Here is a 276,455-nt window from a genome sequence, read left to right on the forward strand (position 1 = left end):
ATCATCCCTTAACCCTTGCAAAGTTTGCTGAAGCAGGCAGATAAGGGGGACAGTCATGCTGACTAGTGCATCATCTGCACTTGCCATCCGCGTGGAATAATCAAAAGGACGCAAAACCTGGCAGATGTCCTTCATAGTGGCCCACTCTGTGGTTGTGAAGTCTGATCGGCGCTGACTGCGACTTCTTTGCGCCTGATGCAGCTGGTACTCCATAACTGCTTGCTGCTGCTCACACAACCGCTCCAACATATGTAACGTGGAATTCCACCGGGTAGGTAGGTCACATATGATGCGGTGTTCCGGAAGGCGGAATCGGCGCTGCAGAGCAGCAATGCGGGATCTGGCCAAGCTGGAACGCCGCAAGTGAGCACACTCTAGGCGGACCTTGTGCAGCAGTGCATCAAGATCCGGATAGTCCCTCAGAAAACTCTGCACAACCAAATTGAGCACATGTGCCAGACATGGGATGTGAGTGAGGTTGCCAAGGGCCAAAGCTGCCACCAGATTTCGGCCATTGTCACACACTACCATGCCTGGCTGGAGATTCGCTGGCAGTAACCACACATCGCTCTCCTGCTTTATGGCATTCCAGAGCTCCTGCGCTGTGTGGCTTCGATGCCCCAATGAAACTAGTTTCAAGACGGCCTGCTGACGTTTGGCCACGGCTGTGCTCATGTCGGTCATAGGTAAACGTTCACGGGTCCATGTGGGGGTGGACTGTGACGGATCCTGCAGAGAGGAATCAGAGGAACTGGTGTAAGAGGAGGAGTCGATGCGTACAGACTGGATTCCTGCAATCCTTGGAGTGGGCAGGACACGTCCTGCGCCACTCGCACGATCTGTACCTGGCTCAACAACATTAACCCAATGGGCAGTGAGGGAAACATATCGCCCCTGTCCATGCTGACTGGTCCACGCATCGGTGGTGAGGTGGACCTTGCTACTGACGGCGTTCAGTAGCGCATGTTTTATGTTTGCCTCAACATGCCTGTGCAGGGCAGGGACAGCCTGCCTGCTGAAGTAAAAGCGGCTGGGCACCTTGTACTGTGGGACTGCCAATGCCATCAAGTCACGGAAGCTGTCAGTCTCCACCAGCCTGAACGAGAGCATTTCCAGGGACAACAGTTTGGCAATGCCTGCATTCAGAGCCTGTGCTCGGGGGTGGTTGGCCGAGAATGCCCGCCTTTTCTCCCATGCCTGTACTACCGATGGCTGTAGAGTAGACTGGGAGTGTGAGGATGACTGGGAAGGTGGTGCTGTGGGTGGAATTACACAAGGTCTCTGGGAGGAAGCCAAACCAGCTGTGCGTGAGCTGGAGGAAGAGGCAACACGAGCTGAAGAGGTGGTAGCTGCCGCTGTTGGTTGGCCTACATCTTCAGTGTGTTTCTGTAACTCCACCGCGTGCCTGGTCCGCACATGTTTCCACATATTTGTGGTATTGAGGTTGCTGACATTTTTCCCTCTTTTTACTTTATGATGACACAGCTTGCATTTGACAAAACAAATGTCATCTGCAACTGTGTCAAAAAAGGACCAGGCACTGCAAGTCTTGGGAGCGCCCTTTTTGGCTTTGGAAAGAGACAGGCTCCTAACGGGTGCCAAAGTGGAGGCTACAGGCTCCGCAGTCTTCCCCCTCCCTCTCCCTCTTTGGCCCGTAAGAGGAAGCTCTTCCTCTGAGCTGCTCCCACCACCTTCCTGTTCCTCACGCCACGATGGGTCAAGGACCTCATCATCTCCACTACCCTCTGCCACCAACTGCTCCTCCTGGGTAGTCTCAGCAGCACAGTACGCACGAGAAAGCGGCACCTGAGTTTCATCATCAGATGCGTACTGCGCTGTGGTCACCGGAGGCACTGGCCCACCTGCCTCTTCAGAGTCAGAGAGAAAAAGGTGTTGGGCATCACTGCACACTGCCTCTTCTTCCATTTCTCCAATGCTGCTTGGCTGGCCCCCTGTTTCCAAGCCAAGAGATTCAGAGAACAGAAGTAGAAACGGCTCCTGTCCTGGGCTCTCTGACTGCCTGGCCAATTTGGCAGGTGGTGAAGAGACAGATGGCTGCTCTCCAGTGCTCTGTGCCTGAGAGGATGTGGCACTAACTGAAGTCGATGCCGAGGCGTTAGCTGCCATCCACCCGACAACGGCTTCAATTTGGTCTTCACGCAGCAGCGGTGCACGGCGCTCTCTGACAAAGCTGCGCATGAAGGACTGTTCCCTGCTGAAACTGAGTGACGACGAGTCACCGGCGCCCGCAGCAGGCACAGAATCACCACGTCCTCTCCCTGCTCCTCTCCCTGCTCCGCGCCCACGCCCACGTGCCTTACTCCCTGCCCTCTTCATCTTGGTTGACAGATAAAGATAAGCAGAAAAGTACTAAGGCCTTAGTGTGCTTATTCCTGTAATGCTCCTCCTAACAGGTGTAAGAAACACTAATGTTGTAAATTGTGGACTAAACTTTATTATTTTTCAAATGTGGCCTACACAAGTGTTAAGTTGTGTTTGGTGAACTTAACCTTTTTTTTGGTGCAGATTGGGCTACAGAGCTAGTTTAAATCACACGGAGACCGTGCAGACAGCCGTAAACGGCGCTGCAAGGCCAAAAAACCCTCCTCTAGGTTATCCTATATAGTGTTTTTCCATTATTTAGCTGGATACAAGTGGAAAGACACTAATAGGAATTTTTTTTTTCAAATTTTAAACTGGCTGCACTATTTGAAAAAAAGGAAATTGTTTTTCAAGGTATGAGGCAGTAACGCACCCTGAGCTGAATCCAACCGGCTATGGCTGCACACAGACTACAGGGCGAGCTGCGCTCACACAGAGACCGTGCAGACAGCCGTAAACGGCGCTGCAAGGCCCCAAAAAAACCCTCTAGGTTATCCTATGTAGTGTTTTTCCACAATTGAGCTGGAGACTGGTGGAAAGACACTAATAGGAATTTTTTTTTTTTTCAAATTTTAAACAGGCTGCACTATTTCAAAAAAAGGAAAATTTTTCTCAAGGTATGAGCCAGTAACGAACCCTGAGCTGAATCCAACCGGCTATGGCTGCACACAGACTACAGGGCGAGCTGGGCTCACACGGAGACCGTGCAGACAGCCGTAAACGGCGCTGCAAGGCCAAAAAACCCTCCTCTAGGTTATCCTATATAGTGTTTTTCCACTATTTAGCTGGATACGAGTGGAAAGACACTAATAGGAATTTTTTTTTCAAATTTTAAACAGGCTGCACTATTTGAAAAAAAAGGAAAATTTTTCGCAAGGTATGAGCCAGTAACGAACCCTGAGCTGAATCCAACCGGCTATGGCTGCACACAGACTACAGGGCGAGCTGGGCTCACACGGAGACCGTGCAGACAGCCGTAAACGGCGCTGCAAGGCCCAAAAACCCCCCTCTAGGTTATCCTATGTAGTGTTTTTCCACAATAGAGCTGGAGACTGGTGGAAAAACACTAATAGGAAATTTGAGAAAAAATGTGCAGCAGGCTGCACTAAGAGCAAAAAAGAACAACTGTGTGAGGCAGTGTGAACCCCCCCTGAGCTGAATACAACCGGGTATATGGCTGCACACAGACTACAGAGTGAGCTGCACACACACACACACACAGAGACCTTGCAGAACGCTGTTAAAACAGCGCTGCAAGGCAAGAGCAAGGTGAACAGTGAAGAACACACAGCGTTTTGCTAAATTAGCCTTTGGAAAGGAAAATAAAGCAATTAGCAAGCTCAACTGGCCCTCAGTTAGAACACAGCGTCCTGTCCCTAACTGAAATCACAGCAGAGTGAGCGCAAAATGGCGGCAGCGCTTTTTTATAGTGCAGAGTGACATCATTTCAGCAGCCAATCCAAGCCTTGCCAGTACTTACATGCCCACCATGCTAAACAGGATGTGCCCACACTTTCATTCATTCCTCATTGGCTGCTGCGTTCAATTTGAATTCTGGGAACTTCCGATTCCGGTATCCGATACGCGGGAAGTATCGGAATTCAGTATCGGAATTCCGATACCGCAAATATCGGCCGATACCCGATACTTGCGGTATCGGAATGCTCAACACTAATGATGAATAGAGTCAAATTGGAAATGTAAAAAAATCTGTCAAAATTGCATTTTTTTTCTACTCATTCACAAAGAGTTAATGAAAGTTATTAAACATGTACAACAAAATGGCAGGAGTTTCAAATAGAAATCATGCTGCAAAAACTAGTCAAAGCAAAAATAAAAATATACATTTTCAGGGGTTTCGCTTGACATTTGCCGAGTGTCAAACACTCCTAAAGTTGTTTGTGTTTGGCCGAAATAACTATCTACAGAAAATAAAATGTTGAAAAGATGAGAAATGGGAGCTTTTCCTTTAGAGCAAATTATTATTTTTTTTAATTTTTCCTCTATTTTGTTTATTTCCATTTCACTAAGCTGTAAGAGGATTTAATGGGAACCGGATAGCTGATACAGGCATCATGTATCAGACACTAGCTGAATGATTTCAGCCATGTATGTTTGACTATGAAATGCTGTGGTGTATATGGATTCATTGTGAGAAGTAATTTCTAAAATGGGGTCACTTTGGGGGGGGGGTTTTCTGCTGTTTTTGGTATGTTTGGTACTCTGAAAATTTTACCGCAAACTATTCTTGCAAAATCTGCATTCCAAAACCCGAATGGTGTTCTCTTTTTCAAAGCCCTGCTGTGTGGCCAAATGGTAGTTTCTGAAGAAATATGATGCATCACCGCATTTTGTGAGAAATCTAACATTTCTAACATCCTAACAAAATAAAAGGAGGTTTGAAAATTAATGCTGACAAAAAGTCCACACATGAAAAATGCTATTTATTAATGTTTTTGTGTGTTGCGACAAGTTGGTTAAGGTACAAAATCCACAAGAAGTCAGGATGGCCGAGCGGTCTCTCTTGGAGGCGTGGGTTCAAATCCCACTTCTGACATCACCTTTTCGTTTCATGAAACTATACAGATTCAATTCAGTTATTGATTAGATGGGGCTCAAACCAAACTTAGCAATGGGCCTTAAAAAACCTGATCCCAAAGTTATGACTACCTGGGAGTTTTTGGGGTGAATCTGAAATTGTCATCTATAAACGGAACTCTAGGATTGTGAAATAGATTTTATGTGCATATGTTAGCTGTCTTGGCACCATAAAAATACTATGGGCGGTGAATGGGGAGAATTATTTCACCTCTTTGTGTTCTCTTTCCCTATTAGGTCGAAGATTCCACATCCTATGGGGCTGTTCTGGGAGATTTCTATAAACTGAATTGCAGGTAAGTCTAATTTCATATTTGTTTACCTCATTCCTCAATAGACCATAACAGTACTTAATAAACAAAAGCTGAAAAAGTAGGTAATCATAGATTAAAAGTCTGAAATGCGCATGCGATACTGACATCTAAGTTTCAGCACATTTTGGGACAAACGTTTTCACATTGAAAGTTAACAATCATTAAAATATTTTCTCTAAATTTTTGTCTCCTTTTTTGCTCCAATTATTTGCATCTAATATCAAATAAAACTTGATGTAACATTATGCATGCACATTGTGTTTTATGTGCAACCATCACCTGTCTCATAAACACAGGGTTAGAATGAACATGATGAATAGAGTCAAATTGGAAATGTAAAAAAATCTGTCAAAATTGCATTTTTTTTCTACTCATTCACAAAGAGTTAATGAAAGTTATTAAACATGTACAACAAAATGGCAGGAGTTTCAAATAGAAATCATGCTGCAAAAACTAGTCAAAGCAAAAATAAAAATATACATTTTCAGGGGTTTCGCTTGACATTTGCCGAGTGTCAAACACTCCTAAAGTTGTTTGTGTTTGGCCGAAATAGCTCAGTTGGGAGAGCGTTAGACTGAAGATCTAAAGGTCCCTGGTTCGATCCCGGGTTTCGGCAACATAATTTTTCTTCACTGTTTACATTTTAAGGAGAAAATGAACAAAGCACATGGGCTGATGACTGAAAGAAAATGAAAAAAGGCCTAAAAATCTTAACTATCTACAGAAAATAAAATGTTGACAAGATGAGAAATGGGAGCTTTTCCTTTTGAGCAAATTATTATTTTTTTTAATTTTTCCTCTATTTTGTTTATTTCCATTTCACTAAGCTGTAAGAGGATTTAATGGGAACCGGATAGCTGATACAGGCATCATGTATCAGACACTAGCTGAATGATTTCAGCCATGTATGTTTGACTATGAAATGCTGTGGTGTATATGGATTCATTGTGAGAAGTAATTTCTAAAATGGGGTCACTTTGGGGGGGGGGTTTCTGCTGTTTTTGGTATGTTTGGTACTCTGAAAATTTTACCGCAAACTATTCTTGCAAAATCTGCATTCCAAAACCCGAATGGTGCTCTTATTTTCAAAGCCCTGCTGTGTGGCCAAATGGTAGTTTCTGAAGAAATATGATGCATCACCGCATTTTGTGAGAAATCTAACATTTCTAACATCCTAACAAAATAAAAGGAGGTTTGAAAATTAATGCTGACAAAAAGTACACACATGAAAAATGCTATTTATTAATGTTTTTGTGTGTTGCGACAAGTTGGTTAAGGTACAAAATCCACAAGAAGTCAGGATGGCCGAGCGGTCTAAGGCGCTGCGTTCAGGTCGCAGTCTCTCTTGGAGGCGTGGGTTCAAATCCCACTTCTGACATCACCTTTTCGTTTCAGGAAACTATACAGATTCCCTTCAGTTATTGATTAGATGGGGCTCAAACCAAACTTAGCAATGGGCCTTAAAAAACCTGATCCCAAAGTTATGACTACCTGGGAGTTTTTGGGGTGAATCTGAAATTGTCATCTATAAACGGAACTCTAGGATTGTGAAATAGGTTTTATGTGCATATGTTAGCTGTCTTGGCACCATAAAAATACTATGGGCGGTGAATGGGGAGGATTATTTCACCTCTTTGTGTTCTCTTTCCCTATTAGGTCGGAGATTCCACATCCTATGGGGCTGTTCTGGGAGATTTCTATAAACTGAATTGCAGGTAAGTCTAATTTCATATTTGTTTACCTCATTCCTCAATAGACCATAACAGTACTTAATAAACAAAAGCTGAAAAAGTAGGTAATCATAGATTAAAAGTCTGAAATGCGCATGCGATACTGACATCTAAGTTTCAGCACATTTTGGGACAAACGTTTTCACATTGAAAGTTAACAATCATTAAAATATTTTCTCTAAATTTTTGTCTCCTTTTTTGCTCCAATTATTTGCATCTAATGTCAAATAAAACTTGATGTAACATTATGCATGCACATTGTGTTTTATGTGCAACCATCACCTGTCTCATAAACACAGGGTTAGAATGAACATGATGAATAGAGTCAAATTGGAAATGTAAAAAAATCTGTCAAAATTGCATTTTTTTTCTACTCATTCACAAAGAGTTAATGAAAGTTATTAAACATGTACAACAAAATGGCAGGAGTTTCAAATAGAAATCATGCTGCAAAAACTAGTCAAAGCAAAAATAAAAATATACATTTTCAGGGGTTTCGCTTGACATTTGCCGAGTGTCAAACACTCCTAAAGTTGTTTGTGTTTGGCCAAAATAGGTCAGTTGGGAGAGCGTTAGACTGAAGATCTAAAGGTCCCTGGTTCGATCCCGGGTTTCGGCAACATAATTTTTCTTCACTGTTTACATTTTAAGGAGAAAATGAACAAAGCACATGGGCTGATGACTGAAAGAAAATGAAAAAAGGCCTAAAAATCTTAACTATCTACAGAAAATAAAATGTTGACAAGATGAGAAATGGGAGCTTTTCCTTTTGAGCAAATTATTATTTTTTTTAATTTTTCCTCTATTTTGTTTATTTCCATTTCACTAAGCTGTAAGAGGATTTAATGGGAACCGGATAGCTGATACAGGCATCATGTATCAGACACTAGCTGAATGATTTCAGCCATGTATGTTTGACTATGAAATGCTGTGGTGTATATGGATTCATTGTGAGAAGTAATTTCTAAAATGGGGTCACTTTGGGGGGGTTTCTGCTGTTTTTGGTATGTTTGGTACTCTGAAAATTTTACCGCAAACTATTCTTGCAAAATCTGCATTCCAAAACCCGAATGGTGCTCTTATTTTCAAAGCCCTGCTGTGTGGCCAAATGGTAGTTTCTGAAGAAATATGATGCATCACCGCATTTTGTGAGAAATCTAACATTTCTAACATCCTAACAAAATAAAAGGAGGTTTGAAAATTAATGCTGACAAAAAGTACACACATGAAAAATGCTATTTATTAATGTTTTTGTGTGTTGCGACAAGTTGGTTAAGGTACAAAATCCACAAGAAGTCAGGATGGCCGAGCGGTCTAAGGCGCTGCGTTCAGGTCGCAGTCTCTCTTGGAGGCGTGGGTTCAAATCCCACTTCTGACATCACCTTTTCGTTTCATGAAACTATACAGATTCCCTTCAGTTATTGATTAGATGGGGCTCAAACCAAACTTAGCAATGGGCCTTAAAAAACCTGATCCCAAAGTTATGACTACCTGGGAGTTTTTGGGGTGAATCTGAAATTGTCATCTATAAACGGAACTCTAGGATTGTGAAATAGGTTTTATGTGCATATGTTAGCTGTCTTGGCACCATAAAAATACTATGGGCGGTGAATGGGGAGGATTATTTCACCTCTTTGTGTTCTCTTTCCCTATTAGGTCGGAGATTCCACATCCTATGGGGCTGTTCTGGGAGATTTCTATAAACTGAATTGCAGGTAAGTCTAATTTCATATTTGTTTACCTCATTCCTCAATAGACCATAACAGTACTTAATAAACAAAAGCTGAAAAAGTAGGTAATCATAGATTAAAAAGTCTGAAATGCGCATGCGATACTGACATCTAAGTTTCAGCACATTTTGGGACAAACGTTTTCACATTGAAAGTTAACAATCATTAAAATATTTTCTCTAAATTTTTGTCTCCTTTTTTGCTCCAATTATTTGCATCTAATATCAAATAAAACTTGATGTAACATTATGCATGCACATTGTGTTTTATGTGCAACCATCACCTGTCTCATAAACACAGGGTTAGAATGAACATGATGAATAGAGTCAAATTGGAAATGTAAAAAAATCTGTCAAAATTGCATTTTTTTTCTACTCATTCACAAAGAGTTAATGAAAGTTATTAAACATGTACAACAAAATGGCAGGAGTTTCAAATAGAAATCATGCTGCAAAAACTAGTCAAAGCAAAAATAAAAATATACATTTTCAGGGGTTTCGCTTGACATTTGCCGAGTGTCAAACACTCTTAAAGTTGTTTGTGTTTGGCCGAAATAGCTCAGTTGGGAGAGCGTTAGACTGAAGATCTAAAGGTCCCTGGTTCGATCCCGGGTTTCGGCAACATAATTTTTCTTCACTGTTTACATTTTAAGGAGAAAATGAACAAAGCACATGGGCTGATGACTGAAAGAAAATGAAAAAAGGCCTAAAAATCTTAACTATCTACAGAAAATAAAATGTTGAAAAGATGAGAAATGGGAGCTTTTCCTTTTGAGCAAATTATTATTTTTTTTAATTTTTCCTCTATTTTGTTTATTTCCATTTCACTAAGCTGTAAGAGGATTTAATGGGAACCGGATAGCTGATACAGGCATCATGTATCAGACACTAGCTGAATGATTTCAGCCATGTATGTTTGACTATGAAATGCTGTGGTGTATATGGATTCATTGTGAGAAGTAATTTCTAAAATGGGGTCACTTTGGGGGGGGGTTTCTGCTGTTTTTGGTATGTTTGGTACTCTGAAAATTTTACCGCAAACTATTCTTGCAAAATCTGCATTCCAAAACCCGAATGGTGCTCTTATTTTCAAAGCCCTGCTGTGTGGCCAAATGGTAGTTTCTGAAGAAATATGATGCATCACCGCATTTTGTGAGAAATCTAACATTTCTAACATCCTAACAAAATAAAAGGAGGTTTGAAAATTAATGCTGACAAAAAGTACACACATGAAAAATGCTATTTATTAATGTTTTTGTGTGTTGCGACAAGTTGGTTAAGGTACAAAATCCACAAGAAGTCAGGATGGCCGAGCGGTCTAAGGCGCTGCGTTCAGGTCGCAGTCTCTCTTGGAGGCGTGGGTTCAAATCCCACTTCTGACATCACCTTTTCGTTTCAGGAAACTATACAGATTCCCTTCAGTTATTGATTAGATGGGGCTCAAACCAAACTTAGCAATGGGCCTTAAAAAACCTGATCCCAAAGTTATGACTACCTGGGAGTTTTTGGGGTGAATCTGAAATTGTCATCTATAAACGGAACTCTAGGATTGTGAAATAGGTTTTATGTGCATATGTTAGCTGTCTTGGCACCATAAAAATACTATGGGCGGTGAATGGGGAGGATTATTTCACCTCTTTGTGTTCTCTTTCCCTATTAGGTCGGAGATTCCACATCCTATGGGGCTGTTCTGGGAGATTTCTATAAACTGAATTGCAGGTAAGTCTAATTTCATATTTGTTTACCTCATTCCTCAATAGACCATAACAGTACTTAATAAACAAAAGCTGAAAAAGTAGGTAATCATAGATTAAAAGTCTGAAATGCGCATGCGATACTGACATCTAAGTTTCAGCACATTTTGGGACAAACGTTTTCACATTGAAAGTTAACAATCATTAAAATATTTTCTCTAAATTTTTGTCTCCTTTTTTGCTCCAATTATTTGCATCTAATGTCAAATAAAACTTGATGTAACATTATGCATGCACATTGTGTTTTATGTGCAACCATCACCTGTCTCATAAACACAGGGTTAGAATGAACATGATGAATAGAGTCAAATTGGAAATGTAAAAAAATCTGTCAAAATTGCATTTTTTTTCTACTCATTCACAAAGAGTTAATGAAAGTTATTAAACATGTACAACAAAATGGCAGGAGTTTCAAATAGAAATCATGCTGCAAAAACTAGTCAAAGCAAAAATAAAAATATACATTTTCAGGGGTTTCGCTTGACATTTGCCGAGTGTCAAACACTCCTAAAGTTGTTTGTGTTTGGCCAAAATAGGTCAGTTGGGAGAGCGTTAGACTGAAGATCTAAAGGTCCCTGGTTCGATCCCGGGTTTCGGCAACATAATTTTTCTTCACTGTTTACATTTTAAGGAGAAAATGAACAAAGCACATGGGCTGATGACTGAAAGAAAATGAAAAAAGGCCTAAAAATCTTAACTATCTACAGAAAATAAAATGTTGAAAAGATGAGAAATGGGAGCTTTTCCTTTTGAGCAAATTATTATTTTTTTTAATTTTTCCTCTATTTTGTTTATTTCCATTTCACTAAGCTGTAAGAGGATTTAATGGGAACCGGATAGCTGATACAGGCATCATGTATCAGACACTAGCTGAATGATTTCAGCCATGTATGTTTGACTATGAAATGCTGTGGTGTATATGGATTCATTGTGAGAAGTAATTTCTAAAATGGGGTCACTTTGGGGGGGTTTCTGCTGTTTTTGGTATGTTTGGTACTCTGAAAATTTTATCGCAAACTATTCTTGCAAAATCTGCATTCCAAAACCCGAATGGTGCTCTTATTTTCAAAGCCCTGCTGTGTGGCCAAATGGTAGTTTCTGAAGAAATATGATGCATCACCGCATTTTGTGAGAAATCTAACATTTCTAACATCCTAACAAAATAAAAGGAGGTTTGAAAATTAATGCTGACAAAAAGTACACACATGAAAAATGCTATTTATTAATGTTTTTGTGTGTTGCGACAAGTTGGTTAAGGTACAAAATCCACAAGAAGTCAGGATGACCGAGCGGTCTAAGGCGCTGCGTTCAGGTCGCAGTCTCTCTTGGAGGCGTGGGTTCAAATCCCACTTCTGACATCACCTTTTCGTTTCATGAAACTATACAGATTCCCTTCAGTTATTGATTAGATGGGGCTCAAACCAAACTTAGCAATGGGCCTTAAAAAACCTGATCCCAAAGTTATGACTACCTGGGAGTTTTTGGGGTGAATCTGAAATTGTCATCTATAAACGGAACTCTAGGATTGTGAAATAGGTTTTATGTGCATATGTTAGCTGTCTTGGCACCATAAAAATACTATGGGCGGTGAATGGGGAGGATTATTTCACCTCTTTGTGTTCTCTTTCCCTATTAGGTCGGAGATTCCACATCCTATGGGGCTGTTCTGGGAGATTTCTATAAACTGAATTGCAGGTAAGTCTAATTTCATATTTGTTTACCTCATTCCTCAATAGACCATAACAGTACTTAATAAACAAAAGCTGAAAAAGTAGGTAATCATAGATTAAAAAGTCTGAAATGCGCATGCGATACTGACATCTAAGTTTCAGCACATTTTGGGACAAACGTTTTCACATTGAAAGTTAACAATCATTAAAATATTTTCTCTAAATTTTTGTCTCCTTTTTTGCTCCAATTATTTGCATCTAATATCAAATAAAACTTGATGTAACATTATGCATGCACATTGTGTTTTATGTGCAACCATCACCTGTCTCATAAACACAGGGTTAGAATGAACATGATGAATAGAGTCAAATTGGAAATGTAAAAAAATCTGTGAAAATTGCATTTTTTTTCTACTCATTCACAAAGAGTTAATGAAAGTTATTAAACATGTACAACAAAATGGCAGGAGTTTCAAATAGAAATCATGCTGCAAAAACTAGTCAAAGCAAAAATAAAAATATACATTTTGAGGGGTTTCGCTTGACATTTGCCGAGTGTCAAACACTCTTAAAGTTGTTTGAGTTTGGCCGAAATAGCTCAGTTGGGAGAGCGTTAGACTGAAGATCTAAAGATCCCGGGTTTCGGCAACATAATTTTTCTTCACTGTTTACATTTTAAGGAGAAAATGAACAAAGCACATGGGCTGATGACTGAAAGAAAATGAAAAAAGGCCTAAAAATCTTAACTATCTACAGAAAATAAAATGTTGAAAAGATGAGAAATGGGAGCTTTTCCTTTTGAGCAAATTATTATTTTTTTTAATTTTTCCTCTATTTTGTTTATTTCCATTTCACTAAGCTGTAAGAGGATTTAATGGGAACCGGATAGCTGATACAGGCATCATGTATCAGACACTAGCTGAATGATTTCAGCCATGTATGTTTGACTATGAAATGCTGTGGTGTATATGGATTCATTGTGAGAAGTAATTTCTAAAATGGGGTCACTTTGGGGGGGGGGGGGTTTCTGCTGTTTTTGGTATGTTTGGTACTCTGAAAATTTTACCGCAAACTATTCTTGCAAAATCTGCATTCCAAAACCCGAATGGTGCTCTTATTTTCAAAGCCCTGCTGTGTGGCCAAATGGTAGTTTCTGAAGAAATATGATGCATCACCGCATTTTGTGAGAAATCTAACATTTCTAACATCCTAACAAAATAAAAGGACGTTTGAAAATTAATGCTGACAAAAAGTACACACATGAAAAATGCTATTTATTAATGTTTTTGTGTGTTGCGACAAGTTGGTTAAAGTACAAAATCCACAAGAAGTCAGGATGGCCGAGCGGTCTAAGGCGCTGCGTTCAGGTCGCAGTCTCTCTTGGAGACGTGGGTTCAAATCCCACTTCTGACATCACCTTTTCGTTTCATGAAACTATACAGATTCCCTTCAGTTATTGATTAGATGGGGCTCAAACCAAACTTAGCAATGGGCCTTAAAAAACCTGATCCCAAAGTTATGACTACCTGGGAGTTTTTGGGGTGAATCTGAAATTGTCATCTATAAACGGAACTCTAGGATTGTGAAATAGGTTTTATGTGCATATGTTAGCTGTCTTGGCACCATAAAAATACTATGGGCGGTGAATGGGGAGGATTATTTCACCTCTTTGTGTTCTCTTTCCCTATTAGGTCGGAGATTCCACATCCTATGGGGCTGTTCTGGGAGATTTCTATAAACTGAATTGCAGGTAAGTCTAATTTCATATTTGTTTACCTCATTCCTCAATAGACCATAACAGTACTTAATAAACAAAAGCTGAAAAAGTAGGTAATCATAGATTAAAAAGTCTGAAATGCGCATGCGATACTGACATCTAAGTTTCAGCACATTTTGGGACAAACGTTTTCACATTGAAAGTTAACAATCATTAAAATATTTTCTCTAAATTTTTGTCTCCTTTTTTGCTCCAATTATTTGCATCTAATATCAAATAAAACTTGATGTAACATTATGCATGCACATTGTGTTTTATGTGCAACCATCACCTGTCTCATAAACACAGGGTTAGAATGAACATGATGAATAGAGTCAAATTGGAAATGTAAAAAAATCTGTCAAAATTGCATTTTTTTTTTACTCATTCACAAAGAGTTAATGAAAGTTATTAAACATGTACAACAAAATGGCAGGAGTTTCAAATAGAAATCATGCTGCAAAAACTAGTCAAAGCAAAAATAAAAATATACATTTTCAGGGGTTTCGCTTGACATTTGCCGAGTGTCAAACACTCTTAAAGTTGTTTGAGTTTGGCCGAAATAGCTCAGTTGGGAGAGCGTTAGACTGAAGATCTAAAGATCCCGGGTTTCGGCAACATAATTTTTCTTCACTGTTTACATTTTAAGGAGAAAATGAACAAAGCACATGGGCTGATGACTGAAAGAAAATGAAAAAAGGCCTAAAAATCTTAACTATCTACAGAAAATAAAATGTTGAAAAGATGAGAAATGGGAGCTTTTCCTTTTGAGCAAATTATTATTTTTTTTAATTTTTCCTCTATTTTGTTTATTTCCATTTCACTAAGCTGTAAGAGGATTTAATGGGAACCGGATAGCTGATACAGGCATCATGTATCAGACACTAGCTGAATGATTTCAGCCATGTATGTTTGACTATGAAATGCTGTGGTGTATATGGATTCATTGTGAGAAGTAATTTCTAAAATGGGGTCACTTTGGGGGGGGGGGTTTCTGCTGTTTTTGGTATGTTTGGTACTCTGAAAATTTTACCGCAAACTATTCTTGCAAAATCTGCATTCCAAAACCCGAATGGTGCTCTTATTTTCAAAGCCCTGCTGTGTGGCCAAATGGTAGTTTCTGAAGAAATATGATGCATCACCGCATTTTGTGAGAAATCTAACATTTCTAACATCCTAACAAAATAAAAGGAGGTTTGAAAATTAATGCTGACAAAAAGTACACACATGAAAAATGCTATTTATTAATGTTTTTGTGTGTTGCGACAAGTTGGTTAAGGTACAAAATCCACAAGAAGTCAGGATGGCCGAGCGGTCTAAGGCGCTGCGTTCAGGTCGCAGTCTCTCTTGGAGGCGTGGGTTCAAATCCCACTTCTGACATCACCTTTTCGTTTCATGAAACTATACAGATTCCCTTCAGTTATTGATTAGATGGGGCTCAAACCAAACTTAGCAATGGGCCTTAAAAAACCTGATCCCAAAGTTATGACTACCTGGGAGTTTTTGGGGTGAATCTGAAATTGTCATCTATAAACGGAACTCTAGGATTGTGAAATAGGTTTTATGTGCATATGTTAGCTGTCTTGGCACCATAAAAATACTATGGGCGGTGAATGGGGAGGATTATTTCACCTCTTTGTGTTCTCTTTCCCTATTAGGTCGGAGATTCCACATCCTATGGGGCTGTTCTGGGAGATTTCTATAAACTGAATTGCAGGTAAGTCTAATTTCATATTTGTTTACCTCATTCCTCAATAGACCATAACAGTACTTAATAAACAAAAGCTGAAAAAGTAGGTAATCATAGATTAAAAAGTCTGAAATGCGCATGCGATACTGACATCTAAGTTTCAGCACATTTTGGGACAAACGTTTTCACATTGAAAGTTAACAATCATTAAAATATTTTCTCTAAATTTTTGTCTCCTTTTTTGCTCCAATTATTTGCATCTAATATCAAATAAAACTTGATGTAACATTATGCATGCACATTGTGTTTTATGTGCAACCATCACCTGTCTCATAAACACAGGGTTAGAATGAACATGATGAATAGAGTCAAATTGGAAATGTAAAAAAATCTGTGAAAATTGCATTTTTTTTCTACTCATTCACAAAGAGTTAATGAAAGTTATTAAACATGTACAACAAAATGGCAGGAGTTTCAAATAGAAATCATGCTGCAAAAACTAGTCAAAGCAAAAATAAAAATATACATTTTGAGGGGTTTCGCTTGACATTTGCCGAGTGTCAAACACTCTTAAAGTTGTTTGAGTTTGGCCGAAATAGCTCAGTTGGGAGAGCGTTAGACTGAAGATCTAAAGATCCCGGGTTTCGGCAACATAATTTTTCTTCACTGTTTACATTTTAAGGAGAAAATGAACAAAGCACATGGGCTGATGACTGAAAGAAAATGAAAAAAGGCCTAAAAGTCTTAACTATCTACAGAAAATAAAATGTTGAAAAGATGAGAAATGGGAGCTTTTCCTTTTGAGCAAATTATTATTTTTTTTAATTTTTCCTCTATTTTGTTTATTTCCATTTCACTAAGCTGTAAGAGGATTTAATGGGAACCGGATAGCTGATACAGGCATCATGTATCAGACACTAGCTGAATGATTTCAGCCATGTATGTTTGACTATGAAATGCTGTGGTGTATATGGATTCATTGTGAGAAGTAATTTCTAAAATGGGGTCACTTTGGGGGGGGGGTTTCTGCTGTTTTTGGTATGTTTGGTACTCTGAAAATTTTACCGCAAACTATTCTTGCAAAATCTGCATTCCAAAACCCGAATGGTGCTCTTATTTTCAAAGCCCTGCTGTGTGGCCAAATGGTAGTTTCTGAAGAAATATGATGCATCACCGCATTTTGTGAGAAATCTAACATTTCTAACATCCTAACAAAATAAAAGGAGGTTTGAAAATTAATGCTGACAAAAAGTACACACATGAAAAATGCTATTTATTAATGTTTTTGTGTGTTACGACAAGTTGGTTAAGGTACAAAATCCACAAGAAGTCAGGATGGCCGAGCGGTCTAAGGCGCTGCATTCAGGTCGCAGTCTCTCTTGGAGGCGTGGGTTCAAATCCCACTTCTGACATCACCTTTTCGTTTCATGAAACTATACAGATTCCCTTCAGTTATTGATTAGATGGGGCTCAAACCAAACTTAGCAATGGGCCTTAAAAAACCTGATCCCAAAGTTATGACTACCTGGGAGTTTTTGGGGTGAATCTGAAATTGTCATCTATAAACGGAACTCTAGGATTGTGAAATAGGTTTTATGTGCATATGTTAGCTGTCTTGGCACCATAAAAATACTATGGGCGGTGAATGGGGAGGATTATTTTACCTCTTTGTGTTCTCTTTCCCTATTAGGTCGGAGATTCCACATCCTATGGGGCTGTTCTGGGAGATTTCTATAAACTGAATTGCAGGTAAGTCTAATTTCATATTTGTTTACCTCATTCCTCAATAGACCATAACAGTACTTAATAAACAAAAGCTGAAAAAGTAGGTAATCATAGATTAAAAAGTCTGAAATGCGCATGCGATACTGACATCTAAGTTTCAGCACATTTTGGGACAAACGTTTTCACATTGAAAGTTAACAATCATTAAAATATTTTCTCTAAATTTTTGTCTCCTTTTTTGCTCCAATTATTTGCATCTAATATCAAATAAAACTTGATGTAACATTATGCATGCACATTGTGTTTTATGTGCAACCATCACCTGTCTCATAAACACAGGGTTAGAATGAACATGATGAATAGAGTCAAATTGGAAATGTAAAAAAATCTGTCAAAATTGCATTTTTTTTCTACTCATTCACAAAGAGTTAATGAAAGTTATTAAACATGTACAACAAAATGGCAGGAGTTTCAAATAGAAATCATGCTGCAAAAACTAGTCAAAGCAAAAATAAAAATATACATTTTGAGGGGTTTCGCTTGACATTTGCCGAGTGTCAAACACTCTTAAAGTTGTTTGAGTTTGGCCGAAATAGCTCAGTTGGGAGAGCGTTAGACTGAAGATCTAAAGATCCCGGGTTTCGGCAACATAATTTTTCTTCACTGTTTACATTTTAAGGAGAAAATGAACAAAGCACATGGGCTGATGACTGAAAGAAAATGAAAAAAGGCCTAAAAATCTTAACTATCTACAGAAAATAAAATGTTGAAAAGATGAGAAATGGGAGCTTTTCCTTTTGAGCAAATTATTATTTTTTTTAATTTTTCCTCTATTTTGTTTATTTCCATTTCACTAAGCTGTAAGAGGATTTAATGGGAACCGGATAGCTGATACAGGCATCATGTATCAGACACTAGCTGAATGATTTCAGCCATGTATGTTTGACTATGAAATGCTGTGGTGTATATGGATTCATTGTGAGAAGTAATTTCTAAAATGGGGTCACTTTGGGGGGGGGGGTTTCTGCTGTTTTTGGTATGTTTGGTACTCTGAAAATTTTACCGCAAACTATTCTTGCAAAATCTGCATTCCAAAACCCGAATGGTGCTCTTATTTTCAAAGCCCTGCTGTGTGGCCAAATGGTAGTTTCTGAAGAAATATGATGCATCACCGCATTTTGTGAGAAATCTAACATTTCTAACATCCTAACAAAATAAAAGGAGGTTTGAAAATTAATGCTGACAAAAAGTACACACATGAAAAATGCTATTTATTAATGTTTTTGTGTGTTGCGACAAGTTGGTTAAGGTACAAAATCCACAAGAAGTCAGGATGGCCGAGCGGTCTAAGGCGCTGCGTTCAGGTCGCAGTCTCTCTTGGAGGCGTGGGTTCAAATCCCACTTCTGACATCACCTTTTCGTTTCATGAAACTATACAGATTCCCTTCAGTTATTGATTAGATGGGGCTCAAACCAAACTTAGCAATGGGCCTTAAAAAACCTGATCCCAAAGTTATGACTACCTGGGAGTTTTTGGGGTGAATCTGAAATTGTCATCTATAAACGGAACTCTAGGATTGTGAAATAGGTTTTATGTGCATATGTTAGCTGTCTTGGCACCATAAAAATACTATGGGCGGTGAATGGGGAGGATTATTTCACCTCTTTGTGTTCTCTTTCCCTATTAGGTCGGAGATTCCACATCCTATGGGGCTGTTCTGGGAGATTTCTATAAACTGAATTGCAGGTAAGTCTAATTTCATATTTGTTTACCTCATTCCTCAATAGACCATAACAGTACTTAATAAACAAAAGCTGAAAAAGTAGGTAATCATAGATTAAAAAGTCTGAAATGCGCATGCGATACTGACATCTAAGTTTCAGCACATTTTGGGACAAACGTTTTCACATTGAAAGTTAACAATCATTAAAATATTTTCTCTAAATTTTTGTCTCCTTTTTTGCTCCAATTATTTGCATCTAATATCAAATAAAACTTGATGTAACATTATGCATGCACATTGTGTTTTATGTGCAACCATCACCTGTCTCATAAACACAGGGTTAGAATGAACATGATGAATAGAGTCAAATTGGAAATGTAAAAAAATCTGTCAAAATTGCATTTTTTTTCTACTCATTCACAAAGAGTTAATGAAAGTTATTAAACATGTACAACAAAATGGCAGGAGTTTCAAATAGAAATCATGCTGCAAAAACTAGTCAAAGCAAAAATAAAAATATACATTTTGAGGGGTTTCGCTTGACATTTGCCGAGTGTCAAACACTCTTAAAGTTGTTTGAGTTTGGCCGAAATAGCTCAGTTGGGAGAGCGTTAGACTGAAGATCTAAAGATCCCGGGTTTCGGCAACATAATTTTTCTTCACTGTTTACATTTTAAGGAGAAAATGAACAAAGCACATGGGCTGATGACTGAAAGAAAATGAAAAAAGGCCTAAAAATCTTAACTATCTACAGAAAATAAAATGTTGAAAAGATGAGAAATGGGAGCTTTTCCTTTTGAGCAAATTATTATTTTTTTTAATTTTTCCTCTATTTTGTTTATTTCCATTTCACTAAGCTGTAAGAGGATTTAATGGGAACCGGATAGCTGATACAGGCATCATGTATCAGACACTAGCTGAATGATTTCAGCCATGTATGTTTGACTATGAAATGCTGTGGTGTATATGGATTCATTGTGAGAAGTAATTTCTAAAATGGGGTCACTTTGGGGGGGGGGTTTCTGCTGTTTTTGGTATGTTTGGTACTCTGAAAATTTTACCGCAAACTATTCTTGCAAAATCTGCATTCCAAAACCCGAATGGTGCTCTTATTTTCAAAGCCCTGCTGTGTGGCCAAATGGTAGTTTCTGAAGAAATATGATGCATCACCGCATTTTGTGAGAAATCTAACATTTCTAACATCCTAACAAAATAAAAGGAGGTTTGAAAATTAATGCTGACAAAAAGTACACACATGAAAAATGCTATTTATTAATGTTTTTGTGTGTTACGACAAGTTGGTTAAGGTACAAAATCCACAAGAAGTCAGGATGGCCGAGCGGTCTAAGGCGCTGCGTTCAGGTCGCAGTCTCTCTTGGAGGCGTGGGTTCAAATCCCACTTCTGACATCACCTTTTCGTTTCATGAAACTATACAGATTCCCTTCAGTTATTGATTAGATGGGGCTCAAACCAAACTTAGCAATGGGCCTTAAAAAACCTGATCCCAAAGTTATGACTACCTGGGAGTTTTTGGGGTGAATCTGAAATTGTCATCTATAAACGGAACTCTAGGATTGTGAAATAGGTTTTATGTGCATATGTTAGCTGTTTTGGCACCATAAAAATACTATGGGCGGTGAATGGGGAGGATTATTTTACCTCTTTGTGTTCTCTTTCCCTATTAGGTCGGAGATTCCACATCCTATGGGGCTGTTCTGGGAGATTTCTATAAACTGAATTGCAGGTAAGTCTAATTTCATATTTGTTTACCTCATTCCTCAATAGACCATAACAGTACTTAATAAACAAAAGCTGAAAAAGTAGGTAATCATAGATTAAAAAGTCTGAAATGCGCATGCGATACTGACATCTAAGTTTCAGCACATTTTGGGACAAACGTTTTCACATTGAAAGTTAACAATCATTAAAATATTTTCTCTAAATTTTTGTCTCCTTTTTTGCTCCAATTATTTGCATCTAATATCAAATAAAACTTGATGTAACATTATGCATGCACATTGTGTTTTATGTGCAACCATCACCTGTCTCATAAACACAGGGTTAGAATGAACATGATGAATAGAGTCAAATTGGAAATGTAAAAAAATCTGTCAAAATTGCATTTTTTTTCTACTCATTCACAAAGAGTTAATGAAAGTTATTAAACATGTACAACAAAATGGCAGGAGTTTCAAATAGAAATCATGCTGCAAAAACTAGTCAAAGCAAAAATAAAAATATACATTTTGAGGGGTTTCGCTTGACATTTGCCGAGTGTCAAACACTCTTAAAGTTGTTTGAGTTTGGCCGAAATAGCTCAGTTGGGAGAGCGTTAGACTGAAGATCTAAAGATCCCGGGTTTCGGCAACATAATTTTTCTTCACTGTTTACATTTTAAGGAGAAAATGAACAAAGCACATGGGCTGATGACTGAAAGAAAATGAAAAAAGGCCTAAAAATCTTAACTATCTACAGAAAATAAAATGTTGAAAAGATGAGAAATGGGAGCTTTTCCTTTTGAGCAAATTATTATTTTTTTTAATTTTTCCTCTATTTTGTTTATTTCCATTTCACTAAGCTGTAAGAGGATTTAATGGGAACCGGATAGCTGATACAGGCATCATGTATCAGACACTAGCTGAATGATTTCAGCCATGTATGTTTGACTATGAAATGCTGTGGTGTATATGGATTCATTGTGAGAAGTAATTTCTAAAATGGGGTCACTTTGGGGGGGGGGTTTCTGCTGTTTTTGGTATGTTTGGTACTCTGAAAATTTTACCGCAAACTATTCTTGCAAAATCTGCATTCCAAAACCCGAATGGTGCTCTTATTTTCAAAGCCCTGCTGTGTGGCCAAATGGTAGTTTCTGAAGAAATATGATGCATCACCGCATTTTGTGAGAAATCTAACATTTCTAACATCCTAACAAAATAAAAGGAGGTTTGAAAATTAATGCTGACAAAAAGTACACACATGAAAAATGCTATTTATTAATGTTTTTGTGTGTTACGACAAGTTGGTTAAGGTACAAAATCCACAAGAAGTCAGGATGGCCGAGCGGTCTAAGGCGCTGCGTTCAGGTCGCAGTCTCTCTTGGAGGCGTGGGTTCAAATCCCACTTCTGACATCACCTTTTCGTTTCATGAAACTATACAGATTCCCTTCAGTTATTGATTAGATGGGGCTCAAACCAAACTTAGCAATGGGCCTTAAAAAACCTGATCCCAAAGTTATGACTACCTGGGAGTTTTTGGGGTGAATCTGAAATTGTCATCTATAAACGGAACTCTAGGATTGTGAAATAGGTTTTATGTGCATATGTTAGCTGTTTTGGCACCATAAAAATACTATGGGCGGTGAATGGGGAGGATTATTTTACCTCTTTGTGTTCTCTTTCCCTATTAGGTCGGAGATTCCACATCCTATGGGGCTGTTCTGGGAGATTTCTATAAACTGAATTGCAGGTAAGTCTAATTTCATATTTGTTTACCTCATTCCTCAATAGACCATAACAGTACTTAATAAACAAAAGCTGAAAAAGTAGGTAATCATAGATTAAAAAGTCTGAAATGCGCATGCGATACTGACATCTAAGTTTCAGCACATTTTGGGACAAACGTTTTCACATTGAAAGTTAACAATCATTAAAATATTTTCTCTAAATTTTTGTCTCCTTTTTTGCTCCAATTATTTGCATCTAATATCAAATAAAACTTGATGTAACATTATGCATGCACATTGTGTTTTATGTGCAACCATCACCTGTCTCATAAACACAGGGTTAGAATGAACATGATGAATAGAGTCAAATTGGAAATGTAAAAAAATCTGTCAAAATTGCATTTTTTTTCTACTCATTCACAAAGAGTTAATGAAAGTTATTAAACATGTACAACAAAATGGCAGGAGTTTCAAATAGAAATCATGCTGCAAAAACTAGTCAAAGCAAAAATAAAAATATACATTTTCAGGGGTTTCGCTTGACATTTGCCGAGTGTCAAACACTCTTAAAGTTGTTTGAGTTTGGCCGAAATAGCTCAGTTGGGAGAGCGTTAGACTGAAGATCTAAAGATCCCGGGTTTCGGCAACATAATTTTTCTTCACTGTTTACATTTTAAGGAGAAAATGAACAAAGCACATGGGCTGATGACTGAAAGAAAATGAAAAAAAGGCCTAAAAATCTTAACTATCTATAGAAAATAAAATGTTGAAAAGATGAGAAATGGGAGCTTTTCCTTTTGAGCAAATTATTATTTTTTTTAATTTTTCCTCTATTTTGTTTATTTCCATTTCACTAAGCTGTAAGAGGATTTAATGGGAACCGGATAGCTGATACAGGCATCATGTATCAGACACTAGCTGAATGATTTCAGCCATGTATGTTTGACTATGAAATGCTGTGGTGTATATGGATTCATTGTGAGAAGTAATTTCTAAAATGGGGTCACTTTGGGGGGGGGGGTTTCTGCTGTTTTTGGTATGTTTGGTACTCTGAAAATTTTACCGCAAACTATTCTTGCAAAATCTGCATTCCAAAACCCGAATGGTGTTCTCTTTTTCAAAGCCCTGCTGTGTGGCCAAATGGTAGTTTCTGAAGAAATATGATGCATCACCGCATTTTGTGAGAAATCTAACATTTCTAACATCCTAACAAAATAAAAGGAGGTTTGAAAATTAATGCTGACAAAAAGTCCACACATGAAAAATGCTATTTATTAATGTTTTTGTGTGTTGCGACAAGTTGGTTAAGGTACAAAATCCACAAGAAGTCAGGATGGCCGAGCGGTCTAAGGCGCTGTGTTCAGGTCGCAGTCTCTCTTGGAGGCGTGGGTTCAAATCCCACTTCTGACATCACCTTTTCGTTTCATGAAACTATACAGATTCCCTTCAGTTATTGATTAGATGGGGCTCAAACTAAACTTAGCAATGGGCCTTAAAAAACCTGATCCCAAAGTTATGACTACCTGGGAGTTTTTGGGGTGAATCTGAAATTGTCATCTATAAACGGAACTCTAGGATTGTGAAATAGGTTTTATGTGCATATGTTAGCTGTCTTGGCACCATAAAAATACTATGGGCGGTGAATGGGGAGGATTATTTCACCTCTTTGTGTTCTCTTTCCCTATTAGGTCGGAGATTCCACATCCTATGGGGCTGTTCTGGGAGATTTCTATAAACTGAATTGCAGGTAAGTCTAATTTCATATTTGTTTACCTCATTCCTCAATAGACCATAACAGTACTTAATAAACAAAAGCTGAAAAAGTAGGTAATCATAGATTAAAAAGTCTGAAATGCGCATGCGATACTGACATCTAAGTTTCAGCACATTTTGGGACAAACGTTTTCACATTGAAAGTTAACAATCATTAAAATATTTTCTCTAAATTTTTGTCTCCTTTTTTGCTCCAATTATTTGCATCTAATATCAAATAAAACTTGATGTAACATTGTGCATGCACATTGTGTTTTATGTGCAACCATCACCTGTCTCATAAACACAGGGTTAGAATGAACATGATGAATAGAGTCAAATTGGAAATGTAAAAAAATCTGTCAAAATTGCATTTTTTTTCTACTCATTCACAAAGAGTTAATGAAAGTTATTAAACATGTACAACAAAATGGCAGGAGTTTCAAATAGAAATCATGCTGCAAAAACTAGTCAAAGCAAAAATAAAAATATACATTTTCAGGGGTTTCGCTTGACATTTGCCGAGTGTCAAACACTCTTAAAGTTGTTTGTGTTTGGCCGAAATAGCTCGGTTGGGAGAGCGTTAGACTGAAGATCTAAAGGTCCCTGGTTCGATCCTGGGTTTCGGCAACATAATTTTTCTTCACTGTTTACATTTTAAGGAGAAAATGAACAAAGCACATGGGCTGATGACTGAAAGAAAATGAAAAAAGGCCTAAAAATCTTAACTATCTACAGAAAATAAAATGTTGAAAAGATGAGAAATGGGAGCTTTTCCTTTTGAGCAAATTATTATTTTTTTTAATTTTTCCTCTATTTTGTTTTTTTCCATTTCACTAAGCTGTAAGAGGATTTAATGGGAACCGGATAGCTGATACAGGCATCATGTATCAGACACTAGCTGAATGATTTCAGCCATGTATGTTTGACTATGAAATGCTGTGGTGTATATGGATTCATTGTGAGAAGTAATTTCTAAAATGGGGTCACTTTGGGGGGGGTTTCTGCTGTTTTTGGTATGTTTGGTACTCTGAAAATTTTACCGCAAACTATTCTTGCAAAATCTGCATTCCAAAACCCGAATGGTGCTCTTATTTTCAAAGCCCTGCTGTGTGGCCAAATGGTAGTTTCTGAAGAAATATGATGCATCACCGCATTTTGTGAGAAATCTAACATTTCTAACATCCTAACAAAATAAAAGGAGGTTTGAAAATTAATGCTGACAAAAAGTACACACATGAAAAATGCTATTTATTAATGTATTTGTGTGTTGCGACAAGTTGGTTAAGGTACAAAATCCACAAGAAGTCAGGATGGCCGAGCGGTCTCTCTTGGAGGCGTGGGTTCAAATCCCACTTCTGACATCACCTTTTCGTTTCATGAAACTATACAGATTCCCTTCAGTTATTGATTAGATGGGGCTCAAACCAAACTTAGCAATGGGCCTTAAAAAACCTGATCCCAAAGTTATGACTACCTGGGAGTTTTTGGGGTGAATCTGAAATTGTCATCTATAAACGGAACTCTAGGATTGTGAAATAGGTTTTATGTGCATATGTTAGCTGTCTTGGCACCATAAAAATACTATGGGCGGTGAATGGGGAGGATTATTTCACCTCTTTGTGTTCTCTTTCCCTATTAGGTCGGAGATTCCACATCCTATGGGGCTGTTCTGGGAGATTTCTATAAACTGAATTGCAGGTAAGTCTAATTTCATATTTGTTTACCTCATTCCTCAATAGACCATAACAGTACTTAATAAACAAAAGCTGAAAAAGTAGGTAATCATAGATTAAAAAGTCTGAAATGCGCATGCGATACTGACATCTAAGTTTCAGCACATTTTGGGACAAACGTTTTCACATTGAAAGTTAACAATCATTAAAATATTTTCTCTAAATTTTTGTCTCCTTTTTTGCTCCAATTATTTGCATCTAATATCAAATAAAACTTGATTTAACATTATGCATGCACATTGTGTTTTATGTGCAACCATCATCTGTCTCATAAACACAGGGTTAGAATGAACATGATGAATAGAGTCAAATTGGAAATGTAAAAAAATCTGTCAAAATTGCATTTTTTTTCTACTCATTCACAAAGAGTTAATGAAAGTTATTAAACATGTACAACAAAATGGCAGGAGTTTCAAATAGAAATCATGCTGCAAAAACTAGTCAAAGCAAAAATAAAAATATACATTTTCAGGGGTTTCGCTTGACATTTGCCGAGTGTCAAACACTCCTAAAGTTGTTTGTGTTTGGCCGAAATAGCTCAGTTGGGAGAGCATTAGATTGAAGATCTAAAGGTCCCTGGTTCGATCCCGGGTTTCGGCAATATAATTTTTCTTCACTGTTTACATTTTAAGGAGAAAATGAACAAAGCACATGGGCTGATGACTGAAAGAAAATGAAAAAAGGCCTAAAAATCTTAACTATCTACAGAAAATAAAATGTTGACAAGATGAGAAATGGGAGCTTTTCCTTTTGAGCAAATTATTATTTTTTTTAATTTTTCCTCTATTTTGTTTATTTCCATTTCACTAAGCTGTAAGAGGATTTAATGGGAACCGGATAGCTGATACAGGCATCATGTATCAGACACTAGCTGAATGATTTCAGCCATGTATGTTTGACTATGAAATGCTGTGGTGTATATGGATTCATTGTGAGAAGTAATTTCTAAAATGGGGTCACTTTGGGGGGGTTTCTGCTGTTTTTGGTATGTTTGGTACTCTGAAAATTTTACCGCAAACTATTCTTGCAAAATCTGCATTCCAAAACCCAAATGGTGCTCTTATTTTCAAAGCCCTGCTGTGTGGCCAAATGGTAGTTTCTGAAGAAATATGATGCATCACCGCATTTTGTGAGAAATCTAACATTTCTAACATCCTAACAAAATAAAAGGAGGTTTGAAAATTAATGCTGACAAAAAGTACACACATGAAAAATGCTATTTATTAATGTTTTTGTGTGTTGCGACAAGTTGGTTAAGGTACAAAATCCACAAGAAGTCAGGATGGCCGAGCGGTCTAAGGCGCTGCGTTCAGGTCGCAGTCTCTCTTGGAGGCGTGGGTTCAAATCCCACTTCTGACATCACCTTTTCGTTTCATGAAACTATACAGATTCCCTTCAGTTATTGATTAGATGGGGCTCAAACCAAACTTAGCAATGGGCCTTAAAAAACCTGATCCCAAAGTTATGACTACCTGGGAGTTTTTGGGGTGAATCTGAAATTGTCATCTATATAACGGAACTCTAGGATTGTGAAATAGGTTTTATGTGCATATGTTAGCTGTCTTGGCACCATAAAAATACTATGGGCGGTGAATGGGGAGGATTATTTCACCTCTTTGTGTTCTCTTTCCCTATTAGGTCGGAGATTCCACATCCTATGGGGCTGTTCTGGGAGATTTCTATAAACTGAATTGCAGGTAAGTCTAATTTCATATTTGTTTACCTCATTCCTCAATAGACCATAACAGTACTTAATAAACAAAAGCTGAAAAAGTAGGTAATCATAGATTAAAAAGTCTGAAATGCGCATGCGATACTGACATCTAAGTTTCAGCACATTTTGGGACAAACGTTTTCACATTGAAAGTTAACAATCATTAAAATATTTTCTCTAAATTTTTGTCTCCTTTTTTGCTCCAATTATTTGCATCTAATATCAAATAAAACTTGATGTAACATTATGCATGCACATTGTGTTTTATGTGCAACCATCACCTGTCTCATAAACACAGGGTTAGAATGAACATGATGAATAGAGTCAAATTGGAAATGTAAAAAAATCTGTCAAAATTGCATTTTTTTTCTACTCATTCACAAAGAGTTAATGAAAGTTATTAAACATGTACAACAAAATGGCAGGAGTTTCAAATAGAAATCATGCTGCAAAAACTAGTCAAAGCAAAAATAAAAATATACATTTTGAGGGGTTTCGCTTGACATTTGCCGAGTGTCAAACACTCTTAAAGTTGTTTGAGTTTGGCCGAAATAGCTCAGTTGGGAGAGCGTTAGACTGAAGATCTAAAGATCCCGGGTTTCGGCAACATAATTTTTCTTCACTGTTTACATTTTAAGGAGAAAATGAACAAAGCACATGGGCTGATGACTGAAAGAAAATGAAAAAAGGCCTAAAAATCTTAACTATCTACAGAAAATAAAATGTTGAAAAGATGAGAAATGGGAGCTTTTCCTTTTGAGCAAATTATTATTTTTTTTAATTTTTCCTCTATTTTGTTTATTTCCATTTCACTAAGCTGTAAGAGGATTTAATGGGAACCGGATAGCTGATACAGGCATCATGTATCAGACACTAGCTGAATGATTTCAGCCATGTATGTTTGACTATGAAATGCTGTGGTGTATATGGATTCATTGTGAGAAGTAATTTCTAAAATGGGGTCACTTTGGGGGGGGGGTTTCTGCTGTTTTTGGTATGTTTGGTACTCTGAAAATTTTACCGCAAACTATTCTTGCAAAATCTGCATTCCAAAACCCGAATGGTGCTCTTATTTTCAAAGCCCTGCTGTGTGGCCAAATGGTAGTTTCTGAAGAAATATGATGCATCACCGCATTTTGTGAGAAATCTAACATTTCTAACATCCTAACAAAATAAAAGGAGGTTTGAAAATTAATGCTGACAAAAAGTACACACATGAAAAATGCTATTTATTAATGTTTTTGTGTGTTGCGACAAGTTGGTTAAGGTACAAAATCTACAAGAAGTCAGGATGGCCGAGCGGTCTAAGGCGCTGCGTTCAGGTCGCAGTCTCTCTTGGAGGCGTGGGTTCAAATCCCACTTCTGACATCACCTTTTCGTTTCATGAAACTATACAGATTCCCTTCAGTTATTGATTAGATGGGGCTCAAACCAAACTTAGCAATGGGCCTTAAAAAACCTGATCCCAAAGTTATGACTACCTGGGAGTTTTTGGGGTGAATCTGAAATTGTCATCTATAAACGGAACTCTAGGATTGTGAAATAGGTTTTATGTGCATATGTTAGCTGTCTTGGCACCATAAAAATGCTATGGGCGGTGAATGGGGAGGATTATTTCACCTCTTTGTGTTCTCTTTCCCTATTAGGTAAGATTCCACATCCTATGGGGCTGTTCTGGGAGATTTCTATAAACTGAATTGCAGGTAAGTCTAATTTCATATTTGTTTACCTCATTCCTCAATAGACCATAACAGTACTTAATAAACAAAAGCTGAAAAAGTAGGTAATCATAGATTAAAAAGTCTGAAATGCGCATGCGATACTGACATCTAAGTTTCAGCACATTTTGGGACAAACGTTTTCACATTGAAAGTTAACAATCATTAAAATATTTTCTCTAAATTTTTGTCTCCTTTTTTGCTCCAATTATTTGCATCTAATATCAAATAAAACTTGATTTAACATTATGCATGCACATTGTGTTTTATGTGCAACCATCACCTGTCTCATAAACACAGGGTTAGAATGAACATGATGAATAGAGTCAAATTGGAAATGTAAAAAAATCTGTCAAAATTGCATTTTTTTTCTACTCATTCACAAAGAGTTAATGAAAGTTATTAAACATGTACAACAAAATGGCAGGAGTTTCAAATAGAAATCATGCTGCAAAAACTAGTCAAAGCAAAAATAAAAATATACATTTTCAGGGGTTTCGCTTGACATTTGCCGAGTGTCAAACACTCCTAAAGTTGTTTGTGTTTGGCCGAAATAGCTCAGTTGGGAGAGCATTAGATTGAAGATCTAAAGGTCCCTGGTTCGATCCCGGGTTTCGGCAATATAATTTTTCTTCACTGTTTACATTTTAAGGAGAAAATGAACAAAGCACATGGGCTGATGACTGAAAGAAAATGAAAAAAGGCCTAAAAATCTTAACTATCTACAGAAAATAAAATGTTGACAAGATGAGAAATGGGAGCTTTTCCTTTTGAGCAAATTATTATTTTTTTTAATTTTTCCTCTATTTTGTTTATTTCCATTTCACTAAGCTGTAAGAGGATTTAATGGGAACCGGATAGCTGATACAGGCATCATGTATCAGACACTAGCTGAATGATTTCAGCCATGTATGTTTGACTATGAAATGCTGTGGTGTATATGGATTCATTGTGAGAAGTAATTTCTAAAATGGGGTCACTTTGGGGGGGTTTCTGCTGTTTTTGGTATGTTTGGTACTCTGAAAATTTTACCGCAAACTATTCTTGCAAAATCTGCATTCCAAAACCCAAATGGTGCTCTTATTTTCAAAGCCCTGCTGTGTGGCCAAATGGTAGTTTCTGAAGAAATATGATGCATCACCGCATTTTGTGAGAAATCTAACATTTCTAACATCCTAACAAAATAAAAGGAGGTTTGAAAATTAATGCTGACAAAAAGTACACACATGAAAAATGCTATTTATTAATGTTTTTGTGTGTTGCGACAAGTTGGTTAAGGTACAAAATCCACAAGAAGTCAGGATGGCCGAGCGGTCTAAGGCGCTGCGTTCAGGTCGCAGTCTCTCTTGGAGGCGTGGGTTCAAATCCCACTTCTGACATCACCTTTTCGTTTCATGAAACTATACAGATTCCCTTCAGTTATTGATTAGATGGGGCTCAAACCAAACTTAGCAATGGGCCTTAAAAAACCTGATCCCAAAGTTATGACTACCTGGGAGTTTTTGGGGTGAATCTGAAATTGTCATCTATATAACGGAACTCTAGGATTGTGAAATAGGTTTTATGTGCATATGTTAGCTGTCTTGGCACCATAAAAATACTATGGGCGGTGAATGGGGAGGATTATTTCACCTCTTTGTGTTCTCTTTCCCTATTAGGTCGGAGATTCCACATCCTATGGGGCTGTTCTGGGAGATTTCTATAAACTGAATTGCAGGCAAGTCTAATTTCATATTTGTTTACCTCATTCCTCAATAGACCATAACAGTACTTAATAAACAAAAGCTGAAAAAGTAGGTAATCATAGATTAAAAAGTCTGAAATGCGCATGCGATACTGACATCTAAGTTTCAGCACATTTTGGGACAAACGTTTTCACATTGAAAGTTAACAATCATTAAAATATTTTCTCTAAATTTTTGTCTCCTTTTTTGCTCCAATTATTTGCATCTAATATCAAATAAAACTTGATGTAACATTATGCATGCACATTGTGTTTTATGTGCAACCATCACCTGTCTCATAAACACAGGGTTAGAATGAACATGATGAATAGAGTCAAATTGGAAATGTAAAAAAATCTGTCAAAATTGCATTTTTTTTCTACTCATTCACAAAGAGTTAATGAAAGTTATTAAACATGTACAACAAAATGGCAGGAGTTTCAAATAGAAATCATGCTGCAAAAACTAGTCAAAGCAAAAATAAAAATATACATTTTGAGGGGTTTCGCTTGACATTTGCCGAGTGTCAAACACTCTTAAAGTTGTTTGAGTTTGGCCGAAATAGCTCAGTTGGGAGAGCGTTAGACTGAAGATCTAAAGATCCCGGGTTTCGGCAACATAATTTTTCTTCACTGTTTACATTTTAAGGAGAAAATGAACAAAGCACATGGGCTGATGACTGAAAGAAAATGAAAAAAGGCCTAAAAATCTTAACTATCTACAGAAAATAAAATGTTGAAAAGATGAGAAATGGGAGCTTTTCCTTTTGAGCAAATTATTATTTTTTTTAATTTTTCCTCTATTTTGTTTATTTCCATTTCACTAAGCTGTAAGAGGATTTAATGGGAACCGGATAGCTGATACAGGCATCATGTATCAGACACTAGCTGAATGATTTCAGCCATGTATGTTTGACTATGAAATGCTGTGGTGTATATGGATTCATTGTGAGAAGTAATTTCTAAAATGGGGTCACTTTGGGGGGGGGTTTCTGCTGTTTTTGGTATGTTTGGTACTCTGAAAATTTTACCGCAAACTATTCTTGCAAAATCTGCATTCCAAAACCCGAATGGTGCTCTTATTTTCAAAGCCCTGCTGTGTGGCCAAATGGTAGTTTCTGAAGAAATATGATGCATCACCGCATTTTGTGAGAAATCTAACATTTCTAACATCCTAACAAAATAAAAGGAGGTTTGAAAATTAATGCTGACAAAAAGTACACACATGAAAAATGCTATTTATTAATGTTTTTGTGTGTTGCGACAAGTTGGTTAAGGTACAAAATCTACAAGAAGTCAGGATGGCCGAGCGGTCTAAGGCGCTGCGTTCAGGTCGCAGTCTCTCTTGGAGGCGTGGGTTCAAATCCCACTTCTGACATCACCTTTTCGTTTCATGAAACTATACAGATTCCCTTCAGTTATTGATTAGATGGGGCTCAAACCAAACTTAGCAATGGGCCTTAAAAAACCTGATCCCAAAGTTATGACTACCTGGGAGTTTTTGGGGTGAATCTGAAATTGTCATCTATAAACGGAACTCTAGGATTGTGAAATAGGTTTTATGTGCATATGTTAGCTGTCTTGGCACCATAAAAATACTATGGGCGGTGAATGGGGAGGATTATTTCACCTCTTTGTGTTCTCTTTCCCTATTAGGTCGGAGATTCCACATCCTATGGGGCTGTTCTGGGAGATTTCTATAAACTGAATTGCAGGTAAGTCTAATTTCATATTTGTTTACCTCATTCCTCAATAGACCATAACAGTACTTAATAAACAAAAGCTGAAAAAGTAGGTAATCATAGATTAAAAAGTCTGAAATGCGCATGCGATACTGACATCTAAGTTTCAGCACATTTTGGGACAAACGTTTTCACATTGAAAGTTAACAATCATTAAAATATTTTCTCTAAATTTTTGTCTCCTTTTTTGCTCCAATTATTTGCATCTAATATCAAATAAAACTTGATTTAACATTATGCATGCACATTGTGTTTTATGTGCAACCATCATCTGTCTCATAAACACAGGGTTAGAATGAACATGATGAATAGAGTCAAATTGGAAATGTAAAAAAATCTGTCAAAATTGCATTTTTTTTCTACTCATTCACAAAGAGTTAATGAAAGTTATTAAACATGTACAACAAAATGGCAGGAGTTTCAAATAGAAATCATGCTGCAAAAACTAGTCAAAGCAAAAATAAAAATATACATTTTCAGGGGTTTCGCTTGACATTTGCCGAGTGTCAAACACTCCTAAAGTTGTTTGTGTTTGGCCGAAATAGCTCAGTTGGGAGAGCATTAGATTGAAGATCTAAAGGTCCCTGGTTCGATCCCGGGTTTCGGCAATATAATTTTTCTTCACTGTTTACATTTTAAGGAGAAAATGAACAAAGCACATGGGCTGATGACTGAAAGAAAATGAAAAAAGGCCTAAAAATCTTAACTATCTACAGAAAATAAAATGTTGACAAGATGAGAAATGGGAGCTTTTCCTTTTGAGCAAATTATTATTTTTTTTAATTTTTCCTCTATTTTGTTTATTTCCATTTCACTAAGCTGTAAGAGGATTTAATGGGAACCGGATAGCTGATACAGGCATCATGTATCAGACACTAGCTGAATGATTTCAGCCATGTATGTTTGACTATGAAATGCTGTGGTGTATATGGATTCATTGTGAGAAGTAATTTCTAAAATGGGGTCACTTTGGGGGGGTTTCTGCTGTTTTTGGTATGTTTGGTACTCTGAAAATTTTACCGCAAACTATTCTTGCAAAATCTGCATTCCAAAACCCAAATGGTGCTCTTATTTTCAAAGCCCTGCTGTGTGGCCAAATGGTAGTTTCTGAAGAAATATGATGCATCACCGCATTTTGTGAGAAATCTAACATTTCTAACATCCTAACAAAATAAAAGGAGGTTTGAAAATTAATGCTGACAAAAAGTACACACATGAAAAATGCTATTTATTAATGTTTTTGTGTGTTGCGACAAGTTGGTTAAGGTACAAAATCCACAAGAAGTCAGGATGGCCGAGCGGTCTAAGGCGCTGCGTTCAGGTCGCAGTCTCTCTTGGAGGCGTGGGTTCAAATCCCACTTCTGACATCACCTTTTCGTTTCATGAAACTATACAGATTCCCTTCAGTTATTGATTAGATGGGGCTCAAACCAAACTTAGCAATGGGCCTTAAAAAACCTGATCCCAAAGTTATGACTACCTGGGAGTTTTTGGGGTGAATCTGAAATTGTCATCTATATAACGGAACTCTAGGATTGTGAAATAGGTTTTATGTGCATATGTTAGCTGTCTTGGCACCATAAAAATACTATGGGCGGTGAATGGGGAGGATTATTTCACCTCTTTGTGTTCTCTTTCCCTATTAGGTCGGAGATTCCACATCCTATGGGGCTGTTCTGGGAGATTTCTATAAACTGAATTGCAGGTAAGTCTAATTTCATATTTGTTTACCTCATTCCTCAATAGACCATAACAGTACTTAATAAACAAAAGCTGAAAAAGTAGGTAATCATAGATTAAAAAGTCTGAAATGCGCATGCGATACTGACATCTAAGTTTCAGCACATTTTGGGACAAACGTTTTCACATTGAAAGTTAACAATCATTAAAATATTTTCTCTAAATTTTTGTCTCCTTTTTTGCTCCAATTATTTGCATCTAATATCAAATAAAACTTGATGTAACATTATGCATGCACATTGTGTTTTATGTGCAACCATCACCTGTCTCATAAACACAGGGTTAGAATGAACATGATGAATAGAGTCAAATTGGAAATGTAAAAAAATCTGTCAAAATTGCATTTTTTTTCTACTCATTCACAAAGAGTTAATGAAAGTTATTAAACATGTACAACAAAATGGCAGGAGTTTCAAATAGAAATCATGCTGCAAAAACTAGTCAAAGCAAAAATAAAAATATACATTTTGAGGGGTTTCGCTTGACATTTGCCGAGTGTCAAACACTCTTAAAGTTGTTTGAGTTTGGCCGAAATAGCTCAGTTGGGAGAGCGTTAGACTGAAGATCTAAAGATCCCGGGTTTCGGCAACATAATTTTTCTTCACTGTTTACATTTTAAGGAGAAAATGAACAAAGCACATGGGCTGATGACTGAAAGAAAATGAAAAAAGGCCTAAAAATCTTAACTATCTACAGAAAATAAAATGTTGAAAAGATGAGAAATGGGAGCTTTTCCTTTTGAGCAAATTATTATTTTTTTTAATTTTTCCTCTATTTTGTTTATTTCCATTTCACTAAGCTGTAAGAGGATTTAATGGGAACCGGATAGCTGATACAGGCATCATGTATCAGACACTAGCTGAATGATTTCAGCCATGTATGTTTGACTATGAAATGCTGTGGTGTATATGGATTCATTGTGAGAAGTAATTTCTAAAATGGGGTCACTTTGGGGGGGGGGTTTCTGCTGTTTTTGGTATGTTTGGTACTCTGAAAATTTTACCGCAAACTATTCTTGCAAAATCTGCATTCCAAAACCCGAATGGTGCTCTTATTTTCAAAGCCCTGCTGTGTGGCCAAATGGTAGTTTCTGAAGAAATATGATGCATCACCGCATTTTGTGAGAAATCTAACATTTCTAACATCCTAACAAAATAAAAGGAGGTTTGAAAATTAATGCTGACAAAAAGTACACACATGAAAAATGCTATTTATTAATGTTTTTGTGTGTTGCGACAAGTTGGTTAAGGTACAAAATCTACAAGAAGTCAGGATGGCCGAGCGGTCTAAGGCGCTGCGTTCAGGTCGCAGTCTCTCTTGGAGGCGTGGGTTCAAATCCCACTTCTGACATCACCTTTTCGTTTCATGAAACTATACAGATTCCCTTCAGTTATTGATTAGATGGGGCTCAAACCAAACTTAGCAATGGGCCTTAAAAAACCTGATCCCAAAGTTATGACTACCTGGGAGTTTTTGGGGTGAATCTGAAATTGTCATCTATAAACGGAACTCTAGGATTGTGAAATAGGTTTTATGTGCATATGTTAGCTGTCTTGGCACCATAAAAATGCTATGGGCGGTGAATGGGGAGGATTATTTCACCTCTTTGTGTTCTCTTTCCCTATTAGGTAAGATTCCACATCCTATGGGGCTGTTCTGGGAGATTTCTATAAACTGAATTGCAGGTAAGTCTAATTTCATATTTGTTTACCTCATTCCTCAATAGACCATAACAGTACTTAATAAACAAAAGCTGAAAAAGTAGGTAATCATAGATTAAAAAGTCTGAAATGCGCATGCGATACTGACATCTAAGTTTCAGCACATTTTGGGACAAACGTTTTCACATTGAAAGTTAACAATCATTAAAATATTTTCTCTAAATTTTTGTCTCCTTTTTTGCTCCAATTATTTGCATCTAATATCAAATAAAACTTGATTTAACATTATGCATGCACATTGTGTTTTATGTGCAACCATCACCTGTCTCATAAACACAGGGTTAGAATGAACATGATGAATAGAGTCAAATTGGAAATGTAAAAAAATCTGTCAAAATTGCATTTTTTTTCTACTCATTCACAAAGAGTTAATGAAAGTTATTAAACATGTACAACAAAATGGCAGGAGTTTCAAATAGAAATCATGCTGCAAAAACTAGTCAAAGCAAAAATAAAAATATACATTTTCAGGGGTTTCGCTTGACATTTGCCGAGTGTCAAACACTCCTAAAGTTGTTTGTGTTTGGCCGAAATAGCTCAGTTGGGAGAGCATTAGATTGAAGATCTAAAGGTCCCTGGTTCGATCCCGGGTTTCGGCAATATAATTTTTCTTCACTGTTTACATTTTAAGGAGAAAATGAACAAAGCACATGGGCTGATGACTGAAAGAAAATGAAAAAAGGCCTAAAAATCTTAACTATCTACAGAAAATAAAATGTTGACAAGATGAGAAATGGGAGCTTTTCCTTTTGAGCAAATTATTATTTTTTTTAATTTTTCCTCTATTTTGTTTATTTCCATTTCACTAAGCTGTAAGAGGATTTAATGGGAACCGGATAGCTGATACAGGCATCATGTATCAGACACTAGCTGAATGATTTCAGCCATGTATGTTTGACTATGAAATGCTGTGGTGTATATGGATTCATTGTGAGAAGTAATTTCTAAAATGGGGTCACTTTGGGGGGGTTTCTGCTGTTTTTGGTATGTTTGGTACTCTGAAAATTTTACCGCAAACTATTCTTGCAAAATCTGCATTCCAAAACCCAAATGGTGCTCTTATTTTCAAAGCCCTGCTGTGTGGCCAAATGGTAGTTTCTGAAGAAATATGATGCATCACCGCATTTTGTGAGAAATCTAACATTTCTAACATCCTAACAAAATAAAAGGAGGTTTGAAAATTAATGCTGACAAAAAGTACACACATGAAAAATGCTATTTATTAATGTTTTTGTGTGTTGCGACAAGTTGGTTAAGGTACAAAATCCACAAGAAGTCAGGATGGCCGAGCGGTCTAAGGCGCTGCGTTCAGGTCGCAGTCTCTCTTGGAGGCGTGGGTTCAAATCCCACTTCTGACATCACCTTTTCGTTTCATGAAACTATACAGATTCCCTTCAGTTATTGATTAGATGGGGCTCAAACCAAACTTAGCAATGGGCCTTAAAAAACCTGATCCCAAAGTTATGACTACCTGGGAGTTTTTGGGGTGAATCTGAAATTGTCATCTATATAACGGAACTCTAGGATTGTGAAATAGGTTTTATGTGCATATGTTAGCTGTCTTGGCACCATAAAAATACTATGGGCGGTGAATGGGGAGGATTATTTCACCTCTTTGTGTTCTCTTTCCCTATTAGGTCGGAGATTCCACATCCTATGGGGCTGTTCTGGGAGATTTCTATAAACTGAATTGCAGGTAAGTCTAATTTCATATTTGTTTACCTCATTCCTCAATAGACCATAACAGTACTTAATAAACAAAAGCTGAAAAAGTAGGTAATCATAGATTAAAAAGTCTGAAATGCGCATGCGATACTGACATCTAAGTTTCAGCACATTTTGGGACAAACGTTTTCACATTGAAAGTTAACAATCATTAAAATATTTTCTCTAAATTTTTGTCTCCTTTTTTGCTCCAATTATTTGCATCTAATATCAAATAAAACTTGATGTAACATTATGCATGCACATTGTGTTTTATGTGCAACCATCACCTGTCTCATAAACACAGGGTTAGAATGAACATGATGAATAGAGTCAAATTGGAAATGTAAAAAAATCTGTCAAAATTGCATTTTTTTTCTACTCATTCACAAAGAGTTAATGAAAGTTATTAAACATGTACAACAAAATGGCAGGAGTTTCAAATAGAAATCATGCTGCAAAAACTAGTCAAAGCAAAAATAAAAATATACATTTTGAGGGGTTTCGCTTGACATTTGCCGAGTGTCAAACACTCTTAAAGTTGTTTGAGTTTGGCCGAAATAGCTCAGTTGGGAGAGCGTTAGACTGAAGATCTAAAGATCCCGGGTTTCGGCAACATAATTTTTCTTCACTGTTTACATTTTAAGGAGAAAATGAACAAAGCACATGGGCTGATGACTGAAAGAAAATGAAAAAAGGCCTAAAAATCTTAACTATCTACAGAAAATAAAATGTTGAAAAGATGAGAAATGGGAGCTTTTCCTTTTGAGCAAATTATTATTTTTTTTAATTTTTCCTCTATTTTGTTTATTTCCATTTCACTAAGCTGTAAGAGGATTTAATGGGAACCGGATAGCTGATACAGGCATCATGTATCAGACACTAGCTGAATGATTTCAGCCATGTATGTTTGACTATGAAATGCTGTGGTGTATATGGATTCATTGTGAGAAGTAATTTCTAAAATGGGGTCACTTTGGGGGGGGGTTTCTGCTGTTTTTGGTATGTTTGGTACTCTGAAAATTTTACCGCAAACTATTCTTGCAAAATCTGCATTCCAAAACCCGAATGGTGCTCTTATTTTCAAAGCCCTGCTGTGTGGCCAAATGGTAGTTTCTGAAGAAATATGATGCATCACCGCATTTTGTGAGAAATCTAACATTTCTAACATCCTAACAAAATAAAAGGAGGTTTGAAAATTAATGCTGACAAAAAGTACACACATGAAAAATGCTATTTATTAATGTTTTTGTGTGTTGCGACAAGTTGGTTAAGGTACAAAATCTACAAGAAGTCAGGATGGCCGAGCGGTCTAAGGCGCTGCGTTCAGGTCGCAGTCTCTCTTGGAGGCGTGGGTTCAAATCCCACTTCTGACATCACCTTTTCGTTTCATGAAACTATACAGATTCCCTTCAGTTATTGATTAGATGGGGCTCAAACCAAACTTAGCAATGGGCCTTAAAAAACCTGATCCCAAAGTTATGACTACCTGGGAGTTTTTGGGGTGAATCTGAAATTGTCATCTATAAACGGAACTCTAGGATTGTGAAATAGGTTTTATGTGCATATGTTAGCTGTCTTGGCACCATAAAAATGCTATGGGCGGTGAATGGGGAGGATTATTTCACCTCTTTGTGTTCTCTTTCCCTATTAGGTAAGATTCCACATCCTATGGGGCTGTTCTGGGAGATTTCTATAAACTGAATTGCAGGTAAGTCTAATTTCATATTTGTTTACCTCATTCCTCAATAGACCATAACAGTACTTAATAAACAAAAGCTGAAAAAGTAGGTAATCATAGATTAAAAAGTCTGAAATGCGCATGCGATACTGACATCTAAGTTTCAGCACATTTTGGGACAAACGTTTTCACATTGAAAGTTAACAATCATTAAAATATTTTCTCTAAATTTTTGTCTCCTTTTTTTCTCCAATTATTTGCATCTAATATCAAATAAAACTTGATGTAACATTATGCATGCACATTGTGTTTTATGTGCAACCATCACCTGTCTCATAAACACAGGGTTAGAATGAACATGATGAATAGAGTCAAATTGGAAATGTAAAAAAATCTGTCAAAATTGCATTTTTTTTCTACTCATTCACAAAGAGTTAATGAAAGTTATTAAACATGTACAACAAAATGGCAGGAGTTTCAAATAGAAATCATGCTGCAAAAACTAGTCAAAGCAAAAATAAAAATATACATTTTCAGGGGTTTCGCTTGACATTTGCCGAGTGTCAAACACTCCTAAAGTTGTTTGTGTTTGGCCGAAATAGCTCAGTTGGGAGAGCGTTAGACTGAAGATCTAAAGGTCCCTGGTTCGATCCCGGGTTTCGGCAACATAATTTTTCTTCACTGTTTACATTTTAAGGAGAAAATGAACAAAGCACATGGGCTGATTATTATTATTATTATTATACATTTTTATAGCGCCATTTATTCCATGGCGCTTTACATGTGAATACGGGGCAAATATACGGGGCTGATGACTGAAAGAAAATGAAAAAAAGGCCTAAAAATCTTAACTATCTACAGAAAATAAAATGTTGAAAAGATGAGAAATGGGAGCTTTTCCTTTTGAGCAAATTATTATTTTTTTTAATTTTTCCTCTATTTTGTTTATTTCCATTTCACTAAGCTGTAAGAGGATTTAATGGGAACCGGATAGCTGATACAGGCATCATGTATCAGACACTAGCTGAATGATTTCAGCCATGTATGTTTGACTATGAAATGCTGTGGTGTATATGGATTCATTGTGAGAAGTAATTTCTAAAATGGGGTCACTTTGGGGGGGGGGTTTCTGCTGTTTTTGGTACATTTGGTACTCTGAAAATTTTACCGCAAACTATTCTTGCAAAATCTGCATTCCAAAACCCGAATGGTGCTCTTATTTTCAAAGCCCTGCTGTGTGGCCAAATGGTAGTTTCTGAAGAAATATGATGCATCACCGCATTTTGTGAGAAATCTAACATTTCTAACATCCTAACAAAATAAAAGGAGGTTTGAAAATTAATGCTGACAAAAAGTACACACATGAAAAATGCTATTTATTAATGTTTTTGTGTGTTGCGACAAGTTGGTTTAAGGGTATAAGCAGTCAAAGAATAAAAATGACTAATATTTCAAAATTTTAAGCAAACTTTAGATATTTTCACAGAAAAAAACTAAAAGTTTATTGACCTAAATTTACAGTTAATGTAAAGTACAATGTGTCACAAAAAACACTTTCAGAATTACGGGGATATGTAGAAGCATTCCAGAGTTATTACTGCATAAGGTGATACATGTCATATTTTTTAACAAATGGGGCTTGGCCTTTTAGCTCAAAATAGGCTTTATAACTAATAGTTTAAACAAATGTATAGAAATAAAAACTGTAATATTAATTATTTTAAAATAATTTTCAATGACAATTGATGGTCATATTTCTGCTGACTAATTTGGAAAGAGTTAAGGTACAAAATCCACAAGAAGTCAGGATGGCCGAGCGGTCTAAGGCGCTGCGTTCAGGTCGCAGTCTCTCTTGGAGGCGTGGGTTCAAATCCCACTTCTGACATCACCTTTTCGTTTCATGAAACTATACAGATTCCCTTCAGTTATTGATTAGATGGGGCTCAAACCAAACTTAGCAATGGGCCTTAAAAAACCTGATCCCAAAGTTATGACTACCTGGGAGTTTTTGGGGTGAATCTGAAATTGTCATCTATAAACGGAACTCTAGGATTGTGAAATAGGTTTTATGTGCATATGTTAGCTGTCTTGGCACCATAAAAATACTATGGGCGGTGAATGGGGAGGATTATTTCACCTCTTTGTGTTCTCTTTCCCTATTAGGTCGGAGATTCCACATCCTATGGGGCTGTTCTGGGAGATTTCTATAAACTGAATTGCAGGTAAGTCTAATTTCATATTTGTTTACCTCATTCCTCAATAGACCATAACAGTACTTAATAAACAAAAGCTGAAAAAGTAGGTAATCATAGATTAAAAAGTCTGAAATGCGCATGCGATACTGACATCTAAGTTTCAGCACATTTTGGGACAAACGTTTTCACATTGAAAGTTAACAATCATTAAAATATTTTCTCTAAATTTTTGTCTCCTTTTTTGCTCCAATTATTTGCATCTAATATCAAATAAAACTTGATGTAACATTATGCATGCACATTGTGTTTTATGTGCAACCATCACCTGTCTCATAAACACAGGGTTAGAATGAACATGATGAATAGAGTCAAATTGGAAATGTAAAAAAATCTGTCAAAATTGCATTTTTTTTCTACTCATTCACAAAGAGTTAATGAAAGTTATTAAACATGTACAACAAAATGGCAGGAGTTTCAAATAGAAATCATGCTGCAAAAACTAGTCAAAGCAAAAATAAAAATATACATTTTCAGGGGTTTCGCTTGACATTTGCCGAGTGTCAAACACTCCTAAAGTTGTTTGTGTTTGGCCGAAATAGCTCAGTTGGGAGAGCGTTAGACTGAAGATCTAAAGGTCCCTGGTTCGATCCCGGGTTTCGGCAACATAATTTTTCTTCACTGTTTACATTTTAAGGAGAAAATGAACAAAGCACATGGGCTGATTATTATTATTATTATACATTTTTATAGCGCCATTTATTCCATGGCGCTTTACATGTGAATACGGGGCAAATATACGGGGCTGATGACTGAAAGAAAATGAAAAAAAGGCCTAAAAATCTTAACTATCTACAGAAAATAAAATGTTGAAAAGATGAGAAATGGGAGCTTTTCCTTTTGAGCAAATTATTATTTTTTTTAATTTTTCCTCTATTTTGTTTATTTCCATTTCACTAAGCTGTAAGAGGATTTAATGGGAACCGGATAGCTGATACAGGCATCATGTATCAGACACTAGCTGAATGATTTCAGCCATGTATGTTTGACTATGAAATGCTGTGGTGTATATGGATTCATTGTGAGAAGTAATTTCTAAAATGGGGTCACTTTGGGGGGGGTTTCTGCTGTTTTTGGTACATTTGGTACTCTGAAAATTTTACCGCAAACTATTCTTGCAAAATCTGCATTCCAAAACCCGAATGGTGCTCTTATTTTCAAAGCCCTGCTGTGTGGCCAAATGGTAGTTTCTGAAGAAATATGATGCATCACCGCATTTTGTGAGAAATCTAACATTTCTAACATCCTAACAAAATAAAAGGAGGTTTGAAAATTAATGCTGACAAAAAGTACACACATGAAAAATGCTATTTATTAACCCCTTTCTGCCATTGGACGTAATATTCCGTCCATGTGGGGTGGGCCTTAATTCCCAAGGACGGAATATTACGTCCAGCGCGATCGGCCGCGCTCACGGGGGGAGCGCGGCCGATCGCGGCCGGGTGTCAGCTGCTTATCGCAGCTGACATCCGGCACTATGTGCCAGGAGCGGTCACGGACCGCCCCCGGCACATTAACCCCCGGCACACCGCGATCAAAGATGATCGCGATGTGCCGGCGGTGCAGGGAAGCATCGCGCAGGGAGGGGGCTCCCTGCGGGCTTCCCTGAGACCCCCGCAGCAACGCGATGTGATCGCTTTGCTCCGGGGGTCTCCTACCTCCCTCCCTGCAGTAAGTCCCGGATCCAAAATGGCCGCGGATCCGGGTCCTGCAGGGAGGGAGGTGGCTTACCAAGTGCCTGCTCAGAGCAGGCACTTGGTAACGCTGCACTGCTCTCAGACAGATCGGTGATCTGTCAGAGTGCTGTGCAAACTGGCAGATCACCGATCTGTATTGTCCCCCCCTGGGGCAAAGTAAAAAAGTAAAAAAAAAAATTTCCAAGTGTGTAAAAAAAAAAAAAAAAAAAAATCCTAAATAATGAAAAAAAAAAAAAAAATATTATTCCCATAAATACATTTCTTTATCTAAATAAAAAAAACAAAACAATAAAAGTACACATATTTAGTATCTCCGCGTCCGTAACGACCCGACCTATAAAACTGGCCCACTAGTTAACCCCTTCAGTAAACACCGTAAGAAAAAAAAAAAAAAACGAGGCAAAAAACAATGCTTTATTATCATACCGCCAAACATAAAGTGGAATAACACGCGATCAAAAAGACGGATATAAATATCCATGGTACCGCTGAAAGCGTCATCTTGTCCCGCAAAAAACGAGCCACCATACAGTGACAACAGCAAAAAAATAAAAAAGTTATAGTCCTCAGAATAAAGCGATGCAAAAATAATTATTTTTTTCTATAAAATAGTTTTTATCGTATAAAAGCGCCAAAACATAAAAAAATGATATAAATGAGGTGTCGCTGTAATCGTATTGAACCGAAGATTAAAACTGCTTTATCAATTTTACCAAACGCGGAACGGTATAAACGCCTCCCCCAAAAGAAATTCATGAATAGCTGGTTTTTGGTCATTCTGCCTCACAAAAATCGGAATAAAAAGCGATCAAAAAATGTCACATGCCCGAAAATGTTACCAATAAAAACGTCAACTCGTCCCGCAAAAAACAAGACCTCACATGACTCTGTGGACTCAAATATGGAAAAATTATAGCTCTCAAAATGTGGTAACGCAAAAATTATTTTTTGCAATAAAAAGCGTCTTTCAGTGTGTGACGGCTGCCAATCATAAAAATCCGCTAAAAAAACCCGCTATAAAAGTAAATGAAAAAAATGTATTTATTTCCATTTTCCCATTAGGGTTAGGGCTAGGGTTAGGGTTAGGGCTAGGGCTAGGGTTAGGGTTAGGGTTAGGGCTAGGGCTAGGGTTAGGGCTAGGGTTAGGGCTAGGGTTAGGGCTAGGGTTAGGGTTAGGGCTAGGGCTAGGGCTAGGGTTAGGGCTAGGGCTAGGGTTAGGGCTAGGATTAGGGCTAGGGTTAGGGCTAGGGTTAGGGCTAGGGTTAGGGTTAGGGCTAGAGCTAGGGTTAGGGCTAGGGTTAGGGCTAGGGTTAGGGCTAGGGTTAGGGTTGGGACTAGGGTTAGGGTTAGGGTTAGGGCTAGGGCTAGGGTTAGGGTTAGGGTTGGGGCTAGGGTTAGGGCTAGGGTAAGGACTAGGGTTAGGGTTAAGGCTACAGTTAGGGTTGGGGCTAAAGTTAGGGTTAGGGTTTGGATTACATTTGCGATTGGGAATAGGATTAGGGGTGTGTCTGGGTTAGAGGTGTGGTTAGGGTTACCGTTGGGATTAGGGTTAGGGGTGTGTTTGGATTAGGGTTTCAGTTATAATTGGGGGGTTTCCACTATTTAGGCACATCAGGGGGATCTCCAAACGCGACATGGCGACCGATCTCAATTCCATCCAATTCTTCATTGAAAAAGTAAAACAGTGCTCCTTCCCTTCCGAGCTCTCCCGTGTGCCCAAACAGGGGTTTACCCCAACATATGGGGTATCAGCGTACTCAGGACAAATAGGACAACAACTTTTGGGGTCCAATTTCTCTTGTTACCCTTGGGAAAATACAAAACTGGGGGCTAAAAAATAATTTTTGTGGGAAAAAAAGAGATTTTTTATTTTCACGGCTCTGCGTTATAAACTGTAGTGAAACACTTGGGGGCTCAAAGTTCTCACAACACATCTAGATAAGTTCGTGGGGGGGTCTAGTTTCCAACATGGGGTCACTTGTGGGGGTTTCTACTGTTTAGGTATATTAGGGGCTCTGCAAACGCAATGTGACGCCTGCAGACCATTCCATTTAAGTCTGCATTCCAAATGGCGCTCCTTCCCTTCCGAGCCCTCCCATGCGCCCAAACGCTGGTTCACCCCACATATGGGGTATCAACGCACTCAGGACAAATTGGACAACAACTTTTGGGGTCCAATTTCTCCTTTTACCCTCGAGAAAATACAAAACTGGGGGCTAAAAAATAATTTTGAGGGGAAATTTTTTATTTTATTTTCACGGCTCTGCGTTATAAACTGTAGTGAAATACTTGGGGGCTCAAAGTTCTCACAACACATCTAAATAAGTTCCTTGGGGGGTCTAGTTTCCAATATGGGGTCACTTGTGGGGGGTTTCTACTGTTTAGGTACATTAGGGGCTCTGCAAACACAATGTGACGCCTGCAGACCATTCCATCTAAGTCTGTATTCCAAATGGCTCTCCTTCCCTTCCGAGCCCTCCCATGCGCCCAAACGCTGGTTCTCCCCCACATATAGGGTATCAGCGCACTCAGGACAAATTGCACAACAACTTTTGGGGTCCAATTTCTCCTGTTACCCTCAGGAAAATACAAAACTGGGGGCTAAAAAATTATTTTTGTGGGAAAAAAATTTTGTTTTATTTTTACGGCTCTGCATTATAAACTTCTGTGAAGCTCTTATTGGGTCAAAGTGCTCACCACACATCTAGATAAGTTCCTTAGGGGGTCTACTTTTCAAAATGGTGTCACTTGTGGGGGGTTTCAATGTTTAGGTACATCAGTGGCTCTCCAAACGCAACATGGCGTCCAATCTCAATTCCTGTCAATTTTGCATTGAAAGGTCAAACGGCGCTCCTTCCCTTCCGAGCTCTCCCATGCGCCCAAACAATGGTTTACCCCCACATATGGGGTATCAGAGTACTCAGGACAAATTGTGCCACAACTTTTGTGGTCCAATTTCTTCTCTTACCATTGGGAAAATAAAAAATTGGGGGCGAAAAGATAATTTTTGTGAAAAAAAAAATGATTTTTTATTTTTACGGTTCTGCATTATAAACTTCTGTGAAGCACTTGGTGGGTCAAAGTGCTCACCACACCTCTAGATAAGTTCCTTAGGGGGTCTACTTTCCAAAATGGTGTCACTTGTGGGGGGTTTCAATGTTTAGGCACATCAGTGGCTCTCCAAACGCAACATGGCGTCTCATCTCAATTCCTGTCAATTTTGCATTGAAAGGTCAAACGGCGCTCCTTCCCTTCCGAGCTCTCCCATGCGCCCAAACAATGGTTTACCCCCACATATGGGGTATCAGAGTACTCAGGACAAATTGTGCCACAACTTTTGTGGTCCAATTTCTTCTCTTACCATTGGGAAAATAAAAAATTTGGGGCGAAAAGATAATGTTTGTGAAAAAAAATGATTTTTTATTTTTACGGTTCTGCATTATTAACTTCTGTGAAGCACTTGGTGGGTCAAAGTGCTCACCACACCTCTAGATAAGTTCCTTAGGGGGTCTACTTTCCAAAATGGTGTCACTTGTGGGGGGTTTCAATGTTTAGGCACATCAGTGGCTCTCCAAACGCAACATGGCGTCCCATCTCAATTCCAGTCAACTTTGCATTGAAAAGTCAAATGGCGCTCCTTCCCTTCCGAGCTCTGCCATGCGCACAAACTGTGGTTAACCCCCACATATGGGGTATCAGCGTACTCAGGACAAATTGTACAACAACTTTTGGGGTCCATTTTCTCCTGTTACCCTTGGCAAAATAAAACAAATTGGAGCTGAAGTAAATTTTTTGTGAAAAAAAGTTAAATGTTAATTTTTATTTAAACATTCCAAAAATTCCTGTGAAGCACCTGAAGGGTTAATAAACTTCTTGAATGTGGTTTTGAGAACCTTGAGGGGTGCAGTTTTTAGAATGGTGTCACACTTGGGTATTTTCTATCATATAGACCCCTCAAAATGACTTCAAATGAGATGTGGTCCCTAAAATAAAATGGTGTTGTAAAAATGAGAAATTGCTGGTCAACTTTTAACCCTTATAACTCCCTAACAAAAAAAAATTTTTGGTTCCAAAATTGTGCTGATGTAAAGTAGACATGTGGGAAATGTTACTTATTAAGTATTTTGTGTGACATATCTCTGTGATTTAATTGCATAAAAATTCAAAGTTGGAAAATTGCGAAATTTTCAAAATTTTCGCCAAATTTCCGTTTTTTTCACAAATAAACGCAGGTAATATCAAAGAAATTTTACCACTATCATGAAGTACAATATGTCACGAGAAAACAATGTCAGAATCACCGGGATCCGTTGAAGCGTTCCAGAGTTATAACCTCATAAAGGGACAGTGGTCAGAATTGTAAAAATTGACCCGGTCCATAACGTGCAAACCACCCTTGGGGGTAAAGGGGTTAATGTTTTTGTGTGTTGCGACAAGTTGGTTTAAGGGTATAAGCAGTCAAAGAATAAAAATGACTAATATTTCAAAATTTTAAGCAAACTTTAGATATTTTCACAGAAAAAAACTAAAAGTTTATTGACCTAAATTTACAGTTAATGTAAAGTACAATGTGTCACAAAAAACACTTTCAGAATTACGGGGATATGTAGAAGCATTCCAGAGTTATTACTGCATAAGGTGATACATGTCATATTTTTTAACAAATGGGGCTTGGCCTTTTAGCTCAAAATAGGCTTTATAACTAATAGTTTAAACAAATGTATAGAAATAAAAACTGTAATATTAATTATTTTAAAATAATTTTCAATGACAATTGATGGTCATATTTCTGCTGACTAATTTGGAAAGAGTTAAGGTACAAAATCCACAAGAAGTCAGGATGGCCGAGCGGTCTAAGGCGCTGCGTTCAGGTCGCAGTCTCTCTTGGAGGCGTGGGTTCAAATCCCACTTCTGACATCACCTTTTCGTTTCAGGAAACTATACAGATTCCCTTCAGTTATTGATTAGATGGGGCTCAAACCAAACTTAGCAATGGGCCTTAAAAAACCTGATCCCAAAGTTATGACTACCTGGGAGTTTTTGGGGTGAATCTGAAATTGTCATCTATAAACGGAACTCTAGGATTGTGAAATAGGTTTTATGTGCATATGTTAGCTGTCTTGGCACCATAAAAATACTATGGGCGGTGAATGGGGAGGATTATTTCACCTCTTTGTGTTCTCTTTCCCTATTAGGTCGGAGATTCCACATCCTATGGGGCTGTTCTGGGAGATTTCTATAAACTGAATTGCAGGTAAGTCTAATTTCATATTTGTTTACCTCATTCCTCAATAGACCATAACAGTACTTAATAAACAAAAGCTGAAAAAGTAGGTAATCATAGATTAAAAAGTCTGAAATGCGCATGCGATACTGACATCTAAGTTTCAGCACATTTTGGGACAAACGTTTTCACATTGAAAGTTAACAATCATTAAAATATTTTCTCTAAATTTTTGTCTCCTTTTTTGCTCCAATTATTTGCATCTAATATCAAATAAAACTTGATGTAATATTATGCATGCACATTGTGTTTTATGTGCAACCATCACCTGTCTCATAAACACAGGGTTAGAATGAACATGATGAATAGAGTCAAATTGGAAATGTAAAAAAATCTGTCAAAATTGCATTTTTTTTCTACTCATTCACAAAGAGTTAATGAAAGTTATTAAACATGTACAACAAAATGGCAGGAGTTTCAAATAGAAATCATGCTGCAAAAACTAGTCAAAGCAAAAATAAAAATATACATTTTCAGGGGTTTCGCTTGACATTTGCCGAGTGTCAAACACTCCTAAAGTTGTTTGTGTTTGGCCGAAATAGCTCAGTTGGGAGAGCGTTAGACTGAAGATCTAAAGGTCCCTGGTTCGATCCCGGGTTTCGGCAACATAATTTTTCTTCACTGTTTACATTTTAAGGAGAAAATGAACAAAGCACATGGGCTGATTATTATTATTATTATTATACATTTTTATAGCGCCATTTATTCCATGGCGCTTTACATGTGAATACGGGGCAAATATACGGGGCTGATGACTGAAAGAAAATGAAAAAAAGGCCTAAAAATCTTAACTATCTACAGAAAATAAAATGTTGAAAAGATGAGAAATGGGAGCTTTTCCTTTTGAGCAAATTATTATTTTTTTTAATTTTTCCTCTATTTTGTTTATTTCCATTTCACTAAGCTGTAAGAGGATTTAATGGGAACCGGATAGCTGATACAGGCATCATGTATCAGACACTAGCTGAATGATTTCAGCCATGTATGTTTGACTATGAAATGCTGTGGTGTATATGGATTCATTGTGAGAAGTAATTTCTAAAATGGGGTCACTTTGGGGGGGGGGTTCTGCTGTTTTTGGTACATTTGGTACTCTGAAAATTTTACCGCAAACTATTCTTGCAAAATCTGCATTCCAAAACCCGAATGGTGCTCTTATTTTCAAAGCCCTGCTGTGTGGCCAAATGGTAGTTTCTGAAGAAATATGATGCATCACCGCATTATGTGAGAAATCTAACATTTCTAACATCCTAACAAAATAAAAGGAGGTTTGAAAATTAATGCTGACAAAAAGTACACACATGAAAAATGCTATTTATTAATGTTTTTGTGTGTTGCGACAAGTTGGTTTAAGGGTATAAGCAGTCAAAGAATAAAAATGACTAATATTTCAAAATTTTAAGCAAACTTTAGATATTTTCACAGAAAAAAACTAAAAGTTTATTGACCTAAATTTACAGTTAATGTAAAGTACAATGTGTCACAAAAAACACTTTCAGAATTACGGGGATATGTAGAAGCATTCCAGAGTTATTACTGCATAAGGTGATACATGTCATATTTTTTAACAAATGGGGCTTGGCCTTTTAGCTCAAAATAGGCTTTATAACTAATAGTTTAAACAAATGTATAGAAATAAAAACTGTAATATTAATTATTTTAAAATAATTTTCAATGACAATTGATGGTCATATTTCTGCTGACTAATTTGGAAAGAGTTAAGGTACAAAATCCACAAGAAGTCAGGATGGCCGAGCGGTCTAAGGCGCTGCGTTCAGGTCGCAGTCTCTCTTGGAGGCGTGGGTTCAAATCCCACTTCTGACATCACCTTTTCGTTTCATGAAACTATACAGATTCCCTTCAGTTATTGATTAGATGGGGCTCAAACCAAACTTAGCAATGGGCCTTAAAAAACCTGATCCCAAAGTTATGACTACCTGGGAGTTTTTGGGGTGAATCTGAAATTGTCATCTATAAACGGAACTCTAGGATTGTGAAATAGGTTTTATGTGCATATGTTAGCTGTCTTGGCACCATAAAAATACTATGGGCGGTGAATGGGGAGGATTATTTCACCTCTTTGTGTTCTCTTTCCCTATTAGGTAAGATTCCACATCCTATGGGGCTGTTCTGGGAGATTTCTATAAACTGAATTGCAGGTAAGTCTAATTTCATATTTGTTTACCTCATTCCTCAATAGACCATAACAGTACTTAATAAACAAAAGCTGAAAAAGTAGGTAATCATAGATTAAAAAGTCTGAAATGCGCATGCGATACTGACATCTAAGTTTCAGCACATTTTGGGACAAACGTTTTCACATTGAAAGTTAACAATCATTAAAATATTTTCTCTAAATTTTTGTCTCCTTTTTTGCTCCAATTATTTGCATCTAATATCAAATAAAACTTGATGTAACATTATGCATGCACATTGTGTTTTATGTGCAACCATCACCTGTCTCATAAACACAGGGTTAGAATGAACATGATGAATAGAGTCAAATTGGAAATGTAAAAAAATCTGTCAAAATTGCATTTTTTTCCTACTCATTCACAAAGAGTTAATGAAAGTTATTAAACATGTACAACAAAATGGCAGGAGTTTCAAATAGAAATCATGCTGCAAAAACTAGTCAAAGCAAAAATAAAAATATACATTTTCAGGGGTTTCGCTTGACATTTGCCGAGTGTCAAACACTCCTAAAGTTGTTTGTGTTTGGCCGAAATAGCTCAGTTGGGAGAGCGTTAGACTGAAGATCTAAAGGTCCCTGGTTCGATCCCGGGTTTCGGCAACATAATTTTTCTTCACTGTTTACATTTTAAGGAGAAAATGAACAAAGCACATGGGCTGATTATTATTATTATTATTATACATTTTTATAGCGCCATTTATTCCATGGCGCTTTACATGTGAATACGGGGCAAATATACGGGGCTGATGACTGAAAGAAAATGAAAAAAAGGCCTAAAAATCTTAACTATCTACAGAAAATAAAATGTTGAAAAGATGAGAAATGGGAGCTTTTCCTTTTGAGCAAATTATTATTTTTTTTAATTTTTCCTCTATTTTGTTTATTTCCATTTCACTAAGCTGTAAGAGGATTTAATGGGAACCGGATAGCTGATACAGGCATCATGTATCAGACACTAGCTGAATGATTTCAGCCATGTATGTTTGACTATGAAATGCTGTGGTGTATATGGATTCATTGTGAGAAGTAATTTCTAAAATGGGGTCACTTTGGGGGGGGTTTCTGCTGTTTTTGGTACATTTGGTACTCTGAAAATTTTACCGCAAACTATTCTTGCAAAATCTGCATTCCAAAACCCGAATGGTGCTCTTATTTTCAAAGCCCTGCTGTGTGGCCAAATGGTAGTTTCTGAAGAAATATGATGCATCACCGCATTTTGTGAGAAATCTAACATTTCTAACATCCTAACAAAATAAAAGGAGGTTTGAAAATTAATGCTGACAAAAAGTACACACATGAAAAATGCTATTTATTAATGTTTTTGTGTGTTGCGACAAGTTGGTTTAAGGGTATAAGCAGTCAAAGAATAAAAATGACTAATATTTCAAAATTTTAAGCAAACTTTAGATATTTTCACAGAAAAAAACTAAAAGTTTATTGACCTAAATTTACAGTTAATGTAAAGTACAATGTGTCACAAAAAACACTTTCAGAATTACGGGGATATGTAGAAGCATTCCAGAGTTATTACTGCATAAGGTGATACATGTCATATTTTTTAACAAATGGGGCTTGGCCTTTTAGCTCAAAATAGGCTTTATAACTAATAGTTTAAACAAATGTATAGAAATAAAAACTGTAATATTAATTATTTTAAAATAATTTTCAATGACAATTGATGGTCATATTTCTGCTGACTAATTTGGAAAGAGTTAAGGTACAAAATCCACAAGAAGTCAGGATGGCCGAGCGGTCTAAGGCGCTGCGTTCAGGTCGCAGTCTCTCTTGGAGGCGTGGGTTCAAATCCCACTTCTGACATCACCTTTTCGTTTCATGAAACTATACAGATTCCCTTCAGTTATTGATTAGATGGGGCTCAAACCAAACTTAGCAATGGGCCTTAAAAAACCTGATCCCAAAGTTATGACTACCTGGGAGTTTTTGGGGTGAATCTGAAATTGTCATCTATAAACGGAACTCTAGGATTGTGAAATAGGTTTTATGTGCATATGTTAGCTGTCTTGGCACCATAAAAATACTATGGGCGGTGAATGGGGAGGATTATTTCACCTCTTTGTGTTCTCTTTCCCTATTAGGTCGGAGATTCCACATCCTATGGGGCTGTTCTGGGAGATTTCTATAAACTGAATTGCAGGTAAGTCTAATTTCATATTTGTTTACCTCATTCCTCAATAGACCATAACAGTACTTAATAAACAAAAGCTGAAAAAGTAGGTAATCATAGATTAAAAAGTCTGAAATGCGCATGCGATACTGACATCTAAGTTTCAGCACATTTTGGGACAAACGTTTTCACATTGAAAGTTAACAATCATTAAAATATTTTCTCTAAATTTTTGTCTCCTTTTTTGCTCCAATTATTTGCATCTAATATCAAATAAAACTTGATGTAACATTATGCATGCACATTGTGTTTTATGTGCAACCATCACCTGTCTCATAAACACAGGGTTAGAATGAACATGATGAATAGAGTCAAATTGGAAATGTAAAAAAATCTGTCAAAATTGCATTTTTTTTCTACTCATTCACAAAGAGTTAATGAAAGTTATTAAACATGTACAACAAAATGGCAGGAGTTTCAAATAGAAATCATGCTGCAAAAACTAGTCAAAGCAAAAATAAAAATATACATTTTCAGGGGTTTCGCTTGACATTTGCCGAGTGTCAAACACTCCTAAAGTTGTTTGTGTTTGGCCGAAATAGCTCAGTTGGGAGAGCGTTAGACTGAAGATCTAAAGGTCCCTGGTTCGATCCCGGGTTTCGGCAACATAATTTTTCTTCACTGTTTACATTTTAAGGAGAAAATGAACAAAGCACATGGGCTGATTATTATTATTATTATTATACATTTTTATAGCGCCATTTATTCCATGGCGCTTTACATGTGAATACGGGGCAAATATACGGGGCTGATGACTGAAAGAAAATGAAAAAAAGGCCTAAAAATCTTAACTATCTACAGAAAATAAAATGTTGAAAAGATGAGAAATGGGAGCTTTTCCTTTTGAGCAAATTATTATTTTTTTTAATTTTTCCTCTATTTTGTTTATTTCCATTTCACTAAGCTGTAAGAGGATTTAATGGGAACCGGATAGCTGATACAGGCATCATGTATCAGACACTAGCTGAATGATTTCAGCCATGTATGTTTGACTATGAAATGCTGTGGTGTATATGGATTCATTGTGAGAAGTAATTTCTAAAATGGGGTCACTTTGGGGGGGGTTTCTGCTGTTTTTGGTACATTTGGTACTCTGAAAATTTTACCGCAAACTATTCTTGCAAAATCTGCATTCCAAAACCCGAATGGTGCTCTTATTTTCAAAGCCCTGCTGTGTGGCCAAATGGTAGTTTCTGAAGAAATATGATGCATCACCGCATTTTGTGAGAAATCTAACATTTCTAACATCCTAACAAAATAAAAGGAGGTTTGAAAATTAATGCTGACAAAAAGTACACACATGAAAAATGCTATTTATTAATGTTTTTGTGTGTTGCGACAAGTTGGTTTAAGGGTATAAGCAGTCAAAGAATAAAAATGACTAATATTTCAAAATTTTAAGCAAACTTTAGATATTTTCACAGAAAAAAACTAAAAGTTTATTGACCTAAATTTACAGTTAATGTAAAGTACAATGTGTCACAAAAAACACTTTCAGAATTACGGGGATATGTAGAAGCATTCCAGAGTTATTACTGCATAAGGTGATACATGTCATATTTTTTAACAAATGGGGCTTGGCCTTTTAGCTCAAAATAGGCTTTATAACTAATAGTTTAAACAAATGTATAGAAATAAAAACTGTAATATTAATTATTTTAAAATAATTTTCAATGACAATTGATGGTCATATTTCTGCTGACTAATTTGGAAAGAGTTAAGGTACAAAATCCACAAGAAGTCAGGATGGCCGAGCGGTCTAAGGCGCTGCGTTCAGGTCGCAGTCTCTCTTGGAGGCGTGGGTTCAAATCCCACTTCTGACATCACCTTTTCGTTTCATGAAACTATACAGATTCCCTTCAGTTATTGATTAGATGGGGCTCAAACCAAACTTAGCAATGGGCCTTAAAAAACCTGATCCCAAAGTTATGACTACCTGGGAGTTTTTGGGGTGAATCTGAAATTGTCATCTATAAACGGAACTCTAGGATTGTGAAATAGGTTTTATGTGCATATGTTAGCTGTCTTGGCACCATAAAAATGCTATGGGCGGTGAATGGGGAGGATTATTTCACCTCTTTGTGTTCTCTTTCCCTATTAGGTAAGATTCCACATCCTATGGGGCTGTTCTGGGAGATTTCTATAAACTGAATTGCAGGTAAGTCTAATTTCATATTTGTTTACCTCATTCCTCAATAGACCATAACAGTACTTAATAAACAAAAGCTGAAAAAGTAGGTAATCATAGATTAAAAAGTCTGAAATGCGCATGCGATACTGACATCTAAGTTTCAGCACATTTTGGGACAAACGTTTTCACATTGAAAGTTAACAATCATTAAAATATTTTCTCTAAATTTTTGTCTCCTTTTTTGCTCCAATTATTTGCATCTAATATCAAATAAAACTTGATGTAACATTATGCATGCACATTGTGTTTTATGTGCAACCATCACCTGTCTCATAAACACAGGGTTAGAATGAACATGATGAATAGAGTCAAATTGGAAATGTAAAAAAATCTGTCAAAATTGCATTTTTTTTCTACTCATTCACAAAGAGTTAATGAAAGTTATTAAACATGTACAACAAAATGGCAGGAGTTTCAAATAGAAATCATGCTGCAAAAACTAGTCAAAGCAAAAATAAAAATATACATTTTCAGGGGTTTCGCTTGACATTTGCCGAGTGTCAAACACTCCTAAAGTTGTTTGTGTTTGGCCGAAATAGCTCAGTTGGGAGAGCGTTAGACTGAAGATCTAAAGGTCCCTGGTTCGATACCGGGTTTCGGCAACATAATTTTTCTTCACTGTTTACATTTTAAGGAGAAAATGAACAAAGCACATGGGCTGATTATTATTATTATTATTATACATTTTTATAGCGCCATTTATTCCATGGCGCTTTACATGTGAATACGGGGCAAATATACGGGGCTGATGACTGAAAGAAAATGAAAAAAAGGCCTAAAAATCTTAACTATCTACAGAAAATAAAATGTTGAAAAGATGAGAAATGGGAGCTTTTCCTTTTGAGCAAATTATTATTTTTTTTAATTTTTCCTCTATTTTGTTTATTTCCATTTCACTAAGCTGTAAGAGGATTTAATGGGAACCGGATAGCTGATACAGGCATCATGTATCAGACACTAGCTGAATGATTTCAGCCATGTATGTTTGACTATGAAATGCTGTGGTGTATATGGATTCATTGTGAGAAGTAATTTCTAAAATGGGGTCACTTTGGGGGGGGTTTCTGCTGTTTTTGGTACATTTGGTACTCTGAAAATTTTACCGCAAACTATTCTTGCAAAATCTGCATTCCAAAACCCGAATGGTGCTCTTATTTTCAAAGCCCTGCTGTGTGGCCAAATGGTAGTTTCTGAAGAAATATGATGCATCACCGCATTTTGTGAGAAATCTAACATTTCTAACATCCTAACAAAATAAAAGGAGGTTTGAAAATTAATGCTGACAAAAAGTACACACATGAAAAATGCTATTTATTAATGTTTTTGTGTGTTGCGACAAGTTGGTTTAAGGGTATAAGCAGTCAAAGAATAAAAATGACTAATATTTCAAAATTTTAAGCAAACTTTAGATATTTTCACAGAAAAAAACTAAAAGTTTATTGACCTAAATTTACAGTTAATGTAAAGTACAATGTGTCACAAAAAACACTTTCAGAATTACGGGGATATGTAGAAGCATTCCAGAGTTATTACTGCATAAGGTGATACATGTCATATTTTTTAACAAATGGGGCTTGGCCTTTTAGCTCAAAATAGGCTTTATAACTAATAGTTTAAACAAATGTATAGAAATAAAAACTGTAATATTAATTATTTTAAAATAATTTTCAATGACAATTGATGGTCATATTTCTGCTGACTAATTTGGAAAGAGTTAAGGTACAAAATCCACAAGAAGTCAGGATGGCCGAGCGGTCTAAGGCGCTGCGTTCAGGTCGCAGTCTCTCTTGGAGGCGTGGGTTCAAATCCCACTTCTGACATCACCTTTTCGTTTCATGAAACTATACAGATTCCCTTCAGTTATTGATTAGATGGGGCTCAAACCAAACTTAGCAATGGGCCTTAAAAAACCTGATCCCAAAGTTATGACTACCTGGGAGTTTTTGGGGTGAATCTGAAATTGTCATCTATAAACGGAACTCTAGGATTGTGAAATAGGTTTTATGTGCATATGTTAGCTGTCTTGGCACCATAAAAATACTATGGGCGGTGAATGGGGAGGATTATTTCACCTCTTTGTGTTCTCTTTCCCTATTAGGTAAGATTCCACATCCTATGGGGCTGTTCTGGGAGATTTCTATAAACTGAATTGCAGGTAAGTCTAATTTCATATTTGTTTACCTCATTCCTCAATAGACCATAACAGTACTTAATAAACAAAAGCTGAAAAAGTAGGTAATCATAGATTAAAAAGTCTGAAATGCGCATGCGATACTGACATCTAAGTTTCAGCACATTTTGGGACAAACGTTTTCACATTGAAAGTTAACAATCATTAAAATATTTTCTCTAAATTTTTGTCTCCTTTTTTGCTCCAATTATTTGCATCTAATATCAAATAAAACTTGATGTAACATTATGCATGCACATTGTGTTTTATGTGCAACCATCACCTGTCTCATAAACACAGGGTTAGAATGAACATGATGAATAGAGTCAAATTGGAAATGTAAAAAAATCTGTCAAAATTGCATTTTTTTTCTACTCATTCACAAAGAGTTAATGAAAGTTATTAAACATGTACAACAAAATGGCAGGAGTTTCAAATAGAAATCATGCTGCAAAAACTAGTCAAAGCAAAAATAAAAATATACATTTTCAGGGGTTTCGCTTGACATTTGCCGAGTGTCAAACACTCCTAAAGTTGTTTGTGTTTGGCCGAAATAGCTCAGTTGGGAGAGCGTTAGACTGAAGATCTCAAGGTCCCTGGTTCGATCCCGGGTTTCGGCAACATAATTTTTCTTCACTGTTTACATTTTAAGGAGAAAATGAACAAAGCACATGGGCTGATTATTATTATTATTATTATACATTTTTATAGCGCCATTTATTCCATGGCGCTTTACATGTGAATACGGGGCAAATATACGGGGCTGATGACTGAAAGAAAATGAAAAAAAGGCCTAAAAATCTTAACTATCTACAGAAAATAAAATGTTGAAAAGATGAGAAATGGGAGCTTTTCCTTTTGAGCAAATTATTATTTTTTTTAATTTTTCCTCTATTTTGTTTATTTCCATTTCACTAAGCTGTAAGAGGATTTAATGGGAACCGGATAGCTGATACAGGCATCATGTATCAGACACTAGCTGAATGATTTCAGCCATGTATGTTTGACTATGAAATGCTGTGGTGTATATGGATTCATTGTGAGAAGTAATTTCTAAAATGGGGTCACTTTGGGGGGGGTTTCTGCTGTTTTTGGTACATTTGGTACTCTGAAAATTTTACCGCAAACTATTCTTGCAAAATCTGCATTCCAAAACCCGAATGGTGCTCTTATTTTCAAAGCCCTGCTGTGTGGCCAAATGGTAGTTTCTGAAGAAATATGATGCATCACCGCATTTTGTGAGAAATCTAACATTTCTAACATCCTAACAAAATAAAAGGAGGTTTGAAAATTAATGCTGACAAAAAGTACACACATGAAAAATGCTATTTATTAATGTTTTTGTGTGTTGCGACAAGTTGGTTTAAGGGTATAAGCAGTCAAAGAATAAAAATGACTAATATTTCAAAATTTTAAGCAAACTTTAGATATTTTCACAGAAAAAAACTAAAAGTTTATTGACCTAAATTTACAGTTAATGTAAAGTACAATGTGTCACAAAAAACACTTTCAGAATTACGGGGATATGTAGAAGCATTCCAGAGTTATTACTGCATAAGGTGATACATGTCATATTTTTTAACAAATGGGGCTTGGCCTTTTAGCTCAAAATAGGCTTTATAACTAATAGTTTAAACAAATGTATAGAAATAAAAACTGTAATATTAATTATTTTAAAATAATTTTCAATGACAATTGATGGTCATATTTCTGCTGACTAATTTGGAAAGAGTTAAGGTACAAAATCCACAAGAAGTCAGGATGGCCGAGCGGTCTAAGGCGCTGCGTTCAGGTCGCAGTCTCTCTTGGAGGCGTGGGTTCAAATCCCACTTCTGACATCACCTTTTCGTTTCATGAAACTATACAGATTCCCTTCAGTTATTGATTAGATGGGGCTCAAACCAAACTTAGCAATGGGCCTTAAAAAACCTGATCCCAAAGTTATGACTACCTGGGAGTTTTTGGGGTGAATCTGAAATTGTCATCTATAAACGGAACTCTAGGATTGTGAAATAGGTTTTATGTGCATATGTTAGCTGTCTTGGCACCATAAAAATACTATGGGCGGTGAATGGGGAGGATTATTTCACCTCTTTGTGTTCTCTTTCCCTATTAGGTAAGATTCCACATCCTATGGGGCTGTTCTGGGAGATTTCTATAAACTGAATTGCAGGTAAGTCTAATTTCATATTTGTTTACCTCATTCCTCAATAGACCATAACAGTACTTAATAAACAAAAGCTGAAAAAGTAGGTAATCATAGATTAAAAAGTCTGAAATGCGCATGCGATACTGACATCTAAGTTTCAGCACATTTTGGGACAAACGTTTTCACATTGAAAGTTAACAATCATTAAAATATTTTCTCTAAATTTTTGTCTCCTTTTTTGCTCCAATTATTTGCATCTAATATCAAATAAAACTTGATGTAACATTATGCATGCACATTGTGTTTTATGTGCAACCATCACCTGTCTCATAAACACAGGGTTAGAATGAACATGATGAATAGAGTCAAATTGGAAATGTAAAAAAATCTGTCAAAATTGCATTTTTTTTCTACTCATTCACAAAGAGTTAATGAAAGTTATTAAACATGTACAACAAAATGGCAGGAGTTTCAAATAGAAATCATGCTGCAAAAACTAGTCAAAGCAAAAATAAAAATATACATTTTCAGGGGTTTCGCTTGACATTTGCCGAGTGTCAAACACTCCTAAAGTTGTTTGTGTTTGGCCGAAATAGCTCAGTTGGGAGAGCGTTAGACTGAAGATCTAAAGGTCCCTGGTTCGATCCCGGGTTTCGGCAACATAATTTTTCTTCACTGTTTACATTTTAAGGAGAAAATGAACAAAGCACATGGGCTGATTATTATTATTATTATTATACATTTTTATAGCGCCATTTATTCCATGGCGCTTTACATGTGAATACGGGGCAAATATACGGGGCTGATGACTGAAAGAAAATGAAAAAAAGGCCTAAAAATCTTAACTATCTACAGAAAATAAAATGTTGAAAAGATGAGAAATGGGAGCTTTTCCTTTTGAGCAAATTATTATTTTTTTTAATTTTTCCTCTATTTTGTTTATTTCCATTTCACTAAGCTGTAAGAGGATTTAATGGGAACCGGATAGCTGATACAGGCATCATGTATCAGACACTAGCTGAATGATTTCAGCCATGTATGTTTGACTATGAAATGCTGTGGTGTATATGGATTCATTGTGAGAAGTAATTTCTAAAATGGGGTCACTTTGGGGGGGGTTTCTGCTGTTTTTGGTACATTTGGTACTCTGAAAATTTTACCGCAAACTATTCTTGCAAAATCTGCATTCCAAAACCCGAATGGTGCTCTTATTTTCAAAGCCCTGCTGTGTGGCCAAATGGTAGTTTCTGAAGAAATATGATGCATCACCGCATTTTGTGAGAAATCTAACATTTCTAACATCCTAACAAAATAAAAGGAGGTTTGAAAATTAATGCTGACAAAAAGTACACACATGAAAAATGCTATTTATTAATGTTTTTGTGTGTTGCGACAAGTTGGTTTAAGGGTATAAGCAGTCAAAGAATAAAAATGACTAATATTTCAAAATTTTAAGCAAACTTTAGATATTTTCACAGAAAAAAACTAAAAGTTTATTGACCTAAATTTACAGTTAATGTAAAGTACAATGTGTCACAAAAAACACTTTCAGAATTACGGGGATATGTAGAAGCATTCCAGAGTTATTACTGCATAAGGTGATACATGTCATATTTTTTAACAAATGGGGCTTGGCCTTTTAGCTCAAAATAGGCTTTATAACTAATAGTTTAAACAAATGTATAGAAATAAAAACTGTAATATTAATTATTTTAAAATAATTTTCAATGACAATTGATGGTCATATTTCTGCTGACTAATTTGGAAAGAGTTAAGGTACAAAATCCACAAGAAGTCAGGATGGCCGAGCGGTCTAAGGCGCTGCGTTCAGGTCGCAGTCTCTCTTGGAGGCGTGGGTTCAAATCCCACTTCTGACATCACCTTTTCGTTTCATGAAACTATACAGATTCCCTTCAGTTATTGATTAGATGGGGCTCAAACCAAACTTAGCAATGGGCCTTAAAAAACCTGATCCCAAAGTTATGACTACCTGGGAGTTTTTGGGGTGAATCTGAAATTGTCATCTATAAACGGAACTCTAGGATTGTGAAATAGGTTTTATGTGCATATGTTAGCTGTCTTGGCACCATAAAAATGCTATGGGCGGTGAATGGGGAGGATTATTTCACCTCTTTGTGTTCTCTTTCCCTATTAGGTAAGATTCCACATCCTATGGGGCTGTTCTGGGAGATTTCTATAAACTGAATTGCAGGTAAGTCTAATTTCATATTTGTTTACCTCATTCCTCAATAGACCATAACAGTACTTAATAAACAAAAGCTGAAAAAGTAGGTAATCATAGATTAAAAAGTCTGAAATGCGCATGCGATACTGACATCTAAGTTTCAGCACATTTTGGGACAAATGTTTTCACATTGAAAGTTAACAATCATTAAAATATTTTCTCTAAATTTTTGTCTCCTTTTTTGCTCCAATTATTTGCATCTAATATCAAATAAAACTTGATGTAACATTATGCATGCACATTGTGTTTTATGTGCAACCATCACCTGTCTCATAAACACAGGGTTAGAATGAACATGATGAATAGAGTCAAATTGGAAATGTAAAAAAATCTGTCAAAATTGCATTTTTTTTCTACTCATTCACAAAGAGTTAATGAAAGTTATTAAACATGTACAACAAAATGGCAGGAGTTTCAAATAGAAATCATGCTGCAAAAACTAGTCAAAGCAAAAATAAAAATATACATTTTCAGGGGTTTCGCTTGACATTTGCCGAGTGTCAAACACTCCTAAAGTTGTTTGTGTTTGGCCGAAATAGCTCAGTTGGGAGAGCGTTAGACTGAAGATCTAAAGGTCCCTGGTTCGATCCCGGGTTTCGGCAACATAATTTTTCTTCACTGTTTACATTTTAAGGAGAAAATGAACAAAGCACATGGGCTGATTATTATTATTATTATTATACATTTTTATAGCGCCATTTATTCCATGGCGCTTTACATGTGAATACGGGGCAAATATACGGGGCTGATGACTGAAAGAAAATGAAAAAAAGGCCTAAAAATCTTAACTATCTACAGAAAATAAAATGTTGAAAAGATGAGAAATGGGAGCTTTTCCTTTTGAGCAAATTATTATTTTTTTTAATTTTTCCTCTATTTTGTTTATTTCCATTTCACTAAGCTGTAAGAGGATTTAATGGGAACCGGATAGCTGATACAGGCATCATGTATCAGACACTAGCTGAATGATTTCAGCCATGTATGTTTGACTATGAAATGCTGTGGTGTATATGGATTCATTGTGAGAAGTAATTTCTAAAATGGGGTCACTTTGGGGGGGGTTTCTGCTGTTTTTGGTACATTTGGTACTCTGAAAATTTTACCGCAAACTATTCTTGCAAAATCTGCATTCCAAAACCCGAATGGTGCTCTTATTTTCAAAGCCCTGCTGTGTGGCCAAATGGTAGTTTCTGAAGAAATATGATGCATCACCGCATTTTGTGAGAAATCTAACATTTCTAACATCCTAACAAAATAAAAGGAGGTTTGAAAATTAATGCTGACAAAAAGTACACACATGAAAAATGCTATTTATTAATGTTTTTGTGTGTTGCGACAAGTTGGTTTAAGGGTATAAGCAGTCAAAGAATAAAAATGACTAATATTTCAAAATTTTAAGCAAACTTTAGATATTTTCACAGAAAAAAACTAAAAGTTTATTGACCTAAATTTACAGTTAATGTAAAGTACAATGTGTCACAAAAAACACTTTCAGAATTACGGGGATATGTAGAAGCATTCCAGAGTTATTACTGCATAAGGTGATACATGTCATATTTTTTAACAAATGGGGCTTGGCCTTTTAGCTCAAAATAGGCTTTATAACTAATAGTTTAAACAAATGTATAGAAATAAAAACTGTAATATTAATTATTTTAAAATAATTTTCAATGACAATTGATGGTCATATTTCTGCTGACTAATTTGGAAAGAGTTAAGGTACAAAATCCACAAGAAGTCAGGATGGCCGAGCGGTCTAAGGCGCTGCGTTCAGGTCGCAGTCTCTCTTGGAGGCGTGGGTTCAAATCCCACTTCTGACATCACCTTTTCGTTTCATGAAACTATACAGATTCCCTTCAGTTATTGATTAGATGGGGCTCAAACCAAACTTAGCAATGGGCCTTAAAAAACCTGATCCCAAAGTTATGACTACCTGGGAGTCTTTGGGGTGAATCTGAAATTGTCATCTATAAACGGAACTCTAGGATTGTGAAATAGGTTTTATGTGCATATGTTAGCTGTCTTGGCACCATAAAAATACTATGGGCGGTGAATGGGGAGGATTATTTCACCTCTTTGTGTTCTCTTTCCCTATTAGGTAAGATTCCACATCCTATGGGGCTGTTCTGGGAGATTTCTATAAACTGAATTGCAGGTAAGTCTAATTTCATATTTGTTTACCTCATTCCTCAATAGACCATAACAGTACTTAATAAACAAAAGCTGAAAAAGTAGGTAATCATAGATTAAAAAGTCTGAAATGCGCATGCGATACTGACATCTAAGTTTCAGCACATTTTGGGACAAACGTTTTCACATTGAAAGTTAACAATCATTAAAATATTTTCTCTAAATTTTTGTCTCCTTTTTTGCTCCAATTATTTGCATCTAATATCAAATAAAACTTGATGTAACATTATGCATGCACATTGTGTTTTATGTGCAACCATCACCTGTCTCATAAACACAGGGTTAGAATGAACATGATGAATAGAGTCAAATTGGAAATGTAAAAAAATCTGTCAAAATTGCATTTTTTTTCTACTCATTCACAAAGAGTTAATGAAAGTTATTAAACATGTACAACAAAATGGCAGGAGTTTCAAATAGAAATCATGCTGCAAAAACTAGTCAAAGCAAAAATAAAAATATACATTTTCAGGGGTTTCGCTTGACATTTGCCGAGTGTCAAACACTCCTAAAGTTGTTTGTGTTTGGCCGAAATAGCTCAGTTGGGAGAGCGTTAGACTGAAGATCTAAAGGTCCCTGGTTCGATCCCGGGTTTCGGCAACATAATTTTTCTTCACTGTTTACATTTTAAGGAGAAAATGAACAAAGCACATGGGCTGATTATTATTATTATTATTATACATTTTTATAGCGCCATTTATTCCATGGCGCTTTACATGTGAATACGGGGCAAATATACGGGGCTGATGACTGAAAGAAAATGAAAAAAAGGCCTAAAAATCTTAACTATCTACAGAAAATAAAATGTTGAAAAGATGAGAAATGGGAGCTTTTCCTTTTGAGCAAATTATTATTTTTTTTAATTTTTCCTCTATTTTGTTTATTTCCATTTCACTAAGCTGTAAGAGGATTTAATGGGAACCGGATAGCTGATACAGGCATCATGTATCAGACACTAGCTGAATGATTTCAGCCATGTATGTTTGACTATGAAATGCTGTGGTGTATATGGATTCATTGTGAGAAGTAATTTCTAAAATGGGGTCACTTTGGGGGGGGTTTCTGCTGTTTTTGGTACATTTGGTACTCTGAAAATTTTACCGCAAACTATTCTTGCAAAATCTGCATTCCAAAACCCGAATGGTGCTCTTATTTTCAAAGCCCTGCTGTGTGGCCAAATGGTAGTTTCTGAAGAAATATGATGCATCACCGCATTTTGTGAGAAATCTAACATTTCTAACATCCTAACAAAATAAAAGGAGGTTTGAAAATTAATGCTGACAAAAAGTACACACATGAAAAATGCTATTTATTAATGTTTTTGTGTGTTGCGACAAGTTGGTTTAAGGGTATAAGCAGTCAAAGAATAAAAATGACTAATATTTCAAAATTTTAAGCAAACTTTAGATATTTTCACAGAAAAAAACTAAAAGTTTATTGACCTAAATTTACAGTTAATGTAAAGTACAATGTGTCACAAAAAACACTTTCAGAATTACGGGGATATGTAGAAGCATTCCAGAGTTATTACTGCATAAGGTGATACATGTCATATTTTTTAACAAATGGGGCTTGGCCTTTTAGCTCAAAATAGGCTTTATAACTAATAGTTTAAACAAATGTATAGAAATAAAAACTGTAATATTAATTATTTTAAAATAATTTTCAATGACAATTGATGGTCATATTTCTGCTGACTAATTTGGAAAGAGTTAAGGTACAAAATCCACAAGAAGTCAGGATGGCCGAGCGGTCTAAGGCGCTGCGTTCAGGTCGCAGTCTCTCTTGGAGGCGTGGGTTCAAATCCCACTTCTGACATCACCTTTTCGTTTCATGAAACTATACAGATTCCCTTCAGTTATTGATTAGATGGGGCTCAAACCAAACTTAGCAATGGGCCTTAAAAAACCTGATCCCAAAGTTATGACTACCTGGGAGTTTTTGGGGTGAATCTGAAATTGTCATCTATAAACGGAACTCTAGGATTGTGAAATAGGTTTTATGTGCATATGTTAGCTGTCTTGGCACCATAAAAATGCTATGGGCGGTGAATGGGGAGGATTATTTCACCTCTTTGTGTTCTCTTTCCCTATTAGGTAAGATTCCACATCCTATGGGGCTGTTCTGGGAGATTTCTATAAACTGAATTGCAGGTAAGTCTAATTTCATATTTGTTTACCTCATTCCTCAATAGACCATAACAGTACTTAATAAACAAAAGCTGAAAAAGTAGGTAATCATAGATTAAAAAGTCTGAAATGCGCATGCGATACTGACATCTAAGTTTCAGCACATTTTGGGACAAATGTTTTCACATTGAAAGTTAACAATCATTAAAATATTTTCTCTAAATTTTTGTCTCCTTTTTTGCTCCAATTATTTGCATCTAATATCAAATAAAACTTGATGTAACATTATGCATGCACATTGTGTTTTATGTGCAACCATCACCTGTCTCATAAACACAGGGTTAGAATGAACATGATGAATAGAGTCAAATTGGAAATGTAAAAAAATCTGTCAAAATTGCATTTTTTTTCTACTCATTCACAAAGAGTTAATGAAAGTTATTAAACATGTACAACAAAATGGCAGGAGTTTCAAATAGAAATCATGCTGCAAAAACTAGTCAAAGCAAAAATAAAAATATACATTTTCAGGGGTTTCGCTTGACATTTGCCGAGTGTCAAACACTCCTAAAGTTGTTTGTGTTTGGCCGAAATAGCTCAGTTGGGAGAGCGTTAGACTGAAGATCTAAAGGTCCCTGGTTCGATCCCGGGTTTCGGCAACATAATTTTTCTTCACTGTTTACATTTTAAGGAGAAAATGAACAAAGCACATGGGCTGATTATTATTATTATTATTATACATTTTTATAGCGCCATTTATTCCATGGCGCTTTACATGTGAATACGGGGCAAATATACGGGGCTGATGACTGAAAGAAAATTAAAAAAAGGCCTAAAAATCTTAACTATCTACAGAAAATAAAATGTTGAAAAGATGAGAAATGGGAGCTTTTCCTTTTGAGCAAATTATTATTTTTTTTAATTTTTCCTCTATTTTGTTTATTTCCATTTCACTAAGCTGTAAGAGGATTTAATGGGAACCGGATAGCTGATACAGGCATCATGTATCAGACACTAGCTGAATGATTTCAGCCATGTATGTTTGACTATGAAATGCTGTGGTGTATATGGATTCATTGTGAGAAGTAATTTCTAAAATGGGGTCACTTTGGGGGGGGTTTCTGCTGTTTTTGGTACATTTGGTACTCTGAAAATTTTACCGCAAACTATTCTTGCAAAATCTGCATTCCAAAACCCGAATGGTGCTCTTATTTTCAAAGCCCTGCTGTGTGGCCAAATGGTAGTTTCTGAAGAAATATGATGCATCACCGCATTTTGTGAGAAATCTAACATTTCTAACATCCTAACAAAATAAAAGGAGGTTTGAAAATTAATGCTGACAAAAAGTACACACATGAAAAATGCTATTTATTAATGTTTTTGTGTGTTGCGACAAGTTGGTTTAAGGGTATAAGCAGTCAAAGAATAAAAATGACTAATATTTCAAAATTTTAAGCAAACTTTAGATATTTTCACAGAAAAAAACTAAAAGTTTATTGACCTAAATTTACAGTTAATGTAAAGTACAATGTGTCACAAAAAACACTTTCAGAATTACGGGGATATGTAGAAGCATTCCAGAGTTATTACTGCATAAGGTGATACATGTCATATTTTTTAACAAATGGGGCTTGGCCTTTTAGCTCAAAATAGGCTTTATAACTAATAGTTTAAACAAATGTATAGAAATAAAAACTGTAATATTAATTATTTTAAAATAATTTTCAATGACAATTGATGGTCATATTTCTGCTGACTAATTTGGAAAGAGTTAAGGTACAAAATCCACAAGAAGTCAGGATGGCCGAGCGGTCTAAGGCGCTGCGTTCAGGTCGCAGTCTCTCTTGGAGGCGTGGGTTCAAATCCCACTTCTGACATCACCTTTTCGTTTCATGAAACTATACAGATTCCCTTCAGTTATTGATTAGATGGGGCTCAAACCAAACTTAGCAATGGGCCTTAAAAAACCTGATCCCAAAGTTATGACTACCTGGGAGTCTTTGGGGTGAATCTGAAATTGTCATCTATAAACGGAACTCTAGGATTGTGAAATAGGTTTTATGTGCATATGTTAGCTGTCTTGGCACCATAAAAATACTATGGGCGGTGAATGGGGAGGATTATTTCACCTCTTTGTGTTCTCTTTCCCTATTAGGTAAGATTCCACATCCTATGGGGCTGTTCTGGGAGATTTCTATAAACTGAATTGCAGGTAAGTCTAATTTCATATTTGTTTACCTCATTCCTCAATAGACCATAACAGTACTTAATAAACAAAAGCTGAAAAAGTAGGTAATCATAGATTAAAAAGTCTGAAATGCGCATGCGATACTGACATCTAAGTTTCAGCACATTTTGGGACAAACGTTTTCACATTGAAAGTTAACAATCATTAAAATATTTTCTCTAAATTTTTGTCTCCTTTTTTGCTCCAATTATTTGCATCTAATATCAAATAAAACTTGATGTAACATTATGCATGCACATTGTGTTTTATGTGCAACCATCACCTGTCTCATAAACACAGGGTTAGAATGAACATGATGAATAGAGTCAAATTGGAAATGTAAAAAAATCTGTCAAAATTGCATTTTTTTTCTACTCATTCACAAAGAGTTAATGAAAGTTATTAAACATGTACAACAAAATGGCAGGAGTTTCAAATAGAAATCATGCTGCAAAAACTAGTCAAAGCAAAAATAAAAATATACATTTTCAGGGGTTTCGCTTGACATTTGCCGAGTGTCAAACACTCCTAAAGTTGTTTGTGTTTGGCCGAAATAGCTCAGTTGGGAGAGCGTTAGACTGAAGATCTAAAGGTCCCTGGTTCGATCCCGGGTTTCGGCAACATAATTTTTCTTCACTGTTTACATTTTAAGGAGAAAATGAACAAAGCACATGGGCTGATTATTATTATTATTATTATACATTTTTATAGCGCCATTTATTCCATGGCGCTTTACATGTGAATACGGGGCAAATATACGGGGCTGATGACTGAAAGAAAATGAAAAAAAGGCCTAAAAATCTTAACTATCTACAGAAAATAAAATGTTGAAAAGATGAGAAATGGGAGCTTTTCCTTTTGAGCAAATTATTATTTTTTTTAATTTTTCCTCTATTTTGTTTATTTCCATTTCACTAAGCTGTAAGAGGATTTAATGGGAACCGGATAGCTGATACAGGCATCATGTATCAGACACTAGCTGAATGATTTCAGCCATGTATGTTTGACTATGAAATGCTGTGGTGTATATGGATTCATTGTGAGAAGTAATTTCTAAAATGGGGTCACTTTGGGGGGGGGTTTCTGCTGTTTTTGGTACATTTGGTACTCTGAAAATTTTACCGCAAACTATTCTTGCAAAATCTGCATTCCAAAACCCGAATGGTGCTCTTATTTTCAAAGCCCTGCTGTGTGGCCAAATGGTAGTTTCTGAAGAAATATGATGCATCACCGCATTTTGTGAGAAATCTAACATTTCTAACATCCTAACAAAATAAAAGGAGGTTTGAAAATTAATGCTGACAAAAAGTACACACATGAAAAATGCTATTTATTAATGTTTTTGTGTGTTGCGACAAGTTGGTTTAAGGGTATAAGCAGTCAAAGAATAAAAATGACTAATATTTCAAAATTTTAAGCAAACTTTAGATATTTTCACAGAAAAAAACTAAAAGTTTATTGACCTAAATTTACAGTTAATGTAAAGTACAATGTGTCACAAAAAACACTTTCAGAATTACGGGGATATGTAGAAGCATTCCAGAGTTATTACTGCATAAGGTGATACATGTCATATTTTTTAACAAATGGGGCTTGGCCTTTTAGCTCAAAATAGGCTTTATAACTAATAGTTTAAACAAATGTATAGAAATAAAAACTGTAATATTAATTATTTTAAAATAATTTTCAATGACAATTGATGGTCATATTTCTGCTGACTAATTTGGAAAGAGTTAAGGTACAAAATCCACAAGAAGTCAGGATGGCCGAGCGGTCTAAGGCGCTGCGTTCAGGTCGCAGTCTCTCTTGGAGGCGTGGGTTCAAATCCCACTTCTGACATCACCTTTTCGTTTCATGAAACTATACAGATTCCCTTCAGTTATTGATTAGATGGGGCTCAAACCAAACTTAGCAATGGGCCTTAAAAAACCTGATCCCAAAGTTATGACTACCTGGGAGTCTTTGGGGTGAATCTGAAATTGTCATCTATAAACGGAACTCTAGGATTGTGAAATAGGTTTTATGTGCATATGTTAGCTGTCTTGGCACCATAAAAATACTATGGGCGGTGAATGGGGAGGATTATTTCACCTCTTTGTGTTCTCTTTCCCTATTAGGTAAGATTCCACATCCTATGGGGCTGTTCTGGGAGATTTCTATAAACTGAATTGCAGGTAAGTCTAATTTCATATTTGTTTACCTCATTCCTCAATAGACCATAACAGTACTTAATAAACAAAAGCTGAAAAAGTAGGTAATCATAGATTAAAAAGTCTGAAATGCGCATGCGATACTGACATCTAAGTTTCAGCACATTTTGGGACAAACGTTTTCACATTGAAAGTTAACAATCATTAAAATATTTTCTCTAAATTTTTGTCTCCTTTTTTGCTCCAATTATTTGCATCTAATATCAAATAAAACTTGATGTAACATTATGCATGCACATTGTGTTTTATGTGCAACCATCACCTGTCTCATAAACACAGGGTTAGAATGAACATGATGAATAGAGTCAAATTGGAAATGTAAAAAAATCTGTCAAAATTGCATTTTTTTTCTACTCATTCACAAAGAGTTAATGAAAGTTATTAAACATGTACAACAAAATGGCAGGAGTTTCAAATAGAAATCATGCTGCAAAAACTAGTCAAAGCAAAAATAAAAATATACATTTTCAGGGGTTTCGCTTGACATTTGCCGAGTGTCAAACACTCCTAAAGTTGTTTGTGTTTGGCCGAAATAGCTCAGTTGGGAGAGCGTTAGACTGAAGATCTAAAGGTCCCTGGTTCGATCCCGGGTTTCGGCAACATAATTTTTCTTCACTGTTTACATTTTAAGGAGAAAATGAACAAAGCACATGGGCTGATTATTATTATTATTATTATACATTTTTATAGCGCCATTTATTCCATGGCGCTTTACATGTGAATACGGGGCAAATATACGGGGCTGATGACTGAAAGAAAATGAAAAAAAGGCCTAAAAATCTTAACTATCTACAGAAAATAAAATGTTGAAAAGATGAGAAATGGGAGCTTTTCCTTTTGAGCAAATTATTATTTTTTTTAATTTTTCCTCTATTTTGTTTATTTCCATTTCACTAAGCTGTAAGAGGATTTAATGGGAACCGGATAGCTGATACAGGCATCATGTATCAGACACTAGCTGAATGATTTCAGCCATGTATGTTTGACTATGAAATGCTGTGGTGTATATGGATTCATTGTGAGAAGTAATTTCTAAAATGGGGTCACTTTGGGGGGGGGTTTCTGCTGTTTTTGGTACATTTGGTACTCTGAAAATTTTACCGCAAACTATTCTTGCAAAATCTGCATTCCAAAACCCGAATGGTGCTCTTATTTTCAAAGCCCTGCTGTGTGGCCAAATGGTAGTTTCTGAAGAAATATGATGCATCACCGCATTTTGTGAGAAATCTAACATTTCTAACATCCTAACAAAATAAAAGGAGGTTTGAAAATTAATGCTGACAAAAAGTACACACATGAAAAATGCTATTTATTAATGTTTTTGTGTGTTGCGACAAGTTGGTTTAAGGGTATAAGCAGTCAAAGAATAAAAATGACTAATATTTCAAAATTTTAAGCAAACTTTAGATATTTTCACAGAAAAAAACTAAAAGTTTATTGACCTAAATTTACAGTTAATGTAAAGTACAATGTGTCACAAAAAACACTTTCAGAATTACGGGGATATGTAGAAGCATTCCAGAGTTATTACTGCATAAGGTGATACATGTCATATTTTTTAACAAATGGGGCTTGGCCTTTTAGCTCAAAATAGGCTTTATAACTAATAGTTTAAACAAATGTATAGAAATAAAAACTGTAATATTAATTATTTTAAAATAATTTTCAATGACAATTGATGGTCATATTTCTGCTGACTAATTTGGAAAGAGTTAAGGTACAAAATCCACAAGAAGTCAGGATGGCCGAGCGGTCTAAGGCGCTGCGTTCAGGTCGCAGTCTCTCTTGGAGGCGTGGGTTCAAATCCCACTTCTGACATCACCTTTTCGTTTCATGAAACTATACAGATTCCCTTCAGTTATTGATTAGATGGGGCTCAAACCAAACTTAGCAATGGGCCTTAAAAAACCTGATCCCAAAGTTATGACTACCTGGGAGTTTTTGGGGTGAATCTGAAATTGTCATCTATAAACGGAACTCTAGGATTGTGAAATAGGTTTTATGTGCATATGTTAGCTGTCTTGGCACCATAAAAATACTATGGGCGGTGAATGGGGAGGATTATTTCACCTCTTTGTGTTCTCTTTCCCTATTAGGTAAGATTCCACATCCTATGGGGCTGTTCTGGGAGATTTCTATAAACTGAATTGCAGGTAAGTCTAATTTCATATTTGTTTACCTCATTCCTCAATAGACCATAACAGTACTTAATAAACAAAAGCTGAAAAAGTAGGTAATCATAGATTAAAAAGTCTGAAATGCGCATGCGATACTGACATCTAAGTTTCAGCACATTTTGGGACAAACGTTTTCACATTGAAAGTTAACAATCATTAAAATATTTTCTCTAAATTTTTGTCTCCTTTTTTGCTCCAATTATTTGCATCTAATATCAAATAAAACTTGATGTAACATTATGCATGCACATTGTGTTTTATGTGCAACCATCACCTGTCTCATAAACACAGGGTTAGAATGAACATGATGAATAGAGTCAAATTGGAAATGTAAAAAAATCTGTCAAAATTGCATTTTTTTTCTACTCATTCACAAAGAGTTAATGAAAGTTATTAAACATGTACAACAAAATGGCAGGAGTTTCAAATAGAAATCATGCTGCAAAAACTAGTCAAAGCAAAAATAAAAATATACATTTTCAGGGGTTTCGCTTGACATTTGCCGAGTGTCAAACACTCCTAAAGTTGTTTGTGTTTGGCCGAAATAGCTCAGTTGGGAGAGCGTTAGACTGAAGATCTAAAGGTCCCTGGTTCGATCCCGGGTTTCGGCAACATAATTTTTCTTCACTGTTTACATTTTAAGGAGAAAATGAACAAAGCACATGGGCTGATTATTATTATTATTATTATACATTTTTATAGCGCCATTTATTCCATGGCGCTTTACATGTGAATACGGGGCAAATATACGGGGCTGATGACTGAAAGAAAATGAAAAAAAGGCCTAAAAATCTTAACTATCTACAGAAAATAAAATGTTGAAAAGATGAGAAATGGGAGCTTTTCCTTTTGAGCAAATTATTATTTTTTTTAATTTTTCCTCTATTTTGTTTATTTCCATTTCACTAAGCTGTAAGAGGATTTAATGGGAACCGGATAGCTGATACAGGCATCATGTATCAGACACTAGCTGAATGATTTCAGCCATGTATGTTTGACTATGAAATGCTGTGGTGTATATGGATTCATTGTGAGAAGTAATTTCTAAAATGGGGTCACTTTGGGGGGGGTTTCTGCTGTTTTTGGTACATTTGGTACTCTGAAAATTTTACCGCAAACTATTCTTGCAAAATCTGCATTCCAAAACCCGAATGGTGCTCTTATTTTCAAAGCCCTGCTGTGTGGCCAAATGGTAGTTTCTGAAGAAATATGATGCATCACCGCATTTTGTGAGAAATCTAACATTTCTAACATCCTAACAAAATAAAAGGAGGTTTGAAAATTAATGCTGACAAAAAGTACACACATGAAAAATGCTATTTATTAATGTTTTTGTGTGTTGCGACAAGTTGGTTTAAGGGTATAAGCAGTCAAAGAATAAAAATGACTAATATTTCAAAATTTTAAGCAAACTTTAGATATTTTCACAGAAAAAAACTAAAAGTTTATTGACCTAAATTTACAGTTAATGTAAAGTACAATGTGTCACAAAAAACACTTTCAGAATTACGGGGATATGTAGAAGCATTCCAGAGTTATTACTGCATAAGGTGATACATGTCATATTTTTTAACAAATGGGGCTTGGCCTTTTAGCTCAAAATAGGCTTTATAACTAATAGTTTAAACAAATGTATAGAAATAAAAACTGTAATATTAATTATTTTAAAATAATTTTCAATGACAATTGATGGTCATATTTCTGCTGACTAATTTGGAAAGAGTTAAGGTACAAAATCCACAAGAAGTCAGGATGGCCGAGCGGTCTAAGGCGCTGCGTTCAGGTCGCAGTCTCTCTTGGAGGCGTGGGTTCAAATCCCACTTCTGACATCACCTTTTCGTTTCATGAAACTATACAGATTCCCTTCAGTTATTGATTAGATGGGGCTCAAACCAAACTTAGCAATGGGCCTTAAAAAACCTGATCCCAAAGTTATGACTACCTGGGAGTTTTTGGGGTGAATCTGAAATTGTCATCTATAAACGGAACTCTAGGATTGTGAAATAGGTTTTATGTGCATATGTTAGCTGTCTTGGCACCATAAAAATACTATGGGCGGTGAATGGGGAGGATTATTTCACCTCTTTGTGTTCTCTTTCCCTATTAGGTAAGATTCCACATCCTATGGGGCTGTTCTGGGAGATTTCTATAAACTGAATTGCAGGTAAGTCTAATTTCATATTTGTTTACCTCATTCCTCAATAGACCATAACAGTACTTAATAAACAAAAGCTGAAAAAGTAGGTAATCATAGATTAAAAAGTCTGAAATGCGCATGCGATACTGACATCTAAGTTTCAGCACATTTTGGGACAAACGTTTTCACATTGAAAGTTAACAATCATTAAAATATTTTCTCTAAATTTTTGTCTCCTTTTTTGCTCCAATTATTTGCATCTAATATCAAATAAAACTTGATGTAACATTATGCATGCACATTGTGTTTTATGTGCAACCATCACCTGTCTCATAAACACAGGGTTAGAATGAACATGATGAATAGAGTCAAATTGGAAATGTAAAAAAATCTGTCAAAATTGCATTTTTTTTCTACTCATTCACAAAGAGTTAATGAAAGTTATTAAACATGTACAACAAAATGGCAGGAGTTTCAAATAGAAATCATGCTGCAAAAACTAGTCAAAGCAAAAATAAAAATATACATTTTCAGGGGTTTCGCTTGACATTTGCCGAGTGTCAAACACTCCTAAAGTTGTTTGTGTTTGGCCGAAATAGCTCAGTTGGGAGAGCGTTAGACTGAAGATCTAAAGGTCCCTGGTTCGATCCCGGGTTTCGGCAACATAATTTTTCTTCACTGTTTACATTTTAAGGAGAAAATGAACAAAGCACATGGGCTGATTATTATTATTATTATTATACATTTTTATAGCGCCATTTATTCCATGGCGCTTTACATGTGAATACGGGGCAAATATACGGGGCTGATGACTGAAAGAAAATGAAAAAAAGGCCTAAAAATCTTAACTATCTACAGAAAATAAAATGTTGAAAAGATGAGAAATGGGAGCTTTTCCTTTTGAGCAAATTATTATTTTTTTTAATTTTTCCTCTATTTTGTTTATTTCCATTTCACTAAGCTGTAAGAGGATTTAATGGGAACCGGATAGCTGATACAGGCATCATGTATCAGACACTAGCTGAATGATTTCAGCCATGTATGTTTGACTATGAAATGCTGTGGTGTATATGGATTCATTGTGAGAAGTAATTTCTAAAATGGGGTCACTTTGGGGGGGGGTTTCTGCTGTTTTTGGTACATTTGGTACTCTGAAAATTTTACCGCAAACTATTCTTGCAAAATCTGCATTCCAAAACCCGAATGGTGCTCTTATTTTCAAAGCCCTGCTGTGTGGCCAAATGGTAGTTTCTGAAGAAATATGATGCATCACCGCATTTTGTGAGAAATCTAACATTTCTAACATCCTAACAAAATAAAAGGAGGTTTGAAAATTAATGCTGACAAAAAGTACACACATGAAAAATGCTATTTATTAATGTTTTTGTGTGTTGCGACAAGTTGGTTTAAGGGTATAAGCAGTCAAAGAATAAAAATGACTAATATTTCAAAATTTTAAGCAAACTTTAGATATTTTCACAGAAAAAAACTAAAAGTTTATTGACCTAAATTTACAGTTTATGTAAAGTACAATGTGTCACAAAAAACACTTTCAGAATTACGGGGATATGTAGAAGCATTCCAGAGTTATTACTGCATAAGGTGATACATGTCATATTTTTTAACAAATGGGGCTTGGCCTTTTAGCTCAAAATAGGCTTTATAACTAATAGTTTAAACAAATGTATAGAAATAAAAACTGTAATATTAATTATTTTAAAATAATTTTCAATGACAATTGATGGTCATATTTCTGCTGACTAATTTGGAAAGAGTTAAGGTACAAAATCCACAAGAAGTCAGGATGGCCGAGCGGTCTAAGGCGCTGCGTTCAGGTCGCAGTCTCTCTTGGAGGCGTGGGTTCAAATCCCACTTCTGACATCACCTTTTCGTTTCATGAAACTATACAGATTCCCTTCAGTTATTGATTAGATGGGGCTCAAACCAAACTTAGCAATGGGCCTTAAAAAACCTGATCCCAAAGTTATGACTACCTGGGAGTTTTTGGGGTGAATCTGAAATTGTCATCTATAAACGGAACTCTAGGATTGTGAAATAGGTTTTATGTGCATATGTTAGCTGTCTTGGCACCATAAAAATACTATGGGCGGTGAATGGGGAGGATTATTTCACCTCTTTGTGTTCTCTTTCCCTATTAGGCCGGAGATTCCACATCCTATGGGGCTGTTCTGGGAGATTTCTATAAACTGAATTGCAGGTAAGTCTAATTTCATATTTGTTTACCTCATTCCTCAATAGACCATAACAGTACTTAATAAACAAAAGCTGAAAAAGTAGGTAATCATAGATTAAAAAGTCTGAAATGCGCATGCGATACTGACATCTAAGTTTCAGCACATTTTGGGACAAACGTTTTCACATTGAAAGTTAACAATCATTAAAATATTTTCTCTAAATTTTTGTCTCCTTTTTTGCTCCAATTATTTGCATCTAATATCAAATAAAACTTGATGTAACATTATGCATGCACATTGTGTTTTATGTGCAACCATCACCTGTCTCATAAACACAGGGTTAGAATGAACATGATGAATAGAGTCAAATTGGAAATGTAAAAAAATCTGTCAAAATTGCATTTTTTTTCTACTCATTCACAAAGAGTTAATGAAAGTTATTAAACATGTACAACAAAATGGCAGGAGTTTCAAATAGAAATCATGCTGCAAAAACTAGTCAAAGCAAAAATAAAAATATACATTTTCAGGGGTTTCGCTTGACATTTGCCGAGTGTCAAACACTCCTAAAGTTGTTTGTGTTTGGCCGAAATAGCTCAGTTGGGAGAGCGTTAGACTGAAGATCTAAAGGTCCCTGGTTCGATCCCGGGTTTCGGCAACATAATTTTTCTTCACTGTTTACATTTTAAGGAGAAAATGAACAAAGCACATGGGCTGATTATTATTATTATTATTATACATTTTTATAGCGCCATTTATTCCATGGCGCTTTACATGTGAATACGGGGCAAATATACGGGGCTGATGACTGAAAGAAAATGAAAAAAAGGCCTAAAAATCTTAACTATCTACAGAAAATAAAATGTTGAAAAGATGAGAAATGGGAGCTTTTCCTTTTGAGCAAATTATTATTTTTTTTAATTTTTCCTCTATTTTGTTTATTTCCATTTCACTAAGCTGTAAGAGGATTTAATGGGAACCGGATAGCTGATACAGGCATCATGTATCAGACACTAGCTGAATGATTTCAGCCATGTATGTTTGACTATGAAATGCTGTGGTGTATATGGATTCATTGTGAGAAGTAATTTCTAAAATGGGGTCACTTTGGGGGGGGTTTCTGCTGTTTTTGGTACATTTGGTACTCTGAAAATTTTACCGCAAACTATTCTTGCAAAATCTGCATTCCAAAACCCGAATGGTGCTCTTATTTTCAAAGCCCTGCTGTGTGGCCAAATGGTAGTTTCTGAAGAAATATGATGCATCACCGCATTTTGTGAGAAATCTAACATTTCTAACATCCTAACAAAATAAAAGGAGGTTTGAAAATTAATGCTGACAAAAAGTACACACATGAAAAATGCTATTTATTAATGTTTTTGTGTGTTGCGACAAGTTGGTTTAAGGGTATAAGCAGTCAAAGAATAAAAATGACTAATATTTCAAAATTTTAAGCAAACTTTAGATATTTTCACAGAAAAAAACTAAAAGTTTATTGACCTAAATTTACAGTTAATGTAAAGTACAATGTGTCACAAAAAACACTTTCAGAATTACGGGGATATGTAGAAGCATTCCAGAGTTATTACTGCATAAGGTGATACATGTCATATTTTTTAACAAATGGGGCTTGGCCTTTTAGCTCAAAATAGGCTTTATAACTAATAGTTTAAACAAATGTATAGAAATAAAAACTGTAATATTAATTATTTTAAAATAATTTTCAATGACAATTGATGGTCATATTTCTGCTGACTAATTTGGAAAGAGTTAAGGTACAAAATCCACAAGAAGTCAGGATGGCCGAGCGGTCTAAGGCGCTGCGTTCAGGTCGCAGTCTCTCTTGGAGGCGTGGGTTCAAATCCCACTTCTGACATCACCTTTTCGTTTCATGAAACTATACAGATTCCCTTCAGTTATTGATTAGATGGGGCTCAAACCAAACTTAGCAATGGGCCTTAAAAAACCTGATCCCAAAGTTATGACTACCTGGGAGTTTTTGGGGTGAATCTGAAATTGTCATCTATAAACGGAACTCTAGGATTGTGAAATAGGTTTTATGTGCATATGTTAGCTGTCTTGGCACCATAAAAATACTATGGGCGGTGAATGGGGAGGATTATTTCACCTCTTTGTGTTCTCTTTCCCTATTAGGTAAGATTCCACATCCTATGGGGCTGTTCTGGGAGATTTCTATAAACTGAATTGCAGGTAAGTCTAATTTCATATTTGTTTACCTCATTCCTCAATAGACCATAACAGTACTTAATAAACAAAAGCTGAAAAAGTAGGTAATCATAGATTAAAAAGTCTGAAATGCGCATGCGATACTGACATCTAAGTTTCAGCACATTTTGGGACAAACGTTTTCACATTGAAAGTTAACAATCATTAAAATATTTTCTCTAAATTTTTGTCTCCTTTTTTGCTCCAATTATTTGCATCTAATATCAAATAAAACTTGATGTAACATTATGCATGCACATTGTGTTTTATGTGCAACCATCACCTGTCTCATAAACACAGGGTTAGAATGAACATGATGAATAGAGTCAAATTGGAAATGTAAAAAAATCTGTCAAAATTGCATTTTTTTTCTACTCATTCACAAAGAGTTAATGAAAGTTATTAAACATGTACAACAAAATGGCAGGAGTTTCAAATAGAAATCATGCTGCAAAAACTAGTCAAAGCAAAAATAAAAATATACATTTTCAGGGGTTTCGCTTGACATTTGCCGAGTGTCAAACACTCCTAAAGTTGTTTGTGTTTGGCCGAAATAGCTCAGTTGGGAGAGCGTTAGACTGAAGATCTAAAGGTCCCTGGTTCGATCCCGGGTTTCGGCAACATAATTTTTCTTCACTGTTTACATTTTAAGGAGAAAATGAACAAAGCACATGGGCTGATTATTATTATTATTATTATACATTTTTATAGCGCCATTTATTCCATGGCGCTTTACATGTGAATACGGGGCAAATATACGGGGCTGATGACTGAAAGAAAATGAAAAAAAGGCCTAAAAATCTTAACTATCTACAGAAAATAAAATGTTGAAAAGATGAGAAATGGGAGCTTTTCCTTTTGAGCAAATTATTATTTTTTTTAATTTTTCCTCTATTTTGTTTATTTCCATTTCACTAAGCTGTAAGAGGATTTAATGGGAACCGGATAGCTGATACAGGCATCATGTATCAGACACTAGCTGAATGATTTCAGCCATGTATGTTTGACTATGAAATGCTGTGGTGTATATGGATTCATTGTGAGAAGTAATTTCTAAAATGGGGTCACTTTGGGGGGGGGTTTCTGCTGTTTTTGGTACATTTGGTACTCTGAAAATTTTACCGCAAACTATTCTTGCAAAATCTGCATTCCAAAACCCGAATGGTGCTCTTATTTTCAAAGCCCTGCTGTGTGGCCAAATGGTAGTTTCTGAAGAAATATGATGCATCACCGCATTTTGTGAGAAATCTAACATTTCTAACATCCTAACAAAATAAAAGGAGGTTTGAAAATTAATGCTGACAAAAAGTACACACATGAAAAATGCTATTTATTAATGTTTTTGTGTGTTGCGACAAGTTGGTTTAAGGGTATAAGCAGTCAAAGAATAAAAATGACTAATATTTCAAAATTTTAAGCAAACTTTAGATATTTTCACAGAAAAAAACTAAAAGTTTATTGACCTAAATTTACAGTTTATGTAAAGTACAATGTGTCACAAAAAACACTTTCAGAATTACGGGGATATGTAGAAGCATTCCAGAGTTATTACTGCATAAGGTGATACATGTCATATTTTTTAACAAATGGGGCTTGGCCTTTTAGCTCAAAATAGGCTTTATAACTAATAGTTTAAACAAATGTATAGAAATAAAAACTGTAATATTAATTATTTTAAAATAATTTTCAATGACAATTGATGGTCATATTTCTGCTGACTAATTTGGAAAGAGTTAAGGTACAAAATCCACAAGAAGTCAGGATGGCCGAGCGGTCTAAGGCGCTGCGTTCAGGTCGCAGTCTCTCTTGGAGGCGTGGGTTCAAATCCCACTTCTGACATCACCTTTTCGTTTCATGAAACTATACAGATTCCCTTCAGTTATTGATTAGATGGGGCTCAAACCAAACTTAGCAATGGGCCTTAAAAAACCTGATCCCAAAGTTATGACTACCTGGGAGTTTTTGGGGTGAATCTGAAATTGTCATCTATAAACGGAACTCTAGGATTGTGAAATAGGTTTTATGTGCATATGTTAGCTGTCTTGGCACCATAAAAATACTATGGGCGGTGAATGGGGAGGATTATTTCACCTCTTTGTGTTCTCTTTCCCTATTAGGTAAGATTCCACATCCTATGGGGCTGTTCTGGGAGATTTCTATAAACTGAATTGCAGGTAAGTCTAATTTCATATTTGTTTACCTCATTCCTCAATAGACCATAACAGTACTTAATAAACAAAAGCTGAAAAAGTAGGTAATCATAGATTAAAAAGTCTGAAATGCGCATGCGATACTGACATCTAAGTTTCAGCACATTTTGGGACAAACGTTTTCACATTGAAAGTTAACAATCATTAAAATATTTTCTCTAAATTTTTGTCTCCTTTTTTGCTCCAATTATTTGCATCTAATATCAAATAAAACTTGATGTAACATTATGCATGCACATTGTGTTTTATGTGCAACCATCACCTGTCTCATAAACACAGGGTTAGAATGAACATGATGAATAGAGTCAAATTGGAAATGTAAAAAAATCTGTCAAAATTGCATTTTTTTTCTACTCATTCACAAAGAGTTAATGAAAGTTATTAAACATGTACAACAAAATGGCAGGAGTTTCAAATAGAAATCATGCTGCAAAAACTAGTCAAAGCAAAAATAAAAATATACATTTTCAGGGGTTTCGCTTGACATTTGCCGAGTGTCAAACACTCCTAAAGTTGTTTGTGTTTGGCCGAAATAGCTCAGTTGGGAGAGCGTTAGACTGAAGATCTAAAGGTCCCTGGTTCGATCCCGGGTTTCGGCAACATAATTTTTCTTCACTGTTTACATTTTAAGGAGAAAATGAACAAAGCACATGGGCTGATTATTATTATTATTATTATACATTTTTATAGCGCCATTTATTCCATGGCGCTTTACATGTGAATACGGGGCAAATATACGGGGCTGATGACTGAAAGAAAATGAAAAAAAGGCCTAAAAATCTTAACTATCTACAGAAAATAAAATGTTGAAAAGATGAGAAATGGGAGCTTTTCCTTTTGAGCAAATTATTATTTTTTTTAATTTTTCCTCTATTTTGTTTATTTCCATTTCACTAAGCTGTAAGAGGATTTAATGGGAACCGGATAGCTGATACAGGCATCATGTATCAGACACTAGCTGAATGATTTCAGCCATGTATGTTTGACTATGAAATGCTGTGGTGTATATGGATTCATTGTGAGAAGTAATTTCTAAAATGGGGTCACTTTGGGGGGGGTTTCTGCTGTTTTTGGTACATTTGGTACTCTGAAAATTTTACCGCAAACTATTCTTGCAAAATCTGCATTCCAAAACCCGAATGGTGCTCTTATTTTCAAAGCCCTGCTGTGTGGCCAAATGGTAGTTTCTGAAGAAATATGATGCATCACCGCATTTTGTGAGAAATCTAACATTTCTAACATCCTAACAAAATAAAAGGAGGTTTGAAAATTAATGCTGACAAAAAGTACACACATGAAAAATGCTATTTATTAATGTTTTTGTGTGTTGCGACAAGTTGGTTTAAGGGTATAAGCAGTCAAAGAATAAAAATGACTAATATTTCAAAATTTTAAGCAAACTTTAGATATTTTCACAGAAAAAAACTAAAAGTTTATTGACCTAAATTTACAGTTAATGTAAAGTACAATGTGTCACAAAAAACACTTTCAGAATTACGGGGATATGTAGAAGCATTCCAGAGTTATTACTGCATAAGGTGATACATGTCATATTTTTTAACAAATGGGGCTTGGCCTTTTAGCTCAAAATAGGCTTTATAACTAATAGTTTAAACAAATGTATAGAAATAAAAACTGTAATATTAATTATTTTAAAATAATTTTCAATGACAATTGATGGTCATATTTCTGCTGACTAATTTGGAAAGAGTTAAGGTACAAAATCCACAAGAAGTCAGGATGGCCGAGCGGTCTAAGGCGCTGCGTTCAGGTCGCAGTCTCTCTTGGAGGCGTGGGTTCAAATCCCACTTCTGACATCACCTTTTCGTTTCATGAAACTATACAGATTCCCTTCAGTTATTGATTAGATGGGGCTCAAACCAAACTTAGCAATGGGCCTTAAAAAACCTGATCCCAAAGTTATGACTACCTGGGAGTTTTTGGGGTGAATCTGAAATTGTCATCTATAAACGGAACTCTAGGATTGTGAAATAGGTTTTATGTGCATATGTTAGCTGTCTTGGCACCATAAAAATACTATGGGCGGTGAATGGGGAGGATTATTTCACCTCTTTGTGTTCTCTTTCCCTATTAGGTAAGATTCCACATCCTATGGGGCTGTTCTGGGAGATTTCTATAAACTGAATTGCAGGTAAGTCTAATTTCATATTTGTTTACCTCATTCCTCAATAGACCATAACAGTACTTAATAAACAAAAGCTGAAAAAGTAGGTAATCATAGATTAAAAAGTCTGAAATGCGCATGCGATACTGACATCTAAGTTTCAGCACATTTTGGGACAAACGTTTTCACATTGAAAGTTAACAATCATTAAAATATTTTCTCTAAATTTTTGTCTCCTTTTTTGCTCCAATTATTTGCATCTAATATCAAATAAAACTTGATGTAACATTATGCATGCACATTGTGTTTTATGTGCAACCATCACCTGTCTCATAAACACAGGGTTAGAATGAACATGATGAATAGAGTCAAATTGGAAATGTAAAAAAATCTGTCAAAATTGCATTTTTTTTCTACTCATTCACAAAGAGTTAATGAAAGTTATTAAACATGTACAACAAAATGGCAGGAGTTTCAAATAGAAATCATGCTGCAAAAACTAGTCAAAGCAAAAATAAAAATATACATTTTCAGGGGTTTCGCTTGACATTTGCCGAGTGTCAAACACTCCTAAAGTTGTTTGTGTTTGGCCGAAATAGCTCAGTTGGGAGAGCGTTAGACTGAAGATCTAAAGGTCCCTGGTTCGATCCCGGGTTTCGGCAACATAATTTTTCTTCACTGTTTACATTTTAAGGAGAAAATGAACAAAGCACATGGGCTGATTATTATTATTATTATTATACATTTTTATAGCGCCATTTATTCCATGGCGCTTTACATGTGAATACGGGGCAAATATACGGGGCTGATGACTGAAAGAAAATGAAAAAAAGGCCTAAAAATCTTAACTATCTACAGAAAATAAAATGTTGAAAAGATGAGAAATGGGAGCTTTTCCTTTTGAGCAAATTATTATTTTTTTTAATTTTTCCTCTATTTTGTTTATTTCCATTTCACTAAGCTGTAAGAGGATTTAATGGGAACCGGATAGCTGATACAGGCATCATGTATCAGACACTAGCTGAATGATTTCAGCCATGTATGTTTGACTATGAAATGCTGTGGTGTATATGGATTCATTGTGAGAAGTAATTTCTAAAATGGGGTCACTTTGGGGGGGGGTTTCTGCTGTTTTTGGTACATTTGGTACTCTGAAAATTTTACCGCAAACTATTCTTGCAAAATCTGCATTCCAAAACCCGAATGGTGCTCTTATTTTCAAAGCCCTGCTGTGTGGCCAAATGGTAGTTTCTGAAGAAATATGATGCATCACCGCATTTTGTGAGAAATCTAACATTTCTAACATCCTAACAAAATAAAAGGAGGTTTGAAAATTAATGCTGACAAAAAGTACACACATGAAAAATGCTATTTATTAATGTTTTTGTGTGTTGCGACAAGTTGGTTTAAGGGTATAAGCAGTCAAAGAATAAAAATGACTAATATTTCAAAATTTTAAGCAAACTTTAGATATTTTCACAGAAAAAAACTAAAAGTTTATTGACCTAAATTTACAGTTTATGTAAAGTACAATGTGTCACAAAAAACACTTTCAGAATTACGGGGATATGTAGAAGCATTCCAGAGTTATTACTGCATAAGGTGATACATGTCATATTTTTTAACAAATGGGGCTTGGCCTTTTAGCTCAAAATAGGCTTTATAACTAATAGTTTAAACAAATGTATAGAAATAAAAACTGTAATATTAATTATTTTAAAATAATTTTCAATGACAATTGATGGTCATATTTCTGCTGACTAATTTGGAAAGAGTTAAGGTACAAAATCCACAAGAAGTCAGGATGGCCGAGCGGTCTAAGGCGCTGCGTTCAGGTCGCAGTCTCTCTTGGAGGCGTGGGTTCAAATCCCACTTCTGACATCACCTTTTCGTTTCATGAAACTATACAGATTCCCTTCAGTTATTGATTAGATGGGGCTCAAACCAAACTTAGCAATGGGCCTTAAAAAACCTGATCCCAAAGTTATGACTACCTGGGAGTTTTTGGGGTGAATCTGAAATTGTCATCTATAAACGGAACTCTAGGATTGTGAAATAGGTTTTATGTGCATATGTTAGCTGTCTTGGCACCATAAAAATACTATGGGCGGTGAATGGGGAGGATTATTTCACCTCTTTGTGTTCTCTTTCCCTATTAGGTAAGATTCCACATCCTATGGGGCTGTTCTGGGAGATTTCTATAAACTGAATTGCAGGTAAGTCTAATTTCATATTTGTTTACCTCATTCCTCAATAGACCATAACAGTACTTAATAAACAAAAGCTGAAAAAGTAGGTAATCATAGATTAAAAAGTCTGAAATGCGCATGCGATACTGACATCTAAGTTTCAGCACATTTTGGGACAAACGTTTTCACATTGAAAGTTAACAATCATTAAAATATTTTCTCTAAATTTTTGTCTCCTTTTTTGCTCCAATTATTTGCATCTAATATCAAATAAAACTTGATGTAACATTATGCATGCACATTGTGTTTTATGTGCAACCATCACCTGTCTCATAAACACAGGGTTAGAATGAACATGATGAATAGAGTCAAATTGGAAATGTAAAAAAATCTGTCAAAATTGCATTTTTTTTCTACTCATTCACAAAGAGTTAATGAAAGTTATTAAACATGTACAACAAAATGGCAGGAGTTTCAAATAGAAATCATGCTGCAAAAACTAGTCAAAGCAAAAATAAAAATATACATTTTCAGGGGTTTCGCTTGACATTTGCCGAGTGTCAAACACTCCTAAAGTTGTTTGTGTTTGGCCGAAATAGCTCAGTTGGGAGAGCGTTAGACTGAAGATCTAAAGGTCCCTGGTTCGATCCCGGTTTTTGGCAACATAATTTTTCTTCACTGTTTACATTTTAAGGAGAAAATGAACAAAGCACATGGGCTGATTATTATTATTATTATTATACATTTTTATAGCGCCATTTATTCCATGGCGCTTTACATGTGAATACGGGGCAAATATACGGGGCTGATGACTGAAAGAAAATGAAAAAAAGGCCTAAAAATCTTAACTATCTACAGAAAATAAAATGTTGAAAAGATGAGAAATGGGAGCTTTTCCTTTTGAGCAAATTATTATTTTTTTTAATTTTTCCTCTATTTTGTTTATTTCCATTTCACTAAGCTGTAAGAGGATTTAATGGGAACCGGATAGCTGATACAGGCATCATGTATCAGACACTAGCTGAATGATTTCAGCCATGTATGTTTGACTATGAAATGCTGTGGTGTATATGGATTCATTGTGAGAAGTAATTTCTAAAATGGGGTCACTTTGGGGGGGGGGTTTCTGCTGTTTTTGGTACATTTGGTACTCTGAAAATTTTACCGCAAACTATTCTTGCAAAATCTGCATTCCAAAACCCGAATGGTGCTCTTATTTTCAAAGCCCTGCTGTGTGGCCAAATGGTAGTTTCTGAAGAAATATGATGCATCACCGCATTTTGTGAGAAATCTAACATTTCTAACATCCTAACAAAATAAAAGGAGGTTTGAAAATTAATGCTGACAAAAAGTACACACATGAAAAATGCTATTTATTAATGTTTTTGTGTGTTGCGACAAGTTGGTTTAAGGGTATAAGCAGTCAAAGAATAAAAATGACTAATATTTCAAAATTTTAAGCAAACTTTAGATATTTTCACAGAAAAAAACTAAAAGTTTATTGACCTAAATTTACAGTTAATGTAAAGTACAATGTGTCACAAAAAACACTTTCAGAATTACGGGGATATGTAGAAGCATTCCAGAGTTATTACTGCATAAGGTGATACATGTCATATTTTTTAACAAATGGGGCTTGGCCTTTTAGCTCAAAATAGGCTTTATAACTAATAGTTTAAACAAATGTATAGAAATAAAAACTGTAATATTAATTATTTTAAAATAATTTTCAATGACAATTGATGGTCATATTTCTGCTGACTAATTTGGAAAGAGTTAAGGTACAAAATCCACAAGAAGTCAGGATGGCCGAGCGGTCTAAGGCGCTGCGTTCAGGTCGCAGTCTCTCTTGGAGGCGTGGGTTCAAATCCCACTTCTGACATCACCTTTTCGTTTCATGAAACTATACAGATTCCCTTCAGTTATTGATTAGATGGGGCTCAAACCAAACTTAGCAATGGGCCTTAAAAAACCTGATCCCAAAGTTATGACTACCTGGGAGTTTTTGGGGTGAATCTGAAATTGTCATCTATAAACGGAACTCTAGGATTGTGAAATAGGTTTTATGTGCATATGTTAGCTGTCTTGGCACCATAAAAATACTATGGGCGGTGAATGGGGAGGATTATTTCACCTCTTTGTGTTCTCTTTCCCTATTAGGTAAGATTCCACATCCTATGGGGCTGTTCTGGGAGATTTCTATAAACTGAATTGCAGGTAAGTCTAATTTCATATTTGTTTACCTCATTCCTCAATAGACCATAACAGTACTTAATAAACAAAAGCTGAAAAAGTAGGTAATCATAGATTAAAAAGTCTGAAATGCGCATGCGATACTGACATCTAAGTTTCAGCACATTTTGGGACAAACGTTTTCACATTGAAAGTTAACAATCATTAAAATATTTTCTCTAAATTTTTGTCTCCTTTTTTGCTCCAATTATTTGCATCTAATATCAAATAAAACTTGATGTAACATTATGCATGCACATTGTGTTTTATGTGCAACCATCACCTGTCTCATAAACACAGGGTTAGAATGAACATGATGAATAGAGTCAAATTGGAAATGTAAAAAAATCTGTCAAAATTGCATTTTTTTTCTACTCATTCACAAAGAGTTAATGAAAGTTATTAAACATGTACAACAAAATGGCAGGAGTTTCAAATAGAAATCATGCTGCAAAAACTAGTCAAAGCAAAAATAAAAATATACATTTTCAGGGGTTTCGCTTGACATTTGCCGAGTGTCAAACACTCCTAAAGTTGTTTGTGTTTGGCCGAAATAGCTCAGTTGGGAGAGCGTTAGACAGAAGATCTAAAGGTCCCTGGTTCGATCCCGGGTTTCGGCAACATAATTTTTCTTCACTGTTTACATTTTAAGGAGAAAATGAACAAAGCACATGGGCTGATTATTATTATTATTATTATACATTTTTATAGCGCCATTTATTCCATGGCGCTTTACATGTGAATACGGGGCAAATATACGGGGCTGATGACTGAAAGAAAATGAAAAAAAGGCCTAAAAATCTTAACTATCTACAGAAAATAAAATGTTGAAAAGATGAGAAATGGGAGCTTTTCCTTTTGAGCAAATTATTATTTTTTTTAATTTTTCCTCTATTTTGTTTATTTCCATTTCACTAAGCTGTAAGAGGATTTAATGGGAACCGGATAGCTGATACAGGCATCATGTATCAGACACTAGCTGAATGATTTCAGCCATGTATGTTTGACTATGAAATGCTGTGGTGTATATGGATTCATTGTGAGAAGTAATTTCTAAAATGGGGTCACTTTGGGGGGGGTTTCTGCTGTTTTTGGTACATTTGGTACTCTGAAAATTTTACCGCAAACTATTCTTGCAAAATCTGCATTCCAAAACCCGAATGGTGCTCTTATTTTCAAAGCCCTGCTGTGTGGCCAAATGGTAGTTTCTGAAGAAATATGATGCATCACCGCATTTTGTGAGAAATCTAACATTTCTAACATCCTAACAAAATAAAAGGAGGTTTGAAAATTAATGCTGACAAAAAGTACACACATGAAAAATGCTATTTATTAATGTTTTTGTGTGTTGCGACAAGTTGGTTTAAGGGTATAAGCAGTCAAAGAATAAAAATGACTAATATTTCAAAATTTTAAGCAAACTTTAGATATTTTCACAGAAAAAAACTAAAAGTTTATTGACCTAAATTTACAGTTAATGTAAAGTACAATGTGTCACAAAAAACACTTTCAGAATTACGGGGATATGTAGAAGCATTCCAGAGTTATTACTGCATAAGGTGATACATGTCATATTTTTTAACAAATGGGGCTTGGCCTTTTAGCTCAAAATAGGCTTTATAACTAATAGTTTAAACAAATGTATAGAAATAAAAACTGTAATATTAATTATTTTAAAATAATTTTCAATGACAATTGATGGTCATATTTCTGCTGACTAATTTGGAAAGAGTTAAGGTACAAAATCCACAAGAAGTCAGGATGGCCGAGCGGTCTAAGGCGCTGCGTTCAGGTCGCAGTCTCTCTTGGAGGCGTGGGTTCAAATCCCACTTCTGACATCACCTTTTCGTTTCATGAAACTATACAGATTCCCTTCAGTTATTGATTAGATGGGGCTCAAACCAAACTTAGCAATGGGCCTTAAAAAACCTGATCCCAAAGTTATGACTACCTGGGAGTTTTTGGGGTGAATCTGAAATTGTCATCTATAAACGGAACTCTAGGATTGTGAAATAGGTTTTATGTGCATATGTTAGCTGTCTTGGCACCATAAAAATACTATGGGCGGTGAATGGGGAGGATTATTTCACCTCTTTGTGTTCTCTTTCCCTATTAGGTAAGATTCCACATCCTATGGGGCTGTTCTGGGAGATTTCTATAAACTGAATTGCAGGTAAGTCTAATTTCATATTTGTTTACCTCATTCCTCAATAGACCATAACAGTACTTAATAAACAAAAGCTGAAAAAGTAGGTAATCATAGATTAAAAAGTCTGAAATGCGCATGCGATACTGACATCTAAGTTTCAGCACATTTTGGGACAAACGTTTTCACATTGAAAGTTAACAATCATTAAAATATTTTCTCTAAATTTTTGTCTCCTTTTTTGCTCCAATTATTTGCATCTAATATCAAATAAAACTTGATGTAACATTATGCATGCACATTGTGTTTTATGTGCAACCATCACCTGTCTCATAAACACAGGGTTAGAATGAACATGATGAATAGAGTCAAATTGGAAATGTAAAAAAATCTGTCAAAATTGCATTTTTTTTCTACTCATTCACAAAGAGTTAATGAAAGTTATTAAACATGTACAACAAAATGGCAGGAGTTTCAAATAGAAATCATGCTGCAAAAACTAGTCAAAGCAAAAATAAAAATATACATTTTCAGGGGTTTCGCTTGACATTTGCCGAGTGTCAAACACTCCTAAAGTTGTTTGTGTTTGGCCGAAATAGCTCAGTTGGGAGAGCGTTAGACTGAAGATCTAAAGGTCCCTGGTTCGATCCCGGGTTTCGGCAACATAATTTTTCTTCACTGTTTACATTTTAAGGAGAAAATGAACAAAGCACATGGGCTGATTATTATTATTATTATTATACATTTTTATAGCGCCATTTATTCCATGGCGCTTTACATGTGAATACGGGGCAAATATACGGGGCTGATGACTGAAAGAAAATGAAAAAAAGGCCTAAAAATCTTAACTATCTACAGAAAATAAAATGTTGAAAAGATGAGAAATGGGAGCTTTTCCTTTTGAGCAAATTATTATTTTTTTTAATTTTTCCTCTATTTTGTTTATTTCCATTTCACTAAGCTGTAAGAGGATTTAATGGGAACCGGATAGCTGATACAGGCATCATGTATCAGACACTAGCTGAATGATTTCAGCCATGTATGTTTGACTATGAAATGCTGTGGTGTATATGGATTCATTGTGAGAAGTAATTTCTAAAATGGGGTCACTTTGGGGGGGGGTTTCTGCTGTTTTTGGTACATTTGGTACTCTGAAAATTTTACCGCAAACTATTCTTGCAAAATCTGCATTCCAAAACCCGAATGGTGCTCTTATTTTCAAAGCCCTGCTGTGTGGCCAAATGGTAGTTTCTGAAGAAATATGATGCATCACCGCATTTTGTGAGAAATCTAACATTTCTAACATCCTAACAAAATAAAAGGAGGTTTGAAAATTAATGCTGACAAAAAGTACACACATGAAAAATGCTATTTATTAATGTTTTTGTGTGTTGCGACAAGTTGGTTTAAGGGTATAAGCAGTCAAAGAATAAAAATGACTAATATTTCAAAATTTTAAGCAAACTTTAGATATTTTCACAGAAAAAAACTAAAAGTTTATTGACCTAAATTTACAGTTTATGTAAAGTACAATGTGTCACAAAAAACACTTTCAGAATTACGGGGATATGTAGAAGCATTCCAGAGTTATTACTGCATAAGGTGATACATGTCATATTTTTTAACAAATGGGGCTTGGCCTTTTAGCTCAAAATAGGCTTTATAACTAATAGTTTAAACAAATGTATAGAAATAAAAACTGTAATATTAATTATTTTAAAATAATTTTCAATGACAATTGATGGTCATATTTCTGCTGACTAATTTGGAAAGAGTTAAGGTACAAAATCCACAAGAAGTCAGGATGGCCGAGCGGTCTAAGGCGCTGCGTTCAGGTCGCAGTCTCTCTTGGAGGCGTGGGTTCAAATCCCACTTCTGACATCACCTTTTCGTTTCATGAAACTATACAGATTCCCTTCAGTTATTGATTAGATGGGGCTCAAACCAAACTTAGCAATGGGCCTTAAAAAACCTGATCCCAAAGTTATGACTACCTGGGAGTTTTTGGGGTGAATCTGAAATTGTCATCTATAAACGGAACTCTAGGATTGTGAAATAGGTTTTATGTGCATATGTTAGCTGTCTTGGCACCATAAAAATACTATGGGCGGTGAATGGGGAGGATTATTTCACCTCTTTGTGTTCTCTTTCCCTATTAGGTAAGATTCCACATCCTATGGGGCTGTTCTGGGAGATTTCTATAAACTGAATTGCAGGTAAGTCTAATTTCATATTTGTTTACCTCATTCCTCAATAGACCATAACAGTACTTAATAAACAAAAGCTGAAAAAGTAGGTAATCATAGATTAAAAAGTCTGAAATGCGCATGCGATACTGACATCTAAGTTTCAGCACATTTTGGGACAAACGTTTTCACATTGAAAGTTAACAATCATTAAAATATTTTCTCTAAATTTTTGTCTCCTTTTTTGCTCCAATTATTTGCATCTAATATCAAATAAAACTTGATGTAACATTATGCATGCACATTGTGTTTTATGTGCAACCATCACCTGTCTCATAAACACAGGGTTAGAATGAACATGATGAATAGAGTCAAATTGGAAATGTAAAAAAATCTGTCAAAATTGCATTTTTTTTCTACTCATTCACAAAGAGTTAATGAAAGTTATTAAACATGTACAACAAAATGGCAGGAGTTTCAAATAGAAATCATGCTGCAAAAACTAGTCAAAGCAAAAATAAAAATATACATTTTCAGGGGTTTCGCTTGACATTTGCCGAGTGTCAAACACTCCTAAAGTTGTTTGTGTTTGGCCGAAATAGCTCAGTTGGGAGAGCGTTAGACTGAAGATCTAAAGGTCCCTGGTTCGATCCCGGGTTTCGGCAACATAATTTTTCTTCACTGTTTACATTTTAAGGAGAAAATGAACAAAGCACATGGGCTGATTATTATTATTATTATTATACATTTTTATAGCGCCATTTATTCCATGGCGCTTTACATGTGAATACGGGGCAAATATACGGGGCTGATGACTGAAAGAAAATGAAAAAAAGGCCTAAAAATCTTAACTATCTACAGAAAATAAAATGTTGAAAAGATGAGAAATGGGAGCTTTTCCTTTTGAGCAAATTATTATTTTTTTTAATTTTTCCTCTATTTTGTTTATTTCCATTTCACTAAGCTGTAAGAGGATTTAATGGGAACCGGATAGCTGATACAGGCATCATGTATCAGACACTAGCTGAATGATTTCAGCCATGTATGTTTGACTATGAAATGCTGTGGTGTATATGGATTCATTGTGAGAAGTAATTTCTAAAATGGGGTCACTTTGGGGGGGGGTTTCTGCTGTTTTTGGTACATTTGGTACTCTGAAAATTTTACCGCAAACTATTCTTGCAAAATCTGCATTCCAAAACCCGAATGGTGCTCTTATTTTCAAAGCCCTGCTGTGTGGCCAAATGGTAGTTTCTGAAGAAATATGATGCATCACCGCATTTTGTGAGAAATCTAACATTTCTAACATCCTAACAAAATAAAAGGAGGTTTGAAAATTAATGCTGACAAAAAGTACACACATGAAAAATGCTATTTATTAATGTTTTTGTGTGTTGCGACAAGTTGGTTTAAGGGTATAAGCAGTCAAAGAATAAAAATGACTAATATTTCAAAATTTTAAGCAAACTTTAGATATTTTCACAGAAAAAAACTAAAAGTTTATTGACCTAAATTTACAGTTAATGTAAAGTACAATGTGTCACAAAAAACACTTTCAGAATTACGGGGATATGTAGAAGCATTCCAGAGTTATTACTGCATAAGGTGATACATGTCATATTTTTTAACAAATGGGGCTTGGCCTTTTAGCTCAAAATAGGCTTTATAACTAATAGTTTAAACAAATGTATAGAAATAAAAACTGTAATATTAATTATTTTAAAATAATTTTCAATGACAATTGATGGTCATATTTCTGCTGACTAATTTGGAAAGAGTTAAGGTACAAAATCCACAAGAAGTCAGGATGGCCGAGCGGTCTAAGGCGCTGCGTTCAGGTCGCAGTCTCTCTTGGAGGCGTGGGTTCAAATCCCACTTCTGACATCACCTTTTCGTTTCATGAAACTATACAGATTCCCTTCAGTTATTGATTAGATGGGGCTCAAACCAAACTTAGCAATGGGCCTTAAAAAACCTGATCCCAAAGTTATGACTACCTGGGAGTTTTTGGGGTGAATCTGAAATTGTCATCTATAAACGGAACTCTAGGATTGTGAAATAGGTTTTATGTGCATATGTTAGCTGTCTTGGCACCATAAAAATACTATGGGCGGTGAATGGGGAGGATTATTTCACCTCTTTGTGTTCTCTTTCCCTATTAGGTAAGATTCCACATCCTATGGGGCTGTTCTGGGAGATTTCTATAAACTGAATTGCAGGTAAGTCTAATTTCATATTTGTTTACCTCATTCCTCAATAGACCATAACAGTACTTAATAAACAAAAGCTGAAAAAGTAGGTAATCATAGATTAAAAAGTCTGAAATGCGCATGCGATACTGACATCTAAGTTTCAGCACATTTTGGGACAAACGTTTTCACATTGAAAGTTAACAATCATTAAAATATTTTCTCTAAATTTTTGTCTCCTTTTTTGCTCCAATTATTTGCATCTAATATCAAATAAAACTTGATGTAACATTATGCATGCACATTGTGTTTTATGTGCAACCATCACCTGTCTCATAAACACAGGGTTAGAATGAACATGATGAATAGAGTCAAATTGGAAATGTAAAAAAATCTGTCAAAATTGCATTTTTTTTCTACTCATTCACAAAGAGTTTATGAAAGTTATTAAACATGTACAACAAAATGGCAGGAGTTTCAAATAGAAATCATGCTGCAAAAACTAGTCAAAGCAAAAATAAAAATATACATTTTCAGGGGTTTCGCTTGACATTTGCCGAGTGTCAAACACTCCTAAAGTTGTTTGTGTTTGGCCGAAATAGCTCAGTTGGGAGAGCGTTAGACTGAAGATCTAAAGGTCCCTGGTTCGATCCCGGGTTTCGGCAACATAATTTTTCTTCACTGTTTACATTTTAAGGAGAAAATGAACAAAGCACATGGGCTGATTATTATTATTATACATTTTTATAGCGCCATTTATTCCATGGCGCTTTACATGTGAATAAGGGGCAAATATACGGGGCTGATGACTGAAAGAAAATGAAAAAAAGGCCTAAAAATCTTAACTATCTACAGAAAATAAAATGTTGAAAAGATGAGAAATGGGAGCTTTTCCTTTTGAGCAAATTATTATTTTTTTTAATTTTTCCTCTATTTTGTTTATTTCCATTTCACTAAGCTGTAAGAGGATTTAATGGGAACCGGATAGCTGATACAGGCATCATGTATCAGACACTAGCTGAATGATTTCAGCCATGTATGTTTGACTATGAAATGCTGTGGTGTATATGGATTCATTGTGAGAAGTAATTTCTAAAATGGGGTCACTTTGGGGGGGGGTTTCTGCTGTTTTTGGTACATTTGGTACTCTGAAAATTTTACCGCAAACTATTCTTGCAAAATCTGCATTCCAAAACCCGAATGGTGCTCTTATTTTCAAAGCCCTGCTGTGTGGCCAAATGGTAGTTTCTGAAGAAATATGATGCATCACCGCATTTTGTGAGAAATCTAACATTTCTAACATCCTAACAAAATAAAAGGAGGTTTGAAAATTAATGCTGACAAAAAGTACACACATGAAAAATGCTATTTATTAATGTTTTTGTGTGTTGCGACAAGTTGGTTTAAGGGTATAAGCAGTCAAAGAATAAAAATGACTAATATTTCAAAATTTTAAGCAAACTTTAGATATTTTCACAGAAAAAAACTAAAAGTTTATTGACCTAAATTTACAGTTAATGTAAAGTACAATGTGTCACAAAAAACACTTTCAGAATTACGGGGATATGTAGAAGCATTCCAGAGTTATTACTGCATAAGGTGATACATGTCATATTTTTTAACAAATGGGGCTTGGCCTTTTAGCTCAAAATAGGCTTTATAACTAATAGTTTAAACAAATGTATAGAAATAAAAACTGTAATATTAATTATTTTAAAATAATTTTCAATGACAATTGATGGTCATATTTCTGCTGACTAATTTGGAAAGAGTTAAGGTACAAAATCCACAAGAAGTCAGGATGGCCGAGCGGTCTAAGGCGCTGCGTTCAGGTCGCAGTCTCTCTTGGAGGCGTGGGTTCAAATCCCACTTCTGACATCACCTTTTCGTTTCATGAAACTATACAGATTCCCTTCAGTTATTGATTAGATGGGGCTCAAACCAAACTTAGCAATGGGCCTTAAAAAACCTGATCCCAAAGTTATGACTACCTGGGAGTTTTTGGGGTGAATCTGAAATTGTCATCTATAAACGGAACTCTAGGATTGTGAAATAGGTTTTATGTGCATATGTTAGCTGTCTTGGCACCATAAAAATACTATGGGCGGTGAATGGGGAGGATTATTTCACCTCTTTGTGTTCTCTTTCCCTATTAGGTAAGATTCCACATCCTATGGGGCTGTTCTGGGAGATTTCTATAAACTGAATTGCAGGTAAGTCTAATTTCATATTTGTTTACCTCATTCCTCAATAGACCATAACAGTACTTAATAAACAAAAGCTGAAAAAGTAGGTAATCATAGATTAAAAAGTCTGAAATGCGCATGCGATACTGACATCTAAGTTTCAGCACATTTTGGGACAAACGTTTTCACATTGAAAGTTAACAATCATTAAAATATTTTCTCTAAATTTTTGTCTCCTTTTTTGCTCCAATTATTTGCATCTAATATCAAATAAAACTTGATGTAACATTATGCATGCACAATGTGTTTTATGTGCAACCATCACCTGTCTCATAAACACAGGGTTAGAATGAACATGATGAATAGAGTCAAATTGGAAATGTAAAAAAATCTGTCAAAATTGCATTTTTTTTCTACTCATTCACAAAGAGTTAATGAAAGTTATTAAACATGTACAACAAAATGGCAGGAGTTTCAAATAGAAATCATGCTGCAAAAACTAGTCAAAGCAAAAATAAAAATATACATTTTCAGGGGTTTCGCTTGACATTTGCCGAGTGTCAAACACTCCTAAAGTTGTTTGTGTTTGGCCGAAATAGCTCAGTTGGGAGAGCGTTAGACTGAAGATCTAAAGGTCCCTGGTTCGATCCCGGGTTTCGGCAACATAATTTTTCTTCACTGTTTACATTTTAAGGAGAAAATGAACAAAGCACATGGGCTGATTATTATTATTATACATTTTTATAGCGCCATTTATTCCATGGCGCTTTACATGTGAATACGGGGCAAATATACGGGGCTGATGACTGAAAGAAAATGAAAAAAAGGCCTAAAAATCTTAACTATCTACAGAAAATAAAATGTTGAAAAGATGAGAAATGGGAGTTTTTCCTTTTGAGCAAATTATTATTTTTTTTAATTTTTCCTCTATTTTGTTTATTTCCATTTCACTAAGCTGTAAGAGGATTTAATGGGAACCGGATAGCTGATACAGGCATCATGTATCAGACACTAGCTGAATGATTTCAGCCATGTATGTTTGACTATGAAATGCTGTGGTGTATATGGATTCATTGTGAGAAGTAATTTCTAAAATGGGGTCACTTTGGGGGGGGGTTTCTGCTGTTTTTGGTACATTTGGTACTCTGAAAATTTTACCGCAAACTATTCTTGCAAAATCTGCATTCCAAAACCCGAATGGTGCTCTTATTTTCAAAGCCCTGCTGTGTGGCCAAATGGTAGTTTCTGAAGAAATATGATGCATCACCGCATTGTGTGAGAAATCTAACATTTCTAACATCCTAACAAAATAAAAGGAGGTTTGAAAATTAATGCTGACAAAAAGTACACACATGAAAAATGCTATTTATTAATGTTTTTGTGTGTTGCGACAAGTTGGTTTAAGGGTATAAGCAGTCAAAGAATAAAAATGACTAATATTTCAAAATTTTAAGCAAACTTTAGATATTTTCACAGAAAAAAACTAAAAGTTTATTGACCTAAATTTACAGTTAATGTAAAGTACAATGTGTCACAAAAAACACTTTCAGAATTACGGGGATATGTAGAAGCATTCCAGAGTTATTACTGCATAAGGTGATACATGTCATATTTTTTAACAAATGGGGCTTGGCCTTTTAGCTCAAAATAGGCTTTATAACTAATAGTTTAAACAAATGTATAGAAATAAAAACTGTAATATTAATTATTTTAAAATAATTTTCAATGACAATTGATGGTCATATTTCTGCTGACTAATTTGGAAAGAGTTAAGGTACCAAATCCACAAGAAGTCAGGATGGCCGAGCGGTCTAAGGCGCTGCGTTCAGGTCGCAGTCTCTCTTGGAGGCGTGGGTTCAAATCCTACTTCTGACATCACCTTTTCGTTTCATGAAACTATACAGATTCCCTTCAGTTATTGATTAGATGGGGCTCAAACCAAACTTAGCAATGGGCCTTAAAAAACCTGATCCCAAAGTTATGACTACCTGGGAGTTTTTGGGGTGAATCTGAAATTGTCATCTATAAACGGAACTCTAGGATTGTGAAATAGGTTTTATGTGCATATGTTAGCTGTCTTGGCACCATAAAAATACTATGGGCGGTGAATGGGGAGGATTATTTCACCTCTTTGTGTTCTCTTTCCCTATTAGGTAAGATTCCACATCCTATGGGGCTGTTCTGGGAGATTTCTATAAACTGAATTGCAGGTAAGTCTAATTTCATATTTGTTTACCTCATTCCTCAATAAACCATAACAGTACTTAATAAACAAAAGCTGAAAAAGTAGGTAATCATAGATTAAAAAGTCTGAAATGCGCATGCGATACTGACATCTAAGTTTCAGCACATTTTGGGACAAACGTTTTCACATTGAAAGTTAACAATCATTAAAATATTTTCTCTAAATTTTTGTCTCCTTTTTTGCTCCAATTATTTCCATCTAATATCAAATAAAACTTGATGTAACATTATGCATGCACATTGTGTTTTATGTGCAACGATTACCTCTCTCATAAACACATGGTTAGAATGAACGTGATGAATAGAGTCAAATTGGAAATGTAAAAAAATCTGTCAAAATTGCATTTTTTTTCTACTCATTCACAAAGAGTTAATGAAAGTTATTAAACATGTACAACAAAATGGCAGGAGTTTCAAATAGAAATCATGCTGCAAAAACTAGTCAAAGCAAAAATAAAAATATACATTTTCAGGGGTTTCGCTTGACATTTGCCGAGTGTCAAACACTCCTAAAGTTGTTTGTGTTTGGCCGAAATAGCTCAGTTGGGAGAGCGTTAGACTGAAGATCTAAAGGTCCCTGGTTCGATCACGGGTTTCGGCAACATAATTTTTCTTCACTGTTTACATTTTAAGGAGAAAATGAACAAAGCACATGGGCTGATTATTATTATTATACATTTTTATAGCGCCATTTATTCCATGGCGCTTTACATGTGAATAGGGGGCAAATATACGGGGCTGATGACTGAAAGAAAATGAAAAAAAGGCCTAAAAATCTTAACTATCTACAGAAAATAAAATGTTGAAAAGATGAGAAATGGGAGCTTTTCCTTTTGAGCAAATTATTATTTTTTTTAATTTTTCCTCTATTTTGTTTATTTCCATTTCACTAAGCTGTAAGAGGATTTAATGGGAACCGGATAGCTGATACAGGCATCATGTATCAGACACTAGCTGAATGATTTCAGCCATGTATGTTTGACTATGAAATGCTGTGGTGTATATGGATTCATTGTGAGAAGTAATTTCTAAAATGGGGTCACTTTGGGGGGGGTTTCTGCTGTTTTTGGTACATTTGGTACTCTGAAAATTTTACCGCAAACTATTCTTGCAAAATCTGCATTCCAAAACCCGAATGGTGCTCTTATTTTCAAAGCCCTGCTGTGTGGCCAAATGGTAGTTTCTGAAGAAATATGATGCATCACCGCATTTTGTGAGAAATCTAACATTTCTAACATCCTAACAAAATAAAAGGAGGTTTGAAAATTAATGCTGACAAAAAGTACACACATGAAAAATGCTATTTATTAATGTTTTTGTGTGTTGCGACAAGTTGGTTTAAGGGTATAAGCAGTCAAAGAATAAAAATGACTAATATTTCAAAATTTTAAGCAAACTTTAGATATTTTCACAGAAAAAAACTAAAAGTTTATTGACCTAAATTTACAGTTAATGTAAAGTACAATGTGTCACAAAAAACACTTTCAGAATTACGGGGATATGTAGAAGCATTCCAGAGTTATTACTGCATAAGGTGATACATGTCATATTTTTTAACAAATGGGGCTTGGCCTTTTAGCTCAAAATAGGCTTTATAACTAATAGTTTAAACAAATGTATAGAAATAAAAACTGTAATATTAATTATTTTAAAATAATTTTCAATGACAATTGATGGTCATATTTCTGCTGACTAATTTGGAAAGAGTTAAGGTACAAAATCCACAAGAAGTCAGGATGGCCGAGCGGTCTAAGGCGCTGCGTTCAGGTCGCAGTCTCTCTTGGAGGCGTGGGTTCAAATCCCACTTCTGACATCACCTTTTCGTTTCATGAAACTATACAGATTCCCTTCAGTTATTGATTAGATGGGGCTCAAACCAAACTTAGCACTGGCCTTAAAAAACCTGACCCCAAAGTTATGACTACCTGGGAGTTTTTGGGGTGAATCTGAAATTGTCATCTATAAACGGAACTCTAGGATTGTGAAATAGGTTTTATGTGCATATGTTAGCTGTCTTGGCACCATAAAAATACTATGGGCGGTGAATGGGGAGGATTATTTCACCTCTTTGTGTTCTCTTTCCCTATTAGGTAAGATTCCACATCCTATGGGGCTGTTCTGGGAGATTTCTATAAACTGAATTGCAGGTAAGTCTAATTTCTTATTTGTTTACCTCATTCCTCAATAGACCATAACAGTACTTAATAAACAAAAGCTGAAAAAGTAGGTAATCATAGATTAAAAAGTCTGAAATGCGCATGCGATACTGACATCTAAGTTTCAGCACATTTTGGGACAAACGTTTTCACATTGAAAGTTAACAATCATTAAAATATTTTCTCTAAATTTTTGTCTCCTTTTTTGCTCCAATTATTTGCATCTAATATCAAATAAAACTTGATGTAACATTATGCATGCACATTGTGTTTTATGTGCAACCATCACCTGTCTCATAAACACAGGGTTAGAATGAACATGATGAATAGAGTCAAATTGGAAATGTAAAAAAATCTGTCAAAATTGCATTTTTTTTCTACTCATTCACAAAGAGTTAATGAAAGTTATTAAACATGTACAACAAAATGGCAGGAGTTTCAAATAGAAATCATGCTGCAAAAACTAGTCAAAGCAAAAATAAAAATATACATTTTCAGGGGTTTCGCTTGACATTTGCCGAGTGTCAAACACTCCTAAAGTTGTTTGTGTTTGGCCGAAATAGCTCAGTTGGGAGAGCGTTAGACTGAAGATCTAAAGGTCCCTGGTTCGATCCCGGGTTTCGGCAACATAATTTTTCTTCACTGTTTACATTTTAAGGAGAAAAAGAACAAAGCACATGGGCTGATGACTTAAAGAAAATGAAAAAAAGCCTAAAAATCTTAACTATCTACAGAAAATAAAATGTTGAAAAGATGAGAAATGGGAGCTTTTCCTTTTAAGCAAATTATTATTTTTTTTAATTTTTCCTCTATTTTGTTTATTTCCATTTCACTAAGCAGTAAGAGGATTTAATGGGAACCGGATAGCTGATACAGGCATCATGTATCAGACACTAGCTGAATGATTTCAGCCATGTATGTTTGACTATGAAATGCTGTGGTGTATATGGATTCATTGTGAGAAGTAATTTCTAAAATGGGGTCACTTTGGGGGGGGTTTCTGCTGTTTTTGGTACATTTGGTACTCTGAAAATTTTACCGCAAACTATTCTTGCAAAATCTGCATTCCAAAACCCGAATGGTGCTCTTATTTTCAAAGCCCTGCTGTGTGGCCAAATGGTAGTTTCTGAAGAAATATGATGCATCACCGCATTTTGTGAGAAATCTAACATTTCTAACATCCTAACAAAATAAAAGGAGGTTTGAAAATTAATGCTGACAAATAGTACACACATGAAAAATGCTATTTATTAATGTTTTTGTGTGTTGCGACAAGTTGGTTTAAGGGTATAAGCAGTCAAAGAATAAAAATGACTAATATTTCAAAATTTTAAGCAAACTTTAGATATTTTCACAGAAAAAAACTAAAAGTTTATTGACCTAAATTTACAGTTAATGTAAAGTACAATGTGTCACAAAAAACACTTTCAGAATTACGGGGATATGTAGAAGCATTCCAGAGTTATTACTGCATAAGGTGATACATGTCATATTTTTTAACAAATGGGGCTTGACCTTTTAGCTCAAAATAGGCTTTATAACTAATAGTTTAAACAAATGTATAGAAATAAAAACTGTAATATTAATTATTTTAAAATAATTTTCAATGACAATTGATGGTCATATTTCTGCTGACTAATTTGGAAAGAGTTAAGGTACAAAATCCACAAGAAGTCAGGATGGCCGAGCGGTCTAAGGCGCTGCGTTCAGGTCGCAGTCTCTCTTGGAGGCGTGGGTTCAAATCCCACTTCTGACATCACCTTTTCGTTTCATGAAACTATACAGATTCCCTTCAGTTATTGATTAGATGGGGCTCAAACCAAACTTAGCAATGGGCCTTAAAAAACCTCATCCCAAAGTTATGACTACCTGGGAGTTTTTGGGGTGAATCTGAAATTGTCATCTATAAACGGAACTCTAGGATTGTGAAATAGGTTTTATGTGCATATGTTAGCTGTCTTGGCACCATAAAAATACTATGGGCGGTGAATGGGGAGGATTATTTCACCTCTTTGTGTTCTCTTTCCCTATTAGGTCGGAGATTCCACATCCTATGGGGCTATTCTGGGAGATTTCTATAAACTGAATTGCAGGTAAGTCTAATTTCATATTTGTTTACCTCATTCCTCAATAGACCATAACAGTACTTAATAAACAAAAGCTGAAAAAGTAGGTAATCATAGATTAAAAATTCTGAAATGCGCATGCGATACTGACATCTAAGTTTCAGCACATTTTGGGACAAACGTTTTCACATTGAAAGTTAACAATCATTAAAATATTTTCTCTAAATTTTTGTCTCCTTTTTTGCTCCAATTATTTCCATCTAATATCAAATAAAACTTGATGTAACATTATGCATGCACATTGTGTTTTATGTGCAACCATCACCTGTCTCATAAACACAGGGTTAGAATGAACATGATGAATAGAGTCAAATTGGAAATGTAAAAAAATCTGTCAAAATTGCATTTTTTTTCTACTCATTCACAAAGAGTTAATGAAAGTTATTAAACATGTACAACAAAATGGCAGGAGTTTCAAATAGAAATCATGCTGCAAAAACTAGTCAAAGCAAAAATAAAAATATACATTTTCAGGGGTTTCGCTTGACATTTGCCGAGTGTCAAACACTCCTAAAGTTGTTTGTGTTTGGCCGAAATAGCTCAGTTGGGAGAGCGTTAGACTGAAGATCTAAAGGTCCCTGGTTCGATCCCGGGTTTCGGCAACATAATTTTTCTTCACTGTTTACATTTTAAGGAGAAAATGAACAAAGCACATGGGCTGATTATTATTATTATTATTATACATTTTTATAGCGCCATTTATTCCATGGCGCTTTACATGTGAATACGGGGCAAATATACGGGGCTGATGACTGAAAGAAAATGAAAAAAAGGCCTAAAAATCTTAACTATCTACAGAAAATAAAATGTTGAAAAGATGAGAAATGGGAGCTTTTCCTTTTGAGCAAATTATTATTTTTTTTAATTTTTCCTCTATTTTGTTTATTTCCATTTCACTAAGCTGTAAGAGGATTTAATGGGAACCGGATAGCTGATACAGGCATCATGTATCAGACACTAGCTGAATGATTTCAGCCATGTATGTTTGACTATGAAATGCTGTGGTGTATATGGATTCATTGTGAGAAGTAATTTCTAAAATGGGGTCACTTTGGGGGGGGGGTTCTGCTGTTTTTGGTACATTTGGTACTCTGAAAATTTTACCGCAAACTATTCTTGCAAAATCTGCATTCCAAAACCCGAATGGTGCTCTTATTTTCAAAGCCCTGCTGTGTGGCCAAATGGTAGTTTCTGAAGAAATATGATGCATCACCGCATTTTGTGAGAAATCTAACATTTCTAACATCCTAACAAAATAAAAGGAGGTTTGAAAATTAATGCTGACAAAAAGTACACACATGAAAAATGCTATTTATTAATGTTTTTGTGCGTTGCGACAAGTTGGTTTAAGGGTATAAGCAGTCAAAGAATAAAAATGACTAATATTTCAAAATTTTAAGCAAACTTTAGATATTTTCACAGAAAAAAACTAAAAGTTTATTGACCTAAATTTACAGTTAATGTAAAGTACAATGTGTCACAAAAAACACTTTCAGAATTATGGGGATATGTAGAAGCATTCCAGAGTTATTACTGCATATGGTGATACATGTCATATTTTTTAACAAATGGGGCTTGGCCTTTTAGCTCAAAATAGGCTTTATAACTAATAGTTTAAACAAATGTATAGAAATAAAAACTGTAATATTAATTATTTTAAAATAATTTTCAATGACAATTGATGGTCATATTTCTGCTGACTAATTTGGAAAGAGTTAAGGTACAAAATCCACAAGAAGTCAGGATGGCCGAGCGGTCTAAGGCGCTGCGTTCAGGTCGCAGTCTCTCTTGGAGGCGTGGGTTCAAATCCCACTTCTGACATCACCTTTTCGTTTCATGAAACTATACAGATTCCCTTCAGTTATTGATTAGATGGGGCTCAAACCAAACTTAGCAATGGGCCTTAAAAAACCTGATCCCAAAGTTATGACTACCTGGGAGTTTTTGGGGTGAATCTGAAATTGTCATCTATAAACGGAACTCTAGGATTGTGAAATAGGTTTTATGTGCATATGTTAGCTGTCTTGGCACCATAAAAATACTATGGGCGGTGAATGGGGAGGATTATTTCACCTCTTTGTGTTCTCTTTCCCTATTAGGTAAGATTCCACATCCTATGGGGCTGTTCTGGGAGATTTCTATAAACTGAATTGCAGGTAAGTCTAATTTCATATTTGTTTACCTCATTCCTCAATAGACCATAACAGTACTTAATAAACAAAAGCTGAAAAAGTAGGTAATCATAGATTAAAAATTCTGAAATGCGCATGCGATACTGACATCTAAGTTTCAGCACATTTTGGGACAAACGTTTTCACATTGAAAGTTAACAATCATTAAAATATTTTCTCTAAATTTTTGTCTCCTTTTTTGCTCCAATTATTTGCATCTAATATCAAATAAAACTTGATGTAACATTATGCATGCACATTGTGTTTTATGTGCAACGATTACCTCTCTCATAAACACATGGTTAGAATGAACGTGATGAATAGAGTCAAATTGGAAATGTAAAAAAATCTGTCAAAATTGCATTTTTTTTCTACTCATTCACAAAGAGTTAATGAAAGTAATTAAACATGTACAACAAAATGGCAGGAGTTTCAAATAGAAATCATGCTGCAAAAACTAGTCAAAGCAAAAATAAAAATATACATTTTCAGGGGTTTTGCTTGACATTTGCCGAGTGTCAAACACTCCTAAAGTTGTTTGTGTTTGGCCGAAATAGCTCAGTTGGGAGAGCGTTAGACTGAAGATCTAAAGGTCCCTGGTTCGATCCCGGGTTTTGGCAACATAATTTTTCTTCACTGTTTACATTTTAAGGAGAAAAAGAACAAAGCACATGGGCTGATGACTTAAAGAAAATGAAAAAAGGCCTAAAAATCTTAACTATCTACAGAAAATAAAATGTTGAAAAGATGAGAAATGGGAGCTTTTCCTTTTAAGCAAATTATTATTTTTTTTAATTTTTCCTCTATTTTGTTTATTTCCATTTCACTAAGCTGTAAGAGGATTTAATGGGAACCGGATAGCTGATACAGGCATCATGTATCAGACACTAGCTGAATGATTTCAGCCATGTATGTTTGACTATGAAATGCTGTGGTGTATATGGATTCATTGTGAGAAGTAATTTCTAAAATGGGGTCACTTTGGGGGGGGTTTCTGCTGTTTTTGGTACATTTGGTACTCTGAAAATTTTACCGCAAACTATTCTTGCAAAATCTGCATTCCAAAACCCGAATGGTGCTCTTATTTTCAAAGCCCTGCTGTGTGGCCAAATGGTAGTTTCTGAAGAAATATGATGCATCACCGCATTTTGTGAGAAATCTAACATTTCTAACATCCTAACAAAATAAAAGGAGGTTTGAAAATTAATGCTGACAAAAAGTACACACATGAAAAATGCTATTTATTAATGTTTTTGTGTGTTGCGACAAGTTGGTTTAAGGGTATAAGCAGTCAAAGAATAAAAATGACTAATATTTCAAAATTTTAAGCAAACTTTAGATATTTTCACAGAAAAAAACTAAAAGTTTATTGACCTAAATTTACAGTTAATGTAAAGTACAATGTGTCACAAAAAACACTTTCAGAATTATGGGGATATGTAGAAGCATTCCAGAGTTATTACTGCATAAGGTGATACATGTCATATTTTTTAACAAATGGGGCTTGGCCTTTTAGCTCAAAATAGGCTTTATAACTAATAGTTTAAACAAATGTATAGAAATAAAAACTGTAATATTAATTATTTTAAAATAATTTTCAATGACAATTGATGGTCATATTTCTGCTGACTAATTTGGAAAGAGTTAAGGTACCAAATCCACAAGAAGTCAGGATGGCCGAGCGGTCTAAGGCGCTGCGTTCAGGTCGCAGTCTCTCTTGGAGGCGTGGGTTCAAATCCCACTTCTGACATCACCTTTTCGTTTCATGAAACTATACAGATTCCCTTCAGTTATTGATTAGATGGGGCTCAAACCAAACTTAGCAATGGGCCTTAAAAAACCTGATCCCAAAGTTATGACTACCTGGGAGTTTTTGGGGTGAATCTGAAATTGTCATCTATAAACGGAACTCTAGGATTGTGAAATAGGTTTTATGTGCATATGTTAGCTGTCTTGGCACCATAAAAATACTATGGGCGGTGAATGGGGAGGATTATTTCACCTCTTTGTGTTCTCTTTCCCTATTAGGTAAGATTCCACATCCTATGGGGCTGTTCTGGGAGATTTCTATAAACTGAATTGCAGGTAAGTCTAATTTCATATTTGTTTACCTCATTCCTCAATAGACCATAACAGTACTTAATAAACAAAAGCTGAAAAAGTAGGTAATCATAGATTAAAAATTCTGAAATGCGCATGCGATACTGACATCTAAGTTTCAGCACATTTTGGGACAAACGTTTTCACATTGAAAGTTAACAATCATTAAAATATTTTCTCTAAATTTTTGTCTCCTTTTTTGCTCCAATTATTTGCATCTAATATCAAATAAAACTTGATGTAACATTATGCATGCACATTGTGTTTTATGTGCAACGATTACCTCTCTCATAAACACATGGTTAGAATGAACGTGATGAATAGAGTCAAATTGGAAATGTAAAAAAATCTGTCAAAATTGCATTTTTTTTCTACTCATTCACAAAGAGTTAATGAAAGTTATTAAACATGTACAACAAAATGGCAGGAGTTTCAAATAGAAATCATGCTGCAAAAACTAGTCAAAGCAAAAAAAAAAATATACATTTTCAGGGGTTTTGCTTGACATTTGCCGAGTGTCAAACACTCCTAAAGTTGTTTGTGTTTGGCCGAAATAGCTCAGTTGGGAGAGCGTTAGACTGAAGATCTAAAGGTCCCTGGTTCGATCCCGGGTTTCGGCAACATAATTTTTCTTCACTGTTTACATTTTAAGGAGAAAAAGAACAAAGCACATGGGCTGATGACTTAAAGAAAATGAAAAAAGGCCTAAAAATCTTAACTATCTACAGAAAATAAAATGTTGAAAAGATGAGAAATGGGAGCTTTTCCTTTTAAGCAAATTATTATTTTTTTTAATTTTTCCTCTATTTTGTTTATTTCCATTTCACTAAGCTGTAAGAGGATTTAATGGGAACCGGATAGCTGATACAGGCATCATGTATCAGACACTAGCTGAATGATTTCAGCCATGTATGTTTGACTATGAAATGCTGTGGTGTATATGGATTCATTGTGAGAAGTAATTTCTAAAATGGGGTCACTTTGGGGGGGGTTTCTGCTGTTTTTGGTACATTTGGTACTCTGAAAATTTTACCGCAAACTATTCTTGCAAAATCTGCATTCCAAAACCCGAATGGTGCTCTTATTTTCAAAGCCCTGCTGTGTGGCCAAATGGTAGTTTCTGAAGAAATATGATGCATCACCGCATTTTGTGAGAAATCTAACATTTCTAACATCCTAACAAAATAAAAGGAGGTTTGAAAATTAATGCTGACAAAAAGTACACACATGAAAAATGCTATTTATTAATGTTTTTGTGTGTTGCGACAAGTTGGTTTAAGGGTATAAGCAGTCAAAGAATAAAAATGACTAATATTTCAAAATTTTAAGCAAACTTTAGATATTTTCACAGAAAAAAACTAAAAGTTTATTGACCTAAATTTACAGTTAATGTAAAGTACAATGTGTCACAAAAAACACTTTCAGAATTACGGGGATATGTAGAAGCATTCCAGAGTTATTACTGCATAAGGTGATACATGTCATATTTTTTAACAAATGGGGCTTGGCCTTTTAGCTCAAAATAGGCTTGATAACTAATAGTTTAAACAAATGTATAGAAATAAAAACTGTAATATTAATTATTTTAAAATGATTTTCAATGACAATTGATGGTCATATTTCTGCTGACTAATTTGGAAAGAGTTAAGGTACCAAATCCACAAGAAGTCAGGATGGCCGAGCGGTCTAAGGCGCTGCGTTCAGGTCGCAGTCTCTCTTGGAGGCGTGGGTTCAAATCCCACTTCTGACATCACCTTTTCGTTTCATGAAACTATACAGATTCCCTTCAGTTATTGATTAGATGGGGCTCAAACCAAACTTAGCAATGGGCCTTAAAAAACCTGATCCCAAAGTTATGACTACCTGGGAGTTTTTGGGGTGAATCTGAAATTGTCATCTATAAACGGAACTCTAGGATTGTGAAATAGGTTTTATGTGCATATGTTAGCTGTCTTGGCACCATAAAAATACTATGGGCGGTGAATGGGGAGGATTATTTCATCTCTTTGTGTTCTCTTTCCCTATTAGGTCGGAGATTCCACATCCTATGGGCTGTTCTGGGAGATTTCTATAAACTGAATTGCAGGTAAGTCTAATTTCATATTTGTTTACCTCATTCCTCAATAGACCATAACAGTACTTAATAAACAAAAGCTGAAAAAGTAGGTAATCATAGATTAAAAAGTCTGAAATGCGCATGCGATACTGACATCTAAGTTTCAGCACATTTTGGGACAAACGTTTTCACATTGAAAGTTAACAATCATTAAAATATTTTCTCTAAATTTTTGTCTCCTGTTTTGCTCCAATTATTTGCATCTAATATCAAATAAAACTTGATGTAACATTATTCATGCACATTGTGTTTTATGTGCAACCATCACCTGTCTCATAAACACAGGGTTAGAATGAACGTGATGAATAGAGTCAAATTGGAAATGTAAAAAAATCTGTCAAAATTGCATTTTTTTTCTACTCATTCACAAAGAGTTAATGAAAGTTATTAAACATGTACAACAAAATGGCAGGAGTTTCAAATAGAAATCATGCTGCAAAAACTAGTCAAAGCAAAAATAAAAATATACATTTTCAGGGGTTTCGCTTGACATTTGCCGAGTGTCAAACACTCCCAAAGTTGTTTGCGTTTGGCCGAAATAGCTCAGTTGGGAGAGCGTTAGACTGAAGATCTAAAGGTTCCTGGTTTAATCCCGGGTTTTGGCAACATAATTGTTCTTCACTGTTTACATTTTAAGGAGAAAATGAACAAAGCACATGGGCTGATGACTTAAAGAAAATGAAAAAAGGCCTAAAAATCTTAACTATCTACAGAAAATAAAATGTTGAAAAGATGAGAAATGGGAGCTTTTCCTTTTGAGCAAATTATTATTTTTTTAAAATTTTTCCTCTATTTTGTTTATTTCCATTTCACTAAGCTGTAAGAGGATTTAATGGGAACCGGATAGCTGATACAGGCATCATGTATCAGACACTAGCTGAATGATTTCAGCCATGTATGTTTGACTATGAAATGCTGTGGTGTATATGAATTCATTGTGAGAAGTAATTTCTAAAATGGGGTCACTTTGGGGGGGGGGGGGTTTCTGTTGTTTTGGTACGTTTGGTACTCTGAAAATTTTACCGCAAACTATTCTTGCAAAATCTGCATTCCACAACCCGAATAGTGCTCTTATTTTCAAAGCCCTGCTGTGTGGCCAAATGGTAGTTTCTGAAGAAATATGATGCATCACCGCATTTTGTGAAAAATCTAACATTTCTAACATCCTAACAAAATAAAAGGAGGTTTGAAAATTAATGCTGACAAAAAGTACACACATGAAAAATGCTATTTATTAATGTTTTTGTGTGTTGTGACAAGTTGGTTTAAGGGTATAAGCAGTCAAAAAATAAAACTGACTAATATTTCAAAATTTTAAGCAAACTTTAGATATTTTCACAGAAAAAAACTAAAAGTTTATTGACCTAAATTTACAGTTAATGTAAAGTACAATGTGTCACAAAAAACACTTTCAGAATTACGGGGATATGTAGAAGCATTCCAGAGTTATTACTGCATAAAGTGATACATGTCATATTTTTTAACAAATGGGGCTTGGCCTTTTAGCTCAAAATAGGCTTGATAACTAATAGTTTAAACAAATGTATAGAAATAAAAACTGTAATATTAATTATTTTAAAATAATTTTCAATGACAATTGATGGTCATATTTCTGCTGACTAATTTGGAAAGAGTTAAGGTACAAAATCCACAAGAAGTCAGGATGGCCGAGCGGTCTAAGGCGCTGCGTTCAGGTCGCAGTCTCTCTTGGAGGCGTGGGTTCAAATCCCACTTCTGACATCACCTTTTCGTTTCAGGAAACTATACAGATTCCCTTCAGTTATTGATTAGATGGGGCTCAAACCAAACTTAGCAATAGGCCTTAAAAAACCTGATCCCAAAGTTATGACTACCTGGGAGTTTTTGGGGTGAATATGAAATTGTCATCTATAAACGGAACTCTAGGATTGTGAAATAGGTTTTATGTGCATATGTTAGCTGTCTTGGCACCATAAAAATACTATGGGCGGTGAATGGGGAGGATTATTTCACCTCTTTGTGTTCTCTTTCCCTATTAGGTCGGAGATTCCACATCCTATGGGGCTGTTCTGGGAGATTTCTATAAACTGAATTGCAGGTAAGTCTAATTTCATATTTGTTTACCTCATTCCTCAATAGACCATAACAGTACTTAATAAACAAAAGCTGAAAAAGTAGGTAATCATAGAATAAAAAGTCTGAAATGCGCATGCGATACTGACATCTAAGTTTCAGCACATTTTGGGACAAACGTTTTCAAGATTGAAAGTTAACAATCATTAAAATATTTTCTCTAAATTTTTGTCTTCTTTTTTGCTCCAATTATTTGCATCTAATATCAAATAAAACTTGACGTAACATTATGCATGCACATTGTGTTTTATGTGCAACCATCACCTGTCTCATAAACACAGGGTTAGAATGAACGTGATGAATAGAGTCAAATTGGAAATGTAAAAAAATCTATGTCAAAATTGCATTTTTTTTCTACTCATTCACAAAGAGTTAATGAAAGTTATTAAACATGTACAACAAAATGGCAGGAGTTTCAAATAGAAATCATGCTGCAAAAACTAGTCAAAGCAAAAATAAAAATATACATTTTCAGGGGTTTCGCTTGACATTTGCTGAGTGTCAAACACTCCTAAAGTTGTTTGCGTTTGGCCGAAATAACTCAGTAGGGAGAGCGTTAGACTGAAAATCTAAAGGTCCCTGGTTCGATCCCGGGTTTTGGCAACATAATTTTTCTTCACTGTTTACATTTTAAGGAGAAAATGAACAAAGCACATGGGCTGATGACTTAAAGAAAATGAAAAAAGGCCTAAAAATCTTAACTATCTACAGAAAATAAAATGTTGAAAAGATGAGAAATGGGAGCTTTTCCTTTTGAGCAAATAATTATTTTTTCCTCTATTTTGTTTATTTCCATTTCACTAAGCTGTAAGAGGATTTAATGGGAACCGGATAGCTGATACAGGCATCATGTATCAGACACTAGCTGAATGATTTCAGCCATGTATGTTTGACTATGAAATGCTGTGGTGTATATGAATTCATTGTGAGAAGTAATTTCTAAAATGGGGTCACTTTGGGGGGGGGGGTTTCTGATGTTTTGGTACGTTTGGTACTCTGAAAATTTTACCGCAAACTATTCTTGCAAAATCTGCATTCCAAAACCCGAATAGTGCTCTTATTTTCAAAGCCCTGCTGTGTGGCCAAATGGTAGTTTCTGAAGAAATATGATGCATCACCGCATTTTGTGAGAAATCTAACATTTCTAACATCCTAACAAAATAAAAGGAGGTTTGAAAATTAATGCTGACAAAAAGTACACACATGAAAAATGCTATTTATTAATGTTTTTGTGTGTTGCGACAAGTTGGTTTAACCCTCCGTCACATACAATATTCGGACTAACGAGTTCACATACAATGTGCCTGTCAGGCGCCTGCTGGAAAAATACCTATAATATCTAATGTTTGCAATTTCAGTGCTCTAAAAGTGATCAGTGACCTTCATAGGGATGTAATAAAAGAGACTACACATAATCAGTTGCAAAAAAAAACATTTACTTAACATAAAACTAATAACTATGAAATACAAACTTTTCAAAACTCCCGCCAAATAGTCCCCAGTTCGACTCTCTCAAAAAAATGTACAAAGAAAATTTTTGAACACAAACTTAATTTTAAGGTACCTTAAGTACTTTTAAAAAAATATTCAATCAGAAGTAGATGCTGAGGTTTCCCCAGAAAAGTCACACTTGCAGAGCAAATAGCAAGAATTACACACCATTTTTGCATGTGTCAGGCAAATTGCTTTATGCTTCTTGTTCCATTTAGTATTTTTATCTTTTCCAATATAATATGATCCAACTTCTTCATTCTCACCACTGTCACCATCTTGCTCTGTTTCAGAATCCAGGACACATTCTTCCACCTCATCATGAGAATCAATCTCACTTTCCTCTCCTAAATCCTCATTCAGTGTGAGGTCTCTATCATCTAACAGCATGTTTGTTACTTCCTCAACATCAAGTTGTTTGGCTAAATTGTACATTTTCCTCTCCATTTCAGCAGATAATCTGAAGCAAGAGAAGGAATATGTTAGGGAACTACTGTATATGCCTGAGCAGCACACTTTCTTTTATAAAATCTCCCTTATTTCTATGAAATATCCTCACATTTTGTGCTATACATTCATAAAACAAGCTAAATAAACTATTGTGATGAATAAAAACATAAAATACCAACCTTACTGAATGTGACGTATTCACATACAATGAGCCTGAGAGATCTGTGCAGCTATATCCTCTCCCCTGAAGCTCTGAAATCCAACTGTGATATCAGGTTTCACAGACCTTCAAGAGACAGGAGACTACCTGGAGGGAGGGGGTTTCCTCACAATCTGATGAGGAAGGAGATATGAAAGTAAAAGAGAAGCGCCTGTCAGATCAGTTGTATGTGACGGAGGGTTAAGGGTATAAGCAGTCAAAGAATAAAAATGACTAATATTTCAAAATTTTAAGCAAACTTTAGATATTTTCACAGAAAAAAACTAAAAGTTTATTGACCTAAATTTACAGTTAATGTAAAGTACAATGTATCACAAAAAACACTTTCAGAATTACGGGGATATGTAGAAGCATTCCAGAGTTATTACTGCATAAAATGATACATGTCATATTTTTTAACAAATGGGGCTTGGCCTTTTAGCTCAAAATAGGCTTGATAACTAATAGTTTAAACAAATGTATAGAAATAAAAACTGTAATATTAATTATTTTAAAATAATTTTCAATGACAATTGATGGTCATATTTCTGCTGACTAATTTGGAAAGAGTTAAGGTACAAAATCCACAAGAAGTCAGGATGGCCGAGCGGTCTAAGGCGCTGCGTTCAGGTCGCAGTCTCTCTTGGAGGCGTGGGTTCAAATCCCACTTCTGACATCACCTTTTCGTTTCATGAAACTATACAGATTCCCTTCAGTTATTGATTAGATGGGGCTCAAACCAAACTTAGCAATGGGCCTTAAAAAACCGGATCCCAAAGTTATGACTACCTGGGAGTTTTTGGGGTGAATCTGAAATTGTCATCTATAAACGGAACTCTAGGATTGTGAAATAGGTTTTATGTGCATATGTTAGCTGTCTTGGCACCATAAAAATACTATGGGCGGTAAATGGGGAGGATTATTTCACCTCTTTGTGTTCTCTTTCCCTATTAGGTCGGAGATTCCACATCCTATGGGGCTGTTCTGGGAGATTTCTATAAACTGAATTGCAGGTAAGTCTAATTTCATATTTGCTTACCTCATTCCTCAATAGACTATAACAGTACTTAATAAACAAAAGCTGAAAAAGTAGGTAATCATAGATTAAAAAGTCTGAAATGCGCATGCGATACTGACATCTAAGTTTCAGCACATTTTGGGACAAACGTTTTCACATTGAAAGTTAACAATCATTAAAATATTTTCTCTAAATTTTTGCCTTCTTTTTTGCTCCAATTATTTGCATCTAATATCAAATAAAACTTGACGTAACATTATGCATGCACATTGTGTTTTATGTGCAACCATCACCTGTCTCATAAACACAGGGTTAGAATGAACGTGATGAATAGAGTCAAATTGGAAATGTAAAAAAATCTGTCAAAATTGCATTTTATTTCTACTCATTCACAAAGAGTTAATGAAAGTTATTAAACATGTACAACAAAATGGCAGGAGTTTCAAATAGAAATCATGCTGCAAAAACTAGTCAAAGCAAAAATAAAAATATACATTTTCAGGGGTTTCGCTTGACATTTGCCGAGTGTCAAACACTCCTAAAGTGGTTTGCGTTTGGCCGAAATAGCTCTGTTGGGAGAGCGTTAGACTGAAGATCTAAAGGTCCCCAGTTAGATCCCGGGTTTCGGCAACATAATTTTTCTTCACTGTTTTTAAAAAAATTTACAAATATATTTTATTTTGAGAAAATAAATGAATTTTTTAACATTTTTCACTTGAAGTGGATGAATTCAAAAAATCCGTAGGTGCTTAGCGTCACATTTACTTGGAGTTTTTTTTTTTTATCTCTTTGAAATTGCCACCTATGTGGATCTGAAGCAGGATCAACACATAGTTCTCCAAAGTGAGCTGCACACCTTATTGGATTATACAACATACGAAGAAGAGTTGCCTAAAGAATTGATTCCTTGAGAATCTCAACGTGCATTTCTTACCGATAGAAGGTGAGCATAACTACAAATAAAAGAAATGTTTTTAACTTGTTGGTAAAAACGTATTACGCTCAGAGGAAGCGCCGCACTTGACTCTTTTTTTTTTTTTTTTCCCCTCTTTCCCTAAATCAGGGTATTTCTAAATACATTTTAAGGAGAAAATGAACAAAGCACATGGGCTGATGACTTAAAGAAAATGAAAAAATGCCTAAAAATCTTAACTATCTACAGAAAATAAAATGTTGAAAAGATGAGAAATGGGAGCTTTTCCTTTTGAGCAAATTATTGTTTTTTTTTAATTTTTCCTCTATTTTGTTTATTTCCATTTCACTAAGCTGTAAGAGGATTTAATGGGAACCGGATAGCTGATACAGGCATCATGTATCAGACATTAGCTGAATGATTTCAGCCATGTATGTTTGACTATGAAATGCTGTGGTGTATATGAATTCATTGTGAGAAGTAATTTCTAAAATGGGGTCACTTTGGGGGGGGGGGTTTCTGATGTTTTGGTACGTTTGGTACTCTGAAAATTTTACCGCAAACTATTCTTGCAAAATCTGCATTCCAAAACCCAAATAGTGCTCTTATTTTCAAAGCCCTGCTGTGTGGCCAAATGTTAGTTTCTGAAGAAATATGATGCATCACCGCATTTTGTGAAAAATCTAACATTTCTAACATCCTAACAAAATAAAAGGAGGTTTGAAAATTAATGCTGACAAAAAGTACACACATGAAAAATGCTATTTATTAATGTTTTTGTGTGTTGCGACAAGTTGGTTTAAGGGTATAAGCAGTCAAAGAATAAAAATGACTAATATTTCAAAATTTTAAGCAAACTTTAGATATTTTCACAGAAAAAAACTAAAAGTTTATTGACCTAAATTTACAGTTAATGTAAAGTACAATGTGTCACAAAAAAACACTTTCAGAATTACGGGGATATGTTGAAGCATTCCAGAGTTATTACTGCATAAAGTGATACATGTCATATTTTTTAACAAATGGGGCTTGGCCTTTTAGCTCAAAATAGGCTTGATAACTAATAGTTTAAACAAATGTATAGAAATAAAAACTGTAATATTTATTATTTTAAAATAATTTTCAATGACAATTGATGGTCATATTTCTGCTGACCAATTTGGAAAGAGTTAAGGAACAAAATCCACAAGAAGTCAGGATGGCCGAGCGGTCTAAGGCACTGCGTTCAGGTCGCAGTCTCTCTTGGAGGCGTGGGTTCAAATCCCACTTCTGACATCACCTTTTCATTTCATGAAACTATACAGATTCCCTTCAGTTATTGATTAGATGGGGCTCAAACCAAACTTAGCAATGGGCCTTAAAAAACCTGACCCCAAAGTTATGACTACCTGGGAGTTTTTGGGGTGAATCTGAAATTGTCATCAATAAACATAACTCTAGGATTGTGAAATAGGTTTTATGTGCATATGTTAGCTGTCTTGGCACCATACAAATACTATGGGCAGTGAATGGGGAGGATTATTTCACCACTTTGTGTTCTATTTCCCTATTAGGTCGGAGATTCCACATCCTATGGGGTTGTTCTGGGAGATTTCTATAAACTGAATTGCAGGTAAGTCTAATTTCATATTTGCTTACCTCATTCCTCAATAGACCATAACAGTACTTAATAAACAAAAGCTGAAAAAGTAGGTAATCATAGATTAAAAAGTCTGAAATGCGCATGCGATATTGACATCTAAGTTTCAGCACATTTTGGGACAAACGTTTTCACATTGAAAGTTAACAATCATTAAAATATTTTCTCTGAATTTTTGTCTTCTTTTTTGCTCCAATTATTTGCATCTAATATCAAATAAAACTTGACGTAACATTATGCATGCACATTGTGTTTTATGTGCAACCATCACCTGTCTCATAAACACAGGGTTAGAATGAACGTGATGAATAGAGTCAAATTGGAAATGTAAAAAAATCTGTCAAAATTGCATTTTTTTTCTACTCATTCACAAAGAGTTAATGAAAGTTATTAAACATGTACAACAAAATGGCAGGAGTTTCAAATAGAAAACATGCTGCAAAAACTAGTCATAGCAAAAATAAAAATATACATTTTCAGGGGTTTCGCTTGACATTTGCCGAGTGTCAAACACTCCAAGAGTTGTTTGTGTTTGGCCGAAATAGCTCAGTTGGGAGAGCGTTAGACTGGAGATCTAAAGGTCCCTGGTTTGATCCCGGGTTTCGGCAACATAATTTTTCTTCACTGTTTACATTTTAAGGAGAAAATGAACAAAGCACATGGGCTGATGACTTAAAGAAAATGAAAAAAGGCCTAAAAATCTTAACTATCTACAGAAAATAAATTGTTGAAAAGATGAGAAGTGGGAGTTTTTCCTTTTGAGCAAATTATTGTTTTTTTTAAATTTTTCCTCTATTTTGTTTATTTCCATTTCACTAAGCTGTAAGAGGATTTAATGGGAACCGGATAGCTGATACAGGCATCATGTATCAGACACTAGCTGAATGATTTCAGCCATGTATGTTTGACTATGAAATGCTGTGGTGTATATGAATTCATTGTGAGAAGTAATTTCTAAAATGGGGTCACTTTGGGGGCGGGGGGTTTCTGATGTTTTGGTATGTTTGGTACTCTGAAAATTTTACCGCAAACTATTCTTGCAAAATCTGCATTCCAAAACCCGAATAGTGCTCTTATTTTCAAAGCCCTGCTGTGTGGCCAAATGGTAGTTTCTGAAGAAATATGATGCATCACCGCATTTTGTGAAAAATCTAACATTTCTAACATCCTAACAAAATAAAAGGAGGTTTGAAAATTAATGCTGACAAAACGTACACACATGAAAAATGCTATTTATTAATGTTTTTGTGTGTTGCGACAAGTTGGTTTAAGGGTATAAGCAGTCAAAGAATAAAAATGTCTAATATTTCAAAATTTTAAGCAAACTTTAGATATTTTCACAGAAAAAAACTAAAAGTTTATTGACCTAAATTTACAGTTAATGTAAAGTACAATGTGTCACAAAAAACACTTTCAGAATTACGGGGCTATGTAGAAGCATTCCAGAGTTATTACTGCATAAAGTGATACATGTCATATTTTTTAACAAATGGGGCTTGGCCTTTTAGCTCAAAATAGGCTTGATAACTAATAGTTTAAACAAATGTATAGAAATAAAAACTGTAATATTAATTATTTGAAAATAATTTTCAATGACAATTGATGGTCATATTTCTGCTGACTAATTTGGAAAGAGTTAAGGAACAAAATCCACAAGAAGTCAGGATGGCCGAGCGGTCTAAGGCGCAGCGTTCAGGTCGCAGTCTCTCTTGGAGGCGTGGGTTCAAATCCCACTTCTGACATCACCTTTTTGTTTCATGAAACTATACAGATTCCCTTCAGAAATTGGTTAGATGGGGCTCAAACCAAACTTAGCAATGGGCCTTAAAAAACCTGATCCCAAAGTTATGACTACCTGGGAGTTTTTGGGGTGAATCTGAAATTGTCATCTATAAACGGAACTCTAGGATTGTGAAATAGGTTTTATGTGCATATGTTAGCTGTCTTGGCACCATAAAAATACTATGGGCGGTGAATGGGGAGGATTATTTCACCTCTTTGTGTTCTCTTTCCCTATTAGGTCGGAGATTCCACATCCTATGGGGTTGTTCTGGGAGATTTCTATAAACTGAATTGCAGGTAAGTCTAATTTCATATTTGTTTACCTCATTCCTCAATAGACCATAACAGTACTTATATCCAAAAAAGAAGGGAAGTAACAAACCAAGGAATAATTAAAATATAAAGAATTTTATTAAATATGATTAAAAGACAAATGTGCAATTCATATGTAAACGTATATAGAACAAGGGGAAACACAGCAAAGTGAACCCAGGGCAATCCACAAAGTATGACTGGGTATGTATAAGTTAGTCACTACATATATATGCACCAGCAGGCTCTGGATTATAAAGCATAAATGACCATAAACAAAATACAACGGAAGTCTATATAAAAGATCTTTACAAACTGTATAGGTAGTACAGAAGCTACAAAAATCTGTAGATAGCAGTAAAAGATAGATGTGTCTATTGTAGACTGCTATAATATAATGAAGGAGAGGTTATATACTCATATCCCTATGTGGTATTAGTAAAAACAAAAAGTACAAGACTGTGCCAATAATTAGGTTAACCACATAGGTCCGGACTAAAGTGTCAGTGCATAATGCATACGGCGCAGAAGGCCATATAAACCCATATGGGGGCCATACAAAGAGGATCATAAACGCAGTGTCGGTGCTACATGCATACCTGCTGGTACAGGGGATTGCCGTGGGACAGGATAACCCCGACGCGCGTTTCGCAGTGTGGCTTCTTCCAGGGGGTGGTACTGATGTGGGGGACACAGTGCGGTCTTATAGGATGCGGCGATTATCATGGCGCTGGCGTCCATCAGTCACAGAGCAGGAAGCGGCGGGTCCGGCGTCCCACGTGATCAAGTCCCGCCCACCTCCGACGCATCAGAGAGGTGGGGGAACAGGAAGACGCTAAGGGACGCGTTACCACGGCAACCCACAGAGGCCGATCGACACGAGCGCACCACGCAGCACCCACAAGGCACCAGTAGAAAACTATAGATGAGTATGGGGAAATGCCAGATGTGTGGGGGCTGAATGGACGAAGAGAAATGACCAGATGTAAGGAGGAATGGGTGTATATAGTAAAACGCTGCAGATAGGTAGAAAAGGAAACCAGAAGTGTAGGGACTGTACACAAATAGGTAGAAAAGGAAACCAGAAGTGTAGATACTGTACAAAAATACAAATAAGGAAAGATGGAGTGTATGCCTAGCTAAACATGACTAGCAGATCTATATAAGAATATTTAAGTGATAATACTTGTACTTAATACCAAAGTGAAAGGGAATTAATTATTAAAATATGTATATAAGGTGTAAAAAATATGTAAAAAATATATATATATATGTGAGTAAAATATATATAAGATAAGGTGTTAAATATAAGAAGTATAATATATACTACTAAAAAAATGGGAAAATATATATGAATATATAGTGAAAGTATAAATATGTACACATGATTATTATACAAGTGTAAATAATACACATTTCTTCTTTCCCAATGTGCAGGTCCGAAATCAAAGCAAGTGACATCAAACGTGGAGGGCATGAAGACGAGGATGCAGCAACTGGATAAGGTAAGTTCAGATTATTATAACTATAAAGGAGAAAAACAGCAGATGTTAATAAACATAAACAACCAAATCAAAAAAGGTCATATAACTGATACACAAATACATGATGAATGCAAATTGATTAAAGATGTGCAGAATAAAAAATATTTTATAAAAAAATATATATAATTAAAAAGCACGGCACTGAGAAAAGTCCCGAAAAATATAACAGAATGTTAAAGAAAAGGAGCAAAACTCATCACTTCGTTTAGGCCCTTGGGTTGAAGTGTGCCTAACCTTGAAATCCACTTTGTCTCAAGTTGAGCAAGTTTAGTTTTTACATCTCCACCTCTTGAGTCCTTCAAGATCCTATCTATATATATGTGGCGAGGTTGGTGTATTTGTGGTGAAATGTGTGCTGAGGGTAATATGTGTTCAAGCACGTGGTAGTGTGTGGCGCATTTTGTGTGTGTTCATATCCCCGTGTGTGGTGAGTATCCCATGTCGAGGCCCCACCTTAGCAACTGTACGGTATATACTCTTTGGCGCCATCGCTCTCATTCTTTAAGTCCCCCTTGTTCACATCTGGCAGCTGTCAATTTGCCTCCAACACTTTTCCTTTCGCTTTTTTCCCCATTATGTAGATAGGGGCAAAATTGTTTGGTGAATTGGAAAGCGCGGGGTTAAAATTTCACCTCACAACGTAGCCTATGACGCTCTCAGGGTCCAGACGTGTGACTGTGCAAAATTTTGTTTCTGTAGCTGCGACGCCTCCAACACTTTTCCTTTCACTTTTTTCCCCATTATGTAGATAGGGGCAAAATTGTTTGGTGAATTGGAACGCGCGGGGTTAAAATTTCACCTCACAACGAAGCCTATGACGCTCTCAGGGTCCAGACGTGTGACTGTGCAAAATTTTGTGGCTGTAGCTGCGACGCTTCCAACACTTTTCCTTTCACTTTTTCCCCATTATGTAGATAGGGGCAAAATTGTTTGGTGAATTGGAAAGCGCGGGGTTAAAATTTCACCTCACAATATAGCCTATGACGCTCTCAGGGTCCAGACGTGTGACTGTGCAAAATTTTGTTTCTGTAGCTGCGACGCCTCCAACACTTTTCCTTTCACTTTTTTCCCCATTATGTAGATAGGGGCAAAATTGTTTGGTGAATTGGAAAGCGCGGGGTTAATATTTCACCTCACAACATAGCCTATGACGCTCTCAGGGTCCAGACGTGTGACTGTGCAAAATTTTGTTGCTGTATCTGCGACCCTTGCAACACTTTTCCTTTCACTTTTTTCCCCATTATGTAGATAGGGGCAAAATTGTTTGGTGAATTGGAACGCGCGGGGTTAAAATTTCGCCTCACAATATAGCCTATGACGCTCTCGGGGTCCAGACGTGTGACTGTGCAAAATTTTGTGGCTGTAGCTGCGACGGTGCAGATGCCAATCCCGGACATACACACACACATACACACACACACACACACACACATTCAGCTTTATATAGTAGATATATTTTCCCATTTTTTTAGTAGTATATATTATACTTCTTATATTTAACACCTTATCTTATATATATTTTACTCACATATATATATATATTTTTTACATATTTTTTTACACCTTATATACATATTTTAATAATTAATTCCCTTTCACTTTGGTATTAAGTACAAGTATTATCACTTACATATTCTTATATAGATCTGCTAGTCATGTTTAGCTAGGCATACACTCCCTCTTGTTGTGAATTCTGTGGCAGAGCTCCCTCCTGTGGTCACAAGTGGTACATCGGCTGATTCTCTCTGTGAGCTTCCGTTGGTGGAGGAAAGTGGTACTGCGGCTTCTGAGTTTCCTCCCTCAGGTGATGTGGTGAGGTCGTTAGGTGCTGCTCTACTTAACTCCACCTAGTGCTTTGATCCTGGCCTCCTGTCAATGTTCCAGTATTGGACTTGTTTTCTCCTGGATCGTTCCTGTGGCCTGCTGCTCTGCATAGCTAAGTTTTCCTTTGCTATTTTGTTTGCTGTTTTTTCTGTCCAGCTTATCTATTTGTTTTGCTGGAAGCTCTGGGACGCAGAGGGTGTACCTCCGTGCCGTTAGTTCGGTACGGAGGGTCTTTTTGCCCCCTTTGTGTGGTTTTTTAGGGTTTTGTGTTGACCGCAAAGTTACCTTTCCTATCCTCGCTCTGTTCAGAAAGTCGGGCCTCACTTTGCTAAATCTATTTCATCTCTACGTTTGTCTTTTCATCTTAACTCACAGTCATTATATGTGGGGGGTCTGCCTTTTCCTTTGGGGTATTTCTCTGAGGCAAGGTAGGCTTATTTTCTATCTTCAGGCTAGCTAGTTTCTCAGGCTGTGCCGAGTTGCATAGGGAGCGTTAGGCGCAATCCACAGCTGCCTCTAGTGTTGTTGGAGAGGATCAGGGATTGCGGTCAACAGAGTTCCCACGTCTCAGAGCTCGTTCTATGTTTTTGGGTTATTGCCAGATCACTGTATGTGCTCTGATCGCTATGTCCATTGTGGTACTGAATTGCCTAATCATTACACCCTCTTTCCTTATTTGTATTTTTGTACAGTCCCTACACTTCTGGTTTCCTTTTCTACCTATTTGTGTACAGTCCCTACACTTCTGGTTTCCTTTTCTACCTATCTGCAGCGTTTTACTATATACACCCATTCCTCCTTACATCTGGTCATTTCTCTGCGTCCATTCAGCCCCCACACTTCTGGCATTTCCCCATACTCATCTATAGTTTTCTACTGGTGCCTTGTGGGTGCTGCGTGGTGCGCTCGTGTCGATCGGCCTCTGTGGGTTGCCGTGGTAACGCGTCCCTTAGCGTCTTCCTGTTCCCCCACCTCTCTGATGCATCGGAGGTGGGCGGGACTTGATCACGTGGGACGCCGGACCCGCCGCTTCCTGCTCTGTGACTGATGGACGCCAGCGCCATGATAATCGCCGCATCCTATAAGACCGCACTGTGTCCCCCACATCAGTACGACCCCCTGGAAGAAGCCACGCTGCGAAACGCGCGTCGGGGTTATCCTGTCCCACGGCAATCCCCTGTACCAGCAGGTATGCATGTAGCACCGACACTGCGTTTATGATCCTCTTTGTATGGCCCCCATATGGGTTTATATGGCCTTCTGCGCCGTATGCATTATGCACTGACACTTTAGTCCGGACCTATGTGGTTACCCTAATTATTGGCACAGTCTTGTACTTTTTGTTTTTACTAATAGCACATAGGGATATGAGTATATGACCTCTCCTTCATTATATTATAGCAGTCTACAATAGACACATCTATCTTTTACTGCTATCTACAGATTTTTGTAGCTTCTGTACTACCTATACAGTTTGTAAAGATCTTTTATATAGACTTCCGTTGTATTTTGTTCATGGTCATTTATGCTTTATAATCCAGAGCCTGCTGGTGCATATATATGTAGTGACTAACTTATACATACCCAGTCATACTTTGTGGATTGCCCTGGGTTCACTTTGCTGTGTTTCCCCTTGTTCTATATACGTTTACATATGAATTGCACATTTGTCTTTTAATCATATTTAATAAAATTCTTTATATTTTAATTATTCCTTGGTTTGTTACTGCCCTTCTTTTTTGGATATATGCTCTTTTTGGAGGTACGCCTTATGTATTGTTTGGTCTATTAATTTTGGGCATATTGATTGATTTTCTGTGTTTTCACAGTTTTTTTGACCATGGACATCAAAGCCAGAGATCAACTATGGCTTTCTAATGTTGATACTATCTTCAAGGGTGAACATGTGCAGAGTGTGGGTAATGTAGATGGGAACATATTTGAACTCAAAAACTCATTTAACCCCTTCCCGACCTTTGACGCCACGTAGGCGTCATGAAAGTCGGTGCCATTCCGACCCATGACGCCTATGCGGCGTCATGGAAAGATCGCGTCCCTGCAGATCGGGTGAAAGGGTTAACTCCCATTTCACCCGATCTGCAGGGACAGGGGGAGTGGTAGTTTAGCCCAGGGGGGGTGGCTTCACCCCCTCGTGGCTACGATCGCTCTGATTGGCTGTTGAAAGTGAAACTGCCAATCAGAGCGATTTGTAATATTTCACCCATTATAACGGGTGAAATATTACAATCCAGCCATGGCCGATGCTGAAATATCATCGGCCATGGCTGGAAATACTAGTGTGCCCCCACCCCACCCCTCCGATCGCCCCCCCACCCCCCCGATCTGGCCGGTACACTGCTCCGGCTCCCCTCCGTCCAGTGCTCCGCTCCCCCCCGTGCTCGTGTCCGCTCCCCCGTGCTCCAATCACCCCCCCGTGCTCCAATCACCCCCCCTGCACTCCGATCCACCCCCCCGTGCTCCGTTCCACCCCCCCGTGCTCCGTTCCAGCCCCCCCGTGCTCCGTTCCACGCCCCCCGCGCTCCGTTCCACCCCTCCCGCGCTCCGATTCCCCCCCCCGTGCTCCGATCCCCCCCGTGGTCCCCCCCACCCTATCATACTTACCGATCCAGCCGTGGTCCCGTCCGTCTTCTCCCGGGCGCCGCCATCTTCCAAAATGGCGGGCGCATGCGCAGTGCGCCCGCCGAATCTGCCGGCCGGCAGATTCGTTCCAAAGTGCATTTTGATCACTGAGATATAATCTATCTCAGTGATCAAAATAAAAAAAATAATAAATGACCCCCCCCCTTTGTCACCCCCATAGGTAGGGACAATAAAAAAATAAAGAATTTTTTTTTTTCCACTAATGTTAGAATAGGGTTAGGGTTAGGGGTAGGGTTAGGGTTAGGGGTAGGGTTAGGGTTAAGGTTAGGGGTAGGGCTAGGGGTAGGGGTAGGGGTAGGGGTAGGGGTAGGGTTAGGGTTATGGCTAGGGTTAGGGTTAGGAATGTGCACACGTATTCTGGTCCTCTGCGGATTTTTCCGCTGCGGATTTGATAAATCCGCAGTGCTAAACCGCTGCGGATTTATGGCGGATTTACCGCGTTTTTTTTCTGCGCATTTCACTGCGGTTTTACAATTGCGATTTTCTATTGGAGCAGTTGTAAAACCGCTGCGGAATCCGCACAAAGAAGTGACATGCTGCGGAATGTAAACCACTGCGTTTCCGTGCAGTTTTTCCGCAGCATGTGTACAGCGATTTTTGTTTCCCATAGGTTTACATTGAACTGTACACTCATGGGAAACTGCTGCGGATCCGCAGCGTGTGCACATACCTTTAGAATTAGGCTATGTGCACACGGTGCGGATTTGGCTGCGGATTCGCAGCAGTGTTCCATCAGGTTTACAGTACCATGTAAACATATGAAAAACCAAATCCGCTGTGCCCATGGTGCGGAAAATACCGCGCGGGAACGCTGCGTTGTATTTTCCGCAGCATGTCAATTCTTTGTGCGGATTCCGCAGCGTTTTACACCTGTTCCTCAATAGGAATCCGCAGGTGAAATCCGCACAAAAAACACTGGAAATCCGCGGAAAATCCGCAGGTAAAACACAGTGCCTTTTACCCGCAGATTTTTCAAAAATGGTGCGGAAATATCTCACACGAATCCGCAACGTGGGCACATAGCCTTAGGGTTAGGGTTGGAATTAGGGTTGTGGTTAGGGTTAGGGGTGTGTTGGGGTTAGTGTTGTGGTTAGGGGTGTGTTGGGGTTAGGGTTGTGATTAGGATTATGGCTACAGTTGGGATTAGGGTTAGGGGTGTGTTGGGGTTAGTGTTGGAGTTAGAATTGAGGGGTTACCACTGTTTAGGCACATCAGGGGTCTCCAAACGCAACATGGCGCCACCATTGATTCCAGCCAATCTCGTATTCAAAAAGTCAAATGGTGCTCCCTCACTTCCGAGCCCTGACGTGTGCCCAAACAGTGGTTTACCCCCACATATGGGGTACCAGCATACTCAGGACAAACTGCGCAACAATTACTGGGGTCCAATTTCTCCTGTTACCCTTGTGAATCTAAAAAAATGCTTGCTAAAACATAATTTTTGAGGAAAGAAAAATGATTTTTTATTTTCACGGCTCTGCGTTGTAAACGTCTGTGAAGCACTTGGGGGTTCAAAGTGCTCACCACATATCTAGATAAGTTCCTTGGGGGGTCTAGTTTCTAAAATGGGGTCACTTGTGGGGGGTCTCTACTGTTTAGGCACACCAGGGGCTCTGCAAACGCAACGTGACACCCGCAGACCATTCCATCAAAGTCTGCAATTCAAAAGTCACTACTTCCCTTCTGAGCCCCGACGTGTGCCCAAACAGTGGTTTACCCCCACATATGGGGTATCAGCGTACTCAGGAGAAACTGGACAACAACTTTTGGGGTCCAATTTCTCCTGTAACCCTTGGGAAAATAAAAAATTCTGGGCTAAATAATTATTTTTGAGGAAAGAAAACGTATTTATTATTTTCACGGCTCTGCATTATAAACTTCTATGAAGCACTTGGGGGTTCAAAGTGCTCACCACACATCTAGATAAGTTCCTTTCAGGGTCTAGTTTCCAAAATGGGGTCACTTGTGGGGGGTTTCTACTGTTTAGGCACATCAGGGGCTCTGCAAACGCAACGTGACGCCCGCAGAGCATTCCATCAAAGTCTGCATTTCAAAACGTCACTACTTCAATTCCAAGCCCCGGCATGTGCCCAAACAGTAGTTTACCCCCACATATGGGGTATCACCGTACTCAGGAGAAACTGGACAACAACTTTTGGGGTCAAATTTCTCCTGTTACCCTTGGGAAAATTAAAAAATTCTGGGCTAAATAATTATTTTTGAGGAAAGAAAACGTATTTATTATTTTCACGGCTCTGCATTATAAACTTCTATGAAGCACTTGGGGGTTCAAAGTGCTCACCACACATCTAGATAAGTTCCTTTGGGGGTCTAGTTTCCAAAATGGGGTCACTTGTGGGGGGTTTCTACTGTTAAGCCACATCAGGGGCTCTGCAAACGCAACGTGACGCCCACAGAGCATTCCATCAAAGTCTGCATTTCAAAACGTCACTACTTCACTTCCGAGCCCCGGCATGTGCCCAAACAGTGATTTACCCCCACATATGGGGTATCAGCGTACTCAGGAGAAACTGGACAACAACTTTTGGGGTCAAATTTCTCCTGTTACCCTTGGGAAAATAAAAAATTGCAGGCTAAAAGATCATTTTTGAGAAAATAATTTTTTTTTTTTTTCATGGCTCTGCGTTATAAACTTCTGTGAAGCACTTGGGGGTTCAAAGTCCTCACCACACATCTAGATTAGTTCCTTTGGGGGTCTAGTTTCCAAAATGGTGTCATTTCTGGGGGATCTCCAATGTTTAAGCACACAGGGGCTCTCCAAACGTGACATGGTGTCCGCTAATGATTGGAGCTAATTTTCCATTTAAAAAGCCAAATGGCGTGCCATCCCTTCCGAGCCCTGCCGTGCGCCCAAACAGTGGTTTACCCCCACATATGGGGTATCAGCGTACTCAGGACAAACTGGACAACAATATTTGGGGTCCAATTTCTCCCATTATCCTTGGCAAAATAGGAAATTCCAGGCTAAAAAATCATTTTTGAGGAAAGAAAAATTATTTTTTATTTTCATGGCTCTGCGTTATAAACTTCTGTGAAGCACCTGGGGGTTTAAAGTGCTCAATATGCATCTAGATAAGTTCCTTGGGGGGTCTAGTTTCCAAAATGGGGTCACTTGTGGGGGAGCTCCAATGTTTAGGCACACAGGGGGCTCTCCAAACGCGACATGGTGTCCGCTAACAATTGGAGCTAATTTTCCATTCAAAAAGTCAAATGGCGCGCCTTCCCTTCCGAGCCCTGCCGTGTGCCCAAACAGTGGTTTACCCCCACATATGAGGTATCGGCGTACTCGGGAGAAATTGCCCAACAAATTTTATGATCCATTTTATCCTACTGCCCATGTGAAAATGAAAAAATTGAGGCGAAAATAATTTTTTTGTGAAAAAAAAGTACTTTTTCATTTTTACAGATCAATTTGTGAAGCACCTGAGGGTTTAAAGTGCTCACTAGGCATCTAAATAAGTTCCTTGGGGGGTCTAGTTTCCAAAATGGGGTCACTTGTGGGGGAGCGCCAATGTTTAGGTACACAGGAGCTATCCAAACGCGACATGGTGTCCGCTAACGATGGAAATAATTTTTCATTCAAAAAGTCAAATGGCGCTCCTTCCCTTCCGAGCCTTACCATGTGCCCAAACAGTGGTTTACCCCCACATGTGAGGTATTGGTGTACTCAGGAGAAATTGCCCAACACATTTTAGGATCCATTTTATCCTGTTGCCCATGTGAAAATGAAAAAATTGAGGCTAAAAGAATTTTTTTGTGAAAAAAAAGTACTTTTTCATTTTTACGGATCAATTTGTGAAGCACCTGGGGGTTCAAAGTGCTCACTATGCATCTAGATAAGTTCCTTGGGGCGTCTAGTTTCCAAAATGGGGTCACTTGTGGGGGAGCTCCAATTTTTAGGCACACGGGGGCTCTCCAAACGTGACATGGTGTCCGCTAAAGAGTGGAGCCAATTTTTGATTCAAAAAGTCAAATGGCGCTCCTTCCCTTCCAAGCCCTGCCGTGCGCCCAAACAGTGGTTTACCCCCACATATGAGGTATCAGCGTACTCAGGACAAATTGGACAACAACTTTCGTGGTTCAGTTTCTCCTTTTACCATTGGGAAAATAAAAAAATTGTTGCTAAAAGATAATTTTTGTGACTAAAAAGTTAAATGTTCATTTTTTCCTTCCATGTTGCTTCTGCTGCTGTGAAGCACCTGAAGGGTTAATAAACTTCTTGAATGTGGTTTTGAGTACCTTGAGGGGTGCAGTTTTTAGAATGGTGTCACTTTTGGGTATTTTCAGCCATATAGACCCCTCAAACTGACTTCAAATGTGAGGTGGTCCCTAAAAAAAATGGTTTTGTAAATTTCGTTGTAAAAATGACAAATCGCTGGTCAAATTTTAACCCTTATAACTTCCTAACAAAAAAAAATTTTGTTTCCAAAATTGTGCTGATGTAAAGTAAACATGTGGGAAATGTTATTTATTAACTATTTTGTGTCACATATCTCTCTGGTTTAACAGAATAAAAATTCAAAATGTGAAAATTGCGAAATTTTCTAAATTTTCGCCAAATTTCCGTGTTTATCACAAATAAATGCAGAATTTATTGACCTAAATTTACTACAAACATGAAGCCCAATATGTCACGAAAAAACAATCTCAGAACCGCTAGGATCCGTTGAAGCGTTCCTGAGTTATTACCTCATAAAGGGACACTGGTCAGAATTGCAAAAAACGGCAAGGTCTTTAAGGTCAAAATAGGCTGGGTCTTGAAGGGGTTAAATTTTTAATCAAAAAAAGAGCCCGCATTTGGTGGAACAAGGCCTCCCTTGAAAATTATTTAATGAAGAGTCTCATCCCTTGTGGTCTGAGAGTGAGAATATTACCATCATTCCCTGTAGAGGACTCATTTTTTCGTAGTAGGTGGGAGGAGGCCTGTACCACCTGCTCCAGATCTCTTATGGAGATCCTTATCGGTATGAATAAGAAAACCCTAGAGTCATTGGAGGGGGAGATTGAGGCCCTACAAGTGAAACTTACCTCTCACTGACATGGAGATATTCAAGGATGAGATGGATAAACTCCTAACAACTTGGGTCAAAGAGATTCAGGACATTAAAACAAAAAAATTTCAACGGGATTTGAATGACTTTCAGACCAATAATGTGTACAGATGGCAACAACCCCATGCACTTCAAAGGGCTCCATCCAACTCTTCTTTATCATCGATAGAGAGCACATCTGGCTCCCATTCATTCAAGGGAGGCTCTGGTAATAGGAATAAACGTGGAGGTGGCCACAGATTCAGTCCATATCAACATAGGAATTTAAGATCCTCTAATAAATCTTCTAAATTGCAGGTAATTAATCTTTCTGATGTTCAGTTGTCTACAGATCAAATGGAGGTACTTAGTATGGGCCTAACGTTTTCCCCGGTGGCATCTTTCGATTACTTCACAGCCCTAAAGGACTTGCATCTCTTCGCCAGAAAATTGGTACTTAAAAAACTACACGACAAACCGTCTACTGCGAGCGAGTGGTCCTCCCAAGAACAGGAAACCATCGCCATACTGGAAGAACTCAACAATGAAACTCCAACCTCCTCTGTGAGTAAGTTTGTGGTACCTAAACCCAAGAAATTTCCCCCTCTTAGTCTGTACCCTGACATAGACTTGTTTGTCAGGTTGGTAACTGAAGAATTCCGTCGTATCCCTACAGGGATACAACATGACAACTTGACGAGACGACAGAGAAGGGCCATTAAAGAATTGAAATCACTCAACAACATTGTTATTAAACCCTCTGATAAAGGGGGAAATGTTGTTTTATGGCCTTCTCTAATGTACGAGAAGGAGGCACTCAGACAACTGAAAGACTCTAGTTGCTATAAACGCCTGACTTTCAATCCTACATCCATGTATCAGAGCCAACTTAGGGATATGGTAGAACAAGCTTTCTACAACGGAACAATTTCCAGAGAGACCATGGACGGGTTGGTCCCTGAGACACCGCGTACACCTTGCTTATATTTACTCCCCAAGGTTCATAAGTCCACCACTCATCCCCCTGGACGTCCCATCGTGTCTGGGGGAGGTGGATTATGTGAACAAATTAACAGATTCTTGGACTTTCACCTCAAGCCTATGGTAGAGAGCCTCCCGTCTTATATTCAGGACACCGGGGACGTACTTCGTAAATTGGCTGACATTCCTTTGGGGACTGACATGTGGTTGGTGACCTTCGACGTTGAGTCGCTGTACACGTCCATTCGCCACAGCGACGGGATTGAAGCGGTCAGATACTTTCTCCACATGTCTACTAATGACAACGACTTAGTTGAATTTTTACTCACGCTACTGGAATTTGCTCTGTCCCACAACTTCTTCATGTTTAAGGAGGTCCTTTACCTACAATTGCAAGGGACTGCTATGGGGGCTGCATTTGCGCCCTCATATGCGAATCTATTTGTGGGGTCTTGGGAACGTGCAATCTTTTTAACTGATATCATCCCCCTAATTGAAAAAGTGTGTATTTGGGTACGTTTTATTGATGACATTTTTGTGATTTGGCAGGGCTCTGAAACTGACCTCACTTCCTTTATTCAACTCCTGAACAACAACACGCTGAATATAAAACTAACCTGCAAGTACAGCCAAACGAGTATCGACTTTTTGGACACCAAGATTTTCAAAGGTGAGGATGGCCTTTTACATACTGAGGTGTTCAGAAAAGACACCTCTGTCAATTCAGTGTTGCATGCTGCCTCATCACACCCCAGACCCCTGAAAGATAGCATCCCATATGGACAGTTCTTGAGGACCAAAAGAATTTGCTCCACTGAGTCCTCATTTCAAACTCAATCCTCGGAACTAACACAGCGGTTCCTACAGAGGGGGTATTCTAATAGAATCATCCGTCGGGGTTGGTTCAAAGCCAGTAATAAATCCAGGTCTGAACTTCTACAACCCAAGAATAAACCATCTACATCTACAACGGTGAGATTTATCTCTACCTACAATGAGAAATGGAAGCCTATGAGAGAGGCTCTCTCCAAATTTTGGCCCATTATTCTGAATGACCCTCTTCTGGCTAAGAGTGTTCCACCAGTTCCATCTATCACATACAGGAGGGCTCAAAATTTGAAGGATATGTTAGTCCATAGCCAATATAGTGGTGAGACCACTCAGAACATCTTCAACTCCAGAGGACCCAGTTGGGGTTTCTTTCCCTGTAAAAAATGTTTGGCGTGTAAGAACATGGACAAGGCCCAGGAATTTGAGGACTCACATGGCAAGAAAATCCGGATCACACATAACATCACTTGTGGCACGGATCATGTTATCTACTGTGCCATATGTCCGTGTGGTCTTGAATATATAAGGATGACTACTAGACCATTAAAGATACGGACTCGAGAGCATGTCCGTGACATCGACCAGGCGAGTGGAGCCAGTGATGTAATGTCCCATAAACCTATACCACGCCATTTTAGACTGGTTCACAATTGTGACTCTAGCCTACTAAGAGTCATTGGTATAGATAGGATCTTGAAGGACTCGAGAGGTGGAGATGTAAAAACTAAACTTGCTCAACTTGAGACAAAGTGGATTTCAAGGTTAGGCACTCTTCAACCCAAGGGCCTAAATGAAGTGATGAGTTTTGCTCCTTTTCTTTAACATTCTGTTATATTTTTCGGGACTTTTCTCAGTGCCGTGTTTTTTAATTATATATATTTTTTTATAAAATATTTTTTATTCTGCACATCTTTAATCAATTTGCATTCATCATGTATTTGTGTATCAGTTATATGACCTTTTTTGATTTGGTTGTTTATGTTTATTAACATCTGCTGTTTTTCTCCTTTATAGTTATAATAATCTGAACTTACCTTATCCAGTTGCTGCATCCTCGTCTTCATGCCATCCACGTTTGATGTCACTTGCTTTGATTTCGGACCTGCACATTGGGAGAGAAGAAATGTGTATTATTTACACTTGTATAATAATCATGTGTACATATTTGTACTTTCACTATATATTCATATATATTTTCCCATTTTTTTAGTAGTATATATTATACTTCTTATATTTAACACCTTATCTTATATATATTTTACTCACATATATATATATTTTTTACATATTTTTTACACCTTATATACATATTTTAATAATTAATTCCCTTTCACTTTGGTATTAAGTACAAGTATTATCACTTACATATTCTTATATATATCTGCTAGTCATGTTTAGCTAGGCATACACTCCCTCTTTCCTTATTTGTATTTTTGTACAGTCCCTACACTTCTGGTTTCCTTTTCTGCCTATTTGTGTACAGTCCCTACACTTCTGGTTTCCTTTTCTACCTATCTGCAGCGTTTTACTATATACACCCATTCCTCCTTACATCTGGTCATTTCTCTGCGTCCATTCAGCCCCCACACTTCTGGCATTTCCCCATACTCATCTATAGTTTTCTACTGGTGCCTTGTGGGTGCTGCGTGGTGCGCTCGGGTCGATCGGCCTCTGTGGGTTGCCGTGGTAACGCGTCCCTTAGCGTCTTCCTGTTCCCCCACCTCTCTGATGCATCGGAGGTGGGCGGGACTTGATCACGTGGGACAACGGACCCGCCGCTTCCTGCTCTGTGACTGATGGACGCCAGCGCCATGATAATCGCCGCATCCTATAAGACCGCACTGTGTCCCCCACATCAGTACGACCCCCTGGAAGAAGCCACGCTGCGAAACGCGTGTCGGGGTTATCCTGTCCCACGGCAATCCCCTGTACCAGCAGGTATGCATGTAGCACCGACACTGCGTTTATGATCCTCTTTGTATGGCCCCCATATGGGTTTATATGGCCTTTTGCGCCGTATGCATTATGCACTGACACTTTAGTCTGGACCTATGTGGTTACCCTAATTATTGGCACAGTCTTGTACTTTTTGTTTTTACTAGTACCACATAGGGATATGAGTATATGACCTCTCCTTCATTATATAATAGCAGTCTACAATAGACACATCTATCTTTTACTGCTATCTACAGATTTTTGTAGCTTCTGTACTACCTATACAGTTTGTAAAGATCTTTTATATAGACTTCCGTTGTATTTTGTTTATGGTCATTTATGCTTTATAATCCAGGGCCTGCTGGTGCATATATATGTAGTGACTAACTTATACATACCCAGTCATACTTGTGGATTGCCCTGGGTTCACTTTGCTGTGTTTCCCCTTGTTCTATATACGTTTACATATGAATTGCACATTTGTCTTTTAATCATATTTAATAAAATTTTTTATATTTTAATTATTCCTTGGTTTGTTACTTCCCTTCTCTTTTGGATATATGCTCTTTTTGGAGGTACGCCTTATGTATTGTTTGGTCTATTAATTTTGGGTATATAATATAACAGTACTTAAACAAAAGCTGAAAAAGTAGGTAATCATAGATTAAAAAGTCTGAAATGCGCATGCGATACGGACATCTAAGTTTCAGCACATTTTGGGACAAACGTTTTCACATTGAAAGTTAACAATCATTAAAATATTTTCTCTAAATTTTTGTCTCTTTTTTGCTCCAATTATTTGCATCTAATATAAAAAAAAACTTGATGTAACATTATGCATGCACATTGTGTTTTATGTGCAACCATCACCTGTCTCATAAACACAGGGTTAGAATGAACGTGATGAATAGAGTCAAATTAGAAATGTAAAAAAATCTGTCAAAATTGAATTTTTTTTCTACTCATTCACAAAGAGTTAATGAAAGTTATTAAACATGTACAACAAAATGGCAGGAGTTTCAAATAGAAATCATGCTGCAAAAACTAGTCAAAGCAAAAATAAAAATATACATTTTCAGGGGTTTCGCTTGACATTTGCCGAGTGTCAAACACTCCTAAAGTTGTTTGTGTTTGGCCGAAATAGCTCAGTTGGGAGAGCGTTAGACTGAAGATCTAAAGGTCCCTGGTCCGATCCCGGGTTTCGGCAACATAATTTTTCTTCACTGTTTACATTTTAAGGAGAAAATGAACAAAGCACATGGGCTGATGACTTAAAGAAAATGAAGAAAGGCCTAAAAATCTTAACTATCTATGGAAAATAAAATGTTGAAAAGATGAGAAATGGGAGCTTTTCCTTTTGAGCAAATTATTATTTTTTTTAAATTTTTCCTCTATTTTGTTTAGTTCCATTTCACTAAGCTGTGAGAGGATTTAATGGGAACCGGATAGCTGATACAGGCATCATGTATCAAACACTAGCTGAATGATTTCAGCCATGTATGTTTGACTATGAAATGCTGTGGTGTATATGAATTCATTGTGAGAAGTAATTTCTAAAATGGGGTCACTTTGGGGGGGGGGGTTTCTGTTGTTTTGGTACTCTGAAAATTTTACAGCAAACTATTCTTGCAAAATCTGCATTCCAAAACCCGAATAGTGCTCTTACTTTCAAAGCCCTGCTGTGTGGCCAAATGGTAGTTTCTGAAGAAATATGATGCATCACGGCATTTTGTGAGAAATCTAACATTTCTAACATCCTAACAAAATAAAAGGAGGTTTGAAAATTAATGCTGACAAAAAGTACACACATGAAAAATGCTATTTATTAATGTTTTTGTGTGTTGCGACAAGTTGGTTTAAGGGTATAAGCAGTCAAAGAATAAAAATGACTAATATTTCAAAATTTTAAGCAAACTTTAGATATTTTCACAGAAAAAAACTAAAAGTTTATTGACCTAAATTTACAGTTAATGTAAAGTACAATGTGTCACAAAACCACTTTCAGAATTACGGGGATATGTAGAAGCATTCCAGAGTTATTACTGCATAAAGTGATACATGTCATATTTTTTAACAAATGGGGCTTGGCCTTTTAGCTCAAAATAGGCTTGATAACTAATAGTTTAAACAAATGTATAGAAATAAAAACTGTAATATTAATTATATTAAAATAATTTTCAATGACAATTGATGGTCATATTTCTGCTGACTAATTTGGAAAGAGTTAAGGTACAAAATCCACAAGAAGTCAGGATGGCCGAGCGGTCTAAGGCGCTGCGTTCAGGTCGCAGTCTCTCTTGGAGGCGTGGGTTCAAATCCCACTTCTGACATCACTTTATCGTTTCATGAAACTATACAGATTCCTGTCAGAAATTAATTAGATGGGGCTCAAACCAAACTTAGCAATGGGCCTTAAAAAACCTGATCCCAAAGTTATGACTACCTGGAAGTTTTTGGGGTGAATCTGAAATTGTCATCTATAAACGTAACTCTAGGATTGTGAAATAGGTTTTATGTGCATATGTTAGCTGTCTTGGCACCATAAAAATTCTATGGGCGGTGAATGGGGAGGATTATTTCACCTCTTTGTGTTCTCTTTCCCTATTAGGTCGGAGATTCCACATCCTATGGGGCTGTTCTGGGAGATTTCTATAAACTGAATTGCAGGTAAGTTTAATTTCATATTTGTTTACCTCATGCCTCAATAGACCATAACAGTACTTAACCCCTTCCCGACCTTTGACGCCACGTAGGCGTCATGAAAGTCGGTGCCAATCCGACCCATGACGCCTATGCGGCGTCATGGAAAGATCGCGTCCCTGCAGACCGGGTGAAAGGGTTAACTCCCATTTCACCCGATCTGCAGGGACAGGGGGAGTGGTAGTTTAGCCCAGGGGGGGTGGCTTCACCCCCTCGTGGCTACGATCGCTCTGATTGGCTGTTGAAAGTGAAACTGCCAATCAGAGCGATTTGTAATATTTCACCCATTATAACGGGTGAAATATTACAATCCAGCCATGGCCGATGCTGCAATATCATCGGCCATGGCTGGAAATACTAGTGTGCCCCCACCCCACCCCTCCGATCGCCCCCCCACCCCCCCGATCTGGCCGGTACACTGCTCCGGCTCCCCTCCGTCCAGTGCTCCGCTCCCCCCCGTGCTCGTGTCCGCTCCCCCCGTGCTCCAATCACCCCCCCGTGCTCCAATCACCCCCCCTGCACTCCGATCCACCCCCCCCCCGTGCTCCGTTCCACCCCCCGTGCTCCATTCCAGCCCCCCCGTGCTCCGTTCCACGCCCCCCGCGCTCCGTTCCACCCCTCCCGCGCTCCGATTCCCCCCCCCGTGCTCCGATCCCCCCCCCCCGTGGTCCCCCCCCACCCTATCATACTTACCGATCCAGCCGTGGTCCCGTCCGTCTTCTCCTGGGCGCCGCCATCTTCTAAAATGGCGGGCGCATGCGCAGTGCGCCCGCCGAATCTGCCGGCAGGCAGATTCGTTCCAAAGTGCATTTTGATCACTGAGATATAATCTATCTCAGTGATCAAAATAAAAAAAATAATAAATGACCCCCCCCTTTGTCACCCCCATAGGTAGGGACAATAAAAAAATAAAGAAATTTTTTTTTTTCCACTAATGTTAGAATAGGGTTAGGGTTAGGGGTAGGGTTAGGGGTAGGGTTAGGGTTAGGGGTAGGGTTAGGGGTAGGGTTAGGGGTAGGGTTAGGGGTAGGGTTAGGGGTAGGGTTAGGGGTAGGGTTAGGGTTAGGGTTAGGGTTAGGGCTAGGGCTAGGGTTAGGGTTAGGGTTAGGAATGTGCACACGTATTCTGGTCCTCTGCGGATTTTTCCGCTGCGGATTTGATAAATCCGCAGTGCTAAACCGCTGCGGATTTATGGCGGATTTACCGCGTTTTTTTCTGCGCATTTCACTGCGGTTTTACAATTGCGATTTTCTATTGGAGCAGTTGTAAAACCGCTGCGGAATCCGCACAAAGAAGTGACATGCTGCGGAATGTAAACCGCTGCGTTTCCGTGCAGTTTTTCCGCAGCATGTGTACAGCGATTTTTGTTTCCCATAGGTTTACATTGAACTGTACACTCATGGGAAACTGCTGCGGATCCGCAGCGTTTTCCGCAGCGTGTGCACATACCTTTAGAATTAGGCTATGTGCACACGGTGCGGATTTGGCTGCGGACTCGCAGCAGTGTTCCATCAGGTTTACAGTACCATGTAAACATATGAAAAACCAAATCCGCTGTGCCCATGGTGCGGAAAATACCGCGCGGGAACGCTGCGTTGTATTTTCCGCAGCATGTCAATTCTTTGTGCGGATTCCGCGGCGTTTTACACCTGTTCCTCAATAGGAATCCGCAGGTGAAATCCGCACAAAAAACACTGGAAATCCGCGGAAAATCCGCAGGTAAAACACAGTGCCTTTTACCCGCAGATTTTTCAAAAATGGTGCGGAAATATCTCACACGAATCCGCAACGTGGGCACATAGCCTTAGGGTTAGGGTTAGGGTTGGAATTAGGGTTGTGGTTAGGGATAGGGGTGTGTTGGGGTTAGTGTTGTGGTTAGGGGTGTGTTGGGGTTAGGGTTGTGATTAGGATTATGGCTACAGTTGGGATTAGGGTTAGGGGTGTGTTGGGGTTAGTGTTGGAGTTAGAATTGAGGGGTTACCACTGTTTAGGCACATCAGGGGTCTCCAAACGCAACATGGCGCCACCATTGATTCCAGCCAATCTCGTATTCAAAAAGTCAAATGGTGCTCCCTCACTTCCGAGCCCTGACGTGTGCCCAAACAGTGGTTTACCCCCACATATGGGGTACCAGCATACTCAGGACAAACTGCGCAACAATTACTGGGGTCCAATTTCTCCTGTTACCCTTGTGAATCTAAAAAAATGCTTGCTAAAACATAATTTTTGAGGAAAGAAAAATGATTTTTTATTTTCACGGCTCTGCGTTGTAAACGTCTGTGAAGCACTTGGGGGTTCAAAGTGCTCACCACATATCTAGATAAGTTCCTTGGGGGGTCTAGTTTCTAAAATGGGGTCACTTGTGGGGGGTTTCTACTGTTTAGGCACACCAGGGGCTCTGCAAACGCAACGTGACACCCGCAGACCATTCCATCAAAGTCTGCATTTCAAAAGTCACTACTTCCCTTCTGAACCCCGACGTGTGCCCAAACAGTGGTTTACCCCCACATATGGGGTATCAGCGTACTCAGGAGAAACTGGACAACAACTTTTGGGGTCCAATTTCTCCTGTAACCCTTGGGAAAATAAAAAATTCTGGGCTAAATAATTATTTTTGAGGAAAGAAAACGTATTTATTATTTACACGGCTCTGCATTATAAACTTCTATGAAGCACTTGGGGGTTCAAAGTGCTCACCACACATCTAGATAAGTTCCTTTCAGGGTCTAGTTTCCAAAATGGGGTCACTTATGGGGGGTTTCTACTGTTTAGGCACATCAGGGGCTCTGCAAACGCAACGTGACGCCCGCAGAGCATTCCATCAAAGTCTGCATTTCAAAACGTCACTACTTCAATTCCAAGCCCCGGCATGTGCCCAAACAGTAGTTTACCCCCACATATGGGGTATCACCGTACTCAGGAGAAACTGGACAACAAATATTGGGGTCAAATTTCTCCTGTTACCCTTGGGAAAATTAAAAAATTCTGGGCTAAATAATTATTTTTGAGGAAAGAAAACGTATTTATTATTTTCACGGCTCTGCATTATAAACTTCTATGAAGCACTTGGGGGTTCAAAGTGCTCACCACACATCTAGATAAGTTCCTTTGGGGGTCTAGTTTCCAAAATGGGGTCACTTGTGGGGGGTTTCTACTGTTAAGCCACATCAGGGGCTCTGCAAACGCAACGTGACGCCCACAGAGCATTCCATCAAAGTCTGCATGTCAAAACGTCACTACTTCACTTCCGAGCCCCGGCATGTGCCCAAACAGTGATTTACCCCCACATATGGGGTATCAGCGTACTCAGGAGAAACTGGACAACAACTTTTGGGGTCAAATTTCTCCTGTTACCCTTGGGAAAATAAAAAATTGCAGGCTAAAAGATCATTTTTGAGAAAATATTTTTTTTTTTATTTTCATGGCTCTGCGTTATAAACTTCTGTGAAGCACTTGGGGGTTCAAAGTCCTCACCACACATCTAGATTAGTTCCTTTGGGGGTCTAGTTTCTAAAATGGTGTCATTTCTGGGGGATCTCCAATGTTTAGGCACACAGGGGCTCTCCAAACGTGACATGGTGTCCGCTAATGATTGGAGCTAATTTTCCATTTAAAAAGCCAAATGGCGTGCCATCCCTTCCGAGCCCTGCCGTGCGCCCAAACAGTGGTTTACCCCCACATATGGGGTATCAGCGTACTCAGGACAAACTGGACAACAATATTTTGGGTCCAATTTCTCCTATTATCCTTGGCAAAATAGGAAATTCCAGGCTAAAAAATCATTTTTGAGGAAAGAAAAATTATTTTTTATTTTCATGGCTCTGCGTTATAAACTTCTGTGAAGCACCTGGGGGTTTAAAGTGCTCAATATGCATCTAGATAAGTTCCCTGGGGGGTCTAGTTTCCAAAATGGGGTCACTTGTGCGGGAGCTCCAATGTTTAGGCACACAGGGGCTCTCCAAATGCGACATGGTGTCCGCTAACAATTGGAGCTAATTTTCCATTCAAAAAGTCAAATGGCGCGCCTTCTCTTCCGAGCCCTGCCGAGTGCCCAAACAGTGGTTTACCCCCACATATGAGGTATCGGCGTACTCGAGAGAAATTGCCCAACACATTTTATGATCCATTTTATCCTACTGCCCATGTGAAAATGAAAAAATTGAGGCGAAAAGAATTTTTTTGTGAAAAAAAATTACTTTTTCATTTTTACAGATCAATTTGTGAAGCACCTGAGGGTTTAAAGTGCTCACTAGGCATCTAAATTAGTTCCTTGGGGGGTCTAGTTTCCAAAATGGGGTCACTTGTGGGGGAGCGCCAATGTTTAGGCACACAGGAGCTATCCAAACGCGACATGGTGTCCGCTAACGATGGAAATAATTTTTCATTCAAAAAGTCAAATGGCGCTCCTTCCCTTCCGAGCCTTACCATGTGCCCAAACAGTGGTTTACCTCCACATGTGAGGTATTGGTGTACTCAGGAGAAATTGCCCAACACATTTTAGGATCCATTTTATCCTGTTGCCCATGTGAAAATGAAAAAATTGAGGCTAAAAGAATTTTTTTGTGAAAAAAAAGTACTTTTTCATTTTTACGGATCAATTTGTGAAGCACCTGGGGGTTCAAAGTGCTCACTATGCATCTAGATAAGTTCCTTGGGGCGTCTAGTTTCCAAAATGGGGTCACTTGTGGGGAAGCTCCAATTTTTAGGCACACGGGGGCTCTCCAAACGTGACATGGTGTCCGCTAAAGAGTGGAGCCAATTTTTGATTCAAAAAGTCAAATGGCGCTCCTTCCCTTCCAAGCCCTGCCGTGCGCCAAAACAGTGGTTTACCCCAACATATGAGGTATCAGCGTACTCAGGACAAATTTGACAACAACTTTCGTGGTTCAGTTTCTCCTTTTACCATTGGGAAAATAAAAAAATTGTTGCTAAAAGATAATTTTTGTGACTAAAAAGTTAAATGTTCATTTTTTCCTTCCATGTTGCTTCTGCTGCTGTGAAGCACCTGAAGGGTTAATAAACTTCTTGAATGTGGTTTTGAGTACCTTGAGGGGTGCAGTTTTTAGAATGGTGTCACTTTTGGGTATTTTCAGCCAAATAGACCCCTCAAACTGACTTCAAATGTGAGGTGGTCCCTAAAAAAAATGGTTTTGTAAATTTCGTTGTAAAAATGACAAATCGCTGGTCGAATTTTAACCCTTATAACTTCCTAACAAAAAAAAATTTTGTTTCCAAAATTGTGCTGATGTAAAGTAAACATGTGGGAAATGTTATTTATTAACTATTTTGTGTCACATATCTCTCTGGTTTAACAGAATAAAAATTCAAAATGTGAAAATTGCGAAATTTTCAAAATTTTCGCCAAATTTCCGTGTTTATCACAAATAAATGCAGAATTTATTGACCTAAATTTACCACTAACATGAAGCCCAATATGTCACGAAAAAACAATCTCAGAACCGCTAGGATCCGTTGAAGCGTTCCTGAGTTATTACCTCATAAAGGGACACTGGTCAGAATTGCAAAAAACGGCAAGGTCTTTAAGGTCAAAATAGGCTGGGTCTTGAAGGGGTTAATAAACAAAAGCTGAAAAAGTAGGTAATCATAGATTAAAAAGTCTGAAATGCGCATGCGATACTGACATCTAAGTTTCAGCACATTTTGGGACAAACGTTTTCACATTGAAAGTTAACAATCATTAAAATATTTTCTCTAAATTTTTGTCTCCTTTTTTGCTCCAATTATTTGCATCTAATATCATATAAAACTTGATGTAACGTTATGCATGCACATGGTGTTTTATGTGCAACCATCACCTGTCTCATAAACACAGGGTTAGAATGAACGTGATGAATAGAGTCAAATTGGAAATGTAAAAAAATCTATGTCAAAATTGCAGTTTTTTTCTACTCATTCACAAAGAGTTAATGAAAGTTATTAAACATGTACAACAAAATGGCAGGAGTTTCAAATAGAAATCATGCTGCAAAAACTAGTCCAAGCAAAAATAAAAATATACATTTTCAGGGGTTTCGCTTGACATTTGACGAGTGTCAAACACTCCTAAAGTTGTTTGTGTTTGGCCGAAATATCTCAGTTGGGAGAGCGTTAGACTGAAAATCTAAAGGTCCCTGGTTCGATCCCGGGTTTCGGCAACATAATTTTTCTTCTCTGATTACATTTTAAGGAGAAAATGAACAAAGCACATGGGCTGATGACTTAAAGAAAATGAAAAAGGCCTAAAAATCTTAACTATCTACAGAAAATAAAATGTTGAAAAGATGAGAAATGGGAGCTTTTCCTTTTGAGCAAATTATTATTTTTTCTGTAATTTTTCCTCTATTTTGTTTATTTCCATTTCACTAAGCTGTAAGAGGATTTAAAGGGAACCGGATAGCTGATACAGGCATCATGTATCAGACACTAGCTGAATGATTTCAGCCATGTATGTTTGACTATGAAATGCTGTGGTGTATATGAATTCATTGTGAGAAGTAATTTCTAAAATGGGGTCACTTTGGGGGTGGGGCTTTCTGCTGTTTTGGTACTTTTGGTAGTCTGAAAATTTTACCGCAAACAATTCTTGCAAAATCTGCATTCCAAAACCCGAATAGTGCTCTTATTTTCAAAGCCCTGCTGTGTGGCCAAATGGTAGTTTCTGAAGAAATATGATGCATCACCGCATTTTGTGAGAAATCTAACATTTCTAACATCCTAACAAAATAAAAGGAGGTTTGAAAATTAATGCTGACAAAAAGTACACACATGAAAAATGCTATTTATTAATGTTTTTGTGTGTTGCGACAAGTTGGTTTAAGGGTATAAGCAGTCAAAGAATAAAAATGACTAATATTTCAAAATTTTAAGCAAACTTTAGATATTTTCACAGAAAAAAACTAAAAGTTTATTGACCTAAATTTACAGTTAATGTAAAGTACAATGTGTCACAAAAAAACACTTTTAGAATTACGGGGATATGTAGAAGCATTCCAGAGTTATTACTGCATAAAGTGATACATGTCATATTTTTTAACAAATGGGGCTTGGCCTTTTAGCTCAAAATAGGCTTGATAACTAATAGTTTAAACAAATGTATAGAAATAAAAACTGTAATATTAATTATTTTAAAATAATTTTCAATGACAATTTATGGTCATATTTCTGCTGACTAATTTGGAAAGCGTTAAGGTACAAAATCCGCAAGAAGTCAGGATGGCCGAGCGGTCAGAGGCGCTGCGTTCAGGTCGCAGTCTCTCTTGGAGGCATGGGTTCAAATCCCACTTCTGACATCACCTTTTCGTTTCATGGAACTATACAGATTCCCTTCAGTTATTGATTAGATGGGGCTCAAACCAAACTTAGCAATGGGTCTTAAAAAACCTGATCCCAAAGTTATGACTACCTGGGAGTTTTTGGGGTGAATCTGAAATTGTCATCTATAAACGGAACTCTAGGATTGTGAAATAGGTTTTATGTGCATATGTTAGCTGTCTTGGCACCATAAAAATACTATGGGCGGTGAATGTGGAGGATTATTTCACCTCTTTGTGTTCTCTTTCCCTATTAGGTCGGAGATTCCACATCCTATGGATATAGAAATCTGGGAGATTTCTATAAACTGAATTGCAGGTAAGTCTAATTTCACATTTGTTTACCTCATTCCTCAATAGACCATAACAGTACTTAATAAACAAAAGCTGAAAAAGTAGGTAATCATAGATTAAAAAGTCTGAAATGCGCATGCGATACGGACATCTAAGTTTCAGCACATTTTGGGACTAACGTTTTCACATTGAAAGTTAACAATCATTAAAATATTTTCTCTAAATTTTTGTCTCCTTTTTTGCTCCAATTATTTGCATCTAATATCATATAAAACTTGATGTAACGTTATGCATGCACATGGTGTTTTATGTGCAACCATCACCTGTCTCATAAACACAGGGTTAGAATGAACGTGATGAATAGAGTCAAATTGGAAATGTAAAAAAATCTGTCAAAATTGCTTTTTTTTCTACTCATTCACAAAGAGTTAATGAAAGTTATTAAACATGTACAACAAAATGGCAGGAGTTTCAAATAGAAATCATGCTGCAAAAACTAGTCAAAGCAAAAATAAAAATATACATTTTCAGGGGTTTCGCTTGACATTTGCCGAGTGTCAAACACTCCTAAAGTTGTTTGTGTTTGGCCGAAATAGCTCAGTTGGCAGAGCGTTAGATTAGGGTTGCGTGAAACGGGTCGTTCATTTTCAAAAGTCGCCGACTTTTGGCAAAGTCGGGTTTCATGAAACCCGATCCGACCCCTGTACGGGGTCGGCCATGCGGTACGCGACTTTCGCGCCAAAGTCGCGTTTCAATGATGCGAAAAGCGCCATTTCTCAGCCAATGAAGGTAAACGCAGAGTGTGGGCAGTGTGGTGACATAGGTCCTGGTCCCCACCATCTTAGAGAAGGGCATTGCAGTGATTGGCTTGCTGTCTGCGGCGTCACAGGGGCTATAAAGGGGCGTTCCCACCGACCGCCATCTTACTGCTGCTGATCTGAGCTTAGGGAGAGGTTGCTGCCGCTTCGTCAGAAGCAGGGATAGCGTTAGGCAGGGTCCATTAACCACCAAACCGCTTGTGCTGTAGCGATTTGCACTGTCCAACACCACCTTCGGTGTGCAGGGACAGTGGAAGCTACATTTTTTTTTCCTCAGCGCTGTAGCTCATTGGGCTGCCCTAGAAGGCTCCCTGATAGCTGTGCAAACCAACTGCTTTTTTCAAAGCACAAATCCTCTTGTTCCTTCCTTTCTGCACAGCTATCTTGTTTGTTTGTCCACACTTTTTATTTAATTTGTGCATCAGTCCACTCCTTATTGCTGCCTGCCATACCTGGCTGAGATTACTGCAGGGAGATAGTAATTGAAGGACAGTTCCTTTTTTTTTTGTGGGAGATTAAGATTGGCATTTCTGCTAGAGTGCCATCCCTGTCTGTGCCATCTCTCAGTCAGTGGGGCATAGAAAGCCTATTTATTTTTTTGCTTGATTTGGGTTCCAAAATCTACCTGAAAAAATCACTACATCAATCAGTGGGAGAAAAATATTGGCCTCAGGGCTTGTGTGCCACTCCTGACTCCTGTGTACATCATCACTTACTCAGTGGGCCATAGAAAGCCCTTTTTTTTTTTTTGCTTTATTTGGGTTCTAAATTCTACCTGAAAAAATCAATAAATCAATCAGTGGGAGATTAATATTGGCCTTTGGGCTTGTGTGCCAGTCCTAAGCGTGCCATCTCTCTCTCTCAGATAGTGGGCCATAGAAAGCCTATTTATTACTTTTTTTATTGGGTTTATAAATTTTCCCTGAAAAAAAAAAAAAAAAAGTGGAAGATTAATATTGGCCTCTGTGCTTGTGTGCCAGTCCTGAGCGTGCCATCTCTCTCACAAATAATGGGCCATAGAAAGCCTATTTATTTATTTATTTTTTGGTTTTATAAATTCTCCCTGAAAAAAAAAAAGGGAGATTAATATTGGCCTTTGGGCTTGTGTGCCAGTCCTAAGCGTGCCATCTCTCTCTCTTAGATAGTGGGCCATAGAAAGCCTATTTATTATTTTTTTTTATTGGGTTTATAAATTTTCCCTGAAAAAAAAAAAAAAGTGGGAGATTGTGTGCCATCTCTCTCACAAATAGTGGGCCATAGAAAGCCTATTTATTTATTTTTTTTGTTTTATAAATTCTCCCTGAAAAAAAAAAGGGAGATTAATATTGGCCTTTGGGCTTGTGTGCCAGTCCTAAGCGTGCCATCTCTCTCTCTCAGATAGTGAGCCATAGAAAGCCTATTTATTTTTTTGGTTGATTTGAATTCTAAATTCTACCTGAAAAAATCAATAAATCAATCAGTGGGAGATAAATATTGGCCTCTGGGCTTGTGTGCCACTCCTGACTCCTGTGTGCGTCATCTCTCACTCAGTGGGCCATAGAAAGCCTATTTTTTGTTTTATTTGTTTTCTAAATTCTCCCTGAAAAAATCATTTTATTTTATTTGGTTTCTAAATTCTTCCTGAAAAAAATCATTTTTTTTTATTATTATTTTTTTTTTAAAGTCTCCCTGAAAAAAAAAAAATCAAATCAGTGGGAGATTAATATTGCCCTTTCTGCTTGTGTGCCAGTCTTGACTCCTGGGTGTGCCATCTCTCTCTCCAATTGTGGGCCATAGAAAGCCTATTATTTTTTTAGCTTGATTTGGGTTCCAAAATCTACCTGAAAAAATCACTACATCAATCATTGGGAGAAAAATATTGGCCTCTGGGCTTGTGTGCAACTCCTGACTCCTGTGTGCGTCATCTCTCACTCAGTGGGCCATAGAAAGCCTATTTTTTGTTTTGTTTTCTAAATTCTCCCTGAAGAAATCATTTTATTTTATTTGGTTTCTAAATTCTTCTTGAAAAAATCATTTTATTCTATTATTTTCTTTTTCTAAAGTCTCCCTGAAAAAAAAAAATCAGTGGGAGATTAATATTGCCCTTTCTGCTTGTGTGCCAGTCTTGACTCCTGGGTGTGCCATCTCTCTCTTTCTCTCCAATTGTGGGCCATAGAAAGCCTATTATTTTTTTTGCTTGATTTGGGTTCCAAAATCTACCTGAAAAAATCACTACATCAATCATTGGGAGAAAAATATTGGCCTCTGGGCTTGTGTGCCACTCCTGACTCCTGTGTGTGGCATCTCTCACTCAGTGGGGCATAGAAAGCCTTTTTTTTATTTTTTTATTTGGTTTCTAAATTGTCATTGGAAAAATCATTTTATGTTATTTGGTTTCTAAATTCTTCCTGAAAAAAAATAAATAAATAAAAAAAAACAGTGGGAGATGAATATTTACATTTGTGCTTCAGTGACAGTCCTGCGTGTGTGGCATCTCTCTCATTTGGTGCCACCAAAAACAGAGTGTGTAACATTGTGCCTGATTTTCGTTGTGGTCTCACCCACCTGTAAAAGGGGTAGCTAAATCTTACTGAAGTTATAGCTCACCGTGTAAGTTGTGTGACAGCAACAAATACCGTTAGTTTGGTTACGTTTTTAAAACAATGAGGAAGTCTGGTGGAAGAAGTCGTGGCCGGGGGCGTTCATTGTCAGCTGGTAATGAGGGTAGTGGTAGTGGTGGAGCATCAGGTGGTCGTGGGAAAAAAAAAATTGCACATAAGTGTGGAGCTGTGGAGCCAGGTTCGTCGTCTGGCTACACAAGCCCTCGAACGCTCCCTTTTCTGGGAGTAGGAAAACCGCTTTTAAAGCTGGAGCAGCAAGAGCAAGTTTTGGCTTATCTTGCTGACTCAGCCTCTAGCTCTTTTGCCTCCTCTCGTGAAACTGGTAAATGTAAAAGCAGCGCGTCGTTAGTGGATGTTCACGGTCAGGGACAAGTCGCTTCCTTGTCCTCTTCAGCAAAAACAACAACAAAGAAGAATGCAGCAGGCGACACAACGGGTTACTCCATGGAGCTCTTTACACATACCGTCCCTGGCTTAGAAAGTGAAGCAGTTAACAGTCCATGCCCATTACAAGTTGAATCTGACATGGAGTTCACTGATGCACAGCCACAGCCAGACTACTATGCTGGTCCTTTGACTCAGACCACAACATTGCCCTCGCAGGGTAATGATCAAGAATCAGACCCTGATGAGACTATGTTGCCCCATCACGAACGCTATACCACCGACCGACACGGTGACACAGATGAAGTTGCACACGAGCTACAAGAAGAGGTAATAGATGACCCAGTTCTTGACCCCGATTGGCAGCCATTGGGGGAACAGGGTGCAGGCGGCAGCAGTTCTGAAGAAGAGGAGGAGGGGCCGCAGCAGGCATCAACATCGCAACAGGTTCCATCTGCCGGGCCCATATCTTGCCCAAAACGCGTGGCAAAGCCAAAACCTGTTGGAGGACAGCGTGGCCATCCGGTTAAAGCTCAGTCTGCAATGCCTGAAAAGGTATCCGATGCTAGAAAGAGTGCAGTCTGGCATTTTTTTAAACAACATCCAATTGATCAGCGCAAAGTCATCTGTCAAAAATGTTCAACTACCTTAAGCAGAGGGCAGAATCTGAAAAGTCTCAATACAAGTTGCATGCATAGACATTTAACCACCATGCATTTGCAAGCTTGGACTAACTACCAAACGTCCCTTAAGGTTGTAGCACCCTCGGCCAATGAAGCTAGTCATCAACGCAACATCCCTTCCGGCAGTGTAGGGCCACCATTTTCCGCACCACCTGCAGTATCTGTGCAGGTTCCTTTGCCAGGCCAAAGCAGTCAGGGTCAGGTAATCACCAGTTTCGTAGTAGGAAACACTGCATCTAGGGCACCGGCGGCAACAATACCATCTCCCACCGTCTCTCAGTCTGCCATGTCCACCGGCACCCCCGCTAGTTCCACGATCTCCAGCTCTCCAGTCCAGCTCACCCTACATGAGACTATGGTTAGAAAAAGGAAGTACTTAGCCTCGCATCCGCGTACACAGGGTTTGAACGCCCACATAGCTAGACTAATCTCGTTAGAGATGATGCCCTACCGGTTAGTTGAAAGTGAAGCTTTCAAAGCCCTGATGGACTACGCTGTACCACGCTACGAGCTACCCAGTCGACACTTTTTTCCAGAAAAGCCATCCCAGCCCTCCACCAGCATGTTAAAGAGCGCATCGTCCATGCATTCAGGCAATCTATGAGCACAAAGGTGCCCCTGACAACAGATGCATGGACCAGTAGGCATGGCCAGGGACGTTACGTGTCCATCACGGCACACTGGGTGAATGTTGTGGATGCAGGGTCCACAGGGGACAGCAATTTTGGGACAGTTCTGCCTAGCCCACGGCATAGGAAACAGTTGGCTGTAGCCGTTCGCACCCCCTCCTCCTCCTCCTCGTCCTCCTGCAGAAGCGAGAGCTCGTCCACAGACTGCAGTCGCACAACCACTCCATCCGCAGCTGCCACTGTTGCACACCAGGTCTCCCATTATGGGGCAGCTACTGGCAAACGTCAGCAGGCTGTATTGGCTATGAAGTGTTTGGGCGACAACAGACACACCGCGGAAGTTCTGTCCGAGTTCTTGCAGAAAGAAACGCAGTCGTGGCTGGGCACTGTAGATCTTGAGGCAGGCAAGGTAGTGAGTGATAACGGAAGGAATTTCATGGCTGCCATCTCCCTTTCCCAACTGAAACACATTCCTTGCCTGGCTCACACCTTAAACCTGGTGGTGCAGTGCTTCCTGAAAAGTTATCCGGGGTTATCCGACCTGCTCCTCAAAGTGCGTGGACTTTGCTCACATATCCGCCGTTCGCCCGTACACTCCAGCCATATGCAGACCTATCAGCGTTCTTTGAACCTTCCCCAGCATCGCCTAATCATAGACGTTGCAACAAGGTGGAACTCAACATTGCACATGCTTCAGAGACTGTGCGAACAGAGGCGGGCTGTTATGTTTTTGTGGGAGGATACACATACACGGGCAGGCAGTAGGATGGCAGACATGGAGTTGTCAGGTGTGCAGTGGTCGAAGATTCAAGACATGTGTCAAGTCCTTCAGTGTTTTGAGGAATGTACACGGCTGGTTAGTGCAGACAACGCCATAATAAGCATGAGCATCCCCCTAATGCGTCTGCTGATGCAAAGTTTGACGCACATAAAGGATCAGGCGTCTGCAGCTGAGGAAGATGAAAGCCTTGATGACAGTCAGCCATTGTCTGGCCAGGGCAGTGTACAGGACGAGGTAGCGGGCGAAGAGGAGGAGGAGGACGAGGAGGATGATGGGGATGATTATATTTTTAATGAGGAAGCTTTTCCGGGGCCACTGGAAATTGTTGGCGCGGCAAGGCCGGGTTCTGGTTTTTGGAGGGACACAAGTGACGTGGATTTGCCTGAAACTGCCCCTCAACCAAACACAACCACAGATTTGAGAACTGGAACTTTGGCCCACATGGCGGATTATGCCTTACGTATCCTCAAAAGGGACACACGCATTACTAAAATGATGAACGATGACGATTACTGGTTGGCCTGCCTCCTTGATCCTCGCTATAAAGGCAAATTGCAAAATATAATGCCACATGAGAACTTGGAAATAATATTAGCAACCAAACAATCAACTCTTGTTGACCGTTTGCTTCTGGCATTCCCTGCACACAGCGCCCGTGATCGTTCTCACACGAGCTGCAGGGGCCAGCAGACCAGAGGTGATAGAGGGGCAGAAATCAGAAGTGGCGTTGGCCAGAGGGGTTTTCTGACCAGGTTGTGGAGTGATTTTGCTATGACCGCAGACAGGACAGGTACTGCAGCATCAATTCAAAGTGACAGGAGACAACATTTGTCCAGTATGGTTACAAACTATTTTTCATCCCTTATCGACGTTCTCCCTCAACCGTCATTCCCATTTGATTACTGGGCATCCAAATTAGACACCTGGCCAGAATTGGCAGAATATGCATTGCAGGAGCTTGCTTGCCCGGCAGCTAGTGTCCTATCAGAAAGAGTATTCAGTGCTGCAGGTTCAATACTAACAGAAAAAAGGACTCGTCTGGCTACCCAAAATGTAGATGATCTAACCTTCATTAAAATGAACCACAACTGGATTTCGAAATCTTTTGCCCCACCTTGCCCGGCTGACACCTAGCTTTCCTATGAAAAGGTCTTGCCTGTGGACTATTCTGAATGACTTTTCCAATCTCGTAATTTTCTGCACCTGATTGTCCAGCATACGACATGTTTACACCTCACAAAATGGCCAAACTCCCCACACGGGGCCGTGGTATCGCCACTTGGCGCCAGCACCCGTGAGAGTGCTGTTTGTCTGAAGAGGTGGGTGTGCCCGCTTTTGGTCGACGGCACTGCCACTGGGTCCCTCATAGTACAATAAAGTGTCTCTGGCGGTGGTGGTGCGCACCCAACGTCAGACACACCATTGTAATATGAGGGGCCCTGGGCCTGTACCGCCGGCCACAAGACAGTTCCCCCCCAGCTCAAACAGTGCTCTACCACTTGCAAAATTATCTCTCACAGCTCCACCAATGTTTAGTCTATGCGCTGACATCCTTCAATGCCTGCCACTGACAATACCATTGCATTGACATTTTTGTTATGTTAGGCCTTCGAAGCCTGTCTGCGGTCCCTCCTTCCACTAGGCCTCCACTGACCATTGTACTGCTGCCCGTGTACCCCTGGAACCAATTTTAAATTGCCAACAGCCCTATTTTTTTTATGTTAGGCCTTTGAAGCCTGTCTGCGGTCCCTCCTTCCACTAGGCCTCCACTGACCATTGTACTGCTGCCCGTGTACCCCTGGAACCAATTTTAAATTGCCAACAGCCCTATTTTGTTATGTTAGGCCTTCGAAGCCTGTCTGCGGTCCCTCCTTCCACTAGGCCTCCACTGACCATTGTACTGCTGCCCGTGTACCCCTGGAACCAATTTTAAATTGCCAACAGCCCTATTTTTGTTATGTTAGGTCTTCGATGCCTGTCTGCGGTCACTCCTTCCACTAGGCTTCCACTGACCACACCACTGCTGCCCGTGTACCCCTGGAACCAATTTAAAATTGCCTACAGCCAGCCCAATTTTTTTATGTTAGGCCTTCGAAGCCTGTCTGCGGTCCGTTCTTTCTACTACTACCACACTGACCAGGCCACTGCTGCCCGTGTTCCCCTGGAACCAATTTAAAATTGCCTACAGCCATCTGTTATTATGTTAGGCCTTCGATGCCTGTTTGCGGTCACTCCTTCCACTAGGCCTCCACTGACCACACCACTGCTGCCCGTGTACCCCTGGAACCAATTTAAAATTGCCTACAGCCAGCCCAATTTTTTTATGTTAGGCCTTCGAAGCCTGTCTGCTGTCCGTTCTTTCTACTACTACTACACTGACCAGGCCACTGCTGCCCGTGTTCCCCTGGAACCAATTTAAAATTGCCTACAGCCATGTGTTATTATGTTAGGCCTTCGATGCCTGTCTGCGGTCACTCCTTCCACTAGGCCTCCACTGACCAGACCAATGCTGGCCGTGTACCCCTGGAACCCAGCTGAAAGTGCATGTAGCCTCCTTTTTTTCTTTGTTTTATATTTAGAAAGCCCAGATGAACTACGCTGTGCAACGGTTCAAGCTACCCAGTCGACATTTCTTTTGCGAGAAAAGCCATCCCAGCCCTCCAGCGACATGAAAAAGTCTGCATTGTCATAGCACTCAGGCAATCAAACAGTAGAAAGGTGCACCTGACAAGAGACGCATGGACCAGTAGGCATGTCCACAAAAAGTTACGTGTCCATTACGGCGCACTGGGTTAATGTGTTGGATGCATGGTCCACAGGGAACAGCCTACAAAGTCTGTCTGCAGTCCCTAATTCCAATTTTCCTCCGCTGACCACACCACTGCTGCCCGTGTACCCCTGGAACCAATTTTACAGTGTCTACAGCCTAATTTTGTTATGTTAGGCCTACTACGCCTGTCTGCGGTCCCTCCTTCCAATACTCGTCCACTGACCACACCACTGCTGCCCGTGGACCCCTGGAACCTATTTTTAATTGCATAGAGCATCCTTTTTTTACTAGTAGGCGTACAAAGTCTGTCTGCGGTCCACTATTGAAATTGTCTTCCACTGCCCAGAGCACTGCTGCCTGTGTACCCCTGTAACTTTTTTAAGCTGCAGTGAGCCACATTTTTGGTTTAAGTCCTACTACCTGTGTCTGTCTGCACCACTCAATTCAGCTGTATTCCTTTGAAAAAAGCTGAGCGTCAATAGTCTTGTTTTCAGCCTCTAGGAATTTTAAAACTGCGTTGGGGGTACAACTTTGGTGGGGCCTACTAACGGTGTCTGCCTCCCAAAGGTGTGCCCCAGGTTTCCTCGCCATTGCTTCGATCTTAATGCTCTTGTTTAGTAGTTGTTGGAAACTACACTGCATTAGGCCCACAAATTGGGTATGGGGTGTAGAGAGATGGTGTGTTACACTCCAAGGTGTTCCCCAGGTTTCGTCCACATTGCTTCGGTCTTCCGACTCTAGTTTAGTAGTTGTAGAAAACTACACTGCATTAGGCCTACAAATTGGGTATGGGGTGTAGAGAGATGGTGTGTTCCACTCCAAGGTGTTCCCCAGGTTTCCTCTCCATTGCTTCGATCTTCATGCTCTCGTTTAGTAGTTGTTGGAAACTACGCTGCATTAGGCCTACAAATTGGGTATGGGGTGTAGAGAGATGGTGTGTTCCACTCCAAGGTGTTCCCCAGGTTTCCTCTCCATTGCTTCGATCTTCATGCTCTCGTTTAGTAGTTGTTGGAAACTACACTGCATTAGGCATACAAATTGGGTATGGGGTGTAGAGAGATGGTGTGTTCCACTCCAAAGTGTTCCCCAGGTTTCCTCTCCATTGCTTCGATCTTCTGGCTCTCGTTTAGTAGTTGTTGGAAACTACACTGCATTAGGCCTACAAATTGGGTATGGGGTTTAGAGAGACGGTGTGTTACACTCCAAGGTGTTCCCCAGGTTTCCTCGCCATTGCTTCGATCTTAATGCTCTAGTTTAGTAGTTGTTGGAAACTACACTGCATTAGGCCTACAAATTGGGTATGGGGTGTAGAGAGATGGTGTGTTACACTCCAAGGTGTTCACCAGGTTGCCTTTCCTGAGCTTCTATCTTCAGGCTCTCATTAAATTGTGGTTAAATGGAACAACTGCATTTGGCGTACTAGTTGGTTTGGGGCCTACTATCGGTGTCTGCCACTCCTTGCTGTTCTCCTGGTTTCCTGTCCTGAAATTCCATTTTCAGGCTCTCGTTTAGTAGTTGTTAATGTTAGACTGCATTTGGCCTACTAGTTGGGTTGGGGCCTACTATCGGTGTCTGCCACTCCTTGCTGTTCTCCTCCACTGAACAAAGCTGTGCCGCCTGTTTACTACGGTTGCCAATTTTGAACTGCATTTCGACTACTTACGGATTTGGGCCTACTCTCTGTGTCAGCCTCTCATTCCAGTTGTCCTCCACTGCAATGCCCCCTGGTTAGTCCTGTGTTACCAATTTTGAACTGCATTTAGCCAACTTTATTCTTTGGGCCTATATCTGTGTTTCCTCCTCATCCTGCCCATTGCCCAGCCAGTGATAGATGAGTCTGCTGGTACATTGACCCATAACGCAAAATTCCCCGTGCACGCTACACAGCAAGATTGTGACCCTGCTGAAAGTCAGGTTCCTCTTCCCGCATACCATACCACCTTACACGGGGACAAAGAGGAAGGTGCAGATGAAAGTGCAGGTTCCTTCATCAGGTGGGGGGAGGAATACTAGTTGGCGACGTCACTGGCACAGGGCCTCTCATAGTACGCAAAAGTGTTGCTGCCGGTGGGAGGTGCCCCCGCCGTGCAAACACATCGCTGTACTTTGAGGGGCCCTGTGCCAGTGCCAATGCCAACAAGTGGGCCCCCCCTGCTTGCTCAGGATCACAGCACTTGCAAAGTTGAAATACTTACCTCTCCCTGCTCCACTGCCGTGACGTGGTCCAGATTTACTGGGCCCACTAATTATTTGAACCAGCCCTACCCCCCACAACTTTAGAAAAATTACCCCCAATTTCAAATGCCTTCCAATTATTATAAGCTAAATTATGATTGACAAGCTTCTGTAACAAGAATGGATGTTTTTGCCATTAAAATGGGCAGTGTAGGTGTTTTCCTGGTCTCCACTCACTGCCGACTATGCTCCCCCATTGACTTGCATTGGGTTTCGTGTTTCGGGCGATACCTGACTTTTCGCCATAATCGGCCGATTCCACTCGACTCGACTTCTAAGATAGTCGGGTTTCGCGAAACACGACTCGACTCTAAAAAGGTCAAGGTCGCTCAACCCTACGTTAGACGAAAGATCTAAAGGTCCCTGGTTCGATTCCGGGTTTCGGCAACATAATTTTTCTTCACTGTTTACATTTTAAGGAGAAAATTAACAAAGCACATGGGCTGATGACTTAAAGAAAATGAAAAAAGGCCTAAAAATCTTAACTATCTACAGAAAATAAAATGTTGAAAAGATGAGAAATGGGAGCTTTTCCTTTTCAGCAAATTATTATTTTTTTTTAATTTTTCCTCTATTTTGTTTATTTCCATTTCACTAAGCTGTAAGAGGATTTAATGGGAACCGGATAGCTGATACAGGCATCATGTATCAGACCCTAGCTGAATGATTTCAGCCATGTATGTTTGACTATGAAATGCTGTGGTGTATATAAATTCATTGTGAGAAGTAATTTCTAAAATGGGGTCACTTTGGGGGGGGGTTTCTGCTGTTTTGGTACGTTTGGTACTCTGAAAATTTTACAGCAAACTATTCTTGCAAAATCTGCATTCCAAAACCCGAATAGTGCTCTTATGTGTGGCCAAATGGTAGTTTCTGAAGAAATATGATGCATCACCGCATTTTGTGAGAAATCTAACATTTCTAACATCCTAACAAAATAAAAGGAGGTTTGAAAATTAATGCTGACAAAAAGTACACACATGAAAAATGCAATTTATTAATGTTTTTGTGTGTTGCGACAAGTTGGTTTAAGGGTATAAGCAGTCAAAGAATAAAAATGACTAATATTTCAAAATTTTAAGCAAACTTTAGATATTTTCACAGAAAAAAACTAAAAGTTTATTGACCTAAATTTACAGTTAATGTAAAGTACAATGTGTCACAAAAAACACTTTCAGAATTACGGGGATATGTAGAAGCATTCCAGAGTTATTACTGCATAAAGTAATACATGTCATATTTTTTAACAAATGGGGCTTGGCCTTTTAGCTCAAAATAGGCTTGATAACTAATAGTTTAAACAAATGTATAGAAATAAAAACTGTAATATTAATTATTTTAAAATAATTTTCAATGACAATTGATGGTCATATTTCTGCTGACTAATTTGGAAAGAGTTAAGCTACAAAATCCACAAGAAGTCAGGATGGCCGAGCGGTCTAAGGCGCTGCGTTCAGGTCGCAGTCTCTCTTGGAGGCGTGGGTTCAAATCCCACTTTTTCGTTTCATGAAACTATACAGTCGTGGCCAAAAGTTTTGAGAATGAGACAAATATTAATTTTTCCAAAGTCTACTGTTTCATTTTTTCTAATGGCAATTTGCATATACTCCTGAATGTCAGAGTGATCAGCTTAACAGCAATTACTGTCCACTACAAGCAAAAATTGTCCACTACATGTGTCCAAATCTGCTGCAACCTGTCCACCACAGTATCCACACCAGGACAGTCCGAAGACTCAACCTGCCCTGAAGAGAAACGAGGATGGAACCCAGAGTTGCAGAAAAACGGTGAAACCAAGGTAGCCGAGCTGGCCCGATTATTAAGGGCGAACTCAGCCAAAGGCAAAAAGGACACCCAGTCATCCTGATCGGCAGAAACAAAGCATCTCAGATATGTTTCCGAGGTCTGATTGGTTCGTTCAGTCTGGCCATTAGTCTGAGGATGGAAAGCCGAGGAAAAAGACAAGTCAATGCCCATCCTACCACAAAAGGCTCGCCAAAACCTCGAAACAAACTGGTAACCTCTGTCAGAAACGATATTCTCTGGAATGCCATGTAAACGAACCACATGCTGGAAAAACAATGGCACCAAATCAGAGGAGGAAGGCAATTTAGACAAGGGTACCAAATGGACCATCTTAGAGAAGCGATCACAGACCACCCAAATGACTGACATCTTTTGAGAGACGGGAAGATCTGAAATAAAATCCATAGAGATATGTGTCCAAGGCCTCTTCGGGACCGGCAAGGGCAAAAGTAACCCACTGGCACGAGAACAGCAGGGCTTAGCCCGAGCACAAATCCCACAGGACTGCACAAAAGTACGCACATCCCGCGACAGAGATGGCCACCAAAAGGATCTAGCCACTAACTCTCTGGTACCAAAGATTCCAGGATGACCAGCCAACACCGAACAATGAACCTCAGAGATAACTTTATTCGTCCACCTATCAGGGACAAACAGTTTCTCCGCTGGGCAACGATCAGGTTTATTAGCCTGAAATTTTTGCAGCACCCACCGCAAATCAGGGGAGATGGCAGACACAATTACTCCCTCTTTGAGGATACCCGCCGGCTCAGATACACCCGGAGAGTCGGGCACAAAACTCCTAGACAGAGCATCCGCCTTCACATTTTTAGAGCCCGGAAGGTATGAAATCACAATGTCAAAAAGGGCAAAAAACAACAACCAACGAGCTTGTCTAGGATTCAACCGCTTGGCGGACTCGAGATAAGTCAAGTTCTTATGATCAGTCAAGACCACAACGCGATGCTTAGCTCCTTCAAGCCAATGACGCCACTCCTCGAATGCCCACTTCATGACCAGCAACTCTCGATTGCCCACATCATAATTTCGCTCAGCAGGCGAAAACTTCCTGGAAAAGAAGGCGCATGGTTTCATCACCGAGCAATCAAAACTTCTCTGCGACAAAACAGCCCCTGCTCCAATCTCAGAATCATAAACCTCAACCTGGAACGGAAGCGAAACATCTGGTTGACACAACACAGGGGCAGAAGAAAAACGACGCTTCAACTCTTGAAAAGCTTCCACCGCAGCAGAAGACCAATTGACCACATCAGCACCTTTCTTGGTCAAATCGGTCAATGGTTTAGCAATACTAGAAAAATTGCAGATGAAGCGACGATAAAAATTAGCAAAGCCCAGGAACTTTTGCAGACTTTTCAGAGATGTCGGCTGAGTCCAATTATGGATGGCTTGGACCCTAACAGGGTCCATCTCGATAGTAGAAGGGGAAAAGATGAACCCCAAAAATGAAACCTTCTGAACACCAAAGAGACACTTTGATCCCTTCACAAACAAAGAATTAGCATGCAGGACCTGAAACACCGTTTTGACCTGCTTCACATGAGACTCCCAATCATCCGAGAAGATCAAAATGTCATCTAAGTACACAATCAGGAATTTATCCAGGTACTCTCGGAAGATGTCATGCATAAAGGACTGAAACACTGATGGAGCATTGGCAAGTCCGAATGGCATTACTAGATACTCAAAACGGCCCTCGGGCGTATTAAATGCAGTTTTCCACTCATCGCCTCGCTTAATACGCACAAGATTATACGCACCACGAAGATCTATCTTGGTGAACCAACTAGCCCCCTTAATCCGAGCAAACAAATCAGATAACAATGGCAAGGGGTACTGAAATTTAACCGTGATCTTATTTAGAAGGCGGTAATCTATACAAGGTCTCAGTGAACCATCCTTCTTGGCTACAATAAAAAACCCTGCTCCTAATGGCGACGATGACGGGCGAATATGCCCCTTCTTCAAAGACTCCTTCACATAACTCCGCATAGCGGCGTGCTCAGGCACAGATAAATTAAACAGTCGACCTTTTGGGAATTTACTACCAGGAATCAAATCGATAGCACAATCACAATCCCTATGCGGAGGTAGGGCATCGGACTTGGGCTCATCAAATAAATCCCGGTAATCAGACAAGAACTCAGGAACCTCAGAAGGGGTGGATGACGAAATAGTCAGAAATGGGACATCACCATGTACCCCCTGACAACCCCAGCTGGACACAGACATGGATTTCCAATCTAATACTGGATTATGGACTTGTAGCCATGGCAACCCCAACACGACCACATCATGCAGATTATGCAACACCAGAAAGCGAATAACCTCCTGATGTGCAGGAGCCATGCACATGGTCAGCTGGGTCCAGTACTGAGGCTTATTCTTGGCCAAAGGCGTAGCATCAATTCCTCTCAATGGAATAGGACACTGCAAGGGCTCCAAGAAAAACCCACAACGCCTAGCATACTCCAAGTCCATCAAATTCAGAGCAGCGCCTGAGTCCACAAATGCCATGACAGAATACGATGACAAAGAGCAGATCAAGGTAACAGACAGAAGAAATTTTGACTGTACCGTACCAATGGTGGCAGACCTAGCGAACCGCTTAGTGCGCTTAGGACAATCAGAGATAGCATGAGTGGAATCACCACAGTAGAAACACAGCCCATTCAGACGTCTGTGTTCTTGCCGTTCAACTCTGGGCAAAGTCCTATCGCACTGCATAGGCTCAGGTTTAAGCTCAGGTAATACCGCCAAATGGTGCACAGATTTACGCTCGTGCAAGCGTCGACCGATCTGAATGGCCAAAGACATAGACTCATTCAGACCAGCAGGCATAGGAAATCCCACCATGACATCCTTAAGGGCTTCAGAGAGACCTTTTCTAAAAATAGCTGCGAGCGCACCTTCATTCCACTGAGTGAGTACGGACCACTTTCTAAATTTCTGACAATATACCTCTATTTCATCCTGACCCTGACACAGAGCCAGCAAATTCTTCTCTGCCTGATCCACAGAATTAGGCTCATCGTACAGCAATCCGAGCGCCGGGAAAAATGCATCGATATTACTTAATGCAGGATCTCCTGACGCAAGAGAAAATGCCCAGTCCTGAGGGTCGCCACGCAAAAAAGAAATAACGATCCTAACTTGTTGAACTGGGTCACCAGAGGAGCGAGGTTTCAAAGCCAGAAATAGTTTACAATGATTTTTGAAACTCAGAAATTTAGTTCTATCTCCAAAAAACAAATCAGGAATAGGAATTCTCGGTTCTAACATAGAATTCTGAACCACAAAGTCTTGAATACTTTGTACTCTTGCCGTGAGCTGATCCACACATGAAGACAGACCTTTAATGTCCATTGCTACACCTGTGTCCTGAACCACCCAAATGTCTAGGGGAAAAAAAAGGCAAAACACAGTGCAAAGAAAAAAAAATGGTCTCAGAACTTCTTTTTTCCCTCTATTGGGAATCATTAGTACTTTGGGGCTTCCAGTACTGTTATGAAAGGTAATTCAGTACCACAATGGACATAGAGGTCAGCGCACATACAGTGACCTGGAAATAACCCAAAAAACAAGAACGAGCTCTGAGACGTGGGAACTCTGTTGACCGCAATCCCTAATCCTCTCCAACCACACTAAAGGCAGCCGTGGATTGCGCCTAACGCTCCCTATGCAACTCGGCACGGCCTGAGAAACTAGCTAGCCTGAAGATAGAAAATAAGCCTACCTTGCCTCAGAGAAATACCCCAAAGGAAAAGGCAGCCCCCACATATAATGACTTTGAGTTAAGATGAAAAGACAAACGTAGAGATGAAATAGATTTAGCAAAGTGAGGCCCAACTTTCTGAACAGAGCGAGGATAGGAAAGGTAACTTTGCGGTCAACACAAAACCCTGCAGAAACCACGCAAAGGGGGCAAAAAGACCCTCCGTACCGAACTAACGGCACGGAGGTACACCCTCTGCGTCCCAGAGCTTCCAGCAAGCAGTAAAAAACAAATTGACAAGCTGGACAGAAAAAAACAGCAAACAAATAGCAAAGAGGAACTTAGCTATGCAGAGCAACAGGCCACAGGAACGATCCAGGAGGAAACAGGTCCAATACTAGAACATTGACTTTAAGCCAGGATCAAAGCACTAGGTGGAGTTAAATAGAGCAGCACCTAACGACTTCACCACATCACCTGAGGAAGGAAACTCAGAAGTCACAGTACCACTTTCCTCCACCAACGGAAGCTCACAGAGAGAACCAGCCGAAGTACCACTTGTGACCACAGGAGGGAGCTCTGCCACAGAATTCATAACAGTGAGCGCTCCCACCAGTCTTGTCTCATGCCAACTGTAAAGCATCCTGAAACCATTCATGTGTGGGGTTGCTTCTCAGCCAAGGAAATTGGCTCACTCACAGTCTGTTATGAGAGGCAATTCAGTACCACAATGGACATAGCGGTCAGAGCACATACAGTGATCTGACAATAACCCAAAATCATAGAACGAGCTCTGAGACGTGGGAACTCTGCAGACCGCAATCCCTAATCCTCTCCAAACAACACTAGAGGCAGCCGTGGATTGCGCCTAACTCTGCCTATGCAACTCAGCACAGCCTGAGAAACTAACTAGCCTGAAGATAGAAAATAAGCCTACCTTGCCTCAGAGAAATACCCCAAAGGAAAAGGCAGCCCCCCACATATAATGACTGTGAGTTAAGATGAAAAGACAAACGTAGAGATGAAATAGATTCAGCAAAGTGAGGCCCGACTTTCTTAACAGAGCGAGGATAGGAAAGATAACTTTGCGGTCTACACAAAACCCTAAAGAAAACCACGCAAAGGGGGCAAAAAGACCCTCCGTACCGAACTAACGGCACGGAGGTACACCCTTTGCGTCCCAGAGCTTCCAGCAACAAATTAGACAAGCTGGACAGAAAAAATAGCAAACAAATAGCAAAGAAGAACTTAGCTATGCAGAGCAGCAGGCCACAGGAATGATCCAGGGAAAAACAAGTCCAACACTGGAACATTGACATGAAGCCAGGATCAAAGCATTAGGTGGAGTTAAGTAGAGAAGCACCTAACGACCTCACAAGATCACCTGAGGGAGGAAACTCAGAAGCCGCAGTACCACTTTCCTCCACAAACGGAAGCTCCCAGAGAGAATCAGCCGAAGTACCACTTGTGACCACAGGAGGGAGCTCTGCCACAGAATTCACAACAGTACCCCCCCTTGAGGAGGGGTCACCGAACCCTCACCAGAGCCCCCAGGCCGACCAGGATGAGCCACATGAAAGGCACGAACAAGATCGGGAGCATGGACATCAGAGGCAAAAACCCAGGAATTATCTTCCTGAGCATAACCCTTCCATTTAACCAGATACTGGAGTTTCCGTCTTGAAACACGAGAATCCAAAATCTTCTCCACAATATACTCCAATTCCCCCTCCACCAAAACCGGGGCAGGAGGGTCAACAGATGGAACCATAGGTACCACGTATCTCCGCAACAATGACCTATGGAACACGTTATGTATGGAAAAAGAATCTGGGAGGGTCAGACGAAAAGACACAGGATTAAGAACCTCAGAAATCCTATACGGACCAATGAAACGAGGTTTAAACTTAGGAGAGGAAACCTTCATAGGAATATGACGAGAAGATAACCAAACCAGATCCCCAACACGAAGTCGGGGACCCACACGGCGTCTGCGATTAGCGAAACGTTGAGCCTTCTCCTGGGACAAGGTCAAATTGTCCACTACATGAGTCCAAATCTGCTGCAACCTGTCCACCACAGTATCCACACCAGGACAGTCCGAAGACTCAACCTGTCCTGAAGAGAAACGAGGATGGAACCCAGAATTGCAGAAAAATGGTGAAACCAAGGTAGCCGAGCTGGCCCGATTATTAAGGGCGAACTCAGCCAAAGGCAAAAAGGACACCCAGTCATCCTGATCGGCAGAAACAAAGCATCTCAGATATGTTTCCAAGGTCTGATTGGTTCATTCGGTCTGGCCATTAGTCTGAGGATGGAAAGCCGAGGAAAAAGACAAGTCAATGCCCATCCTACCACAAAAGGCTCGCCAAAACCTCGAAACAAACTGGGAACCTCTGTCAGAAACGATATTCTCCGGAATGCCATGTAAACGAACCACATGCTGGAAGAACAATGGCACCAAATCAGAGGAGGAAGGCAATTTAGACAAGGGTACCAGATGGACCATCTTAGAAAAGCGATCACAGACCACCCAAATGACTGACATCTTTTGAGAAATGGGAAGATCTGAAATAAAATCCATTGAGATGTGTCCAAGGCCTCTTCGGGACCGGCAAGGGCAAAAGCAACCCACTGGCACGACAACAGCAGGGCTTAGCCCGAGCACAAATCCCACAGGACTGCACAAAAGTACGCACATCCCGCGACAGAGACGGCCACCAAAAGGATCTAGCCACTAACTCTCTGGTACCAAAGATTCCAGGATGACCAGCCAACACCGAACAATGAACCTCAGAGATAACTTTATTGGTCCACCTATCAGGGACAAACAGTCTCTCCGCTGGACAGCGATCAGGTTTATTAGCCTGAAATTTTTGCAGCACCCGCCGCAAATCAGGGGAGATGGCAGACACAATTACTCCTTCCTTGAGGATACCCGCCGGCTCAGACAAACCCGGAGAGTCGGGCACAAAACTCCTAGACAGAGCATCCGCCTTCACATTTTTAGAGCCCGGAAGGTACGAAATCACAAAGTCAAAACTTGCAAAAAACAGTGACCAACGAGCCTGTCTAGGATTCAAACGCTTAGCAGACTCGAGATAAGTCAAGTTCTTATGATCAGTCAATACCACCACGCGATGCTTAGCTCCTTCAAGCCAATGACGCCACTCCTCGAATGCCCACTTCATGGCCAGCAACTCTCGGTTGCCCACATCATAATTTCGCTCAGCAGGCGAAAACTTCCTGGAAAAAAAAGTGCATGGTTTCATCACTGAGCAATCAGAACCTCTCTGCGACAAAACAGCCCCTGCTCCAATCTCAGAAGCATCAACCTCGACCTGGAACGGAAGAGAAACATCTGGTTGACACAACACAGGGGCAGAAGAAAAACGACGCTTCAACTCTTGAAAAGCTTGCACAGCAGCAGAAGACCAATTGACTACATCAGCACCCTTCTTGGTCAAATCGGTCAATGGTTTGGCAATACTAGAAAAATTGCAGATGAAGCGACGATAAAAATTAGCAAAGCCCAGGAACTTTTGCAGACTTTTCAGAGATGTCGCCTGAGTCCAATCATGGATGGCTTGGACTTTAACAGGATCCATCTCAATAGTAGAAGGGGAAAAGATGAACCCCAAAAATGAAACCTTCTGCACACCAAAGAGACACTTTGATCCCTTCACAAACAAAGAATTAGCACGCAGGACCTGAAAAATCGTTATGACCTGCTTCACTTGAGACTCCCAGTCATCCGAGAAGATCAAAATGTCATCCAAGTACACAATCAGGAATTTATCCAGGTACTCTCGGAAGATGTCATGCATAAAGGACTGAAACACTGATGGAGCATTGGCAAGTCCGAATGGCATCACTAGATACTCAAAATGACCCTCGGGCGTATTAAATGCAGTTTTCCATTCATCGCCTCGCCTGATTCGCACCAGATTATACGCACCACGAAGATCTATCTTGGTGAACCAACTAGCCCCCTTAATCCGAGCAAGCAAATCAGATAACAATGGCAAGGGGTACTGAAATTTAACAGTGATCTTATTTAGAAGGCGGTAATCTATGCAAGGTCTCAGCGAACCATCCTTCTTGGCTACAAAAAGAACCCTGCACCTAATAGTGACGATGACGGGCGAATATGCCCTTTCTCCAGGGATTCCTTCACATAACTGCGCATAGCGGCGTGCTCAGGCACGGATAAATTAAACAGTCGACGTTTTGGGAATTTACTACCAGGAATCAAATTGATAGCACAATCACAATCCCTATGCGGAGGTAGGGCATCGGACTTGGGCTCATCAAATACATCCCAGTAATCAGACAAGAACTCTGGAACCTCAGAAGGGGTGGATGACGAAATTGACAGAAATGGAACATCACCATGTACCCCCTGACAACCCCAGCTGGACACTGACATGGATTTCCAATCTAATACTGGATTATGGGCTTGTAGCCATGGCAACCCCAACACGACCACATCATGCAGATTATGCAACACCAGAAAGCGAATAACCTCCTGATGTGCAGGAGCCATGCACATGGTCAGCTGGGTCCAGTATTGAGGCTTATTCTTGGCCAAAGGCGTGGCATCAATTCCTCTCAATGGAATAGGACACTGCAAGGGCTCCAAGAGAAACCCACAACGCTTAGCATACTCCAAGTCCATCAAATTCTGGGCAGCGCCTGAATCCACAAATGCCATGACAGAATACGATGACAAAGAGCAGATCAAGGTAACGGACAGAAGAAATTTTGACTGTACTGTACCAATGGTGGCAGACCTAGCGAACCGCTTAGTGCGCTTAGGACAATCAGAGATAGCATGAGTGGAATCACCACAGTAGAAATACAGCCCATTCAGACGTCTGTGTTCTTGCCGTTTAACTCTGGTCAAAGTCCTATCGCACTGCATAGGCTCAGGTTTAAGCTCAGGTAATACCGCCAAATGGTGCACAGATTTACGCTCACGCAAGCGTCGACCGATCTGAATGGCCAAAGACATAGACTCATTCAAACCAGCAGGCATAGGAAATCCCACCATGACATCCTTAAGGGCTTCAGAGAGACCCTTTCTGAACATAGCTGCCAGCGCAGATTCATTCCATTGAGTGAGCACTGACCACTTTCTAAATTTCTGACAATATACCTCTATCTTATCCTGACCCTGACAAAGAGCCAGCAAATTCTTTTCTGCCTGATCCACTGAATTAGGCTCATCGTACAGCAATCCGAGTGCCAGGAAAAATGCATCGATATTACTTAATGCAGGATCTCCTGGCGCAAGAGAAAATGCCCAGTCCTGAGGGTCGCCGCGCAAAAAAGAAATAATAATCAAAACCTGTTGAACTGGATCACCAGAGGAGCGAGGTTTCAAATCCAGAAATAGCTTACAATTATTTTTGAAACTCAGAAACTTAGTTCTATCTCCAAAAAACAAATCAGGAATAGGAATTCTTGGTTCTAACATAGATTTCTGATCAATAGTGTCTTGAATCTTTTGTACTCTTGCCGAGAGCTGATCCACAAATGAAGACAGACTTCTAATGTCCATCGCTACACCTGTGTACTGAACCACCCAAATGTCTAGGGGAAAAAAAGGCAAAACACAGTGCAAAGAAAAAAAATGGTCTCAGAACTTCTTTTTTCCCTCTATTGAGAATCATTAGTACTTTTGGCTTCCTGTACTGTTATGAGAGGCAATTCAGTACCACAATGGACATAGCGGTCAGAGCACATACAGTGATCTGACAATAACCCAAAATCATAGAACAAGCTCTGAGACGTGGGAACTCTGCAGACCGCAATCCCTAATCCTCTCCAAACAACACTAGAGGCAGCCGTGGATTGCGCCTAACTCTGCCTATGCAACTCGGCACAGCCTGAGAAACTAACTAGCCTGAAGATAGAAAATAAGCCTACCTTGCCTCAGAGAAATACCCCAAAGGAAAAGGCAGCCCCCCACATATAATGACTGTGAGTTAAGATGAAAAGACAAACGTAGAGATGAAATAGATTCAGCAAAGTGAGGCCCGACTTTCTTAACAGAGCGAGGATAGGAAAGATAACTTTGCGGTCTACACAAAACCCTAAAGAAAACCACGCAAAGGGGGCAAAAAGACCCTCCGTACCGAACTAACGGCACGGAGGTACACCCTTTGCGTCCCAGAGCTTCCAGCAACAAATTAGACAAGCTGGACAGAAAAAATGGCAAACAAATAGCAAAGAAGAACTTAGCTATGCAGAGCAGCAGGCCACAGGAATGATCCAGGGAAAAACAAGTCCAACACTGGAACATTGACAGGAAGCCAGGATCAAAGCATTAGGTGGAGTTAAGTAGAGAAGCACCTAACGACCTCACCAGATCACCTGAGGGAGGAAACTCAGAAGCCGCAGTACCACTTTCCTCCACAAACGGAAGCTCCCAGAGAGAATCAGCCGAAGTACCACTTGTGACCACAGGAGGGAGCTCTGCCACAGAATTCACAACACAGTCTTGCCTAAAAACACAGCCATGAATAAAGAATGGTACCAGAATGTCCTCCAAGAGCAACTTCTCCCAACCGTCCAAGAGCAGTTTGGCACCCAACAATGCTTTTTCCAGCATGATGGAGCACCTTGCCATAAAGCAAAGGTGATAACTAAATGGCTCATGGAACAAAACATAGAGATTTGGGTCCATGGCCTGGAAACTCCCCAGATCTTAATCCCATTGAGAACTTGTGGTCAATCATCAAGAGACGGGTGGACAAACAAAAACCAACAAATTTGCAAGAATGGACTGCTGTCAGTCAGGATTTGGTCCAGAAGTTGATTGAGAGCATGTCAGGGAGAATTGCAGAGGTCTTGAAGAAGAAGGGTCAACACTGCAAATATTGACTTGCTGCATTAACTCATTCTAACTGTCAATATAACCTATTGGTACTCATAATATGATTGCAATTATATTTCTGTATGTGATATAAACATCAGACAAACAATAATAAAAACCAGAGGGCAGCAGATCATGTTAAAATATAATTTTGGTGTCATTCTCAAAACTTCTGGCCATGACTGTACAGATTCCCTTCAGTTATTGATTAGATGGGGCTCAAACCAAACTTAGCAATGGGCCTTAAAAAACCTGATCCTAAAGTTATGACTACCTGGGAGTTTTTGGGGTGAATCTGAAATTGTCATCTATAAACGGAACTCTAGGATTGTGAAATAGGTTTTATGTGCATATGTTAGCTGTCTTGGCACCATAAAAATACTATGGGCGGTGAATGGGGAGGATTATTTCACCTCTTTGTGTTCTCTTTCCCTATTAGGTCGGAGATTCCACATCCTATGGGGCTGTTCTGGGAGATTTCTATAAACTGAATTGCAGGTAAGTCTAATTTCATATTTGTTTACCTCATTCCTCAATAGACCATAACAGTACTTAATAAACAAAAGCTGAAAAAGTAGGTAATCATAGATTAAAAAGTCTGAAATGCGCATGCGATACTGACATCTAAGTTTCAGCACATTTTGGGACAAACGTTTTCACATTGAAAGTTAACAATCATTAAAATATTTTCTCTAAATTTTTGTCTCCTTTTTTGCTCCAATTATTTGCATCTAATATCAAATAAAACTTGATGTAACATTATGCATGCACATTGTGCTTTATGTGCAACCATCACCTGTCTCATAAACACAGGGTTAGAATGAACGTGATGAATAGAGTCAAATTGGAAATGTAAAAAAATCTGTCAAAATTGCATTTTTTTTCTACTCATTCACAAAGAGTTAACCCTCCATCACATACAACTGATCTGACAGGCGCTTCTCTTTTACTTTCATTTCTCCTTCCTCACCAGATTGTGAGGAAACCCCCTCCCTCCAGGTAGTCTCCTGTCTCTTGAAGGTCTGTGAAACCTGATATCACAGTTGGATTTCAGAGCTTCAGGGGAGAGGATATAGCTGCACAGATCTCTCAGGCTCATTGTATGTGAATACGTCACATTCAGTAAGGTTGGTATTTTATGTTTTTATTCATCACAATAGTTTATTTAGCTTGTTTTATGAATGTATAGCACAAAATGTGAGGATATTTCATAGAAATAAGCGAGATTTTATAAAAGAAAGTGTGCTACTCAGGCATATACAGTAGTTCCCTAACATATTCATTCTCTTGCTTCAGATTATCTGCTGAAATGGAGAGGAAAATGTACAATTTATCCAAACAACTTGATGTTGAGGAAGTAACAAACATGCTGTTAGATGATAGAGACCTCACACTGAATGAGGATTTAGGAGAGGAAAGTGAGATTGATTCTCATGATGAGGTGGAAGAATGTGTCCTGGATTCTGAAACAGAGCAAGATGGTGACAGTGGTGAGGATGAAGAAGTTGGATCATATTATATTGGAAAAGATAAAAATACTAAATGGAACAAGAAGCCATTCCAGAAAAAACGTAGGGAACCTTTAAACATTATTACTCACCTTCCTGCAGTAATAGGAACTGCACGTAATGCAAAAACTGCAGTTGAATGCTGGAACAGTATATTTACAGATGACATTCTGGACTCTATTGTCACATACACCAACCAATATATAGACATTATAAAGGACAAGTACATCTGCAACAGAACCATCAAGCCCACAGATGAAATAGAACTGCGTGCTTTTTTTGGATTACTGTACCTTGCAGGAGCTTATAGGGCAAATAGACAAAGTTTGGAGGAACTTTGGGGTAAAGATGGGGATGGAGTTGAAAAATTTAGCCTTGTTATGTCCATAAACAGATTCAAGATTCTAATTCATTGCCTTCGGTTTGACGACAGGACTACCCAAACCGAACGCAAAACACATGACCGACTTGCTCCAATTCATGATATATTTCAAAGATTTGTTGTAAACTGTAAACAAAGTTATTACCCTGGAGAGAATCTCACTATTGACGAAATGCTCCCTGGTTTTCGTGGTAGATGTGCCTTTCGTCAATATATTCCATCAAAGCCAAACAAATATGGAATAAAAATGTATGCCCTTGTTGATGCCAGTAAGACCTACACTTACAACCTGGAAGTTTATGCAGGAAAACAACCAGAAGGTCCTTACTGTGTGAGCAACAAACCCATTGATGTTGTAAAAAGACTGGCTGAACCCTTATTTGGACCGGGTCGCAATATTACAGCTGACAATTGGTTTACAAGTTGTGATCTGATTGATTATCTGAAAATTCAGAAGCTGTCATATGTGGGAACTGTAAGAAAAAACAAAAGGGAATTGCCGCCACAGTTTGTAAGTGTGAAAGAGAGACAACAGTACAGCAGTATGTTTGCATTCCATAATGGAAAGGCTTTAGTTTCCTATGTACCACATGCCAAAAAAATCGTACTTCTTCTATCAACACTTCATGATGATGCTGCCATCGATCCTGGGACTGGGGCAGAAAAAAACCCGGAGATAATTACATTTTACAATGCCACCAAAGGGGGTGTGGATACAGCAGATCAGATGTGCTCCACTTTCAACGTCAGCAGAAACATCAAACGCTGGCCAATGGTCATATTTTTTGCTATGTTGAATTTGGGTGGTATAAATTCACAAGTAATTTATCTTGAAAACAAGCTTGAACCACTCCGTAGACGATTGTATCTGAAAAAATTGGCCCATGAACTAGTACTTGGAGAGCTACGCAGGAGAAGCGTGAAAACAATCGGTATCCCCTCTCGCCTTCAAGTTCAGCCCAAAAGGTTCCGCCCAGAAGATGATGGTGAAAAGTCACCATCTGCACCACCTCACAAAAGAAGGAGATGCACCACCTGCCAAACGGAAAGCGGAACCAGAAGGCTTTCAAATTATGAATGTCTCAAATGTCATAAAGCAATTTGCCTGACACATGCAAAAATGGTGTGTAATTCTTGCTATTTGCTCTGCAAGTGTGACTTTTCTGGGGAAACCTCAGCATCTACTTCTGATTGAATATGTTTTTAATAGTACTTAAGGTACCTTAAAATAAAGTTTGTGTTCAAAAATTTTCTTTGTACTTTTTTTGAGAGAGTCGAACTGGGGACTATTTGGCGGGAGTTTTGAAAAGTTTGTATTTCATAGTTATTAGTTTTATGTTAAGTAAATGTTTTTTTCTACAACTGATTATGTGTAGTCTCTTTTATTACATCCCTATGAAGGTCACTGATCACTTTTAGAGCACTGAAATTGCAAACATTAGATATTATAGGTATTTTTCCAGCAGTCGCATGACAGGCACATTGTATGTGAACTCGTTAGTCCGAATATTGTATGTGACGGAGGGTTAACTATCTACAGAAAATAAAATGTTGAAAAGATGAGAAATGGGAGCTTTTCCTTTTGAGCAAATTATTTTTTTTTTTTAATTTTTCCTCTATTTTGTTTATTTCCATTTCACTAAGCTGTAAGAGGATTTAATGGGAACCGGATAGCTGATACAGGCATCATGTATCAGACACTAGCTGAATGTTTTCAGCCATGTATGTTTGACTATGAAATGCTGTGGTGTATATGAATTCATTGTGAGAAGTAATTTCTAAAATGGGGTCACTTTGGGGGGGTTTCTGCTGTTTTGGTACGTTTGGTACTCTGAAAATTTTACCGCAAACTATTCTTGCAAAATCTGCATTCCAAAACCCGAATAGTGCTCTTATTTTCAAAGCCCTGCTGTGTTTGGCAACTGGTAGTTTCTGAAGAAATATGATGCATCACCGCATTTTGTGAGAAATGTGATTGGCCGAAATAGCTCAGTTGGGAGAGCGTTAGACTGAAGATCTAAAGGTCCCTGGTTTGATCCCGGGATTCGGCAACATAATTTTTCTTCACTGTTTACATTTTAAGGAGAAAATGAACAAAGCACATGGGCTGATGACTTAAAGAAAATGAAAAAAGGCCTAAAAATCTTAACTATCTACAGAACATAAAATGTTGAAAAGATGAGAAATGGGAGCTTTTCCTTTTGAGCAAATTATTATTTTTTTTTTAATTTTTCCTCTATTTTGTTTATTTCCATTTCACTAAGCTGTGAGAGGATTTAATTTGGAACCGGATAGCTGATACAGGCATCATGTATCAGACACTAGCTGAAATATTTCAGCCATGTATGTTTAACTATGAAATGCTGTGGTGTATATGAATTCATTGGGAGAAGTAATTTCTAAAATGGGGTCACTTTGGGGGGGGGGGGTTCTGCTGATTTGGTACTCTGAAAATTTTACCGCAAACTATTCTTGCAAAATCTGCATTCCAAAACCCGAATAGTGCTCTTATTTTCAAAGCCCTGCTGTGTGGCCAAATGGTAGTTTCTGAAGAAATATGATGCATCACCGCATTTTGTGAGAAATCTAACATTTCTAACATCCTAACAAAATAAAAGGAGGTTTGAAAATTAATGCTGACAAAAAGTACACACATGAAAAATGCTATTTATTAATGTTTTTGTGTGTTGCGACAAGTTGGTTTAAGGGTATAAGCAGTCAAAGAATAAAAATGACTAATATATCAAAATTTTAAGCAAACTTTAGATATTTTCACAGAAAAAAACTAAAAGTTTATTGACCTAAATTTACAGTTAATGTAAACTACAATGTGTCACAAAAAACACTTTCAGAATTACGGGGATATGTAGAAGCATTCCAGAGTTATTACTGCATAAAGTGATACATGTCATATTTTTTAACAAATGTGGCTTACTTAGCCTTTTAGCTCAAAATAGGCTTGATAACTAATAGTTTAAACAAATGTATAGAAATAAAAACTGTAATATTAATTATTTTAAAATAATTTTCAATGACAATTGATGGTCATATTTCTGCTGACTAATTTGGAAAGAGTTAAGGTACAAAATCCACAAGAAGTCAGGATGGCCGAGCGGTCTAAGGCGCTGCGTTCAGGTCGCAGTCTCTCTTGGAGGCGTGGGTTCAAATCCCACTTCTGACATGACCATTTCATGAAACTATACAGATTCCCTTCAGTTATTGATTAGATGGGGCTGAACCAAACTTAGCAACGGGCCTTAAAAAACCTGATCCCAAAGTTATGACTACCTGGGAGTTTTTGGGGTGAATCTGAAATTGTCATCTATAAACGGAACTCTAGGATTGTGAAATAGGTTTTATGTGCATATGTTAGCTGTCTTGGCACCATAAAAATACTATGGGCGGTGAATGGGGAGGATTATTTCACCTCTTTGTGTTCTCTTTCCCTATTAGGTCGAAGATTCCACATCCTATGGGGCTGTTCTGGGAGATTTCTATAAACTGAATTGCAGGTAAGTCTAATTTCATATTTGTTTACCTCATTCCTCAATAGACCATAACAGTACTTAATAAACAAAAGCTGAAAAAGTAGGTAATCATAGATTAAAAAGTCTGAAATGCGCATGCGATACTGACATCTAAGTTTCAGCACATTTTGGGACAAACGTTTTCACATTGAAAGTTAACAATCATTAAAATATTTTCTCTAAATTTTTGTCTCCTTTTTTGCTCCAATTATTTGCATCTAATATCAAATAAAACTTGATGTAACATTATGCATGCACATTGTGTTTTATGTGCAACCATCACCTGTCTCATAAACACAGGGTTAGAATGAACGTGATGAATAGAGTGAAATTGGAAATGTAAAAAAATCTGTCAAAATTGCATTTTTTTTCTACTCATTCACAAAGAGTTAATGAAAGTTATTAAACATGTACAACAAAATGGCAGGAGTTTCAAATAGAAATCATGCTGCAAAAACTAGTCAAAGCAAAAATAAAAATATACATTTTCAGGGGTTTCGCTTGACATTTGCCGAGTGTCAAACACGGTTCGATGCCGGGTTTCGGCAACATAATTTTTCTTCACTGTTTACATTTTAAGGAGAAATGAACAAAGCACATGGGCTGATGACTTAAAGAAAATGAAAAAAGGCCTAAAAATCTTAACTATCTACAGAAAATAAAATGTTGAAAAGATGAGAAGTGGGAGCTTTTCCTTTTGAGCAAATTATTATTTTTTTTTAATTTTTCCTCTATTTTGTTTATTTCCATTTCACTAAGCTGTAAGAGGATTTAATGGGAACCGGATAGCTGATACAGGCATCATGTATCAGACATTAGCTGAATGATTTCAGCCATGTATGTTTGACTATGAAATGCTGTGGTGTATATGAATTCATTGTGAGAAGTAATTTCTAAAAAGGGGTCACTTTGGGGGGGTTTCTGCTGTTTTGGTACGTTTGGTACTCTGAAAATTTTATCGCAAACTTTTCTTGCAAAATCTGCATTCCAAAACCCGAATAGTGCTCTTATTTTCAAAGCCCTGCTGTGTGTCCAAATGGTAGTTTCTGAAGAAATATGATGCCTCACCGCATTTAGTGAGACATTTGTTTGGCCGAAAGAGCTCAGTTGGGAAATCGTTAGACTGAAGATCTAAAAGTCCCTGGTTCGATCGCGGGTTTCGGCAACATAATTTTTCTTCACTGTTTACATTTTAAGGAGAAAATGAACAAAGCACATGGGCTGATGACTTAAAAAAATGAAAAAAGGCCTAAAAATCCTAACTATCTACAGAAAATAAAATGTTGAAAAGATGAGATATGGGAGCTTTTCCTTTTGAGCAAATTATTATTTTTTTTTTAATTTTTCCTCTATTTTGTTTATTTCCATTTCACTAAGCTGTAAGAGGATTTAATGGGAACCGGATAGCTGATACAGGCATCAGCTATCAGACACTAGCTGAATGATTTCAGCCATGTATGTTTGACTATGAAATGCTGTGGTGTATATGAATTCATTGGGAGAAGTAATTTCTAAAATGGGGTCACTTTGGGGGGGGGTTTCTGCTGATTTGGTACTCTGAAAATTTTACCGCAAACTATTCTTGCAAAATCTGCATTCCAAAACCCGAATAGTGCTCTTATTTTCAAAGCCCTGCTGTGTGGCCAAATGGTAGTTTCTGAAGAAATTTGATGCATCACCGCATTTTGTGAGAAATCTAACATTTCTAACATCCTAACAAAATAAAAGGAGGTTTGAAAATTAATGCTGACAAAAAGTACACACATGAAAAATGCTATTTATTAATGTTTTTGTGTGTTGCGACAAGTTGGTTTAAGGGTATAAGCAGTCAAAGAATAAAAATGACTAATATATCAAAATTTTAAGCAAACTTTAGATATTTTCACAGAAAAAAACTAAAAGTTTATTGACCTAAATTTACAGTTAATGTAAACTACAATGTGTCACAAAAAACACTTTCAGAATTACGGGGATATGTAGAAGCATTCCAGAGTTATTACTGCATAAAGTGATACATGTCATATTTTTTAACAAATGTGGCTTACTTAGCCTTTTAGCTCAAAATAGGCTTGATAACTAATAGTTTAAACAAATGTATAGAAATAAAAACTGTAATATTAATTATTTTAAAATAATTTTCAATGACAATTGATGGTCATATTACTGCTGACTAATTTGGAAAGAGTTAAGGTACAAAATCCACAAGAAGTCAGGATGGCCGAGCGGTCTAAGGCGCTGCGTTCAGGTCGCAGTCTCTCTTGGAGGCGTGGGTTCAAATCCCACTTCTGACATGACCATTTCATGAAACTATACAGATTCCCTTCAGTTATTGATTAGATGGGGCTTAACCAAACTTAGCAACGGGCCTTAAAAAACCTGATCCCAAAGTTATGACTACCTGGGAGTTTTTGGGGTGAATCTGAAATTGTCATCTATAAACGGAACTCTAGGATTGTGAAATAGGTTTTATGTGCATATGTTAGCTGTCTTGGCACCATAAAAATACTATGGGCGGTGAATGGGGAGGATTATTTCACCTCTTTGTGTTCTCTTTCCCTATTAGGTCGAAGATTCCACATCCTATGGGGCTGTTCTGGGAGATTTCTATAAACTGAATTGCAGGTAAGTCTAATTTCATATTTGTTTACCTCATTCCTCAATAGACCATAACAGTACTTAATAAACAAAAGCTGAAAAAGTAGGTAATCATAGATTAAAAAGTCTGAAATGCGCATGCGATACTGACATCTAAGTTTCAGCACATTTTGGGACAAACGTTTTCACATTGAAAGTTAACAATCATTAAAATATTTTCTCTAAATTTTTGTCTCCTTTTTTGCTCCAATTATTTGCATCTAATATCAAATAAAACTTGATGTAACATTATGCATGCACATTGTGTTTTATGTGCAACCATCACCTGTCTCATAAACACAGGGTTAGAATGAACGTGATGAATAGAGTGAAATTGGAAATGTAAAAAAATCTGTCAAAATTGCATTTTTTTTCTACTCATTCACAAAGAGTTAATGAAAGTTATTAAACATGTACAACAAAATGGCAGGAGTTTCAAATAGAAATCATGCTGCAAAAACTAGTCAAAGCAAAAATAAAAATATACATTTTCAGGGGTTTCGCTTGACATTTGCCGAGTGTCAAACACGGTTCGATGCCGGGTTTCGGCAACATAATTTTTCTTCACTGTTTACATTTTAAGGAGAAAATGAACAAAGCACATGGGCTGATGACTTAAAGAAAATGAAAAAAGGCCTAAAAATCTTAACTATCTACAGAAAATAAAATGTTGAAAAGATGAGAAGTGGGAGCTTTTCCTTTTGAGCAAATTATTATTTTTTTTTTAATTTTTCCTCTATTTTGTTTATTTCCATTTCACTAAGCTGTAAGAGGATTTAATGGGAACCGGATAGCTGATACAGGCATCATGTATCAGACATTAGCTGAATGATTTCAGCCATGTATGTTTGACTATGAAATGCTGTGGTGTATATGAATTCATTGTGAGAAGTAATTTCTAAAAAGGGGTCACTTTGGGGGGGTTTCTGCTGTTTTGGTACGTTTGGTACTCTGAAAATTTTATCGCAAACTTTTCTTGCAAAATCTGCATTCCAAAACCCGAATAGTGCTCTTATTTTCAAAGCCCTGCTGTGTGTCCAAATGGTAGTTTCTGAAGAAATATGATGCCTCACCGCATTTAGTGAGACATTTGTTTGGCCGAAATAGCTCAGTTGGGAAATCGTTAGACTGAAGATCTAAAAGTACCTGGTTCGATCGCGGGTTTCGGCAACATAATTTTTCTTCACTGTTTACATTTTAAGGAGAAAATGAACAAAGCACATGGGCTGATGACTTAAAAAAATGAAAAAAGGCCTAAAAATCTTAACTATCTACAGAAAATAAAATGTTGAAAAGATGAGATATGGGAGCTTTTCCTTTTGAGCAAATTATTATTTTTTTTTTAATTTTTCCTCTATTTTGTTTATTTCCATTTCACTAAGCTGTAAGAGGATTTAATGGGAACCGGATAGCTGATACAGGCATCATAAATCAGACACTAGCTGAATGATTTCAGCCATGTATGTTTGACCATGAAATGCTGTGGTGTATATGAATTCATTGTGAGAAGTAATTTCTAAAATGGGGTCACTTTGGGGGGGTTTCTGCTGTTTTGGTACGTTTGGTACTCTGAAAATTTTACCGCAAACTATTCTTGCAAAATCTGCATTCCCAAACCCGAATAGTGCTCTTATATTCTAAGCCCTGCTGTGTGTCCAAATGGTAGTTTCTGAAGAAATATGATGCATCACCGCATTTTATGAGAAATTTGTTTGGCCGAAATAGCTCAGTTGGGAGATCGTTAGACTGAAGATCTAAAGGTCCCTGGTTCGATTCCGTGTTTCGGCAACATAATTTTTCTTCACTGTTTACATTTTAAGGAGAAAATGAACAAAGCACATGGGCTGATGACTTAAAGAAAATGAAAAAAGGCCTAAAAATCTTAACTATCTACAGAAAATAAAATGTTGAAAAGATGAGAAATGGGAGCTTTTCCTTTTGAGCAAATTATTATTTTTTTTTAATTTTTCCTCTATTTTGTTTATTTCCATTTCACTAAGCTGTAAGAGGATATAATGGGAACCGGATAGCTGATACAGGCATCATGTATCAGACACTAGCTGAATGATTTCAGCCATGTATGTTTGACTATGAAATGCTGTGGTGTATATGAATTCATTGTGAGAAGTAATTTCTAAAATGGGGTCACTTTGGGGGGGGTTTCTGCTGTTTTGGTACGTTTGGCACTCTGAAAATGTTACCGCAAAGTATTCTTGCAAAATCTGCATTCCAAAACCCGAATAGTGCTCTTATTTTCAAAGCCCTGCTGTGTGGCCAAATGGTAGTTTCTGAAGAAATATGATGCATCACCGCATTTTGTGAGAAATCTAACATTTCTAACATCCTAACAAAATAAAAGGAGGTTTGAAAATTAATGCTGACAAAAAGTACACACATGAAAAATGCTATTTATTAATGTTTTTGTGTGTTGCGACAAGTTGGTTTAACCCCTTTACCCCCAAGGGTGGTTTGCACGTTAATGACCGGGCCAATTTTTACAATTCTGACCACTGTCCCTTTATGAGGTTATAACTCTGGAACGCTTCAATGGATCCTGGTGATTCTGACATTGTTTTCTCGTGACATATTGTACTTCATGACAATGGTAAAAATTCTTTGATAGTACCTGCGTTTATTTGTGAAAAAAACGGAAATTTGGCGAAAATTATGAAAATTTCGCAATTTTCCAACTTTGAATTTTTATGCAATTAAATCACAGAGATATGTCACACAAAATACTTAATAAAAAACGTATCAACCAAATACCCTGTTATTTACATCTTTTACTAGCACTTGCGGATTACTGCAAACATTTTTTCAAACTGAGTGTTTTTGGTTTTACCATTCTCTTTTGTGTCTTCAAAATACTTAATATGTAACATTTCCCACATGTCTACTTTACATCAGCACAATTTTGGAACCAAAATTTTTTTTTGTTAGGGAGTTATAAGGGTTAAAAGTTGACCAGCAATTTCTCATTTCTACAACACCATTTTATTTTAGGGACCACATCTCATTTGAAGTCATTTTGAGGGGTCTATATGATAGAAAATACCCAAGTGTGACACCATTCTAAAAACTACACCCCTCAAGGTGCTCAAAACCATATTCAAGAAGTTTATTAACCCTTCTGGTGCTTCACAGGAATTTTTTGAATGTTTAAATAAAAATGAACATTTAACTTTTTTTCACAAAAAATGTAATTCAGCTCCAATTTGTTTTATTTTACCAAGGGTAACAGGAGAAAATGGACCCCAAACATTGTTGTACAATTTGTCCTGAGTATGCCAATACCCCACATGTGGGGGTAAACCACTGTTTGGGCGCATGGCAGAGCTCGGAAGCGAAGGAGTGCCATTTGACTTTTCAATGCAAAATTGACTGGAATTGAGATGGGACGCCATGTTTCGTTTGGAGAGCCCCTGATGTGGCTAAACATTGAAACCCCCCACAAGTGACACCATTTTGGAAAGTAGACCCCCTAAGGAACTTATCTAGAGGTGTGGTGAGCACTTTGACCCAACAAGTGCTTCACAGAAGTTTATAATGTAGAACCGCAAAAATAAAAAATCATATTTTTTCACAAATTATCTTTTCGCCCCCAATTTTTTATTTTCCCAAGGGTAAGAGAAGAAATTGGACCCCAAAAGTTGTTGTACAATTTGTCCTGAGTACGCTGATAGCCCATATGTGGGGGTAAACCACTGTTTGGGCGGATGGGAGAGCTCGGAAGGGAAGGAGCGCCGTTTGACTTTTCAATGCAAAATTGACAGGAATTGAGATGGGACGTCATGTTGCGTTTGAAGAGCCACTGATGTGCCTAAACATTGAAACCCCCACAAGTGACACCATTTTGGAAAGTAGACCCCCTAAGGAACTTATCTAGAGGTGTGGTGAGCACTTTGACCCACCAAGTGCTTCACAGAAGTTTATAATGTAGAACCGTAAAAATAAAAAATCATATTTTTTCACAAAAATTATCTTTTTGCCCCCAATTTTTTATTTTCCCAAGGGTAAGAGAAGAAATTGGACCCCAAAAGTTGTTGTACAATTTGTCCTGAGTACGCGGATACCCCATATGTGGGGGTAAACCACTGTTTGGGTGGATGGGAGAGCTCGGAAGGGAAGGAGCGCCGTTTGACTTTTCAAAGCAAAATTGACAGGAATTGAGATGGGACGCCATGTTGCGTTTGAAGAGCCACTGATGTGCCTAAACATTGAAACCCCCCACAAATGACACCATTTTGGAAAGTAGACCCCCTAAGGAACTTATCTAGAGGTGTGGTGAGCACTTTGACCCACCAAGTGCTTCACAGAAGTTTATAATGCAGAGCCGTAAAAATAAAACAACATTTTTTTCCCACAAAAATTATTTTTTTAGCCCCCAGTTTTGTATTTTCCTGAGGGTAACAGGAGAAATTGGACCCCAAAATTTGTTGCCCAATTTGTCCTGAGTGCGATGATACACCATATGTGGGGGGAACCACTGTTTGGGCACATGGGAGGGCTCAGAAGGGAAGGAGTGCCATTTGAATGCAGACTTAGATGGAATGGTCTGCAGGTGTCACATTGCGTTTGCAGAGCCCCTAATGTACCTAAACAGTAGAAACCCCCCACAAGTGACACCATTTTGGAAAGTAGACCCCCTTAGGAACTTATCTAGATGTGTGCTGAGCGCTTTGACCCACCAAGGGCTTCACAGAAGTTTATAATGGAGAGCCGTAAAAATAAAACAAAAATTTTTTCCCACAAAAATTATTTTTTAGCCCCCAGTTTTGTATTTTTCCGAGGGTAAAAGGAGAAATTCGACCCCACAATTTGTTGTCCAATTTGTCCTGAGTGCGCTGATACCCCATATGTGGGGGGGAACCACTGTTTGGGCGCATGGGAGGGCTCGGAAGGGAAGGAGCTCCATTTGGAATGAGGACTTAGATGGAATGGTCTGCAGGTGTCACATTGCATTTGCAGAGCCCCTAATGTACCTAAACAGTAGAAACCTCCCACAAGTGACACCATTTTGGAAACTAGACCCCCTAAGGAACTCATCTAGATGTGTTGTGATAGCTTTGAACCCCCAAGTGTCTCACTACAGTTTGTAACGCAGAGCCGTGAAAATTAAAAAAAAAAATCTTTCCCCCCAAAATTATTTTTTAGCCCCCAGTTTTGTATTTTCCCGAGGGTAAGAGGAGAAATTCGACCCCAAAAGTTGTTGTCCAATTTGTCCTGAGTACGCTGATACCCCGTATGTTGGGGGAAACCAACGTTTGAGCGCATGGCAGAGCTCGGAAGGGAAGGAGCGCCATTTGGAATGCAGACTTAGATGGAATGGTCTGCAGACGTCACATTGCGTTTGCAGAACCCCTAATGTACCTAAACAGTAGAAACCCCCCACAAGTGACCCCATATTGGAAACTAGACCCCCCAGGGAACTAATCTAGATGTGTTGTGAGAACTTTGAACCCCCAAGTGTTTCACTACAGTTTATAACGCAGAGCCGTGAAAATAAAAAATCTTTTTTTTTCCACAAAAAATATGTTTTAGCCCCGAGTTTTGTATTTTCCCAAGGGTAGCAGGAGAAATTGGACCCCAAAAGTTGTTGTCCTATTTGTCCTGAGTACGCTGATACCCCATATGTTGGGGTAAACCCCTGTTTGGGCACACGGGAGAGCTCGGAAGGGAAGAAGCACTGTTTTACTTTTTCAACGCAGAATTGGCTGGAATTGAGATCGGACGCCATGTCGCGTTTGGAGAGCCCCTGATGTGCCTAAACAGTGGAAACCCCCCAATTATAACTGAAACCCTAATCCAAACACATCCCTAACCCTAATCCCAACAGTAACCCTAACCACACCTCTAACCCTGACACACCCCTAACCCTAATCCCAACCCTATTCCCAACCGTAAATGTAATCTAAACCCTAACTGTAACTTTAGCCCCAACCCAAACTGTAGCCCTAGCCCTAACCCTAGCCCTAACCCTAGCCCTAACCCTAGCCCTAACCCTAGCCCTAACCCTAGCCCTAACCCTAGCCCTAACCCTAACCCTAACCCTAGCCCTAACCCTAGCCCTAACCCTAACCCTAACCCTAGCCCTAGCCCTAACCCTAGCCCTAGCCCTAGCCCTAACCCTAGCCCTAACCCTAGCCCTAACCCTAGCCCTAACTCTAACCCTAGCCCTAATGGGAAAATGGAAATAAATACATTTTTTTAATTTTTCCCTAACTAAGGGGGTGATGAAGGGGGGTTTGATTTACTTTTATAGCGGGTTTTTTAGCGGATTTTTATGATTGGCAGCCGTCACACACTGAAAGACGCTTTTTATTGCAAAAAATATTTTTTGCGTTACCACATTTTGAGAGCTATAATTTTTCTATATTCTGGTCCACAGAGTCATGTGAGGTCTTGGTTTTTGCGGGACGAGTTGATGTTTTTATTGGTAACATTTTCGGGCACGTGACATTTTTTGATCGCTTTTTATTCCGATTTTTGTGAGGCAGAATGACCAAAAACCAGCTATTCATGAATTTCTTTTGGGGGAGGCGTTTATACCGTTCCGCGTTTGGTAAAATTGATGAAGCAGTTTTATTCTTCGGGTCAGTACGATTACAGCGACACCTCATTTATATCATTTTTTTATGTTTTGGCGCTTTTATACGATAAAAACTATTTTATAGAAAAAATAATTATTTTTGCATCGCTTTATTCTCAGGACTATAACTTTTTTATTTTTTTGCTGATGATGCTGTATGGCGGCTCGTTTTTTGCGGGACAAGATGACGTTTTCAGCGGTACCATGGTTAGTTATATCTGTCTTTTTGATCGCGTGTTATTCCACTTTTTGTTCGGCGGTATGATTATCAAGCGTTGTTTTTTGCCTCGTTTTTTTTTTTTTTTTCTTACGGTGTTTACTGAAGGGGTTAACTAGTGGGCCAGTTTTATAGGTCGGGCCGTTACGGACGCAGCGATACTAAATATGTGTACTTTTATTGTTTTTTTTTTTTTATTTAGATAAAGAAATGTATTTATGGGAATAATATTTTTATTTTTTTTTTCATTATTTTGGAATATTTTTTTTAATTTTTTTTTACACATTTGAAATTTTTTTTTTTTACTTTTTTACTTTGTCCCAGGGGGGGACATCACAGATCAGTGATCTGACAGTTTGCACAGCACTCTGTCAGATCACTGATCTGATAGGAGTGCAGGCTGCTTCACAGTGCCTGCTCTGAGCAGGCTCTGTGAAGCCACCTCCCTCCCTGCAGGACCCGGATCCACGGCCATCTTGGATCCGGGGCTGGAGGGAGCAGGGAGGGAGGTGAGACCCTCGCAGCAACGCGATGTGATCGCGTTGCTGCGGGGGGCTCAGGGAAGCCCGCAGGGAGCCCCCTCCCTGCGCGGTGCTTCCCTGCACCGCCGGCACATCGCGATCATCTTTGATCGCGGTGTGCCGGGGGTTAATGTGCCGGGGGCGGTCCGTGACCGCTCCTGGCACATAGTGCCGGATGTCAGCTGCGATAAACAGCTGACACCCGGCCGCGATCGGCGGCGCTCCCCCCGTGAGCGCTGCCGATCGCATATGACGTACTATTGCGTCCTTGGGAAGTAAAGCCCACCCCACATGGATGCAATAGTACGTCTAATGGCAGAAAGGGGTTAAGGGTATAAGCAGTCAAAGAATAAAAATGACTAATATTTCAAAATTTTAAGCAAACTTTAGATATTTTCACAGAAAAAAACTAAAAGTTTATTCACCTAAATTTACAGTTAATGTAAAGTACAATGTGTCACAAAAAACACTTTCAGAATTACGGGGATATGTAGAAGCATTCCAGAGTTATTACTGCATAAAGTGATACATGTCATATTTTTTAACAAATGGGGCTTGGCCTTTTAGCTCAAAATAGGCTTGATAACTAATAGTTTAAACAAATGTATAGAAATAAAAACTGTAATATTAATTATTTTAAAATAATTTTCAATGACAATTGATGGTCATATTTCTGCTGACTAATTTGGAAAGAGTTAAGTTACACAATCCACAAGAAGTCAGGATGGCCGAGCGGTCTAAGGCGCTGCGTTCAGGTCGCAGTCTCTCTTGGAGGTGTGGGTTCAAATCCCACTTCTGACATCACCTTTTCGTTTCATGAAACTATACAGATTCCCTTCAGTTATTGATTAGATGGGGCTCAAACCAAACTTAGCAATGGGCCTTAAAGGGACTCTGTCACCTGAATTTGGCGGGACTGGTTTTGGGTCATATGGGTGGAGTTTTCGGGTGTTTGATTCACCCTTTCCTTACCCGCTGGCTGCATGCTGGCTGCAATATTGGATTGAAGTTCATTCTCTGTTCTCCATAGTACACGCCTGCGCAAAGCAATCTTGCCTTGTGCAGGCGTGTACTATAGAGGACAGAGAATGAACTTCAATCCAATATTGCAGCCAGCATGCAGCCAGTGGGTAAGGAAAGGGTGAATCAAACACCCGAAAACTCCGCCCATATGACCCAAAACCAGTCCCGCCAAATTCAGGTGACAGGTTCCCTTTAAAAAACCTGGTCCCAAAGTTATGACTTCCTGGGAGTTTTTGGGGTGAATCTGAAATTGTCATCTATAAACGGAACTCTAGGATTGTGAAATAGGTTTTATGTGCATATGTTAGCTGTCTTGGCACCATAAAAATACTATGGGCGGTGAATGGGGAGGATTATTTCACCTCTTTGTGTTCTCTTTCCCTATTAGGTCGGAGATTCCACATCCTATGGGGTTGTTCTGGGAGATTTCTATAAACTGAATTGCAGGTAAGTCTAATTTCATATTTGTTTACCTCATTCCTCAATAGACCATAACAGTACTTAATAAAAAAAAAGCTGAAAAAGTAGGTAATCATAGATTAAAAAGTCTGAAATGCGCATGCGATACTGACATCTAAGTTTCAGCACATTTTGGGACAAACGTTTTCACATTGAAAGTTAACAATCATTAAAATATTTTCTCTAAATTTTTGTCTCCTTTTTTGCTCCAATTATTTGCATCTAATATCAAATAAAACTTGATGTAAAATTATGCATGCACATTGTGTTTTATGTGCAACCATTACCTGTCTCATAAACAGGGTTAGAATGAACGTGATGAATAGAGTCAAATTGGAAATGTAAAAAAATCTGTCAAAATTGCATTTTTTTTCTACTCATTCACAAAGAGTTAATGAAAATTATTAAACATGTACAACAAAATGACAGGAGTTTCAAATAGAAATCATGCTGCAAAAACTAGTCAAAGCAAAAATAAAAATATACATTTTCAGGGGTTTCGCTTGACATTTGCCGAGTGTCAAACACTCCTAAAGTTGTGTGTGTTTGGCCGAAATAGCTCAGTTGGGAGAGCGTTAGACTGAAGATCTAAAGGTCCCTGGTTCTAACTAAAAACTAAAAGTTTTTTTACCTAAATTTACAGTTAATGTAAAGCACAATGTGTCACAAAAAACACTTTCAGAATTACGGGGATATGTAGAAGCATTCCAGAGTTATTACTGCATAAAGTGATACATGTCATATTTTTTTAACAAATGGGGCTTGGCCTTTTAGCTCAAAATAGGCTTGATAACTAATAGTTTAAACAAATGTATAGAAATAAAAACTGTAATATTAATTATTTTAAAATAATTTTCAATGACAATTGATGGTCATATTTCTGCTGACTAATTTGGAAAGAGTTAAGGTACAAAAACCACAAGAAGTCAGGATGGCCGAGCGGTCTAAGGCGCTGCGTTCAGGTCGCAGTCTCTCTTGGAGGCGTGGGTTCAAATCCCACTTCTGACATCACCTTTTCGTTTCATGAAACTATACAGATTCCCTTCAGTTATTGATTAGATGGGGCTCAAACCAAACTTAGCAATGGGCCTTAAAAAACCTGATCCCAAAGTTATGACTACCTGGGAGTTTTTGGGGTGAATCTGAAATTGTCATCTATAAACGGAACTCTAGGATTGTGAAATAGGTTTTATGTGCATATGTTAGCTGTCTTGGCACCATAAAAATACTATGGGGCGGTGAATGGGGAGGATTATTTCACCTCTTTGTGTTCTCTTTCCCTATTAGGTCGGAGATTCCACATCCTATGGGGTTGTTCTGGGAGATTTCTATAAACTGAATTGCAGGTAAGTCTAATTTCATATTTGTTTACCTCATTCCTCAATAGACCATAACAGTACTTAATAAACAAAAGCTGAAAAAGTAGGTAATCATAGATTAAAAAGTCTGAAATGCGCATGCGATACTGACATCTAAGTTTCAGCACATTTTGGGACAAACGTTTTCAAATTGAAAGTTAACAATCATTAAAATATTTTCTCTAAATTTTTGTCTCCATTTTTGCTCCAATTATTTGCATCTAATATCAAATAAAACTTGATGTAACATTATGCATGCACATTGTGTTTTATGTGCAACCATCACCTGTCTCATAAACACAAGGTTAGAATGAACGTGATGAATAGAGTCAAATTGGAAATGTAAAAAAATCTGTCAAAATTGCATTTTTTTTCTACTCATTCACAAAGAGTTAATGAAAATTATTAAACATGTACAACAAAATGGCAGGAGTTTCAAATAGAAATCATGCTGCAAAAACTAGTCAAAGCAAAAATAAAAATATACATTTTCAGGGGTTTCGCTTGACATTTGCCGAGTGTCAAACACTCCTAAAGTTGTTTGTGTTTGGCCGAAATAGCTCAGTTGGGAGAGCGTTAGACTAAAGATCTAAAGGTCCCTGGTTCGATCCCGGGTTTCGGCAACATAATTTTTCTTCACTGTTTACATTTTAAGGAGAAAATGAACAAAGCACATGGGCTGATGACTTAAAAAAAAGGAAAAAAGGCCTAAAAATCTTAACTATCTACAGAAAATAAAATGTTGAAAAGATGAGAAATGGGAGCTTTTCCTTTTGAGCAAATTATTTTTTTTTTTAATTTTTCCTCTATTTTGTTTATTTCCATTTCAATAAGCTGTAAGAGGATTTAATGGGAACCGGATAGCTGATACAGGCATCATGTATCAGACACTAGCTGAATGATTTCAGCCATGTATGTTTGACTATGAAATGCTGCGGTGTATATGAATTCTTTGTGAGAAGTAATTTCTAAAATGGGGTCACTTTGGGGGGGGTTTCTGCTATTTTGGTACGTTTGGTACTCTGAATATTTTACCGCAAACTATTCTTGCAAAATCTGCATTCCAAAACCCGAATAGTGCTCTTATTTTCAAAGCCCTGCTGTGTGGCCAAATGGTAGTTTCTGAAGAAATATGATGCATCACCGCATTTTGTGAGAAATCTAACATTTCTAACATCCTAACAAAATAAAAGGAGGTTTGAAAATTAATGCTGACAAAAAGTACACACATGAAAAATGCTATTTATTAATGTTTTTGTGTGTTGCGACAAGTTGGTTCAAGGGTATAAGCAGTCAAAGAATAAAAATGACTAATATTTCAAAATTTTAAGCAAACTTTAGATATTTTCACAGAAAAAAACTAAAAGTTTATTGACCTAAATTTACAGTTAATGTAAAGTACAATGTGTCACAAAAAACACTTTCAGAATTACGGGGATATGTAGAAGCATTCCAGAGTTATTACTGCATAAAGTGATACATGTCATATTTTTTTAACAAATGGGGCTTGGCCTTTTAGCTCAAAATAGGCTTGATAACTAATAGTTTAAACAAATGTATAGAAATAAAAACTGTAATATTAATTATTTTAAAATAATTTTCAATGACAATTGATGGTCATATTTCTGCTGACTAATTTGGAAAGAGTTAAGGTACAAAAACCACAAGAAGTCAGGATGGCCGAGCGGTCTAAGGCGCTGCGTTCAGGTCGCAGTCTCTCTTGGAGGCGTGGGTTCAAATCCCACTTCTGACATCACCTTTTCGTTTCATGAAACTATACAGATTCCCTTCAGTTATTGATTAGATGGGGCTCAAACCAAACTTAGCAATGGGCCTTAAAAAAACCTGATCCCAAAGTTGTGACTACCTGGGAGTTTTTGGGGTGAATCTGAAATTGTCATCTATAAACGGAACTCTAGGATTGTGAAATAGGTTTTATGTGCATATGTTAGCTGTCTTGGCACCATAAAAATACTATGGGCGGTGAATGGGGAGGATTATTTCACCTCTTTGTGTTCTCTTTCCCTATTAGGTCGGAGATTCCACATCCTATGGGGTTGTTCTGGGAGATTTCTATAAACTGAATTGCAGGTAAGTCTAATTTCATATTTGTTTACCTAATTCCTCAATAGACCATAACAGTACTTAATAAACAAAAGCTGAAAAAGTAGGTAATCATAGATTAAAAAGTCTGAAATGCGCATGCGATACTGACATCTAAGTTTCAGCACATTTTGGGACAAACGTTTTCACATTGAAAGTTAACAATCATTAAAATATTTTCTCTAAATTTTTGTCTCCTTTTTTGCTCCAATTATTTGCATCTAATATCAAATAAAACTTGATGTAACATTATGCATGCTCATTGTGTTTTATGTGCAACCATCACCTGTCTCATAAACACAGGGTTAGAATGAACGTGATGAATAGAGTCAAATTGGAAATGTAAAAAAATCTGTCAAAATTGCATTTTTTTTCTACTCATTCACAAAGAGTTAATGAAAGTTATTAAACATGTACAACAAAATGGCAGGAGTTTCAAATAGAAATCATGCTGCAAAAACTAGTCAAAGCAAAAATAAAAATATAAATTTTCAGGGGTTTCGCTTGACATTTGCCGAGTGTCAAACACTCCTAATGTTGTTTGCGTTTGGCCGAAATAGCTCAGTTGGAAGAGCGTTAGACTGAAGATCTAAAGGTCCCGGGTTTCGGCAACATAATTTTTCTTTACTGTTTACATTTTAAGGAGAAAATGAACAAAGCACATGGGCTGATGACTTAAAGAAAATGAAAAAAGGCCTAAAAATCTTAACTATCTACAGAAAATAAAATGTTGAAAAGATGAGAAATGGGAGCTTTTCCTTTTGAGCAAATTATTTTTTTTTTAATTTTTCCTCTATTTTGTTTATTTCCATTTCACTAAGCTGTAAGAGGATTTAATGGGAACCGGATAGCTGATACAGGCATCATGTATCAGACACTAGCTGAATGATTTCAGCCATGTATGTTTGACTATGAAATGCTGTGGTGTATATGAATTCATTGTGAGAAGTAATTTCTAAAATGGGGTCACTTTGGGGGGGGGTTTCTGCTGTTTTGGTACGTTTGGTACTCTGAAAATTTTACCGCAAACTATTCTTGCAAAATCTGCATTCCAAAACCCAAATAGTGCTCTTATTTTCAAAGCCCTGCTGTGTGGCCAAATGGTAGTTTCTGAAGAAATATGATGCATCACCGCATTTTGTGAGAAATCTAACATTTCTAACATCCTAACAAAATAAAAGGAGGTTTGAAAACTAATGCTGACAAAAAGTACACACATGAAAAATGCTATTTATTAATGTTTTTGTGTGTTGCGACAAGTTGGTTTAAGGGTGTAAGCAGTCAAAGAATAAAAATGACTAATATTTCAAAATTTTAAGCAAATTTTAGATATTTTCACAGAAAAAAAACTAAAAGTTTTTTTACCTAAATTTACAGTTAATGTAAAGTACAATGTGTCACAAAAAACACTTTCAGAATTACGGGGATATGTAGAAGCATTCCAGAGTTATTACTGCATAAAGTGATACATGTCATATTTTTTAACAAATGGGGCTTGGCCTTTTAGCTCAAAATAGGCTTGATAACTAATAGTTTAAACAAATGTATAGAAATAAAAACTGTAATATTAATTATTTTAAAATAATTTTCAATGACAATTGATGGTCATATTTCTGCTGACTAATTTGGAAAGAGTTAAGGCACAAAATCCACAAGAAGTCAGGATGGCCGAGCAGTCTAAGGCGCTGCGTTCAGGTCGCTGTCTCTCTTGGAGGCGTGGGTTCAAATCTCACTTCTGACATCACCTTTTCGTTTCATGAAACTATACAGATTCCCTTCAGTTATTGATTAGATGGGGCTCAAACCAAACTTAGCAATGGGCCTTAAAAAACCTGATCCCAAAGTTATGACTACCTGGGAGTTTTTGGGGTGAATCTGAAATTGTCATCTATAAACGGAACTCTAGGATTGTGAAATAGGTTTTATGTGCATATGTTAGCTGTCTTGGCACCATAAAAATACTATTGACGGTGAATGGGGAGGATTATTTCACCTCTTTGTGTTCTCTTTCCCTATTAGGTCGGAGATTCCACATCCTATGTTGTTGTTCTGGGAGATTTCTATAAACTGAATTGCAGGTAAGTCTAATTTCATATTTGTTTACCTCATTCCTCAATAGACCATAACAGTACTTAATAAACAAAAGCTGAAAAAGTAGGTAATCATAGATTAAAAAGTCTGAAATGCGCATGCGATACTGACATCTAAGTTTCAGCACATTTTGGGACAAACGTTTTCACATTGAAAGTTAACAATCATTAAAATATTTTCTCTAAATTTTTGTCTCCTTTTTTGCTTCAATTATTTGCATCTAATATCAAATAAAACTTGATGTTAAATTATGCATGCACATTGTGTTTTATGTGCATCCATCACCTGTCTCATAAACACAGGGTTAGAATGAACGTGATGAATAGAGTCAAATTGGAAATGTAAAAAAATCTGTCAAAATTGCATTTTTTTTCTACTCATTCACAAAGAGTTAATGAAAGTTATTAAACATGTACAACAAAATGGCAGGAGTTTCAAATAGAAATCATGCTGCAAAAACTAGTCAAAGCAAAAATAAAAATATACATTTTCAGGGGTTTCGCTTGACATTTGCCGAGTGTCAAACACTCCTAATGCTGTTTGCGTTTGGCCGAAATAGCTCAGTTGGAAGAGCGTTAGACTGAAGATCTAAAGGTCCCGGGTTTCGGCAACATAATTTTTCTTTACTGTTTACATTTTAAGGAGAAAATGAACAAAGCACATGGGCTGATGACTTAAAGAAAATGAAAAAAGGCCTAAAAATCTTAACTATCTACAGAAAATAAAATGTTGAAAAGATGAGAAATGGGAGCTTTTCCTTTTGAGCAAATTATTTTTTTTTAAATTTTTCCTCTATTTTGTTTATTTCCATTTCACTAAGCTGTAAGAGGATTTAATGGGAACCGGATAGCTGATACAGGCATCATGTATCAGACACTAGCTGAATGATTTCAGCCATGTATGTTTGACTATGAAATGCTGTGGTGTATATGAATTCATTGTGAGAAGTAATTTCTAAAATGGGGTCACTTTGGGGGGAGTTTCTGCTGTTTTGGTACGTTTGGTACTCTGAAAATTTTACCGCAAACTATTCTTGCAAAATCTGCATTCCAAAACCCAAATAGTGCTCTTATTTTCAAAGCCCTGCTGTGTGGCCAAATGGTAGTTTCTGAAGAAATATGATGCATCACCGCATTTTGTGAGAAATCTAACATTTCTAACATCCTAACAAAATAAAAGGAGGTTTGAAAATTAATGCTGACAAAAAGTACACACATGAAAAATGCTATTTATTAATGTTTTTGTGTGTTGCGACAAGTTGGTTTAAGGGTGTAAGCAGTCAAAGAATAAAAATGACTAATATTTCAAAATTTTAAGCAAATTTTAGATATTTTCACAGAAAAAAAACTAAAAGTTTTTTGACCTAAATTTACAGTTAATGTAAAGTACAATGTGTCACAAAAAACACTTTCAGAATTACGGGGATATGTAGAAGCATTCCAGAGTTATTACTGCATAAAGTGATACATGTCATATTTTTTAACAAATGGGGCTTGGCCTTTTAGCTCAAAATAGGCTTGATAACTAATAGTTTAAACAAATGTATAGAAATAAAAACTGTAATATTAATTATTTTAAAATAATTTTCAATGACAATTGATGGTCATATTTCTGCTGACTAATTTGGAAAGAGTTAAGGTACAAAATCCACAAGAAGTCAGGATGGCCGAGCGGTCTAAGGTGCTGCGTTCAGGTCGCAGTCTCTCTTGGAGGCGTGGGTTCAAATCCCACTTCTGACATCACCTTTTCGTTTCATGAAACTATACAGATTCCCTTCAGTTATTGATTAGATTGGGCTCAAACCAAACTTAGCAATGGGCCTTAAAAAACCTGATCCCAAAGTTATGACTACCTGGGAGTTTTTGGGGTGAATCTGAAATTGTCATCTATAAATGGAACTCTAGGATTGTGAAATAGGTTTTATGTGCATATGTTAGCTGTCTTGGCACCATAAAAATACTATGGGCGGTGAATGGGGAGGATTATTTCACCTCTTTGTGTTCTCTTTCCCTATTAGGTCGGAGATTCCACATCCTATGGGGTTGTTCTGGGAGATTTCTATAAACTGAATTGCAGGTAAGTCTAATTTCATATTTGTTTACCTCATTCCTCAATAGACCATAACAGTACTTAATAAACAAAAGCTGAAAAAGTAGGTAATCATAGATTAAAAAGTCTGAAATGCGCATGCGATACTGACATCTAAGTTTCAGCACATTTTGGGACAAACGTTTTCACATTGAAAGTTAACAATCATTAAAATATTTTCTCTAAATTTTTGTCTCCTTTTTTGCTCCAATTATTTGCATCTAATATCAAATAAAACTTGATGTAACATTATGCATGCACATTGTGTTTTATGTGCAACCATCACCTGTCTCATAAACACAGGGTTAGAATGAACGTGATGAATAGAGTCAAATTGGAAATGTAAAAAAATCTGTCAAAATTGCATTTTTTTTTCTACTCATTCACAAAGAGTTAATGAAAGTTATTAAACATGTACAACAAAATGGCAGGAGTTTCAAATAGAAATCATGCTGCAAAAACTAGTCAAAGCAAAAATAAAAATATACATTTTCAGGCTTTTCGCTTGACATTTGCCGAGTGTCAAACACTCCTAAAGTTGTTTGTGTTTGGCAGAAATAGCTCAGTTGGGAGAGCGTTAGGCTGAAGATCTAAAAGTCCCTGGTTCGACCCTGGGTTTCGGCAACATAATTTTTCTTCACTGTTTACATTTTAAGGAGAAAATGAACAAAGCACATGGGCTGATGACTTAAAGAAAATGAAAAAAGGCCTAAAAATCTTAACTATCTACAGAAAATAAAATGTTGAAAAGATGAGAAATGGGAGCTTTTCCTTTTGAGCAAATTATTTTTTTTTTTAATTTTTCCTCTATTTTGTTTATTTCCATTTCACTAAGCTGTAAGAGGATTTAATGGGAACCGGATAGCTGATACAGGCATCATGTATCAGACACTAGCTGAATGATTTCAGCCATGTATGTTTGACTATGAAATGCTGTGGTGTATATGAATTCATTGTGAGAAGTAATTTCTAAAATGGGGTCACTTTGGGGGGGGGTTTCTGCTGTTTTGGTACGTTTGGTACTCTGAAAATTTTACCGCAAACTATTCTTGCAAAATCTGCATTCCAAAACCCAAATAGTGCTCTTATTTTCAAAGCCCTGCTGTGTGGCCAAATGGTAGTTTCTGAAGAAATATGATGCATCACCGCATTTTGTGAGAAATCTAACATTTCTAACATCCTAACAAAATAAAAGGAGGTTTGAAAATTAAAGCTGACAAAAAGTACACACATGAAAAATGCTATTTATTAATGTTTTTGTGTGTTGCGACAAGTTGGTTTAAGGGTATAAGCAGTCAAAGAATAAAAATGACTAATATTTCAAAATTTTAAGCAAACTTTAGATATTTTCACAGAAAAAAACTAAGTTTATTGACCTAAATTTACAGTTAATGTAAAGTACAATGTGTCACAAAAAACACTTTCAGAATTACGGGGATATGTAGAAGCATTCCAGAGTTATTACTGCATAAACTGATACATGTCATATTTTTTAACAAATGGGGCTTGGCCTTTTAGCTCAAAATAGGCTTGATAACTAATAGTTTAAACAAATGTATAGAAATAAAAACTGTAATATTAATTATTTTAAAATAATTTTCAATGACAATTGATGGTCATATTTCTGCTGACTAATTTGGAAAGAGTTAAGGTACAAAATCCACAAGAAGTCAGGATGGCCGAGCGGTCTAAGGGTACCGTCACACAGTGCAAGTTTGATCGCTACGACGGCACGATTTGTGACGTTCGAGCGATATAGGTACGATATCGCAGTGTGTGACACGCTCCTGCGATCCGGGACCCCGCTGTGAATCGTACGTCGTAGCACATCGTTTGAAACTTTCTTTCGTCGTCTAGTGTCCCGCTGTGGCGGCATGATCGCATAGTGTAACAAAGGTGTGCACGATATTGTATACGATGTAAAGGGCGGAGGAGTTGGCTACGTAGGAGCGCTGAATTCTCCACCTCCCAAGTGCTGATTGGGCGGTACAATTCTGTGCGCTCATTCGACAAAGAACTATTGTTCCCAGCGGATAAAACCGGAGCTCTCGAGCGCGCTATTCATTTCTCTCTGTAGCACGTGCTGTAAACAGAACTCCTAAATTCGCTGGATTTCCTGGACTTTTCTTCTACTACTAGACTTTTTCCGCAAAAGGTATGTATAACGTTTCAGCGTAGCATATGTTGCGCTTCAACGTGGATAAACGCTGTAGCGTGGTCGATTGTTCCTTTATGGAGAGTAGGGTAAGCCTGAGAACCTCAGGTACACAGCTGTAGCGTGGCCCAATTAATTCTTTTACAGATCGAGATGGTTGACTGCTCCATTTAATACCAGTAGTAAAATATATAGTTATTAGATCAATGGTCAGAACATTGTTTTGTAAGCACGTGTATTTATTGTACGTTTGATTTCTTTTTAGGAACTATGCTCACTTCCGATGAGAGTTCTGTTGTTGCTGCTGCCCTGGTGTTTCAGGCAGCACGTCTCCAAGAGGAGAGACGTCCTAAACGAAAACGTCGCATGTGGACCCGGAGCTGGCTGCAGAAAAGATCCTCATTGTCACACATGGGTCTCATAAGAGAGTTACGTGACAATAACCCTCATGATTTCAGAAACTACCTTCGGATGTCGGAGGAATCCTTCAAAATAATACTGTCTGCTGTTATGCCACTCATACAAAGGTGTGATACGCCGATGCGTGCAGCCGTGCCCGTGGATGAAAGGTTGGCGGTGACACTGCGGTTCCTGGCAACAGGAAGGTCTCTTCAGGATTTGCAGTTTTCCGCTGCTGTTTCCAGACCTTTCCTGAGCGTTGTGATTCCGGAGACATGCGAGGCCATTGTGCGCAGCTTAAGGCATTATATGGAGGTACTACTATATTTTATTGGCTGCTGTGTTATGTCGATATATTATACTAGCTATTTAACCCGTTCTACGCCCTGTTTACGCGCATTTCTATTGGTATATGTTTTACATCCTATCATGTGCTGCTCCCATCCTGCGTCCCCATTCAGACATGTGCTGCTGTGATCCTGCGCCTCCATTCTGACATGTGCTGCAACCATTTTGCGGCTCCATTCTGATATGTGCTGCTCCAACCCTGCGCCACCCTTCTTTTATTTGATGCTCCCAACCTAATTTTATTGATTATATAATTTAGATATATTGTTTAGCACCCCCTCTGAGTCACCGAAGCCATCTGATAAAATGGCTGCCTGCATACTCAGGGTTGTTGACTTTGTTATACCCATACTGCGCCTCATTCACTGTAGGATGTCCACATGAGAGTGTATGTGCATAATATATTTGACCTAATTTGTACATGTTTCCTTCTCATCTTGCAGTTTCCCAAGACGGCGGATGAGTGGAAGAGGATTGCTTCCGATTTTGATGAGCTGTGGCAGTTTCCAAACTGCGGTGGTGCATTAGATGGAAAGCATGTGCGCATCACGCAACCAGCCAACTCTGGATCCTTCTTTTTCAACTACAAAGGATATTTCAGTGTGATCCTCATGGCCCTTGTCAATGCGAACTATGAGTTTGTCGATGTAGATGTTGGCATGAATGGTCGAGTCTCCGACGGTGGTGTTTTTGAACACACTTCATTTGGGGAAAGCTTGAGGAACAATGAACTGCTGTTGCCACTAAATGAAGACACAAAAGCAAACCTAAATTTTGTCTTCATCGCTGATGAAGCTTTCCCTCTTCATCCACATTTGCTGAAGCCATTTGCACAGAGAACACTCACACCGGAGCGCAGAATATTTAATTACCGGTTGTCGAGGGCCCGTCGTGTGGTTGAAAATGCCTTTGGGATTATGGCAAATCGGTTTAGAGTGTTCCACACAGCTATCAACTTGAAGCTGCCGTCTATAGACTTTGTGGTTTTGGCATGCTGTGTGCTCCATAATTTCCTGAGACGTCATGATACGAGCTCCTATTCTCCTCCTTCGTTTATTGATGCAGTGGACGCAAGAACCGGAGATATTGTGCCCGGGGAATGGCGTACACAACCTGATAATTTTACAGCTCTTCAAGCACTTGGATCTGGCAGGCAGGCAGACGATGCAAGGGACTGTCGCGAAAAATACTGTCAGTACTTTAATGGTTCTGGAGCTGTACCCTGGCAGGATCGCGCCGTATAAAAAAAAAATTTTTTTTGCTTTGCTGTCATATAAACCTCTCTAACTTAAAGTAAATGTGATGCCTATTAAATGGTGCTGTTAACCCTTATAGCTTGGTAAACATTAAAGAAAGAATGCGAAGATTTTTGGTTTTTTTGGTAACAATTTCTTGGTTTAAAATTAACAACTAAATATAACATAACCAAAAAAAAAAAAATTATCTCCTTCCACGGCCCAAGAGGTGTCGCAGCGTCACGCCCTGCTGCTCTACTTGAGCCTGGAGGAGCGCTGCTGTCTGCTGCAGGAGCGCTGCTGTCCGCTCCAGGCGCAATTGTCTCGCCAGGAGCTCTCTTACGGTGGGCGGTTCTGTGGATAGAAGAGGTTGGAGAACCAACGTTGAATCCGCTGAAAATACATCTCGACCTCTGTGGCAGGACCAAATTTTGTGTGTTGTAAATTTCTATTTGGTCTGGCACCACAGGGCAATGTTAATTTTATTAAATTTTACAGTTTTAGTTGTCTATTGTGACATCCAGCAGAAAACCACTCGTATTATGTTGATACTTACGGAGAAGGGACGCCGGTTCCTCATTGTCAGAACCAGAGGTGCTAATTTCCCATCCCAGCGATCTTGACAGTGCTGCAGCACCGAAAAGGAAATAATAACAGATCTGGTTAACTATGGAACACGCCGTTGGGAAGCGCTCGCTGTTTTGGTCACTTACGTATGTTAGCTTCTGGGGAGAATGGCGCCGACCCGGGGGAGGAAGAGGAGTGTCGGAAGGGAGGTGTTGAGGGTGGTGTAGGGGTGCGAGGCCGTCTGCTGTCTGGTGGAGGCGTGGTAGGCCGCTGTGTCATTACTGCGCCTGTAATGTATTCAAATATTACCGCTACCCTCTTATGTCCCTTATGCAGTTGAAAAACTGTAATCAATGATTGTTAACTTACGTGACGTCCCGGGCTCTGGGCTCCCGCTGGTGGTGGATGCTGTGGTGCTTCTGGCAATGGCAGGTACCTGTTGCCGCCGCTGTCTCTCTACACATAAAGTTAACAAACGCAATCTTTAAATACACATGTAGAGTGCTGCAGATCAAAGCTAACAATATACTGAAACATAAAATTTATATAAGACTTCACAGGGGTGCGAGGGTGCATGGTCGCAACAGATGGTGGAGGCGTGTTAGGCCGCTGGGTCATTACTGCGTCTGTAATGTCTTCAAATATTTCAGCTACCCTGTTATGTCCCGTGTGATGTTAAAAAAAATGCAATCAATGATTGTGAACTTACGTGATGTCCCGGACTGTGGGCTGCCACTGGTGTCTGAAGATGTGGTACTGGTGTCAATGGTGGGTCTCACTTGCCGCCGCCGCTGTCTCTCTACACCTAAAGTAAAGAATCACAATGTTTACACACAAATGTTGAGTGCTGCAGATCAAAGCTTACAATATACTGAAACATAAAATAGAGATCACACTTTACAGGGGTGCGATACTCTGACATGTCTGTGGGCCCTGGTGTTCAATGGTCTTCCTGTCTTTGGAAAACGTATCATTTCATCAGTAGGCCACCCTCCTCCGATAATATTTTTGGTCAATTGAGAAACTAAAAATTACGGACATCTTAATAATTTCAAGATGGTGGTTGAGATTAGGGAACCCGACAAGTTTTCTCACGGACAACGCATATTCTGCTTGGAAAATAACTAAATTTTTAAAAAACGGGGCATGTGTTTTAATGCATTTGAGGTGAAGTTGGCAACCATGAGCGCAAGCCTCCCTCACAAACCCCCCCCCCTCCTGACAGCGTGCATCTCCCAATCCCCCCATACTAGTACTTGCCTCGCCTTGCCTCCGCACGCAACTCAGCAAACATTTGTGGCATTTTATAGCGGAGGTCAGCCCATTTTTTACGCAGTTGAAGCTGACTGCGGCAGACGCCAAACCTCCTCTCCATCATTCTGGCTATGTGGCCAAGCACTTCCCGCTTGTGGATGTGTGGGTGGGCAGGGCGGCTTTCCTGACCCTCATAATCCAGGGCATCCATCTGACTAATAAAAAAAGGAGCTCTGGCTGTCCCAGAGGAGCAGAACGCAATCTCGCCGCCATTTTAGATGGAATGACCCTGAACAGCAACGCCCACAGGATTAGCTTGACTACGCCGTCCTGCCGCCAGATCGGCTTCGCAATAGCGTTGCAGTTTATGGACAGCGTCACATTTGTGACGCATGAGCGGTACGGAATGAACGCACAGAGTAAAAGCCGTTCGAAGGATGGTTATATAACGCCGGAGCGTCACGTAATGTACGCTCGTGGTCTATGACGGCGTGATGACGTTACAGCGTTCCGGCGTGCCTGCGCTAGCTTGTTTTGGATCCCTGACATCCTGATAATGGCTGCCAGTCGCCGTGATCCTCCTATGGGCATCCCAGAGCTCAAGTTCCTTATTGGAACAATGGATAGGATGCAGTATGAAACAACAGGGCTGGTGCTGCACCGCAACCAGCACAAGGACGAAGTTGTCCGTGTGGTGTCTGAGGGCCTCAGGAAGCGGTTTGGGATAACTCGCAGTAAGGCCCAGATTGTGAAAAAATGGGGCGATCTGAAGTCCAAAAGCCCAGAGCGCCTGCAGGAGCTTCGCAAGGAGATTCGCAGAGGTCAGTACGCAGGTACCCAAAATTTGGGCACGCAGAAGGGTTAATTGGGTGATTCATGGGAATGGGGGGTACGCTGCATGGATTTGCATAGGCCTTTGGGCCAGTATGAATGTTGCAGAGCCACAAAGTGTCACAGCTATGTGGCAGTTTGAACGTTGCAGAGCCACAAAGTGTCACAGCTATGTGGCAGTTTGAACGTTGCAGAGCCACTATGTGTCACATCTATGGGACAGTTTGAACGTTGCAGAGCCACTATGTGCAACATCTATGGGACAGTTTGAACATTGCAGAGCCACTATGTGCCACATCTATGGGTCAGTTTGAACGTTGCAGAACCACTATGTGTCACAGCTATGGGGCAGTTTGAACGGTGAAGAGCACTATGTGGCACAGCTTTCTGCTGACCAAACTTTTTTTTTTCCTTCACAGAGGCCAAGAGATAGCGCCGCCGCCACAAGGCTTCCCACACGGCCTCTTCTGTCCCAGTGCCCTCCGGGTCAACAACAGATCCTAGTAGGTTCATACAATAATGTGATGAGGATTTGGTGGCAGGTCCCCTAGATCCCCCCCCCCACCTGCAGTCACTGTTGACATTTATGTTTAAAAATTGTTATTTTTTTCCCTTCACAGAGGCAAAAACACAGCGTCGCAGCCACGAGGCTTCCCACACGGCCTCTTCTGTCCCAGTGCCCTCCGGGTCAACAACAGATCCTAGTAGGTTCATACAATAATGTGATGAGGATTTGGTGGCAGGTCCCCTCGATCCCCCCCTCCCCCACCTGCAGTCACTGTTGCCATTTATGTTTAAAATTTTTTATTTTTTTCCCTTCACAGAGGCAAAAATACAGCATCGCAGCCACGAGGCTTCCCACACGGCCTCTTCTGTCCCAGTGCCCTCCGGGTCAACAACAGATCCTAGTAGGTTCATACAATAATGTGATGAGGATTTGGTGGCAGGTCCCCTCGACCCCCCCCCCCCACCTGCAGTCACTGTTGCCATTTATGTTTAAAAATTGTTATTTTTTTCCCTTCACAGAGGCAAAAACACAGCGTCGCAGCCACGAGGCTTCCCTCACGGCCTCTTCTGTCCCAGTGCCCTCCGGGTCAACAACAGATCCTAGTAGGTTCATACAATAATGTGATGAGGATTTGGTGGCAGGTCCCCTCGATCCCCCCCTCCCCCACCTGCAGTCACTGTTGCCATTTATGTTTAAAATTTTTTATTTTTTTCACTTCACAGAGGCAAAAATACAGCGTCGCAGCCACGAGGCTTCCCACACGGCCTCTTCTGTCCCAGTGCCCTCCGGGTCAACAACAGATCCTAGTAGGTTCATACAATAATGTGATGAGGATTTGGTGGCAGGTCCCCTCGACCCCCCCCCCCCACCTGCAGTCACTGTTGCCATTTATGTTTAAAATTTTTTATTTTTTCCCTTCACAGAGGCAAAAACACAGCGTCGCAGCCACGAGGCTTCCCACCCCGCCTCCGATGTCCGTGCGCCCTCAGGGTCAACGACTCAACACCCTAGTAGGTTCACACAATAATGTGATGAGGATTTGGTGGCAGGTCCCCTCTTCCCTCTTCTAAAACATTATTTATTTATGAATGCTGACAGCACCTTTTTTTCCATTAAAAGAGGCAAAGAAACAGCGCCGCCACCCCGAGGCATCCCAGTCACCGCAGTACTGTCCCCCTGATGCTCTTCCGGGCTTCTCTCTTTCGGAGAATATGTCCCCAGACGAGGTCTTGCCACGTAAGTTTTCCCTACACGTTAAAGATTGTCACTCACTGCCTCTCTCTATGTAACCCTGTACAGCAAGGGCCGTTTCAGAGCCTTCCGCCGCCTCAGATGTTTCATTCATCCTGTACGCTATTATGGGGATGTGATCACAGCCCACTATCAGGATAATACTGTGGTATTAATGTTAGGTTTTTATGCTTTGTCACCAACAGCAGCCGGCAGTGTGACCATCCTGGATGTAAAAGCCAGGATTGAAAGGCTGTGCGAGACTCTGGCGCACATTCACAAGCAGCAGAATCTGGCAATCGTAGAGTTGCAGAAGATAAAGGACATGTGCCACCAGTTGTAGGAGGGACAATACTAAATAGTATTACTGGTTTTAAAAATGTTATGTTGTTAAATTAAAAAAAATTATTTAAACTAATATTCATTTTTTCTTTGTTTTAGTTAAGTTTACATTAGTTTGTTACGTTAATTTGTGCCCTCATACAGTGCTGTGATCGAGACACACCAATCAAAAAGTAGTGATAGAATTTTTAACAAAAGCTTTTATTTGAAACATTATTTTAAAAAGACAATATAATAAAAAGGAATGTAAAAGAAGTGAGGCAATCACATATTATGATACGACGATTGTTCCGGCTCATAACTTTGGTGCCTGATGGGCGAAGCCATATGTGAAGGTATTGGCGTGTAGGAGTTATTAGGGGGTGGCTGGCCGAACTGGGAAACGTGAGCATTGTGTCGCATCGATGTCTGACACTGTGACCAACCATTGTAATTTGATGGCTCTGTCCGCTGTATTGGCCGGGAAGAGACCAAACAAGTGTTCTTGTCCAAATCGCCATCTGTACCCTTGTTTACTGCTTCCATAATCAGACGCTCTGCTAGTGTTCTTTGGTTCTCGTCCATTTTGGCCAGTTTGTCAACCACATAGTGTCCAAACCCCTGCAACGCAGGGCTAACATTGCTTGTCAACACCTTCTTTGCTAGGCTCAATAGTTCATGCGAGGCGTCTGAGGTGGCTTTCCGTTTTCTTGGACCTTGCCTCGATTGAGTCCTGGCAGGTGCAGCCTCCACTAAATCAGTTGTCGTGCAGTCCTGTGAACAGTCCAGTGTACTGTCCTGCACACTGTCATCCTGGGGGGGAAAGAAAAAAAGTTATGAACCCGGCAACAAAAAGTTGTACCACCATAACCGCATCCAAACTATATATTCGTAGTAGGTAAAAAAAGGTTATAATATATTTTAAGCTTAGTAATATTCTTTAACCCTCCCTTTTATTTAATACTTTGAACTACACTGTTCTGACTGCTAGGGGAACCTGATGAATATTTTATAGTCTAAATAGTCTCAACAAGAGTACATCGACAGCTTGAAGCGATACTATTTTCTATATTGCTTAGATGGTATGGTTTAGAAATATCGCCATTTCATACATATTAAGTTCCCCATATAATACTTTACTGCGACAGGGTTACTTATGTGTACATGTTTTTGTAATAACTTCAAACTGATGTGATAATCAGAAGTATAAAACATAAAATGCAGAGAAAATTTAGGTAATTATAGGACACATTGGTGAACTTTCGTCCAAAGAGCTACTTACTTGTAGCCCTTGTGACTCCTGCTCGGCGTGGTTCTCCGAAACTATTTGTTCCACAGGTGCCAACAAGCGAAGACACGTGGAAGTCTGTGGCACCTCTTGGTCCCTCAGAAAATTAAGATGTTCAAAATACCAAAGTTTTGGCACATAAACATCTTCAGTGGAAGCTCCGGACCTTGTAGTCTGAAGAACCTTGTTCAGCTCCTTCCTCCACACCGTGCGGAGTGCCTGGATTTTCTTTTTAATAACCGCTTCGTTTGCTGCCTCTTCTGGTGCATGACAATTGTAAAGCTCAATGAGCTTTAAGTAACCCTCCCTCCTCTTTTCCCTGTTACAATAGTCTGCAGATTTGATTTTCCAGAGGCAGGGAAAAGACTGGTAAATCTCGATGAAATCCCTGATGAACTCCACACGATTTGACATCTGAAAAATAATTATAAAAAAAAATTACACGGTTGACAAAGAGTCCTTTAAACAATACTTGTGCCAGTGTGCCAAACGCTTAACAACAGCAGCCACACAAAGCGCTCATGCCTACCATCGCTTGTTCCATCTGCCACGCCATAGGCCACCATAACCCAAAACAGTGTACCGCCCGCTTCCCTACAGCAGCCACACAAAGAGCTCATGGTGACCATACATTGTACCATCTGCCACGCTGTAGCTCACCAGACACAACCGGTCATAACCAGTCACAACAGCGTACCCTCCGCATCGCTTCAGCGGCGGAACAAAGCGGTCATGCCGACCAAACTGCGTTCCATCTACCACGCTGTAGCCCACCAGTCACGACCAGTCACAAACAGTCACAACAGCGTACCATCCGCATCGCTTGTTCCATCTGCCACGCCATAGGCCACCATAACCCAAAACAGTGTACCGCCCGCTTCCCTACAGCAGCCACACAAAGAGCTCATGGTGACCATACATTGTACCATCTGCCACGCTGTAGCTCACCAGACACAACCGGTCATAACCAGTCACAACAGCGTACCATCCGCATCGCTTCAGCGGCGGAACGAAGCGGTCATGCCGACCAAACTGCGTTCCATCTACCACGCTGTAGCCCACCAGTCACGACCAGTCACAAACAGTCACAACAGCGTACCATCTGCCACATTGTAGCCCTCCAGTCACAACAGTGTACCATCCGCTTCGCTTCAGCGGTGGAACGAAGCACTCATGCCAACCATACAGCGTTCCATCCACCACGCCCAAGCGGTTTACATACCTCGAAGCAGCGGTGCAAAGCGTGGTATATTCAGCGCAGTACAAAATTCCGATGTCCAGGTCCACCAAGTGTCCAAGTACGAAGTGAAGAAAGGAAATTTTGAAAGCAGTGAGGTGGCATTGGGAACAATAGCGCTCAGGTGACAAAATTTTCAACCAATTGTGTGCACAGAACCTTTGGCCTATCAGCACACTAGCTAGTAGCACAACACGCCCCTAGTGAACAACGTCACGCACAGATTATGCAAAATTTGCTCTGAATCGTCTTGTGTGACACGACCGTACGACTGTCCCATACGACTTCTACATCGCAAATACGTCATGATTTTATCGCTTCAGCGCCGTGCATCGTGTAGTGTGACCGCAGTCTACGATGTTTGAAACGATAATTAAGCGACGATGCAACGTCACAAATCGTGCCGTCGTAGCGATGAAAATTGTGTGACGGTACCCTAAGGCTCTGCGTTCAGGTCGCAGTCTCTCTTGGAGGCGTGGGTTCAAATCCCACTTCTGACATCACCTTTTCGTTTCATGAAACTATACAGATTCCCTTCAGTTATTGATTAGATGGGGCTCAAACCAAACTTAGCAATGGGCCTTAAAAAACCTGATCCCAAAGTTATGACTACCTGGGAGTTTTTGGGGTGAATCTGAAATTGTCATCTATAAACGGAACTCTAGGATTGTGAAATAGGTTTTATGTGCATATGTTAGCTGTCTTGGCACCATAAAAATACTATGGGCGGTGAATGGGGAGGATTATTTCACCTCTTTGTGTTCTCTTTCCCTATTAGGTCGGAGATTCCACATCCTATGGGGCTGTTCTGGGAGATTTCTATAAACTGAATTGCAGGTAAGTCTAATTTCATATTTGTTTACCTCATTCCTCAATAGACCATAACAGTACTTAATAAACAAAAGCTGAAAAAGTAGGTAATCATAGATTAAAAAGTCTGAAATGCGCATGCGATACTGACATCTAAGTTTCAGCACATTTTGGGACAAACGTTTTCACATTGAAAGTTAACAATCATTAAAATATTTTCTCTAAATTTTTGTCTCCTTTTTTGCTCCAATTATTTGCATCTAATATCAAATAAAACTTGATGTAACATTATGCATGCACATTGTGTTTTATGTGCAACCATCACCTGTCTCATAAACACAGGGTTAGAATGAACGTGATGAATAGAGTCAAATTGGAAATGTAAAAAAATCTGTCAAAATTGCATTTTTTTTCTACTCATTCACAAAGAGTTAATGAAAGTTATTAAACATGTACAACAAAATGGCAGGAGTTTCAAATAGAAATCATGCTGCAAAAACTAGTCAAAGCAAAAACAAAAATATACATTTTCAGGGGTTTCGCTTGACATTTGCCGAGTGTCAAACACTCCCAAAGTTGTTTGTGTTTGGCAGAAATAGCTCAGTTGGGAGAGCGTTAGACTGAAGATCTAAAAGTCCCTGGTTCAATCCTGGGTTTCGGCAACATAATTTTTCTTCACTGTTTACATTTTAAGGAGAAAATGAACAAAGCACATGGGCTGATGACTTAAAGAAAATGAAAAAAGGCCTAAAAATCTTAACTATCTACAGAAAATAAAATGTTGAAAAGATGAGAAATGGGAGCTTTTCCTTTTGAGCAAATTATTATTTTTTTTAATTTTTCCTCTATTTTGTTTATTTCCATTTCACTAAGCTGTAAGAGGATTTAATGGGAACCGGATAGCTGATACAGGCATCATGTATCAGACACTAGCTGAATGATTTCAGCCATGTATGTTTGACTATGAAATGCTGTGGTGTATATGAATTCAGTGTGAGAAGTAATTTCTAAAATGGGGTCACTTTGGGGGGGGGTTTCTGCTGTTTTGGTACGCTTGGTACTCTGAAAATTTTACCGCAAACTATTCTTGCAAAATCTGCATTCCAAAACCCGAATAGTGCTCTTATTTTCAAAGCCCTGCTGTGTGGCCAAATGGTAGTTTCTTAAGAAATATGATGCATCACCGCATTTTGTGAGAAATCTAACATTTCTAACATCCTAACAAAATAAAAGGAGGTTTGAAAATTAATGCTGACAAAAAGTACACACATGAAAAATGCTATTTATTAATGTTTTTGTGTGTTGCGACAAGTTGGTTTAAGGGTATAAACAGTCAAAGAATAAAAATGACTAATATTTCAAAATTTTAAGCAAACTTTAGATATTTTCACAGAAAAAACTAAAGTTTATTGACCTAAATTTACAGTTAATGTAAAGTACAATGTGTCACAAAAACACTTTCAGAATTACGGGGATATGTAGAAGCATTCCAGAGTTATTACTGCATAAAGTGATACATGTCATATTTTTTAACAAATGGGGCTTGGCCTTTTAGCTCAAAATAGGCTTGATAACTAATAGTTTAAACAAATGTATAGAAATAAAAACTGTAATATTAATTATTTTAACCCCTTCATGACCCAGCCTATTTTGACCTTAAAGACCTTGCCGTTTTTTGCAATTCTGACCAGTGTCCCTTTATGAGGTAATAACTCAGGAACGCTTCAACGGATCCTAGCGGTTCTGAGATTGTTTTTTCGTGACATATTGGGCTTCATGTTAGTGGTAAATTTAGGTCAATTAATTCTGCGTTTATTTGTGATAAAAACGGAAATTTGGCGAAAATTTTGAAAATTTCGCAATTTTCACATTTTGAATTTTTATTCTGTTAAACCAGAGAGATATGTGACACAAAATAGTTAATAAATAACATTTCCCACATGTTTACTTTAAATCAGCACAATTTTGGAAACAAAATTTTTTTTTGTTAGGAAGTTATAAGGGTTAAAATTTGACCAGCGATTTCTCATTTTTACAACGAAATTTACAAAACCATTTTTTTTAGGGACCACCTCACATTTGAAGTCAGTTTGAGGGGTCTATATGGCTGCAAATACCCAAAAGTGACACCATTCTAAAAACTGCACCCCTCAAGGTACTCAAAACCACATTCAAGAAGTTTATTAACCCTTCAGGTGCTTCACAGCAGCAGAAGCAACATGGAAGGAAAAAATGAACATTTAACTTTTTAGTCACAAAAATTATCTTTTAGCAACAATTTTTTTTATTTTCCCAATGGTAAAAGGAGAAACTGAACCACGAAAGTTGTTGTCCAATTTGTCCTGAGTACGCTGATACCTCATATGTGGGGGTAAACCACTGTTTGGGCGCACGGCAGGGCTTGGAAGGGAAGGAGCGCCATTTGACTTTTTGAATCAAAAATTGGCTCCACTCTTTAGCGGACACCATGTCACGTTTGGAGAGCCCCCGTGTGCCTAAAAATTGGAGCTCCCCCACAAGTGACCCCATTTTGGAAACTAGACACCCCAAGGAACTTATCTAGATGCATAGTGAGCACTTTGAACCCCCAGGTGCTTCACAAATTGATCCGTAAAAATGAAAAAGTACTTTTTTTTCACAAAAAAATTATTTTAGCCTCAATTTTTTCATTTTCACATGGGCAACAGGATAAAATGGATCCTAAAATGTGTTGGGCAATTTCTCCTGAGTACACCAATACCTCACATGTGGGGGTAAACCATTGTTTGGGCACATGGTAAGGCTCGGAAGGGAAGGAGCGCCATTTGACTTTTTGAATGAAAAATTATTTCCATTGTTAGCGGACACCATGTCGCGTTTGGATAGCTCCTGTGTGCTTAAACATTGGTGCTCCCCAACAAGTGACCCCATTTTGGAAACTAGACCCCCCAAGGAACTTATTTAGATGCCTAGTGAGCACTTTAAACCGTCAGGTGCTTCACAAATTGATCTGTAAAAATGAAAAAGTACTTTTTTTTCACAAAAAAATTCTTTTCGCCTCAATTTTTTCATTTTCACATGAGCAGTAGGATAAAATGGATCATAAAATTTGTTGGGCAATTTCTCCCGAGTACGCCGATACCTCATATGTGGCGGTAAACCACTGTTTGGGCACTCGGCAGGGCTCGGAAGGGAAGGCGCGCCATTTGACTTTTTGAATGGAAAAATAGCTCCAATTGTTAGCGGACACCATGTCGCGTTTGGAGAGCCCCTGTGTGCCTAAACATTGGAGCTCCCCCATTTTGGAAACTAGACCCCCCAAGGAACTTATCTAGATGCATATTGAGCACTTTAAACCCCCAGGTGCTTCACAGAAGTTTATAACGCAGAGCCATGAAAATAAAAAATAATTTTTCTTTCCTCAAAAATGATTTTTTAGCCTGGAATTTCCTATTTTGCCAAGGATAATAGGAGAAATTGGACCCCAAATATTGTTGTCCAGTTTGTCCTGAGTACGCTGATACCCCATATGTGGGGGTAAACCACTGTTTGGGCGCACGGCAGGGCTCGGAAGGGATGGCACGCCATTTGGCTTTTTAAATGGAAAATTAGCTCCAATCATTAGCGGACACCATGTCACGTTTGGAGAGCCCCTGTGTGCCTAAACATTGGAGATCCCCCAGAAATGACCCCATTTTGGAAACTAGACCCCCAAAGGAACTAATCTAGATGTGTGGTGAGGACTTTGAACCCCCAAGTGCTTCACAGACGTTTATAACGCAGAGCTATGAAAATAAAAAAAAAAATTATTTTCTCAAAAATGATCTTTTAGCCTGCAATTTTTTATTTTCCCAAGGGTAACAGGAGAAATTTGACCCCAAAATTTGTTGTCCAGTTTCTCCTGAGTACGCTGATACCCCATATGTGGGGGTAAATCACTGTTTGGGCACATGCCGGGGCTCGGAAGTGAAGTAGTGACGTTTTGAAATGCAGACTTTGATGGAATGCTCTGTGGGCGTCACGTTGCGTTTGCAGAGCCCCTGATGTGGCTTAACAGTAGAAACCCCCCATAAGTGACCCCATTTTGGAAACTAGACCCCCAAAGGAACTTATCTAGATGTGTGGTGAGCACTTTGAACCCCCAAGTGCTTCATAGAAGTTTATAATGCAGAGCCGTGAAAATAATAAATACGTTTTCTTTCCTCAAAAATAATTATTTAGCCCAGAATTTTTTATTTTCCCAAGGGTTACAGGAGAAATTGGACCCCAAGAGTTGTTGTCCAGTTTCTCCTGAGTACTCTGATACCCCATGTGTGGGGGTAAACCACTGTTTGGGCACACGTCGGGGCTCAGAAGGGAAGTAGTGACTTTTGAAATGCAGACTTTGATGGAATGGTCTGCGGGCGTCACATTGCGTTTGCAGAGCCCCTGGTGTGCCTAAACAGTAGAAACCCCCCACAAGTGACCCCATTTTGGAAACTAGACCCCCCAAGGAACTTATATAGATGTAAGTTGAGCACTTTGAACCCCCAAGTGCTTCACAGACGTTTACAACGCAGAGCCGTCAAAATAAAAAATCATTTTTCTTTCCTCAAAAATGATGTTTTAGCAAGCATTTATTTAGATTCCCAAGGATAACAGGAGAAATTGGACCCCAGTAATTGTTGCGCAGTTTATCCTGAGTATGCTGGTACCCCATATGTGGGGGTAAACCACTGTTTGGGCACACGTCAGGGCTCGGAAGTGAGGGAGCACCATTTGACTTTTTGAATACGAGATTGGCTGGAATCAATGGTTGTGCCATGTTGCGTTTGGAGACCCCTGATGTGCCACAGTGGTAACCCCTCAATTCTACCTCCAACACTAACACCAACACACCCCTAACCCTAATCCCAACTGTAGCCATAACCCTAATCACAACCCTAACCACAACCCTAATTCCAACCCTAACCCTAAGGCTATGTGCCCACGTTGCGGATTCGTGTGAGATATTTCCGCACCATTTTTTAAAAATCTGCGGGTAAAAGACACTGCGTTTTACCTGCGGATTTACCGCGGATTTCCAGCATTTTTTGTGCGGATTTCACCTGCGGATTCCTATTGAGGAACAGGTGTAAAATGCTGCGGAATCCGCACAAAGAATTGACATGCTGCGGAAAATACAACGCAGCGTTTCCGCGCATGGGCACAGCGGATTTGGTTTTTCATATGTTTACATGGTACTGTAAACCTGATGGAACACTGCTGCGAATCCGCAGCGGCCAATCCGCAGCCAAATCCGCACCGTGTGCACATAGCCTAATTCTAAAGGAATGTGCACACGCTGCAGAAAACGCTGCGGATCCGCAGCAGTTTCCCACGAGTTTACAGTTCAATGTAAACCTACGGGAAACAAAAATCGCTGTACACATGCTGCAGAAAAACTGCACGGAAACGCAGCGGTTTACATTCCGCAGCATGTCACTTCTTTGTGCGGATTCCGCAGCGGTTTTACAACTGCTCCAATAGAAAATCGCAATTGTAAAACCGCAGTGAAATGCACAGAAAAAAACGCGGTAAATCTGCCATAAATCCGCAGCGGTTTAGCACTGCGGATTTATCAAATCCGCAGCGGAAAAATCCGCAGAGGACCAGAATACGTGTTCACATACCGAAACCCTAACCCTAGCCCTAACCCTAACCCTAACCCTACCCCTAACCCTAACCCTAGCCCTAACCCTAGCCTTAACCCTAACCCTACCCCTAGCCCTACCCCTAACCCTACCCCTAGCCCTACCCCTAACCCTACCCCTAACCCTACCCCTAGCCCTACCCCTAACCCTACCCCTAACCCTAACCCTAACCCTACCCCTAACCCTACCCCTAACCCTAACCCTACCCCTAACCCTATTCTAACATTAGTGGAAAAAAAAATTTTCTTTATTTTTTTATTGTCCCTACCTATGGGGGTGACAAAGGGGGGGGTCATTTATTATTTTTTTTATTTTGATCACTGAGATATAATCTATCTCAGTGATCAAAATGCACTTTGGAACGAATCTGCCGGCGGGCAGATTCGGCGGGCGCACTGTGCATGCGCCCGCCATTTTGGAAGATGGCGGCGCCCAGGGAGAAGACTGACGGGACCCCGGCAGGATCGGTAAGTATGATGGGGTGGGGGGACCACAGGGGGGGGATCGGAGCACGGGGGGGAATCGAAGCACGGCAGGCGTAGAACGGAGCACGGGGGGGCGTGGAACAGAGCACGGGGGGCTGGAACGGAGCACGGGGGGGCTGGAACGGAGCACGGGGGGTGGATCGGAGTGCAGGGGGGTGATTGGAGCACGGGGGGGTGATTGGAGCATGGGAGGAGCGGACAAGAGCACGGGGGGAGCGGAGCACTGGATGGAGGGGAGCCGGAGCAGTGTACCGGCCAGATCGGGGGGCTGGTGGGGCGATCGGTGGGGTGGGGGCACATTAGTATTTCCAGCCATGGCCGATGATATTGCAGCATCGGCCATGGCTGGATTGTAATATTTCACCCGTTATAATAGGTGAAATATTACAAATCGCTCTGATTGGCAGTTTCACTTTCAACAGCCAATCAGAGCGATCGTAGCCACGAGGGGGTGAAGTCACCCCCCCTGGGCTAAACTACCACTCCCCCTGTCCCTGCAGATCGGGTGAAATGGGAGTTAACCCTTTCACCGGATCTGCAGGGACGCGATCTTTCCATGACGCCACATAGGCGTCATGGGTCGGATTGGCACCGACTTTCATGACGCCTACGTGGCGTCATGGGTCGGGAAGGGGTTAAAATAATTTTCAATGACAATTGATGGTCATATTTCTGCTGACTAATTTGGAAAGAGTTAAGGTACAAAATCTACAAGAAGTCAGGATGGCCGAGCGGATACAGGCATCATGTATCAGACACTAGCTGAATGATTTCAGCCATGTATGTTTGACTATGAAATGCTGTGGTGTATATGAATTCATTGTGAGAAGTAATTTCTAAAATGGGGTCACTTTGGGGGGGGGGTTTCTGCTGGTTTGCTACTCTGAAAATTTTACCGCAAACTATTCTTGCAAAATCTGCATTCCAAAACTCGAATAGTGCTCTTATTTTCAAAGCCCTGCTGTGTGGCCGAATGGTAGTTTCTGAAGAAATATGATGCATCACCGCATTTTGTGAGAAATCTAACATTTCTAACATCCTAACAAAATAAAAGGAGGTTTGAAAATTAATGCTGACAAAAAGTACACACATGAAAAATGCTATTTATTAATGTTTTTGTGTGTTGCGACAAGTTGGTTTAAGGGTATAAGCAGTCAAAGAATAAAATTGACTAATATTTCAAAATTTTAAGCAAACTTTAGATATTTTCACAGAAAAAAATAAAAGTTTATTGACCTAAATTTACAGTTAATGTAAAGTACAATGTGTCACAAAAAACACTTTCAGAATTACGGCAATATGTAGAAGCATTCCAGAGTTATTACTGCATAAATTGATACATGTCATATTTTTTAACAAATGGGGCTTGGCCTTTTAGCTCAAAATAGGCTTGATGACTAATAGTTTAAACAAATGTATAGAAATAAAAACTGTAATATTAATTATTTTAAAATAATTTTCAATGACAATTGATGGTCATATTTCTGCTGACTAATTTGGAAAGAGTTAAGGTACAAAATCCACAAGACGTCAGAATGGCCGAGTGGTCTAAGGCGCTGCGTTCAGGTCGCAGTCTCTCTTGGAGGCGTGGGGTCAAATCCCACTTCTGACATCACCTTTTCGTTTCATGAAACTATACAGATTCCCTTCAGTTATTGATTAGATGGGGCTCAAACCAAACTTAGCAATGGGCCTTAAAAAACCGGATCCCAAAGTTATGACTACCTGGGAGTTTTTGGGGTGAATCTGAAATTGTCATCTATAAACGGAACTCTAGGATTGTGCAATAGGTTTTATGTGCATATGTTAGCTGTCTTGGCACCATAAAAATACTATGGGCGGTGAATGGGGAGGATTATTTCACCTCTTTGTGTTCTCTTTCCCTATTAGGTCGGAGATTCCACATCCTATGGGGCTGTTCTGGGAGATTTCTATAAACTGAATTGCAGGTAAGTCTAATTTCATATTTGTTTACCTCATTCCTCAATAGACCATAACAGTACTTAATAAACAAAAGCTGAAAAAGTAGGTAATCATAGATTAAAAAGTCTGAAATGCGCATGCGATACTGACATCTAAGTTTCAGCACATTTTGGGACAAACGTTTTCACATTGAAAGTTAACAATCATTAAAATATTTTCTCTAAATTTTTGTCTCCTTTTTTGCTCCAATTATTTGCATCTAATATCAAATAAAACTTGATGTAACATTATGCATGCACATTGTGTTTTATGTGCAACCATCACCTGTCTCATAAACACAGGGTTAGAATGAACGTGATGAATAGAGTCAAATTGGAAATGTAAAAAAATCTGTCAAAATTGCATTTTTTTTCCACTCATTCACAAAGAGTTAATGAAAGTTATTAATCATGTACAACAAAATGGCAGGAGTTTCAAATAGAAATCATGCTGCAAAAACTAGTCAAAGCAAAAATAAAAATATACATTTTCAGGGGTTTCGCTTGACATTTGCCAAGTGTCAAACACTCCTAAAGTTGTTTGTGTTTGGCCGAAATAGCTCAGTTGGGAGAGCGTTAGACTGAAGATCTAAAGGTCCCTGGTTTGATCCCGGGTTTCGGCAACATAATTTTTCTTCACTGTTTACATTTTAAGGAGAAAATCAACAAAGCACATGGGCTGATGACTTAAAGAAAATGAAAAAAGGCCTAAAAATCTTAACTATCTACAGAAAATAAAATGTTGAAAAGATGAGAAATTTGAGCTTTTCCTTTTGAGCAAATTATTATTTTTTTTTAATTTTTCCTCTATTTTGTTTATTTCCATTTCACTAAGCTGTAAGAGGATTTAATGGGAACCGGATAGCTGATACAGGCATCATGTATCAGACACTAGCTGAATGATTTCAGCCATGTATGTTTGACTATGAAATGCTGTGGTGTATATGAATTCATTGTGAGAAGTAATTTCTAAAATGGGGTCACTTTGGGGGGGGGGTTTCTGCTGTTTTGGTACGTTTGGTACTCTGAAAATTTTACCGCAAACTATTCTTGCAAAATCTGCATTCCAAAACCCGAATAGTGCTCTTATTTTCAAAGCCCTGCTGTGTGGCCGAATGGTAGTTTCTGAAGAAATATGATGCATCACCGCATTTTGTGAGAAATCTAACATTTCTAACATCCTAACAAAATAAAAGGAGGTTTGAAAATTAATGCTGAAAAAAATGCACACATGAAAAATGCTATTTATTAATGTTTTTGTGTGTTGCGACAAGTTGGTTTAAGGGTATAAGCAGACAAAGAACAAAAATGACTAATATTTCAAAATTTTAAGCAAACTTTAGATATTTTCACAGAAAAAAAATAAAAGTTTATTGACCTAAATTTACAGTTAATGTAAAGTACAATGTGTCACAAAAAACACTTTCAGAATTACGGGGATATGTAGAAGCATTCCAGAGTTATTACTGCATAAAGTGATACATGTCATATTTTTTAACAAATGGGGCTTGGCCTTTTAGCTCAAAATAGGCTTGATAACTAATAGTTTAAACAAATGTATAGAAATAAAAACTGTAATATTAATTATTTGAAAATAATTTTCAATGACAATTGATGGTCATATTTCTGCTGACTAATTTGGAAAGAGTTAAGGTACAAAATCCACAAGAAGTCAGGATGGCCGAGCGGTCTAAGGCGCTGCGTTCAGGTCGCAGTCTCTCTTGGAGGCGTGGGTTCAAATCCCACTTCTGACAACACCTTTTCGTTTCATGAAACTATACAGATTCCCTTCAGTTAATGATTAGATGGGGCTCAAACCAAACTTAGCAATGGGCCTTAAAAAACCTGATCCCAAAGTTATGACTACCTGGGAGTTTTTGGGGTGAATCTGAAATTGTCATCTATAAACGGAACTCTAGGATTGTGAAATAGGTTTTATGTGCATATGTTAGCTGTCTTGGCACCATAAAAATACTATGGGCGGTGAATGGGGAGGATTGTTTCACCTCTTTGTGTTCTCTTTCCCTATTAGGTCGGAGATTCCACATCCTATGGGGCTGTTCTGGGAGATTTCTATAAACTGAAGTGCAGGTAAGTCTAATTTCATATTTGTTTACCTCATTCCTCAATAGACCATAACAGTACTTAATAAACAAAAGCTGAAAAAGTAGGTAATCATAGATTAAAAAGTCTGAAATGCGCATGCGATACTGACATCTAAGTTTCAGCACATTTTGGGACAAACATTTTCACATTGAAAGTTAACAATCATTAAAATATTTTCTCAAAATTTTTGTCTCCTTTTTTGCTCCAATTATTTGCATCTAATATCAAATAAAACTTGATGTAACATTATGCATGCACATTGTGTTTTATGTGCAACCATCACCTGTCTCATAAACACAGGGTTAGAATGAACGTGATGAATAGAGTCAAATTGGAAATGTAAAAAAATCTGTCAAAATTGCATTTTTTTTCCACTCATTCACAAAGAGTTAATGAAAGTTATTAAACATGTACAACAAAATGGCAGGAGTTTCAAATAGAAATCATGCTGCAAAAACTAGTCAAAGCAAAAATAAAAATATACATTTTCAGGGGTTTCGCTTGACATTTGCCGAGTGTCAAACACTCCTAAAGTTATTTGTGTTTGGCCGAAATAGCTCAGTTGGGAGAGCGTTAGACTGAAGATCTAAAGGTCCCTGGTTCGATCCCGGGTTTCGGCAACATAATTTTTCTTCACTGTTTACATTTTAAGGAGAAAATGAACAAAGCACATGGGCTGATGACTTAAAGAAAATGAAAAAAGGCCTAAAAATCTTAACTATCTACAGAAAATAAAATGTTGAAAAGATGAGAAATTTGAGCTTTTCCTTTTAAGCAAATTATTATTTTTTTTTAATTTTTCCTCTATTTTGTTTATTTCCATTTCACTAAGCTGTAAGAGGATTTAATGGGAACCGGATAGCTGATACAGGCATCATGTATCAGACACTAGATGAATGATTTCAGCCATGTATGTTTGACTATGAAATGCTGTGGTGTATATGAATTCATTGTGAGAAGTAATTTCTAAAATGGGGTCACTTTGGGGGGGGGGGTTCTGCTGGTTTGCTACTCTGAAAATTTTACTGCAAACTATTCTTGCAAAATCTGCATTCCAAAACTCGAATAGTGCTCTTATTTTCAAAGCCCTGCTGTGTGGCCGAATGGTAGTTTCTGAAGAAATATGATGCATCACCGCATTTTGTGAGAAATCTAACATTTCTAACATCCTAACAAAATAAAAGGAGGTTTGAAAATTAATGCTGACAAAAAGTACACACATGAAAAATGCTATTTATTAATGTTTTTGTGTGTTGCGACAAGTTGGTTTAAGGGTATAAGCAGTCAAAGAATAAAATTGACTAATATTTCAAAATTTTAAGCAAACTTTAGATATTTTCACAGAAAAAAATAAAAGTTTATTGACCTAAATTTACAGTTAATGTAAAGTACAATGTGTCACAAAAAACACTTTCAGAATTACGGCAATATGTAGAAGCATTCCAGAGTTATTACTGCATAAATTGATACATGTCATATTTTTTAACAAATGGGGCTTGGCCTTTTAGCTCAAAATAGGCTTGATGACTAATAGTTTAAACAAATGTATAGAAATAAAAACTGTAATATTAATTATTTTAAAATAATTTTCATTGACAATTGATGGTCATATTTCTGCTGACTAATTTGGAAAGAGTTAAGGTACAAAATCCACAAGACGTCAGAATGGCCGAGTGGTCTAAGGCGCTGCGTTCAGGTCGCAGTCTCTCTTGGAGGCGTGGGGTCAAATCCCACTTCTGACATCACCTTTTCGTTTCATGAAACTATACAGATTCCCTTCAGTTATTGATTAGATGGGGCTCAAACCAAACTTAGCAATGGGCCTTAAAAAACCGGATCCCAAAGTTATGACTACCTGGGAGTTTTTGGGGTGAATCTGAAATTGTCATCTATAAACGGAACTCTAGGATTGTGCAATAGGTTTTATGTGCATATGTTAGCTGTCTTGGCACCATAAAAATACTATGGGCGGTGAATGGGGAGGATTATTTCACCTCTTTGTGTTCTCTTTCCCTATTAGGTCGGAGATTCCACATCCTATGGGGCTGTTCTGGGAGATTTCTATAAACTGAATTGCAGGTAAGTCTAATTTCATATTTGTTTACCTCATTCCTCAATAGACCATAACAGTACTTAATAAACAAAAGCTGAAAAAGTAGGTAATCATAGATTAAAAAGTCTGAAATGCGCATGCGATACTGACATCTAAGTTTCAGCACATTTTGGGACAAACGTTTTCACATTGAAAGTTAACAATCATTAAAATATTTTCTCTAAATTTTTGTCTCCTTTTTTGCTCCAATTATTTGCATCTAATATCAAATAAAACTTGATGTAACATTATGCATGCACATTGTGTTTTATGTGCAACCATCACCTGTCTCATAAACACAGGGTTAGAATGAACGTGATGAATAGAGTCAAATTGGAAATGTAAAAAAATCTGTCAAAATTGCATTTTTTTTCCACTCATTCACAAAGAGTTAATGAAAGTTATTAATCATGTACAACAAAATGGCAGGAGTTTCAAATAGAAATCATGCTGCAAAAACTAGTCAAAGCAAAAATAAAAATATACATTTTCAGGGGTTTCGCTTGACATTTGCCAAGTGTCAAACACTCCTAAAGTTGTTTGTGTTTGGCCGAAATAGCTCAGTTGGGAGAGCGTTAGACTGAAGATCTAAAGGTCCCTGGTTTGATCCCGGGTTTCGGCAACATAATTTTTCTTCACTGTTTACATTTTAAGGAGAAAATCAACAAAGCACATGGGCTGATGACTTAAAGAAAATGAAAAAAGGCCTAAAAATCTTAACTATCTACAGAAAATAAAATGTTGAAAAGATGAGAAATTTGAGCTTTTCCTTTTGAGCAAATTATTATTTTTTTTTAATTTTTCCTCTATTTTGTTTATTTCCATTTCACTAAGCTGTAAGAGGATTTAATGGGAACCGGATAGCTGATACAGGCATCATGTATCAGACACTAGCTGAATGATTTCAGCCATGTATGTTTGACTATGAAATGCTGTGGTGTATATGAATTCATTGTGAGAAGTAATTTCTAAAATGGGGTCACTTTGGGGGGGGGGTTTCTGCTGTTTTGGTACGTTTGGTACTCTGAAAATTTTACCGCAAACTATTCTTGCAAAATCTGCATTCCAAAACCCGAATAGTGCTCTTATTTTCAAAGCCCTGCTGTGTGGCCGAATGGTAGTTTCTGAAGAAATATGATGCATCACCGCATTTTGTGAGAAATCTAACATTTCTAACATCCTAACAAAATAAAAGGAGGTTTGAAAATTAATGCTGAAAAAAATGCACACATGAAAAATGCTATTTATTAATGTTTTTGTGTGTTGCGACAAGTTGGTTTAAGGGTATAAGCAGACAAAGAACAAAAATGACTAATATTTCAAAATTTTAAGCAAACTTTAGATATTTTCACAGAAAAAAAATAAAAGTTTATTGACCTAAATTTACAGTTAATGTAAAGTACAATGTGTCACAAAAAACACTTTCAGAATTACGGGGATATGTAGAAGCATTCCAGAGTTATTACTGCATAAAGTGATACATGTCATATTTTTTAACAAATGGGGCTTGGCCTTTTAGCTCAAAATAGGCTTGATAACTAATAGTTTAAACAAATGTATAGAAATAAAAACTGTAATATTAATTATTTGAAAATAATTTTCAATGACAATTGATGGTCATATTTCTGCTGACTAATTTGGAAAGAGTTAAGGTACAAAATCCACAAGAAGTCAGGATGGCCGAGCGGTCTAAGGCGCTGCGTTCAGGTCGCAGTCTCTCTTGGAGGCGTGGGTTCAAATCCCACTTCTGACAACACCTTTTCGTTTCATGAAACTATACAGATTCCCTTCAGTTAATGATTAGATGGGGCTCAAACCAAACTTAGCAATGGGCCTTAAAAAACCTGATCCCAAAGTTATGACTACCTGGGAGTTTTTGGGGTGAATCTGAAATTGTCATCTATAAACGGAACTCTAGGATTGTGAAATAGGTTTTATGTGCATATGTTAGCTGTCTTGGCACCATAAAAATACTATGGGCGGTGAATGGGGAGGATTGTTTCACCTCTTTGTGTTCTCTTTCCCTATTAGGTCGGAGATTCCACATCCTATGGGGCTGTTCTGGGAGATTTCTATAAACTGAAGTGCAGGTAAGTCTAATTTCATATTTGTTTACCTCATTCCTCAATAGACCATAACAGTACTTAATAAACAAAAGCTGAAAAAGTAGGTAATCATAGATTAAAAAGTCTGAAATGCGCATGCGATACTGACATCTAAGTTTCAGCACATTTTGGGACAAACATTTTCACATTGAAAGTTAACAATCATTAAAATATTTTCTCAAAATTTTTGTCTCCTTTTTTGCTCCAATTATTTGCATCTAATATCAAATAAAACTTGATGTAACATTATGCATGCACATTGTGTTTTATGTGCAACCATCACCTGTCTCATAAACACAGGGTTAGAATGAACGTGATGAATAGAGTCAAATTGGAAATGTAAAAAAATCTGTCAAAATTGCATTTTTTTTCCACTCATTCACAAAGAGTTAATGAAAGTTATTAAACATGTACAACAAAATGGCAGGAGTTTCAAATAGAAATCATGCTGCAAAAACTAGTCAAAGCAAAAATAAAAATATACATTTTCAGGGGTTTCGCTTGACATTTGCCGAGTGTCAAACACTCCTAAAGTTATTTGTGTTTGGCCGAAATAGCTCAGTTGGGAGAGCGTTAGACTGAAGATCTAAAGGTCCCTGGTTCGATCCCGGGTTTCGGCAACATAATTTTTCTTCACTGTTTACATTTTAAGGAGAAAATGAACAAAGCACATGGGCTGATGACTTAAAGAAAATGAAAAAAGGCCTAAAAATCTTAACTATCTACAGAAAATAAAATGTTGAAAAGATGAGAAATTTGAGCTTTTCCTTTTAAGCAAATTATTATTTTTTTTTAATTTTTCCTCTATTTTGTTTATTTCCATTTCACTAAGCTGTAAGAGGATTTAATGGGAACCGGATAGCTGATACAGGCATCATGTATCAGACACTAGATGAATGATTTCAGCCATGTATGTTTGACTATGAAATGCTGTGGTGTATATGAATTCATTGTGAGAAGTAATTTCTAAAATGGGGTCACTTTGGGGGGGGGGGTTCTGCTGGTTTGCTACTCTGAAAATTTTACCGCAAACTATTCTTGCAAAATCTGCATTCCAAAACTCGAATAGTGCTCTTATTTTCAAAGCCCTGCTGTGTGGCCGAATGGTAGTTTCTGAAGAAATATGATGCATCACCGCATTTTGTGAGAAATCTAACATTTCTAACATCCTAACAAAATAAAAGGAGGTTTGAAAATTAATGCTGACAAAAAGTACACACATGAAAAATGCTATTTATTAATGTTTTTGTGTGTTGCGACAAGTTGGTTTAAGGGTATAAGCAGTCAAAGAATAAAATTGACTAATATTTCAAAATTTTAAGCAAACTTTAGATATTTTCACAGAAAAAAATAAAAGTTTATTGACCTAAATTTACAGTTAATGTAAAGTACAATGTGTCACAAAAAACACTTTCAGAATTACGGCAATATGTAGAAGCATTCCAGAGTTATTACTGCATAAATTGATACATGTCATATTTTTTAACAAATGGGGCTTGGCCTTTTAGCTCAAAATAGGCTTGATGACTAATAGTTTAAACAAATGTATAGAAATAAAAACTGTAATATTAATTATTTTAAAATAATTTTCAATGACAATTGATGGTCATATTTCTGCTGACTAATTTGGAAAGAGTTAAGGTACAAAATCCACAAGACGTCAGAATGGCCGAGTGGTCTAAGGCGCTGCGTTCAGGTCGCAGTCTCTCTTGGAGGCGTGGGGTCAAATCCCACTTCTGACATCACCTTTTCGTTTCATGAAACTATACAGATTCCCTTCAGTTATTGATTAGATGGGGCTCAAACCAAACTTAGCAATGGGCCTTAAAAAACCTGATCCCAAAGTTATGACTACCTGGGAGTTTTTGGGGTGAATCTGAAATTGTCATCTATAAACGGAACTCTAGGATTGTGAAATAGGTTTTATGTGCATATGTTAGCTGTCTTGGCATCATAAAAATACTATGGGCGGTGAATGGGGAGGATTGTTTCACCTCTTTGTGTTCTCTTTCCCTATTAGGTCGGAGATTCCACATCCTATGGGGCTGTTCTGGGAGATTTCTATAAACTGAATTGCAGGTAAGTCTAATTTCATATTTGTTTACCTCATTCCTCAATAGACCATAACAGTACTTAATAAACAAAAGCTGAAAAAGTAGGTAATCATAGATTAAAAAGTCTGAAATGCGCATGCGATACTGACATCTAAGTTTCAGCACATTTTGGGACAAACGTTTTCACATTGAAAGTTAACAATCATTAAAATATTTTCTCTAAATTTTTGTCTCTTTTTTGCTTCAATTATTTGCATCTAATATCAAATAAAACTTGATGTAACATTATGCATGCACATTGTGTTTTATGTGCAACCATCACCTGTCTCATAAACACAGGGTTAGAATGAACGTGATGAATAGAGTCAAATTGGAAATGTAAAAAAATCTGTCAAAATTGCATTTTTTTTCCACTCATTCACAAAGAGTTAATGAAAGTTATTAATCATGTACAACAAAATGGCAGGAGTTTCAAATAGAAATCATGCTGCAAAAACTAGTCAAAGCAAAAATAAAAATATACATTTTCAGGGGTTTCGCTTGACATTTGCCGAGTGTCAAACACTCCTAAAGTTGTTTGTGTTTGGCCGAAATAGCTCAGTTGGGAGAGCGTTAGACTGAAGATCTAAAGATCCCGGGTTTTGGCAACATAATTTTTCTTCACTGTTTACATTTTAAGGAGAAAATGAACAAAGCACATGGGCTGATGACTTAAAGAAAATGAAAAAAGGCCTAAAAATCTTAACTATTTACAGAAAATAAAATGTTGAAAAGATGAGAAATGGGAGCTTTTCCTTTTGAGCAAATTATTTTATTTTTTTAATTTTTCCTCTATTTTGTTTATTTCCATTTCACTTAGCTGTAAGAGGATTTAATGGGAACCGGATAGCTGATACAGGCATCATGTATCAGACACTAGCTGAATGATTTCAGCCATGTATGTTTGACTATGAAATGCTGTGGTGTATATGAATTCATTGTGAGAAGTAATTTCTAAAATGGGGTCACTTTGGGGGGGGGTTCTGCTGTTTTGGTACGTTTGGTACTCTGAAAATTTTACCGCAAACTATTCTTGCAAAATCTGCATTCCAAAACCCGAATAGTGCTCTTATTTTCAAAGCCCTGCTGTGTGGCCAAATGGTAGTTTCTGAAGAAATATGATGCATCACCGCATTTTGTGAGAAATCTAACATTTCTAACATCCTAACAAAATAAAAGGAGGTTTGAAAATTAAAGCTGACAAAAAGTACACACATGAAAAATGCTATTTATTAATGTTTTTGTGTGTTGCGACAAGTTGGTTTAAGGGTATAAGCAGTCAAAGAATAAAAATGACTAATATTTCACAATTTTAAGCAAACTTTAGATATTTTCACAGAAAAAAACTAAAAGTTTATTGACATAAATTTACAGTTAATGTAAAGTACAATGTGTCACAAAAAACACTTTCAGAATTACGGGGATATGTAGAAGCATTCCAGAGTTATTACTGCATAAAGTGATACGTCCTATTTTTTAACAAATGGGGCTTGGCCTTTTAGCTCAAAATAGGCTTGATGACTAATAGTTTAAACAAATGTATAGAAATAAAAACTGTCATATTAATTATTTTAAAATAATTTTCAATGACAATTGATGGTCATATTTCTGCTGACTAATTTGGAAAGAGTTAAGGTACAAAATCCACAAGAAGTCAGAATGGCCGAGTGGTCTAAGGCGCTGCGTTCAGGTCGCAGTCTCTCTTGGAGGCGTGGGTTCAAATCCCACTTCTGACATCACCTTTTCGTTTCATGAAACTATACAGATTCCCTTCAGTTATTGATTAGATGGGGCTTAACCAAACTTAGCAATGGGCCTTAAGAAACCTGATCCCAAAGTTATGACTACCTGGGAGTATTTGGGGTGAATCTGAAATTGTCATCTATAAACGGAACTCTAGGATTGTGAAATAGGTTTTATGTGCATATGTTAGCTGTCTTGGCACCATAAAAATACTATGGGCGGTGAATGGGGAGGATTGTTTCACCTCTTTGTGTTCTCTTTCCCTATTAGGTCGGAGATTCCACATCCTATGGGGCTGTTCTGGGAGATTTCTATAAACTGAATTGCAGGTAAGTCTAATTTCATATTTGTTTACCTCATTCCTCAATAGACCATAACAGTACTTAATAAACAAAAGCTGAAAAAGTAGGTAATCATAGATTAAAAAGTCTGAAATGCGCATGCGATACTGACATCTAAGTTTCAGCACATTTTGGGACAAACGTTTTCACATTGAAAGTTAACAATCATTAAAATATTTTCTCTAAATTTTTGTCTCCTTTTTTGCTCCAATTATTTGCATCTAATATCAAATAAAACTTGATGTAACATTATGCATGCACATTGTGTTCTATGTGCAACCATCACCTGTCTCATAAACACAGGGTTAGAATGAACGTGATGAATAGAGTCACATTGGAAATGTGAAAAAATCTGTCAAAATTGCATTTTTTTCTACTCATTCACAAAGAGTTAATGAAAGTTATTAAACATGTACAACAAAATGGCAGGAGTTTCAAATAGAAATCATGCTGCAAAAACTAGTCAAAGCAAAAATAAAAATATACATTTTCAGGGGTTTCGCTTGACATTTGCCGAGTGTCAAACACTCCTAAAGTTGTTTGCGTTTGGCCGAAATAGCTCAGTTGGGAGAGCGTTAAGGTACCGTCACACATAGCGACGCTGCAGCGATACCGACAACGATCCGGATCGCTGCAGCGTCGCTGTTTGGTCGCTGGAGAGCTGTCACACAGACAGCTCTCCAGCGACCAACGATCCCGAGGTCCCCGGTAACCAGGGTAAACATCGGGTAACTAAGCGCAGGGCCGCGCTTAGTAACCCGATGTTTACCCTGGTTACCATCCTAAAAAGTAAAAAAACAAACGCTACATACTTACCTATCGCTGTCTGTCCTCGGCGCTCTGCTTCTCTGGTCTGGCTGTGAGCGCCGGGCAGCCAGAAAGCAGAGCGGTGACGTCACCGCTCTGCTTTCCGGCTGACCGACGCTCACAGCCAGAGCAGGAGGAGAGCAGAGCACAGCGCTGGAGGACAGACGGCTGTAGGTAAGTATGTAGTGTTTGTTTTTTTACTTTTTAGGATGGTAACCAGGGTAAACATCGGGTTACTAAGCGCGGCCCTGCGCTTAGTTACCCGATGTTTACCCTGGTTACCAGCGAAGACATCGCTGAATCGGTGTCACACACGCCGATTCAGCGATGTCTACGGGGAGTCCAGCGATGAAATAAAGTTCTGGACTTTCTTCCCCGACCAGCGATCTCCCAGCAGGGGCCTGATCGCTGCTCCCTGTCACACTGGACGATATCGCTAGCGAGGACGCTGCAACCTCACGGATCGCTAGCGAAATCGTCTAGTGTGACAGTACCTTTAGACTGAAGATCTAAAGGTCCCTGGTTCGATCCCTGGTTTTGGCAACATAATTTTTCTTCACTGTTTACATTTTAAGGAGAAAATGAACAAAGCACATGGGCTGATGACTTAAAGAAAATGAAAAAAGGCCTAAAAATCTTAACTATTTACAGAAAATAAAATGTTGAAAAGATGAGAAATGGGAGCTTTTCCTTTTGAGCAAATTATTTTATTTTTTTAATTTTTCCTCTATTTTGTTTATTTCCATTTCACTAAGCTGTAAGAGGATTTAATGGGAACCGGATAGCTGATACAGGCATCATGTATCAGACACTAGCTGAATGATTTCAGCCATGTATGTTTGACTATGAAATGCTGTGGTGTATATGAATTCATTGTGAGAAGTAATTTCTAAAATGGGGTCACTTTGGGGGGGGGGTTCTGCTGTTTTGGCACGTTTGGTACTCTGAAAATTTTACCGCAAACTATTCTTGCAAAATCTGCATTCCAAAACCCGAATAGTGCTCTTATTTTCAAAGCCCTGCTGTGTGGCCAAATGGTAGTTTCTGAAGAAATATGATGCATCACCGCATTTTGTGAGAAATTTAACATTTCTAACATCCTAACAAAATAAAAGGAGGTTTGAAAATTAAACCTGACAAAAAGTACACACATGAAAAATGCTATTTATTAATGTTTTTGTGTGTTGCGACAAGTTGGTTTAAGGGTATAAGCAGTCAAAGAATAAAAATGACTAATATTTCAAAATTTTAAGCAAACTTTAGATATTTTCACAGAAAAAAACTAAAAGTTTATTGACCTAAATTTACAGTTAATGTAAAGTACAATGTGTCACAAAAAACACTTTCAGAATTACGGGGATATGTAGAAGCATTCCAGAGTTATTACTGCATAAAGTGATACATGTCATATTTTTTAACAAATGGGGCTTGGCCTTTTAGCTCAAAATAGGCTTGATGACTAATAGTTTAAACAAATGTATAGAAATAAAAACTGTAATATTAATTATTTTAAAATAATTTTCAATGACAAGTGATGGTCATATTTCTGCTGACTAATTTGGAAAGAGTTAAGGTACAAAATCCACAAGAAGTCAGAATGGCCGAGTGGTCTAAGGTGCTGCGTTCAGGTCGCAGTCTCTCTTGGAGGCGTTGGTTCAAATCCCACTTCTGACATCACCTTTTCGTTTCATGAAACTATACAGATTCCCTTCAGTTATTGATTAGATGGGGCTTAACCAAACTTAGCAATGGGCCTTAAGAAACCTGATCCCAAAGTTATGACTACCTGGGAGTATTTGGGGTGAATCTGAAATTGTCATCTATAAACGGAACTCTAGGATTGTGAAATAGGTTTTATGTGCATATGTTAGCTGTCTTGGCACCATAAAAATACTATGGGCGGTGAATGGGGAGGATTGTTTCACCTCTTTGTGTTCTCTTTCCCTATTAGGTCGGAGATTCCACATCCTATGGGGCTGTTCTGGGAGATTTCTATAAACTGAATTGCAGGTAAGTCTAATTTCATATTTGTTTACCTCATTCCTCAATAGACCATAACAGTACTTAATAAACAAAAGCTGAAAAAGTAGGTAATCATAGATTAAAAAGTCTGAAATGCGCATGCGATACTGACATCTAAGTTTCAGCACATTTTGGGACAAACGTTTTCACATTGAAAGTTAACAATCATTAAAATATTTTCTCTAAATTTTTGTCTCCTTTTTTGCTCCAATTATTTGCATCTAATATCAAATAAAACTTGATGTAACATTATGCATGCACATTGTGTTCTATGTGCAACCATCACCTGTCTCATAAACACAGGGTTAGAATGAACGTGATGAATAGAGTCACATTGGAAATGTGAAAAAATCTGTCAAAATTGCATTTTTTTCTACTCATTCACAAAGAGTTAATGAAAGTTATTAAACATGTACAACAAAATGGCAGGAGTTTCAAATAGAAATCATGCTGCAAAAACTAGTCAAAGCAAAAATAAAAATATACATTTTCAGGGGTTTCGCTTGACATTTGCCGAGTGTCAAACACTCCTAAAGTTGTTTGCGTTTGGCCGAAATAGCTCAGTTGGGAGAGCGTTAAGGTACCGTCACACATAGCGACGCTGCAGCGATACCGACAACGATCCGGATCGCTGCAGCGTCGCTGTTTGGTCGCTGGAGAGCTGTCACACAGACAGCTCTCCAGCGACCAACGATCCCGAGGTCCCCGGTAACCAGGGTAAACATCGGGTAACTAAGCGCAGGGCCGCGCTTAGTAACCCGATGTTTACCCTGGTTACCATCCTAAAAAGTAAAAAAACAAACGCTACATACTTACCTATCGCTGTCTGTCCTCGGCGCTCTGCTTCTCTGGTCTGGCTGTGAGCACCGGGCAGCCAGAAAGCAGAGCGGTGACGTCACCGCTCTGCTTTCCGGCTGACCGACGCTCACAGCCAGAGCAGGAGGAGAGCAGAGCACAGCGCTGGAGGACAGACGGCTGTAGGTAAGTATGTAGTGTTTGTTTTTTTACTTTTTAGGATGGTAACCAGGGTAAACATCGGGTTACTAAGCGCGGCCCTGCGCTTAGTTACCCGATGTTTACCCTGGTTACCAGCGAAGACATCGCTGAATCGGTGTCACACACGCCGATTCAGCGATGTCTACGGGGAGTCCAGCGATGAAATAAAGTTCTGGACTTTCTTCCCCGACCAGCGATCTCCCAGCAGGGGCCTGATCGCTGCTCCCTGTCACACTGGACGATATCGCTAGCGAGGACGCTGCAACCTCACGGATCGCTAGCGAAATCGTCTAGTGTGACAGTACCTTTAGACTGAAGATCTAAAGGTCCCTGGTTCGATCCCTGGTTTTGGCAACATAATTTTTCTTCACTGTTTACATTTTAAGGAGAAAATGAACAAAGCACATGGGCTGATGACTTAAAGAAAATGAAAAAAGGCCTAAAAATCTTAACTATCTACAGAAAATAAAATGTTGAAAAGATAAGAAATGGGTGCTTTTCCTTTTGAGCAAATTATTTTTTTTTTTTAATTTTTCCTCTATTTTGTTTATTTCCATTTCACTAAGCTGTAAGAGGATTTAGTGGGAACCGGATAGCTGATACAGGCATCATGTATCAGACACTAGCTGAATGATTTCAGCCATGTATGTTTGACTATGAAATGCTGTGGTGTATATGAATTCATTGTGAGAAGTAATTTCTAAAATGGGGTCACTTTGGGGGGGGGTTTCTGCTGTTTTGGTACGTTTGGTACTCTGAAAATATTACCGCAAACTATTCTTGCAAAATCTGCATTCCAAAACCCGAATAGTGCTCTTATTTTCAAAGCCCTGCTGTGTGGCCAAATGGTAGTTTCTGAAGAAATATGATGCATCACCGCATTTTGTGAGAAATCTAACATTTCTAACATCCTAACAAAATAAAAGGAGGTTTGAAAATTAATGCTGACAAAAAGTACACACATGAAAAATGCTATTTATTAATGTTTTTGTGTGTTGCGACAAGTTGGTTTAAGGGTATAAGCAGTCAAAGAATAAAAATGACTAATATTTCAAAATTTTAAGCAAACTTTAGATATTTTCACAGAAAAAAACTAAAAGTTTATTGACCTAAATTTACAGTTAATGTAAAGTACAATGTGTCACAAAAAACACTTTCAGAATTACGGGGATATGTAGAAGCATTCCAGAGTTATTACTGCATAAAGTGATACATGTCATATTTTTTAACAAATGGGGCTTGGCCTTTTAGCTCAAAATAGGCTTGATAACTAATAGTTTAAACAAATGTATAGAAATAAAAACTGTAATATTAATTATTTTAAAATAATTTTCAATGACAATTGATGGTCATATTTCTGCTGACTAATTTGGAAAGAGTTAAGGTACAAAATCCACAAGAATTCAGGATGGCCGAGCGGTCTAAGGCGCTGCGTTCAAGTCGCAGTCTCTCTTGGAGGCGTGGGTTCAAATCCCACTTCTGACATCACCTTTTCGTTTCATGAAACTATACAGATTCCCTTCAGTTATTGATTAGATGGGGATCAAACCAAACTTAGCAATGATCCTTAAAAAACCTGATCCCAAAGTTATGACTACCTGGGAGTTTTTGGGGTGAATCTGAAATTGTCATCTATAAACGGAACTCTAGGATTTTGAAATAGGTTTTATGTGCATATGTTAGCTGTCTTGGCACCATAAAAAATACTATGGGCGGTGAATGGGGAGGATTATTTCACCTCTTTGTGTTCTCTTTCCCTATTAGGTCGGAGATTCCACATCCTATGGGGCTGTTCTGGGAGATTTCTATAAACTGAATTGCAGGTAAGTCTAATTTCATATTTGTTTACCTCATTCCTCAATAGACCATAACAGTACTTAATAAACAAAAGCTGAAAAAGTAGGTAATCATAGAATAAAAAGTCTGAAATGCGCATGCGATACTGACATCTAAGTTTCAGCACATTTTGGGACAAACGTTTTCAAGATTGAAAGTTAACAATCATTAAAATATTTTCTCTAAATTTTTGTCTCCTTTTTTGCTCCAATTATTTGCATCTAATATCAAATAAAACTTGATGTAACATTATGCATGCACATTGTGTTCTATGTGCAACCATCACCTGTCTCATAAACACAGGGTTAGAATGAACGTGATGAATAGAGTCAAATTGGAAATGTAAAAAAATCTGTCAAAATTGCATTTTTTTTCTACTCATTCACAAAGAGTTAATGAAAGTTATTAAACATGTACAACAAAATGGCAGGAGTTTCAAATAGAAATCATGCTGCAAAAACTAGTCAAAGCAAAAATAAAAATATACATTTTCAGGGGTTTCGCTTGACATTTGCCGAGTGTCAAACACTCCTAAAGTTGTTTGTGTTTGGCCAAAATAGCTCAGTTGGGAGAGCGTTAGACTGAAGATCTAAAGGTCCCTGGTTCGATCCCGGGTTTCGGCAACAAAATTTTTCTTCACTGTTTACATTTTAAGGAGAAAATGAACAAAGCACATGGCCTGATGACTTAAAGAAAATGAAAAAAGGCCTAAAAATCTTAACTATCTACAGAAAATAAAATGTTGAAAAGATAAGAAATGGGAGCTTTTCCTTTTGAGCAAATTATTTTTTTTTTTAATTTTTCCTCTATTTTGTTTATTTCCATTTCACTAAGCTGTAAGAGGATTTAGTGGGAACCGGATAGCTGATACAGGCATCATGTATCAGACACTAGCTGAATGATTTCAGCCATGTATGTTTGACTATGAAATGCTGTGGTGTATATGAATTCATTGTGAGAAGTAATTTCTAAAATGGGGTCACTTTGGGGGGGGGGGTTTCTGCTGTTTTGGTACGTTTGGTACTCTGAAAATTTTACCGCAAACTATTCTTGCAAAATCTGCATTCCAAAACCCGAATAGTGCTCTTATTTTCAAAGCCCTGCTGTGTGGCCAAATGGTAGTTTCTGAAGAAATATGATGCATCACCGCATTTTGTGAGAAATCTAACATTTCTAACATCCTAACAAAATAAAAGGAGGTTTGAAAATTAATGCTGACAAAAAGTACACACATGAAAAATGCTATTTATTAATGTTTTTGTGTGTTGCGACAAGTTGGTTTAAGGGTATAAGCAGTCAAAGAATAAAAATGACTAATATTTCAAAATTTTAAGCAAACTTTAGATATTTTCACAGAAAAAAACTAAAAGTTTATTGACCTAAATTTACAGTTAATGTAAAGTACAATGTGTCACAAAAAACACTTTCAGAATTACGGGGATATGTAGAAGCATTCCAGAGTTATTACTGCATAAAGTGATACATGTCATATTTTTTAACAAATGGGGCTTGGCCTTTTAGCTCAAAATAGGCTTGATAACTAATAGTTTAAACAAATGTATAGAAATAAAAACTGTAATATTAATTATTTTAAAATAATTTTCAATGACAATTGATGGTCATATTTCTGCTGACTAATTTGGAAAGAGTTAAGGTACAAAATCCACAAGAATTCAGGATGGCCGAGCGGTCTAAGGCGCTGCGTTCAAGTCGCAGTCTCTCTTGGAGGCGTGGCTTCAAATCCCACTTCTGACATCACCTTTTCGTTTCATGAAACTATACAGATTCCCTTCAGTTATTGATTAGATGGGGATCAAACCAAACTTAGCAATGATCCTTAAAAAACCTGATCCCAAAGTTATGACTACCTGGGAGTTTTTGGGGTGAATCTGAAATTGTCATCTATAAACGGAACTCTAGGATTTTGAAATAGGTTTTATGTGCATATGTTAGCTGTCTTGGCACCATAAAAATACTATGGGCGGTGAATGGGGAGGATTATTTCACCTCTTTGTGTTCTCTTTCCCTATTAGGTCGGAGATTCCACATCCTATGGGGCTGTTCTGGGAGATTTCTATAAACTGAATTGCAGGTAAGTCTAATTTCATATTTGTTTACCTCATTCCTCAATAGACCATAACAGTACTTAATAAACAAAAGCTGAAAAAGTAGGTAATCATAGAATAAAAAGTCTGAAATGCGCATGCGATACTGACATCTAAGTTTCAGCACATTTTGGGACAAACGTTTTCAAGATTGAAAGTTAACAATCATTAAAATATTTTCTCTAAATTTTTGTCTCCTATTTTGCTCCAATTATTTGCATCTAATATCAAATAAAACTTGATGTAACATTATGCATGCACATTGTGTTCTATGTGCAACCATCACCTGTCTCATAAACACAGGGTTAGAATGAACGTGATGAATAGAGTCAAATTGGAAATGTAAAAAAATCTGTCAAAATTGCATTTTTTTTCTACTCATTCACAAAGAGTTAATGAAAGTTATTAAACATGTACAACAAAATGGCAGGAGTTTCAAATAGAAATCATGCTGCAAAAACTAGTCAAAGCAAAAATAAAAATATACATTTTCAGGGATTTCGCTTGACATTTGCCGAGTGTCAAACACTCCTAAAGTTGTTTGTGTTTGGCCGAAATAGCTCAGTTGGGAGAGCGTTAGACTGAAGATCTAAAGGTCCCTGGTTCGATCCCGGGTTTCGGCAACAACATTTTTCTTCACTGTTTACATTTTAAGGAGAAAATGAACAAAGCACATGGGCTGATGACTTAAAGAAAATGAAAAAAGGCCTAAAAATCTTAACTATCTACAGAAAATAAAATGTTGAAAAGATAAGAAATGGGAGCTTTTCCTTTTGAGCAAATTATTATTTTTTTTTAATTTTTCCTCTATTTTGTTTATTTCCATTTCACTAAGCTGCAAGAGGATTTAGTGGGAACCGGATAGCTGATACAGGCATCATGTATCAGACACTAGCTGAATGATTTCAGCCATGTATGTTTGACTATGAAATGCTGTGGTGTATATGAATTCATTGTGAGAAGTAATTTCTAAAATGGGGTCACTTTGGGGGGGGGGTTTTCTGCTGTTTTGGTACGTTTGGTACTCTGAAAATTTTACCGCAAACTATTCTTGCAAAATCTACATTCCAAAACCCGAATAGTGCTCTTATTTTCAAAGCCCTGCTGTGTGGCCAAATGGTAGTTTCTGAAGAAATATGATGCATCACCGCATTTTGTGAGAAATCTAACATTTCTAACATCCTAACAAAATAAAAGGAGGTTTGAAAATTAATGCTGACAAAAAGTACACACATGAAAAATGCTATTTATTAATGTTTTTGTGTGTTGCGACAAGTTGGTTTAAGGGTATAAGCAGTCAAAGAATAAAAATGACTAATATTTCAAAATTTTAAGCAAACTTTAGATATTTTCACAGAAAAAAACTAAAAGTTTATTGACCTAAATTTACAGTTAATGTAAAGTACAATGTGTCACAAAAAACACTTTCAGAATTACGGGGATATGTAGAAGCATTCCAGAGTTATTACTGCATAAAGTGATACATGTCATATTTTTTAACAAATGGGGCTTGGCCTTTTAGCTCAAAATAGGCTTGATAACTAATAGTTTAAACAAATGTATAGAAATAAAAACTGTAATATTAATTATTTTAAAATAATTTTCAATGACAATTGATGGTCATATTTCTGCTGACTAATTTGGAAAGAGTTAAGGTACAAAATCCACAAGAATTCAGGATGGCCGAGCGGTCTAAGGCGCTGCGTTCAAGTCGCAGTCTCTCTTGGAGGCGTGGGTTCAAATCCCACTTCTGACATCACCTTTTAATTTCATGAAACTATACAGATTCCCTTCAGTTATTGATTAGATGGGGATCAAACCAAACTTAGCAATGATCCTTAAAAAACCTGATCCCAAAGTTATGACTACCTGGGAGTTTTTGGGGTGAATCTGAAATTGTCATCTATAAATGGAACTCTAGGATTTTGAAATAGGTTTTATGTGCATATGTTAGCTGTCTTGGCACCATAAAAATACTATGGGCGGTGAATGGGGAGGATTATTTCACCTCTTTGTGTTCTCTTTCCCTATTAGGTCGGAGATTCCACATCCTATGGGGCTGTTCTGGGAGATTTCTATAAACTGAATTGCAGGTAAGTCTAATTTCATATTTGTTTACCTCATTCCTCAATAGACCATAACAGTACTTAATAAACAAAAGCTGAAAAAGTAGGTAATCATAGAATAAAAAGTCTGAAATGCGCATGCGATACTGACATCTAAGTTTCAGCACATTTTGGGACAAACGTTTTCAAGATTGAAAGTTAACAATCATTAAAATATTTTCTCTAAATTTTTGTCTCCTTTTTTGCTCCAATTATTTGCATCTAATATCAAATAAAACTTGATGTAACATTATGCATGCACATTGTGTTCTATGTGCAACCATCACCTGTCTCATAAACACAGGGTTAGAATGAACGTGATGAATAGAGTCAAATTGGAAATGTAAAAAAATCTGTCAAAATTGCATTTTTTTTCTACTCATTCACAAAGAGTTAATGAAAGTTATTAAACATGTACAACAAAATGGCAGGAGTTTCAAATAGAAATCATGCTGCAAAAACTAGTCAAAGCAAAAATAAAAATATACATTTTCAGGGATTTCGCTTGACATTTGCCGAGTGTCAAACACTCCTAAAGTTGTTTGTGTTTGGCCGAAATAGCTCAGTTGGGAGAGCGTTAGACTGAAGATCTAAAGGTCCCTGGTTCGATCCCGGGTTTCGGCAACAACATTTTTCTTCACTGTTTACATTTTAAGGAGAAAATGAACAAAGCACATGGGCTGATGACTTAAAGAAAATGAAAAAAGGCCTAAAAATCTTAACTATCTACAGAAAATAAAATGTTGAAAAGATAAGAAATGGGAGCTTTTCCTTTTGAGCAAATTATTATTTTTTTTTAATTTTTCCTCTATTTTGTTTATTTCCATTTCACTAAGCTGCAAGAGGATTTAGTGGGAACCGGATAGCTGATACAGGCATCATGTATCAGACACTAGCTGAATGATTTCAGCCATGTATGTTTGACTATGAAATGCTGTGGTGTATATGAATTCATTGTGAGAAGTAATTTCTAAAATGGGGTCACTTTGGGGGGGGGGTTTTCTGCTGTTTTGGTACGTTTGGTACTCTGAAAATTTTACCGCAAACTATTCTTGCAAAATCTACATTCCAAAACCCGAATAGTGCTCTTATTTTCAAAGCCCTGCTGTGTGGCCAAATGGTAGTTTCTGAAGAAATATGATGCATCACCGCATTTTGTGAGAAATCTAACATTTCTAACATCCTAACAAAATAAAAGGAGGTTTGAAAATTAATGCTGACAAAAAGTACACACATGAAAAATGCTATTTATTAATGTTTTTGTGTGTTGCGACAAGTTGGTTTAAGGGTATAAGCAGTCAAAGAATAAAAATGACTAATATTTCAAAATTTTAAGCAAACTTTAGATATTTTCACAGAAAAAAACTAAAAGTTTATTGACCTAAATTTACAGTTAATGTAAAGTACAATGTGTCACAAAAAACACTTTCAGAATTACGGGGATATGTAGAAGCATTCCAGAGTTATTACTGCATAAAGTGATACATGTCATATTTTTTAACAAATGGGGCTTGGCCTTTTAGCTCAAAATAGGCTTGATAACTAATAGTTTAAACAAATGTATAGAAATAAAAACTGTAATATTAATTATTTTAAAATAATTTTCAATGACAATTGATGGTCATATTTCTGCTGACTAATTTGGAAAGAGTTAAGGTACAAAATCCACAAGAATTCAGGATGGCCGAGCGGTCTAAGGCGCTGCGTTCAAGTCGCAGTCTCTCTTGGAGGCGTGGGTTCAAATCCCACTTCTGACATCACCTTTTAATTTCATGAAACTATACAGATTCCCTTCAGTTATTGATTAGATGGGGATCAAACCAAACTTAGCAATGATCCTTAAAAAACCTGATCCCAAAGTTATGACTACCTGGGAGTTTTTGGGGTGAATCTGAAATTGTCATCTATAAATGGAACTCTAGGATTTTGAAATAGGTTTTATGTGCATATGTTAGCTGTCTTGGCACCATAAAAATACTATGGGCGGTGAATGGGGAGGATTATTTCACCTCTTTGTGTTCTCTTTCCCTATTAGGTCGGAGATTCCACATCCTATGGGGCTGTTCTGGGAGATTTCTATAAACTGAATTGCAGGTAAGTCTAATTTCATATTTGTTTACCTCATTCCTCAATAGACCATAACAGTACTTAATAAACAAAAGCTGAAAAAGTAGGTAATCATAGAATAAAAAGTCTGAAATGCGCATGCGATACTGACATCTAAGTTTCAGCACATTTTGGGACAAACGTTTTCAAGATTGAAAGTTAACAATCATTAAAATATTTTCTCTAAATTTTTGTCTCCTTTTTTGCTCCAATTATTTGCATCTAATATCAAATAAAACTTGATGTAACATTATGCATGCACATTGTGTTCTATGTGCAACCATCACCTGTCTCATAAACACAGGGTTAGAATGAACGTGATGAATAGAGTCAAATTGGAAATGTAAAAAAATCTGTCAAAATTGCATTTTTTTTCTACTCATTCACAAAGAGTTAATGAAAGTTATTAAACATGTACAACAAAATGGCAGGAGTTTCAAATAGAAATCATGCTGCAAAAACTAGTCAAAGCAAAAATAAAAATATACATTTTCAGGGGTTTCGCTTGACATTTGCCGAGTGTCAAACACTCCTAAAGTTGTTTGTGTTTGGCCGAAATAGCTCAGTTGGGAGAGCGTTAGACTGAAGATCTAAAGGTCCCTGGTTCGATCCTGGGTTTCGGCAACAAAATTTTTCTTCACTGTTTACATTTTAAGGAGAAAATGAACAAAGCACATGGGCTGATGACTTAAAGAAAATGAAAAAAGGCCTAAAAATCTTAACTATCTACAGAAAATAAAATGTTGAAAAGATAAGAAATGGGAGCTTTTCCTTTTGAGCAAATAATTTTTTTTTAAAATTTTTCCTCTATTTTGTTTATTTCCATTTCACTAAGCTGTAAGAGGATTTAGTGGGTACCGGATAGCTGATACAGGCATCATGTATCAGACACTAGCTGAATGATTTCAGCCATGTATGTTTGACTATGAAATGCTGTGGTGTATATGAATTCATTGTGAGAAGTAATTTCTAAAATGGGGTCACTTTGGGGGGGGGGGGGTTTCTGCTGTTTTGGTACGTTTGGTACTCTGAAAATTTTACCGCAAACTATTCTTGCAAAATCTGCATTCCAAAACCCGAATAGTGCTCTTATTTTCAAAGCCCTGCTGTGTGGCCAAATGGTAGTTTCTGAAGAAATATGATGCATCACCGCATTTTGTGAGAAATCTAACATTTCTAACATCCTAACAAAATAAAAGGAGGTTTGAAAATTAATGCTGACAAAAAGTACACACATGAAAAATGCTATTTATTAATGTTTTTGTGTGTTGCGACAAGTTGGTTTAAGGGTATAAGCAGTCAAAGAATAAAAATGACTAATATTTCAAAATTTTAAGCAAACTTTAGATATTTTCACAGAAAAAAACTAAAAGTTTATTGACCTAAATTTACAGTTAATGTAAAGTACAATGTGTCACAAAAAACACTTTCAGAATTACGGGGATATGTAGAAGCATTCCAGAGTTATTACTGCATAAAGTGATACATGTCATATTTTTTAACAAATGGGGCTTGGCCTTTTAGCTCAAAATAGGCTTGATAACTAATAGTTTAAACAAATGTATAGTAATAAAAACTGTAATATTAATTATTTTAAAATAATTTTCAATGACAATTGATGGTCATATTTCTGCTGACTAATTTGGAAAGAGTTAAGGTACAAAATCCACAAGAATTCAGGATGGCCGAGCGGTCTAAGGCGCTGCGTTCAAGTCGCAGTCTCTCTTGGAGGCGTGGGTTCAAATCCAACTTCTGACATCACCTTTTCGTTTCATGAAACTATACAGATTCCCTTCAGTTATTGATTAGATGGGGATCAAACCAAACTTAGCAATGATCCTTAAAAAACCTGATCCCAAAGTTATGACTACCTGGGAGTTTTTGGGGTGAATCTGAAATTGTCATCTATAAACGGAACTCTAGGATTTTGAAATAGGTTTTATGTGCATATGTTAGCTGTCTTGGCACCATAAAAATACTATGGGCGGTGAATGGGGAGGATTATTTCACCTCTTTGTGTTCTCTTTCCCTATTAGGTTGGAGATTCCACATCCTATGGGGCTGTTCTGGGAGATTTCTATAAACTGAATTGCAGGTAAGTCTAATTTCATATTTGTTTACCTCATTCCTCAATAGACCATAACAGTACTTAATAAACAAAAGCTGAAAAAGTAGGTAATCATAGAATAAAAAGTCTGAAATGCGCATGCGATACTGACATCTAAGTTTCAGCACATTTTGGGACAAACGTTTTCAAGATTGAAAGTTAACAATCATTAAAATATTTTCTCTAAATTTTTGTCTCCTTTTTTGCTCCAATTATTTGCATCTAATATCAAATAAAACTTGATGTAACATTATGCATGCACATTGTGTTCTATGTGCAACCATCACCTGTCTCATAAACACAGGGTTAGAATGAACGTGATGAATAGAGTCAAATTGGAAATGTAAAAAAATCTGTCAAAATTGCATTTTTTTTCTACTCATTCACAAAGAGTTAATGAAAGTTATTAAACATGTACAACAAAATGGCAGGAGTTTCAAATAGAAATCATGCTGCAAAAACTAGTCAAAGCAAAAATAAAAATATACATTTTCAGGGGTTTCGCTTGACATTTGCCGAGTGTCAAACACTCCTAAAGTTGTTTGTGTTTGGCCGAAAAAGCTCAGTTGGGAGAGCGTTAGACTGAAGATCTAATGGTCCCTGGTTCGATCCCGGGTTTCGGCAACAACATTTTTCTTCACTGTTTACATTTTAAGGAGAAAATGAACAAAGCACATGGGCTGATGACTTAAAGAAAATGAAAAAAGGCCTAAAAATCTTAACTATCTACAGAAAATAAAATGATGAGAAATGGGAGCTTTTCCTTTTGAGCAAATTATTATTTTTTTTAAATTTTTCCTCTATTTTGTTTATTTCCATTTCACTAAGCTGTAAGAGGATTTAGTGGGAACCGGATAGCTGATACAGGCATCATGTATCAGACACTAGCTGAATGATTTCAGCCATGTATGTTTGACTATGAAATGCTGTGGTGTATATGAATTCATTGTGAGAAGTAATTTCTAAAATTGGGTCACTTTGGGGGGGGTTTCTGCTGTTTTGGTACGTTTGGTACTCTGAAAATTTTACCGCAAACTATTCTTGCAAAATCTGCATTCCAAAACCCGAATAGTGCTCTTATTTTCAAAGCCCTGCTGTGTGGCCAAATGGTAGTTTCTGAAGAAATATGATGCATCACCGCATTTTGTGAGAAATCTAACATTTCTAACATCCTAACAAAATAAAAGGAGGTTTGAAAATTAATGCTGACAAAAAGTACACACATGAAAAATGATATTTATTAATGTTTTTGTGTGTTGCGACAAGTTGGTTTAAGGGTATAAGCAGTCAAAGAATAAAAATGACTAATATTTCAAAATTTTAAGCAAACTTTAGATATTTTCACAGAAAAAAACTAAAAGTTTATTGACCTAAATTTACAGTTAATGTAAAGTACAATGTGTCACCAAAAACACTTTCAGAATTACGGGGATATGTAGAAGCATTCCAGAGTTATTACTGCATAAAGTGATACATGTCATATTTTTTAACAAATGGGGCTTGGCCTTTTAGCTCAAAATAGGCTTGATAACTAATAGTTTAAACAAATGTATAGAAATAAAAACTGTAATATTAATTATTTTAAAATAATTTTCAATGACAATTGATGGTCATATTTCTGCTGACTAATTTGGAAAGAGTTAAGGTACAAAATCCACAAGAAGTCAGGATGGCCGAGCGGTCTAAGGCGCAGCATTCAGGTCGCAGTCTCTCTTGGAGGCGTGGGTTCAAATCCCACTTCTGACATCACCTTTTTGTTTCATGAAACTATACAGATTCCCTTCAGTTATTGATTAGATGGGGCTCAAACCAAACTTAGCAATGGGCCTTAAAAAAACTGATCCCAAAGTTATGACTACCTGGGAGTGTTTGGGGTGAATCTAAAATTGTCATCTATAAACGGAACTCTAGGATTTTGAAAAAGGTTTTATGTGCATATGTTAGCTGTCTTGGCACCATAAAAATACTATGGGCGGTGAATGGGGAGGATTATTTCACCTCTTTGTGTTCTCTTTCCCTATTAGGTCGGAGATTCCACATCCTATGGGGCTGTTCTGGGAGATTTCTATAAACTGAATTGCAGGTAAGTCTAATTTCATATTTGTTTACCTCATTCCTCAATAGACCATAACAGTACTTAATAAACAAAAGCTGAAAAAGTAGGTAATCATAGAATAAAAAGTCTGAAATGCGCATGCGATACTGACATCTAAGTTTCAGCACATTTTGGGTCAAACGTTTTCAAGATTGAAAGTTGAATATCAAATAAAACTTGATGTAACATTATGCATGCACATTGTGTTTTATGTGCAACCATCACCTGTCTCATAAACACAGGGTTAGAATGAACGTGATGAATAGAGTCAAATTGGAAATGTAAAAAAATCTGTCAAAATTGCATTTTTTTTCTACTCATTCACAAAGAGTTAATGAAAGTTATTAAACATGTACAACAAAATGGCAGGAGTTTCAAATAGAAATCATGCTGCAAAAACTAGTCAAAGCAAAAATAAAAATATACATTTTCAGGGGTTTCGCTTGACATTTGCCGAGTGTCAAACACTCCTAAAGTTGTTTGTGTTTGGCCGAAATAGCTCAGTTGGGAGAGCGTTAGACTGAAGATCTAAAGGTCCCTGGTTCGATCCCGGGTTTCAGCAACATAATTTTTCTTCACTGTTTACATTTTAAGGAGAAAATGAACAAAGAACATGGGCTGATGACTTAAAGAAAATGAAAAAAGGCCTAAAAATCTTAACTATCTACAGAAAATAAAATGATGAGAAATGGGAGCTTTTCCTTTTGAGCAAATTATTATTTTTTTTAAATTTTTCCTCTATTTTGTTTATTTCCATTTCACTAAGCTGTAAGAGGATTTAGTGGGAACCGGATAGCTGATACAGGCATCATGTATCAGACACTAGCTGAATGATTTCAGCCATGTATGTTTGACTATGAAATGCTGTGGTGTATATGAATTCATTGTGAGAAGTAATTTCTAAAATGGGGTCACTTTGGGGGGGGGTTTCTGCTGTTTTGGTACGTTTGGTACTCTGAAAATTTTACCGCAAACTATTCTTGCAAAATCTGCATTCCAAAACCCGAATAGTGCTCTTATTTTCAAAGCCCTGCTGTGTGGCCAAATGGTAGTTTCTGAAGAAATATGATGCATCACCGCATTTTGTGAGAAATCTAACATTTCTAACATCCTAACAAAATAAAAGGAGGTTTGAAAATTAATGCTGACAAAAAGTACACACATGAAAAATGCTATTTATTAATGTTTTTGTGTGTTGCGACAAGTTGGTTTAAGGGTATAAGCAGTCAAAGAATAAAAATGACTAATATTTCAAAATTTTAAGCAAACTTTAGATATTTTCACAGAAAAAAACTAAAAGTTTATTGACCTAAATTTACAGTTAATGTAAAGTACAATGTGTCATCAAAAACACTTTCAGAATTACGGGATATGTAGAAGCATTCCAGAGTTATTACTGCATAAAGTGATACATGTCATATTTTTTAACAAATGGGGCTTGGCCTTTTAGCTCAAAATAGGCTTGATAACTAATAGTTTAAACAAATGTATAGAAATAAAAACTGTAATATTAATTATTTTAAAATAATTTTCAATGACAATTGATGGTCATATTTCTGCTGACTAATTTGGAAAGAGTTAAGGTACAAAATCCACAAGAAGTCAGGATGGCCGAGCGGTCTAAGGCGCTGCGTTCAGGTCGCAGTCTCTCTTGGAGGCGTGGGTTCAAATCCCACTTCTGACATCACCTTTTCGTTTCATGAAACTATACAGATTCCCTTCAGTTATTGATTAGATGGGGCTCAAACCAAACTTAGCAATGGGCCTTAAAAAACCTGATCCCAAAGTTATGACTACCTGGGAGTGTTTGGGGTGAATCTAAAATTGTCATCTATAAACGGAACTCTAGGATTTTGAAAAAGGTTTTATGTGCATATGTTAGCTGTCTTGGCACCATAAAAATACTATGGGCGGTGAATGGGGAGTATTATTTCACCTCTTTGTGTTCTCTTTCCCTATTAGGTCGGAGATTCCACATCCTATGGGGCTGTTCTGGGAGATTTCTATAAACTGAATTGCAGGTAAGTCTAATTTCATATTTGTTTACCTCATTCCTCAATAGACCATAACAGTACTTAATAAACAAAAGCTGAAAAAGTAGGTAATCATAGAATAAAAAGTCTGAAATGCGCATGCGATACTGACATCTAAGTTTCAGCACATTTTGGGTCAAACGTTTTCAAGATTGAAAGTTAACAATCATTAAAATATTTTCTCTAATTTTTTGTCTCCTTTTTTGCTCCAATTATTTGCATCTAATATCAAATAAAACTTGATGTAACATTATGCATGCACATTGTGTTTTATGTGCAACCATCACCTGTCTCATAAACACAGGGTTAGAATGAACGTGATGAATAGAGTCAAATTGGAAATGTAAAAAAATCTGTCAAAATTGCATTTTTTTTCTACTCATTCACAAAGAGTTAATGAAAGTTATTAAACATGTACAACAAAATGGCAGGAGTTTCAAATAGAAATCATGCTGCAAAAACTAGTCAAAGCAAAAATAAAAATATACATTTTCAGGGGTTTCGCTTGACATTTGCCGAGTGTCAAACACTCCTAAACTTGTTTGTGTTTGGCCGAAATAGCTCAGTTGGGAGAGCGTTAGACTGAAGATCTAAAGGTTCCTGGTTCGATCCCGATTTCGGCAACATAATTTTTCTTCACTGTTTACATTTTAAGGAGAAAATGAACAAAGCACATGGGCTGATGACTTAAAGAAAATGAAAAAAGGCCTAAAAATCTTAACTATCTACAGAAAATAAAATGTTGAAAAGATGAGAAATGGGAGCTTTTCCTTTTGAGCAAATTATTATTTTTTTAAAATTTTTCCTCTATTTTGTTTATTTCCATTTCACTAAGCTGTAAGAGGATTTAGTGGGAACCGGATAGCTGATACAGGCATCATGTATCAGACACTAGCTGAATGATTTCAGCCATGTATGTTTGACTATGAAATGCTGTGGTGTATATGAATTCATTGTGAGAAGTAATTTCTAAAATGGGGTCACTTTGGGGGGGGTTTCTGCTGTTTTGGTACGTTTGGTACTCTGAAAATTTTACCGCAAACTATTCTTGCAAAATCTGCATTCCAAAACCCGAATAGTGCTCTTATTTTCAAAGCCCTGCTGTGTGGCCAAATGGTAGTTTCTGAAGAAATATGATGCATCACCACATTTTGTGAGAAATCTAACATTTCTAACATCCTAACAAAATAAAAGGAGGTTTGAAAATTAATGCTGACGAAAAGTACACACATGAAAAATGCTATTTATTAATGTTTTTGTGTGTTGCGACAAGTTGGTTTAAGGGTATAAGCAGTCAAAGAATAAAAATGACTAATATTTCAAAATTTTAAGCAAACTTTAGATATTTTCACAGAAAAAAACTAAAAGTTTATTGACCTAAATTTACAGTTAATGTAAAGTACAATGTGTCACAAAAAACACTTTCAGAATTACAGGGATATGTAGAAGCATTCCAGAGTTATTACTGCATAAAGTGATACATGTCATATTTTTTAACAAATGGGGCTTGGCCTTTTAGCTCAAAATAGGCTTGATAACTAATAGTTTAAACAAATGTATAGAAATAAAAACTGTAATATTAATTATTTTAAAATAATTTTCAATGACAATTGATGGTCATATTTCTGCTGACTAATTTGGAAAGAGTTAAGGTACAAAATCCACAAGAAGTCAGGATGGCCGAGCGGTCTAAGGCGCTGCGTTCAGGTCGCAGTCTCTCTTGGAGGCGTGGGTTCAAATCCCACTTCTGACATCACCTTTTCGTTTCATGAAACTATACAGATTCACTTCAGTTATTGATTAGATGGGGCTCAAACCAAACTTAGCAATGGGCCTTAAAAAACCTGATCCCAAAGTTATGACTACCTGGGAGTTTTTGGGGTGAATCTGAAATTGTCATCTATAAACGGAACTCTAGGATTTTGAAATAGGTTTTATGTGCATATGTTAGCTGTCTTGGCACCATAAAAATACTATGGGCGGTGAATGGGGAGGATTATTTCACCTCTTTGTGTTCTCTTTCCCTATTAGGTCGGAGATTCCACATCCTATGGCGCTGTTCTGGGAGATTTCTATAAACTGAATTGCAGGTAAGTCTAATTTCATATTTGTTTACCTCATTCCTCAATAGACCATAACAGTACTTAATAAACAAAAGCTGAAAAAGTAGGTAATCATAGAATAAAAAGTCTGAAATGCGCATGCGATACTGACATCTAAGTTTCAGCACATTTTGGGACAAACGTTTTCAAGATTGAAAGTTAACAATCATTAAAATATTTTCTCTAAATTTTTGTCTCCTTTTTTGCTCCAATTATTTGCATCTAATATCAAATAAAACTTGATGTAACATTATGCATGCACATTGTGTTTCATGTGCAACCATCACCTGTCTCATAAACACAGGGTTAGAATAAACGTGATGAATAGAGTCAAATTGGAAATGTAAAAAAATCTGTCAAAATTGCATTTTTTTCTACTCATTCACAAAGAGTTAATGAAAGTTATTAAACATGTACAACAAAATGGCAGGAGTTTCAAATAGAAATCATGCTGCAAAAACTAGTCAAAGCAAAAATAAAAATATACATTTTCAGGGGTTTCGCTTGACATTTGCCGAGTGTCAAACACTCCTAAAGTTGTTTGTGTTTGGCCGAAATAGCTCAGTTGGGAGAGCGTTAGACTGAAGATCTAAAGGTCCCTGGTTCGATCCCGGGTTTCGGCAACATAATTTTTCTTCACTGTTTACATTTTAAGGAGAAAATGAACAAAGCACATGGGCTGATGACTTAAAGAAAATGAAAAAAGGCCTAAAAATCTTAACTATCTACAGAAAATAAAATGATGAGAAATGGGAGCTTTTCCTTTTGAGCAAATTATTATTTTTTTTAAATTTTTCCTCTATTTTGTTTATTTCCATTTCACTAAGCTGTAAGAGGATTTAGTGGGAACCGGATAGCTGATACAGGCATCATGTATCAGACACTAGCTGAATGATTTCAGCCATGTATGTTTGACTATGAAATGCTGTGGTGTATATGAATTCATTGTGAGAAGTAATTTCTAAAATGGGGTCACTTTGGGGGGGTTTCTGCTGTTTTGGTACGTTTGGTACTCTGAAAATTTTACCGCAAACTATTCTTGCAAAATCTGCATTCCAAAACCCGAATAGTGCTCTTATTTTCAAAGCCCTGCTGTGTGGCCAAATGGTAGTTTCTGAAGAAATATGATGCATCACCGCATTTTGTGAGAAATCTAACATTTCTAACATCCTAACAAAATAAAAGGAGGTTTGAAAATTAATGCTGACAAAAAGTACACACATGAAAAATGCTATTTATTAATGTTTTTGTGTGTTGCGACAAGTTGGTTTAAGGGTATAAGCAGTCAAAGAATAAAAATGACTAATATTTCAAAATTTTAAGCAAACTTTAGATATTTTCACAGAAAAAAACTAAAAGTTTATTGACCTAAATTTACAGTTAATGTAAAATACAATGTGTCACCAAAAACACTTTCAGAATTACGGGGATATGTAGAAGCATTCCAGAGTTATTACTGCATAAAGTGATACATGTCATATTTTTTAACAAATGGGGCTTGGCCTTTTAGCTCAAAATAGGCTTGATAACTAATAGTTTAAACAAATGTATAGAAATAAAAACTGTAATATTAATTATTTTAAAATAATTTTCAATGACAATTGATGGTCATATTTCTACTGACTAATTTGGAAAGAGTTAAGGTACAAAATCCACAAGAAGTCAGGATGGCCGAGCGGTCTAAGGCGCTGCGTTCAGGTCGCAGTCTCTCTTGGAGGCGTGGGTTCAAATCCCACTTCTGACATCACCTTTTCGTTTCATGAAACTATACAGATTCCCTTCAGTTATTGATTAGATGGGGCTCAAACCAAACTTAGCAATGGGCCTTAAAAAACCTGATCCCAAAGTTATGACTACCTGGGAGTGTTTGGGGTGAATCTAAAATTGTCATCTATAAACGGAACTCTAGGATTTTGAAAAAGGTTTTATGTGCATATGTTAGCTGTCTTGGCACCATAAAAATACTATGGGCGGTGAATGGGGAGGATTATTTCACCTCTTTGTGTTCTCTTTCCCTATTAGGTCGGAGATTCCACATCCTATGGGGCTGTTCTGGGAGATTTCTATAAACTGAATTGCAGGTAAGTCTAATTTCATATTTGCTTACCTCATTCCTCAATAGACCATAACAGTACTTAATAAACAAAAGCTGAAAAAGTAGGTAATCATAGAATAAAAAGTCTGAAATGCGCATGCGATACTGACATCTAAGTTTCAGCACATTTTGGGTCAAACGTTTTCAAGATTGAAAGTTAACAATCATTAAAATATTTTCTCTAATTTTTTGTCTCCTTTTTTGCTCCAATTATTTGCATCTAATATCAAATAAAACTTGATGTAACATCATGCATGCACATTGTGTTTTATGTGCAACCATCACCTGTCTCATAAACACAGGGTTAGAATGAACGTGATGAATAGAGTCAAATTGGAAATGTAAAAAAATCTGTCAAAATTGCATTTTTTTTCTACTCATTCACAAAGAGTTAATGAAAGTTATTAAACATGTACAACAAAATGGCAGGAGTTTCAAATAGAAATCATGCTGCAAAAACTAGTCAAAGCAAAAATAAAAATATACATTTTCAGGGGTTTCGCTTGACATTTGCCGAGTGTCACACACTCCTAAACTTGTTTGTGTTTGGCCGAAATAGCTCAGTTGGGAGAGCGTTAGACTGAAGATCTAAAGGTTCCTGGTTCGATCCCGGGTTTCGGCAACATAATTTTTCTTCACTGTTTACATTTTAAGGAGAAAATGAACAAAGCACATGGGCTGATGACTTAAAGAAAATGAAAAAAGGCCTAAAAATCTTAACTATCTACAGAAAATAAAATGTTGAAAAGATGAGAAATGGGAGCTTTTCCTTTTGAGCAAATTATTATTTTTTTAAAATTTTTCCTCTATTTTGTTTATTTCCATTTCACTAAGCTGTAAGAGGATTTAGTGGGAACCGGATAGCTGATACAGGCATCATGTATCAGACACTAGCTGAATGATTTCAGCCATGTATGTTTGACTATGAAATGCTGTGGTGTATATGAATTCATTGTGAGAAGTAATTTCTAAAATGGGGTCACTTTGGGGGGGGTTTCTGCTGTTTTGGTACGTTTGGTACTCTGAAAATTTTACCGCAAACTATTCTTGCAAAATCTGCATTCCAAAACCCGAATAGTGCTCTTATTTTCAAAGCCCTGCTGTGTGGCCAAATGGTAGTTTCTGAAGAAATATGATGCATCACCACATTTTGTGAGAAATCTAACATTTCTAACATCCTAACAAAATAAAAGGAGGTTTGAAAATTAATGCTGACGAAAAGTACACACATGAAAAATGCTATTTATTAATGTTTTTGTGTGTTGCGACAAGTTGGTTTAAGGGTATAAGCAGTCAAAGAATAAAAATGACTAATATTTCAAAATTTTAAGCAAACTTTAGATATTTTCACAGAAAAAAACTAAAAGTTTATTGACCTAAATTTACAGTTAATGTAAAGTACAATGTGTCACAAAAAACACTTTCAGAATTACAGGGATATGTAGAAGCATTCCAGAGTTATTACTGCATAAAGTGATACATGTCATATTTTTTAACAAATGGGGCTTGGCCTTTTAGCTCAAAATAGGCTTGATAACTAATAGTTTAAACAAATGTATAGAAATAAAAACTGTAATATTAATTATTTTAAAATAATTTTCAATGACAATTGATGGTCATATTTCTGCTGACTAATTTGGAAAGAGTTAAGGTACAAAATCCACAAGAAGTCAGGATGGCCGAGCGGTCTAAGGCGCTGCGTTCAGGTCGCAGTCTCTCTTGGAGGCGTGGGTTCAAATCCCACTTCTGACATCACCTTTTCGTTTCATGAAACTATACAGATTCACTTCAGTTATTGATTAGATGGGGCTCAAACCAAACTTAGCAATGGGCCTTAAAAAACCTGATCCCAAAGTTATGACTACCTGGGAGTTTTTGGGGTGAATCTGAAATTGTCATCTATAAACGGAACTCTAGGATTTTGAAATAGGTTTTATGTGCATATGTTAGCTGTCTTGGCACCATAAAAATACTATGGGCGGTGAATGGGGAGGATTATTTCACCACTTTGTGTTCTCTTTCCCTATTAGGTTGGAGATTCCACATCCTATGGGGCTGTTCTGGGAGATTTCTATAAACTGAATTGCAGGTAAGTCTAATTTCATATTTGTTTACCTCATTCCTCAATAGACCATAACAGTACTTAATAAACAAAAGCTGAAAAAGTAGGTAATCATAGAATAAAAAGTCTGAAATGCGCATGCGATACTGACATCTAAGTTTCAGCACATTTTGGGACAAACGTTTTCAAGATTGAAAGTTAACAATCATTAAAATATTTTCTCTAAATTTTTGTCTCCTTTTTTGCTCCAATTATTTGCATCTAATATCAAATAAAACTTGATGTAACATTATGCATGCACATTGTGTTTTATGTGCAACCATCACCTGTCTCATAAACACAGGGTTAGAATGAACGTGATGAATAGAGTCAAATTGGAAATGTAAAAAAATCTGTCAAAATTGCATTTTTTTCTACTCATTCACAAAGAGTTAATGAAAGTTATTAAACATGTACAACAAAATGGCAGGAGTTTCAAATAGAAATCATGCTGCAAAAACTAGTCAAAGCAAAAATAAAAATATACATTTTCAGGGGTTTCGCTTGACATTTGCCGAGTGTCAAACACTCCTAAAGTTGTTTGTGTTTGGCCGAAATAGCTCAGTTGGGAGAGCGTTAGACTGAAGATCTAAAGGTCCCTGGTTCGATCCTGGGTTTCGGCAACATAATTTTTCTTCACTGTTTACATTTTAAGGAGAAAATGAACAAAGCACATGGGCTGATGACTTAAAGAAAATGAAAAAAGGCCTAAAAATCTTAACTATCTACAGAAAATAAAATGTTGAAAAGATGAGAAATGGGAGCTTTTCCTTTTGAGCAAATTATTTTTTTTTTTAATTTTTCCTCTATTTTGTTTATTTCCATTTCACTAAGCTGTAAGAGGATTTAGTGGGAACCGGATAGCTGATACAGGCATCATGTATCAGACACTAGCTGAATGATTTCAGGCATGTATGTTTGACTATGAAATGCTGTGGTGTATATGAATTCATTGTGAGAAGTAATTTCTAAAATGGGGTCACTTTGGGGGGGGGTTTCTGCTGTTTTGGTACGTTTGGTACTCTAAAAATTTTACCGCAAACTATTCTTGCAAAATCTGCATTCCAAAACCCGAATAGTGCTCTTATTTTCAAAGCCCTGCTGTGTGGCCAAATGGTAGTTTCTGAAGAAATATGATGCATCACCGCATTTTGTGAGAAATCTAACATTTCTAACATCCTAACAAAATAAAAGGAGGTTTGAAAATTAATGCTGACAAAAAGTACACACATGAAAAATGCTATTTATTAATGTTTTTGTGTGTTGCGACAAGTTGGTTTAAGGGTATAAGCAGTCAAAGAATAAAAATGACTAATATTTCAAAATTTTAAGCAAACTTTAGATATTTTCACAGAAAAAAACTAAAAGTTTATTGACCTAAATTTACAGTTAATGTAAAGTACAATGTGTCACAAAAAACACTTTCAGAACTACGGGGATATTTAGAAGCATTCCAGAGTTATTACTGCATAAAGTGATACATGTCATATTTTTTAACAAATGGGGCTTGGCCTTTTAGCTCAAAATAGGCTTGATAACTAATAGTTTAAACAAATGTATAGAAATAAAAACTGTAATATTAATTATTTTAAAATAATTTTCAATGACAATTGATGGTCATATTTCTGCTGACTAATTTGGAAAGAGTTAAGGTGCAAAATCCACAAAAAGTCAGGATGGCCGAGCGGTCTAAGGCGCTGCGTTCAGGTCGCAGTCTCTCTTGGAGGCGTGGGTTCAAATCCCACTTCTGACATCACCTTTTCGTTTCATGAAACTATACAGATTCCCTTCAGTTATTGATTAGATGGGTGTTATGTTTGCTAATGACAGGTGTTATGAAGGCAATCCAGAAACACAGTGTGCTTAGCGATCAGACAAATACCCAAAAATACAAGAACGAGCTCTGAGACGTGGAAACTCTGTAGACTGCACACCTGAGCCTATCCTAAACACAACTAAAAGCGGCTGTGGATTGCGCCTAACAACTACCTAGGCAACTCGGCACAGTCTAAGAAACTAGCTAGCCTGAAGATAGAAAAATAGGCCTGACTTGCCCCAGAGAAATTCCCCAAAGGAAAAGGCAGCCCCCCACATATAATGACTGTGAGTAAGATGAAAAGACAAAACGTAGGGATGAAATAGATTCAGCAAAGTGGGGCCCGATATTCTAGGACAGAGCAAGGACAGTAAAGCGAACTTTGCAGTCTACAAAAAACCCTAAAGCAAAACCACGCAAAGGGGGCAAAAAAAACCCACCGTGCCGAACTAACGGCACGGCGGTACACCCTTTGCGTCTCAGAGCTTCCAGCAAAACAAAAGACAAGCTGGACAGAAAAAAAGCAACAAAAAAGCAAAAAGCACTTAGCTATACAGAGCAGCAGGACACAGGAACAATCAGGAGAAGCTCAGATCCAACACTAAAACATTGACAAGGAGCAAGGATAACAGCATCAGGCGGAGTTAAGTAATGAAGCAGTTAACGAGCTCACCAGAACACCTGAGGGAGGAAGCTCAGAAGCTGCAGTACCACTTGTGACCACAGGAGTGAATTCAGCCACAGAATTCACAACAGTACCCCCCCTTGAGGAGGGGTCACCGAACCCTCACCAGAGCCCCCAGGCCGACCAGGATGAGCCGCATGAAAGGCACGAACAAGATCGGAAGCATGAACATCAGAGGCAAAAACCCAGGAATTATCTTCCTGAGCATAACCCTTCCATTTAACCAGATACTGGAGTTTCCTTCTAGAAACACGAGAATCCAAAATCTTCTCCACAATATACTCCAATTCCCCCTCCACCAAAACCGGGGCAGGAGGCTCAACAGATGGAACCATAGGTGCTACGTATCTCCGCAACAACGACCTATGGAATACAATATGTATGGAAAAGGAGTCTGGGAGGGTCAAACGAAAAGACACAGGATTGAGAACCTCAGAAATCCTATACGGACCAATAAAACGAGGTTTAAATTTAGGAGAGGAAACCTTCATAGGAATATGACGAGAAGATAACCAAACCAGATCCCCAACACGAAGTCGGGGACCCACACGGCGTCTGCGATTAGCGAAAAGTTGAGCTTTCTCCTGGGACAAGATCAAATTGTCCACTACCTGAGTCCAGATCTGCTGCAACCTATCCACCACAGAATCCACACCAGGACAGTCCGAAGACTCAACCTGTCCTGAAGAGAAACGAGGATGGAACCCAGAATTGCAAAAAAATGGTAACCAAGGTAGCCGAGCTGGCCCGATTATTAAGGGCGAACTCAGCCAATGGCAAAAAGGACACCCAATCATCCTGGTCTGCAGAAACAAAACATCTCAGATATGTTTCCAAGGTCTGATTGGTTCGTTCGGTCTGGCCATTAGTCTGAGGATGGAAAGCCGAGGAAAAGGATAGGTCAATGCCCATCCTACCACAAAAGGCTCGCCAAAACCTTGAAACAAACTGGGAACCTCTGTCAGAAACAATATTCTCAGGAATGCCATGCAACCGAACCACATGCTGAAAGAACAAAGGTACCAAATCAGAGGAGGAAGGCAATTTAGCCAAGGGCACCAGATGGACCATTTTAGAAAAGCGATCACAGACCACCCAAATGACTGACATCTTTTGAGAAACGGGAAGGTCAGAAATGAAATCCATCGAAATATGTGTCCAAGGCCTCTTTGGGACCGGCAAGGGCAAAAGCAACCCACTGGCACGAGAACAGCAGGGCTTAGCCCTAGCACAAATCCCACAGGACTGCACAAAAGTACGTACATCCCGTGACAGAGATGGCCACCAGAAGGATCTAGCCACTAACTCTCTGGTACCAAAGATTCCAGGATGACCAGCCAACACCGAACAATGAAGTTCAGAGATAAGTTTATTAGTCCACCTATCAGGGACGAACAGTTTCTCTGCTGGACAACGATCAGGTTTATTCGCCTGAAATTTTTGCAGCACCCGCCGCAAATCAGGGGAGATGGCAGACACAATGACTCCTTCCTTGAGGATACCCGCTGGCTCAGATAAACCCGGAGAGTCGGGCACAAAACTCCTAGACAGAGCATCCGCCTTCACATTTTTAGAGCCCGGAAGGTACGAAATCACAAAGTCGAAGCGGGCAAAAAATAACGACCAACGGGCCTGTCTAGGATTCAAGCGCTTGGCAGACTCGAGATAAGTCAAGTTCTTATGATCAGTCAATACCACCACGCGATGCTTAGCTCCTTCAAGCCAATGACGCCACTCCTCGAATGCCCACTTCATGGCCAGCAACTCTCGATTGCCCACATCATAATTACGCTCAGCGGGCGAAAACTTCCTGGAAAAGAAAGCACATGGTTTCATCACTGAGCAATCAGAACCTCTCTGTGACAAAACCGCCCCTGCTCCAATCTCAGAAGCATAAACCTCGACCTGGAACGGAAGAGAAACATCTGGCTGACACAACACAGGGGCAGAACAAAAACGACGCTTCAACTCCTGAAAAGCTTCCACAGCAGCAGAAGACCAATTAACCAAATCAGCACCCTTCTTGGTCAAATCGGTCAATGGTTTGGCAATGCTAGAAAAATTACAGATGAAGCGACGATAAAAATTAGCAAAGCCCAGGAACTTTTGCAGACTTTTCAGAGATGTCGGCTGAATCCAATCCTAGATGGCTTGGACCTTAACTGGATCCATCTCGATAGTAGAAGGGGTAAAGATGAACCCCAAAAATGAAACTTTCTGCACACCGAAGAGACACTTTGATCCCTTCACAAACAAAGAGTTAGCACGCAGGACCTGAAAAACCATTCTGACCTGCTTCACATGAGACTCCCAATCATCTGAGAAGATCAAAATGTCATCCAAGTAAACAATCAGGAATTTATCCAGATACTCACGGAAGATGTCATGCATAAAAGACTGAAACACAGATGGAGCATTGGCAAGTCCGAACGGCATCACTAGATACTCAAAATGACCCTCGGGCGTATTGAATGCAGTTTTCCATTCATCTCCTTGCCTGATTCTCACCAGATTATACGCACCACGAAGATCTATCTTAGTGAACCAACTAGCCCCCTTAATCCGAGCAAACAAGTCAGATAACAATGGCAAGGGATACTGAAATTTAACAGTGATCTTATTAAGAAGGCGGTAATCAATACACGGTCTCAGCGAACCATCCTTCTTGGCTACAAAGAAGAACCCTGCTCCCAGTGGTGATGACGATGGGCGAATATGTCCCTTCTCCAGGGATTCCTTCACATAACTGCGCATAGCGGCATGTTCGGGCACGGATAAATTAAATAATCGACCTTTAGGGAATTTACTACCAGGAATCAAATTGATAGCACAATCACAATCCCTATGCGGAGGTAGAGCATCGGACTTGGGCTCTTCAAATACATCCTGATAATCAGACAAGAACTCTGGGACCTCAGAAAGGGTGGATGACGAAATCGACAAAAATGGAACATCACCATGTACCCCCTGACAACCCCAGCTGGATACCGACATGGAATTCCAATCCAATACTGGATTATGGGTTTGTAGCCATGGCAACCCCAACACGACCACATCATGCAGATTATGCAACACCAGAAAGCGAATAACTTCCTGATGTGCAGGAGCCATGCACATGGTCAGCTGGGCCCAGTATTGAGGTTTATTCTTGGCCAAAGGTGTAGCATCAATTCCTCTCAATGGAATAGGACACCGCAAAGGCTCCAAGAAAAACCCACAACGTTTAGCATAATCCAAATCCATCAGACTCAGGGCAGCGCCCGAATCCACAAACGCCATGACAGAAAACGACGACAAAGAGCATATCAAGGTAATGGACAGAAGGAATTTGGACTGTACAGTACCAATGACGGCAGACCTAGCGGACCGCTTAGTGCGCTTAGGACAATCAGAAATAGCATGAGTGGAATCACCACAGTAGAAACACAGACCATTCAGACGTCTGTATTCCTGCCGTTCAACTCTAGTCATAGTCCTATCGCACTGCATAGGCTCAGGTTTAACCTCAGGCAGTACCGCCAAATGGTGCACAGATTTACGCTCGCGCAAGCGTCGACCGATCTGAATGGCCAAAGACAAAGACTCATTCAAACCAGCAGGCATAGGAAATCCCACCATGACATCCTTAAGCGCCTCAGAGAGACCCTTTCTGAACAAAGCTGCCAGCGCAGATTCATTCCACTGAGTGAGTACTGACCATTTCCTAAATTTCTGACAATATACTTCTATATCATCCTGACCCTGGCACAAAGCCAGCAAATTTTTCTCAGCCTGATCCACTGAATTAGGCTCATCGTACAGCAATCCGAGCGCCAGGAAAAACGCATCGACACTACTCAATGCAGGGTCTCCTGGCGCAAGAGAAAATGCCCAGTCTTGAGGGTCGCCGCGCAAAAAAGAAATAATAATCAAAACCTGTTGAATAGGATTACCAGAAGAATGAGGTTTCAAGGCCAGAAATAGCTTACAATTATTTTTGAAACTTAGAAACTTAGTTCTATCTCCAAAAAACAAATCAGGAATAGGAATTCTTGGTTCTAACATAGATTTCTGATCAATAGTATCTTGAATTTTTTGTACATTTATAACGAGATTATCCATTGAAGAGCACAGACCCTGAATATCCATGTCCACACCTGTGTCCAGAATCACCCAAATGTCTAGGGGAAAAAAAAAAAGTGAACACAGAGCAGAAAAAAAAAAAAATGATGTCAGAACTTTTTCTTTCCCTCTATTGAGAATCATTAGTTTGGCTCCTTGTACTGTTATGTTTGCTAATGACAGGTGTTATGAAGGCAATCCAGAAACACAGTGTGCTTAGCGATCAGAGCGCACACAGTGATCTGACAAATACCCAAAAATACAAGAACGAGCTCTGAGACGTGGAAACTCTGTAGACTGCACACCTGATCCTATCCTAAACACAACTAAAAGCGGCTGTGGATTGCGCCTAACAACTACCTAGGCAACTCGGCACAGCCTAAGAAACTAGCTAGCCTGAAGATAGAAAAATAGGCATGACTTGCCCCAGAGAAATTCCCCAAAGGAAAAGGCAGCCCCCCACATATAATGACTGTGAGTAAGATGAAAAGACAAAACGTAGGGATGAAATAGATTCAGCAAAGTGGGGCCCGATATTCTAGGACAGAGCGAGGACAGTAAAGCGAACTTTGCAGTCTACAAAAAACCCTAAAGCAAAACCACGCAAAGGGGGCAAAAAAAACCCACCGTGCCGAACTAACGGCACGGCGGTACACCCTTTGCGTCTCAGAGCTTCCAGCAAAACAAAAGACAAGCTGGACAGAAAAAAAGCAACAAAAAAGCAAAAAGCACTTAGCTATACAGAGCAGCAGGACACAGGAACAATCAGGAGAAGCTCAGATCCAACACTGAAACATTGACAAGGAGCAAGGATAACAGCATCAGGCGGAGTTAAGTAATGAAGCAGTTAAGGAGCTCACCAGAACACCTGAGGGAGGAAGCTCAGAAGCTGCAGTACCACTTGTGACCACAGGAGTGAATTCAGCCACAGAATTCACAACAGATGGGGCTCAAACCAAACTTAGCAATGGGCCTTAAAAAACCTGATCCCAAAGTTATGACTACCTGGGAGGTTTTGGGGTGAATCTGAAATTGTCATCTATAAACGGAACTCTAGGATTTTGAAATAGGTTTTATGTGCATATGTTAGCTGTCTTGGCACCATAAAAATACTATGGGCGGTGAATGGGGAGGATTATTTCACCTCTTTGTGTTCTCTTTCCCTATTAGGTCGGAGATTCCACATCCTATGGGGCTGTTCTGGGAGATTTCTATAAACTGAATTGCAGGTAAGTCTAATTTCATATTTGTTTACCTCATTCCTCAATAGACCATAACAGTACTTAATAAACAAAAGCTGAAAAAGTAGGTAATCATAGAATAAAAAGTCTGAAATGCGCATGCGATACTGACATCTAAGTTTCAGCACATTTTTGGGACAAACATTTTCAAGATTGAAAGTTAACAATCATTAAAATATTTTCTCTAAATTTTTGTCTCCTTTTTTGCTCCAATTATTTGCATCTAATATCAAATAAAACTTGATGTAACATTATGCATGCACATTGTGTTTTATGTGCAACCATCACCTGTCTCATTAACACAGGGTTAGAATGAACGTGATGAATAGAGTCAAATTGGAAATGTAAAAAAATCTTTCAAAATTGCATTTTTTTTCTACTCATTCGCAAAGAGTTAATGAAAGTTATTAAACATGTACAACAAAATGGCAGGAGTTTCAAATAGAAATCATGCTGCAAAAACTAGTCAAAGCAAAAATAAAAATATACATTTTCAGGGGTTTCGCTTGACATTTGCCAAGTGTCAAACACTCCTAAAGTTGTTTCTGTTTGGCCGAAATAGCTCAGTTGGGAGAGCGTTAGACTGAAGATCTAAAGGTCCCTGGTTCGATCCCGGGTTTCGGCAATATAATTTTTCTTCACTGTTTACATTTTAAGGAGAAAATGAACAAAGCACATGGGCTGATGACTTAAAGAAAATGAAAAAAGGCCTAAAAATCTTAACTATCTACAGAAAATAAAATGTTGAAAAGATGAGAAATGGGAGCTTTTCCTTTTGAGCAAATTATTATTTTTTTTTAATTTTTCCTCTATTTTGTTTATTTCCATTTCACTAAGCTGTAAGAGGATTTAGTGGGAACCAGATAGCTGATACAGGCATCATGTATCAGACACTAGCTGAATGATTTCAGCCATGTATGTTTGACTATGAAATGCTGTGGTGTATATGAATTCATTGTGAGAAGTAATTTCTAAAATGGGGTCACTTTGGGGGGGGGGTTTCTGCTGTTTTGGTACGTTTGGTACTCTGAAAATTTTACCGCAAACTATTCTTGCAAAATCTGCTTTCCAAAACCCGAATAGTGCTCTTATTTTCAAAGCCCTGCTGTGTGGCCAAATGGTAGTTTCTGAAGAAATATGATGCATCACCGCATTTTGTGAGAAATCTAACATTTCTAACATCCTAACAAAATAAAAGGAGGTTTGAAAATTAATGCTGACAAAAAGTACACACATGAAAAATGCTATTTATTAATGTTTTTGTGTGTTGCGACAAGTTGGTTTAAGGGTATAAGCAGTCAAAGAATAAAAATGACTAATATTTCAAAATTTTTAGCAAACTTTAGATATTTTCACAGAAAAAAACTAAAAGTTTATTGACCTAAATTTACAGTTAATGTAAAGTACAATGTGTCACAAAAAACACTTTCAGAATTACGGGGATATGTAGAAGCATTCCAGAGTTATTACTGCATAAAGTGATACATGTCATATTTTTTAACAAATGGGGCTTGGCCTTTTAGCTCAAAATAGGCTTGATAACTAATAGTTTAAACAAATGTATAGAAATAAAAACTGTAATATTAATTATTTTAAAATAATTTTCAATGACAATTGATGGTCATATTTCTGCTGACTAATTTGGAAAGAGTTAAGGTACAAAATCCACAAGAAGTCAGGATGGCCGAGCGGTCTAAGGCGCTGCGTTCAGGTCGCTGCGTTCAGGTCGCAGTCTCTTTTGGAGGCGTGGGTTCAAATCCCACTTCTGACATCACCTTTCCGTTTCATGAAACTATACAGATTCCCTTCAGTTATTGATTAGATGGGGCTCAAACCAAACTTAGCAATGGGCCTTAAAAAACCTGATCCCAAAGTTATGACTACCTGGGAGTTTTTGGGGTGAATCTGAAATTGTCATCTATAAACGGAACTCTAGGATTTTGAAATAGGTTTTATGTGCATATGTTAGCTGTCTTGGCACCATAAAAATACTATGGGCGGTGAATGGGGAGGATTATTTCACCTCTTTGTGTTCTCTTTCCCTATTAGGTCGGAGATTCCACATCCTATGGGGCTGTTCTGGGAGATTTCTATAAACTGAATTGCAGGTAAGTCTAATTTCATATTTGTTTACCTCATTCCTCAATAGACCATAACAGTACTTAATAAACAAAAGCTGAAAAAGTAGGTAATCATAGAATAAAAAGTCTGAAATGCGCATGCGATACTGACATCTAAGTTTCAGCACATTTTGGGACAAACGTTTTCAAGATTGAAAGTTAACAATCATTAAAATATTTTCTCTAAATTTTTGTCTCCTTTTTTGCTCCAATTATTTGCATCTAATATCAAATAAAACTTGATGTAACATTATGCATGCACATTGTGTTTTATGTGCAACCATCACCTGTCTCATAAACACAGGGTTAGAATGAACGTGATGAATAGAGTCAAATTGGAAATGTAAAAAAATCTGTCAAAATTGCATTTTTTTTCTACTCATTCACAAATAGTTAATGAAAGTAATTAAACATGTACAACAAAATGGCAGGAGTTTCAAATAGAAATCATGCTGCAAAAACTAGTCAAAGCAAAAATAAAAATATACATTTTCAGGAGTTTCGCTTGACATTTGCCGAGTGTCAAACACTCCTAAAGTTGTTTGTGTTTGGCCGAAATAGCTCAGTTGGGAGAGCGTTAGACTGAAGATCTAAAGGTCCCTGGTTCGATCCCGGGTTTCGGCAACATAGTTTTTCTTCACTGTTTACATTTTAAAGGGACTCTGTCACCTGAATTTGGCGGGACTGGTTTTGGGTCATATGGGCGGAGTTTTCGGGTGTTTGATTCACCCTTTCCTTACCTGCTGGCTGCATGCTGGCTGCAATATTGGATTGAAGTTCATTCTGTGTCCTCCGTAGTACACGCCTGCGCAAGGCAAGATTGCTTTGCGCAGGCGTGTACTATGGAGGACAGAGAATGAACTTCAATCCAATATTACAGCCAGCATGCAGCCAGCAGGTAAGGAAAGGGTGAATCAAACACCGGAAACTCCGCCCATATGACCCAAAGCCAGTCCCGCCAAACTCAGGTGACAGGTTCCCTTTAAGGAGAAAATGAACAAAGCACATGGGCTGATGACTTAAAGAAAATGAAAAAAGGCCTAAAAATCTTAACTATCTACAGAAAATAAAATGTTGAAAAGATGAGAAATGGGAGCTTTTCCTTTTGAGCAAATTATTTTTTTTTTTAATTTTTCCTCTATTTTGTTTATTTCCATTTCACTAAGCTGTAAGAGGATTTAGTGGGAACCAGATAGCTGATACAGGCATCATGTATCAGACACTAGCTGAATGATTTCAGCCATGTATGTTTGACTATGAAATGCTGTGGTGTATATGAATTCATTGTGAGAAGTAATTTCTAAAATGGGGTCACTTTGGGGGGGGGGGGGGTTTCTGCTGTTTTGGTACGTTTGGTACTCTGAAAATTTTACCGCAAACTATTCTTGCAAAATCTGCATTCCAAAACCCGAATAGTGCTCTTATTTTCAAAGCCCTGCTGTGTGGCCAAATGGTAGTTTCTGAAGAAATATGATGCATCACCGCATTTTGTGAGAAATCTAACATTTCTAACATCCTAACAATATAAAAGGAGGTTTGAAAATTAATGCTGACAAAAAGTACACACATGAAAAATGCTATTTATTAATGTTTTTGTGTGTTGCGACAAGTTGGTTTAAGGGTATAAGCAGTCAAAGAATAAAAATGACTAATATTTCAAAACTTTAAGCAAACTTTAGATATTTTCACAGAAAAAAACTAAAAGTTTATTGACCTAAATTTGCAGTTAATGTAAAGTACAATGTGTCGCAAAAAACACTTTCAGAATTACGGGGATATGTAGAAGCATTCCAGAGTTATTACTGCATAAAGTGATACATGTCATATTTTTTAACAAATGGGGCTTGGCCTTTTAGCTCAAAATAGGCTTGATAACTAATAGTTTAAACAAATGTATAGAAATAAAAACTGTAATATTAATTATTTTAAAATAATTTTCAATGACAATTGATGGTCATATTTCTGCTGACTAATTTGGAAAGAGTTAAGGTACAAAATCCACAAGAAGTCAGGATGGCCGAGCGGTCTAAGGCGCTGCATTCAGGTCGCAGTCTCTCTTGGAGGCGTGGGTTCAAATCCACTTCTGACATCACCTTTTTGTTTCATGAAACTATACAGATTCCCTTCAGTTATTGATTAGATGGGGCTCAAACCAAACTTAGCAATGGGCCTTAAAAAACCTGATCCCAAAGTTATGACTACCTGGGAGTTTTTGGAGTGAATCTGAAATTGTCATCTATAAACGGAACTCTAGGATTTTGAAATAGGTTTTATGTGCATATGTTAGCTGTCTTGGCACCATAAAAATACTATGGGCGGTGAATGGGGAGGATTATTTCACCTCTTTGTGTTCTCTTTCCCTATTAGGTCGGAGATTCCACATCCTATGGGGCTGTTCTGGGAGATTTCTATAAACTGAATTGCAGGTAAGTCTAATTTCATATTTGTTTACCTCATACCTCAATAGACCATAACAGTACTTAATAAACAAAAGCTGAAAAAGTAGGTAATCATAGATTAAAAAGTCTGAAATGCGCATGCGATACTGACATCTAAGTTTCAGCACATTTTGGGACAAAAGTTTTCACATTGAAAGTTAACAATCATTAAAATATTTTCTCTAAATTTTTGTCTCCTTTTTTGCTCCAATTATTTGCATCTAATATCAAATAAAACTTGATGTAACATTATGCATGCACATTGTGTTTTATGTGCAACCATCACCTGTCTCATAAACACAGGGTTAGAATGAACATGATGAATAGAGTCAAATTGGAAATGTAAAAAAATCTGTCAAAATTGCATTTTTTTTCTACTCATTCACAAAGAGTTAATGAAAGTTATTAAACATGTACAACAAAATGGCAGGAGTTTCAAATAGAAATCATGCTGCAAAAACTAGTCAAAGCAAAAATAAAAATATACATTTTCAGGGGTTTCGCTTGACATTTGCCGAGTGTCAAACACTCCTAAAGTTGTTTGTGTTTGGCCGAAATAGCTCAGTTGGGAGAGCGTTAGACTGAAGATCTAAACGTCCCTGGTTCGATCCCGGGTTTCGGCAACATAATTTTTCTTCACTGTTTACATTTTAAGGAGAAAATGAACAAAGCACATGGGCTGATGACTGAAAGAAAATGAAAAAAGGCCTAAAAATCTTAACTATCTACAGAAAATAAAATGTTGACAAGATGAGAAATGGGAGCTTTTCCTTTTGAGCAAATTATTATTTTTTTTAATTTTTCCTCTATTTTGTTTATTTCCATTTCACTAAGCTGTAAGAGGATTTAATGGGAACCGGATAGCTGATACAGGCATCATGTATCAGACACTAGCTGAATGATTTCGGCCATGTATGTTTGACTATGAAATGCTGTGGTGTATATGGATTCATTGTGAGAAGTAATTTCTAAAATGGGGTCACTTTGGGGGGGTTTCTGCTGTTTTTGGTATGTTTGGTACTCTGAAAATTTTACCGCAAACTATTCTTGCAAAATCTGCATTCCAAAACCCGAATGGTGCTCTTATTTTCAAAGCCCTGCTGTGTGGCCAAATGGTAGTTTCTGAAGAAATATGATGCATCACCGCATTTTGTGAGAAATCTAACATTTCTAACATCCTAACAAAATAAAAGGAGGTTTGAAAATTAATGCTGACAAAAAGTACACACATGAAAAATGCTATTTATTAATGTTTTTGTGTGTTGCGACAAGTTGGTTAAGGTACAAAATCCACAAGAAGTCAGGATGGCCGAGCGGTCTAAGGCGCTGCGTTCAGGTCGCAGTCTCTCTTGGAGGCGTGGGTTCAAATCCCACTTCTGACATCACCTTTTCGTTTCATGAAACTATACAGATTCCCTTCAGTTATTTATTAGATGGGGCTCAAACCAAACTTAGCAATGGGCCTTAAAAAACCTGATCCCAAAGTTATGACTACCTGGGAGTTTTTGGGGTGAATCTGAAATTGTCATCTATAAACGGAACTCTAGGATTGTGAAATAGGTTTTATGTGCATATGTTAGCTGTCTTGGCACCATAAAAATACTATGGGCGGTGAATGGGGAGGATTATTTCACCTCTTTGTGTTCTCTTTCCCTATTAGGTCGGAGATTCCACATCCTATGGGGCTGTTCTGGGAGATTTCTATAAACTGAATTGCAGGTAAGTCTAATTTCATATTTGTTTACCTCATTCCTCAATAGACCATAACAGTACTTAATAAACAAAAGCTGAAAAAGTAGGTAATCATAGATTAAAAAGTCTGAAATGCGCATGCGATACTGACATCTAAGTTTCAGCACATTTTGGGACAAACGTTTTCACATTGAAAGTTAACAATCATTAAAATATTTTCTCTAAATTTTTGTCTCCTTTTTTGCTCCAATTATTTGCATCTAATATCAAATAAAACTTGATGTAACATTATGCATGCACATTGTGTTTTATGTGCAACCATCACCTGTCTCATAAACACAGGGTTAGAATGAACGTGATGAATAGAGTCAAATTGGAAATGTAAAAAAATCTGTCAAAATTGCATTTTTTTTCTACTCATTCACAAATAGTTAATGAAAGTTATTAAACATGTACAACAAAATGGCAGGAGTTTCAAATAGAAATCATGCTGCAAAAACTAGTCAAAGCAAAAATAAAAATATACATTTTCAGGGGTTTCGCTTGACATTTGCCGAGTGTCAAACACTCCTAAAGTTGTTTGTGTTTGGCCGAAATAGCTCAGTTGGGAGAGCGTTAGACTGAAGATCTAAAGGTCCCTGGTTCGATCCCGGGTTTCGGCAACATAATTTTTCTTCACTGTTTACATTTTAAGGAGAAAATGAACAAAGCACATGGGCTGATGACTGAAAGAAAATGAAAAAAAGGCCTAAAAATCTTAACTATCTACAGAAAATAAAATGTTGAAAAGATGAGAAATGGGAGCTTTTCCTTTTGAGCAAATTATTATTTTTTTTAATTTTTCCTCTATTTTGTTTATTTCCATTTCACTAAGCTGTAAGAGGATTTAATGGGAACCGGATAGCTGATACAGGCATCATGTATCAGACACTAGCTGAATGATTTCAGCCATGTATGTTTGACTATGAAATGCTGTGGTGTATATGGATTTATTGTGAGAAGTAATTTCTAAAATGGGGTCACTTTGGGGGGGGGGTTTCTGCTGTTTTTGGTATGTTTGGTACTCTGAAAATTTTACCGCAAACTATTCTTGCAAAATCTGCATTCCAAAACCCGAATGGTGCTCTTATTTTCAAAGCCCTGCTGTGTGGCCAAATGGTAGTTTCTGAAGAAATATGATGCATCACCGCATTTTGTGAGAAATCTAACATTTCTAACATCCTAACAAAATAAAAGGAGGTTTGAAAATTAATGCTGACAAAAAGTCCACACATCAAAAATGCTATTTATTAATGTTTTTGTGTGTTGCGACAAGTTGGTTAAGGTACAAAATCCACAAGAAGTCAGGATGGCCGAGCGGTCTAAGGCGCTGCGTTCAGGTCGCAGACTCTCTTGGAGGCGTGGGTTCAAATCCCACTTCTGACATCACCTTTTCGTTTCATGAAACTATACAGATTCCCTTCAGTTATTGATTAGATGGGGCTCAAACCAAACTTAGCAATGGGCCTTAAAAAACCTGATCCCAAAGTTATGACTACCTGGGAGTTTTTGGGGTGAATCTGAAATTGTCATCTATAAACGGAACTCTAGGATTGTGAAATAGGTTTTATGTGCATATGTTAGCTGTCTTGGCACCATAAAAATACTATGGGCGGTGAATGGGGAGGATTATTTCACCTCTTTGTGTTCTCTTTCCCTATTAGGTCGGAGATTCCACATCCTATGGGGCTGTTCTGGGAGATTTCTATAAACTGAATTGCAGGTAAGTCTAATTTCATATTTGTTTACCTCACTCCTCAATAGACCATAACAGTACTTAATAAACAAAAGCTGAAAAAGTAGGTAATCATAGATTAAAAAGTCTGAAATGCGCATGCGATACTGACATCTAAGTTTCAGCACATTTTGGGACAAACGTTTTCACATTGAAAGTTAACAATCATTAAAATATTTTCTCTAAATTTTTGTCTCCTTTTTTGCTCCAATTATTTGCATCTAATATCAAATAAAACTTGATGTAACATTATGCATGCACATTGTGTTTTATGTGCAACCATCACCTGTCTCATAAACACAGGGTTAGAATGAACGTGATGAATAGAGTCAAATTGGAAATGTAAAAAAATCTGTCAAATTGCATTTTTTTTCTACTCATTCACAAATAGTTAATGAAAGTTATTAAACATGTACAACAAAATGGCAGGAGTTTCAAATAGAAATCATGCTGCAAAAACTAGTCAAAGCAAAAATAAAAATATACATTTTCAGGGGTTTCGCTTGACATTTGCCGAGTGTCAAACACTCCTAAAGTTGTTTGTGTTTGGCCGAAATAGCTCAGTTGGGAGAGCGTTAGACTGAAGATCTAAAGGTCCCTGGTTCGATCCCGGGTTTCGGCAACATAATTTTTCTTCACTGTTTACATTTTAAGGAGAAAATGAACAAAGCACATGGGCTGATGACTGAAAGAAAATGAAAAAAGGCCTAAAAATCTTAACTATCTACAGAAAATAAAATGTTGAAAAGATGAGAAATGGGAGCTTTTCCTTTTGAGCAAATTATTATTTTTTTTAATTTTTCCTCTATTTTGTTTATTTCCATTTCACTAAGCTGTAAGAGGATTTAATGGGAACCGGATAGCTGATACAGGCATCATGTATCAGACACTAGCTGAATGATTTCAGCCATGTATGTTTGACTATGAAATGCTGTGGTGTATATGGATTCATTGTGAGAAGTAATTTCTAAAATGGGGTCACTTTGGGGGGGGTTTCTGCTGTTTTTGGTATGTTTGGTACTCTGAAAATTTTACCACAAACTATTCTTGCAAAATCTGCATTCCAAAACCCGAATGGTGCTCTTATTTTCAAAGCCCTGCTGTGTGGCCAAATGGTAGTTTCTGAAGAAATATGATGCATCACCGCATTTTGTGAGAAATCTAACATTTCTAACATCCTAACAAAATAAAAGGAGGTTTGAAAATTAATGCTGACAAAAAGTCCACACATGAAAAATGCTATTTATTAATGTTTTTGTGTGTTGCGACAAGTTGGTTAAGGTACAAAATCCACAAGAAGTCAGGATGGCCGAGCGGTCTAAGGCGCTGCGTTCAGGTCGCAGTCTCTCTTGGAGGCGTGGGTTCAAATCCCACTTCTGACATCACCTTTTCGTTTCATGAAACTATACAGATTCCCTTCAGTTATTGATTAGATGGGGCTCAAACCAAACTTAGCAATGGGCCTTAAAAAACCTGATCCCAAAGTTATGACTACCTGGGAGCTTTTGGGGTGAATCTGAAATTGTCATCTATAAACGGAACTCTAGGATTGTGAAATAGGTTTTATGTGCATATGTTAGCTGTCTTGGCACCATAAAAATACTATGGGCGGTGAATGGGGAGGATTATTTCACCTCTTTGTGTTCTCTTTCCCTATTAGGTCGGAGATTCCACATCCTATGGGGCTGTTCTGGGAGATTTCTATAAACTGAATTGCAGGTAAGTCTAATTTCATATTTGTTTACCTCATTCCTCAATAGACCATAACAGTACTTAATAAACAAAAGCTGAAAAAGTAGGTAATCATAGATTAAAAAGTCTGAAATGCGCATGCGATACTGACATCTAAGTTTCAGCACATTTTGGGACAAACGTTTTCACATTGAAAGTTAACAATCATTAAAATATTTTCTCTAAATTTTTGTCTCCTTTTTTGCTCCAATTATTTGCATCTAATATCAAATAAAACTTGATGTAACATTATGCATGCACATTGTGTTTTATGTGCAACCATCACCTGTCTCATAAACACAGGGTTAGAATGAACATGATGAATAGAGTCAAATTGGAAATGTAAAAAAATCTGTCAAAATTGCATTTTTTTTCTACTCAGTCACAAAGAGTTAATGAAAGTTATTAAACATGTACAACAAAATGGCAGGAGTTTCAAATAGAAATCATGCTGCAAAAACTAGTCAAAGCAAAAATAAAAATATACATTTTCAGGGGTTTCGCTTGACATTTGCCGAGTGTCAAACACTCTTAAAGTTGTTTGTGTTTGGCCGAAATAGCTCAGTTGGGAGAGCGTTAGACTGAAGATCTAAAGGTCCCTGGTTCGATCCCGGGTTTCGGCAACATAATTTTTCTTCACTGTTTACATTTTAAGGAGAAAATGAACAAAGCACATGGGCTGATGACTGAAAGAAAATGAAAAAAGGCCTAAAAATCTTAACTATCTACAGAAAATTAAATGTTGAAAAGATGAGAAATGGGAGCTTTTCCTTTTGAGCAAATTATTATTTTTTTTAATTTTTCCTCTATTTTGTTTATTTCCATTTCACTAAGCTGTAAGAGGATTTAATGGGAACCGGATAGCTGATACAGGCATCATGTATCAGACACTAGCTGAATGATTTCAGCCATGTATGTTTGACTATGAAATGCTGTGGTGTATATGGATTCATTGTGAGAAGTAATTTCTAAAATGGGGTCACTTTGGGGGGGGGGGTTTCTGCTGTTTTTGGTATGTTTGGTACTCTGAAAATTTTACCGCAAACTATTCTTGCAAAATCTGCATTCCAAAACCCGAATGGTGCTCTTATTTTCAAAGCCCTGCTGTGTGGCCAAATGGTAGTTTCTGAAGAAATATGATGCATCACCGCATTTTGTGAGAAATCTAACATTTCTAACATCCTAACAAAATAAAAGGAGGTTTGAAAATTAATGCTGACAAAAAGTACACACATGAAAAATGCTATTTATTCATGTTTTTGTGTGTTGCGACAAGTTGGTTAAGGTACAAAATCCACAAGAAGTCAGGATGGCCGAGCGGTCTAAGGCGCTGTGTTCAGGTCGCAGTCTCTCTTGGAGGCGTGGGTTCAAATCCCACTTCTGACATCACCGTTTCATGAAACTATACAGATTCCCTTCAGTTATTGATTAGATGGGGCTCAAACCAAACTTAGCAATGGGCCTTAAAAAACCTGATCCCAAAGTTATGACTACCTGGGAGTTTTTGGGGTGAATCTGAAATTGTCATCTATAAACGTAACTCTAGGATTGTGAAATAGGTTTTATGTGCATATGTTAGCTGTCTTGGCACCATAAAAATACTATGGGCGGTGAATGGGGAGGATTATTTCACCTCTTTGTGTTCTCTTTCCCTATTAGGTCGGAGATTCCACATCCTATGGGGCTGTTCTGGGAGATTTCTATAAACTGAATTGCAGGTAAGTCTAATTTCATATTTGTTTACCTCATTCCTCAATAGACCATAACAGTACTTAATAAACAAAAGCTGAAAAAGTAGGTAATCATAGATTAAAAAGTCTGAAATGCGCATGCGATACTGACATCTAAGTTTCAGCACATTTTGGGACAAACGTTTTCACATTGAAAGTTAACAATCATTAAAATATTTTCTCTAAATTTTTGTCTCCTTTTTTGCTCCAATTATTTGCATCTAATATCAAATAAAACTTGATGTAACATTATGCATGCACATTGTGTTTTATGTGCAACCATCACCTGTCTCATAAACACAGGGTTAGAATGAACGTGATGAATAGAGTCAAATTGGAAATGTAAAAAAATCTGTCAAAATTGCATTTTTTTTCTACTCATTCACAAATAGTTAATGAAAGTTATTAAACATGTACAACAAAATGGCAGGAGTTTCAAATAGAAATCATGCTGCAAAAACTAGTCAAAGCAAAAATAAAAATATACATTTTCAGGGGTTTCGCTTGACATTTGCCGAGTGTCAAACACTCCTAAAGTTGTTTGTGTTTGGCCGAAATAGCTCAGTTGGGAGAGCGTTAGACTGAAGATCTAAAGGTCCCTGGTTCGATCCCGGGTTTCGGCAACATAATTTTTCTTCACTGTTTACATTTTAAGGAGAAAATGAACAAAGCACATGGGCTGATGACTGAAAGAAAATGAAAAAAAGGCCTAAAAATCTTAACTATCTACAGAAAATAAAATGTTGAAAAGATGAGAAATGGGAGCTTTTCCTTTTGAGCAAATTATTATTTTTTTTAATTTTTCCTCTATTTTGTTTATTTCCATTTCACTAAGCTGTAAGAGGATTTAATGGGAACCGGATAGCTGATACAGGCATCATGTATCAGACACTAGCTGAATGATTTCAGCCATGTATGTTTGACTATGAAATGCTGTGGTGTATATGGATTTATTGTGAGAAGTAATTTCTAAAATGGGGTCACTTTGGGGGGGGGGTTTCTGCTGTTTTTGGTATGTTTGGTACTCTGAAAATTTTACCGCAAACTATTCTTGCAAAATCTGCATTCCAAAACCCGAATGGTGCTCTTATTTTCAAAGCCCTGCTGTGTGGCCAAATGGTAGTTTCTGAAGAAATATGATGCATCACCGCATTTTGTGAGAAATCTAACATTTCTAACATCCTAACAAAATAAAAGGAGGTTTGAAAATTAATGCTGACAAAAAGTCCACACATCAAAAATGCTATTTATTAATGTTTTTGTGTGTTGCGACAAGTTGGTTAAGGTACAAAATCCACAAGAAGTCAGGATGGCCGAGCGGTCTAAGGCGCTGCGTTCAGGTCGCAGACTCTCTTGGAGGCGTGGGTTCAAATCCCACTTCTGACATCACCTTTTCGTTTCATGAAACTATACAGATTCCCTTCAGTTATTGATTAGATGGGGCTCAAACCAAACTTAGCAATGGGCCTTAAAAAACCTGATCCCAAAGTTATGACTACCTGGGAGTTTTTGGGGTGAATCTGAAATTGTCATCTATAAACGGAACTCTAGGATTGTGAAATAGGTTTTATGTGCATATGTTAGCTGTCTTGGCACCATAAAAATACTATGGGCGGTGAATGGGGAGGATTATTTCACCTCTTTGTGTTCTCTTTCCCTATTAGGTCGGAGATTCCACATCCTATGGGGCTGTTCTGGGAGATTTCTATAAACTGAATTGCAGGTAAGTCTAATTTCATATTTGTTTACCTCACTCCTCAATAGACCATAACAGTACTTAATAAACAAAAGCTGAAAAAGTAGGTAATCATAGATTAAAAAGTCTGAAATGCGCATGCGATACTGACATCTAAGTTTCAGCACATTTTGGGACAAACGTTTTCACATTGAAAGTTAACAATCATTAAAATATTTTCTCTAAATTTTTGTCTCCTTTTTTGCTCCAATTATTTGCATCTAATATCAAATAAAACTTGATGTAACATTATGCATGCACATTGTGTTTTATGTGCAACCATCACCTGTCTCATAAACACAGGGTTAGAATGAACGTGATGAATAGAGTCAAATTGGAAATGTAAAAAAATCTGTCAAATTGCATTTTTTTTCTACTCATTCACAAATAGTTAATGAAAGTTATTAAACATGTACAACAAAATGGCAGGAGTTTCAAATAGAAATCATGCTGCAAAAACTAGTCAAAGCAAAAATAAAAATATACATTTTCAGGGGTTTCGCTTGACATTTGCCGAGTGTCAAACACTCCTAAAGTTGTTTGTGTTTGGCCGAAATAGCTCAGTTGGGAGAGCGTTAGACTGAAGATCTAAAGGTCCCTGGTTCGATCCCGGGTTTCGGCAACATAATTTTTCTTCACTGTTTACATTTTAAGGAGAAAATGAACAAAGCACATGGGCTGATGACTGAAAGAAAATGAAAAAAGGCCTAAAAATCTTAACTATCTACAGAAAATAAAATGTTGAAAAGATGAGAAATGGGAGCTTTTCCTTTTGAGCAAATTATTATTTTTTTTAATTTTTCCTCTATTTTGTTTATTTCCATTTCACTAAGCTGTAAGAGGATTTAATGGGAACCGGATAGCTGATACAGGCATCATGTATCAGACACTAGCTGAATGATTTCAGCCATGTATGTTTGACTATGAAATGCTGTGGTGTATATGGATTCATTGTGAGAAGTAATTTCTAAAATGGGGTCACTTTGGGGGGGGTTTCTGCTGTTTTTGGTATGTTTGGTACTCTGAAAATTTTACCACAAACTATTCTTGCAAAATCTGCATTCCAAAACCCGAATGGTGCTCTTATTTTCAAAGCCCTGCTGTGTGGCCAAATGGTAGTTTCTGAAGAAATATGATGCATCACCGCATTTTGTGAGAAATCTAACATTTCTAACATCCTAACAAAATAAAAGGAGGTTTGAAAATTAATGCTGACAAAAAGTCCACACATGAAAAATGCTATTTATTAATGTTTTTGTGTGTTGCGACAAGTTGGTTAAGGTACAAAATCCACAAGAAGTCAGGATGGCCGAGCGGTCTAAGGCGCTGCGTTCAGGTCGCAGTCTCTCTTGGAGGCGTGGGTTCAAATCCCACTTCTGACATCACCTTTTCGTTTCATGAAACTATACAGATTCCCTTCAGTTATTGATTAGATGGGGCTCAAACCAAACTTAGCAATGGGCCTTAAAAAACCTGATCCCAAAGTTATGACTACCTGGGAGCTTTTGGGGTGAATCTGAAATTGTCATCTATAAACGGAACTCTAGGATTGTGAAATAGGTTTTATGTGCATATGTTAGCTGTCTTGGCACCATAAAAATACTATGGGCGGTGAATGGGGAGGATTATTTCACCTCTTTGTGTTCTCTTTCCCTATTAGGTCGGAGATTCCACATCCTATGGGGCTGTTCTGGGAGATTTCTATAAACTGAATTGCAGGTAAGTCTAATTTCATATTTGTTTACCTCATTCCTCAATAGACCATAACAGTACTTAATAAACAAAAGCTGAAAAAGTAGGTAATCATAGATTAAAAAGTCTGAAATGCGCATGCGATACTGACATCTAAGTTTCAGCACATTTTGGGACAAACGTTTTCACATTGAAAGTTAACAATCATTAAAATATTTTCTCTAAATTTTTGTCTCCTTTTTTGCTCCAATTATTTGCATCTAATATCAAATAAAACTTGATGTAACATTATGCATGCACATTGTGTTTTATGTGCAACCATCACCTGTCTCATAAACACAGGGTTAGAATGAACATGATGAATAGAGTCAAATTGGAAATGTAAAAAAATCTGTCAAAATTGCATTTTTTTTCTACTCAGTCACAAAGAGTTAATGAAAGTTATTAAACATGTACAACAAAATGGCAGGAGTTTCAAATAGAAATCATGCTGCAAAAACTAGTCAAAGCAAAAATAAAAATATACATTTTCAGGGGTTTCGCTTGACATTTGCCGAGTGTCAAACACTCTTAAAGTTGTTTGTGTTTGGCCGAAATAGCTCAGTTGGGAGAGCGTTAGACTGAAGATCTAAAGGTCCCTGGTTCGATCCCGGGTTTCGGCAACATAATTTTTCTTCACTGTTTACATTTTAAGGAGAAAATGAACAAAGCACATGGGCTGATGACTGAAAGAAAATGAAAAAAGGCCTAAAAATCTTAACTATCTACAGAAAATTAAATGTTGAAAAGATGAGAAATGGGAGCTTTTCCTTTTGAGCAAATTATTATTTTTTTTAATTTTTCCTCTATTTTGTTTATTTCCATTTCACTAAGCTGTAAGAGGATTTAATGGGAACCGGATAGCTGATACAGGCATCATGTATCAGACACTAGCTGAATGATTTCAGCCATGTATGTTTGACTATGAAATGCTGTGGTGTATATGGATTCATTGTGAGAAGTAATTTCTAAAATGGGGTCACTTTGGGGGGGGGGGTTTCTGCTGTTTTTGGTATGTTTGGTACTCTGAAAATTTTACCGCAAACTATTCTTGCAAAATCTGCATTCCAAAACCCGAATGGTGCTCTTATTTTCAAAGCCCTGCTGTGTGGCCAAATGGTAGTTTCTGAAGAAATATGATGCATCACCGCATTTTGTGAGAAATCTAACATTTCTAACATCCTAACAAAATAAAAGGAGGTTTGAAAATTAATGCTGACAAAAAGTACACACATGAAAAATGCTATTTATTCATGTTTTTGTGTGTTGCGACAAGTTGGTTAAGGTACAAAATCCACAAGAAGTCAGGATGGCCGAGCGGTCTAAGGCGCTGTGTTCAGGTCGCAGTCTCTCTTGGAGGCGTGGGTTCAAATCCCACTTCTGACATCACCGTTTCATGAAACTATACAGATTCCCTTCAGTTATTGATTAGATGGGGCTCAAACCAAACTTAGCAATGGGCCTTAAAAAACCTGATCCCAAAGTTATGACTACCTGGGAGTTTTTGGGGTGAATCTGAAATTGTCATCTATAAACGTAACTCTAGGATTGTGAAATAGGTTTTATGTGCATATGTTAGCTGTCTTGGCACCATAAAAATACTATGGGCGGTGAATGGGGAGGATTATTTCACCTCTTTGTGTTCTCTTTCCCTATTAGGTCGGAGATTCCACATCCTATGGGGCTGTTCTGGGAGATTTCTATAAACTGAATTGCAGGTAAGTCTAATTTCATATTTGTTTACCTCATTCCTCAATAGACCATAACAGTACTTAATAAACAAAAGCTGAAAAAGTAGGTAATCATAGATTAAAAAGTCTGAAATGCGCATGCGATACTGACATCTAAGTTTCAGCACATTTTGGGACAAACGTTTTCAAGATTGAAAGTTAACAATCATTAAAATATTTTCTCTAAATTTTTGTCTCCTTTTTTGCTCCAATTATTTGCATCTAATATCAAATAAAACTTGATGTAACATTATGCATGCACATTGTGTTTTATGTGCAACCATCACCTGTCTCATAAACACAGGGTTAGAATGAACGTGATGAATAGAGTCAAATTGGAAATGTAAAAAAATCTGTCAAAATTGCATTTTTTTTCTACTCATTCACAAATAGTTAATGAAAGTTATTAAACATGTACAACAAAATGGCAGGAGTTTCAAATAGAAATCATGCTGCAAAAACTAGTCAAAGCAAAAATAAAAATATACATTTTCAGGGGTTTCGCTTGACATTTGCCGAGTGTCAAACACTCCTAAAGTTGTTTGTGTTTGGCCGAAATAGCTCAGTTGGGAGAGCGTTAGACTGAAGATCTAAAGGTCCCTGGTTCGATCCCGGGTTTCGGCAACATAATTTTTCTTCACTGTTTACATTTTAAGGAGAAAATGAACAAAGCACATGGGCTGATGACTGAAAGAAAATGAAAAAAGGCCTAAAAATCTTAACTATCTACAGAAAATAAAATGTTGAAAAGATGAGAAATGGGAGCTTTTCCTTTTGAGCAAATTATTATTTTTTTTAATTTTTCCTCTATTTTGTTTATTTCCATTTCACTAAGCTGTAAGAGGATTTAATGGGAACCGGATAGCTGATACAGGCATCATGTATCAGACACTAGCTGAATGATTTCAGCCATGTATGTTTGACTATGAAATGCTGTGGTGTATATGGATTCATTGTGAGAAGTAATTTCTAAAATGGGGTCACTTTGGGGGGGGTTTCTGCTGTTTTTGGTATGTTTGGTACTCTGAAAATTTTACCGCAAACTATTCTTGCAAAATCTGCATTCCAAAACCCGAATGGTGCTCTTATTTTCAAAGCCCTGCTGTGTGGCCAAATGGTAGTTTCTGAAGAAATATGATGCATCACCGCATTTTGTGAGAAATCTAACATTTCTAACATCCTAACAAAATAAAAGGAGGTTTGAAAATTAATGCTGACAAAAAGTCCACACATGAAAAATGCTATTTATTAATGTTTTTGTGTGTTGCGACAAGTTGGTTAAGGTACAAAATCCACAAGAAGTCAGGATGGCCGAGCGGTCTAAGGCGCTGCGTTCAGGTCGCAGTCTCTCTTGGAGGCGTGGGTTCAAATCCCACTTCTGACATCACCTTTTCGTTTCATGAAACTATACAGATTCCCTTCAGTTATTGATTAGATGGGGCTCAAACCAAACTTAGCAATGGGCCTTAAAAAACCTGATCCCAAAGTTATGACTACCTAGGAGCTTTTGGGGTGAATCTGAAATTGTCATCTATAAACGGAACTCTAGGATTGTGAAATAGGTTTTATGTGCATATGTTAGCTGTCTTGGCACCATAAAAATACTATGGGCGGTGAATGGGGAGGATTATTTCACCTCTTTGTGTTCTCTTTCCCTATTAGGTCGGAGATTCCACATCCTATGGGGCTGTTCTGGGAGATTTCTATAAACTGAATTGCAGGTAAGTCTAATTTCATATTTGTTTACCTCATTCCTCAATAGACCATAACAGTACTTAATAAACAAAAGCTGAAAAAGTAGGTAATCATAGATTAAAAAGTCTGAAATGCGCATGCGATACTGACATCTAAGTTTCAGCACATTTTGGGACAAACGTTTTCAAGATTGAAAGTTAACAATCATTAAAATATTTTCTCTAAATTTTTGTCTCCTTTTTTGCTCCAATTATTTGCATCTAATATCAAATAAAACTTGATGTAACATTATGCATGCACATTGTGTTTTATGTGCAACCATCACCTGTCTCATAAACACAGGGTTAGAATGAACGTGATGAATAGAGTCAAATTGGAAATGTAAAAAAATCTGTCAAAATTGCATTTTTTTTTTACTCATTCACAAATAGTTAATGAAAGTTATTAAACATGTACAACAAAATGGCAGGAGTTTCAAATAGAAATCATGCTGCAAAAACTAGTCAAAGCAAAAATAAAAATATACATTTTCAGGGGTTTCGCTTGACATTTGCCGAGTGTCAAACACTCCTAAAGTTGTTTGTGTTTGGCCGAAATAGCTCAGTTGGGAGAGCGTTAGACTGAAGATCTAAAGGTCCCTGGTTCGATCCCGGGTTTCGGCAACATAATTTTTCTTCACTGTTTACATTTTAAGGAGAAAATGAACAAAGCACATGGGCTGATGACTGAAAGAAAATGAAAAAAAGGCCTAAAAATCTTAACTATCTACAGAAAATAAAATGTTGAAAAGATGAGAAATGGGAGCTTTTCCTTTTGAGCAAATTATTATTTTTTTTAATTTTTCCTCTATTTTGTTTATTTCCATTTCACTAAGCTGTAAGAGGATTTAATGGGAACCGGATAGCTGATACAGGCATCATGTATCAGACACTAGCTGAATGATTTCAGCCATGTATGTTTGACTATGAAATGCTGTGGTGTATATGGATTCATTGTGAGAAGTAATTTCTAAAATGGGGTCACTTTGGGGGGGGTTTCTGCTGTTTTTGGTATGTTTGGTACTCTGAAAATTTTACCGCAAACTATTCTTGCAAAATCTGCATTCCAAAACCCGAATGGTGCTCTTATTTTCAAAGCCCTGCTGTGTGGCCAAATGGTAGTTTCTGAAGAAATATGATGCATCACCGCATTTTGTGAGAAATCTAACATTTCTAACATCCTAACAAAATAAAAGGAGGTTTGAAAATTAATGCTGACAAAAAGTCCACACATGAAAAATGCTATTTATTAATGTTTTTGTGTGTTGCGACAAGTTGGTTAAGGTACAAAATCCACAAGAAGTCAGGATGGCCGAGCGGTCTAAGGCGCTGCGTTCAGGTCGCAGTCTCTCTTGGAGGCGTGGGTTCAAATCCCACTTCTGACATCACCTTTTCGTTTCATGAAACTATACAGATTCCCTTCAGTTATTGATTAGATGGGGCTCAAACCAAACTTAGCAATGGGCCTTAAAAAACCTGATCCCAAAGTTATGACTACCTGGGAGTTTTTGGGGTGAATCTGAAATTGTCATCTATAAACGGAACTCTAGGATTGTGAAATAGGTTTTATGTGCATATGTTAGCTGTCTTGGCACCATAAAAATACTATGGGCGGTGAATGGGGAGGATTATTTCACCTCTTTGTGTTCTCTTTCCCTATTAGGTCGGAGATTCCACATCCTATGGGGCTGTTCTGGGAGATTTCTATAAACTGAATTGCAGGTAAGTCTAATTTCATATTTGTTTACCTCATTCCTCAATAGACCATAACAGTACTTAATAAACAAAAGCTGAAAAAGTAGGTAATCATAGATTAAAAAGTCTGAAATGCGCATGCGATACTGACATCTAAGTTTCAGCACATTTTGGGACAAACGTTTTCAAGATTGAAAGTTAACAATCATTAAAATATTTTCTCTAAATTTTTGTCTCCTTTTTTGCTCCAATTATTTGCATCTAATATCAAATAAAACTTGATGTAACATTATGCATGCACATTGTGTTTTATGTGCAACCATCACCTGTCTCATAAACACAGGGTTAGAATGAACGTGATGAATAGAGTCAAATTGGAAATG

General features: G+C 37.9%; 1 protein-coding gene, 1 long non-coding RNA gene and 152 other non-coding genes across 154 annotated transcripts; 153 read left to right on the forward strand and 1 right to left on the reverse strand.

The window, feature by feature from the left end:
* Positions 1 to 5,837: 5,837 nt before the first annotated feature.
* Positions 5,838 to 5,910, forward strand: TRNAF-GAA (transfer RNA phenylalanine (anticodon GAA)). Its single transcript has one exon. It is a non-coding gene; the product is annotated as a tRNA-Phe (tRNA).
* A 679-nt stretch (positions 5,911 to 6,589) lies between these two features.
* Positions 6,590 to 6,672, forward strand: TRNAL-CAG (transfer RNA leucine (anticodon CAG)). The gene has a single exon. It is a non-coding gene; the product is annotated as a tRNA-Leu (tRNA).
* An 898-nt stretch (positions 6,673 to 7,570) lies between these two features.
* TRNAF-GAA (transfer RNA phenylalanine (anticodon GAA)) lies at positions 7,571 to 7,643 on the forward strand. The gene has a single exon. It is a non-coding gene; the product is annotated as a tRNA-Phe (tRNA).
* A 676-nt stretch (positions 7,644 to 8,319) lies between these two features.
* On the forward strand, positions 8,320 to 8,402 carry TRNAL-CAG (transfer RNA leucine (anticodon CAG)). The gene has a single exon. It is a non-coding gene; the product is annotated as a tRNA-Leu (tRNA).
* An 899-nt stretch (positions 8,403 to 9,301) lies between these two features.
* TRNAF-GAA (transfer RNA phenylalanine (anticodon GAA)) lies at positions 9,302 to 9,374 on the forward strand. The gene has a single exon. It is a non-coding gene; the product is annotated as a tRNA-Phe (tRNA).
* A 678-nt stretch (positions 9,375 to 10,052) lies between these two features.
* On the forward strand, positions 10,053 to 10,135 carry TRNAL-CAG (transfer RNA leucine (anticodon CAG)). Its single transcript has one exon. It is a non-coding gene; the product is annotated as a tRNA-Leu (tRNA).
* Positions 10,136 to 11,033: 898 nt separating this feature from the next.
* On the forward strand, positions 11,034 to 11,106 carry TRNAF-GAA (transfer RNA phenylalanine (anticodon GAA)). The gene has a single exon. It is a non-coding gene; the product is annotated as a tRNA-Phe (tRNA).
* Positions 11,107 to 13,507: 2,401 nt separating this feature from the next.
* Positions 13,508 to 13,590, forward strand: TRNAL-CAG (transfer RNA leucine (anticodon CAG)). The gene has a single exon. It is a non-coding gene; the product is annotated as a tRNA-Leu (tRNA).
* Positions 13,591 to 15,230: 1,640 nt separating this feature from the next.
* On the forward strand, positions 15,231 to 15,313 carry TRNAL-CAG (transfer RNA leucine (anticodon CAG)). Its single transcript has one exon. It is a non-coding gene; the product is annotated as a tRNA-Leu (tRNA).
* Positions 15,314 to 16,952: 1,639 nt separating this feature from the next.
* Positions 16,953 to 17,035, forward strand: TRNAL-CAG (transfer RNA leucine (anticodon CAG)). Its single transcript has one exon. It is a non-coding gene; the product is annotated as a tRNA-Leu (tRNA).
* Positions 17,036 to 18,675: 1,640 nt separating this feature from the next.
* TRNAL-CAG (transfer RNA leucine (anticodon CAG)) lies at positions 18,676 to 18,758 on the forward strand. Its single transcript has one exon. It is a non-coding gene; the product is annotated as a tRNA-Leu (tRNA).
* Positions 18,759 to 20,397: 1,639 nt separating this feature from the next.
* TRNAL-CAG (transfer RNA leucine (anticodon CAG)) lies at positions 20,398 to 20,480 on the forward strand. The gene has a single exon. It is a non-coding gene; the product is annotated as a tRNA-Leu (tRNA).
* A 1,639-nt stretch (positions 20,481 to 22,119) lies between these two features.
* TRNAL-CAG (transfer RNA leucine (anticodon CAG)) lies at positions 22,120 to 22,202 on the forward strand. Its single transcript has one exon. It is a non-coding gene; the product is annotated as a tRNA-Leu (tRNA).
* Positions 22,203 to 23,843: 1,641 nt separating this feature from the next.
* On the forward strand, positions 23,844 to 23,926 carry TRNAL-CAG (transfer RNA leucine (anticodon CAG)). Its single transcript has one exon. It is a non-coding gene; the product is annotated as a tRNA-Leu (tRNA).
* An 899-nt stretch (positions 23,927 to 24,825) lies between these two features.
* Positions 24,826 to 24,898, forward strand: TRNAF-GAA (transfer RNA phenylalanine (anticodon GAA)). The gene has a single exon. It is a non-coding gene; the product is annotated as a tRNA-Phe (tRNA).
* A 1,633-nt stretch (positions 24,899 to 26,531) lies between these two features.
* Positions 26,532 to 26,604, forward strand: TRNAF-GAA (transfer RNA phenylalanine (anticodon GAA)). Its single transcript has one exon. It is a non-coding gene; the product is annotated as a tRNA-Phe (tRNA).
* Positions 26,605 to 27,280: 676 nt separating this feature from the next.
* Positions 27,281 to 27,363, forward strand: TRNAL-CAG (transfer RNA leucine (anticodon CAG)). The gene has a single exon. It is a non-coding gene; the product is annotated as a tRNA-Leu (tRNA).
* Positions 27,364 to 29,003: 1,640 nt separating this feature from the next.
* TRNAL-CAG (transfer RNA leucine (anticodon CAG)) lies at positions 29,004 to 29,086 on the forward strand. The gene has a single exon. It is a non-coding gene; the product is annotated as a tRNA-Leu (tRNA).
* An 897-nt stretch (positions 29,087 to 29,983) lies between these two features.
* TRNAF-GAA (transfer RNA phenylalanine (anticodon GAA)) lies at positions 29,984 to 30,056 on the forward strand. The gene has a single exon. It is a non-coding gene; the product is annotated as a tRNA-Phe (tRNA).
* Positions 30,057 to 30,732: 676 nt separating this feature from the next.
* TRNAL-CAG (transfer RNA leucine (anticodon CAG)) lies at positions 30,733 to 30,815 on the forward strand. Its single transcript has one exon. It is a non-coding gene; the product is annotated as a tRNA-Leu (tRNA).
* Positions 30,816 to 32,454: 1,639 nt separating this feature from the next.
* TRNAL-CAG (transfer RNA leucine (anticodon CAG)) lies at positions 32,455 to 32,537 on the forward strand. Its single transcript has one exon. It is a non-coding gene; the product is annotated as a tRNA-Leu (tRNA).
* An 899-nt stretch (positions 32,538 to 33,436) lies between these two features.
* Positions 33,437 to 33,509, forward strand: TRNAF-GAA (transfer RNA phenylalanine (anticodon GAA)). The gene has a single exon. It is a non-coding gene; the product is annotated as a tRNA-Phe (tRNA).
* A 676-nt stretch (positions 33,510 to 34,185) lies between these two features.
* On the forward strand, positions 34,186 to 34,268 carry TRNAL-CAG (transfer RNA leucine (anticodon CAG)). The gene has a single exon. It is a non-coding gene; the product is annotated as a tRNA-Leu (tRNA).
* Positions 34,269 to 35,908: 1,640 nt separating this feature from the next.
* TRNAL-CAG (transfer RNA leucine (anticodon CAG)) lies at positions 35,909 to 35,991 on the forward strand. The gene has a single exon. It is a non-coding gene; the product is annotated as a tRNA-Leu (tRNA).
* Positions 35,992 to 36,888: 897 nt separating this feature from the next.
* Positions 36,889 to 36,961, forward strand: TRNAF-GAA (transfer RNA phenylalanine (anticodon GAA)). Its single transcript has one exon. It is a non-coding gene; the product is annotated as a tRNA-Phe (tRNA).
* A 676-nt stretch (positions 36,962 to 37,637) lies between these two features.
* Positions 37,638 to 37,720, forward strand: TRNAL-CAG (transfer RNA leucine (anticodon CAG)). The gene has a single exon. It is a non-coding gene; the product is annotated as a tRNA-Leu (tRNA).
* Positions 37,721 to 39,359: 1,639 nt separating this feature from the next.
* On the forward strand, positions 39,360 to 39,442 carry TRNAL-CAG (transfer RNA leucine (anticodon CAG)). The gene has a single exon. It is a non-coding gene; the product is annotated as a tRNA-Leu (tRNA).
* Positions 39,443 to 40,339: 897 nt separating this feature from the next.
* On the forward strand, positions 40,340 to 40,412 carry TRNAF-GAA (transfer RNA phenylalanine (anticodon GAA)). Its single transcript has one exon. It is a non-coding gene; the product is annotated as a tRNA-Phe (tRNA).
* Positions 40,413 to 41,549: 1,137 nt separating this feature from the next.
* Positions 41,550 to 41,632, forward strand: TRNAL-CAG (transfer RNA leucine (anticodon CAG)). The gene has a single exon. It is a non-coding gene; the product is annotated as a tRNA-Leu (tRNA).
* Positions 41,633 to 42,531: 899 nt separating this feature from the next.
* On the forward strand, positions 42,532 to 42,604 carry TRNAF-GAA (transfer RNA phenylalanine (anticodon GAA)). Its single transcript has one exon. It is a non-coding gene; the product is annotated as a tRNA-Phe (tRNA).
* A 5,926-nt stretch (positions 42,605 to 48,530) lies between these two features.
* Positions 48,531 to 48,613, forward strand: TRNAL-CAG (transfer RNA leucine (anticodon CAG)). Its single transcript has one exon. It is a non-coding gene; the product is annotated as a tRNA-Leu (tRNA).
* Positions 48,614 to 49,512: 899 nt separating this feature from the next.
* On the forward strand, positions 49,513 to 49,585 carry TRNAF-GAA (transfer RNA phenylalanine (anticodon GAA)). The gene has a single exon. It is a non-coding gene; the product is annotated as a tRNA-Phe (tRNA).
* A 1,136-nt stretch (positions 49,586 to 50,721) lies between these two features.
* Positions 50,722 to 50,804, forward strand: TRNAL-CAG (transfer RNA leucine (anticodon CAG)). Its single transcript has one exon. It is a non-coding gene; the product is annotated as a tRNA-Leu (tRNA).
* Positions 50,805 to 51,701: 897 nt separating this feature from the next.
* On the forward strand, positions 51,702 to 51,774 carry TRNAF-GAA (transfer RNA phenylalanine (anticodon GAA)). Its single transcript has one exon. It is a non-coding gene; the product is annotated as a tRNA-Phe (tRNA).
* Positions 51,775 to 52,909: 1,135 nt separating this feature from the next.
* Positions 52,910 to 52,992, forward strand: TRNAL-CAG (transfer RNA leucine (anticodon CAG)). The gene has a single exon. It is a non-coding gene; the product is annotated as a tRNA-Leu (tRNA).
* Positions 52,993 to 53,891: 899 nt separating this feature from the next.
* On the forward strand, positions 53,892 to 53,964 carry TRNAF-GAA (transfer RNA phenylalanine (anticodon GAA)). Its single transcript has one exon. It is a non-coding gene; the product is annotated as a tRNA-Phe (tRNA).
* Positions 53,965 to 55,099: 1,135 nt separating this feature from the next.
* Positions 55,100 to 55,182, forward strand: TRNAL-CAG (transfer RNA leucine (anticodon CAG)). Its single transcript has one exon. It is a non-coding gene; the product is annotated as a tRNA-Leu (tRNA).
* Positions 55,183 to 56,079: 897 nt separating this feature from the next.
* On the forward strand, positions 56,080 to 56,152 carry TRNAF-GAA (transfer RNA phenylalanine (anticodon GAA)). Its single transcript has one exon. It is a non-coding gene; the product is annotated as a tRNA-Phe (tRNA).
* Positions 56,153 to 57,287: 1,135 nt separating this feature from the next.
* TRNAL-CAG (transfer RNA leucine (anticodon CAG)) lies at positions 57,288 to 57,370 on the forward strand. The gene has a single exon. It is a non-coding gene; the product is annotated as a tRNA-Leu (tRNA).
* An 897-nt stretch (positions 57,371 to 58,267) lies between these two features.
* Positions 58,268 to 58,340, forward strand: TRNAF-GAA (transfer RNA phenylalanine (anticodon GAA)). Its single transcript has one exon. It is a non-coding gene; the product is annotated as a tRNA-Phe (tRNA).
* A 1,135-nt stretch (positions 58,341 to 59,475) lies between these two features.
* Positions 59,476 to 59,558, forward strand: TRNAL-CAG (transfer RNA leucine (anticodon CAG)). The gene has a single exon. It is a non-coding gene; the product is annotated as a tRNA-Leu (tRNA).
* An 897-nt stretch (positions 59,559 to 60,455) lies between these two features.
* Positions 60,456 to 60,528, forward strand: TRNAF-GAA (transfer RNA phenylalanine (anticodon GAA)). The gene has a single exon. It is a non-coding gene; the product is annotated as a tRNA-Phe (tRNA).
* A 1,135-nt stretch (positions 60,529 to 61,663) lies between these two features.
* On the forward strand, positions 61,664 to 61,746 carry TRNAL-CAG (transfer RNA leucine (anticodon CAG)). Its single transcript has one exon. It is a non-coding gene; the product is annotated as a tRNA-Leu (tRNA).
* Positions 61,747 to 62,643: 897 nt separating this feature from the next.
* Positions 62,644 to 62,716, forward strand: TRNAF-GAA (transfer RNA phenylalanine (anticodon GAA)). Its single transcript has one exon. It is a non-coding gene; the product is annotated as a tRNA-Phe (tRNA).
* A 1,135-nt stretch (positions 62,717 to 63,851) lies between these two features.
* TRNAL-CAG (transfer RNA leucine (anticodon CAG)) lies at positions 63,852 to 63,934 on the forward strand. Its single transcript has one exon. It is a non-coding gene; the product is annotated as a tRNA-Leu (tRNA).
* Positions 63,935 to 64,831: 897 nt separating this feature from the next.
* On the forward strand, positions 64,832 to 64,904 carry TRNAF-GAA (transfer RNA phenylalanine (anticodon GAA)). Its single transcript has one exon. It is a non-coding gene; the product is annotated as a tRNA-Phe (tRNA).
* Positions 64,905 to 66,039: 1,135 nt separating this feature from the next.
* TRNAL-CAG (transfer RNA leucine (anticodon CAG)) lies at positions 66,040 to 66,122 on the forward strand. Its single transcript has one exon. It is a non-coding gene; the product is annotated as a tRNA-Leu (tRNA).
* Positions 66,123 to 67,019: 897 nt separating this feature from the next.
* TRNAF-GAA (transfer RNA phenylalanine (anticodon GAA)) lies at positions 67,020 to 67,092 on the forward strand. The gene has a single exon. It is a non-coding gene; the product is annotated as a tRNA-Phe (tRNA).
* A 1,135-nt stretch (positions 67,093 to 68,227) lies between these two features.
* TRNAL-CAG (transfer RNA leucine (anticodon CAG)) lies at positions 68,228 to 68,310 on the forward strand. Its single transcript has one exon. It is a non-coding gene; the product is annotated as a tRNA-Leu (tRNA).
* Positions 68,311 to 69,207: 897 nt separating this feature from the next.
* Positions 69,208 to 69,280, forward strand: TRNAF-GAA (transfer RNA phenylalanine (anticodon GAA)). Its single transcript has one exon. It is a non-coding gene; the product is annotated as a tRNA-Phe (tRNA).
* A 1,136-nt stretch (positions 69,281 to 70,416) lies between these two features.
* On the forward strand, positions 70,417 to 70,499 carry TRNAL-CAG (transfer RNA leucine (anticodon CAG)). The gene has a single exon. It is a non-coding gene; the product is annotated as a tRNA-Leu (tRNA).
* An 897-nt stretch (positions 70,500 to 71,396) lies between these two features.
* TRNAF-GAA (transfer RNA phenylalanine (anticodon GAA)) lies at positions 71,397 to 71,469 on the forward strand. Its single transcript has one exon. It is a non-coding gene; the product is annotated as a tRNA-Phe (tRNA).
* A 1,136-nt stretch (positions 71,470 to 72,605) lies between these two features.
* TRNAL-CAG (transfer RNA leucine (anticodon CAG)) lies at positions 72,606 to 72,688 on the forward strand. Its single transcript has one exon. It is a non-coding gene; the product is annotated as a tRNA-Leu (tRNA).
* An 897-nt stretch (positions 72,689 to 73,585) lies between these two features.
* On the forward strand, positions 73,586 to 73,658 carry TRNAF-GAA (transfer RNA phenylalanine (anticodon GAA)). Its single transcript has one exon. It is a non-coding gene; the product is annotated as a tRNA-Phe (tRNA).
* A 1,135-nt stretch (positions 73,659 to 74,793) lies between these two features.
* On the forward strand, positions 74,794 to 74,876 carry TRNAL-CAG (transfer RNA leucine (anticodon CAG)). Its single transcript has one exon. It is a non-coding gene; the product is annotated as a tRNA-Leu (tRNA).
* Positions 74,877 to 75,773: 897 nt separating this feature from the next.
* TRNAF-GAA (transfer RNA phenylalanine (anticodon GAA)) lies at positions 75,774 to 75,846 on the forward strand. Its single transcript has one exon. It is a non-coding gene; the product is annotated as a tRNA-Phe (tRNA).
* A 1,136-nt stretch (positions 75,847 to 76,982) lies between these two features.
* Positions 76,983 to 77,065, forward strand: TRNAL-CAG (transfer RNA leucine (anticodon CAG)). The gene has a single exon. It is a non-coding gene; the product is annotated as a tRNA-Leu (tRNA).
* An 899-nt stretch (positions 77,066 to 77,964) lies between these two features.
* On the forward strand, positions 77,965 to 78,037 carry TRNAF-GAA (transfer RNA phenylalanine (anticodon GAA)). Its single transcript has one exon. It is a non-coding gene; the product is annotated as a tRNA-Phe (tRNA).
* Positions 78,038 to 79,172: 1,135 nt separating this feature from the next.
* On the forward strand, positions 79,173 to 79,255 carry TRNAL-CAG (transfer RNA leucine (anticodon CAG)). The gene has a single exon. It is a non-coding gene; the product is annotated as a tRNA-Leu (tRNA).
* An 897-nt stretch (positions 79,256 to 80,152) lies between these two features.
* Positions 80,153 to 80,225, forward strand: TRNAF-GAA (transfer RNA phenylalanine (anticodon GAA)). Its single transcript has one exon. It is a non-coding gene; the product is annotated as a tRNA-Phe (tRNA).
* A 1,136-nt stretch (positions 80,226 to 81,361) lies between these two features.
* On the forward strand, positions 81,362 to 81,444 carry TRNAL-CAG (transfer RNA leucine (anticodon CAG)). The gene has a single exon. It is a non-coding gene; the product is annotated as a tRNA-Leu (tRNA).
* An 897-nt stretch (positions 81,445 to 82,341) lies between these two features.
* Positions 82,342 to 82,414, forward strand: TRNAF-GAA (transfer RNA phenylalanine (anticodon GAA)). The gene has a single exon. It is a non-coding gene; the product is annotated as a tRNA-Phe (tRNA).
* Positions 82,415 to 83,549: 1,135 nt separating this feature from the next.
* TRNAL-CAG (transfer RNA leucine (anticodon CAG)) lies at positions 83,550 to 83,632 on the forward strand. Its single transcript has one exon. It is a non-coding gene; the product is annotated as a tRNA-Leu (tRNA).
* Positions 83,633 to 84,529: 897 nt separating this feature from the next.
* TRNAF-GAA (transfer RNA phenylalanine (anticodon GAA)) lies at positions 84,530 to 84,602 on the forward strand. The gene has a single exon. It is a non-coding gene; the product is annotated as a tRNA-Phe (tRNA).
* Positions 84,603 to 85,738: 1,136 nt separating this feature from the next.
* Positions 85,739 to 85,821, forward strand: TRNAL-CAG (transfer RNA leucine (anticodon CAG)). Its single transcript has one exon. It is a non-coding gene; the product is annotated as a tRNA-Leu (tRNA).
* An 897-nt stretch (positions 85,822 to 86,718) lies between these two features.
* TRNAF-GAA (transfer RNA phenylalanine (anticodon GAA)) lies at positions 86,719 to 86,791 on the forward strand. Its single transcript has one exon. It is a non-coding gene; the product is annotated as a tRNA-Phe (tRNA).
* A 1,137-nt stretch (positions 86,792 to 87,928) lies between these two features.
* Positions 87,929 to 88,011, forward strand: TRNAL-CAG (transfer RNA leucine (anticodon CAG)). Its single transcript has one exon. It is a non-coding gene; the product is annotated as a tRNA-Leu (tRNA).
* An 897-nt stretch (positions 88,012 to 88,908) lies between these two features.
* On the forward strand, positions 88,909 to 88,981 carry TRNAF-GAA (transfer RNA phenylalanine (anticodon GAA)). The gene has a single exon. It is a non-coding gene; the product is annotated as a tRNA-Phe (tRNA).
* A 1,135-nt stretch (positions 88,982 to 90,116) lies between these two features.
* On the forward strand, positions 90,117 to 90,199 carry TRNAL-CAG (transfer RNA leucine (anticodon CAG)). The gene has a single exon. It is a non-coding gene; the product is annotated as a tRNA-Leu (tRNA).
* Positions 90,200 to 91,096: 897 nt separating this feature from the next.
* On the forward strand, positions 91,097 to 91,169 carry TRNAF-GAA (transfer RNA phenylalanine (anticodon GAA)). The gene has a single exon. It is a non-coding gene; the product is annotated as a tRNA-Phe (tRNA).
* Positions 91,170 to 92,305: 1,136 nt separating this feature from the next.
* Positions 92,306 to 92,388, forward strand: TRNAL-CAG (transfer RNA leucine (anticodon CAG)). The gene has a single exon. It is a non-coding gene; the product is annotated as a tRNA-Leu (tRNA).
* Positions 92,389 to 93,285: 897 nt separating this feature from the next.
* On the forward strand, positions 93,286 to 93,358 carry TRNAF-GAA (transfer RNA phenylalanine (anticodon GAA)). Its single transcript has one exon. It is a non-coding gene; the product is annotated as a tRNA-Phe (tRNA).
* A 1,136-nt stretch (positions 93,359 to 94,494) lies between these two features.
* TRNAL-CAG (transfer RNA leucine (anticodon CAG)) lies at positions 94,495 to 94,577 on the forward strand. The gene has a single exon. It is a non-coding gene; the product is annotated as a tRNA-Leu (tRNA).
* Positions 94,578 to 95,474: 897 nt separating this feature from the next.
* Positions 95,475 to 95,547, forward strand: TRNAF-GAA (transfer RNA phenylalanine (anticodon GAA)). The gene has a single exon. It is a non-coding gene; the product is annotated as a tRNA-Phe (tRNA).
* Positions 95,548 to 96,677: 1,130 nt separating this feature from the next.
* Positions 96,678 to 96,760, forward strand: TRNAL-CAG (transfer RNA leucine (anticodon CAG)). Its single transcript has one exon. It is a non-coding gene; the product is annotated as a tRNA-Leu (tRNA).
* An 897-nt stretch (positions 96,761 to 97,657) lies between these two features.
* On the forward strand, positions 97,658 to 97,730 carry TRNAF-GAA (transfer RNA phenylalanine (anticodon GAA)). Its single transcript has one exon. It is a non-coding gene; the product is annotated as a tRNA-Phe (tRNA).
* Positions 97,731 to 98,860: 1,130 nt separating this feature from the next.
* On the forward strand, positions 98,861 to 98,943 carry TRNAL-CAG (transfer RNA leucine (anticodon CAG)). Its single transcript has one exon. It is a non-coding gene; the product is annotated as a tRNA-Leu (tRNA).
* Positions 98,944 to 99,840: 897 nt separating this feature from the next.
* Positions 99,841 to 99,913, forward strand: TRNAF-GAA (transfer RNA phenylalanine (anticodon GAA)). The gene has a single exon. It is a non-coding gene; the product is annotated as a tRNA-Phe (tRNA).
* A 1,129-nt stretch (positions 99,914 to 101,042) lies between these two features.
* On the forward strand, positions 101,043 to 101,125 carry TRNAL-CAG (transfer RNA leucine (anticodon CAG)). The gene has a single exon. It is a non-coding gene; the product is annotated as a tRNA-Leu (tRNA).
* An 896-nt stretch (positions 101,126 to 102,021) lies between these two features.
* TRNAF-GAA (transfer RNA phenylalanine (anticodon GAA)) lies at positions 102,022 to 102,094 on the forward strand. The gene has a single exon. It is a non-coding gene; the product is annotated as a tRNA-Phe (tRNA).
* Positions 102,095 to 103,141: 1,047 nt separating this feature from the next.
* On the forward strand, positions 103,142 to 103,224 carry TRNAL-CAG (transfer RNA leucine (anticodon CAG)). The gene has a single exon. It is a non-coding gene; the product is annotated as a tRNA-Leu (tRNA).
* Positions 103,225 to 104,123: 899 nt separating this feature from the next.
* TRNAF-GAA (transfer RNA phenylalanine (anticodon GAA)) lies at positions 104,124 to 104,196 on the forward strand. Its single transcript has one exon. It is a non-coding gene; the product is annotated as a tRNA-Phe (tRNA).
* A 1,136-nt stretch (positions 104,197 to 105,332) lies between these two features.
* On the forward strand, positions 105,333 to 105,415 carry TRNAL-CAG (transfer RNA leucine (anticodon CAG)). Its single transcript has one exon. It is a non-coding gene; the product is annotated as a tRNA-Leu (tRNA).
* An 897-nt stretch (positions 105,416 to 106,312) lies between these two features.
* TRNAF-GAA (transfer RNA phenylalanine (anticodon GAA)) lies at positions 106,313 to 106,385 on the forward strand. The gene has a single exon. It is a non-coding gene; the product is annotated as a tRNA-Phe (tRNA).
* A 1,047-nt stretch (positions 106,386 to 107,432) lies between these two features.
* TRNAL-CAG (transfer RNA leucine (anticodon CAG)) lies at positions 107,433 to 107,515 on the forward strand. Its single transcript has one exon. It is a non-coding gene; the product is annotated as a tRNA-Leu (tRNA).
* An 897-nt stretch (positions 107,516 to 108,412) lies between these two features.
* TRNAF-GAA (transfer RNA phenylalanine (anticodon GAA)) lies at positions 108,413 to 108,485 on the forward strand. Its single transcript has one exon. It is a non-coding gene; the product is annotated as a tRNA-Phe (tRNA).
* A 1,047-nt stretch (positions 108,486 to 109,532) lies between these two features.
* TRNAL-CAG (transfer RNA leucine (anticodon CAG)) lies at positions 109,533 to 109,615 on the forward strand. Its single transcript has one exon. It is a non-coding gene; the product is annotated as a tRNA-Leu (tRNA).
* Positions 109,616 to 110,513: 898 nt separating this feature from the next.
* On the forward strand, positions 110,514 to 110,586 carry TRNAF-GAA (transfer RNA phenylalanine (anticodon GAA)). The gene has a single exon. It is a non-coding gene; the product is annotated as a tRNA-Phe (tRNA).
* A 1,052-nt stretch (positions 110,587 to 111,638) lies between these two features.
* Positions 111,639 to 111,721, forward strand: TRNAL-CAG (transfer RNA leucine (anticodon CAG)). Its single transcript has one exon. It is a non-coding gene; the product is annotated as a tRNA-Leu (tRNA).
* Positions 111,722 to 112,623: 902 nt separating this feature from the next.
* TRNAF-GAA (transfer RNA phenylalanine (anticodon GAA)) lies at positions 112,624 to 112,696 on the forward strand. Its single transcript has one exon. It is a non-coding gene; the product is annotated as a tRNA-Phe (tRNA).
* Positions 112,697 to 114,826: 2,130 nt separating this feature from the next.
* Positions 114,827 to 114,909, forward strand: TRNAL-CAG (transfer RNA leucine (anticodon CAG)). Its single transcript has one exon. It is a non-coding gene; the product is annotated as a tRNA-Leu (tRNA).
* Positions 114,910 to 117,356: 2,447 nt separating this feature from the next.
* Positions 117,357 to 117,439, forward strand: TRNAL-CAG (transfer RNA leucine (anticodon CAG)). Its single transcript has one exon. It is a non-coding gene; the product is annotated as a tRNA-Leu (tRNA).
* Positions 117,440 to 118,338: 899 nt separating this feature from the next.
* Positions 118,339 to 118,411, forward strand: TRNAS-GGA (transfer RNA serine (anticodon GGA)). Its single transcript has one exon. It is a non-coding gene; the product is annotated as a tRNA-Ser (tRNA).
* A 17,447-nt stretch (positions 118,412 to 135,858) lies between these two features.
* Positions 135,859 to 135,931, forward strand: TRNAF-GAA (transfer RNA phenylalanine (anticodon GAA)). Its single transcript has one exon. It is a non-coding gene; the product is annotated as a tRNA-Phe (tRNA).
* A 1,040-nt stretch (positions 135,932 to 136,971) lies between these two features.
* On the forward strand, positions 136,972 to 137,054 carry TRNAL-CAG (transfer RNA leucine (anticodon CAG)). Its single transcript has one exon. It is a non-coding gene; the product is annotated as a tRNA-Leu (tRNA).
* Positions 137,055 to 143,506: 6,452 nt separating this feature from the next.
* Positions 143,507 to 143,579, forward strand: TRNAF-GAA (transfer RNA phenylalanine (anticodon GAA)). Its single transcript has one exon. It is a non-coding gene; the product is annotated as a tRNA-Phe (tRNA).
* A 28,639-nt stretch (positions 143,580 to 172,218) lies between these two features.
* On the forward strand, positions 172,219 to 172,291 carry TRNAF-GAA (transfer RNA phenylalanine (anticodon GAA)). Its single transcript has one exon. It is a non-coding gene; the product is annotated as a tRNA-Phe (tRNA).
* Positions 172,292 to 173,338: 1,047 nt separating this feature from the next.
* On the forward strand, positions 173,339 to 173,421 carry TRNAL-CAG (transfer RNA leucine (anticodon CAG)). Its single transcript has one exon. It is a non-coding gene; the product is annotated as a tRNA-Leu (tRNA).
* Positions 173,422 to 175,975: 2,554 nt separating this feature from the next.
* TRNAL-CAG (transfer RNA leucine (anticodon CAG)) lies at positions 175,976 to 176,058 on the forward strand. The gene has a single exon. It is a non-coding gene; the product is annotated as a tRNA-Leu (tRNA).
* Positions 176,059 to 184,446: 8,388 nt separating this feature from the next.
* On the forward strand, positions 184,447 to 184,529 carry TRNAL-CAG (transfer RNA leucine (anticodon CAG)). Its single transcript has one exon. It is a non-coding gene; the product is annotated as a tRNA-Leu (tRNA).
* A 1,606-nt stretch (positions 184,530 to 186,135) lies between these two features.
* TRNAL-CAG (transfer RNA leucine (anticodon CAG)) lies at positions 186,136 to 186,218 on the forward strand. Its single transcript has one exon. It is a non-coding gene; the product is annotated as a tRNA-Leu (tRNA).
* Positions 186,219 to 187,118: 900 nt separating this feature from the next.
* TRNAF-AAA (transfer RNA phenylalanine (anticodon AAA)) lies at positions 187,119 to 187,191 on the forward strand. Its single transcript has one exon. It is a non-coding gene; the product is annotated as a tRNA-Phe (tRNA).
* A 1,047-nt stretch (positions 187,192 to 188,238) lies between these two features.
* On the forward strand, positions 188,239 to 188,321 carry TRNAL-CAG (transfer RNA leucine (anticodon CAG)). The gene has a single exon. It is a non-coding gene; the product is annotated as a tRNA-Leu (tRNA).
* Positions 188,322 to 192,418: 4,097 nt separating this feature from the next.
* TRNAL-CAG (transfer RNA leucine (anticodon CAG)) lies at positions 192,419 to 192,501 on the forward strand. Its single transcript has one exon. It is a non-coding gene; the product is annotated as a tRNA-Leu (tRNA).
* Positions 192,502 to 195,133: 2,632 nt separating this feature from the next.
* LOC138650958 (uncharacterized) lies at positions 195,134 to 197,098 on the forward strand. The gene is made up of 2 exons (XM_069740848.1): positions 195,134 to 195,719; positions 196,196 to 197,098. Exons 1-2 carry the CDS (start codon positions 195,276 to 195,278, stop codon positions 196,994 to 196,996), a joined length of 1,245 nt encoding a protein of 414 aa, XP_069596949.1. The 5' UTR covers positions 195,134 to 195,275; the 3' UTR covers positions 196,997 to 197,098.
* A 108-nt stretch (positions 197,099 to 197,206) lies between these two features.
* Positions 197,207 to 197,831, reverse strand: LOC138651993 (uncharacterized). The gene is made up of 3 exons (XR_011315554.1): positions 197,701 to 197,831; positions 197,544 to 197,615; positions 197,207 to 197,341 (listed from the first exon to the last, which is right to left on the reverse strand). It is a non-coding gene; the product is annotated as an uncharacterized lncRNA (long non-coding RNA).
* A 14,867-nt stretch (positions 197,832 to 212,698) lies between these two features.
* On the forward strand, positions 212,699 to 212,781 carry TRNAL-CAG (transfer RNA leucine (anticodon CAG)). The gene has a single exon. It is a non-coding gene; the product is annotated as a tRNA-Leu (tRNA).
* An 899-nt stretch (positions 212,782 to 213,680) lies between these two features.
* On the forward strand, positions 213,681 to 213,753 carry TRNAF-GAA (transfer RNA phenylalanine (anticodon GAA)). Its single transcript has one exon. It is a non-coding gene; the product is annotated as a tRNA-Phe (tRNA).
* A 1,048-nt stretch (positions 213,754 to 214,801) lies between these two features.
* On the forward strand, positions 214,802 to 214,884 carry TRNAL-CAG (transfer RNA leucine (anticodon CAG)). Its single transcript has one exon. It is a non-coding gene; the product is annotated as a tRNA-Leu (tRNA).
* An 899-nt stretch (positions 214,885 to 215,783) lies between these two features.
* On the forward strand, positions 215,784 to 215,856 carry TRNAF-GAA (transfer RNA phenylalanine (anticodon GAA)). The gene has a single exon. It is a non-coding gene; the product is annotated as a tRNA-Phe (tRNA).
* A 1,039-nt stretch (positions 215,857 to 216,895) lies between these two features.
* TRNAL-CAG (transfer RNA leucine (anticodon CAG)) lies at positions 216,896 to 216,978 on the forward strand. The gene has a single exon. It is a non-coding gene; the product is annotated as a tRNA-Leu (tRNA).
* An 899-nt stretch (positions 216,979 to 217,877) lies between these two features.
* On the forward strand, positions 217,878 to 217,950 carry TRNAF-GAA (transfer RNA phenylalanine (anticodon GAA)). The gene has a single exon. It is a non-coding gene; the product is annotated as a tRNA-Phe (tRNA).
* A 1,048-nt stretch (positions 217,951 to 218,998) lies between these two features.
* On the forward strand, positions 218,999 to 219,081 carry TRNAL-CAG (transfer RNA leucine (anticodon CAG)). Its single transcript has one exon. It is a non-coding gene; the product is annotated as a tRNA-Leu (tRNA).
* Positions 219,082 to 219,980: 899 nt separating this feature from the next.
* On the forward strand, positions 219,981 to 220,053 carry TRNAF-GAA (transfer RNA phenylalanine (anticodon GAA)). Its single transcript has one exon. It is a non-coding gene; the product is annotated as a tRNA-Phe (tRNA).
* Positions 220,054 to 221,092: 1,039 nt separating this feature from the next.
* On the forward strand, positions 221,093 to 221,175 carry TRNAL-CAG (transfer RNA leucine (anticodon CAG)). The gene has a single exon. It is a non-coding gene; the product is annotated as a tRNA-Leu (tRNA).
* Positions 221,176 to 223,179: 2,004 nt separating this feature from the next.
* TRNAL-CAG (transfer RNA leucine (anticodon CAG)) lies at positions 223,180 to 223,262 on the forward strand. Its single transcript has one exon. It is a non-coding gene; the product is annotated as a tRNA-Leu (tRNA).
* Positions 223,263 to 228,837: 5,575 nt separating this feature from the next.
* On the forward strand, positions 228,838 to 228,920 carry TRNAL-CAA (transfer RNA leucine (anticodon CAA)). The gene has a single exon. It is a non-coding gene; the product is annotated as a tRNA-Leu (tRNA).
* Positions 228,921 to 229,821: 901 nt separating this feature from the next.
* TRNAF-GAA (transfer RNA phenylalanine (anticodon GAA)) lies at positions 229,822 to 229,894 on the forward strand. Its single transcript has one exon. It is a non-coding gene; the product is annotated as a tRNA-Phe (tRNA).
* Positions 229,895 to 231,926: 2,032 nt separating this feature from the next.
* On the forward strand, positions 231,927 to 231,999 carry TRNAF-GAA (transfer RNA phenylalanine (anticodon GAA)). Its single transcript has one exon. It is a non-coding gene; the product is annotated as a tRNA-Phe (tRNA).
* Positions 232,000 to 233,049: 1,050 nt separating this feature from the next.
* TRNAL-CAA (transfer RNA leucine (anticodon CAA)) lies at positions 233,050 to 233,132 on the forward strand. The gene has a single exon. It is a non-coding gene; the product is annotated as a tRNA-Leu (tRNA).
* A 900-nt stretch (positions 233,133 to 234,032) lies between these two features.
* On the forward strand, positions 234,033 to 234,105 carry TRNAF-GAA (transfer RNA phenylalanine (anticodon GAA)). The gene has a single exon. It is a non-coding gene; the product is annotated as a tRNA-Phe (tRNA).
* A 1,050-nt stretch (positions 234,106 to 235,155) lies between these two features.
* On the forward strand, positions 235,156 to 235,238 carry TRNAL-CAA (transfer RNA leucine (anticodon CAA)). Its single transcript has one exon. It is a non-coding gene; the product is annotated as a tRNA-Leu (tRNA).
* A 900-nt stretch (positions 235,239 to 236,138) lies between these two features.
* On the forward strand, positions 236,139 to 236,211 carry TRNAF-GAA (transfer RNA phenylalanine (anticodon GAA)). Its single transcript has one exon. It is a non-coding gene; the product is annotated as a tRNA-Phe (tRNA).
* Positions 236,212 to 238,245: 2,034 nt separating this feature from the next.
* TRNAF-GAA (transfer RNA phenylalanine (anticodon GAA)) lies at positions 238,246 to 238,318 on the forward strand. Its single transcript has one exon. It is a non-coding gene; the product is annotated as a tRNA-Phe (tRNA).
* A 1,960-nt stretch (positions 238,319 to 240,278) lies between these two features.
* On the forward strand, positions 240,279 to 240,351 carry TRNAF-GAA (transfer RNA phenylalanine (anticodon GAA)). The gene has a single exon. It is a non-coding gene; the product is annotated as a tRNA-Phe (tRNA).
* A 1,039-nt stretch (positions 240,352 to 241,390) lies between these two features.
* Positions 241,391 to 241,473, forward strand: TRNAL-CAG (transfer RNA leucine (anticodon CAG)). Its single transcript has one exon. It is a non-coding gene; the product is annotated as a tRNA-Leu (tRNA).
* A 2,019-nt stretch (positions 241,474 to 243,492) lies between these two features.
* Positions 243,493 to 243,575, forward strand: TRNAL-CAG (transfer RNA leucine (anticodon CAG)). The gene has a single exon. It is a non-coding gene; the product is annotated as a tRNA-Leu (tRNA).
* Positions 243,576 to 244,474: 899 nt separating this feature from the next.
* TRNAF-GAA (transfer RNA phenylalanine (anticodon GAA)) lies at positions 244,475 to 244,547 on the forward strand. Its single transcript has one exon. It is a non-coding gene; the product is annotated as a tRNA-Phe (tRNA).
* A 1,038-nt stretch (positions 244,548 to 245,585) lies between these two features.
* Positions 245,586 to 245,668, forward strand: TRNAL-CAG (transfer RNA leucine (anticodon CAG)). The gene has a single exon. It is a non-coding gene; the product is annotated as a tRNA-Leu (tRNA).
* Positions 245,669 to 246,568: 900 nt separating this feature from the next.
* On the forward strand, positions 246,569 to 246,641 carry TRNAF-GAA (transfer RNA phenylalanine (anticodon GAA)). The gene has a single exon. It is a non-coding gene; the product is annotated as a tRNA-Phe (tRNA).
* A 1,047-nt stretch (positions 246,642 to 247,688) lies between these two features.
* TRNAL-CAG (transfer RNA leucine (anticodon CAG)) lies at positions 247,689 to 247,771 on the forward strand. The gene has a single exon. It is a non-coding gene; the product is annotated as a tRNA-Leu (tRNA).
* Positions 247,772 to 248,670: 899 nt separating this feature from the next.
* TRNAF-GAA (transfer RNA phenylalanine (anticodon GAA)) lies at positions 248,671 to 248,743 on the forward strand. Its single transcript has one exon. It is a non-coding gene; the product is annotated as a tRNA-Phe (tRNA).
* Positions 248,744 to 249,790: 1,047 nt separating this feature from the next.
* Positions 249,791 to 249,873, forward strand: TRNAL-CAG (transfer RNA leucine (anticodon CAG)). The gene has a single exon. It is a non-coding gene; the product is annotated as a tRNA-Leu (tRNA).
* A 6,642-nt stretch (positions 249,874 to 256,515) lies between these two features.
* On the forward strand, positions 256,516 to 256,588 carry TRNAF-GAA (transfer RNA phenylalanine (anticodon GAA)). Its single transcript has one exon. It is a non-coding gene; the product is annotated as a tRNA-Phe (tRNA).
* Positions 256,589 to 257,637: 1,049 nt separating this feature from the next.
* TRNAL-CAG (transfer RNA leucine (anticodon CAG)) lies at positions 257,638 to 257,734 on the forward strand. Its single transcript is given in 2 exon segments — positions 257,638 to 257,675; positions 257,690 to 257,734. It is a non-coding gene; the product is annotated as a tRNA-Leu (tRNA).
* Positions 257,735 to 258,634: 900 nt separating this feature from the next.
* On the forward strand, positions 258,635 to 258,707 carry TRNAF-GAA (transfer RNA phenylalanine (anticodon GAA)). The gene has a single exon. It is a non-coding gene; the product is annotated as a tRNA-Phe (tRNA).
* Positions 258,708 to 261,071: 2,364 nt separating this feature from the next.
* On the forward strand, positions 261,072 to 261,144 carry TRNAF-GAA (transfer RNA phenylalanine (anticodon GAA)). The gene has a single exon. It is a non-coding gene; the product is annotated as a tRNA-Phe (tRNA).
* Positions 261,145 to 261,820: 676 nt separating this feature from the next.
* On the forward strand, positions 261,821 to 261,903 carry TRNAL-CAG (transfer RNA leucine (anticodon CAG)). Its single transcript has one exon. It is a non-coding gene; the product is annotated as a tRNA-Leu (tRNA).
* Positions 261,904 to 262,802: 899 nt separating this feature from the next.
* Positions 262,803 to 262,875, forward strand: TRNAF-GAA (transfer RNA phenylalanine (anticodon GAA)). Its single transcript has one exon. It is a non-coding gene; the product is annotated as a tRNA-Phe (tRNA).
* A 680-nt stretch (positions 262,876 to 263,555) lies between these two features.
* On the forward strand, positions 263,556 to 263,638 carry TRNAL-CAG (transfer RNA leucine (anticodon CAG)). The gene has a single exon. It is a non-coding gene; the product is annotated as a tRNA-Leu (tRNA).
* Positions 263,639 to 264,536: 898 nt separating this feature from the next.
* Positions 264,537 to 264,609, forward strand: TRNAF-GAA (transfer RNA phenylalanine (anticodon GAA)). Its single transcript has one exon. It is a non-coding gene; the product is annotated as a tRNA-Phe (tRNA).
* A 677-nt stretch (positions 264,610 to 265,286) lies between these two features.
* TRNAL-CAG (transfer RNA leucine (anticodon CAG)) lies at positions 265,287 to 265,369 on the forward strand. The gene has a single exon. It is a non-coding gene; the product is annotated as a tRNA-Leu (tRNA).
* An 899-nt stretch (positions 265,370 to 266,268) lies between these two features.
* Positions 266,269 to 266,341, forward strand: TRNAF-GAA (transfer RNA phenylalanine (anticodon GAA)). The gene has a single exon. It is a non-coding gene; the product is annotated as a tRNA-Phe (tRNA).
* A 680-nt stretch (positions 266,342 to 267,021) lies between these two features.
* On the forward strand, positions 267,022 to 267,104 carry TRNAL-CAG (transfer RNA leucine (anticodon CAG)). Its single transcript has one exon. It is a non-coding gene; the product is annotated as a tRNA-Leu (tRNA).
* Positions 267,105 to 267,998: 894 nt separating this feature from the next.
* Positions 267,999 to 268,071, forward strand: TRNAF-GAA (transfer RNA phenylalanine (anticodon GAA)). The gene has a single exon. It is a non-coding gene; the product is annotated as a tRNA-Phe (tRNA).
* Positions 268,072 to 268,751: 680 nt separating this feature from the next.
* TRNAL-CAG (transfer RNA leucine (anticodon CAG)) lies at positions 268,752 to 268,834 on the forward strand. Its single transcript has one exon. It is a non-coding gene; the product is annotated as a tRNA-Leu (tRNA).
* Positions 268,835 to 269,732: 898 nt separating this feature from the next.
* On the forward strand, positions 269,733 to 269,805 carry TRNAF-GAA (transfer RNA phenylalanine (anticodon GAA)). The gene has a single exon. It is a non-coding gene; the product is annotated as a tRNA-Phe (tRNA).
* Positions 269,806 to 270,482: 677 nt separating this feature from the next.
* TRNAL-CAG (transfer RNA leucine (anticodon CAG)) lies at positions 270,483 to 270,565 on the forward strand. Its single transcript has one exon. It is a non-coding gene; the product is annotated as a tRNA-Leu (tRNA).
* Positions 270,566 to 271,464: 899 nt separating this feature from the next.
* Positions 271,465 to 271,537, forward strand: TRNAF-GAA (transfer RNA phenylalanine (anticodon GAA)). The gene has a single exon. It is a non-coding gene; the product is annotated as a tRNA-Phe (tRNA).
* Positions 271,538 to 272,217: 680 nt separating this feature from the next.
* Positions 272,218 to 272,300, forward strand: TRNAL-CAG (transfer RNA leucine (anticodon CAG)). Its single transcript has one exon. It is a non-coding gene; the product is annotated as a tRNA-Leu (tRNA).
* Positions 272,301 to 273,195: 895 nt separating this feature from the next.
* TRNAF-GAA (transfer RNA phenylalanine (anticodon GAA)) lies at positions 273,196 to 273,268 on the forward strand. The gene has a single exon. It is a non-coding gene; the product is annotated as a tRNA-Phe (tRNA).
* A 677-nt stretch (positions 273,269 to 273,945) lies between these two features.
* Positions 273,946 to 274,028, forward strand: TRNAL-CAG (transfer RNA leucine (anticodon CAG)). Its single transcript has one exon. It is a non-coding gene; the product is annotated as a tRNA-Leu (tRNA).
* Positions 274,029 to 274,928: 900 nt separating this feature from the next.
* Positions 274,929 to 275,001, forward strand: TRNAF-GAA (transfer RNA phenylalanine (anticodon GAA)). Its single transcript has one exon. It is a non-coding gene; the product is annotated as a tRNA-Phe (tRNA).
* Positions 275,002 to 275,679: 678 nt separating this feature from the next.
* TRNAL-CAG (transfer RNA leucine (anticodon CAG)) lies at positions 275,680 to 275,762 on the forward strand. Its single transcript has one exon. It is a non-coding gene; the product is annotated as a tRNA-Leu (tRNA).
* Positions 275,763 to 276,455: the final 693 nt, after the last annotated feature.

The sequence above is a fragment of the Ranitomeya imitator genome, chromosome 10 (genome assembly GCF_032444005.1).
Source record: "Ranitomeya imitator isolate aRanImi1 chromosome 10, aRanImi1.pri, whole genome shotgun sequence".
Taxonomy (NCBI): domain Eukaryota; kingdom Metazoa; phylum Chordata; class Amphibia; order Anura; family Dendrobatidae; genus Ranitomeya; species Ranitomeya imitator.

What these genes read in the sequence shown, in the direction of transcription:
- LOC138650958 (XM_069740848.1), top strand. Translation starts at nt 195,276, where the DNA reads ATGCTCACTTCCGATGAGAGTTCTGTTGTTGCTGCTGCCCTGGTGTTT. An exon ending in GCTTAAGGCATTATATGGAG is followed by an intron (nt 195,720 to 196,195) that starts GTACTACTATAT and finishes CTCATCTTGCAG; the next exon opens with TTTCCCAAGACGGCGGATGA.